This window comes from Schistocerca nitens, chromosome 12, assembly GCF_023898315.1.
Source record: "Schistocerca nitens isolate TAMUIC-IGC-003100 chromosome 12, iqSchNite1.1, whole genome shotgun sequence".
NCBI lineage: Eukaryota > Metazoa > Arthropoda > Insecta > Orthoptera > Acrididae > Schistocerca > Schistocerca nitens.
This window is the reverse complement of record NC_064625.1, coordinates 191,870,582-192,158,939: the sequence shown is the minus strand read 5'-3', so window position 1 is coordinate 192,158,939 and position 288,358 is coordinate 191,870,582. Positions and strand designations below refer to the sequence as shown.

At 42.7% G+C, this 288,358-nt stretch overlaps 1 protein-coding gene, 1 long non-coding RNA gene and 1 other non-coding gene across 3 annotated transcripts; 1 reads left to right on the top strand and 2 right to left on the bottom strand.

Moving 5' to 3' along the window:
• Positions 1–132,159: 132,159 nt before the first annotated feature.
• On the bottom strand, positions 132,160–153,842 carry LOC126215065 (uncharacterized). Its single transcript, XR_007542078.1, has 3 exons — positions 153,706–153,842; positions 144,760–145,051; positions 132,160–133,341 (listed from the first exon to the last, which is right to left on the bottom strand). It is a non-coding gene; the product is annotated as an uncharacterized LOC126215065 (long non-coding RNA).
• Positions 153,843–168,355: 14,513 nt separating this feature from the next.
• On the top strand, positions 168,356–286,557 carry LOC126215064 (F-box/LRR-repeat protein fbxl-1-like). The gene is made up of 7 exons (XM_049941714.1): positions 168,356–168,713; positions 202,076–202,301; positions 236,156–236,463; positions 252,272–252,457; positions 268,514–268,693; positions 281,252–281,482; positions 286,242–286,557. Exons 1-7 carry the CDS (start codon positions 168,529–168,531, stop codon positions 286,414–286,416), a joined length of 1,491 nt encoding a protein of 496 aa, XP_049797671.1. The 5' UTR covers positions 168,356–168,528; the 3' UTR covers positions 286,417–286,557.
• Positions 277,960–278,033, bottom strand: Trnas-uga (transfer RNA serine (anticodon UGA)). Its single transcript has one exon. It is a non-coding gene; the product is annotated as a tRNA-Ser (tRNA).
• Positions 286,558–288,358: the final 1,801 nt, after the last annotated feature.

Here is a 288,358-nt window from a genome sequence, read left to right as displayed (position 1 = left end):
ATTGTGGAGGTTCAAAGGTATTTTGACAGCTCAGTCATCAGTAGAAATGAGGATTCTTGGGTATATTTACTGATTTTGTCTCCACCACACCAAACCATTGCAAAAGTAGTCCAAGAGAGATTTAATGTTGTAGCAACTTCAGTTTTTGAGAAGACCCTCTCACAAGGCACAGGACATTTAATAAATGACAGAAGGACCCACCTCAAGCCATCAAATATAGAAAAACTAATATTTCTGAATGCCAATGGTACCTGTGATTAGACACTGTTGCTGGTAAGTGATACATCATTAGAACACAGTACATTGTTAAACTGCTCATAATCAGAATAGTTTTATATGAACAAGAATAATTATCATCTTCAATATGTTTCTTACATGCATACACTCTGTTGCAGAAAATTCTGGACCCGTGTGAGGTTTGGTTGTGTTGAAAGTGCCTAGTTACCTCCACGAAAGCAAACAAGACCACATAACTTTATGATGATTAGCAAAATCTAAAATATGTGAGTATTTTGGTGTTTCATAATTCATGCTAAGAATAATTTTGCCGGAATAAGTTATTTAGGAAGTATGGGATGTGACTAGGAATATGAATCGGAGCCCAAACATACTATAACACTTAACTTTGCATAGTTACAAAGTGAATGAAATAAAAATGTTGATCTGTCAAAACAATATTGAAGAATGATATCTTAGTGCAATACATTATAACAGAGCATAATCCTTACTAAAATTTAATTTTTTGTGAGCCTTTATAGTGTAAGCCCATAGTGTATGACAAATGACTATCTTTTGTTGCAGATACTTTTCACTTACTGCAAGTAAGTCACATTGTGTTTTCTTTGTCAATATTTTGATGCTACAGATGTAACTCACATTTATGCCAGTCTTGGAAGTGATATCAATGGTCTTTGTTATCATTAGTTTGTGTGTTGAAAACACAGATTTAGTTTTGTTGATACATCCACAGTAATCAAAAATTTAATGCGGCAGAGACCACATTTTTAACCAGAATTTCATCATCACCCACTACTACATTTAAATCTTACTGCTCCCAGTATGACCTGTTCCTCTGTCACCTTTCTGTAGACAAATGAATGAACAAATAGTTGACGATCTATATGTCTGAGACTTGGATGGAGCACAGTTACGGATTTGATACCATTAAGGCACAAAGCTTTGTAATGATGAAAATGGTGAGTGAATGTAACATAGCATTTCTTTATACTAAAACCTACTTTAAATACTGGAAGTATTATCTTGAGCACCTCGACTTGTAATATTCCAGATGGTATTCCTGTTATTTTTCAAGTGAGGACAGTCAGTCAATGATAATCCATGAGCTTAGGCTGAAGGAAAAACATTCTATGTATGTAATAACAGTTGATTATGTGTGATGATGTAGACATACAATAATCTGTTTTGTGCTATCTTTTACATAATGAACTTCGTGAAAACACGTGGCTCAAAACTGGAATGAGCAAAGAATACCAACCAGAAAGAGCCATGACCAGCGGTGGAACCCATGCAAGTTTGAAAAATTTGTACAAAAGGCACAGTAACAGTGATTTTCTTATTTTTGTTGTTGATTGTACATATATGTTCCTGTCTCCTGCTAAAAATGAACCATCCCAACTAGCAAATTTTGCTCTGTTATTTAGAACTTTTAATTAATGCTATTAAAAGAGCCACCTGCACTTTGAGAGGACAAACTGTTGATATTTTATTACTCATCTAATAACAAGATTAATATGTGGGGCATGTGAAATGTTGTAGAAGTATGAGCAAAACAAACATGTACAAATGTTTCATGTAACCTGACGAGGCGAACCCAAGATTCAAGGAGGAGGAGAAGAAGGATCTCTCAAGACTGCAACATAAAATATTTAACATGTAGTACAACAACTGCACACAGTTGGTTTTCCTTCAGACTGTGGGCAAATGCCAGAACGTAAGAGAAGTTTCCAGCTCAGCAAATGCTCATTTTTATGAATTTATCAGTAAAATGTTGTAGATAAATACCAAAAGGAAAATGCTTCCTATAACACAGATCTTTTATTAAAAATGTGTCGTAATAATGCAAGTTGTAAACTTTTTAAATATTTGCAGTCTGTGTAACTTTAAACACAATTAATTATGTGGAAGAAACAGCTTGATAACATAACAATGTAACTGTATTTACACCAACATTATATGATTTAATATTTACTGACAATGCCACATGTAAAATCATAGATAAAATCTATTTGAATTTTAACAGAATACAGTAGCTGCCACCACATATTTGCACACTTAGAATTTACTGAATTCAGAAGGATGTAGGTTGCAGTAAGTACTGGGAGATGAAGCTTGCACAGGAGAGCTGCATCAAACCAGTCTCAGGACTGAAGACAACAACAACAATTTACTGAACAGCTTGAAGAAATGTCATTTTACCTGGTAGGACATAGCTCTTATCTAATGCCATCTGACTGTGACCTTGAGCACATATCCCCTGCAACAGCCAATGTCACTGCTCACTGTACTCACTAGCATTTCCTGAGACCACTTGCTAATGCACTGCTAAGGCTCTTACAAAGCTAAAACTGTGAAGACTTTAATGAAGTTGCAGGTAAGTTCACCAGGTGAGAATGTTCCTTTCCAACACCCAGTGTCTTTCTTTCAACCAAATTAAGAGCAAGGGCTGGAGACAAGTTTATTAGAAAGATGAAATGTTAAAATTTTTCACATTGCAATGGGAGTCTTCACCCACGTTTAAAATTTGGAGATGAAGTTTAATATATGTTTTATGCATATGTTATTCCCTAAATGTAGCTGTATTTTGAAGAAGATGGTGACACAAAACCGCTATGAATTGTTCAACTTGCTTGCTCCAATCCAGCCACTTGTTACATAGGGCCTATGCATTTTAAACTTAGTTGCAATTCCTTTTCCAGTGCCGGAGACTTCATACTGGCCTCACGATCTAGGTGTTCGCCCTTGAACTTTATCTCGGCAGGATTACTGAAGTGTTAGCTGGTCTTTATGTTAACTACACTATATTTAAAAACAACTCCAATAACCTCATACTCAAAGTTATTAGCATCTTACTTTACATATTAAAAAAATAAATCTGCCTCAGTGGTTTTGACACTTGTAATATGCCTCAGCCTGGGACTCTGTGTGCATACTGTATAACAACATGCACACTCAGCACCAGTAATGGTTGGTCAAACAGCTGTAACTGAATATTATATCAATAAGAAGCAGCATTGCCCATTTCTCCTGGAAATGTTTAGAGACAAGTAACCTAAAAGATGTGTGATTCTGCTTCCAATATGACAATTGTGGTAAATACTCCACCTGCCTACAGGAATTTGCAATGTTAACATAGCAGAACTGTTTCATTACACTTATACAGATCTCAAAGACAATAGTATTAAATCATTTGAACTGTGTCGGAACAAAAGTGAGGCATTCATAACTATGGAGAAAACTTTTACACCTGGTGTTCCAGATGGCAACTGCACACAAGAACTTTTTGCTGACACCACAAGCACGTACATAAGTAAACTTTTCCTGGTTTACCTTCAAGTACTGCACTGACAGGATTCCTGATTTAACGGGAAGATCTGTTTTTCCCACTTTCATAACGGGCTCAAAATGACCTGGAACATAGACCAAGGTTTTGTGTCACACCAAGCTTCTAGGCAAAGGGGGCGGGGGGGCGGGGGGGGGGAGGTAGGGGGGGCGGGGGGGAGGTAGGGGGGAGGTGGGGGGGGCAGGGCGGTGGCATGTCACAGTCTCCAAGTCTCTACCAATAATTAAATGGTGGGAAATTGTGGAAAATTTTTGGGTATAGGACGGCTTAAATGTTAAATACAGTGAGTGAATAAATAAAATATTTTCCACATGTTATCATTCCTTTAAAATCGCATAAGAACTTCAAATTAAACACAGTTCAATCACTCATGAAATAAGTGTGCATAATAAGTGTGGCACTTTTAAACTGCAAATCCTCTAGGAGCTGTCTTGAATACTCACGATTCTCAAGAGAAGTGGATAGATACATACAGAAACCAGTAATCAGGGTCGGAACTGCGTCTGCAAAATTAAAAGAATTATTAAACATTTTTGCTGTCACTAATTAGAAGCAATGTAATTGACAGTATTACTAATATTTGCTGTCATGAAAGCCATTCAATGGGGGGGGACATGTCACATTTGCAAGAACGATCTCATTTAAGTAATTAAGTTCATCGAAACACTTAAGACTGTCTTCGTCAGACGAGAGTTTAGTTTCTAACGGCGCAGTGGCTGTTGACGATAATATTTCGAATTATCGCTTTACTGAGTGACTGAAATGTAGCTCGGGTACCTGTGAACGTAACAAGACGTTAGAATTTTTTTCTGAACACTAACTATTACGGTACTGTTTGGCCACTAACATATTAATTACACTATTAAAATTTCACAATTGTTTCTTTAATACAAAAGAAAAGCCAACGGAAGAACAATTGTGAAACACACTAATGACAGTTTTGTTGAGATGCAATTTTCTGTGTGAACGCATGTAACTTTTTGATTCAGAGATAAGTCGCAGTGGTAGTGCGGAGGGATACAGGAGCTGGATTCCTTAACTGCGACAAATCACAGTTAATAACAGATACTGGAAAGCAACATTCACAGAAATCACTGATATCGAAAAATCGCAGTTTAGCCCATCACTATTCCAGAAGCTTCCACTTTGGTCGTTGGGAAAACCACCTACACGCCGCCACGCGTTTTGTGAGCGAGCCCCTGTGTCTTCTTGTCCTTGTCCTCGGCCACGTGGCTCGCGCTAAGCCGCGGTCCACCCGCCTGGGTTTTCCAGGAGCTCACGTTCGCTGTTGTCTTCAGCTCTCAGGCCTGCCTGCCTCGCTCGTGTCACTCCCGTTCTCCTGCCAGCCCCCAGTCTCCGTCCGCTTCTCTATCGCCCAACGTGCAGATATCGGCCAGGGATGTTAATTTGTAGCAGAATGTCAGTATCGTTTACGGTTTCCTGTCGCGATGTTTACAACTACAGCTCTCTAAACAAGACCCTTTAATAGTATAATGTGGCTCAAAATGATACCATCTTACACCAGCCATCGCACGTCAGAGGAATGGAAACTAAATGTGAGACTGTATTGTCTAGTTTCCACGAATTATTAATTTTACTAGCTACGATCATTCGATAAATTTGAATAACCACCTTCTCGCTGTCGTGTATTTAAAGGACAAAGAAATCTAATCGTCAAATGTTAATAAATCGTATTGTGATACTAAATATCACTACCATTTCAGTAATTTTAGAACTTCATTAGAATATCCTGCATTTAATTACATTATTTGGGAGAGATTATTGAATGTACTGTGACTTATGTAGACAGGTAAACACATAGTCTGACATATTCTTACGCAGAACAGATGCTTTTCATTCAGAGTGTCACTCTAATCAGCCCTGTTCTCGGTGCCAATGCTGTGAAGACACACACCGCCCCAGGAACTCATCGGAACTGCAGCCCCTCTCGCATTGAAAATTATGGAATCACTGCCCAGCGTTGATACTGTACTACTTGACGGTTTCAGTGCCGCTTAGTATTCTCACTTCACTCAAAGTTTAACAAAGGGTGTATACGTGACAGTATAACACCGAAATGTGCCAGGACTGACTAAAAAACACAAGGAAAGAGTGTCACGTATGTTGTGCCACACTATATTTCACTGTGAACGTAATTGGGTGACCAAACTCCCAAGTTTAAATTATTCTTACGTTTAACTACACGTAGCGCATTCACCACGTGTGACTTGTTTGTGAGGATGACAATGTTAGTAGAGTGTGTGTTATGCGGGTTCAAATGTATCAATTGCTGATAGAATACTGAGACATCAAAAGGTCACAAAGGCTCATAAAAAAATCACATGCACAATAGCTTCAAATTCTTTCACAAGGTTCAAAATCTGACCACCATTAGATTCACTCACAGAAATACGCTGTATGTTAAACGTACTGAACAAAGGTCTCAAGTTTGCCATAATTGTTGCCAAAGTATGGTAGTATGATTAAAACTAATTAGCGCTTGATATGACCCAGATGCCGCATCGTGAGCAAAACCACATTACTTCTGTTTGTGTAATTTTTTTGCAACCTCGTTTCATTTGTATAGAGGTCCTACTTTAAGACGAAGGCTATAACAGGAAAGTACTAGAATTTAGACCGAAATATAATATCAAAAGTATCCATAGGGTTCCAACCCCAAATGTAATGCACAGCTAAAGAAAGCTCTAAAACTTGTCTTTCTGTGCATATGACGTTAGATAAGAGATTCCATAGTAATAAATCTAAGAACGCCATCATTGTGTGCACAGCCGAACATACGTAGGGAACTGATCCCGGTTACTCCAACTGTCAACATGTGCCGGGCTATTAACAATGCTGTCAGAAAAAAAAACTCAACGTATTACTTAAGGAGTGTTACACATACGAGACTGAATACATTACAAAATGTTTTAAGATATTATGAATAAAATTAGAAATGTAAAAATACCAGAAATTTGAACCCCTCTCAGATGATACACTCTGGATTTGAATACGCGTGCTCATACCAGATATACATGAACAGGCAGAATACGGCTGAGCGGTCGGCAACGCCTGTGTGAGGCAACAAGAGTGTGGCGCAGTTCTCAGCTATGTTACTGCTGCTGCTACAATGGCAGGTTACAAACCCCGGACATCGCTGCGGCCGGAAAAAGATCCTGCAAGAACGGGACAAACAAGACTGCAGCAATCTGCGGAAGGGTTGCACTTCTGTCACGTTGAACGAGTCTCTTCAGAGTTCAATGCTGCCGGGCCTTCAACAAGTGTCCGATTGCGAAAGCCCACATTGATGAATGGATCGCACGCTAAGGCCCACTCGTGTACCCTTGACGACTGCACGACACAAAGATTCACGTCTCGCCCGAGTCCGTCAACACCGACACTGAACGACTGATTGCTGGTAACATGTTGCCTGGTCGGATGAGTCTTGTTTCAAATTGTATCGAGCTGGAAGAACATGTACAGGTATGGAGACAACGTCATGAATCCATGGACCCTGCATGTCAGCAGGCGACTATTCAAGCTGGTGGAGGCTCTGTAATGGTGAGGGGCGTTTTCAATTGAAGTGATATGGGACCTCTGATCACCTGCATCCAGAGTCGTATGTAGACGTATCAGACAGGATGTGTTGTGTACAAACAGCGCAGGCGCAGCACTCGTGCGTCTCCGCACTACGAGATGACGCTGCCTTAGAGATGGGCCAAATTCTGCTTCCGGCGATCCGCGTATTAATATGTAACGCAGCCAATGAGATTGCTGCTAACGTAGAACCTTTTCTCCTCGCGGATCACACTCGCGCAGTCATACCTGAACGCGCGAGGTATTATAAGGAGTGTGCACACCTCCGATTAGTGAGTCTGAAACTTGACTATAGACTGGTACAGACAAATGCAGTCTGCGCCTAATAAGATTATACATTTATCTTCATGGATATGTACACGAATATGACAGACACTGTCAATTATCAGAGATATGTGAGTATAAGATTAACGTACCAGGACCAAAGGAACTTGAGATTGTCAATTGTAAATAGCATCCAGAATCAATTATGGGAGGTTTATGATAGAACTTGATTTTCACACACATTTATTAAAATAATAGCTGTTTTAAGTTGATCAACGTAAATCTGCTACTCTAAGGGTGCAAGTGGCATTTCTATTGTCTCTGTTCTGCCGTTAGGTCAAACACGCCACGATAAGACCATGAGACATATTGCTGACACTCACTCACTTCGCTAGAGCGACAAGTCAAATAATCTGACGGTGTGTGTACCCAAGGTCTTACAGTACGTGTCACCTGTCATTCGTGCCCATCGCGCATTCTGACGGACTTGTGTGGGACAATTCCAGCAGGACAATGCGACACCCGTCGACAATTGTGCCTGGAGCAACTCTGTAGCACTCTTCAGAGCTTAAACACCTCCGCTGGCCACCAGACTCCCCAGACAGGATATCTCGGACGCCTTGCAACGTGCTGTTCGGGAGATCTCTACCCCCTCGTACTCTTCCGGATTTATGGACAGCCCTGCAGGATTCATTATGTCAGTTCCCTCCAGCGCTACTTCAGACATTAGTAGAGTCCACGCCACGTCGTGTTGCGGCACTTCTGCGTGCTCGCGGGGGCCCTACACGATATTAAATACAAAGAGGCAAGTGGATCAGTTTAACATGTACACACTAAAGAGCCCAAGGTTGCAGTTACGGAAACTATAGAAAGCATTAAAACTAACTTCCTACGAACGTCTACTTGAGTTGTTCTGAAATGGAAAATAGTGGAACTTCTACAATTAATCTCCAAGAAGATGGGGTAGCAATGGGCTCATGCCTAACAGGTACATAAGGAAAAATATCAACTAAACACTAGAAGAAAAACTTTTCACAAGTTCACTCAAACAGCTGACAAAAAAAAATCCTTTAGATACGTGACGACGTTTTATAGTAATAATCATATTCGATGGCACAACAGATGAGAGAAACTTGATTTGTGAATGCATGGCGATAATTTCTCTTGCCTTAGGATTTGAGAATTTTAAACGAAATTGAAAGTTATTCTCTAATTTTTGATTGCAATTTCACTAACACACACTAGATTGTTGCCGTTGGTTTCCGAGAAATGACAATTATCCACAACCAACCATGCCACCCGACAGCACACAAGCTCACACATTTTCATTTTTTGATACACGGACTAAACAACTTACCACTAGAAAAAGGATAACCGTTACTTGTAGCCATTTTCTAATTCCTCTTGTAACGTATCACTATGTTTACGACGTTGCTCATCGAGCCGTATACGTTATTTGTGTGTGAGAAGCAGCGAGATGTGCGAGTTAAGATTCAGAAATTCAGGGTCGCCACCAGCCCAAGCCCTTCCTATCCATTTAGAAAGACAGATCTGGAAAATTATTAGTTTAATTACTTTAATAATTTAATTACAAATACGCAAATTTCTTTAAGCAGCCAGATAAATAGCACTCCATGTCGTGCATGAAGCAACTTGATTAATTCAGGAATGGAAATCAGAGTATGGGGGTAAGATCGACACCAAAGAATTGGTCTTTTACGTAAATTATTTATTGTAACTAAATATTTGGTCGCACATCCTAACTACACATAACTGGTGCCCGACTCAAATGTTTCAAGTAAGAGAATGAAACAGAGCACAAGTCAACTACAGCAAGAAGAAACACGGAAGACGGGGGTGGGAGGTTATAGTATAATTATCTCCTTTGCATTAATACCATAAGAATATTTCAGTGAGATCAGCATTACGATTCTACGCATGCTCTATTCTGGACGGAGGTTAACCAATACAGAAGGCTGTGCGATAATTATTTAACATACTACCTGCGTCTGCTGCTTGCAAACGGCTGAACTAGAGCAAGTGCTGCATTCTGACTCAAACTGTTGTGCTGCTCTGTAGAAAGCGCACGGAAGAACAGATATTCTTGCAGAAATTGCAGCTCATTAAACAAGAAAACTTAAAATAAAGCCTATTGCGGTGCCGTGGTGAACCAGAAGGGTCATTGATTACCTAACACGTGGCACAAAATCGACACAAAGACACAAGCAATTTCCACAAAATGTAAGATTAAAAATCATTAAAAAAATAAATCTCTTCACACGCTTCAGTTAATCTAAAGTTCTTAAGTATTTCACCAGTTAAACATAACTAAGTCCTAACTCAACCTGCTTCCTGTCACCTGAAACCCCCTTAAGAGCTACGATCCGTGCTCACCAAGCGTTCACCGAAGAGTGTCTCTTCCTCTTTCCAGACTACCTCGCTCCCCGCGCAGCCGAAGCTACCAGGGGGGTAGCCCTCCGTCACCAACCTCACACACACAAAAACAGCCTTCGACTAAGATAGGTTTCCTGTACCTGAACAGAGAGGTTTACCCAAGTTGGTCATCCTGTGCTCTCCTTTGAACGGGAAGCAACATCGTCTGCTCCCACAAAACAAAACTGAAACCCACATTAAATAAGACCTATTGATTATTATATGTGTTGAGTGCTCAGTCTTTCTGGAAGAGTTCATGAATTGAGATAAAATCAGGTAGTAAAATGAATAGGTTGTACCGAAGTCGACAAGCGTCTTATGAAACGACTTCAGAGACGTTTCAATGTTTTAGTAGTAAAGTAAGTTGTAATGCGCCTAGTATGATAGATCTGTAGATAAACTGATTTTGATTTAGGAATAAACCATACGTCTCACTAACGTCAAAAATGTAAATTGGAAGCATTAATATATTCTTGAAAATGAGCCAAGGCCGAAATTGTACAATCGTGCATGAAATAAAGAGAATGCGTATGGTGACTTACTAAACATTTGAAGGATTTCGTGATGTCTTCAGCTGCCAGTGGAAATATAAGGAAAGTGATTACCACGGCTTCACCGTTTTGATCTGTTCATCAGGCGCCAAATATAAGCTATTGTCTTCTGCAAAGGATAAAGGAACATTTGTATGAGGAGCTTGGAGACGGGAGTATTATCGCGAACTATGCTTTGCCAAGGAAGTTATTCTCGTATGTTGTTACCAAGTTCGTTGTATGGGCAGTCTTTAATCAATCAAGGTTGGACGGTGTTCGTGGTTCATATTACTAGTGGGATACTTGTCCCTATTTCATCTTTTCCACGACGTAGAGGGAACTTTAACCCAGACATACGTCCAGATTTTTAGAAAAGCAAACCGGGATACGTGTGTTAGATTCGCCGAAAAGAAAAGGAAAAGGATAGAGGCCTGTTGGGACTATTATATGAGTGCAGCAGAGAAGGAAATCCCTAGGAGCCGCAGGAAGCAATATATTTCATTTTGGAATGAAACTAATGAGAAACAATATTCTGGATTTCTAAACGCAGTGATCGGGAAATAGCAGATAACCCACTTCATAACGTCAATAAAGCCAGACGTACTGCGTGGATAAGGGCAGTTGAGTCCGTTTTCAAACAAAGTAGAGAAGCATGGTCAGTCTTAAGGTCGCTTATTTTAATTACGTTTCCACCAGCTTCCACACTCACATCCCAGCTAATAGGTATGTGTGCGTCTGATGTTTGTTTTATGAGTTTCATCCCTTGCCCCTCTTGATGTGGACAGTCTATGTCAAACATATCGCTCAAAAAGAGCACCAATGAACACAACTCAAGAAATCCCAAGTGCTGACCCAGACATCTTAAGCCAATATTTCCGTAATTGCAGGTTACAACCAGTCTACTGTACAGATGAAAACGTGCAACTACTGTTCATTAGAACAGAAATAGAAGCCACGGGCTGTGTGTGCCAAGCTTGAGTACAACGTGCATACAATATGCCTCGGGATCACGTCAGCACATGTTCGTGTCAGTTGTTCCTGTCTAAGCTCAAAAGCAGAAACAACATTCACAACAAACCCTGTGGCACTCGCTGGGGATCGTCTCCTGATACTGGAAGAGTGCTCCCAGATTGGTGTAGTGAACGGCAGAGCACATGCAGAGACAACGGACAGAGAGACGCACAGCAGAGCATTAAGACAGTGTTTACATATCTTAAGCAACGTTCTATGTGCGAGTAGATAACATTGACCCATTAACAATGTACAGTCTTAGACATAAAAACTGACCGCCGGCCAGCCGCCACAGAGACTAAGTCCGAGTCGTTCAGCTAAGGAGGCCAATAAAACTGACCGCCCCTGACAACTAAGTCCGGCCATCTGCACAATCTGGCAACACTGTTAGATGGAGGAAGTGCCAGGAGGAAGTGCCAGGAGGAAGTGCCAGGAGGAAGTGCCAGGAGGAAGTGTTGTCTACTTCAGAGTCGATACGGCTGGAGTGAGCCCGTGGTCTTGCGGTAACCGTCGTGCATTGTAAACTTAAGAGTCGCATGTTCGCGTCCAACTGCCTTTTTTTAATCACATTTCGGTCTAAAGTTATGAGTCTGATTGAACATCGAAGACAATTCGCTTAGCATTCTACCACCCACAGTAACACGTATTCTAGAAACAACTCCGCAGGACAGCTCGTGGCTGCGTCGCGATCACAACAGCTTACGCTCGGGCGTTCCCTCGCGCTGCAGCGGCTACCGGCCACCGGCCAGACGCCACCCGCCGCCTGAAATCCGGCGCCGCCCAGGTGAACGCGGCGCCACGCTCTCAGTGTATCAATGCCATTTTCGAATTTGAAGTTGTAGTTATCATCTTGCAGTTAAGCATTGGATTTTGCATACCTGAAAATCATGAACTACAGTTAAGAGTTGTAAAATTGAGTCGCAAGTGGAAAAAGGTGTAACGTCTGCAACACAACGTTTACTTTTGGTGTAACAGAGGGGTGAATGTAGAGGAGGCAGCTAGAAAGATTTAAACTGTGCGTGGAGCGAGTGCCTTTGGGAAAAATACGCCAGAAAAAGATATTCTTGTTTCAACAAAGATCGTTCTGGCATGAATGATTTTCCACATTAAGGAAGTCGACTACTGTTTTAAGTTATGGATTACAATGTAACCATCATGCGACATTTTCATTTAGCAGAAGTCTGGTGTAGGTGTACTGCATGCTCTAATTCGAAACAACAAAAATCAACGGAGTGCCTATTATTGAACGTCATCAGGTCGCTCATTGAGCATTCCTATGCAGTACTGTTACTGGTGGCGTGTTATGATGCCTTTAACGTTAACTTCCTAAGAAGAAATTAAAGGCTGAGCCCCACCAAAAGACGTAGACTAGAGTAAAGTGTAGTGTGAACATAATATTTCACATTTGATAGCTCGATAAGTGTGTTTTGGACTACGAATTCTGCCCCAACGGGTGTGTGCAACACAGCTGGAATTTGTTGTCAACAACTGGGACACCTTTCGGTCGCAGTGTAAGAAAGTCGAGCAACAAAACATCACCTGTGCTACTGCATTATAACTCACGCTGTAGATTTGAGAAACAAAACTATCCAGGAGATTGATAGGAAAGACGCCTCTCAAGCAATTGTCCCTCTCGTCATATATTCGAAAAATATTACCTTTCCCGCTCTTGATCGACCAACCGTCAAGGCAATTCATTTCTAGACGAAAATACTCTTAACGATGTCATTAAACCAGTGTAGTTTTGAAACAAGTAGGTTTCTACTGGCGAAGAATTTGTGAACAACTGTTTCATTGTGAGATTGTTGTAGATATCGTGAAAGAAAATTCAGCTACTGATTAATTTCTCTTTGATGATTATTGTTGCGTTTAGTAAACTAATGGAAAATGCAAATAAAATATTCACTTTACTAATACAAATTAAATTCAGCTTACTACAGAAACATCACGACGGTAGTCTATCTTAATAAAGCATTAAGTTCAAAAATGGTTCAAAGGTCTCTGAGCACTATGGGACTTAACTTCTGAGGTCATCAGTCCCCTAGAACTTAGAACTAGTTAAATCTAACTAACCCAAAGACATCACACACATCCATGCCCGAGGCAGTGTTGAATTGTTGGCAAATGTCAGTACTCCCACTTTAGAAAAAACCAGTTCCCAGGTAACATGCTTGGCTACCAGGTGCAAGCTGCTTTCGTTCGCCTTTCGAGTCTCTTTGAAAGCCAGATTTTTTATTCTTTAGTAGCTGAGCTACAAGCAGGCAGATACAAACTCAATAAGGAAATCGAAAGATAACGCTCGAGCAGAATTCGTCTTGCTACTTACAGTAACCCTTAGTGTCAGAGCAGTAACCTTTCGATACTGCCAATTTCATAATGCCACTTATGTTTTCTGCCGACATATTTTTCGTAGTTGTGAATGCATAATTTTATCAATGAAATGCCACATTTTCATGATACTTGCGAATGATACAGGAAATGAAGTAAAAACAGATCTTTTCGAAGTCAAAAGTCGGTAATATCCTACTAATTCGTGTTAAAATAGGATCAACCGTCTTACAGACCTTAATGCTTCGCTACAGTCTGGAACCGCGCGACCACTACGGATGCAGGTTCGAATCCTGCCTCGGGCATGGATGTGTGTGATGTCTTTGGGTTAGTTAGATTTAACTAGTTCTAAGTTCTAGGGGACTGATGACCTCAGAAGTTAAGTCCCATAGTGCTCAGAGACCTTTGAACCATTTTTGAACTTAATGCTTTATTAAGATAGACTACCGTCGTGATGTTTCTGTAGTAAGCTGAATTTAATTTGTATTAGTAAAGTGAATATTTTATTTGCATTTTCCATTAGTTTACTAAACGCAACAATAATCATCAAAGAGAAATTAATCAGTAGCTGAATTTTCTTTCACGATATCTACAACAATCTCACAATGAAACAGTTGTTCACAAATTCTTCGCCAGTAGAAACCTACTTGTTTCAAAACTACACTGGTTTAATGACATCGTTAAGAGTATTTTCGTCTAGAAATGAATTGCCTTGACGGTTGGTCGATCAAGAGCGGGAAAGGTAATATTTTTCGAATATATGACGAGAGGGACAATTGCTTGAGAGGAGTCTTTCCTATCAATCTCCTGGATAGTTTTGTTTCTCAAATCTACAGAGTGAGTTATAATGCAGTAGCACAGGTGATGTTTCGTTGCTCGACTTTCTTACACTGCGACCGAAAGGTGTCCCAGTTGTTGACAACAAATTCCAGCTGTGTTGCACACACCCGTTGGGGCAGAATTCGTAGTCCAAAACACACTTTTCGAGCTATCAAATGTGAAATATTATGTTCACACTATACTTTACTCTAGTCTACGTCTTTTGGTGGGGCTCAGCCTTTAATTTCTTCTTAGGAAGTTAACGATAAAGGCATCATAACACGCCACCAGTAACAGTACTGCATAGGAATGCTCAATGAGCGACCTGATGACGTTCAATAATAGGCACTCCGTTGATTTTTGTTGTTTCGAATTAGAGCATGCAGTACACCTACACCAGACTTCTGCTAAATGAAAATGTCGCATGATGGTTACATTGTAATCCATAACTTAAAACAGTAGTCGACTTCCTTAATGTGGAAAATCATTCATGCCAGAACGATCTTTGTTGAAACAAGAATATCTTTTTCTGGCGTATTTTTCCCAAAGGCACTCGCTCCACGCACAGTTTAAATCTTTCTAGCTGCCTCCTCTACATTCACCCCTCTGTTACACCAAAAGTAAACGTTGTGTTGCAGATGTTACACCTTTTTCCACTTGCGACTCAATTTTACAACTCTTAACTGTAGTTCATGATTTTCAGGTATGCAAAATCCAATGCTTAACTGCAAGATGATAACTACAACTTCAAATTCGAAAATGGCATTGATACACAGAGTGTGGCGCCGCGTTCACCTGGGCGGCGCCGGATTTCAGGCGGCGGGTGGCGTCTGGCCGGTGGCCGGTAGCCGCTGCAGCGCGAGGGAACGCCCGAGCGTAAGCTGTTGTGATCGCGACGCAGCCACGAGCTGTCCTGCGGAGTTGTTTCTAGAATACGTGTTACTGTGGGTGGTAGAATGCTAAGCGAATTGTCTTCGATGTTCAATCAGACTCATAACTTTAGACCGAAATGTGATTAAAAAAAAGGCAGTTGGACGCGAACATGCGACTCTTAAGTTTACAATGCACGACGGTTACCGCAAGACCACGGGCTCACTCCAGCCGTATCGACTCTGAAGTAGACAACACTTCCTCCTAACACTTCCTCCTAACACTTCCTCCTAACACTTCCTCCTAACACTTCCTCCTAACACTTCCTCCTAACACTTCCTCCTAACACTTCCTCCTAACACTTCCTCCTAACACTTCCTCCTAACACTTCCTCCTAACACTTCCTCCTAACACTTCCTCCTAACACTTCCTCCTAACACTTCCTCCTAACACTTCCTCCTAACACTTCCTCCTAACACTTCCTCCTAACACTTCCTCCTAACACTTCCTCCTAACACTTCCCCATCTTACAGTGTTGCCAGATTGTGGTGATGGCCGGACTTAGAGTTGTCAGGGGCGGTCAGTTTTATTGGCCTCCTTAGCTGAACGACTCGGACTTAGACAGTCTCTGTGGCGGCCGGCCGGCGGTCAGTTTTTATAAGACTGTACATAGAACTTAATGAATCCGTTTCCTAATACCAGTTGGAAGAACGCAGTAGCGCGCTAATACCAGAAGACTGTATTCCGTGCGGAGCGAAGAAGACTTCGTTCAATGCTGGAAGGTTTGTGTTATCAGCAAAGATCGAGGCATCCCACTCCTATCATAGCCAGGACTCTCACGGACACTGAATTCAATCCTGTCGATTAATAGGAACACTGTTGGCAACAAAACTGTCCTCCACAATACTTGAAACTTCCCTACACCCAGAGCAAATCCCGTGGATATGGTCACCCTCAGGCAATTTGGACTACCCTCCGTCGTGGCTTACCAACACAAGTACAAGGATAGCGTACCAATAGGGACCAGAAAGGAGGATTGTTATTTCTGTTTTTTGGCGCCCTTCATGCCTCCATTTATTGCACCATTACACACGCACGTCATGATATATGAGACATAATTGCCATACTGAAATTGTTATGACAATATGTATCACAAAGGGCACACACAATGGAGTTTAAGAAATTACAATGGCACATCAACTCCGCTATGACAAACGGTGTGCACAATGAACGCCGCACAATTTTAACAATGTAAGAAATTAAAATACTAGCATAAAATTAACTAAAATGCCTTTAAGGAAATGTTTATGAGAAGAACACGACGGGGCCGCAAGGGAGGAGGCAACACAGTACTTAACTCAGGCGCACCGAAACAAACAACGGACACCAGGCCGCGTCAACAACGGACACGTAAGGCACGCAGCTACTCTCTCCGTTGCGGTTCCGCGCGTTCCACCCAAGTAACAGCTACCTGAAACATTTTAATACTTGGAACAATACATCAGTGATCGGCAAATTAAAAAAACAATAACATGACAAAAATACAATAATTTAAAAAATCACATATGACTATGAGCTTAAGGTCTTTCGGTAATTAACAGACTACGAAACAGGTAAATGGGCGTGTGCTACTATTAAATCTTCCGTGATTACACTACTAAATTTGTCAGTATCCAAGTTGCAATTAACGCAACAAGAATTAAATCATTTAAGTGATAATGTTAGTTTAAATTAATAATAAAATCATTTCATACAGCAGAGGACCAAGAATGGCCCGATCAGTAATCCCCAGTGAAGCAGTTCACACAAATGGTACTCCACGGCTCCGAGCACACAGCCCCATACAGAATGCAACACAACCACAGCGACCAAGGGTTCTACCAGAACCACCAGGCAGTCAGCCAAAATCGTACTTAGCCCAAACAAGGACTGACTTTTAAAATAACGAGACCTAGCCCGGGCCGGACAACAGACCAAATGCCGGGAAATCCGTAAGAAACCTCAGCCAACTTAATATCAAAGCAACAATTTATGAACAATATGCAAAACACGAGACGTCTCAGTCCAAAGGCTTCCGTTTAGTCGCGAAGGTGGCTCCGACCCGCCCGCTGAGGTGCCAAATCGAGCTTAACTTTCGTTAACGGAAAGCAGAAGCACCACAAGACAAAATAAACTCCAATCTAACTGCGCAAGGCAAACTAAGGAGTGCCACTCGAAGACTTTGCACTTGAAGATCAAACATTAAGCACCCAGAGTAACGCACTTCCGTCACCGGCGTCTAGTAGAGTACGGAGAGCGGCGTAGCCCATCGATATACAGGGTGATTCAAAAAGAATACCACAACTTTAAAAATGTGTATTTAATGAAAGAAACAATATAACCTGTTATACATCATTACAAAGAGTATTTAAAAAGGTTTTTTTTCACTCAAAAACAAGTTCAGAGATGTTCAGTATGGCCCCCTCCAGACACTCGAGCAATATCAACCCGATACTCCAACTCGTTCCACACTCTCTGTAGCATATCAGGCGTAACAGTTTGCATAGCTGCTGTTATTTCTCTTTTCAAATCATCAATGGTGGCTGGGAGAGGTGGGCAAAACACCATATCCTTAACATACCCCCCTAAGAAAAAATCGCAGGGGTAAGATCAGGGCTTCTTGGAGGCCAGTGATGAAGTGCTCTGTCACGGGCTGCCTGGCGGCCGATCCATCGCCTCGGGTACTTGACGTTCAGGTACTTGACGTTCAGGTACTTACGGACAGATAAGTGCCAATGTGGTGGCGCTCCATCCTGCTGCTTCTTGTTCGAGCTGAGGGAACAGCCAATTCTCTAACATGTCCAGATACTGTAGTCCAGTTACAGTAGCACCTTCGAAGAAAAAGGGACCAAAAACTTTAGTGGCTGAAATGGCACAGAAAATGTTCACCTTAGGAGAGTCACGTTCAGTGCCCCATATACAGACATTGTGACGGTTGACTTTCCCGTTAGTGTGGAAAGCTGCTTCATCACTAAACACAATCTTTGAAACGAACAATATCTTTGAAGCGAACAAATGTACAACTAAATGAAACTTTATAGCTCCCTTAATTCGCTCTGCCTTTTGTGGTTGCAGAGTTTTAAATTCCTAAAGTTCTGGTATTCTTTTTGAATCACCCTGTACATCCGTGGGACGGTCAACGAGGATAGCAATCCCAGCGACGGAGAGACAGGAGGACGAAATGACATCCCGCCGCACATAGAAGGTATTTCAAACTCAGGCTCGACAAACTACAACAGGCGAGATTTTGCTCCCCTTGCGAATCAAGTTAAGCGGCACACCACGCCGCTGTCCACACTGTTAACCGTAAAATCACGGTCCGGCCTTCCCACTCGGCGTCCAGACGCAAACAACCCCAGCCGAGCCGAACTGTCTCCACGCCAAGGCAGCCCCACCTCTCTCCTCCTCACACTCCTCCAGCTAAGATCCGATCACAAAACACACCCAGGGGGATGTGTGCAGAAACGGATAGAGCTATATATAGGGGATATCACCCTCAACCGCATCGGAACAGGCCGGGGAAGATGTGAGTGTCTGCTCAAGTGGGGCAAATCTGTGACTGTGGTGCGGAAACACAGACAGGCATATGTGGCACCTGTTGATACCGACGTGTGCAAGTATCAGCGTCCCTTCGAAAGATTTGCTGACAGCAACGACTGTTGTCGATTGTGTTAGTTTAGAGACCAATATCACAACAGTTACTAAATACACTCTGGAGAGATGACGTGTAGTAGTTTTGTAAGCTTCGTATATGTATTGCCATCTACATCTACACACGTAAGTGCCTGGCAGAGGGGTCATCGAACCACCTCCACAATAATTCGTGTTTTCCGTGGTCTGTTCGAAATTGCAGTAGTAAAGAACACCTATATCTTGCCGTGCGAGCTCTGATTTCCCTTATTTCATTCTAACGACTTTTTCCCAATGCTGACGTAGTGGCTGCGAGGTTTGAGGCGCCGTGACACGAATCGCGTGGCCCCTTCCGCAGGAGGTTCGGGTGTGTGTTGTCCATACTGATCCGAGCACGGGGTTCACAACCCGATCCACACGCCACTGTTAAGCACTAGTGAAGGACTGGGTCCCTTACTTCGATTGCACATAATTCATTAAGGTCAATCCAACACATTTATGTGAAACAACATAAATGAAGTTACATCTGAATCTGTCTGACATTAAACAGAAATTTAAAAAAATTTCAGTATCAGCTGATTTAGTGCGTGAAGCGCGAGTTAAGCCAGTAACCAGATAAACTAAACAATTCTCCGTAATTCAAAAGAAACAAAATGAATCAATACACCCCACTGACAAATATCCAAAAAACCTTACAATACTACTAAAAAGAATACACTGAAGTGGGGAGCAGACATTCACCTGACAGAACACTTCAAAATGAGTTCAGTAACAGATGCGTGCCCCAGAAAACAGCAAGACATTAAATAAACTTCATTTCATGAATAACAAATACTCATTAACATTACACTCCTGTTTGAACTGCAGTGTCCCAAAGAAACAGGCGCTAATTCTGAAAGAACAATTTCTTTTTTATATGTTTAAATTACAGCATTAAGGAATTCCAAAAGGTGTCCAATCGAACAAACCCCCCCCCTTTCCAGTTGAGCTACAAATCTTTCCCCTTTCTAGGCGGAGGCTGAGCCAGAAACACTGTTTTGCTGTGAAATCTTACAGGACACCCGGAAGCAGTAACAGACAAGGGGGTCGGCACCTACAAATAACACAGGCTAAGAGTCAGGCTGGGAGCACATCCTACGAGAACTTTTCCACACTACGCTCACCACAAACTGCAGACATTCCGGCCGAACATCCGCTCGCGGTGGCTGCCAGAAGGAAGAAGCAACCGACAGGCCCACGCCGTGCTTCTCACACGGGCACCTCAGTTTGTACAAACACCTAGGCCGACACCAACTCCGGACTCCCCTCCCACTGCGACTCTTGCCTTCCAGGCAACCAGTAAGCGCCGCAGGAGTTTCACGATTAGCAAACGGCCCCAGCGTAACAGGCTTCACACGTGTGCTTACGCCCGAGCCACGACTCCGCCATGTCGCGTCCCGGCACAGGTCCCGGATACCAGTATAGAGTTGGTCGAGCCTGCGTGGCGCAATCAGGACGTTGACGACAATTATGGGTTTGTGGTTCCCTTTAACTAGTCTTTATTACGGAGGTGAGAGGGAGTAGAATCTCCTGGACTGTCTAAGGGCGTGTAGGAGGTGTAGATACCTTATACAATACTTCCAATAGGTAGCGGGTACAAAGGGGAATTGTCAGTACTGAAAACACAGTAAGGTGAGATTTCTCCTTTAACTTAATTTATTCAATTAATATCACAAAGAACAGGTGAGGTGTCAGACCCTTCCCCTTACTTTGTATACTTCTATAGATTCAGCCAGAATCTCCACTTTACTCTTCGTTTAAATAAAGGACCTTTATACTATCCACAGGAGACAAGCACCAGCCAGTGGCTTGTTCCTTTTATTGCTGAAACTAGCTGTAGAGGCTACTTGAGACAGAGACAAACTGTCCCTGTTCAAAACTATTCCACGGTAACAACTTCTACTTAACTGACAGTTGTAGTTGATTCCACCAGAGCATCACCGTCTTCTCGTAGTTGCAGTTACTATGAACTCATTAGTAGCGGCTGCTACCTTCCCGAGGCTGCCGGGCTGCTTGTGCCCTCTTCGACTTCTGCGACGACTCTGCTTCTTGCTGCTCGTGGATGCCCTTAAATACTCATTGTGAAGGTCTGCCCTGCTCGGACGCAGCCCTCGCATCCGCTTTCTCTAACTTATTTTTCGGTCTTCTCGGACATTTCGTTGCTGTGGACCTACATTGGTTTCGATATGTCGAGCCGAGTCCCTGACGGAAAGTTCCTTCTCACCCTCCAAGGTCTGGGAGACGCGCTGTTCGTCCCCTCGACGTGTTTACTAGCTCCGGCTATTTGTACTGTGTGACACTTTCCCTTCCGTGCCCGCGGTACTGCGCGGCGTCCGCGTAAGAAATACTGGCTGAACCTTTACATTATGAATAGCTATGTCATTTGGTTACTTAAATCCTCTGGGGACCTGACACCTCCCCCCAAAAGTACATTAATGCGCACTATTCAAAGTGCCGTTAATACATCAAATTATTACAATTCTTTGTTTTTCCTGAAAGAGAAACAACTTTACATCACAATATCACAAAAATGTTCCTTATATTACCCTGAAAGAAAATGACTACTTGCTATGTTCTATCGTCTATTCTTTATGAATACTCTGTCGTCCGCATCTCGTGGATGCCTTTCATAAATTACTACTTCTTCGTCTCTGTCTCCTGGTCTTACAGGTAGTCTGGATGTTTCAGTTGCGTTAACTACCGTTGTTCTTACACAAATCGAGCGACAACAGTTCCCTCCTCCATTCTCGTCAAACAACTTCTTGTATAAGTACTTACAACAATTACACCTCGCACAACACAGAAATACAATGACTATGACAATTAAACTTATACTGATATACGTAGTAATTGAATATGTTTGGACTTTTTTCTCTCTCTCTAATTCAATTTGTTCCTTGTCTATGAATTTACTAATTTCGTCCAGTCTTTTACCTGCTACTCTTAAATCATCTAGATTGGAAGTGACGTGCTTCAAAGGTAAATCAAATCTTATTTCCGACTCAATTTTCGTTCTCACTTCCTCACAACAATCTAAATTAATATCTACGTCAGGTATAATATCTTTCCTAGTATAGTTGCTTTGAATCACTTTATCTGATTGAATATATATGTGTGTCCCATATCCTTTACAATTCTTTTTGAATTTTATTATTCCTCTACCAAGAAGTTTTACGTCCTGTGACGGATGTGAACTGCATAAAATCGTCATGTCCTCTTCCTTCGGTACTATATATAACCATTCATTGGTACTCAAACGAGTCCATAAACTTCGTTCCAAGGAAATCATTTTCTTAACACAATTAGTTGGGATCTGTGACTCTTGTAGTAACTTCACTTCACAGTCCTCTTGGTCATACATTGATATTAGGCCAAACGTCTGTTTACATATTTTTCTATTCTTATCTATTTCTTTACATTCTAAATGCTCATAAGATACCTTAGCGTATAACTTTTTAGAGCGATCTAACAGTAAATATTCCTTTTCCGGCTGTATGTAAGTAAACTGTCCTGTGCCAGCCGTTACTTCCACTGGTAGTGGTAACATCTTGTATAGATTAAATTCATTATTTTCAATTAGGGGTATATTAATAACATAACCTAATACTTCCTTGGTTACAAATACATCAAGATCCATAACTTTTAAAAGTATATACCCATATTCTTCTACTAGAGGGATGGGAAATCGTACATCTCTTAAATCGTTTTGCATTAATCTTAAACTCTGAACAATCTGTACTGGATTCACAATATGAGGCGCAAGGATACCCTTCTGTGCATGAACTATGGCACTTACTAATTGTTCATATTGCGCACCTATCTCATTAAACAAGCTTTGTAACTGTAGGAGCTGTTCATTGATCGTCATGAATGCTGCCATCCGTTTCAAACCGTGATCGGTTGTTTTCAACGAATACGTGATAAACTGTTCTAGCTTGGCCATTCCGTTCTTGAGCAATAGCTCATTCGAACTGATTGATTCTACCGTTCTGTTTAGACCAGTCAGCGTGGCTCTGACTACAGCCACTTGCTCTTTTGATAACTTCAATAACTGCTCGGATCTTGCTTCCATCCGATCGATATGCGTCTTATAATATGCAGCATCCGCCTCGTCCAAAGTGCCAAACAATATTTTACTGAGTTCTCCTACAAAGTTAAAAATACCTCTTTTCTGACGTCTTCCGGGCCTAGTTAATTGATGTATAAGTGATTTTGTTTCTTGTAACCTTTCTACACTCTGTTCGACTCCCTTACTTAATACGTTACACTCAGTTCTGCTAATATTTAAACGCGCTAATTTTTCTCTACATTGTTGCACCGCCATTGTTCCCATCCTTGCTGCAGCATAGAATTTCTCATATGTTACCAGTTTCCACGTTGTACTAGTAATTTCTACTTCTCCTTCATGGTGGTAGTACAGACCTGGAGACGCCTTTATCGGGTGAATTTCCACGACATTGTCCGCTTCACCAGGTGCTTGAAAACAGTATGACCACCCCACGAAGATGACAATCCAAATCCAAAACGTCGCGCGTCTGGGCACCATGCTGGGCCTGTAAGCGAAATTTCATAGCCTAATAGTATGGCTTCAGCCTGTTAGCATGTACTTTTAATTGTTGTTTCCTATGCGTTTTCAGTACTACATTAGGCAAATCTACTTCCACTACTTCGTAGGGACCTCTAAATTGGGAATCTAGTTTCTTCGATCTCCCGCGTCTCACAGTCTCGTCATGTACCAGCACTCTGTCACCTATCTTAAAGTTTCGGGAGTTCTCTGTCTTGTCATAGTAAGCCTTGTTGGTTAATTTTGCCTCTTTTATTTTCTTTCGTGCTACCCTATGTGCTTCCTGCATTCTTGTTTTGAACTGGTCTACATAACCGTCATAATTGTACCCTATTGTGGCTGTCTCTTTCTGTAAGACTCCTGGTACATTCACAATTCTCCCAAACAGTAACTCGAATGGGGTATACCCGGTGCTGCTATGAGGGGTAGTATTAAAAACAAACGTACTGTAAGGAACCCACTTATCCCAATTGCTGTGGTCCTCGTTTATAAAATGCCTTAAATATTCCACTAGCGTTCGATGCGTCCTTTCTAACGCTCCATTCGTCTGGGGGTGAAAAGCAGTGGTCTGGATCTTTTTGATTCTCAACATTTTACATAATCTCTTAAACACTTGACTCAGTTTGATCCTTGGTCCGTTAACAATACTGATGGAATTCCGTATCGTAATATAATTTCTTCGACGAATTTCTCGGCTATTGTATCTGCGTCTTGCCTCTCAACTGGAATAGCTACCGTGAACTTACTCAAATCATCCTGAAATGTTAAGATATATCTGTTACCTCCTGTTGTTACGTCTAAAGGACCAACTATGTCCATGTAACACTTCTCAAACACAGTTTCTGCCGTGTCTGTAACAACTAATGGCATCTTTATCTTACTCTGTGTAAACTTATTTCGCTGACATTTATCACATGTTCTAATGTATTGCTCGACGTCACCTTTCATTCCTTTCCATGAACCGTATCTCTTTAAACGTTCTAGAGTTCGGTGAATACCTTGGTGTCCTCCTAAGGGATTATCATGTACCTCCTTCAAAATTTCGGCTTTCTGTTCCTCACTTAGCTCTGCCTCCTCTTCCTCTAACTCATTAGTCTCGGTTATCATTCGTATTGGCTCTTGGCTTTCCTTCGCCTGTGCCTCTTCGTCACTTTGTCTCATTCGGCTTAATGCATCTGCATTGGCGTTCAGTCGCCCTGGTTTATATATAACTTCGTATGAATATTCTTCTAGTTTTAGCCTCCATTTTAATAAACGCGATGATGGGCCTTTTACACTGAAAATCCAAGTTAGTGGCTTATGGTCTGTGACAATTGTAAATTTCCTCCCATATACATATGGTCTGAATTGTTTTGTTGCCCATACTAACGCTAAACACTCTAGCTCAGTTGCTGAGTAATTCCTCTCTGCTTTGTTTAATGATCTTTAAGCATATGCTATTGGCAAATCGCTTCCAATCTTCCCCTGAGATAAAACTGCTCCAATCGCTTCGCCACTAGCATCTGTGGTAATAACGAACGGTTTCTCAAAATCGGGATACTGTAATATGGGGGGATTGATTAACTTCTCTTTTAACTGTTCAAATGCATCTTGCTGCTGTCCTCCCCATTCATAATTTTCATTTCCCTTCAGCAATTTGTGCAAGGGTGCTGCAATCTTACTGAAGTCCTTCAGGAATTTTCTATAGTAGCCGATTAATCCTAGGAATCCTTTTAACTCTTTTTTGGTTTTCGGTACTGGGAACTTCTTCACCTTTTCTACGTTCCTCTCGTCCGGCTGTACCCCTCTGTCTGTGATTTTATGTCCAACAAATACTACTTCTTTACGCAGAAATTCACACTTCTGGCTGCAACTTTAAGCTGTGTTCTCTTAGTCGATCGAAAATTTCCCTCAATTTTTCATTGTGTTCCACCAATGAGCTTCCATAACAAATTATATCGTCTAAATACACCAAGCACTTGGTTCCTTGTAACCCCGTTAGTGCAACATTCATTAATCTCTGGAATGTACTGGGTGCTCCTTTTAATCCCATTGGCATTCTCTTGTACTCATAGTGCTGATAATTGGCACTGAAGGCTGTTTTCTCTCTGTCCTGAGGGTCCATTAATATCTGATGGTAGCCACTTGCTAAGTCTAACGTGGAAAAGTACTTAGCCTTTCCTAACTGGTCCAGTATTTCCGATATATTCGGTATTGGGAACGCTTCCCCTACTGAAATCTCATTCAACTTCCTGTAATCCGTCACCAACCTGTACTTCATTTGCCCACTAGCATCAATCTTCTTTGGAACTAACAAAACGGGTGCGTTCCAGGGACTCTGACTTTCCACAATAATATCATCAGCCAGCATTTTCTCTATATGTTCCCTCAATATCTGTTTTTGCGCTTCTGGAATCCGATATGGTCGAACATTGATAACCTTGCCTTTATGCTCAGGCAGTATCGGAAGGGTATGCTTTACTGTTTCTGTAAAGGATAACCTGTCCCCCTTTAAATGAAACACATCGCAATATGCACTACACAATTTCTGCAACTCGTGCTTTTCTTCGTCATTTAAATGCTCCGTTCGTAAAGCTTCTCGGACCTGTAAACTGCGATCCCTATAACTTTTTGCCTGTTCCGGCGCTTCTTGCACTCTTCGTATTGTGGCTTCATTGCATATCTTTTCGGTCACTAATTGTATGGAAGTTAAATCACATTCTTCCTCTCTTGTATTCAGTACACTAATGATACACTTCCCTTTTACGTTTCGTACTATCGCTTCTGGAACATAAATGCCCTGTGTTATCTCTTGTTTTGGTACAATAACCTCTTCGCCCTCTGAAATAGCTTCGTCTCCCTTGACGCAAATTCTCATAACTTTCTCCTCCCTTGGTCCGATTGTTCCACTTCTGTCGCTACTTTCGCGTTCCTGGCTGTGAATCATCCCACCTGATGGCTGTCTCGGTCCGTTACTTTCACCGACGACACTCTGGTCCTTTAAATTTTCGTGGCGCGGCCTATAACATCGTTTCTTCCTACATTTCCCATTTGTCGGGTCCTTACCCTTCTGATTCGCATTTATCTCTGTCATGCTTTGTACCTCGCTTGTTTCCCTTGTTGCTTCCTCTTCGGGCACTGCTAATAATGGCGTTGTCCATCCATTTATTTCTAACTTTCTATTTCGGTAATCAATGACTGCTCTTTGCTTTTGTAGAAAATCTCTGCCTACCAAGCCATTATACGGGACATCTGTTCCCTTGCTTAACACGTGAAATGTGTGTTTCCCCAACACAGTTTTGCCTATTCTCAAAGTTAATATCACAGTACCCAGCGTACTTACTGTACCATTTGTTACCCCTTTTAACCTCCGCACTTGTGCTCTGTTAACTGGTAACCCTGGGATCATATCTTCTTCCTTAATTAGACTAATATGTGCTCCTGTATCTATTAAAAACTTCAATCCTCTACCGATTTCTTGGCAATGAGTCGTCATAACATCATTTTCTGCCTTGCAGCCTATCACCCTAACCTTGGGCCATTTGATGGTGGTAACACGAGACTGCTCCGTATCCCACCTCCTTAGTTTCCCGAAACCACTTTCTTCTTTCCTGAGGTTACTTTTACTTTTTCCATACATTGGTATCCAGTATGTCCGTATTTATTACATATAAAACACTTAGGGGTTCGGCATTCCGTCGCCTTATGCCCACGTCTCTGACATTTCTCACAAATTATAATTTTACTACACATAGCATCCGTATGCCCTGATTCATCACAATTATAACAAAAATTCTGGAACCTCCTAGCTTCCTCTGCCCTAGTGGGTGTCTTTACCCATCGTACCTTACTAATCATCTTTGGTTTCCTACATTCTCTAGCAATGTGGCCCTTTTTCCCACAATTATAGCATTTTTCTCCCCAGTTATTTCTAATCTCCGTCTCTCTACGAGCCCCTTTATGAAATTGTCCCTTTTCTTTCATCGATAGCAGTGCACTTTCCTCCTGCTGTGCTATTTCTACTGCATCCCCAAGACTTATTTCTTCCCCTCTGCTGCGCACAATCGTCTGTATTCTATCATTTACTAGCCCCTGAATAAAGCATGCACGACCTAGTGCGTAAACCAATTCTAATGCGCCTTTCAGCTGCGCCTTCTCTGTTACTCGTGTTACGGCAACTCTGAACGATTTGGATAGCTCGTCTATCCTATTACCCCAAGATGCTACAGATTCTCCCGGATATTGCCTTGCTTGGAACATGCGACATGCGTAGAAATCTATGGTTCTCTTATCCGAATAATTCTCTTCCAGTATGCTTCGAACCTCCGGCCAATCATTTGTTCGATCCCGTACTAATAGCTTCGCCCTGGCCTCCCCTGTTATTTTGGATTTTACATATTGGAACAATAACTTCTCGTCCTCACTTTTAACAACCTCGAATGCAGCATTCACATTCTCAATGAACTCTTGTAATTCCCTTCGGTTACCCTCGAAAACCTTAGGAACTAAAACTAACGCATCTTTCGCGCTTATGCCACTCTTATCAGTACTGGAGGACGTCATTGTTTACAATTACAAAGGACCTTATTACTACTTCGACGTGCTGTCTTGCCTGTGTCTGCTGCTTGATCTACTCGCTGGGCTGCTGGACTCCTCTGGTCGCTGTCTACTGTTGCGCTGCTCGTCCCGTCCGCTGGGCTCTGCTGGGCCTTCCTACTGCGGGCTCTGCTGCTCGATCTCTCGTTGGGCTGCTGGGCTCCTCTGGTCTGTCGAGTCTTGGACACTGCTACTCGTACGGGCCTCTTCTTCTTGCGGTGATACTCGGTGGTACAACTGTCTGCTGCTACTTATCTTTCCCCCACCTTGGTATTATGGATCTACACATACACGGCACCACACACATACCCCACACCTGGCACCAAAAATTTTTTATTTCGCGTCCCGGCACAGGTCCCGGATACCAATATAGAGTTGGTCGAGCATGCGTGGCGCAATCAGGACGTTGACGACAATTATGGGTTTGTGGTTCCCTTTAACTAGTCTTTATTACGGAGGTGAGAGGGAGTAGAATCTCCTGGACTGTCTAAGGGCGTGTAGGAGGTGTAGATACCTTATACAATACTTCCAATAGGTAGCGGGTACAAAGGGGAATTGTCAGTACTGAAAACACAGTAAGGTGAGATTTCTCCTTTAACTTAATTTATTCAATTAATATCACAAAGAACAGGTGAGGTGTCAGACCCTTCCCCTTACTTTGTATACTTCTATAGATTCAGCCAGAATCTCCACTTTACTCTTCGTTTAAATAAAGGACCTTTATACTATCCACAGGAGACAAGCACCAGCCAGTGGCTTGTTCCTTTTATTGCTGAAACTAGCTGTAGAGGCTACTTGAGACAGAGACAAACTGTCCCTGTTCAAAACTATTCCACGGTAATAACTTCTACTTAACTGACAGTTGTAGTTGATTCCACCAGAGCATCACCGTCTTCTCGTAGTTGCAGTTACTATGAACTCATTAGTAGCGGCTGCTACCTTCCCGAGGCTGCCGGGCTGCTTGTGCCCTCTTCGACTTCTGCGACGACTCTGCTTCTTGCTGCTCGTGGATGCCCTTAAATACCCATTGTGAAGGTCTGCCCTGCTCGGACGCAGCCCTCGCATCCACTTTCTCTAACTTATTTTTCGGTCTTCTCGGACATTTCGTTGCTATGGACCTACATTGGTTTCGATATGTCGAGCCGAGTCCCTGACGGAAAGTTCCTTCTCACCCTCCAAGGTCTGGGAGACGCGCTGTTCGTCCCCTCGACGTGTTTACTAGCTCCGGCTATTTGTACTGTGTTACACTTTCCCTTCCGTGCCCGCGGTACTGCGCGGCGTCCGCGTAAGAAATACTGGCTGAACCTTTACATTATGAATAGCTATGTCATTTGGTTACTTAAATCCTCTGGGGACCTGACAGCCAGTCTCACCTGCCGCCCAAAACCGACTGCCTCTCGCAGTCCGGCGCGCCCCAGCCGAAAAACCAAAGATGCTCATGCCCGGGGACGCGCCAAAGATAACAAGCCGATCGCTGATCGACCAGCCATCTGGCTCACGTACACAAAATTACGCTAAGTAGTGTGTAAGACTAGCGACCCATGACCTCAGCAGTTTGTGTGTGAATTCCTAAGGGACGACATTGATCAATATAGGGATGTTCAAGAGTCAACACAACATCCCAGTCGAACTCTAACCAAATGTAGTCATCTGCTGATTGAAAATGTGTTAGTGTCAATTTCAGAGTATTATCCAACTCGTTCTCCCCCAGACATTCCCTTACTGGTGTGACACTTCCTATTACAACAGATAAAAGTATTTGTGCATTATGTGTTAGTGCATCGTATAATTTCATAACTGAGGGATGTCTGTCATCCAATTTCACTCTGTCCAGCTCAAGACCTATGGCAGACTGAATCGTTGGTTGCCTAGCATAGAGTATGCATACAATGATGTAAACTCCCTACGTGTGCACTGTGTACATATTGACGATTTAAAGCAACACCTTTGTTGGCACATGGCCGCTAAACCTAACGAGAACTAGATGAAGATGAAATGCTTGTGCGAAAAACCAGCGTACTGTGAGTCGCCTATTGGCTTGAGGGAGATACGCACTGAATTTGTTGCATGTCAAAAAGCTTTATTTGGTAAATACTGTACACGTAATTAGAAGAAGAACGGAATCCTCCTTTTGCTTATTCAGGTGGAGGGATATCACATACACGACATTCAGTGAAAGCGGCAGCACCGTCTTCATATTTGACGATGTTACCGTGGAAAACAAAGACCAGATCGAAAATATTTCTGTTTCGGTCGTCATATGGGCGTTCATTTATTTTCTTTAAGTCAAACATATTCCAGAATCACCAAACAGCTTTTTAGGTATAACGCAAACCTCATTACAGCCTTCAAATAAGACAACCTCAATTTAAAACACATTTACCAAGCACATGTCGGAACGGACATATCGTTACAAAATCATTGAACGACATGTTCAGATTACTGGAACCATTCACAGTATGGGTGTCTCGTTATTGATAAAACAAGAAACCTGAGTGATGGTAGAACAGGGAATCAGCGATCATAAAGCGGTTACGGCATCGATGATTTCAGCCGTAAATAGAAATATTAAAAAAGGTAGGAAGATTTTTCTGTTTAGCAAAAGTGACAAAAAGCAGATTACAGAGTACCTGACGGCTCAACACAAAAGTTTTGTCTCAAGGACAGATAGTGTTGAGGATCAGTGGACAAAGTTCAAAACCATCGTACAATATGCGTTAGATGAGTATGTGCCAAGCAAGATCGTAAGAGATGGAAAAGAGCCACCGTGGTACAACAACCGAGTTAGGAAACTGCTGCGGAAGCAAAGGGAACTTCACAGCAAACATGAATATAGCCAAAGCCTTGCAGACAAACAAAAATTACGCGAAGCGAAATGTAGTGTGAGGAGGGCTATGCGAGAGGCGTTCAATGAATTCGAAAGTAAAGTTCTATGTACAGACTTGGCAGAAAATCCTAAGAAATTTTGGTCTTATGTCAAAGCGGTAGGTGGATCAAAACAAAATGTCCAGACACTCTGTGACCAACATGGTACTGAAACAGAGGACTACAGACTAAAGGCCGAAATACTAAATGTCTTTTTCCAAAGCTGTTTCACAGAGGAAGACTGCACTGTAGTTCCTTCTCTAGATTGTCGCACAGATGACAAAATGGTAGATATCGAAATAGTCGACAGAGGGGTAGAGAAACAAAATCGCTTAAAAGACGAAAGGCCGCTGGACCTGATGGGATACCAGTTCGATTTTACACAGAGTACGCGAAGGGACTTGCACCCCCTTCTTGCAGCGGTGTACCGTAGGTCTCTAGAAGAGCGTAGCGTTCCAAAGGATTGGAAAAGGGCACAGGTCATCCCCGTTTTCAAGAAGGGACGTCGAACAGATGTGCAGAACTATAGAGCTATATCTATAACGTCGATCAGTTGTAGAGTTTTGGAACACGTATTATGTTCAAGTATAATGACTTTCCTGGAGACTAGAAATCTACTCTGTAGGAATCAGCACGGATTTCGAAAAAGACGGTCGTGTGAAACCCAGCTCGCGCTATTCGTCCACGAGACTCAGAGGGTCATAGACACGGGTTCACAGGTAGATGCCGTGTTTCTTGGCTTCCGCAAGGCGTTCGATACAGTTCCCCTTAGTCGTTTAATGAACAAAGTAAGAGCATATGGACTATCAGACCAATTGTGTGATTGGATTGCAGAGTTCCTAGATAACAGAACGCAGCATGTCATTCTCAATGGAGAGAAGTCTTCCGAAGTAAGAGTGATTTCAAGTGTGCCGCAGGGGTGTGTCGTAGGACCGTTGCTATTCACAATATACATAAATGACCTTGTGGATGACATCGGAAGTTGACTGAGGCTTTTTGCAGATGATGCTGTGGTGTATCGAGAGGTTGTAACAATGGACAATTGTACTGAAATGCAGGAGGATCTGCAGCGAATTGACGCACGGTGCAGGGAATGGCAATTGAATCTGAATGTAGACAAGTGTAATGTGCTGCGAATACATAGAAATATAGCTGCTTCCAGTTTCTGACCTGCTATATTGTAGCTAAGTGATAAGGGATCTAATTCCATAAATTATCTGGGAGTAGGCAGGGAGAGTAGGCATTAGGAGTGCTTTAAAATGCAATGACCATATAAAATTAATCGATGGTAAAGACGAAAACAAAGGAAGTAGGTTACAGTACACTTGTTCACCCACTACTTTAATACTGCTCAGCAGAGTGGGATCCTTACCAGATAGGGTTGATAGAAGAGAGAGAGAAGATCCAACGGAGAGCAGCGCGCTTCGTTACAGGATCATTTGGTAATCGCGAAAGTGTTACGGAGATGATGGATAAACTCCAGTGGAAGACTCTGGATGAGGGACGCTCAATAGCTCGGTACGGGCTTTTGTTGAAGTTTCGAGACATACCTTCAGCGAGGAGTCAAACAGTATATTGCTCCCTCCTACGTTGGTCTCGCGAAGGGACCGTGGGGATAGAATCAGAGAGATTAGAGCCCACACACAGGCATACCGACAATCCTTATTTCCACGAAGAATACGAGACTAGAATAGAAGGGAGGACCGATAGAGGTACTCGAGGTACCCTCCGCCACACACCGTCAGGTGGCTTGCGTAGTATGGATGTAGATGTAGATGACCGCTGCCGGACTCCAGATGTCCAGGGTGCTGATGCCTCCCCACGTATGCCAGAGTGACCCCTGTGTGGTCAGGGGACCACAACTGAGAGGGTACTTGTGGCCCCACCACAACAGACTGGCTACCTTGCTGGATATCAGGTGCAACCAAGCAAACAGGTCGATTATCGTCATCAGCATAGGAAGTGACACTGCACAGTTGATGGAAATGTACACACCCCGGAGGGTGACTACGCGGAACAGTTGGAGAACGAGCAGAAGTGCAGATCCACATCGACGAAGGACACGATTGGTCTCAGTGCATGATGGACACAATGCACCTTGAAAGGTCCCCTTCCCCAATTGTTTCGCTCTTCGGGAAAATGTTGAAAAATGGAGGTAAAACCCTACAGGAGACCATCACAAAGACCAAAACGAATGAGGCTCCTTTCAGTCGCATCTTGAGACAGGTAGGTATAGCTCAGGCCTATTTTAACCTGGACCCACAGAGGGTGCAGACCATGTTAAACGGCAAGGGGTAGCCACGTGCCAGGGTGGAGGAAGGCTGTGGGTATTCCCAGTGTGACAGTCACCAGGAACTGCAGGGACACACCAAGTACTTTCTGTCACTGTAAGCTATGTGTCTGGCTCTTGCACTGGGGTACGAGAAAGTTTCTTATCTATTTTAGTGGGATCTGTGACTGTTTATTCTTATAGTGAAAGGGACCACATTATTACACTAAGTAATGAAATTGTTTAACATTCTCTAAATTCTGTAAACACCAGAGTCGATTTACAGGTGTATTGAGATTTCAGAAATAACTGTTGAAACAATTGTTTAAACAATGCCGGCCGGGGTGGCCGAGTGGTTCTAGGCGCTACAGTCTGGAGCCGCGTGACCGCTACGGTCGCAGGTTCGAATCCTGCGTCGGGCATGGATGTGTGTGATGTCCTTAGAACTACTTAAACCTAACTAACCTAAGTTCTAGGGGACCGATGACCTCAGGTGTTAAGTCCCATAGTGCTCAGAGCCATTTGAACCATTTTTTGTTTAAACTATGTGTGATGTACGCTATATTAGCCTACCATTGTGAGACCCTCCCACTCCATCAGCTCGAAACAGACTGAGCGAATTTCGCACCAGTTTCAAGACGCGGGAGGGCAGGGGTTGGATGAGGTCGTGGTGGTGTGAACTAGGTCAGGTCGTCTCTGGATCTCAAGGTGAGCTCGCCAAATCCGATATTTCCACCAATAAATTTGAATTTTCCGCAGTTTTCAGGGTTGGGGGATGGTTGGAGTTACATCTATTGAGCTACCTCTGTTAACCTATTTTCCCACCATGACGTCTGTGTCACATTGCCAGATCTATGGCCTCCATCTTGAATAAATTTGGCAACAACGCAGAAAGGGTGAAGCCGGCATCACAATTTCTGCCATGTTGTCAGTTTATTATAAACTTTTGTTTCACAAAGTCATTTTTCGAAAAAATGAAACAAAGAATAATTGTTTTTAAAAGTAATCAAATAGGGTTTTGTATTATTTATAGTGTCCATTAATCTCACCAGTAATGTAATTATGAATAGTAATTTCTCTGCTTTTGTGTATTCTTCCAAGGTATTCTAGATACAAATGAAAACTCGGGGTATATCGGAACTTGGTGGCAGATAAACCTGTGCAAATGGCTCAGGATGTGAACCAGTACCCTAGTCTGTCACTAAGCCATGAGTCCACAACATCCCTCTTTTGGGAGTTGCGATGTAACAAACTAAAAGTGATGTTATTCAATGCAAAAGTTGGAATTTGAGTTTTCGCTCACTGTTTCATCAATCACAATGGTCAATCTATGATTCTTATGACAATTGGCGTAAGATATTTGATTATGAAATTTGCTAATCAGCAGCACGCTAGCTATTCAAATTGCATTATCGTCTTTTTAATTACTTCATGATCGTAGATACGATCATACCCGGTCGTGAAGTTATTGCTATGACAAAAAGAATTTCCTAAGGGACCAGTCTGTTCTTAAGGGCGCAAAAACAACTAACATCACACAAAAGGGAAATTCAATATTAAAGCTGATGCAAGAAGACGATAAAAGTTTTTTTTTTCAATCTAACACGCACATTGGACTGCTGATCTTTGTGTCTGTAATCTTAGTATTATTTTCATTTTAATTATGCGTTTTGCTGAGGAGATAATAGGAATAAGCACTACTGATTCAATATTTCCAGAACATTTATTGTAACTAAAACATATATCGTACCTTATGCTTTGTACTACAGTGATGGTAGATTTTTATGTCAGTTTCATGTCCATTGAGCGCTCTTTTATATAGCCATTGTCCTCGAGTCACCCGTGAGTCGTTACAATAAGTTGTAACAGTTATTTTTACACTTCACTCCGACGGAACACGTTTTTATACATTTAGTAAACAATTAGATCAGACCGCCATCAATCTGCGTCCGTCTTACGCAAGAGAAACAGTACAAGAGTTTAGCGCTCAAGGCTTCATTTGTTCTCCAGCCAACAAGGTGCTTATGATAAATGAGACATAGCGCGATGAACTTGGAAGGGCGCTAGAGAAAAGGGCGCTAGAGAAAAGGGCGCTAGAGAAAAGGGCGCTAGAGAAAAGGGCGCTAGAGAAAAGGGCGCTAGAGAAAAGGGCGCTAGAGAAAAGGGCGCTAGAGAAAAGGGCGCTAGAGAAAAGGGCGCTAGAGAAAAGGGCGCTAGAGAAAAGGGCGCTAGAGAAAAGGGCGCTAGAGAAAAGGGCGCTAGAGAAAAGGGCGCTAGAGAAAAGGGCGCTAAAGAAAAGGGCGCTAAAGAAAAGGGCGCTAAAGAAAAGGGCGCTAAAGAAAAGGGCGCTAAAGAAAAAGGCGCTAAAGAAAAAGGCGCTAAAGAAAAAGCACTAAAGAAAAAGCACTAAAGAAAAAGCACTAAAGAAAAGACTCAGCGTTACCTGCGTACTCGTTAAGTAGTAGATATGCTACGTGGTAGCAGAAAATAATGATCATGCACTAAACAATAAATGCAACGAGTGTTGCGAAATCTGTAGTTTTCCTAATGAGGAGAAAATTTGAAAGAATATATATCTGTTTATTTTTAGGTTCACTAGTGAAAGTAGAGTCCATTGATAAAGCAGTTGAGTCCCATAAGATTCGACACACATTTCTGCACACTACTAAGGTCATCAGTCCCTAAGCTTGCACACTACCTAACCTAAATTATCCTAAGGACAAACACACACACACACACCCATGCCCAAGGGAGGACTCTATTGCAGTCAGGGACTGAGCGGCTGTTCCCGGCGGAGGTTAAAGCAGTTCACTGGACTTGACCAAAGGAGTGACCATTAATTGTAAATATTAGCTCGTAAGTGATCAACTGTTTACAGAAGAATACAAGTCTCTCTGGAGGAAACCTGCAAATTTGACTGTTTTGTAAATGAACGCTATCGACGAAGGAACTGAGCGCGAATGGTGTGTGAAGATGCACACTAAAGTGCAACGTGCATTATAAGAATATCACTAATACACACTGAAGAGTTAGTGTTATACTGCACGTGTAAAAACACGTCAAGGCTACGACAACAGGTGCAACGCAAAGTTCAGTTTTGTTCTACATGAAGCGACAGCTAAAATATTCGCCGTCACTTACCTGTGAGCCTCACGGGAGGCAGTTGACAGAAGTATGGGGGCAGCTCCAGGGCCCGGCTGCTCCGATGGAAAACGCGCGCGAGGTGAGTGAATCGGTGCACTCGCGTGATACGAAGCTCACAAGGGGGGAGCGGGCGGGTGGGGGGAATACCGAGCGAGGTGGCACAGTGGTTAGACACTGGACTCGCATTCGGGAGGACGACGGTTCAATCCGCGGCCGGCCATCCCGATTTAGGTTTTCCGTGATTTCCCTAAATCGCTCTAGGCAAATGCCGGGATGGTTCCTTTCAAAAGGCACGGCCGACTTCCTTCCCCACCCTTCCCTTATCCGATGAGACCGATGACCTCGCTGTCTGGTCTCCTTTCCCAAACAAACAAACAAACCAACCAACCAACCGGAAAAAAGGGGGCAATGTACGACCGGCAGCTCTGTTACATGCTGAGCGCGAACGGATACTGAGTATTGGAGCTCACGCAACACTGTGCAGCCGCTGTGAGTGGCTGACGTGTGGGTAACGAAACTTTAATCTGCTAACCGCCACGACTTCAATCGTACATACTGGAGGAAAGACGTTTGCACACTTGTGTGACTACATTTTCATACGTAAATTAAGCAAATTTCTTGAGTTGAAGTTAAGATGGGCGAGAAATAGATTGTCAGATTACTCAGACCTTAAATCCATTAATACCGGCACTCGTGAACACTGCTAAAATGAATTATAATCCTGTCTCTTGATGGACAAAGAAAATGAATGTGCAACTCCCGACCAGTCCCGATCCTTAACCAATGTATCCAATAGGTTGTAAGTTATACTAATAATTTCCCACTTCTGTTTCAATTGTAAATAAAAACCCGGGAAGGCACTTTAATCCCTGGCACCACAGCGGAAAGGACAGATGTACTGCATGATGAACGCCGTAGACAGCTAACACAGAAAGTGAAAGCATCACGAAGTGTAGTGCTACGTTATTAAACTGTAATTGAACCACAATGAGTCAACAGAGGGTCTAACATTGTTTATTTTAACGAAACTGAAGCGGACACTCACTGTACTCATGTATTAGTTGTTAAACTCAAGAGAATGTAAATTCTGAGTTCTATCCCCCGAAGTGAGAAATGAACGTTCTCTTATTGTTATAAACAAATATGGACCAAACTTAACTACGCACATAACTGTGAATCTTGCAATTAAGGAATGAAGTAACTGATGAACAAAGAGTGAAAAACTATTTTGAAAAATGATATCAGATATATGTTTATGTAATTTCAATTTATGTACTTCGTACGCCAGTAACATTGTGTCATGTCATGATCCTCATACCAAAAATCACGAATAGCTCGAGTTAATCCTTCGACATTTGCTCTCCTCATGGAAGGCGGTATGATATCTATTTGCTGTATTAATGAAGTCAAAAATAGCTAACACTTTCAGCCAGAAGGCAGATACTTGTTTATAAAAAATGATTAATGTACAATAAGATGTCGCATAGCGACGGTGGAATATCGTAAATAATGGTATTCGTTGTCTTTGGGCGGCAATATAAACATAAGAATACGGATCGATATGCGATCCTTCACTATTTTTGAAATGGGCTTCCACGGTTTGTTAATACCACCCAAGGGTGAATGACGGAAGGTGTGGACCAAAGGGATTTAAGGCACTTCATTCACTGTTTCCTTTTAAAAGTATTATCAATGTTATTAATGAAGGAGTGTTGTAAAAAAAAATAACACAACAGGCCTTGTAAATCGCCTAACTGCATAAGTGAACTACTAAAAATAATCGTTAATATGTTTATTGTGTTCCTAAACTTCAACTCACAAATAGCATTCAGTTATTTACTAATTAATTAAATGTCTGTTCAAAGCAATTTCCCCACATAATCAACAAAACTTGAAACCAGAACTCAGTACAGTTCCTCGCTATTAAATGTCTGCGTAAGTTAATGGCCATACATAGTAACGTCTGAACAACAATTCAATTGACCCTAAAAAAACCATCTAAACATGTTTACAGAATTATGGGAAAGAAATGCATATACACCTATTTAGCAAATGGCAATTACGGAAGCGTCCGATCCCGCCCGTCTGCTTTGACCCATGACATCACAAATATGGTGGAAACGACCATAAGCCACGATTCCAATATGGCGCATATAAAGTCGTTACGTACACATCAGGACGAAAATACATCGAAAAACAAACACACACACTTTCAAATAACTTCCGGGAATTCAGCCAGGTAACACTTTCGGCGGGAGAACACCCCGCCATTTTCAAGGCAAACTGCAACGGACAGGCGGCGTACATGCAAATTTAATACCTCGGTTCTGCGACAGAAGCAGGAAAGATAACACACACACTGAACACTAGTGCCACCAAAGATGACCAAAGTCAGAGCTATCGATAGTGAGACTATGAATTCACAGGTGAGGCAGCATTGACTCTGTTCCTCTGTTTGGAATCCGGCTCTCTCCCTTGTCAAAAAAACAGAGTTTAAACAGAAACCTCTATCCCTGTTAACGAGGTTCCACAAAGCGCCTAATTACACTAACGGGACAAGCGCGGGAAATGGGGTGTTTTTGGGTGGGGGGCAAACTAAATATAAACAAATTTAGACATCCACCCCATACAAAACCACACAAAACGACGAAAAAAGCGACATCACAAAACTCCCCAAATACCACTAAACACAATATTATCCGGAATCGGACACTTCCATTGACCTATATAACTCAACAGCAGCTCCCGATCCCATAAATTACGATCAAACACTTCCCTTGGCCTATATAGCTCAAAAACATCTCCCGATACCAATACCAACATACAGAGCCACACATTGGGATCGAACACTTCCCTTGACCTGCGCACTGTTAATTTTATCCGTCATATACATTCCTGAACAAAAACAACCGATTAATTTTACTAAAATTACCACACGATGTACAGCGAACACTAAATTAACCTTCACACAAAATCGTTAAAACTCACTGAAGCGAATTCCACTATAAACACAGCCGATACTAATAATTCTGGATAATAAGCAAAAGCAAACTGAGCCCATTACACCACACAAACGAAAACCCTGAACATACCACCACAGAGCACAACAAACCACAACACGATGACATCTACAAACACGCCACACTCACAAACCAAACTCCGCGCCATCATGACGTCACACGACAACACCCTTACGTCTCGGATCAAAGCCGAAAGCCGACGCCTGGGATCGGACGCTTCTGTCGACCCAGCAAGTGAACCACTTTCGGCCTGAGCCACCAACAACATAAGTCGTTCTCATTACCCACAGAGCCACTCCGAGGTACTGGAAGGGAAACGTAAGTCTTCCACGTGTACACTAAAGGCACGGTTTCCCAGACTGCAAGCCGTAAGAAACCAGTCAACAAGCTCCCGCCTCCAAACACAGGAAGGCGTCGGGCTAGTAAACAACGCCCGCTACGGTGGGCGAGCGCGACTACGTAACTGCTTGCCACAGTGGGTCGGTTCCTCCCGCAGCCTCTGCCAAGACCGGCAGCGAAATTAATGAAATTAGCACCACCTGTGGCACAAAGGGCAAGCAACTCACCAACGTAATAAGGACAAAACAGCTGTCTGTCCACTACTTCCAGCACCTCAGAGGACACCACTTAACACACTGAATTCAGAGTCATCTAAACATACCGCGCAATCTGCGCAAAACCACATAAACTTCCTGTGCATGAGCACACTACGCTTAAACTAAGGAGTATTAACTTGACACAACGTACAACTTGGTAGATCCAGGCCAGTCACCAGGATATTTACAACACATCATCATGGCCAATAAACCACCTCCGCTCTCCACTTGCGAGGCACGAATAGGATACGTCATGCAACACACTTATTAAAATATCTAAAACAGTGTTCGTTACAAGATTAACACTCAATGTCACAGGGAAAGAATCACGAACATATCGGTTCGTTACAATAAACGCACAAATTACGTGGCTGAAAAACAACCAAGTCAGTGGCACACAAGGGCAGTAATAGTTAGGCCCTTTATCATTTTCCCATTCAGAGGGACGTAAAACAACACTTAAGCAGAGAAGTATGAATGCATTTGAGCAATTCAGTGACTGACAACTACTAAGTTTTTAAATGCAGAACACAAGTCGTCACAGGATAAACGCGGCCTTACGCAATGGACTCCTAATAGCAATGTGAAGCGTCCAAAGCACACTGCTTGCCGTTGTGGTGTATTTATTGAGCACACTCAGTAATCGCCAGAATGATGGACACTGATGTGATGCCATTGCGAGCACAGTTGGTTTGGATATAAGCAGCGTTTTGCTCTCAGTCACAGAGCCATAGAGACGAGAATGTAGCCACAAGAAGCAAACGGTAAATCCATCGTAAACAAGGAAGCAGCACGCTGCAGACAGCATCGGCGGCTCTACCCACCTATTCCGCCGCAAGCGCCCAAACACAATGAGGTAGCGTGGCGAACTTTGCCCTCGCCGCCACCCACGGCTTCACGCTCCGCCCATCCCCCTGTTCCTGCTCGACCCTCCCAGGTGCCTCGCCGACTTCCCCCGCGAGGGGGCGCCACTTCTCCCTTTCCTGCGCGATACGGCGATAATATTGTACGCGGTACGTTCGATAGATCAAACCCGAGCCGCTACGGCTCAATTTTGTTCGCTGGAGAACATATGAAGCCCTGAGCGCCAAACACTTGTACTGTTTTTCTTAGATCAGACCGCCATAAATCTGGTCTTACTTAATTCTTTACTAAATAAATAAAAACGTGTTATGTCTGAGTGGAGTGTAAAAAGAAGAAGAACTGTTATAACTTATCGTGACGATTCACGGTTGACTCAAGAGGACAATGGCTATCTGTATAAAAGAGCGCTCAGTGGACATGAAACGGACATAAAAATCTACCGTCATTGTAGTACTAAGCATAAGGTACGATATGTTTTAGTTATAATAAATGTTCTGGAAATATTGAATCAGTTAGCAGTGCTCATTCCTATATCTCCTCAGAAAAAAGCATAAGTAAAGTGAGAATAATACTAAGATCACAGACTCCAAGATTAGCAGTCCAATGTGCGTGTTACACTGACAAAAACAAAACTGTTTTATCGTCTTCTTGCATGAGCTTTAGTATTGAGTTTCCCTTTTGTATGATGTTACAGTTGTTTTTGCGCCCTTAAAACAATTTCCTAAGGGACCAGAAAGTTCTTGTCATAACAAGAACTTCAAGATCGTAGATACGATCACACCCGGTCGTGAAGTAATTAGCTAGCGTGCTATTTATTAACAAATTGCATTATCGTCTTTCTGTGACTACTTGCAGTTTCGCGTGGCTTGAAGCAAAGACTACTCACATTTCATAATGCAATATTTTAGGATAATGGTCAACCCATGATTCTTACGCCAATTGTGACTGATAAAACATTAAGTGAAATCTCAAATTCCATCACTTTGATGTGCAATGGAAAAGTTGTAACAAAATAAGAGTGCTGCTTACGCAAGGTGTGATGGACATGATGGAAGTTGGGAGATGAAGTACTGGCTGATGTAAAGCTCTGAAGGTGGCCCCTGAGTCGTGATGGGATGGCTCAATGGCTGGAGCATTTGCCCACGTAGGGCAAAAGTCCCAGTCTCGCATACAGTTCCAATCTGACAGCAAGTTTTAAATTGGCACACACTTTGCTACAGAGCGAAAATGCATTCTGCAAACTTAACGAATCGTTTATGGGTGCAATTTCATTTTTGTTTTATTATACATTAGTGGTAGTTGTTGTGGTCTTGAGTCCTGAGACTGGTTTTATGCAGCTCTCCATGCTACCCTATCCTGTGCAAGCTTCTTCATCTCCCAGTACCTACTGCAGCCTACATCCTTCTGAATCTACTCAGTGTATTCATCTCTTGGTCTCCCTCTACAATTTTTACCCTCCACGGTGCCCTCCAGTACTAAATTCGTGATCCCTTGATGCCTCAGAACATGTCCTACCAACCGATCCCTTCTTCTAGCCAAGTTGTGCCACAAACTCCTCTTCTCCCCAATTCTATTCAATACCTCCTCATTAGTTATGTGACCTACCCAGATATAAATAAAGACATTTGAATATTGTCAATGCAGCTAACACCTGATCGGTGGAAATTTCAGCATAGTTTGGAAATCCAATGATCCCAAAAATTTGCATTTATTCGTACACTCTTAGCAGCGTATTTTCTCGTGTTCTGCAGTACGAAGTCCTACAATGAGTGAAGCTGAGTTAGTGAAGAGCTCAAACTAACTGACATGAAGTGTTCTGGCACCTGCTTTCAAATTTACAAAGGGTGTAGTAACAATGCTAAACAATCGGTCTGTGGAAAACGTTGTCGTTCTGACGTCAGAGTATATACAGAGCAGACTGCTACGACCTGGGCCTTCTTCCAATCTGTAAAAAGGGTAGAAAAATCGGACACACATAATTACCAGCATATTTCACTGACATCGATTGGCTGTAGAATCATGGAACATATTTTGGGTTCAGACATTGTGACCTTTCTTGAGTCTGAGAAGCTCATCTACAGAAACCAGCATGGTTTGTTTCAGGAAACAGCAGTCATGCGAGACACAGCTGGCCCTGTTTGTGCATGACATAGAACAGGCTCTAGATATTAGTTCCCAGGTTGGTGGCATATTCCTCCACTTTTTGGAGCAAGCGACAGTGCGGAATTGAGTCAAACGCCTTTCAAAAGTGCGCGCTTACAGTCTATCCGATGACATACCTGGTTGGATAGAAAGTTTTTTAACAGACAGAGAGCAGTATGTCGTTCTGAATGGGGTGACTCAAAACAAGCAATCAGGTGAGCCCCAGGGCAGCGTAATAGTTCCGCTGCTTCTTACGATTTACATAAACAATCTGGTTGGTGGTACTGACAGCGGCGTTAGACTGTTTGCCGTTGATGTTTTAGTCTGCAGGAAAGTAGTATCACACGAAAGTTGTGAACAAATCAATGAGGATTTGCAGAAAATAAATGTGTGGTGTAATCACTGGCAGTTGTCTCTCAATAAGCGTAACCTACTGCGTATAACAAGGCGAAAACCCCCATTAATGTAGGAGTACAAAATAAATGCCCAGTCTTAGGAAGCGGTAACATCTGTCAAGTACCTGGCTGTGACTGTTCGAAATGATCTCAAATGGAATGATCAGATTACACGAGTAATGGGCACAAAGCAGCGCGGAGCAGACGGCGCACCACAAGAGAAGCGGTACTTATAAAATTGTCTTACGAGTATTGTACCTTTATAGTGTAAAGTGTTGACATAGTTAAGATGCCCCAAACTAATGAAGTTGCGTCATCCTCCAGTAATGGTAAGATGTCAGTGAAGGAAGCCTTATGTATTGTTTCAAAAGTGTTCGAAGAGAATAAAAAGGATTTAAGAGAATCTACTAGTTCAAATGCCGCATCTACATTTTCGATAAAGCCAGAGGAACACGAAACGTTACTGAAGTTCGTTAAAGCAAAGATAACCGGTGAGGCGAGGTCGAGACTGCAAGTGCACGAGCGCACCGGGACGTGGCAAGAGGTGAAACGCGTGCTAGAAGAAAACTATGCGAGTAAGCGTACGATAGACTATTTCGCATGTAAGATTTTCCAAGCAAGACAGGGACAGAGGGAACTGTAGTGTCGCCAGACTTGCCAACACTACGCACACTAATTGAAAGAGGCGGCCAAGATGCACGCGCTAACTCACGAAGGATGGAGTGAGGTCTGAAACAGGATACGTAATGAATGCTATAAAGAAAAGTACGTAGCTGCGGAAATACTTAACTTTATTCCATCCTTGTGGTACATCGCTCTTCACGAATCAAGTGAGACTCTTAAGATACATGCAATGGTACAAATGGCGCCTTGCTAGGTCGTAGCCATGGACTTAGCTGAAGGCTATTCTAACTGTCTCTCCGCAAATGAGAGAAAGGCTTCGTCAGTGTAGTCGCTAGCAAAGTCGTCGTACAACTGGGGCGAGTGCTAGTACGTCTCTCGAGATCTGCCGTGTGGTGGCGCTCGGTCTGCGATCCTGACAGTGGCGACACGCGGGTCCGACATGTACTAATGGACCGCGGCCGATTTAAGCTACCACCTAGCAAGTGTGGTGTCTGGCGGTGACACCACAGGAACCAATTGCATTTCGTCTATTCGGCTTGCCCAGATTCTAGAGAGATTTTCGAGAAGCAGTAAACAGAGTTACGGCTAGAGAAAACTTGAAGGGTGCGATAGAACTGGTTGATTCCTTAGGAAGAGCCTGCTTTATACAGGGATTAAGCAATGATAGAATACAGACAATAGTGAGAAGCAGAGGCGACGAAATGACGTTGGCAGCTGCAGTGGAGCTGCCACTGCAGGAAGAGAGTGCGATATTGTCCACGAAAGAGCTGGGACTAGCCCCGAGGGTAACGAACACTCGGAATGAGGAAGCGGGAAAAAACGGTAACGGAACATGTATTACAATTAGCGGCAGTGTTTGGCCAAATCGAAGAGGAATACGAGCAGATGATAAACGTCATTGTAAATGCTCAAAAGGGAATACTGCAGCCTCACATAACTAATCCAGTCCAGATTGTGAAATATCTAAGTTTAATACGAGACGAACTAAAAGACGTGAAGTTTCCTGTTCCTCTCGCCGAGTCGCCTCTTGTTAAGAATAATTGATTTAGATGTTTTCATTTCCGGTAGCATACTAGGGTACCTAATTGAAATTATTATTATCTATTAAAGGAATGTTAATCTCCCATTACCAAAAGAGATCCCAGATTTGAAAGGAAGGTACGTATACATACAGCCAGAGAAAGAATTTCTACTGATAGTACGCGAAACTTTCTACGGATGACCTAAAATGTAAAGAACTGCCTTTTGGATTCATCTGAGTAAGAATAGGCGACTGTGCAGACAGTCATTCGCATTGCTATCGACATTCGACAATGAGGAATGCAAAGCCAAATTGTTACAACCGGTAAGAGAAATTCCGGAAGATTGTGTGCGAAAAACAGTCGCACTGAATCAGAGCCTTTGGATCCATCTAAACAGTAACGGATGGCTATATGTAGCTCCGAAGAGAGAAGGACTAACACAAACAGTATTATGTGGAAAGGAACCCCCAAATGACTTATTAATGAAAGGGCTAGGAAAAATAAGTTTTCATAGTAAATGTAAAGGGTATGGAACGAGAGTGTTCATACAAACAGATAGAGAAATTCATAGCAACGTAACAAAGAAAGATATAATACCTCAAATTAATTTAGAATTTGACTGTTGTGTTGTAAACGAAGAAAAGAAAAATGTCTCAATGCTAACATTAGAATTACCATTGGATCAGGTAGTAACACAATTAGACGATTTGAAAATCACTGGGAAAAGACTGGATGATGTCCCGCGAATGGCAGAAAGGCAGGAGGAAGAAGTAAAATATTCCAGATATTTTACACATTACTCAATAACTACATATGTTATTATAATAAAAATGACTATCGCTATAGCTACATGTTTCTGTAAAAACTGTAGATGCTGTAAAGAATGCTTCAGCTTATGGAAGTACTTTGACGATAGTAACTGTTGTGGTAAAGTATATATAAGAAACACCATAGTAAATCAGTACTCAGAGACTAGCTTAAGTAGAAGACAAGCTAATAAAGAAACTGAAGATGTAGTAATATATGAAAGATGTGCGAAAAACCAAGAAGAGTCAGTTCTGTTCAGAAACAGGCGTTAAGTAAAATCAAAAGATAAAATATATTAAAAGTGTCTTATAAAAAGGTGACATCAGTTTTAGTGTTTTTTCCATGTGTTATGAAACTGTACCTACTATGTAATTGTAATGACCAACGTTGAATGAAAATTGTATTTTGTATCAATGCTTTAAAAATGTACGTTGATAAACGTATGTTTGTTAATTGTAATCGTATCAATGATTTGTAAAAAAATGTACCTTGATAAATGTATGTATAAAATATTGTGTCTAACAAAGAACTTAATGGAATTAAGTGTACCGAATGTGTATGAAAGAAAAAAAAACATGTGAAGTGTTGATGTAACAAAGAAAATGTAAGCAAATAACCCAAATAAAATGAGAGAATCACAATTGACGCTACTCTGAGGAGTAACGCCAATTTCCCTGGCGGGGGAGGTGTTGTAACCGCAGGAACAAGCCAAGTCTAATTACAATCGTTTCAGGCAGAACGCCGAGAATAGTACGTAGGAAGGAGTTAAAACTGTAGCGCTGGACGCCTGGCGTGGCCGAAGGGTCGGCCGAGGCGGAAGTCAAACTGCTGGGCAGCGGCGCTTCATGAGTCAGCAAACAGCCAGCAGATACAAACGAAGGTCTGAGTAGGGCCTCGTGATAAGCAGTCAACAGAAAGCATTCCTGGCTAGAGAGAGGTCTGGGAGTGGAGAGAGAAGGAAAGAGGGCCGTTGGCGGGGACAGCGCTACGTCACGAGGAGCCAACGAAGGGCTCAGGACGCAGTGCGTGACCATATAGGGAGAGGCGCCTCCACCCAGCCTCTGAACAACAATAGCAACAACAATACTTTAACGATACCAAATACGGACAAGTTGCCTTCGACGCTACGTCATGCCAAGCGCTGGCGGGGTCGAAGGGGGAACGCTAACAAAACTCGAGAGCACGCAGCTCTGTGGCCGTTTGTCGGGCGATTGTCGAGTAGTCGGCGTGATAGCAGCAGCCGACTTGGGCTGAGGAACGGGCTGTAGGCAGGCAGCCGGAGATGGTCGCTGCAGAGCGTTAGGGCGTAGGGCGCTAGGAAATATTGCAGAGCTTTTAGTAGGCAGTCGGAACGGTGGGATCAGTCACCGTCTCTGTGTTAGACTTGGCCTTCCTGTGAATGCAACCACCACGCAGTCAGGGTGAGCTGTAATCATTCAGAATAAACTGCAATGTATTAAAGTTAGCAAGACTTTAATTCTACCCGCTTCCTCTCACTAATGCCAACAGGCGGCTAAGTCCCTCCCTTTCACGAACCGTGTCGCTCAGTCCCTCGCAATACCCACGCTTGGCACGCGACAGTGGGCTCATGAACTAACAGCTCGAAATAATTTTCAGAGAATGCGTTTAGCACAATTTTGGATGATATTTTATGCCTACCTCCGGAATTGAACATTAATTTACCCTCGATATGTTGGCGAAAATACGTCACCAACTATTATTGTATGAACCGGGTACGCATTTGAACCTTTCAGCAACTGTATCATTTGAACTGGGAGGTCGGTAAAAGGATCCAATTATTAATTTATTCCGGTTGCCAACAATGGCCCACACTAACTCACAGGAAGTATCTAACTTGTCGCTAAATTGAAGTAAACTACTTCTGACAGGCTAAACACGGTTGGCGGTGGCGTGTTTGTTGCCATCTTTTCGGAACACCTTTAGGTTCTTCGCAAAAATTTCGGCTGGGCTTATATCCGGCTTTAGCCAGCTTATAACGTTTTGAGCATCAGTGCTTTCTATTAGCGCTCGGAGCTCTGCTACTTTCCCAACACAGCTACGACAATTTACAACTGTTATACCAATGGTTCCTGTATCTACGTTCCTCCTGTGTTCAGCCTGCACCCTTTGTGACTGAAGCACTTCTTGCGTTTTCTTGAGACCCTCTAACGTAAAAAACCACCAGTCCACGCCACACAGCCCCTGCTGCCCGTGTCGCCACCTCCTGCGTATAGTGGACACCTGACCTAGTCAGTGGAACCTGACACCCAACCACCCTTTGGCACAAGTCGAGGAATCTGCAGCCTACGCGGTCGCACAGCCGGCCGAGCCTACGATCCAGACCCTCGACTTGGCTGTGTACCGGAGGTCCGCAGTCGGTCCTGCCGACTGTGCTGCAAATGGTCAGCTCTGCTTTCATCTTACAAGCGAGACTGGCAGCCCTTACCACTTCTGTTAGCCGCACGAAAACAGAGAGAATGTCTTCTGATCCAAAGTGACAGATTACAGATTAGATTAGATTAGATTAAGACTAGTTCGATGGATCATGAATACGATATTTCGTAATGATGTGGAACGAGTCAAATTTTCCAATACATGTCATAATTAAGTTATATTAACTTAATTACACTCCTGGAAATTGAAATAAGAACACCGTGAATTCATTGTCCCAGGAAGGGGAAACTTTATTGACACATTCCTGGGGTCAGATACATCACATGATCACACTGACAGAACCACAGGCACATAGACACAGGCAACAGAGCATGCACAATGTCGGCACTAGTACAGTGTATATCCACCTTTCGCAGCAATGCAGGCTGCTATTCTCCCATGGAGACGATCGTAGAGATGCTGGATGTAGTCCTGTGGAACGGCTTGCCATGCCATTTCCACCTGGCGCCTCAGTTGGACCAGCGTTCGTGCTGGACGTGCAGACCGCGTGAGACGACGCTTCATCCAGTCCCAAACATGCTCAATGGGGGACAGATCCGGAGATCTTGCTGGCCAGGGTAGTTGACTTACACCTTCTAGAGCACGTTGGGTGGCACGGGATACATGCGGACGTGCATTGTCCTGTTGGAACAGCAAGTTCCCTTGCCGGTCTAGGAATGGTAGAACGATGGGTTCGATGACGGTTTGGATGTACCGTGCACTATTCAGTGTCCCCTCGACGATCACCAGTGGTGTACGGCCAGTGTGGGAGATCGCTCCCCACAGTATGATGCCGGGTGTTGGCCCTGTGTGCCTCGGTCGTATGCAGTCCTGATTGTGGCGCTCACCTGCACGGCGCCAAACACGCATACGACCATCATTGGCACCAAGGCAGAAGCGACTCTCATCGCTGAAGACGACACGTCTCCATTCGTCCCTCCATTCACGCCTGTCGCGACACCACTGGAGGCGGGCTGCACGATGTTGGGGCGTGAGCGGAAGACGGCCTAACGGTGTGCGGGACCGTAGCCCAGCTTCATGGAGACGGTTGCGAATGGTCCTCGCCGATACCCCAGGAGCAACAGTGTCCCTAATTTGCTGGGAAGTGGCGGTGCGGTCCCCTACGGCACTGCGTAGGATCCTACGGTCTTGGCGTGCATCCGTGCGTCGCTGCGGTCCGGTCCCAGGTCGACGGGCACGTGCACCTTCCGCCGACCACTGGCGACAACATCGATGTACTGTGGAGACCTCACGCCCCACGTGTTGAGCAATTCGGCGGTACGTCCACCCGGCCTCCCGCATGCCCACTATACGCCCTCGCTCAAAGTCCGTCAACTGCACATACGGTTCACGTCCACACTGTCGCGGCATGCTACCAGTGTTAAAGACTGCGATGGAGTTCCGTATGCCACGGCAAACTGGCTGACACTGACAGCGGCGGTGCACAAATGCTGCGCAGCTAGCGCCATTCGACGGCCAACACCGCGGTTCCTGGTGTGTCCGCTGTGCCGTGCGTGTGATCATTGCTTGTACAGCCCTCTCGCAGTGTCCGGAGCAAGTATGGTGGGTCTGACACACCGGTGTCAATGTGTTCTTTTTTCCATTTCCAGGAGTGTATGTTGTTAAATTAACAAGTTTTTTATTTTTTGTTTTTTAATTTTTTTTATAATTTTTTTTATTTTTTTCTTAATTTATATCTAAAAATTCCTCTATGAAGTAGAATGAGTTGTCATTCAGAAATTCTTTTAATTTCTTCTTAAATACTTGTTGGTTATCTGTCAGACCGTTCATACTGTTTGGCACAGAAAGGGGTGAATTATAGTGTCACTAAAGCCTTTGGTCACTTACCAAAGTTAGATTTAATCTTGAATAGTGAAGATCATCCTTTCTCCTAGTACTGTAGTTATGCACACTGCTATTACTTTTGAATTGGGTTTGGTTGTTAATAACAAATTTCATAAGAGAGTATATATACTGAGGAGCTACTGTGAATATCCCTAGATCCTTAAATAAATGTCTGCAGGATGATCTTGGGTGGACTCCAGCTATTATTCTGATTACACGCTTTTGTGCAATAAATACTTTATTCCTCAGTGATGAATTATCCCAAAATATGATGCCATATGCAAGCAATGAGAGTAAATTAGCTTACTACGCCTATTTTCAAACATGCAATAGGGTCATTGCAAATTTTGGTGATAAACATAAGTAGCTGAACTCAAATGTTTCAGCAGATCATCAATGTGTTTCTTCCAATTTAATCTCTCATCAATGGACACACCTAAAAATTGTGAATATTCTACCTTAGCTATATGCTTCTGATTGAGGTCTATATTTATGAATGGTTTTGTGGCGACGTCATTTATCCACTGCGCCAAAAACAGCGGGTGAAAGCTGCAGCTGATAGATATTTATCTTTGCCGTAGTCGGCTTGGTTACGAGTTGTTAGTTTTTGATCTGTGCTTGGAAAATAAAATGTTTTCTCATCTCATGAAAAAGCTGTTACTTCATAAAATATCAAAATTCAGTGAAACTATGGGAGCCTTTATAAGACACAGTACATACAGTTCCGTACAGTAAATGGTATGAGAGTCCGTTTACAAGGAACCACTTTGTCAATAATGTCTTTCAGAAAATTACTATTTCATCAGTTGTTTGTCAGGTGTGATTACAATACTTGTATCATCAGCAAAGAGAACTAACTTTGTTGTTCTTAATATATATTAATGACTTGCCGTTCTATATTCATGAAGAGGCAAAGGACCCAAGAGCAACCCTTGTGGAACCCCATTCTTGATAGTTCCCCAGTTTGAGGAATGTGCTGATCTTTGCAGAAAGTTGAAATACGCAGTTCTCATAATATGCACTCTTACAGTTTGCGACAGTGCACAAATGGTTTAATTCGTACCTCTCATGCCACAATACTTGAGCTTGTCTAGCAGAATTTCATGGTTTACACAATCAAAAGCCTTTGGGATTTTTTGTGATCTCTCAATGGGTGGTGTTCGGTTATTCAGATCATTCAAAATTTGATTGGTGAAAGCATATATGGCATTTTCTGATGAAAAACCTTTCTGGAAACCAAACTGTAAAAATGAAGTACTAACAAAATGTCAGATATGTGAAGCTACTCTTGAATACATTACTTTCTCAAAACTTTTGGATAAAGCTGTTAGATCTGATGCCAACAATTACCGTCCAATCTCCCTTCTATCCCCTTTTTTATGCAAAGGTATAACAATAGCATATTTCAGTCTATCAGGGAAAATGCCCTGTTCCAGAGAGCTATTACACATCATTAGTACCGACGTGAGCAACCACCTGCAGTTGGCTGCACCCTGTGCTCTTCATGGCATCTGGGAGGACCCTTTCCACATCTGGAATGACTCCAGTGCTAGCAGTAACTGGGTTTGCCACCGGTGAGGAATGATTGGAGGACTCTGACATGCTGAACTTGCGTCGGATCCCCACGGCTGGCCCACAACAGTGGCGCCAATTCACTGCAGCCTCAAGCTGTGAAACCGAAGCCATCACAACCTGAAGCTGAGAGCGAAGTGTCACACCAACTCGCCTCGCATCAGCACACAACACTCGCAGTCCCTGTCCATACTAAAGACCATGGAAAACTAAACTATTCAGATAAACGGACTATGGGCACGTCCTGCGCAACTGTACTGTAGACCCCGACTAAAACGCACGAACCGTGTCTAGTAATAGGCAGATATTCAAAAACCTAATTACCGAAGCACTCAAGTGAAACTGATGAGTTTCTGCGTGTAAATTTAATATCTATTAAACAAAACTAATAGCCACAGTTCTCGCGTTTTCGTTTGCGTCAGAAAGTAAACCGATCATGTGACATATTACCAGTTCCTTATCAGGGGCAAATTATTTAAAGCACACAGATGGCACAATAAAATTCGCTCCTGGTTAGGAACTCTTAAATGACACAAAAGTGGTTCACTTACCTTTTGCTGCGTCTGTCTCGATCAGCTACTGCTGCCTGACACACTGGTTGTAGCGTTAACTCCGAAGAATGGTGTGATGTATCATGCAGTGTAACTTGTTGTGACAGTGCGAGAGAGAGAGAGAGAGAGACACACAAAGATATTGTTTATTACTCTGTGGCGGTCAGCGTTCACATAATTATTCTTAGCAGATAGAACTTTTGTTCTTCTTAAGAGTAAAAATTTTAGGAGAGGAGAGCCATTCTTGTGATGTAAAAATCGACACCATTGCGAGTTTTTGATTCACATTGTAAAATATATGTGTATATGGAAGGAAATCAGTTAATAGAACAAATAAAATATTGTTCATTTCAAGAAGGTACGTGTTATTATACACCCAGCGATATATTTCTATTGTGATTTACTAATAAACACCAGCTTGAGAATAGTTCCGACGGGAGCGTTCAGTTCTAGTGAAATAGTTCGATGTTTTCTTCGGAAAAGAAGTCACTTGATGGATCTGTCGGGTACAGCTGAACTGGTGGCTGTCCGACTTTTGCTTGACGTGATTCGGAAGAATGAAGACCTTCAGTTGAGTAATAATAACTTTATTGCGGCGCGTATCTGACGACGCCCGGCATGCGTGGACAGTTCGGGGCTATAAAATTTTGCTTCCGATCTATACAGAGGATCCTCAATCCTCGGGAACTTCTGTAGTTAGGAGAGAAAATAGTATCCGTCCACACAAGTCAGGAGACAAGGAACTACTCACTAACTCTAAAAACAAGGAATAATAATCATAAGAAACAGAACGTATATAAAAGTTATAAAACACAGCGCCTCTAGAGGCTGGGCGCGGAACTACACAGCGTCGCTACATCACTGTACTGACACACGCGCACAGCACACACACACACACACACACACTGGCGAGCTTGAATTAGCGCGCGGCAGCGTCGCTACATCAGCCCCCCGGGCGGAAGCGGAGCGTCGGCGTCGAGATACCGCGCCGGAAAGTGCACCCGACGTCCAGAACGGGTCGTCCTCGTCGGAGGAGGAGGAACAACGTCAGGAGGCGGATGTTGTGCTGCGTTGGGCGGCGAATGTTGAAGAGCCGGCGCCGGAGATGTGGCGTCAGTGTCTGGAACAGCGGTAGGTGGACGCCTACGACGAGGTGCCGCTAGTGGGGTGTCAGGAAAAACATATGCAGGTTTAACCCGATTCAACGCGACACTCGTCGTTTTGCCGTTCACTAGGATATCCATGGTGTGGGCACTGCGCCGTAGCACTTCATATGGACCAGAATAAGGAGCTTGTAGAGGCGGTTTAACGCCCTCAGTGCGGAGCATGACGTGACGACATTGTTCCAGGTCCTGGTGCACGAAAGTGGGCGGCTTGCCATGACGTGTGGCTTTCGGAGGGCGAATCTTTGATACATGGTCCCTCAATCGTCGCAAGAAATCCGGCTGGCCAGTAGCAACTGTCTCCGTGGCATCAGCGTCTACAAAGTCACCAAGAAGGCGCAGTGTTTCTCCGTAAACCAGTTCTGCCGCTGACGACCCCAGGTCTGGTTTGAAAGTCGTCCGTAAGCCTAACAAGACCACTGGTAGTGCGGTTGTCCAGGTTTCTTCGTGGCACATCAGCGCGGCCTTCAAACAACGGTGCCAGCGTTCGATCATGCCGTTGCTTGCTGGGTGGTAACTTGTGGTCTTATGGTGGGTGTAACCACAAAACTTGGCCAGCTGTGAGAACAGGTCTGATTCAAATTGCCGTCCGCGGTCAGTGGTAATATGTAGTGGGCATCCAAATCTTGCCAACCAAGTCATTGCAAAAGCGGAAGCTAATGTGTCTGCTGTGATATTATCCACCGGCACTGCCTCCGGCCAACGCGTAAAACGGTCGATCATTGTAAACAGATATCTTTGCCCGTTCGAAGGTGGAAGTGGTCCGACTACATCCAAATGAACGTGGGCAAAGCGGGCGGTGGTATCCGGAAAATCGCCGATCGGTGCGTGTACATGGCGGTTAATCTTGCAGCGTTGGCACTGAAGACAAGACTGGACCCACTCGCGGCAGTCTTTTTGCATGCCTGGCCACACGAAACGTTGCGATACTAGGCGGAATGTCGGGCGTACCCCTGGATGGGACAATCCATGTACCGTATCAAAGGCTTGCCTTCTAAAAGCCGGCGTCAGAAAGGGACGAGGTCGGCCGCGAGAAACGTCGCAGTATAGCTGTGTGTCCTCCCCCGGAACATCAACAAGTTTCAGTTGCAATGCTGAAGCCGTGTCTTTAACATAGGCAAGGAGTTCTTCGTCGTCTCTCTGTGCCTGTGCCAGGGCAGGAAAGTCTATGTTACTGGAAACACTGCTGATCCGTGAAAGGCAATCCGCAACAATGTTGTCGATCCCAGAAATATGTCTAATGTCGGTAGTAAACTGGGCCACGAACTCAAGGTGATGAAATTGACGGGGAGAGCAGTTGACACTATTCCGACGGAAGGCGAAAGTGAGTGGTTTGTGGTCTGTATATACCGTGAAAGTTCGCGCTTCCACTTGAGGGCGAAAATATTTCACTGCTTGGTATACTGCCAGGAGTTCACGGTCGTATGTGCTCCATTTTCTCTGTGCAGGCGAAAGCTTGTGGGAATAATACGCCAGTGGCTGCCACGCGTTGTCGGACCATTGTTGTAACGCGGCACCGATCGCCGTCTGGCTCGCATCTACGACAATTGCTAATGGCGCGTCGAGCCGTGGGTGTGCGAGAAGCGCCGCGTCGGCCATACTCCTCTTTGTTGCCTCGAACGCAGAACACATGTCCTCTGTCCACTGTATCAGAGACTTGCTATTTACTTTAGGGCCTGATAATGCCGCCGTCAAAGGTTCCTGCAGCTCCGCAGCGTGAGGAAGGTGTCGTCGATAAAAATTGAGCATCCCCAAAAAACGACGTAATTCTTTGATCGTAGTTGGTCGGGGTAGCTGCAAGATAGCGTCCACCTTCTCGGACAGAGGAAGAGAGCCTTCAGCAGAAATCTTATGGCCAAGAAATGTCACCTCTGACTGCCCAAAAACACACTTGTCCACGTTCAAGACGACACCGTAACGCTCCAATCGCTCGAAAATCTCTCGCAGATGTTGTCGGTGTTGATCGTGGTCAGCAGAGAACACTAACACATCGTCCAGGTAGGCGAAACAGAACGGCAGCCCCTGGAGAACCGAGTCTATAAACCTTTGCCAGGTCTGAGCGGCATTGCGTAAACCGAAAGTCATAAATTTACTTTCAAATAAACCGAAAGGCGTTATTATTGCAGTCTTTGGAATGTCGTCATTGGCCACCGGAATCTGTGTATACGCTTTAGCGCAGTCCAGGACTGTGAACACCGTGGCACCATGTAAAGCGTGATTATAATCCCTCAGTAACGGAACGGGATATCTGTCCGGCACCGTTCGCGCGTTAAGCGCACGGTAGTCACCGCATGGGCGCCAAGCTCCACCCTTCTTCGGAACAAGATGTAATGCGGAGGACCACGGGCTCTTAGATGGCCGCATTATGCCCTCGCGAATCATGGCGTCGAATTCTGCCTTCGCTATCTTCAATCTGTCCGGAGCGAGACGCCTAGGTCGGCATGCTACTGGGGGACCATCAGTCGTTTGAATGTGATGCACCGTGTCATGTGGTATGAACCTGGGAGCGCCGGGCGGCCTGGTCAAGTTCGGATAGTTAAGCAGTAATTCAGTGTACTCACCCTCCGTAGCATGGACCAACTTGGCACTGTGCGTTGCGGTGTTGCGACGGAAACCCGTGACAGCTAAGCCAGTGACGCTGTCTACCAAGCGTGCGTTCGCGACGTCCGGCAGCAGGTGGTAGTGCGCGAGGAGATCAGCCCCGACGATCGCCTCCGTGACGTCAGCAACTGTAAAATTCCACTCGTACGCGCGACGTAGGCCGAGATTAAGCTCCATCCTCTGTGTGCCATATGTTGCGATGGAAGAATTGTTGGCAGCCGTCAGGCGGAACGCAGTTGGCGGCCGGCAACGATGTATGGCTGTTCGTGGTATGATACTCAGGTCCGATCCAGTGTCAATTAAAAACTTAACGCCGGAACTCCTATCGGTAACGAACAGGCGCTTGGAGGATAACTGGCAGTCGGTTGCGCCTATTGTCGACCGCCGGTGGCGTTTGGGTGCGAGCATGGCGATGTGCACTTCCTTGCCTGATCGCCGAATCGTCGGTGGTACCAGCACAACGGTACCTCGCCTTGCGGAGTGGTAGTACTGCCGGAAGATCTGCTTCTCGAACGCCGCCGTCTGTATCGACTTCTTCTATTATTGTCGTCGTCCCGTGCTAGCAGCGCACTGACCTGGGCGCACAAAAGCTCAACCTTGGCAGCGAGAGAATCATGGTCGGCTCGTGCCACAGACGCGGTACTGTTTGCGCTGTTGTCCAACGCCGCGACTGCGCTGACCGGAGCCGGTGTGATCGCGTCCTGAATCCGGTCTGCTAGCTGCGCCGCGTCATCCAGCGGCATGTCCGTTTGTGAGGCGATTATGGCTTTTATTTGCGGCGGCAACCTACTGCTCCACAGCGTTCTGAGCAGACTGTCTGGCACAGTAACGGTGTCAACCTTGCTGCGTAGATGTCGCAGATATTGGGAAGGCTTCCTGTCGCCAATTTCTTCCTGTGTCAGAACCTGACGTATCCGGTCCTCTTGTGACGCGGCAACCCGTCGAATCAACTCTGATTTTAGCCTGGCATAAGCTCCAGCCTCGGGCGGTGCTGTGATTATGTCCTGCACCTCGGCTGCATAACGTTGGTCGAGTTGGCTCACAATCAGCGCAAATTTAGTTGCTTCGACCGTTATTCCAGCGCAGCTAAAACTTGCCTCTGCCTGCGCGAACCAGAGTACTGGGTTGTCGGGCCAGAACGGCGGCAAACGGACTGCAATCCTGGAGACGGCCTGCTGTTCGGTCATTATGTGCTCGTTACTTGCGTAGCTCACGACTGCTTCTTCTTAATCACGTCGGTCTCTGCTTGAATCACGTCGGTCTCTGCTTGAATCACGTCGGTCTCTGCTTGGATCACGTCGGTCTCTGCTTGAATGACGTCGGTCTCTGCTTGAATCACGTCGGTCTCTGCTTGGATCACGTCGGGGTCACCACTTGTCGGGTACAGCTGAACTGGTGGCTGTCCGACTTTTGCTTGACGTGATTCGGAAGAATGAAGACCTTCAGTTGAGTAATAATAACTTTATTGCGGCGCGTATCTGACGACGCCCGGCATGCGTGGACAGTTCGGGGCTATAAAATTTTGCTTCCGATCTATACAGAGGATCCTCAATCCTCGGGAACTTCTGTAGTTAGGAGAGAAAATAGTATCCGTCCACACAAGTCAGGAGACAAGGAACTACTCACTAACTCTAAAAACAAGGAATAATAATCATAAGAAACAGAACGTATATAAAAGTTATAAAACACAGCGCCTCTAGAGGCTGGGCGCGGAACTACACAGCGTCGCTACATCACTGTACTGACACACGCGCACAGCACACACACACACACTGGCGAGCTTGAATTAGCGCGCGGCAGCGTCGCAACAGATCATTCAAATCCACAATAGTACCTGGACATTTCTCAGAACTGAAAGCAATCTGATTGCTATTCAACAGAGCCCCGAAGAATATTCCTCCGTACTTTGGTTACCACTTTCAGCTCGACACGGTATCTGCAGCAGATTTCTACAACAGCGGAAGCGTGTAATCGCTATCAGTTTCACACATCGCCCTGTATGTATTTACCCACAACAGTGAACATACAATTACTTACACACATAGAAAGACAATACAAGGTGGTGTGGGGAAACATTTCAGTATAAAGGTCCTGTAGAGCTAAACAGTAAGTAGCCTAGTAGTAGCAGTGGTAAACCAAAAAAAAAATTCTTTTTTTCAAAGGAGTCTTTATAATGGCTAGTAGAGAGAAGCATTCTGTATGATCTCACGAATGTGTTATATGATGTTCCTGGCAACCCCGACTCATGTCACTAGCTGCTTAACACAAACTAACAAGTGTTGCAATTAGACGAGAAGCTTTTTATAGCTTATTTCGTAATTAGTTTTCTTACTCAGAAGAGTTGTGTAAGATGAGTAACAACTGGCTGTAAGCTTAACTGTTACGATTAGGACTAGAAATTACGGCAACGACACGTGTTTAACGAACAACTTTATTCATAAAAGGACCGCACACTGTTCTCTGTCTGTGTGTGTTCCTTGTTCAAACACTGGTAGGACAACTGTGTACATAACATCATCTGTGGACACCAACGATATTATTTGGTGGTAAAATGTGAATCTCAACACGCCCCCTCAATTTAAACGCACAGGTATAAATCGCTGAACTCGAGTCCTTAAGTTTGACTGCGAACCTAGAACCACAGAGTCCAACAACACACATCTCATGCTTCGGCGCAGGAAGGGCCTTCGTCAGCAGGTCTGCTACCACGTCTTCTATTGACAGATATTCCAGTTTCAGTGGATAATCTTGCAGGGCCTGGCGAATGAAGTGGTACTTTATGTGAATATGTTTTGTCTTTGAGTGGAAAACTGGGTTATTTGCCGATTTTCCAGCTGACCGGTTGTCATTGAACAGTACAATGTTTGGCAGCTCCGCTAAACCCAGCTCCTTCACGAAGGTTGACAGGTGAATCGCCTCCTCTGCTGCTTCGGAGATACTCACACACTCAGCCTCACTTGATGAGAGAGCGACTGTCCTCTGCTTGTGCGGACACCGTGAGACTGCTGAAGTTGTAACCAGTACACGGCTTCCTGTCAGCATCAGAATTTGCCCAGTCGTCATCTGCAAAACCGAATATTCCCTGTTTATCCTTGACGTACGTTAGTTTCTTGTCAATTGTCCCCTTGAGGTATCTAAGGATTCGTGTTGCTGCCTGCCACTGAACAAGATTATGGCTGTTGTTGTATTGGCTTAGCTTGTTGACCGCATGGCATATATCAGGGCGAGTGCCAATGGCGATGTACATCAACGCTCCGAACAGTTCCCTGAACGGATACTAAGTCCCATCTGCTGTACTTGCAGCTGCAGCATCCAGTTTGATCCCTGTCGCCAATGGGGTTCTTACGGACTTTCAGTCATCCATTCGGAATTGGTGTAAAACTTGTCTGGTGTACCCACTTCGACACAGCGTGAGTTTCTCAACAGACTGGTTTACGTCAGTGCCCAGGTAGCATTTCACAGGACCAACATCCTTGACGTCGAATCTGGCAGATAACTTGTCCTGCGTCTGCCTCGTCCTTTCCAGGTCTGATAACGCAATTATGATGCCGTCAATATAATTGAGCAGGAAGACTTGAGAATTTCCCAACACTGTCCACACATACACAAGGATCTGCAGCAGTGGGCTGCAGTCCGATTGACATCAATGTGGCGTTTAATTTGGCATGTCACTGTCTGCCAGCTGGGCACAACGTGTAGATCGCTTCTGTAAGCTTGCACATTTTTTCACCAGATTATAACTTCTGGAGCATATCATATGCCTTTTTGGCTATGTGATGGTCCTCCTCTACATCTCTCATCTTCTGTAAGAACTTGGCTAATGAGTCCGGCTTTTCCATGAAGATTTCAGTATCAATTTCACCGTTGAGGAATGCAGTGGTGATATCCAGCTGTGAGACATGAAAGTTAAACTTCACTGCCAGAGCCATGAGGAGTTTGTGGAAACATTCTCTCCAGTTGCAAGAATCGAGTCATTCAAAGTCAACTCCGGGTCTTTGGTTGAATCCTCGTGCAACTATTCTGGCCTTTCTTCGTAGCAAGGATCCATCACTGACTGCAGAACCGTCTTAGAAAAATAACTGCCGTATTTGTTTCTTGTTTGCTGGTCTGTCCACGATGTCCCAGGTTTCATTCTTGGCTAGCGACGTGACTTCATCGTATGTAGCGCTAAACCATTCTTGTCTATCTGGACCGTTCAATGCATCTTCAACACTGCTGCTAATGCAACAGAAATCAAAGTTGATGTCATGACTTGAAACATCCGGTGCAAGCTGTGGAGCAGGTGTGACACTTGAGGAATTGCTGTCATCGTCACATGAGATGTTATCATCTGAAATGATATCGTGTGGTAGCGAGGTGACTTCTTCTTCAAAACCGTAAAGTGGCTCTTCATCAGAGAATGATTCTGATTCGCAGCTTCTGTTGTCACTCAGGTCTCCTGGTGAAAGGTCCGTGTAGATGCTTCTTCTTTGGCAAAGATGATGTTCATCTGCAGAGAGGTCTACACAGGTTTGCTTGGGTTCAAAACTATTATGATCAAGGAACCTGACCTCTCGTAAAGTGTGTATCTTGTGATCTTTTGGCACCCACACACGATAGGTACTTGAACAGTCTGATCCGAAAGGCAAGCAAGGAATCTTCGTAGCCTATTCAAACTTCCCCTTGTTTGGCGATTTGTCCAGGATGACGCCACTTGCACCGAATACACGAAGGTGTGACAGGTCTTGTTTCTTCTTCATCCACTTTTCATATGGAGTTCCCCCTGAAAGTCCTTTGATTAGGCAGCGATTTCGGATGTGGTTGGCTAGTAGCGTCGGCCCAAAGTGATGGTGGCTGTCCAGACTCCAGCATCATGCAGAGAGCCACTTCAACCAAGGATCGGTTCTTTCGTTCAGCAACACAATTCTGTTGTGGTGAATAAGGAACTGTTCGACGTCGGTGTATTCCTGCCACTCGGAAGATGGAGTCCATCGTTTCGTTGCAGTATTCCTTGCCGTTACCTGACTGATTTTACATCCAGTCTGATTTTCAGCAAATCTTTCCAAAGTTTCTCTGATGAGGAGCCACTTTACGGTTTTGAATTCAACAAATCTGTACACAACCTCCCCCTTCTGTCGAAGAAAGTAGACGTGACACCATCTGCTGTGGCCATCTATGAAGGTTACAAAATGTCTTCAACCGCCTAGAGATTTTTCTCTCATTGGCCCACAGACATCTGAATGTACAAACTCCAGATGGTCACTTTTTTCATCCCGCCTGGTGAAGGCATACAAGACATACAGTGCACTTGGTGAAGTCTGCCTCACTGAATTTTAAGCCTGTCACATACTCATGATTAGAATGCTGAAGGATATCGCCAGAGTTCAGGTGTCCTAATCGAGCATGCCAGATTTGTGTGTCACTTTTCGTAATTCTTGTCTCGGCAGCTGTACAGGCCTTTGGGCTGTTTTCATTCGATCACCTCAGTGTCCCTTATAACTGCACGATTTTTCTCAAAGGGTACAGTGTGATTGCTGTCCACAACCTTTGCGACTGAGATTATATTGGTTCCGAGTCTTGGCAAATATAAAGTGTTTTTCAGCGTCATGGAGTTGGTATCACTGGCTGAAATTTTGATGGGTACGTCACCTTTAGCTGTCACTTGCGTAGCACTGTTGTCTGCAAGCGTTAAACTTTCTCGCGCCTCGGTTACTCTTGTGAACACTTCAGGGTCGTTACACATGCGTGAGTGCAACCACTGTCTATACACTACAAAACGTTTGGTTCACGAGACATCGGAGTATGTTCGTTAATGGAAAAACAGCAATGAGCTTCATCAACTTTATTTGCAGCTTGCGCAACTAGCTTCCTTTTGAAGAAACACTCTTCCGCTTTCTGGCCTTTCTTGTTGCAAAAACTGCACCTCAATGATGATTTTTTCCGCCTTTGTGCCAAATCGGAACAAAAATGAAAGCAGAAGCAGTCACTTAATGCGCCTTTTGATTTGTTTACGAAATGTTTAGGCCTGACCGGTTTGACAAACGTCGCAGGACTCGCATTTTCACTATCTTTCTGAACTCTCGCGTTGTTTTCTTCCAAGATTTTCACTTTTGGTGTCTCGACATCGGGTAGGTTATCACGAGATTCGATTGCACACCTAAAATTACCGCAACTATCTGGCAAACTGTAGAGCAACATTATCGACAATAAATCACCGTTTATATCGACGTCCATTGCTTGTAATTTGTCCGCTGCATCGAAGAATTGATTAAGATGCTGTGTTACATGGTCACTAGGCTGCACCCTGTGGAGAGTAAGACGTTACAGTAGCGCTGCTTTGCGAGCACGTCCTTTGGATGCGTAAAGTGAGTCAAGTTAGAGCCCTACCTGGCGTGATGTGCTGCAGTCCTTCACTTGCTTCACTTCCGTGGCGCTGATGGACAGAATGAGGTCTGCCTTCGCCCTCCTATCTGCAGCGCCTTCACCAGTCACTGCAGGTTGCGGTATGTCTCCAGATACATTTATTTATTTTGTTTAATTATTTCGTGTTCCATAGATCCATATGGGAACATATCCCTGGATATAGAACGAGTCAAGTTTTTTACAGATTACTGTTTTGTGCACAGATACATTGATCTTATCATTAGATTAAAGAAACTGTGAAGTTTAGGATATACCCTTACATATTAGTTAAGGTACAGGATGTAGTGTCGGCAGACTTGCCAACACTACGCACACTAATTGAAAGAGGCGGCCAAGATGCACGCGCTACCTCACGATGGATGGAGTGAGGTCTGAAAAGGAGACTTAATGAATGCTATAAAGAAAAGTACGTAGCTTCTGGACTACTTAACTTTTAATCCGTCCTTGTATACATCGTTCTTGATGAGACATCTGGAGATTGTGGCGATACAAGTGACTCTTTATATACAAGCTATCTAAGGCTAATGGCGCCTTGCTAAGTCGTAGCCATTAACTTAGCTGAAGGCTATTCTGTCTCTCGGCAAATGAGAGAAATGGCTTCGTCCGTATAGTCGCTAGCAACGTCGTCGTACAACTGGGGCGAGTTCTCGTACGTCTCTCGAGACCTGCCGTGTGGTGGCGCTCGGTCTGCGATCACACAGTGGCGACACGCGGGTCCGACATGTACTAATGGACCGCGGCCGATTTAAGCTACCACCTAGCAAGTGTGGTGTCTGTCGGTGACACCACATTCCTCCCCCGCAAATCGGCGAACGGTCGTGTTATAAGGCTTCCGCCCGGCGTGGGGAGGACCCCATGTTGACGTATGCGATGAGGTGGGGAGCCTAACAACAGGCGAGGCTGTGCCACCCGCACCCGGCCATTCGGTTCGAGGGGAGCTAGGAAACGCCTGAAAACCTAGTCCAGGGTGCACGTCAACATGCGGTGTATGCGCCCGTAATGAGACAGAAGGGTCGACCTCCATGTGGTCGGGGCACCCGACGGGCGAAGACGACATCTGGTCCGGAGCGGGCAAGAGCTCCATGGCGGAGTACAGCTGGTCACGTGAAGCGAGCGGCGGCGCGTGACCCAGGGAGGCGCCAGGCGGTTGCAGCGACGCGTCCACTGCGGGCGGCGCCGGCGGGAGAACAGGCGGCGGCGGCGGCGCGTCGCCATGAGGCAAAATGGAAGGCAGCGTCGGTAACACCTGGGGATGAGGCGAGCCAGTAGATGGGTCCCCAGGGCGCCGACCGGACGGCACCGTCGCTGAAAGCAGACGGGGAGCGGCAGAACCCAGGCGACGACAGAGGCGCAGCTGATTGAGATGCCGACGCACCTCACCAGAGGCCCCCAAAACCAAATACATCGCGCGGCCGAGGCAGCGAAGAATGCGCCCTGCGAGCCAACGCCGTGAACCGCGATAGTGGCGATAGAATACAACGTCGCCAGGAGCAAAAGCAGTAGTCTGCCGCTGCACTGGAACCTGATGCGGCGGATGCAGCAAAGACATCAAGGTTCGATGAGGACGACCGTGGAGCAACTCAGCCGGCGAGCGACCATCTCGGGGCTGAGAGCGATACGAAGACAAAAAGAGCAACAATGCGTCCTCCCTAGAATGCGACTCTTTCAACTTCAACATCTGTGACTTGAAAGTCCGGACCAACCGTTCAGCGGCACCGTTTGACGGAGGCGAAAACGGCGCGGATGTCAGATGTTGAATACCATTGGCCTCGCAGAAGGACAAATTCTGCGGACATGAATTGTGGGCCATTGTCGGAAGCAAGAGTCTGGGGAAGACCTTCAATGCAAAAAATAGCGGACAACGCTTGGATGGTGGCAGATGACGTCGTGGAAGACAACCGGACAACAAAAGGAAAATTACTGAAGGAATCCACCACAACCAACCTTCGAGCATTCCAGAATGGACCAGCAAAATCGATGTGCAAGCGTTGCCAAGGGGAAGTGGCTGTCGGCCATGCAAAGAATTTCCGCAGCGGGGCGGATTGTTGTTCGGCACACGCCACGCAAGAAGAGCACATATTCGCAATCGCAGCATCGATTCTGAACCAAGTACAGTGCTGACGAGAAAGTTGTTTCGTACGCACTATACCCCAATGTCCTTGGTGAAGAAGCCGTAAGACAGAGGACTGTAACGAACGTGGGACCACGACTCGGGACTGATCATTATCAGAACGCAACAACAAAACACCACGTCGTACAAAAAGTCTCTCCTTGTGAGCAAAAAATCGGCGAACCAACGGATCCGTGATCCGCGACTTTGACAAGGGCCATTGCGTAGCAACAAAACGCAAAACAGTAGCAAGGACAGGGTCAGCAGCTGTGGCTGTAGCGACACGACGAAAATCAATCGGAAACGATTCGACCACTTCATCGGTTTCCGAATCAATGAACATGCAAGCAAGTTCGGAAGAATCGAATGCTTTATCCTCAGCAACAGGCAAACGGGACAACGCATCAGCGTTTCCGTGCTTAGCAGTGGACCGATACAAGATATCGTAGCGGTAATACGAGAGGAAAATAGACCAGCGAATGAATTTCTGCGCTGTACGTGGAGGTACAGGCTTGTTCGGATGAAAAAGCGATGTCAAAGGTTTGTGGTCTGTGATGATGGTAAAGTGACGACCATACAAGAAATCATGAAACTTAGTAACACCAAACACGAGAGCTAAAGCTTCTTTCTCTATCTGGGAATAATTGCGTTGCGCAGACGAGAGTAATTTTGAAGCAAAGGCAATAGGACGATCATGCGATCCATCTTTGTGCGCAAGCACAGCACCGATCCCGAAATCCGATGCATCTACCATCAACAAAAGGGGTTTCTGGGGATCGAATGGCGTAAGGCAAGTATTAGAAAGCAACGCCGATTTCAACCGGCGAAAGGCGCGTTCGCATTCCGTCGTCCAGACGAACGGAACACCTTTACAGCGTAAACGATGAAGCGGAGCTGAAATGGAAGAAGCGCGCGGCACAAACCTGGCATAGTAGTTAATTTTTCCCAACACACTCTGTAGCTGCTTCACATTCTGTGGCGAAGGTAACTCCTGTATGGCACGGAGGTGCTCTGGACTCGGATGTATGCCTTGTGCATTTATGACATAGCCCAGATATGGTAAGTCACGAGCAAAAAACACACATTTGTCCTTCCTCAAGCGAAGGCCATTTTGTCGCAAGACCTTAAATAACGTTCGTAGGTTGGCTAAATGTTCGGCTTCTGTCTTGCCGGAGATCACAATATCGTCCAGATAGTTCGCAGCAGTAGGGACCGACGCACAAACAGTTTGTAAATATTGCTGAAACAATGCAGGGGCGGATGCACACCCGAATGGCAGTCTTTTGAAGCGGTACAAACCAAGATGCGTGTTAACCACCAATACGCGCTGGGATTCTTCGTCCACTGGTAGTTGCAAGTACGCATCTGCTAGGTCCAACTTTGAAAAATACTTTCCCGGGCACAGTTTGCTACTTTTCCTTTGCCACTCCCGGAAGATCTTTTTGACAGTCAAAAGTTGTGGATTCACAGTTGCCTTGAAGTCCACGCAAAGTCTCAGTAATTTTGCCAAAACCTTCCGGTAAACTAAGGGTGAGGCCCAGAGAGAAGCCTGCACACGTTCAATTACACCTTGAGATTCTAAATCATTTAATGTTCTTGCGACCTCATCACGCAATGCGTGGGGAACATTGCGCGCTCTGAAAAATTTCAGTTGCGCGTCCACTTTGAGTTCCAAATGTGCTTCATAGTTCTTAGCGCAACCAAGGCCCGGTGCAAAAATGTCTGCAAATTCTTCACAAAGACGAGAAACACTGGCGGAAGGCACAGTCTGGTTCACTGATAGGACCTGATTGACTATTGACAAGTGAAACAACTGAAATAAATCTAAACCAAACAAGTTCACTGCCGTAGAAGAACGAAGAACGTAAAATGACACAAGTTTTGTTTGTCCCTTGTATGTGGCAAGAAGGCTGCACTGGCCTAACACAGGTATCTGCTGTCCTAAATAACTATTGAGCTGAACATTTGCGGCACGCAACAGAGGGTTGCCCAGTTGTTTGTACGTGTCTGGATTGAGCAATAAAACTGCAGCTCCGGTATCGAGCTGGAATGGTATCACTTTGCCTCCAAAGTCTAAGTCTACAAAAAGTTTATTGTCCTGCTGACGACAAGAGCGACTGTCACGTGCAAGTTGAACTGATACAGGTACAGAAGCACTGGCGACTTTACGGGATTTCCGGCGACGTCGACGCACACTTTTTGTGGGACGAACACAGTCACTGATAGATAAAGTGGCACTGGACAGGGTGGAATTAACGACATGAATGTCCATGGGCGAAGGTCCACGAGCCTGATTGTCCCTGGTTCGATTCCGGCGCGAAGCAAAGGGCCTGGAATGGTTTTGATTGTCTGATCTTAGCTTTTTCTGGCAAACACTTTGAACATGTCCTTTCTTATGACAGTAAAAGCAAATAGCTTGGCGTGACGGGCAATTGTCACGCGAATCTCTAGTTGCACACCGCGGGCATGATTTTAGAACTGCAATGGCATGCTTACGCGGCACACGTGTTTGCGAGCTAGGCTGCAGCTGCGCGGACGTGCGCGAGGGCCGGTTAGCGTCCCGTGCTGCGCGCCCGGCGTGCCGGTCAATGCGACACACTGCTGGCGAAGTGTCAAATGATTCCTGAGCAAAGTCAAGTGTGTCTTGCCTATCCAATATGTCTATCACTTGTTGAAGGGAGGGATTAACGAGTTTCAAAATCTGTTCCCGTATGCGAACATCAGAAACGTTCTGTGCTATTGCATCACGCACCATAGTATCGGAATACAGAAGTCCACATTCACATGCAAAATCACAATCCCTAGTAAGTCCTTGCAATGTTGCAACCCACTCCCTATTAGTCTGACCGGCCGTACGTTTTGTACGGAAGAACGTATACCTTTTTGCAACGACATTAACTGTTTCCTTGAAATAGGCATCCAAAGCAGACAAAATTTCTTTGTAGGACAGAGTTGCTACGTCGCGTCGGGGAAACAATTTCACTATCACACGATAGGTGGACACACCGACACAAGAAAGCAAAAACGGCTGCCGCTCATTACCTTGAATTCCGTAGGCGGCTAGATGGAATCCAAATTGTCGGGACCATTCTGGCCACGACTCTTGGGTTGAATCAAAACTGCTTGATGTGGCTGCGATAGTGATGAAGCAGCGGCGGCCGCATCGGGGTGCAGCGCACGTTGACCCTGGACGAGCTGTCCAAGGGCATCCAATAACGCCTGCGTCTGCTGATTCTGCAAGCGATAAAATTCGGACAGTACATCTGGCGAAGCCATGACACAAGTAATGTAAGCAAAGCAAGAAGAAGACCGTTTTTACGCTCGTCGCCAAAATTGTAGTGTCGGCAGACTTGCCAACACTACGCACACTAATTGAAAGAGGCGGCCAAGATGCACGCGCTACCTCACGATGGATGGAGTGAGGTCTGAAAAGGAGACTTAATGAATGCTATAAAGAAAAGTACGTAGCTTCTGGACTACTTAACATTTAATCCGTCCTTGTATACATCATTCTTGATGAGACATCTGGAGATTGTGGCGATACAAGTGACTCTTTATATACAAGCTATCTAAGGCTAATGGCGCCTTGCTAGGTCGTAGCCATGGACTTAGCTGAAGGCTATTCTAACTGTCTCTCGGCAAATGAGAGAAATGGCTTCGTCCGTATAGTCGCTAGCAACGTCGTCGTACAACTGGGGCGAGTTCTCGTACGTCTCTCGAGACCTGCCGTGTGGTGGCGCTCGGTCTGCGATCACACAGTGGCGACACGCGGGTCCGACATGTACTAATGGACCGCGGCCGATTTAAGCTACCACCTAGCAAGTGTGGTGTCTGGCAGTGACACCACACAGGACATCTGAAAGAATATACAGTCATACATAAATTTCTATATGACGCCTGTATAACTTAATACAATACCCAAATTAATGTATGTCTGGGTATTGTTCTTAAGTTACACTGTACTTACATTAATCAACTGTAGAGGTCACACTGTAAGGTTTAAGCACAAACAAGAGATTCTATGCATTTTTGCTTAGAAATTCATCAATACTGTAACAAGATTCATCTAAGAGGAACTGCTTCAGATTTTCTTTAAACTTTGGCATGTTTCCAATCAGTTCTTTAATGTGCAATGGGAGGGTATTAAAAATCTTGGTGCCACTGTATAAAACCCCCTTCTGGACCATGCTTTGGATATCCGTTATGAGCTAAAAACGCAGTTTCCTTCGGGTGTTATAACTGTGCTATGCGCTATTGATTTTGAATACGTTGCTATTTTTTGAAACAACGTACACCAGGGGAAAAATATATTGGGCAGGTGTTGTAAGGATTTGTAGAGCTCCAAACAGATCCCTGCACGAGTGCCTAGGATGTACTCCACACACAATTCTTATTGCTCACTTCTGTGCATGGTACACCTTTTTCTGCTATTGGTTGATTTCCCCAAAATATTATTCTTAAGGCAACTTACGGCCTATGCAGTTTTTATTGTGCTCATTTGCCTAGTGTCTGAAATTATACCACATTTTGGCTATTTTCATCAAACGTTGCTGAGCTTAGCCTTTTGCACAGATCTTGAATATGGTGCTGCCACTTCAAATTCTTGGGTCTGCATATAGATAGAAAAATGGAGGACTCAGCCTTCAAAATCTCGTGCTCACCCATTTTTAGGTTCATTTCATTAGTAACATTTGTGTTAGAAGAGAAGTGAATGTAATTTGTCATTTTTAGGTTGACTGTATGGCCATTGGTTTCAAACCAGTTTGTCAAATCTGCAAAAGCTTTATTTGCAGCCTCATTTGACACATTCCCTGAGAGATTATTAACTGATAACATGGTGTCGTCAGCAAACATGAGTATTTTCCCATATTCTGTACATAGTGCTAAGTCATTTATAAGAAAGAGCAGTGGGCCCAATACTGAGCCTCGAGGTACTCCTGCAGTAATGGAGCCCCATTCTGAAGATACCTGGCCACAATGCAGTCCTTCCACGATTACTTTCTGCTTTCTACCACACAGATAGGATTCAAGCCACGTGCCTACGGTTCCATCCACTCCTAGGGTCTTGGCTTTACTCAAGAGAATATGGTGACTTACACTGTCAAAAGCTTTTGACAGGTCACAAAATATTCCAACCGTCATCCATAACACTGTCAACAAAGGCATGTATTGCATCTACGGTTGATACCCCTTTCTGAAAGCCAAACTGGCTACTGCTGAGAATGTTATATTTACTAAGATGCTCAACCTTCTGCTATGCATCAATTCTCTAGTACCTTGGAGAAAACTGAGAGTAATGAAATTGGTTGATAGTTTGTGGCCTCAGTCTTTTCTCCCTTTTTATAAATTGGTCTTATAAGCCTGTCGGGAAAAACACCTTCTTCCAATGACGTATTACTAATATGGCAGAGGACTGTACTTATTTCTTTACAACAGTATTTCAGTGACTTGCTGGAAGTGTTGTCAACTCCAGCAGAATTTTTACATTTTAAAGACATAATTATTTTTTCTAGTTCTAACACTGTAGTTTTTCGAAGATGCATCTCATCTATTTTGTTAGTTAAGGTGTTATGCAAGTATTCTGTAGCTTTCATTACAGAACCCTGGCATCCCATTTGGTTGGTGACTGTTAGGAAATGATTGTTAAAGATATTAGCCACCATTTCGGGAGCATCCACCGAAAGGCTCCCAGTTCTTAAGCTAATCACTTTTTTGGCAGACAGGCTTTTCCCTGTCTCGCTTTTAACATATTTCCATATGGTTTTCATTTTGTTATTTGATTTGTCAATTTCCTTTTTTAGATACATACTTTAGATTTCTGGACCACCTTCCTTAATATCTTAAGAGTACACTTTAACAGTGATGGGGCAATATAGACTGTCTGGCTGAGGCATACAATTCTCTATTTGTTTTACATGAAATTTTGATGCCCTGGGTAATCCATGGCTTAAATGCAGAGATACATTGATTTTCTCTGACTCTTTTATTTGGAAACACCTCCTCAAAAAGATTTGATGTTAAATTGATAAATACATTAAATTTTGTGTTGACATCTGCTAACCTGAATACTTTAGAACAGTCAACTAACTGTAGCTTCTGCCTGTATGTCTCCATTGTTTCTTTATTTATTGGTCTCACATTTTCCAGATAGCTTTTGGTTTTCTGTTAAGATTTAAATGGGGGATTGTCAGAAGTATAGCATCATGGTCTGACAGCCCATTTAGGACTTGACTGACTGTTGATAAGTCTAGGCACAGTAGCTTGACAGTCAAACACCTCATCTTACTGCAGTGGTCAGTTACCCTAGTGGGAAATTCAACTACTCGCATTAGATTGTAACAGCTCATTGGTTGCTCCAGCTCCATTCTGTAATAACTTTCATTCAGGAAATTTACATTAAAGTCGCCTAGCATTATGACTGAAATGTTTTTTCTGTACAATTTTGATAACATTGCTTCAATCTGTTTGAGAAAGATTCCAAGATTCCCTGCAGGTGCTCTGTAAATTGATAATATGGCTACTGATACACTATTTGTTACCAGTTCTATACCACACACTTGATGTAAGCAAATTTTGTATTGAGCAGCACTTCGAAGAGTTCTAAATACTACATTATTTCTAACATAAATCATTGTTCCGCCCCTCTCCGTGTTGCATCTGCAATATTGAGATGCTAAACTGAATCTGTCTATGCACAACATCCGAATACCACAAGTGACATGATGTTTAGTGAAGCATAGTATATCTGGTTGCTTTTCTCTTTCATTATCATTTAGGTCTATTAGTAGCTGGTCTGGTGAATTTTTAAGTTCTCTTAGGCCAATGTTCTGATAGACTATACCACCCACAATTTTCTTTCTTAAATCTGCACCATTTTTACGTTTATGCTTACTTCGTATCAGGATATTTTCACTGTGGACATGTAGGCCTGCTGCTGGTTTTTGGTGGCTTTCAATGCAGAGGAAGAGGATATAGCAGAAGTTCCGAAGCTCAAACCAAGTACCCCCACGTGTCGGTCCTGATGAGTACTGCTTCCACTTGAATTCTCCACGTGTCGCAGTTATCGCGTGATAACGTTTCCACTCCAACTGCGTGTGCAGCAGGCACGTGCGCTATATTGGTCGCGTTAACGGACTCCAGCTTACGAACTTCCGTTTTCGTATAAACGAAGTGTGGGAATAAACTAAGAGTATCGCTTTTACCGATCGCGTGATCTGGGCCCATAACCTGTTAGGATTAGTACTTGAAATTACGGCAATGACACGTGTTTAACGAACAACTTTGTTCATAAAAGGGTAATTTCCAAGAATGATTGCCTATCGAAGTCGCTGTGTCCAAACGGTACATATCGAACGTGCGATCGGAAATCGATCATGCGACTCCGGTGGCGGGCGTTATGAGTATGTTTATGTTAGTCACTACAGCAGCGGCATGTATCGTTTGGACCCAGCGACTTCGGTAGGCAATCATTCTTGGAAATTACCCATAAAAGGACCGCACACTATCTGTGTGCGTTCCTTGTTCAGAGAACACACACTTCTAGGACAACTGTGTACATAAAATTTGTGGACACCAGCGATATTATGTGGCGGTAAAATTTGAATCTCAACATTAACTACGAAGAATGAATAGTAGACAGAAGCATTGTGTATGATCTCTCATAAATGTGTTCATTAGTGTTAAAAAGCTACTGATTAGTAGTGGTTGACAGGAACATCATCTAAGAAGTGGGGCACGTGGACGGGAAGCTTTTTGTAAGTTATTTCATACTTATTTTACTTAGTCTGATCAGTCATGTGAGACCTGTGAGAACTGGAAATAGCATTAACTACCCAGAACGGCTACTAGACGGAAGCATTCTTTATGATCTCACATAAATCTGTTAATTAGTGCTAAGATGCTTTTGTTGATGTTCATCTTACAGCCTCCTTTCAAGACACTGTCCATTTCGTTCAGCTGCTCTTCCACGTCCTTTGTAATTCTGTCAGAGACAGCAATGTCATCGGCGAACCTTAAAGTTTTTATTTCTTCTCCATGGATTTTAATTCCTTCTCCGAATTTTTCTTTTTTTTCCTTTATTGCTTGCTCAATATACAGATTGAATAACATCGGGGAGAGGCTACAACCCTGTCTCACTCCCTTCCCAACCACTGCTTCCCTTTCATGCCCCTCGACTCTTATAACTACCATCTGATTTCTATACAAATTGTAAATAGCCTTTCGCTCCCTGTATTTTACCCCTGCCACCTTCAGATTTTGAAAGAGAGTATTCCAGTCAACATTGTCAAAAGCTTTCTCTAAGTCTACAAATGCTACAAACGTAGGTTTGCCTTTCCTTAATCTATTTTCTCAGATAAGTCGTAGGGTCAGTATTGCCTCACGTGTTCCAAGATTTCTACGGAATCCAAACTGACCTTCCCCGAGGTTGGCTTCTACCAGTTTTTCCATTTGACTGTACAGAATTCGCGTTAGTGTTTTGCAGCTGTGACTTATTAAACTGATGGTTCGGTAATTTTCACATCTGTCAACACCTGCTTTCTTTGGGATTGGAATTATTATATTCTTCTTGAAGTCTGAGGGTACTTCGCCTGTCTCTACCATCTAGTGAGCAAGATGAATGAGTTTCGTCAAGACTGGCTCTCCCAAGGCCGTCAGTAGTTCTAATGGAATGTTGTCTACTCCCGGGGCCTTGTTTCGACTCAGGATACTGCGTGAAGAGTTTGACAGAGCATTGAAAGACCTATCTCCCATTTCATCTTCATCTACATCCTCTTCCATTTCCATAATATTGTCCTCAAGAACATCACCCCTGTATAGACCCTCTATATACTCCTTCCACCTTTTTGCTTTCACTTCTTTGCATACGTTAGAACTGGGTTTCCATCAAAGCTCTTGATATTCGTGCAAGTGTTTCTCTTTTTTGAGACGTTTGTATTCTTTTTTGCCTGCTTCATTTACTGCATTTTTATATTTTCTCCTTTCATCAATTAATTTCAATATTTCTTCTGTTACCCAAGGATTTCTATTAGCCCTCGTCTTTTTACCTACTTGATCCTCTGCTGCCTTCACTACTTCATCCCTCAGAGCTACCCATTCTTCTTCTACTGTATTTCTTTCCCCCATTCCTGTCAATTGTTCCCTTATGCTCTCCCTGAAACTCTCTATAACCTCTGGTTCTTTCAGTTTATCCAGGTCCCATCTCCTTAAATTCCCACCTTTTTGCAGTTTCTTCAGTTTCAATCTGCAGATCATAACCAATAGATTGTGGTCAGAATCCACATCTGCCCCTGGAAATGTCTTACAATTTAAAACCTGGTTCCTAAATCTCTGTCTTACCATTATATAATCTATCTGATACCTTTTAGTATCTCCAGGATTCTTCCATGTATACAACCTTCTTTTATGATTCTTGAACCAAGTGTTAGCTATGATTAAGTCATGCTCTGTGCAAAATTCTACAAGGCGGCCTCCTCTTTCATTTCTTCCCCCCAATCCATTTCACCTACTATGTTTCCTTCTCTCCCTTTTCCTACTGACGAATTCCAGTCACGCATGACTATTAAATTTTCGTCTCCCTTCACTACCTGAATAATTTCTTTTATCTCGTCATACATTTCATATATTTCTTCATCATCTGCAGAGCTAGTTGGCATATAAACTTGTACTACTGTAGTAGGCATGGGCTTTGTGTCTATCTTGGCCACAATAATGCGTTCACTATGCTGTTTGTAGTAGCTAGCCCGCACTCCTACTTTTTATTCATTATTAAACCTACTCCTGCATTACCCCTATTTGATTTTGTATTTATAACCCTGTAATCACCTGACCAAAAGTCTTGTTCCTCCTGCCACCGAACTTCACTAATTCCCACTATATCTAGCTTTAACCTATCCATTTCCCTTTTTAAATTTTCTAACCTACCTGCCCGATTAAGGGATCTGACATTCCACGCTCCGATGTGTAGAACGCCAGTTTTCTTTCTCCTGATAACGACGACCTCTTGAGTAGTCCCCGCCCGGAGATCCGAATGGGGGACTATTTTACCTCCGGAATATTTTACCCAAGAGGACGCCATCATCATTTAATCATACAGTAAAGCTGCATGTCCTCGGGAAAAATTACGGCTGTAGTTTCCCCTTGCTTTCAGCCGTTCGCAGTACCAGCACAGCAAGGCCGTTTTGGTTATTGTTACAAGGCCAGATCAGTCAATCATCCAGACTGTTGCCCCTGCAACTACTGAAAAGGCTGCTGCCCCTCTTCAGGAACCAGATGTTTGTCTGGCCTCTCAACAGATACCCCTCCGTTGTGGTTGCACCTACGGTACGGCCATCTGTATCGCTGAGGCACGCAAGCCTCCCCACCAACGGCAAGGTCCATGGTTCATGGGGGGAGGCGGGGGGGGGGGTACTTAGGATAGGTAAATAAATTAGTGAAATGAATGTGAAGTGAAGTAGAAATTAGAAATTAAATGAAAAACTTAGTTTAGAAGAATTACACACTGGCAAACAGCGGGCAGAGCGGCAGTGGCAACGGCCGGCGCTTGCAAGTCAGCACGTTCAAGAGAAGCCATCAGCCTCCTCCCTGTCGATTCAGCCTTCAGGGCATCGCCCGACCGGCTCAGGTGTTTCTCAGTTGTCACATGTGATCAAAGGCCCTCGCCTACATTCCGAGAGCCAATGACCAGCGTTAAGAAGATTCTTCGAGAAGCTTTTCAACATGACAGAAGACGCAATGACCGTGAAGTCGTTCGCCTCCAGTGAACTGAAGTGAATAAATCCGCGAGACGCAGTGGGCCCGACAGAGTAGTAGTTTTCAGTTCAGTTTCGGAGCTGAAGACCGTCGTGCAGGAAGAGACTACTTCGTACACAGAAGCACCGAGTCCGCCGCTGTAATGGAATAGCAAGCAGTAGCCTCGCCGCCAAAAGACAGAAGTTAGAAGGTATTTGAAGACTGCTGATGTGAGGCCATCTCCTTCCCATCCTCACGAGTCACCCGGGTAAGTAAAAATCAGTAACCCTAGAGCTGGGATGAAGATCTGACAGGCGAAGACTGGCAAGCCGCAGTCCGTTGTTCGAGTCCGGGACACTGGCCTTCCCTCGCCGCGCCGCTCCGCTGGCCGATGCACAGCACACGCTGCCGCTTAGAGAAGAGAAACACTGGGACGCCACATCCGACGTATCCCCATCCGTTTCACGACTTCGTTCTCAATAATTAACCGGGCCACCTCGCACTGCGTGTGTCCAGTCAACTGGGCATGACAGTGACACGAGATGCACACCGCCGGCGTAATCAGACGCCGCCGCTGCCGCAGCAGAAGGCTTCGCAAACGACACAGCTGCCGCTCTCCCAGCCAGAACAGTCCAGTAAGGAAACCATTGTACAAAACTTTCAATAACAGTTATCTTATGTACCTCATACCGGAGCCAAGGAAGAACCCACCCTGCCCACATGTTGTTAAGAGAGAAAAAGTAATTTATTTAGTGTTTCTCACCCTGACATAATGTTTTAGTATCAAATGCCCTTTGCAGTAATCTGCATCCTGACAACTGACTAGCATCAAAAGAGAAACCCCAGTTACAGTCGGGAGCCGAGGCGACTGCCCGCGGCAGCGAGCGGAAGAGTGGCCTGCCGCTGGCTGGCTGTTGGCCCCGCTTCGGCCTCAGAGGGTCGAACCGACGACCTGCCGTGGACTGGGACGTTGGCGTCCCATCTGTTGCTGTGTGTGGCCTGATGGTGTCACACGCCCCGCCGTCCAGCGGAGCTGCCACACTCGAATGACTCTCGTTAGAAAATGGCACCTATTTATACTTGGCTGTGCACCTCTGTTTTGCCAAGTGCGCTGCTCCACATCACGTATTCGTAACTCGCTAGGTTGGCCAGTGGCCCCATTCTGCCTGTGACACGCGCCATGCAAACTGCTGGGTGTGCCTTCTCCGGTACTTCTGTGCCCCTGCGGCCTCTGTTTGCCTTCGCAACTGCTGGTATGTGTAACCCACTGCAATCCGGCTCGCACCTGGCTGTAACGTGTGCTCAGAATATCACACAACTAACTTCCCCTATCCTAAACGGTGGTGCCGCTACAAGCACCCGCGCATTACATGTTTACTCCAAAACAAAAGTGAACCCAGTACACTGTACATACAGAATGTAATGTTTAAGTGTTAATACAGAGAAATATGCTTAATGAAACATCCATTTATCACTTATGTTTGCTTTCGAAATGTTATCTAATAATTCTACTGCACGGAGCTTGATTCATTTCCTCAAGCAGAAGTGGATGAGTTAAACATCTGAACTGAAACTGTGATGGAACAGAAACAGTACATTTCTGGACATATGTTCCTGTTCAAAATATTATGTACTCATTCTCCTCTAAAAATGTAGAAGTTTGCAATAGGAATTTCCAAACGCCCTGTATGTAATTGTGAGTAGACAGTTGACATTTCTGATAATAATTTGAGTATTTTATTTCATTTTATTATTCATTATCATAAATGCTGAAGCAAAGTCTTATAAAAACACAGATGTTTGGGGCAGTCCTCCATTTGCATCATGTACACTTTTAATTCACCATAAACTGTCACACAAAATAATATCAACTGGAACAGAAAATTCATTTTTGCCATGTGTATTAAGTCATTGAAAACATTTGGATCGTTAACATTTAACAAATTTCAAGAAAAGTCAAAAATTTTATACGTACATCATATGAAAAGACTGCATATTTGTAAAAGAATATAACGTTGAAAATTTTGGACTAAGATTTTAAGTAATTTGTCACAAGAAGTTTGTTTAATATGTAGTTACAGTTTCCAACAAAATTTCATAACAAAGTAAGAAATGTGTTAATTGTTGAAAGATTAGAAATTTGATCACAACCGTGATTGAGAGATGCCAAGCCAGTACTGAGACATGCAGTCTATGGGTTTTGGTTACATAGTCATTGCTATTACAGCTGCTGTGAATCATTTGACAAATCATAATAACATTGTGAATTGGTCTGAAGCATAATTATGTTTACATCTTTAGTCAGGCACGAGGATCCAACTCATCTCCCAACCTCAGTTAAGTTAATTGGCTTTTGCTTTCGTAAATGTGCCACTCTGAAAATAAGTTAGAGCTCTACTTTAGTACTTCCATTAACATAGCTACAAAGTGCCCACATTTGAAATTGGACTTATTTAGTTTCGATTGTGCCCACTAGAGTGCACTAAAGTAGTAGAATGTTTTTCATAAACTGTTCTAGTATTTTCATAAAGTGTTATTATGTCTTTTTGTGTATCTAAAATATTATAAATGTGTTTTAGCAGTATGAATGACGCGTGAGTGTGGTTTAAGGTTAATATGAAGATAATTGTTTAACGAGCTACGTAGTAGGATTCAGTGTGGGAACATTTCGAAGAAGTATGGATATGGACAAAGGGGATTTTTGTAGAATAGATTTGTAAAGTAAGTTTATGGTAAAGGGAAAGTTAATTCAGATATAAATAACAATAGTAAATAATTTTATGTATAAGTAAAACTTCAGGATATTAGATAATTACGTCGGTAAAAAGTGCAATCGTTATGTTTACTATTTTGCGATTGGTTATTGATGAAAAGCGCAGATTGACGCGGGAGAACGTTGTTTTGTTATTGGCTGTTGAGTAAACTGACCAATGGTAAAGCAATATTCCTCGCGCGCCTTTCTCTGCTGGTAGAGAAGACTTAAAGAGTGTTCTAAAGAAGAGTGGGAGCCTAGCCATGAAACAGATCGGACGTGTGTAGTAGTAGTTCCGATGGAAACGATAAGTTGCCGGATCTAGCAGTGTTTCATACATCAAAAGTATTGTAAAGTGACGGCAAAATTATTCCGATTGGCGTGTAGAAATTACGGCATTTTTAAGTGAATTGTGTGACGAGAAAAGACATATTCTGCGTGGCGTATTGAGCAGGTCGGTGGCTAAAAACTGTGACTGTTTTTGATTGAGAATGCTCGCCAAATATTAAGTCTGTTAGTACCAAATGCAATCAGTATTCTTGTAGCTATTACGTTTTCTGGAAATCCAACACCATAAACTTGCTAACGTGAGTCAAAGGGATTGTGAGTGACTGTGTTAAGACTAGCACGGGCTTGGCAGTGATACTTGTTCACCTAAGTTTCAGAATATATTAATTGAGGACAAAATTTTCAACCTTTAATTTCGAGTGAAAACTTTCTTCTGAAACGTAGATTAGTGACTAATTGCAGCCTGGTTCACGTCGAAGTACAGTAGGTTTCGCTCGGCTTCCCTACTGATGATATGCTGAGACAATGTTCACAGGCAGGTGCAGGTTCGTTGTAAAGGGACGGAAAGAACCGCGCCGCCACAGAGTGACAAAGTGTGTCTTGTTTCGTGTACTCAATTCTAGAAACAGTGCTAACAATTTTGGGTCAGATTTGCAAGGGGAATTCAAAAAGCAATGCAACACATTTATTTTCTGAAAGCACGACAGTTTTATTCAGAATTCCATATTATTCCCCATTTATTTGGTTACAAAACCCTATTTTTCAGCATAATCTACATCTACATACATCCTCCGCAATCCACCATACGGTGCGTGGCAGAGGGTACCTCGTACCACAACTAGCATCTTCTCTCCCTGTTCCACTCCCAAACAGAACGAGGGAGAAATGACTGCCTATATGCCTCTGAACGAGCCCTAAACTCTCTTGTCTTATCTTTGTGGTCTTTCCGCGAAATGGAAGTTGGCGGCAGTAAAATTGTACTGCAGTCAGCCTCAAATGCTGGTTCTCTAAAGTACCGATTCACGAAAATAACGCCTCCTTTCCTCTAGAGACTCCCACTCGAGTCCTGAAGCATTTCCGTAACACTTGCGTGATAATCAAACCTACCAGCAATAAATCTAGCAGCCCGCCTCTGAATTGCTTCTATGTCCTCCCTCAATCCGACCTGATAGGGATCCCAAACGCTTGAGCAGTACTCAAGAATAGGTCGTATTAGTGTTTTATAAGCGGTCTCCTTTACAGATGAACCACATCTTCCCAAAATTCTACCAATGAACCGAAGACGACTATCCGCTTTCCCCACAACTGCCACTACATGCTTGTCCCAATTCATATCGCTCTGCTATATTACGCCCAAATATTTAATCGACGTGACTGTCAAGCGCTACACTACTAATGGAGTATTCAAACATTACGGGATTCTTTTTCCTATTCATCTGCATTAATTTACATTTATCTACATTTAGAGTTAGCTGCCATTCTTTACACCAATCACAAATCCTGTCCAAGTCATCTCGTATCCTCCTACAGTTACTCAATGACGACACCTTCCCGTACACCACAGCATCATCAGCAAACAGCCGCACATTGCAATCCGGCCTATCCAAAAGATCATTTATGTAGATAGAAAACAACAGTGGACCTACCACACTTCCCTGGGGCACTTCAGATGATACCCTCACCTCCGATGAACACTCACCATCGAGGAGAACGTACTGGGTTCTATTACTTAAGAAGTCTTCGAGCCACTCACATACTTGGGAACTACTCCCATATGCTCGTACCTTAGTTAGGAGTCTGCAGTTGGGCACAGAGTCAAACGCTTTCCATACAATGTGATGGTGTCACCTTACTGAAAAGGCCTGTACACCCATGTCGAATGGCTGTTTTAGTGGCCCTGGAGCCCACGTCTCGCTCCGTCAGTATCCTCCCCGACGTCCAGGTACTGCATCATTGGGCCAAACACATAGAAGTCGGAAGGTGCGAGGTCCGGGCTTTAGGTCAGATGAGCAAGAATTGTGACAGCCTTTGTGTCGTTATGGAGAAGGAGGAGTTTGTTTGCATCTGTTTTGACAAACACACTGAAATCATTTCTTTAGTCTCCTGAGCGTAGCACAGCTGACTGCAGCCGGTCGGCTGCTAGTTGGCTCAGTGTGACGTCGTTGCAGTGATGACAGATGCTTCATCCGGTGACTCGGTACGGTTTTGCCCACTGCCAGGTCTTCGCATACATTCTGCAGATGCCTATGAATATCTGTGACGCTCTCGTTTTCTGCCAAAAGGAACCCAATGACAGCTCTCTGTTTGGAACCCACCTCCTTATGTACACCAATTTGAAGGCTACGTATAGTGCTCCCACGTATTGGAACTTTGTGGACTAATCCTGCTTCAGCCCCTATAGTTTCACATTTTTTCAAACAAAATTTGTTGAGAAAAAAAATTCGTTCCATTATTTACCGAACAGCCCTCGCATTTGATTTGTCCGACCTGTATGTTTTACATATCGGTGTTTCGATGCCTCACACTAGTGTTACTGACTTTTGTAGTAAGTATGAAAAACTGATTGAACCAGGCTTAGGAAGAGCTAAAGACATTACACTGAGGGACACGCAGCCACGATTTCTTCGCGCACGGCTTGTCCCCCGTGCAGTACTTGAGTGAGTTGCTCAGTAACTGCAAAGATGGAAACACAGAAACCGTTTCTGCAAGTTAATGGGCTTCACCATTCATCATTCTAAAGAAGCCATCAGGTGGTTTATATCTGTGTAAAGAGTCAGTAAATCCACAAACTGTCACGGATTCTTTTCCTCTTTCTCATATGGAGGAAGTCATTGACAGACAGGGACAGAGCAGATACATACTATTGCCTGGACTGCTCGTCCAGTGGTAAATGAATGACTAACACTCACTTAGCTTTGTTCCAGTTCCAAAGACTACCATTTCAAAGCACTTCAGCTTCTGCAATTTTTCAGTGTTTTCTGGAACAGTTAACAGCAAAAGTCCCTTCTTGTACAAACTATATGGACAACGTTGTAATTGTGAGTAGTATGCTTGTCGAATATTTAGTAAATTTAGGGTGCTCATTTCAGGTTCTTTCTGTGGTGCAACAAAGAAAAGTGCTCCTTCTTGGAGGAAGAACTGAACTACAAAGGTCACGTAATTAATGCACAGGGTATTCACCCTACATCACACCTCACTGCGCTTAGAGATCTTCTGGCGTCCAGTAACATTTAGGGGCTCCAATCAGTCGTGGGGAAGCTGACCTGTTATATAAAAGTTATTCCTAACACTGTGAAAATTGCTGCACCACACAATGGTAGGTCGGAAAAATGTTCTTCTGTGCGGTGCAAAGAATGCCAGACTGATTTTCAGCAATTAAAGGATGCGTCATTCCCAAGCAGTACATGGTATGTCTCTCCATGTGAAAGATTGCGGAATTAAAACTTCCCCTCATTCGGATCTCCCGGAGATTGAGAGTAGACATATTTGAATGGAAGAAAGGGACAGTGAAGGGAGGAAAGATACGGATTGGAACATGGAATGTGAGGACACTTCTGCAAGCAGGAAAGCTAGAGAATGCAAAACAGGAGATGAAAAGGAACAGATTAGATGCCCTCGGTTTGTGTGAAATGAGATGGGGAGAGAATGGGGAGATAGAATGTGGAGATTATAAACTCTTTTACTCAGGGGAAATCAAGAGTGGTGAAAACAGAGTAGGAATATTGATAGGGCAAAAGTTGAAAAATAAGGTAATGAAGGTACAATATATTGATGGAAGACTACTGATGATGATACAACTGAAGGGTAGTTCAAAAGATTTGGTATTAATACAGGTATATATGCCAACCAGCCAGCTCAGAGATGTGGAAGTGGAAGAATATTATGAGAAACTACAAGAACTCATCGAGAAAGAAAATAGAAATGCCTGCGTTATCATCATGGGGGACTGGAATGCAGTGGTGGGTGAAAGAAGAGATGAAGATACAGTAGGAAAATTTGGATTAGGAATAAGAAATGGGAGGTGAAAGACTAATTAGTTTCTGTAAAGAAAATTCATTAGCAGTGGGTAACACATTATTTGAACACCACAAAAGGAGACGTTACACATGGATATCAAATTTGAATAGGGAAATATATCAGCTGGACTACATCCTGATACAAAACAGGTTTAGGAACTGTTTGAAGAATGCTAAAGCTTATCCAGGAGCGGATATAAATTCAGATCACAACCTAGTGATGGGAGAAAAACAAGTGAAGTTGATAAAAGTTTGGAGAGGTAAAGCAAAGGAAAGACTAAACACAGAAAGACTCCAAGAAATAGGAAAGTCATCAGATTTGGAGAACAGATTTATGGAAAAATGGCAAAGAGGTAGTGTTGATGAAAGTGTTAATGACAAGTGGATAAAAATGAGGGAAGGACTCATGGACTCTGCCAAAGAAGTACTAGGAATTAGAGTATCCCAAAGCACCAGGAAAGAATGGATAACAGAAAACATGTTGAAAAAGATGGAAGAGCGCAGAAAGTGGAAAAGTGTAGAAACTGAAGAAGGCAAAAAGAGGTACAGGAAACTGAATAATGAATTACGAAGAGAAACTGAAGAAGCAAGAGAAAATGGATGAAACAGAAATCCGACGAAATAGAGAAAATGGAGAGAGATGGAAAGCATGAAATGATGTATAGACTGGCTAGTGAAATAGTTTTTGAACGTAAAAGACATGGAAATAGAAAGAGCGGATGGTACTCTAGCAGAAGAACCGCAGGAGGTTTTGAACAGATGGCAAGAATATATTGAATGTCTGTATAAGGGGGATGAAATGCAAAGCGAAATTAAGGTTGAAGAGGAGCAATATGTGCTGGAAGATGGAAAGGGATTTACCATCTTGGAAGCAGAAGTAGAAAAGGCTCTGAAGGGGATGAAGAATAGGAAGGCATGTGGAATAGATGATTTGCCAGCAGAACTGTTGAAGAGTCTGGGAAACAAGGCAAGAAAAGAAATAGTCTACCTCTGTAACGGGATATACGATAATGGGGAATGGCCTCAGGACTTCGCTGCAACAGTTATGGTACCAATAGAGAAAAAGAGAAACACTAAAATGTGTGAAGAGCACCGGACCATCAGTCTAATTTCTCATGCAGCTAAAGTCTTGTTGAGAGTGCTGAATAGAAGGTTATATGGCAAGCTGGATAGAGGGATTGCAGAGGAGCAGTTCGGTTTTAGAAGAGGAAAAGGAACAAGAGATGCTATTGGCCTGCTACGAACTATAAAAACAGGAAAGATTTCTCTATCCTTTTCCATATATCTTTCCCCTATAGATTTAGAAAAGGCTTTTGACACAGTGGAACAAGCTGATGGATATTTTGAAGAGGAAAGGAGTAGATTGGAAAGAGAGACGACTGATACAGAATCTATATTTACACTAGAAAGTAAGTATAAGGATTGGAAATGAAATGTCAGGAGGAAGCAGCGTTGGACAAGATGTTAGACAAGGTTGTTGCCTTTCCCCACTGTCATTTAACGTATACCTTGAAGAGATTATTGCGAAAAGCTTAGATGGAAAAAGAGGAATATGTATGTATTGGTGGAAAGAGAATAGAATGTATAAGATTTGCTGTGACATGGTATTAGTGGCAGAAAGTGAGCAGACAGTGAATAACATGCTCAAAGATCTAAAAATGGTTCAAATGGCTCTGAGCACTATGGGACTTAACTGCTGTGGTCATCAGTCCCCTAGACTTAGAACTACTTAAACCTAACTAACCTAAGGACATCACACACATCCATGCCCGAGGCAGGATTCGAACCTGCGACCGTAGCAGCAGCGCGGCTCCGGACTGGAGCGCCTAGAACCGCTCGGCCACCGCGGCCGGCGCTCAAAGATCTGAATGAAGCTTGTGTGGAATATGGGTTGCAAACAAACACAGCAAAAACAAAGAGTATGGTCATCAGTACAAGACGCAGACTGTCCAATATTAAAAGAGGACAATCTACCATTAGACAAGTAACTGAATTTAAATATCTCGGAAGCACAATAACTGAAGACTTGCGATGTCACCAGGAGGTGAAAACTCGAATTGCCATAGCGAAGGAGGCATTCAACAGAAAGAGGAGACTCTTATGTGGCAAATTAGATAAAGGACTAAGGAAAAGGTTTGGCAAATGTTTTGTCTGGAGTGTGGCACGATATGGGGCAGAAACATGGACGCTGAGACGGGAGGATGAAAAAAGGTTAGGAGCATTTGAGATGTGGATGTGGAGGAGAATGGAGAGAATAAGCTGGATGGAAAGAGTGAGTAATGAAAAGGTATTGGAAAGGGTTGGTGAGAGAAGATGTCTGCTGAAGGTTGTAAGAACTGGTTGGGACATTCATTGAGAAGGGAGTGCTTGCTAGCAGATGCTTTGGCAGGATTGGTTTGTGGGAGAAGACTGAGAGGAAGAAGGAGATACAAGACGATAGACGACATAAAGGGAAGAGGAAATTATGCAGACCTGAAGAGGATGGCAGAAGACCGGACAGCCTGGAGAACGACCATGTGGAAACCTGCCTTTAGGCAGAACACTGATGATGATGATGATGAAGATCATTAAGTTGTCAATGTCTGATTCATTTTGATCCAGCTAAGTCCATTGTGTTAGCTGTTGATGCATCTTCTTATGGACTGGAGTTCTGCTCTCCCGTAAAATTTGTTCTTCTGATAGACCTATTGATTTTGCCTCGAAAACTGTTAACAGAGTGCAGTGTAACTATAGTCAGCTAGAAAAAGATGCACTTGCCATTATCTACGGTATTATAAAATACCACCGATATTTGTACAATCAGAAGTTCTATTTGCTGACACATCGTCATTGTTCGATGGCCTCGTTCGACAATGCCACGCTCGTCCCACCCCGGACAGCGCAAAAACTGCTGAGTTGGGCTCTGAGATTGTGTAATTATCAGTATGAGTTGTTGTACAGGCCAACTGTTCGACACTCAAATGCTGACTTCTCGTCTCATTTATGGGTCAGCACTTCAGGTTGTTTTGCAATATGTGCACCATTTGTGGCCATGTAGTTCGAAAGAAATTCCCCACCCAGTGGCGTATCCTACTTTTCAAGTCGTCTGGATGTTCTGCTGTCGCCTACAGAGAATGACAAAGTGTGTGCGACGATTCCTCGCTCCCTTCGGCAGGAAATTTTGTCTGTATAGCATCGAGGTCATTGGGGTGTAGTTCACAGAAAGAAACTATCCAGACTTCATTGTACTCAGCAGAGAACAGGTGAACAGGTTGCGCAAATGACAGCTCGTTGCGAGTCTTATGCAGAGCATCAGTCAGCTCCACCACGACACCTTCTAGGCAGTGCATTTGTATTGATCTCGTGGGCCTGTTCTGGAGCAAGCAATGGTTATTAATGGTGGATACTTAGAGTAAGTTTCCTTTTGTTGTCATCGTACATCCACCACTACTGAAAGCACTGTATCGGATTTGTCTTCCAGTTTTTGTCTTGAAGGTCTTCCAGAGGTCATTATCTCGTAAAAGGACCACAACTCACATCAGCTGATTTCTGAAAATTTTGTGCTGCCAATACGACTACTACTACTACTACATGATCAGGCCCAGTGGACCGCACGCATCTACAAGTTTCCTCCTCCACTGTACTCGGTCCATTGCTGCTATCCGCCATCCGTCCACATCTATAGACACTCGGTTTAAATCTTCATGGAGTCCATCCCTCCAACGCTTCTCGGGTCTCCCTGGCGGTCTCTTTCCTGTAGGTGTGAAATCCAGGTGCTTCTGAGGCCATCTGTCATCCTGCATCCGTGACACATGGCCGGCCCACTGCATTCGTTTGGCTTTGACAGCTCCTGCTATGTTGGGCTGCTGGTATAGTTCCTCGAGCTCTCGGTTGCATGTGATCCTGCATTCCCCTGTATCTGCATCCAGAACCGGACCGGAGATCTTCCGAAGCACTTTCCTCTCAAAAACGAGGAGCTTATGGAAGTCCTGTTTTCGGATACTCCATGTCTCACAGCCATATAGAACAACAGGCTCGATCAGGGTTTTGTACAGTCGAATCTTGAACTATCTGGAGAGATATTTGGACCGAAGCAGTTGTGCTAGGCTGTGGTAAGCGGCTTCCTGCTTGTATTCTGGCATTGACCTCTGCTTCACATGACGAGTTCTCAGTGAAAAGTGCCCCTAGCTATTTGAAGTCTTGCACTCTCTTGTAGGAATGGTCCCCAACGTGCGGTGATTGTAGATGGTCAGCAGTCTGACTTTGACCACGCGTCATAACGAGGTACTCTGTCTTGGCTTCGTTTATGTTTAGCCCAAATTTACTGGCAGCCTCCCTTAGTGCTTTGGTCATTTGCTCCAACTCCTCTTCCGACCTAGAGAGTAAACAGATGTCATCTGCATAGGCTAAGTATGCCAGTCTCTTTCCTTCGATTTCAATCCCTTCGCTCTCTTGGAAGGTCCCACGTACAATCTTCTCGAGGGCAAAGTTGAACAGGATAGGGGACATACGCTATGTGACAACTGCGCCTTTTAACCCTCAGTCTAACAGTGAAGCAGAGCGGTTTGTTTGAACATTTTAAAGCTACACAAAGAAGGTGCATTCCTCTCGCACATGGGAGCAAGCTTCACAGGTTTTTTTTGTCTTCCTAGCATTCCTTTCCGCAAGATGGGACTTCACTGACAGAATTGTTATACGGTCATAGACCACTATTGCATCTACTGTGGCCAATTTGTTTTACCAACAACAACAATTTCTTCCACCAAGCAAGACAAGTTTCAGCCACAAGATGAACTCTTCTACAGAGTTTCTGTAAGGAAACAGCTCCGGGAGCACGGAGCCGTTACAAAAGCTGTCGACATTTTTCTTAAATCGTCCGAGGTTCTGACGGCCTGCAGCAGCAAAACCAACAAAATAAGCTGTGTTGTGCGTACGAGTGTGTCTGTGATTCTGCTGCAGAATACTCGAAGGTCTCTTGGGCATGCAGCCGGGTTGACTGGTCGTCGTAGAACGAATTTTCGACGGCGCAATGTGCCATCATCATCAGGTTACTCCTCCTCTTGACTGACGTCCTACGCCGGCGGGTGGTGTGGTATATATGTATATATATATATATATATATATATATACCTGTCGCCTCTCCCCTCCACTGACTCCTCGTATGGATCGAGGAATGTGGATGCCGTGGTGGTGGGGGTAGCTCGCGCTGACGAGATGGCTGATGGGCGTCAGTACGCACGCCGCCTTTGGCGGGTGTGGTGCCCCGTTTCCGCTGCTCCTGCAGAACTTTTATTGCTGGATTCCACGCTTGGGTGAGTTGAAACCCTTTGTCCTTGTTAATAAGGTTCTCTTTCAGCCGGATTTCAATTGATTCCTTGTATACACAGTCCCAAAAGCAGGATGTGTTGTGCAGCACTTCTGTGTTCTTGTATTTCGTACGATGATTTGTCTCGATGCAATGTTCTGCGATTGCAGATTTTGTAGGCTGTCGGAGATCGGTGTGCCGTTTGTGTTCAGTATACCTTTCCTCGATGGTTTGCTCCACATATGCTTTCCCACACTCGCATGGTATGAAGTAAACTCCAGATTTTCGGAGTCCTAAATCGTCCTTCACTGTCCCTACAAGGGACTCGATCTTTGGCGGCGGGCGGTAGACGCTTTTGATGTTATGACGTCCTATAATCCTGCCTATTTTTCCAGATACGCTGCCCACGTACGGTATGTAGGCTGTCGCTTTCGGTGGATCGTCATCAGGTGTCGGCTGTGGTGTGGTCTTCTGCTCGAAGGCGCGTCGAATTTGGTGGTCACTATAGCCGTTCTTCTGGAACACATCCTCGAGGTGGTCTAGATCCGGTTTTAAGCTTTCTTCGTTGGAGATCACACGAGCTCCATGAACCAATGTATTTAGTACTCCTTCCCTTTGTGACGGGTGATGACAGCTGGAGGCATGAAGGTACAGATCCATTTGGGTTGTCTTCCGGTAGACGCTGTGTCCCAGTGTTCCATTGGGCTTTTTCCGTACCAGAACATCCGAGAATGGTAGCTGCCCGGTTTTCTCCACCTCCGTGGTGAACTGAATTTGGGGGTGGGTAGAGTTCAGATGTTGTAAGAACAGCTGGAGCTTCTCTTCCCCGTGAGGCCAAATGACGAATGTTCAACTCATTCCCAGGTGACAGGAGAGCGCAGGGGCGCCAATTCTAGATGTAGGGCAAAACGTTTGCGCCCTACAGAGTCGAGATGGCGGAGTGTGTCTCTGATACGTTCGCGCACTAGGGCCAGGGTCTGGTAATTCGGTTCGCCGCAGGTGTCTGGATATGATGTACGAATGTTCGTTCACGGACGCAGCTGTCTCTCTCTGCCCACTGCAGACAACGCCACCCACTGTGGTGCACACGGAGGTATTTGTATTTGTGCAAAATATGTACCTGAACACTATTTACAGGACCAATAAAGAAATACAAACGATGTAGGGCAACTCAGGTTGGTACAGTATATACAACATCATACACATTGTTATTTTGAAAGGATAAACAATTAAAAATTATTTAATACTTGTTGAATATTGGTGACAAATTTAATATAATGAAATAAAATGATAGACTTATTAAGAATATTTGAGCAGCTACACTACACTTTTCTGGTACTCTAAAGTGAAACTGAAGGAGTACTTGCTTGACCACTGCTTCTATTCTGTTTCCAAGTTTTTAAACTTTTGTAAATTTTGCATCTGTTTCAAATAGGATGGCATGTGATTGTACAGCATTATGCCAGTATGATACACTCCTCTCTTACAAATGTTTATACTGTAGTGACATGCGCGTAATGCTTCTGCCTAGTAAGTACAATGAGGGTGGTAATCACAGTTATACTTGAAGATATTTCCATCTTTTAAAATACTTCCTTTTGTGAAATTTAACATTTCATACATATATAAACAAGGAAAAGGCAGTATACTGAGATTTTTAAATATTGGTCTACAGTAGCCTCTGTACATAGCATGGTTTATTATTCTAACAATCTTTTTCTGTAGCCTAAATGTTTTATTTGTACCTACGGAGTTCCCCCAAAAGATAATGCTGTACATCAGCAGTGACTGAATACTGCCATGGTACATTGTGATCACAGACGCACGGCTTGTATTTTGTGCAAGGATTCTTACTGCATACGTAAGTGTGTTTAGCTTTTTATTAACATGGTTAAGATGTCTCCCATTTTAGGTTTTGCTGGATATGTATACCTAAAAATTTTGTGTCACAGATGAGACAGTTTTTCCATCAATTTTAAAGATTGGTCTTGCAGGATGTAGTTTCTGTGAATTGTGGAAATTGACTGTCACGGTTTTTTCATTATTTATTATTAGCTTGTTTGTTCTGAACCATTGTGTCAAATTTTGTATTATACCTGTAGCTGTTTTTTGTAGGCTTTCCTCATCACGTGATTTGATTAGGAGATTTGTGTCATCTGCAAAAAGTACTGTTGTCCCTTTAGTTATCTTTTCTGACAAATCATTAACATAAAAAATGAAAAGAATTGGCCCAAGGACTGACCCTTGAGGAACTCCATATGTAATGTTTTGCGCATTACTGTAAAAATTACAATTTTTTGTGTTTTTATGTCTTTTTATTTTATTTGAGTCATCTGTTGACGGTCATGAAGGTAGGAATGTATCCACTTGTTTGGCAGGACTCTTATTCCATAATTACCTAGCTTCTGCAACAGAGTATTATGATCAATTACATCGACGCCCCACCACTGCCGCCATCACCACCTCCGATGTCACCTCTGTCGGCGCCTGTCCAGTATCCCGAACCGATGTCTGGAGATGTGCTGCACCCGGAAGGTCGTCACACCACTCCAGAAGATCACTTTGCCGTTCAACTGACCACAGTGTCTTCAGCTCCGGGTGCAGGTTTGCACGGTGCGACCGGTTTTTCGGCCAGTGTTCGCAGTCACACACAAAGTGAATACGGGGGTGCAAGCAGGGATCTGTCATCGGCCGCTGTTCCACTCCCCATTCGGTCCTCGCGAGCCCTCACCACCGCCCCAGTTGTCACGTCCAACCACCCTACACAGCGAATGCTGGACATTTGCCACGGCGGACATTTGCCACACTTGCCCCTTCGCCAGGTAGCTTGAGTAGCGATCCCTCAGGTAAGGGACGCCCTTCCTCGTACTTCTTCTCTCCGCTTTCAAACCGCCGTCTCCACATCTTACTCGATACAACCAGTACGTAAGGGACCTTCTTCTTCGACATCTTGGCCAAATACAGAGCTTCTTTTCCGAAATCGAAATATTTGTATCTTTTGCGAAACGAAAGCAATTCCGACGATTACGTCAGTATGTAATTAGTTCTGCCAAGTATGAATATAGATCCCTCTGTCTGTACGGTAGCTTCCTTTCACGCTTACTGATTGCGATAGAAACAGTCCATCACCATGGGAGCAACAAGAAAGGAATGCTGTAAACCGAATGCGAATGTACGCTAACCATTTCTTTTTGATCGCTGCATTTGTGCCTACTTTAATTGCTACAACTGCATGCCCAAAAGACAATAAGGAAAGAAGAAATGGGTATGTGAATGTTTGAAAAGGACGACATACTCCATATTAATTTACTCTAAAATCCGATATCCCTTGGGACGAAACATTAGTTAATAAAGTGTAGCGGGACAGTGTTCAAAACATGACTGTAAGTACGTTCATAAACAGAGATAAGCACATCTATGACTGACATGTCATCTAAAGTCGACGTACAATTTTAATGTGTTATAACATTCTGTGTTACTTCATTTCCTTATTTCTGCTTGTACCATACGTTGTTGTTCTACATTGTTCAGCTCTGGTATTTACAGGGTCACAGAATAAGCGTCCTAGGTTTTGGAGGAAAAGCCGTAATTGTAATGATCTCCACTACAACAGAAACAAGAAGCACAACTCAAGGAAAAATAATGTAATGTGTGCTCCAGCTCACAAGCTACATTGAAGCAGGTAGTTCCTGTGACTTAGGTTATATTCGACAACGATAGATTAGTAACTCTGTCCATACTGGCTCCTTTTGCCAACCGCCGGTGTCAGATGAAACAGTTGCTGAACATTTCAAAGAAAACTCGAGTCTCTCGCAAATAGGTACCCTACTGATACAACTATAGTTGGCAGTGACTTCAATCTTCCTTCCATATGTTGACAAAAATACATTTTCAGACCCTACTGTAGATAGGAAACAACTTCCATTGTTGTTCTAAATGCTTGTTATAAAATTATTTTGAACAATTAGTTCATGAGGCCATTCAAATTGTAAATGGTTACGAAAACACACTTGGCCTCTTAGCCACAAATAATCCGTAGCATCGCGACGGGTACAGCAATTAGTGAACACACAGTCGAGCAAGGCTCAATTCCGTAACAAAGAAATTCACCAAAACTAAACGCGATATATATATATTTATAAAAGCAACTAAAACTTCGGTTGACGTCTTTCTAACTATGTAGGCGAAGACCATATGTGGCTTAAGTTCAAAGAAATAGTATCAACAGCACTCGAGAGATTCACACCAAATAAATTAATAACAAAGACGGAACTGATCCCCCACGGTACACAAAACACGACAGAAAGCTGCTGCAGGAGCACCGAAAAAGGCACGTGTAATTTAGACGAGCGCAAAATCTCCAAGATTGGCGAAGTTTTACTGTGACTCGAAATTTGGTGCGGATTTCAGTGCGAGATGCATTTAATAGTTTCCACAACGAAACTCTCTCTATAAATGTGGAGAAAATTCCATAGAGATTCTGGTCCTCTGTTAAGTAAACCAGCGGAAAGGAGGAGGAGGAGGGGGAGGGGGAGGGGGAGGGGGAGACAAGCGACCCAACCCTTCGGAGCAGCTAAAATCGTGGCTAATGTCCGGCGTGGCAAATGTCCGGACACCCTACATGGCGACAGTGTGGATGTTTGTGGGGAAGGAATGTGATCTCACCTGAAGCACGGGGTGTCAGAGCGTGTTCGGCAGCTCACTACGGAACCACAAAAAACGACAGTCACTGCGTGCCACACTGACGAACAGGACGCACCGGTGTAGTCACGTATTATAGCTCCGCTACGCCACTGCATTCTCTGCTCGGAAAGAAGTAAACCCGTGAAACACTCGGCTGTGTTCAGTCACCGCTCAGCAGGACAGTATTATCTGAGATGGGCTGCCACTGTATGAAATGTCTTACAAGGGGAGGCCACGACGTTTGGAACGCGGATTTACCGCAAACTTCGTACACTCGTAGCACTCCACGAGGACAACAAAATGTGTAAGCAGTAGCGCGTACTTCTCAAGCGCTACTGAGAAAATCGCAACATAATTTCGCTCGTCGAATAGATATACATCTGTGCGTGGCCATTTTAACCGTGAAGCGGCTGCAGCCCAGGGGCGCCGGCATGGTAGCTCGGCGTGTTCGGTCAGAGGGTTACGTACCATCTGTAATAAAAAAAAAAAAAACCCTCAGTTAATCGATCATCAACGAACTTAATCGGATGACTTACGACGTCCGCCCCGAGCAGATACAACGAACAAAAGCGAACAAAATGAGATAAAAAAAGTGTGTTCGGTCAGAGCGTTAGCTACCCTTTATAATAAAAAACCTGAGCGAACGGATCATCGAACAAACTGAATAGGTGACATCGGACGTCCGCCCTGAACAAATTCAACGAACAAAATGTTAAAAAAAGAAAGGCTTTGGCGTTCAAGCCGCTGGATCGAGTTCCGTTCGTCACTTTTTTTTCCAACACCGTCGTTTTCTCTATTATCTATATCACAATTGATCTAATGGAGAAAATACATGTAATCGGATGAACTTTTATTAAGTTTACAATGTTATTTGGCAGTCTACTGATTTTTATTATCACAATATGCAATATTTTGTGTAATGTAATATCTTGTACAGACATCTTTTATTAACCTTACACGTTCCACATAATTACAAAGTGTCGTATTCATGATCTATGGAACAAGTATTAATCTAATCTAATCCACAAATAATGTAATATTCATGACTATCGACTAGTAGACGACCAAACGCATAAAGTGATACTAACAATATACGCTTGTCCGCGATTTGAGAAATCCCTTATACCTGGAAGGAGCCCGAAACGACTTTGTTATCTCCGAGTTTTGACCGGCACAGACGGCTTTCGAAAGATGTACAATTAATCGTCACTTTCGACATTACGAGTACAAGTTGCAGGATGGTATGTGTCGTAAAAACATGGAAAACATAAACTTAAACGCCACCAGCTGCATGGAATAAATGCTATGTTTCCGCATACGCAAGGTCTGTTAACGTTTTCCGTGGAAAAACAAACCTCTTTAACATTTTCAAAAACCTCTCTTTCGGACGATAGTTTGGAATCAAACAACGCATAACGCAGTATTTCCTTAAAAATCGGCGCTGATAATCGGTTATGCAGTATCGAGTGTATTTTAATAGCGTCTTTCGGAGAAGCAATTTCTCGTTTTCTTTCGATTAAATACGAACAATTTTGAAGACACGGACAAGCATACATTGTCAGTATCACTGTATGCGTTTGGTCGTTTACTAGTCGATAGTTACGAATATCATACACTCCTGGAAATGGAAAAAAGAACACATTGACACCGGTGTGTCAGACCCACCATACTTGCTCCGGACACTGCGAGAGGGCTGTACAAGCAATGATCACACGCACGGCACAGCGGACACACCAGGAACCGCGGTGTTGGCCGTCGAATGGCGCTAGCTGCGCAGCATTTGTGCACCGCCGCCGTCAGTGTCAGCCAGTTTGCCGTGGCATACGGAGCTCCATCGCAGTCTTTTAACACTGGTAGCATGCCGCGACAGCGTGGACGTGAACCGTATGTGCAGTTGACGGACTTTGAGCGAGGGCGTATAGTGGGCATGCGGGAGGCCGGGTGGACGTACCGCCGAATTGCTCAACACGTGGGGCGTGAGGTCTCCACAGTACATCGATGTTGTCGCCAGTGGTCGGCGGAAGGTGCACGTGCCCGTCGACCTGGGACCGGACCGCAGCGACGCACGGATGCACGCCAAGACCGTAGGATCCTACGCAGTGCCGTAGGGGACCGCACCGCCACTTCCCAGCAAATTAGGGACACTGTTGCTCCTGGGGTATCGGCGAGGACCATTCGCAACCGTCTCCGTGAAGCTGGGCTACGGTCCCGCACACCGTTAGGCCGTCTTCCGCTCACGCCCCAACATCGTGCAGCCCGCCCCCAGTGGTGTCGCGACAGGCGTGAATGGAGGGACGAATGGAGACGTGTCGTCTTCAGCGATGAGAGTCGCTTCTGCCTTGGTGCCAATGATGGTCGTATGCGTGTTTGGCGCCGTGCAGGTGAGCGCCACAATCAGGACTGCATACGACCGAGGCACACAGGGCCAACACCCGGCATCACGGTGTGGGGAGCGATCTCCTACACTGGCCGTACACCACTGGTGATCGTCGAGGGGACACTGAATAGTGCACGGTACATCCAAACCGTCATCGAACCCATCGTTCTACCATTCCTAGACCGGCAAGGGAACTTGCTGTTCCAACAGGACAATGCACGTCCGCATGTATCGCGTGCCACCCAACGTGCTCTAGAAGGTGTAAGTCAACTACCCTGGCCAGCAAGATCTCCGGATCTGTCCCCCATTGAGCATGTTTGGGACTGGATGAAGCGTCGTCTCACGCGGTCTGCACGTCCAGCACGAACGCTGGTCCAACTGAGGCGCTAGGTGGAAATGGCATCCAGCATCTCTACGATCGTCTCCATGGGAGAATAGCAGCCTGCATTGCTGCGAAGGGTGGATATACACTGTACTAGTGCCGACATTGTGCATGCTCTGTTGCCTGTGTCTATGTGCCTGTGGTTCTGTCAGTGTGATCATGTGATGTATCTGACCCCAGGAATGTGTCAATAAAGTTTCCCCTTCCTGGGACAATGAATTCACGGTGTTCTTATTTCAATTTCCAGGAGTGTATTATTTGCGATAATGAAAATTAGTAGACTGCCAAATAACATTGTAAATTTAATAAAAGTTCGTCCGATTACACGTATTTTTCCCATTATATTAACAGTAATACAAATAGTAAAGAAAATGACTATCTTGAAAATAAAAAAGAAACTGACGAACGGAACTCGATCCAGCGGCTTGAACGCCAACCACTCTCTTTTTTTTATAAAAAACCATTTTGTTCTATATTGTTCGCTGAATTAGTTCAGGGTGGACGTCCGATGATACCCGTTCAATTTGTTCGTTCGCCCGTTCGCTCAGTTTTTTTGTTATAAAGGGAAGCTCACGCTCTGAGCGAACACGCTGGGCTACCGTGCCGTCACCAGTCGGCTGCAGCCTCTTCACGGTTAAAGTGGCCACGCACACATATATATATATATATATATATATATATATATATATATATATACAAGCGCTACTGAGAAAATCGCAACATAATTTCGGTCGTCGAATATATATATATATATATATATATATATATATATATATATATATATACACTCCTGGAAATTGAAATAAGAACACCGTGAATTCATTGTCCCAGGAAGGGGAAACTTTATTGGCACATTCCTGGGGTCAGATACATCACATGATCACACTGATAGAACCACAGGCACATAGACACAGGCAACAGAGCATGCACAATGTCGGCACTAGTACAGTGTATATCCACCTTTCGCAGCAATGCAGGCTGCTATTCTCCCATGGAGACGATCGTAGAGATGCTGGATGTAGTCCTGTGGAACGGCTTGCCATGCCATTTCCACCTGGCGCCTCAGTTGGACCAGCGTTCATGCTGGACATGCAGACCGCGTGAGACGACGCTTCATCCAGTCCCAAACATGCTCAATGGGGGACAGATCCGGAGATCTTGCTGGCCAGGGTAGTTGACTTACACCTTCTAGAGCACGTTGGGTGGCACGGGATACATGCGGACGTGCATTGTCCTGTTGGAACAGCAAGTTCCCTTGCTGGTCTAGGAATGGTAGAACGATGGGTTCGATGACGGTTTGGATGTACCGTGCACTATTCAGTGTCCCCTCGACGATCACCAGTGGTGTACGGCCAGTGTAGGAGATCGCTCCCCACACCATGATGCCGGGTGTTGGCCCTGTGTGCCTCGGTCGTATGCAGTCCTGATTGTGGCGCTCACCTGCACGGCGCCAAACACGCATACGACCATCATTGGCACCAAGGCAGAAGCGACTCTCATCGCTGAAGACGACACGTCTCCATTCGTCCCTCCATTCACGCCTGTCGCGACACCACTGGAGGCGGGCTGCACGATGTTGGGGCGTGAGCGGAAGACGGCCTAACGGTGTGCGGGACCGTAGCCCAGCTTCATGGAGACGGTTGCGAATGGTCCTCGCCGATACCCCAGGAGCAACAGTGTCCCTAATTTGCTGGGAAGTGGCGGTGCGGTCCCCTACGGCACTGCATAGGATCCTACGGTCTTAGCGTGCAACCGTGCGTCGCTGTGGTCCGGTCCCAGGTCGACGGGCACGTGCACCTTCCGCCGACCACTGGCGACAACATCGATGTACTGTGGAGACCTCACGCCCCACGTGTTGAGCAATTCGGCGGTACGTCCACCCGGCCTCCCGCATGCCCACTATACGCCCTCGCTCAAAGTCCGTCAACTGCACATACGGTTCACGTCCACGCTGTCGCGGCATGCTACCAGTGTTAAAGACTGCGATGGAGCTCCGTATGCCACGGCAAACCGGCTGACACTGACGGCGGCGGTGCACAAATGCTGCGCAGCTAGCGCCATTCGACGGCCAACACCGCGGTTCCTGGTGTGTCCGCTGTGCCGTGCGTGTGATCATTGCTTGTACAGCCCTCTCGCAGTGTCCGGAGCAAGTATGGTGGGTCTGACACACCGGTGTCAATGTGTTCTTTTTTCCATTTCCAGGAGTGTATATATATTCGACGACCGAAATTATGTTGCGATTTTCTCAGTAGCGCTTGAGAAGTACGCGCTACTGCTTACACATTTTGTTGTCATGGAGTACATTGCACGAAGTTTGCGGTAAATCCGCGTTCCAAACGTCGTGGCCTCCCCTTGTTAGTCGGAACTTAATTTGACCATTGCGTCAATTATCTTTCGAGTGAAGTCTCGTTACATTGAATATTTAAATATCACTCGATACAGGTAGAGACAGTTGTAAATACTCACAACACTCCTGTCCAAATGGGCTGTACAAAGCTAAGTAAATCTTCATATCCGTATTGTAATACAGTGAACTAATGTTTTACGTGTCATAGCTTCACTCGATCTCCTTCCGGAGAAAAGCACAGAACCGACCATTGCACGTGCATTTTCACCCAGCACAACAGCAGCAACTCTGATACTTAATTACAAACTGATTCTACACTTGTGTTATGATCATAAAGAATACTGTAATCTAGTTTGTAATTACGTTTCATAGTATATGTTTTAGTATCATAGTTAAATATTAATAGTTTCTTCATTTTATTGTGGCAATATTATTATAATTTTGACACCGACTGCGTCTGACTAGGGAATGACATAAAATTGGTAATAAATGAATTGGTAATAATAAATGGAAAGTTTCCGAGCATGCTCTAAATTCTGCAGCATGGCCCCAGGGACACAAGTGCCTGCTACCTTTACACCTACAGGCTGCTTCAGTTCTCCCACCCAATACCGATTTCTGTGCCCTCCAGAGACGAGAACTTGTCATCCCACACGTCCTCACAGCCTGATCCCCTCTGGGATGTGTCTCCAGTAACACATCTCCAACATATCTTCCCCTCTCTTTTTTCAATAAAGTTTTTATTCGGCAAAGTGCTTATTAATGTTCCACCACTAATGTTTCTGATCCTACCCTTCACCTCTGTCTCCCCTCACAGTCACTACGGATAGGTCTCTCTTGTCTCGGGGCCTGAGTAACCTACCACTCCTACCCCCTAACTATTTCTCTTCCCTCCCAGACGAAGGACCTATTAGTTCTGAAAGCTAGGTGACGTGTCCCCTTTAGTTCGATGCGTGTCTATTGGCAGAACCACACATTTGGCCTCCTGAAGTTAAGCACTGCCCAGCAATGGTGTGTGTGTGTGTGTGTGTGTGTGTGTGTGTGTGTGTGTGTGTGTGTGTGTGTGCTTTTCTGCTTGCTTGTGTCCATAGTCTTGTAATATTTTATGAAGAACCACAATTTCAACTAAGATGTTCTTAAATTTGTTTATTCACCACAATCACAATTTCATCTTACTGTACCACCTCAAATGGACAGCTCACTATAAAACGCTTGATAACATTGCTCCTTTTAAGAGAATAGTGTCCTTGGGTCAAATATGTTTACATGTACTGCCTGTACAGTAAGACCAGAATTTTTATAATTTATGTGAAAGGATTTAGCTGTCAAGTGCCGCATCTCAAGGAAGTAGGGTAATGCATTACCCCAGCCAAAATGCAACCCCACTATGAATGCTATTCGTGGACATGGCACAAGTCAGTTGGCATTTGTAAGGAGCTGGAAATAGCCCTCACTACTGTCAAATGATTGGCAGCTGCAGCAAGTTGGTGTGCCGGCAGACCTCCCGACACCTCCCCTGTGACACCGGTACCACAGGTACATCTAGTATCGTCCTGTTTCCTCTGCAGAAAGTTCAGGATCCGCCACTACTCGTCCACTTGTGAGTGGTGTGTCAGTGGTAGATCTCGGTCCCACACACAGAGTGGACTCGAGGCGTCGTACAGATCCCCCTAACCGACAAGTTCGAGGTGTTGCCTTTCACTGAACCAGAGCCAGTGGGACTCACTACATTTGTTGTGGGTAAACCTCATTTGTCCAGTGTCAGGAGCAGCCAAACGCAAAAGAGTAGGGGTCCATTAATCATTGGCAGTTTAATGTATGGCGAATGGTGGTACCCCTTATGGAAATGGCAGCAAGGAACAAGACGTGACACCGGGTGCTCTCAGTGTGAATGCCTGGGGACCTCATTCGGCACATTCAAGAGGCTATTCTGGCAGCCATTGAGGGAACAGGGTGCAATCAACTGCAGAGGGGTGTGGCATACATTGGAACAAATGATGCCCGACATCTCAGCTCCGAGGTCATACTTGGGTCACTCCGGCAACTGGCAGAGAAGGTTCACAAAATGTCCGACAGATGGTGCTGGACAGCAAAATGTCAGTGACTGCGCATGACAATCGTGTATAAAAGGAGCTTTCATGAGAGAGAGAATTCTCCGGCGGTAATCCGGAAGGATACCGCCCTTCCATTGTCCTTTCGGGTCTAATCGAAGCAGCCAGCAGCCAGCAGCCAGCGGCCAGAGGCGGTTCCTGCCAGCAGCGGTTCCAGCCAGCAGCCAACGTCCTAGCGGCCAGCAGCGGTTCCTGCCAGCAGCGGTTCCTGCCAGCAGCCAGCGTCCAGCAGCGGTCCCAGCCAGCAGACAGCAGCCAACAGCCAGCAGCGGCTCCTCCCAGCAGCCAGCAGCCAGCGTCCAGCGTCCGGCGGCAGCAGCAGCAGCGGCAGCGGCAGCGCTAGCGTCCCCACCGGCCGGCCAGCCAGGTCGCCTCCCCTACCAGCAGCGGCAGAGTGGGGCTTCGGCCCCAGTCTCCTACATAGTTTCCTCTGTCCCTTCTCCTCTGTGTTTCTCTTCGCCTTCTTTGTCCTGTCCTGTGCTTTTCCCCTTCTCGCAATGTCGACCCCCACCACCGCCACTACTGCCACCACCACTGCCATCATATACACATCCCCCTCCGCCGCCGCCACTACTATTACGTGGTGTGCCGCATCACTCCCCCCTCAGTCCATCCCCCCACTCCTCACTCTCCCATCTCCCTCACTATTTGTCGCCCCATCCCTGGTTCCTCCCTCCCGTGCCTCCTCTGATCCCTTCCCTCCACTCAATCCCTCTGCTCCTTCCGTTTCTGCGGCCCCCACTAGGGTGGTCGCCCGGAGGGCTACGGCCCACGCTCCGCCCTCCCCTTCGCCTTCATCATCATCGTCTTCACCGTCGCCTTCGCCATCGCCCTCACCATCTCCGGCACCGGGACCTGCCACTCCCCGCCACCTTCCAGTTGCTCCCATCCCCCACACCTCCTCTGTCGCCGTCAAGCGCCCCAGTGGCACCCCTGCCTCCTCTATTCCCAAAAAGGCTCCGCCTCGTCCCCCTTCCCCCACTCATGTTGCCATGGATGTCTCCCCGCCTGTCTCTGCCCCTTCCTCCTCCTCCTCTACACTCTCCTCCTACCGCTACCTCCTCTCCCATCCTGATCCCTCCCTTCTTGAAGCCCGGAACCTCACCCTCTTCCTTCGCCAGAATTTTCCTGGTGCCCCCATATCCCTCCTCACTCCTCGCCATGATTCGGTGCTCATCTCCTCCCCCAGCCCTACCCTCCACAGAGACCTCCTTTCCCACATCCCCGTCACCCGCTTTGGCCCTAATGCCTCCCTCACCCCTGCTCCTTCCCTCCCTCTCTCCCACCAACCCCAACCCCCATGTCGCCCGCCGACCCTCACCGCCATGATCACTCGGCTTAGTCCGACGATCACGGAGGAGGAGGTGTTGGCAGAGCTTCAGGCACATCCCCATCTGGAGGTGCGTGCAGTTCGTCGCATACACAACGCTGCCGGCGCCACCCGCCTTATGCAGGTCTTTTCCGAGCACACCCCCTCCATAGACCGTCTCCTGAAGGAGGGTGCCCTCCTTTTTAACCAACGTTATAAAGTTGACCCCTCCCATTCCCCTCCTCAATCCCTCCACTGCCAGCGGTGCTTGCGGTATAATGCACACCCTACACCTGAGTGCCGCGAGGCCCCCACCTGCCCGCACTGTAGGCAAGCCCACTTTTTATGGCAGTGCCCCAATCTCCAGTCCCTCCCCTCCTGTAATACCTGTAACCTCCCGCATCCTACCTACTCCCAGAAATGTAAGGCCCGACCCCTCCTACCACTCCTGAACTCACCGTTCCTGTCCGCCCTCTGGACGCCCCCACCCCTCCCAGCAATTCCCTTCGCCCACCCCCTACTGCTGAGGACATCATCGGATTCCTCACCATCGTCCTTCAGAATGTCCATCCTTTTCAGCGCCCACACACCCTCCAACAGATCTCCCTCGCCACCCGTTCCGTTTTCCAACTCAAAATGTATGCCACCTACTCCAACAACCAGGCCCATTTCACCTTCTCCCGTCTTGACACCCTCGTTTAAATCCCTGTCATGGCTCGACAGCACCGTATCCTTTTCAACAACATCTGCTCCCTTCCCGCCAACAAGAACGTCTTCCTGCACACCCTTGCTACCCACCGCATGGATGCCTTCCTCCTCAATGAAACGTTCCTCCAACCCCACCACACCGTCCACACTTCGCCCTACCTCCTCCACCGCTCCGATAATCCCCTCCTGATTGCGCATGGCGGAGTTGCCATTGGTCACCACTGCCAGATCCCCGTTCGGCTCCAACCTCTCCTTCCCGACCCCACCAAACACCTAATCCTTAGTCTCTTCTTCCCCGGCCTTACCGTTACCTGCGCCACCATCTATGTCCGCCCTAACGCCCCTATTCCCTTCGACTTCCTCTTCCACACTGACCGCACCTTCTCCTCCTACGTGATCACCGCCAACCTCAACATCCATAGTCGTTCCGCCACCCAGTTACGGCGGTGGCATCGGTTCCTCTCCTCCCTTCAAGGCGGCCTCATCCCTATCCCCAGCACACACGACCTGAATCCAACTCCACTCCCAATGTTATCCTTTCCTCCCCCAACCTCCTTGGCCGCATAATGGTGGATGTCCTGGAGCCTATTGGTAGCGACCATCTCCCTGTCCTCCTTACCATTTCAGACGGTCGTCGCCCCCGCCCTGACCCTCATAATGACCCTCCCCCTAAGTACATCCATGACTATTCCCGTGCCAACTGGAATGCCTACCGGGATACCCTTTCCACCCAGGTCGATCGCCAGCCCTTCACCTACCACCACCCTGACGATGTAACCCATGCTGCCTCCTTTCTCCAGCAGACCTTATCTGAGGCCATGGGGGCCCACGTCCCTACTGTCGCCGTCCACCCCCACCATCCTACCTTACCCCCACCACAGGCCGTCCTCCTCCTCCGTGAATCCCGCCATCCCTACCGTGCCTTCCTCCGCACGCGTGACCCAGACACACTACGACGCCACCGGCAACTCCAGCGACACATTCGTAATTTGCTCGCGGCTAAGAAATGCCGGGACTGGCGACAGACATGCACCCGTTTAAATGCAACCCTACCTATCAACTCGTCCAAGTTCTGGTCAGCCTTCCGTCGCCTTACCGGAACTAAACCCTCCCCCTACTATACTCTTCTCCATGATGATCACCGCTTCCCTGACTCCCTTAGTAAGGCCAATCACTTTGCCTCTTACCTCTCTGATGTCTTTTCCATCCCCGATGATCCCCAGTTCGATTACTCCCTCTTCCCGGATGTCCGCGATCGAACTGACACCTCTGTCCCTCCCCTCGCTCCTGGGTCCAGTACTTGGACAACATTGCACACACGGAACTCAATGCCCCTATCACTACACAGGATCTCATTGCTACACTCCGCACCAAACGCAACACTGCTCCTGGTCACGATCGTGTCACCTACCGTCACCTTCGTGAAGCTCCTGTCTCTTTCCTCTCCGTCCTTGCCAGGCTCTACAATGTAGTCCTGTCCACCGGTTACTACCCCGACCTGTGGAAAACCTCCCGTATCCTGATGTTCCTTAAACCTGGCAAACCGCCGTCCGCCGTCTCCTCCTACCGTCCCATCAGCCTTACCTCGGTCTTCAGCAAGGTCTTGGAATCTATCCTCACCCACCGCATCCACCAGCATCTCCGCCAGCACCGCCTCCTTCTCGTTACCCAGTGTGGCTTTCGGCCGTCCTTCTCTTCTGACGATCTTCTCCTTCACCTCACTCATCTCCTTTCTGACCAGCTTAATTCCCGTCGCTCCGCAATCTTCCTCTCCCTGGACCTCGAACGAGTTTATGACCGCGTATGGCATTCCGGTCTCCTCTTCAAGCTCCTAACCTTGCCCTTCCCATTAACTACGTCCGTCTGATCGGCTCCTTTCTCTCCCACCGTCCTTCCTATGTCACCATCCATAACACCGACTCCTACAACTTTTTCCCCTCCGCCGGTGTGCCACAAGGCTCCGTCCTCTCCCCCCTTCTGTACCTTTTGTATATGGCGGACATGCCGCCGCCGTCACCCCCCGTCCACCTCCTCCAGTTTGCCGATGACACCGCCTTCCTTGCCCTTGCCCCCACCCTGCAGCGCTCCCAACATCTTCTCCAATCCCATCTTGACCGGTTCACCACTTGGTGCAACTAGTGGTTGCTCAAGGTCAATCCCTCCAAAACCCAGGCGATCATTGTAGGCAAATCCACCACTCCCTTCCGCCTCCTTGATTTCTATCTCACCATCTATGGCCGTCCTATCGCCCTCACTCCCACCCTTAAGTACCTTGGCGTCACCCTCGACCGTCGCCTCTCCTGGACTCCCCATCTCCGGACAATCCAAGCCGAGGCACGTTCCCGACTCCGTCTCCTCAAGCTCCTTTCCGGCCGTACGTGGGGTCTGGACCCCTCCACCATCCTCCACACTTATAAATCCCTCATCCGCCCTATCCTTTGTTACGCTCATCCGGCCTGGATCTCCGCCCCCTACCTTTTATAAATCCCTCCAAATCCTTGAACGCCATGCTCTCCGCCTCGCCTATCGCATCCGTCTCCCCTTCCCCACGCGGATCCTGTACGATCTCATCCCCTTCCCCCACCTCCTCCTTTTCCTTGAAAGGATACGTATCCTGTACACCTCCCGTAAACTCGATCCTCCTCACCCACTAGTCTCCCCGATCCTCTCCTGCCCCCGCCCGCTGCCGCGCCTGTATTCCCACATCCCAGCCGGTCTCCATCTTTCCACCCTTCTCACCCTCTCCCAAGGTGGCTTCCGCCAGTTCCCCCTCCCTGATGATGTCCTCCTCCCCTCCATCTACCCCTCCTATCAACTTCGATCCTCCGCCCCACTTCCTGTGTTCTTTCCTTTAGGCACCCTCCCTCCCTTCTCTTTCCTTTTCCCCCGTACCCTCCCTCCACCCCTCTTCCCCCGGGCTTCCCCTCCCCCTTCCTCCCTTCCCCCTATCACCCCTGCCCATGGCATCTGCTCTCCTCTCTCCCTCTCCCACCCCCCCTCCAACTCTCTTGGCAGGTCCCCGGACTCGCACACGCTCAGTGAACATTCGCGCGCCGGAGATCGTCGCCATCAGTGTCTCGTGTGTGTGCCTTCGTCTGCGGTTAGTGTTCTTTCATCGTCACGCCTCCACTGTTCACATGTGCCGTCGCAGTCGTTCGGTTAGTGTTCTTTCGTCGTCACGCCTCCACTGTTCACGTGTGCTGTCGCAGTCGTCCGGTTAGTGTTCTTTCGTCGTCACGCCTCCACTGTTCACGTGTGCCGTCGCAGTCGTCCGGTTAGTGTTCTTTCGTCGTCACGCCTGCACTGTTTACGTGTGCCGTCGCAGTCGTTCGGTTAGTGTTCTTTCGTCATGACGCCTCCACTGTTCACGTGTGCCGCCGCAGTCGTCCGTATTCTGTGCTCCGGTCAACAAGTGTTAGTGTTTTTTTTTGTCCAGCGTTAACGGCTTCATGTTTATTGTTTTTGTATCTACATTTTTTGCCCGCCGTTTTTCTTGTATTGTTTGTGTCACCTCTATGTCATATTATTGTACCCCTTAAGGCTGAAGAGCGGCGTAATATGCTGCTGACAGCCCGCCTTGTATGAGGTGCTTAAAATTACAATAAAGAAAAAAAAAAGAGAGAGAGAATCAGATGCGCCAGCAGTCGCAGCATGTTGACGTTACCTGAAAAGGCGCTTTTAGTGAAGCTGTATTATCAGAATGGGGAATGCGCTAGTTCAGCGTTACGATCCTATCGCCATAGGAAGGGGATTCGAACGGGTAAAGGTCCGTTGACAAATGCAGCTGTGGCGAGAATGATTTCAAAGTTCGAAGCCACGGGTTGTTTATACTGTTGCACCTGGTTGAATATGAACTGGTGTTACTAATGGATTAGCAGGTACAAAATTATCTGGATCTCCTAGGAGGTAAGGATTAATTAAGCATAACATAATTAATAATGATAGTGGCTGACCGAGCACAAGGCGTAATGCTGCTGAGACAGTTCAGGAAGAAAGGGGGACTGCAGTGGGTTCGTCTATGCACGGGGAAGTCAGCGCCCGTGCAGTCGCACATCGCACCAGCATTGCATACACTAATGTTTGGTTGGCACTGAGGCATACCCTCCGATGCTATCCGTACAAAAATCAACGGCATCATGAACTGTTACCTGGCGATTTAGTGAAGCGGAGGGCATTTGCGGTGTGGGCGTTTCGAAAGATGGCGGAAGATGATTGGTTGAGTAACGTGTTGTGTACCGACGAAGTTCATTTCACGCTGCGAGGGTCTGTCAACGCCCACAACTGCAGAATTTGGGCTACCGAAAATCCTAGAACTGTCGTGGAAACTCCATTGCACGACGAGAAAGTCACGGTATGGGTTGGATTTACCACATCTACCGTTATTGGGCCTTTTTTCTTCGAGGAAATGCGTGATTCTGGTTTTCTAACTGCTACCGTGACAGGTGAGAGGTACGCCGATATGTTACAGAATCGCATCATCCCCAGCCTGGCTGATAAACACCTGCTGGAACGTACGATGTTTATGCAGTATGGCGCTCCACCCCATATTGCTAGACGCATGAAAGATCTCTTGCGCTTGTCGTTTGGTGGTGATTGTGTGAACAGTTGCCACTTTCGTCATGCTTGGCCTCCCAGGTCCCCAGCCCTCAGTCCGTGCGATTATTGGCTTTGGGGTTACCTGAAGTCGCAAGTGTATCGTGATCGACCGACATCTCTAGGGACGCTCAAAGACAACATCTGATGCCAATGCCTCACCATAACTCCGGACATGCTTTACGGTGCTGTTCACAACATTATTCCTCGACTATAGCTATTGTTGAGGAATGATGGTGGACATGTTGAGCATTTCCTGTGAAGAACATCATATGTGCTTTGTCTTACTTTGCTATGCTAATTATTGCTATTCTGATCAGATGAAGCGCCATTTGTCGGACATTTTTTGAACTTTTGTATTTTTTTGGTTCTAATAAATACCCATGTCATTCCAAGCATGTGTCCCAATTTGTACCTCTCTATCTACATTATACCGTGATTTATTTAGTTTTCAAATTTATACTGACTTTTTGATCACCCAGTATATCTAAAGGATAGGCAAATGGCAAATGGAGGCGGTGTATTTGTTTCAGTAGACAAGAAACTCAAATCCACCGAGACAGAAATCGAAAGTGCATGTGAGACTATTTTGGCAAGACTCGGTATCAGGGGTGGGCATAAAAAGATAGGTGGATCCTTCTATCACCCACCAGACTCAACTCCTGACGTAACCAAAAATTTTAGATAAAACCTCAGTTTCTTTGAATGTAAGCTCCCAAATCTTACTAAAATCATCAGTGGAGACATTAATTGTCTGAAAGATAATTGGGAAAATTACAGTTTTCTTAGTGGTGGGCATGATAAGACATCCTATGGAACATTACTACATGCCTTCTCTAATATGGCCTAGAACAGATAATTAGGAACGCCATTGATTATGGAAGTATATTTGATCTAATGGCAACAAATAGACCTGACCTCTTTGAGGATGTCCACATTGAAACTGGTATCAGTGACTATGACATGCCTGTGGCAACAATGATTACCAAAGTACAACTACAACTACAGCCTCAGTGAGGAACTTGAAACTTTCAGCACAGGTCACGAGCATGTAGAGGAACTATGGCTCAATTTAAAAGAATAATTGACCACGCACTGGATAGATATGTTCCCAGTACAACAGTTCATAATGGGAGGAAACTTCAATGGTATACAATCATTGTGAAGGAAATTCCAAAGAAATGGAGATTACTGCATTACAGGTGTAAAACAAATTATAGGGCTACAGAGAGATTCTGAATGAAAAGCATTTGGGTGCCGAGAGAGCAATGCGTAATGCCTGCAATGACTACCGCAGCAGAATATAGTCAAGCGATCTTTCACAGAATCCAAAGAAATTCTGGTCATATGTAAATACTGGACACTAACTTTCGTGCCACTAACAGTCACTAGCGAACGAGACAGGACCTGAAATTGAGGGTACCAATGCAAAAGTTGAAAAGCTTAACTCCATTTTCTAATGTTCCTTTACAAAAGAAAACTTGAGAGCATTGCCCCAGCATAATCCTTGTACCACTGGAAATTCAGCATTAGTGTCAGTAGGGTTGACCAACAGCTGAAACCATTAAAACTGAACAAAGCTGCGGGGCCTAATAGTGTCTCCGTCAGATTCTATATAGAATTTGTGGCTAAGTCAGCCCCCTCTTCTAACTATATCTATCGCAGATCCCTCAAACACAAAACTGTGTGCAGTTCTTGGGAAAAAGCACAGGTCACACGCGTCTACCAGAAGGGTAATCCAATAGTCTCGACAATGGTTCATTGTACAATTGTAGAACATAATCTGAGCTCAAACATAATGAGGTATCTCGAATATTATGACCACTGCAATGCCAACTGGCACAATTCCAGAAACATTGATCACGAGAAACCCAACTCGTACTTTTCTCTCGTGACATACTGAAAGCTTTGGATCAAGGCAATCGGCTAGATGCAGTATGTCTTGATTTCTGAAAAGCATTTAACTCACTACCACTCTTGCACTTATTCACAAAAGTATGATCATATGGTGTATCAAGCGAAATTTTTGACTGGATTGAAGACATTTTGGTAGGGAAGACACAGCATTTTATCGTGGTGGAGAACCGTCGACTGATGTAGAAGTAACTTCCGGTGTACCGCAGGGACATATGTTGGGACCCATGCTGTTTAATGCCCTTTCAGATAATATTAATAGTGAAATCAGGCTTCTTGTATATGATGCACTTGTCTGAAATCCTTTCAAGATGTGACTATACCATCTGAGAGAAGCTGCATAAATATTCAAAGTGGTGTAAATATTGGCAACTTGCTTTAAATGTTCAGAAATGTAAAATTGTACATTCACAAAACAAAAAAATATATGTATCCTACGACTATAATATCAATGAGTCATTGTTGGAATCCGCCATCTCTTACGAATACCTGGGTGTAACACTTTTTAGATATATGAAATGGAATGATCATACGGGTTCAGTCTTGGGTAAAGCAGGTGGTAGCTTTTGGTTTATTGGCAGAACACTGGAGAAGTGCAATCTATCTAGAAAGGGGATCGCTTACAAATCACTCGTGTGACTGGTTCTAGAATATTCCACAAGTTTGTGGGAACTGAACCAAATAGGACTAATAGGGTATGTGAAGGTATACAGAGAAGGGCAGCACAAATGGTTAGAGCTTTGTTTGGTCGATGGGAGAGTCTCACAGAGATACTGAAGAAACTGAACTGGCTCTTGAAGACAGTAGTAAACAATCCTGAGGAAGTCTGCTGACACAGTTTCAAGAACCAGATTCAAATGATGATTCTAGGAACATAATGTGACACCCTATGTATTATTCACATGGAGATCAGAAGTCTAAGATAGAATAGTTACTGCACACACAGAGGCATTCAAGCAGTCATTCTACCTGTGCTGCAGACATGAACAGAATGGGAAGAAACCACAGTAACTGGTGCAGTGGGACATACCCTCTGCCACGCACCTGACGGTGGTTTGCCGAGTACACGTGTAGATGTAGAATTAAGATAACAAATCCACTACAATTGTGGACAATATGTAATAGTCAGCAGTTCTGCTTCTAGAACAAAACCTTTTTTACAAACCACAGGAAATTATCTATGAGCATTGTGGTTTGCCAACTCACGATTTGTCATATTCATATCCCATCGTTCAAAATGTGAGTTGTTACTGATATCGACATGTAACACGACAGCCACTGACATCATACGTGTACTTTTTTCAAGTGTCACATTATGGACTCATTACTGTCAATATGCAAATGGTCGACGTACGCCTAATGTTTGTCACAAATAAACTCGTGGCTATAAGTTGTAAATAGAAATTGTAACTCCATTATCAAACAAATTACCTGTCATTAAAAAGAGTACACTGCTTTTGGGACACCTTATATAAACACAGTTTACACGAGGACAATATCCTCTCAAAAGAAACAGTGCAGTTACTCAGGGTGGGGTGTTACCACATACGGCAGCAGTACAGGTCTGACAACAGCGGGAATAACTGCCATTTTTCCCACGCTTCCTGCAGAGCTGCTAGCAAGTCTTCGAGAGTGGTTGGCGGATGCTGACTCGATGCGAGTCGCCTTTCTAGTGCAGCCCAGACATGCGCTATGGGATTCTAATTAGAAGAGTGTGCAGGCCACACCATCTGTGCAGTATCTTCTGTCCCAAGAAAACTTCAAGCACCTATGCTCTACGAGATTGAGCATTATCATCTGTCAGCACAAAGTCTTGCCCCGCAATACTTAGCAGCAACTGCACGTGAAGTCCCGAGATCTTGTCACAATAACTAACAGCTGTTAAACCTTGCCAATTCACAATTTCTAGAAGAAATGTTTGAGCGGTCAACATAATGCCTGCCAAAACAATTAGGAATCCTCTTCAATACTGATTTCTTTCCATAATGTTTGGATCCCACGATCGTGTTCCACGTTCCCTCCAGATGATAATCTGTCGAAAATAACTCTCCAGATGAAATCGGGTCTCGTCTGCGAAAATAACATTGGCCCACTGTTCCACCATCCGAGTGGCACATTAAGGACTCCACTCTAACGCGTCTTCACGGAAGGAGACATTTAGAGTTACACATACAGTAGGTCTTCGACAATAACGTCCCTTCTGCCGAAGCCTTCCGTACACCGTTTGCCACAATACCACACGTCCAGTGAATGTCATGAGGTCAGATGCCAGTAGTCGTGCAGTACTAAGGGGGTACTGTCGTGTCCTTACAGCCAAATAACGGTACCGTCTTTCTGACGTCACATGTGGTTGGCCCCGCACTGCTCTTTCGGATACAGTTTCGGTCTCTCTGAACTGTTGCCACACCTGAGAAACAACAGAATGATTCACATAAGCCAACAAGCCACATTAGTTTGTGAATGTCCCGCTTTCATTCTTCCTAGGTCCTCGTCAAATGCAGAGAGTCGTGTAGGCGTCTTCTCCATGCCACGCTGCACCATCTGTGGCTGTGTATACAGCGACTGTGGATTTGGGACTACCCGGTGAATGCTACTCCATTTGATAGGTCCTCTAATGTCATCACTGGAATGGTTGTCCATTCGCCCATAATGCCATGTTCCATGCAGAACATGATTGTACAGATGTCTTTGACAGTTTGTATGAGTCTATCAAGAATGAGGACAGGGAAATAAAAGCTTGTTGCTTTAATTTTGGATACCAGTGTATTAATGAATACATGTATCCTCCTCTATTTTTCTTCTTACTTACATTTGATAATAATAGTAATAACTAAAGAGTTCACTTAATTTTACGCCACTCGTAAGTTGATGTGAAAAACTAATTGGAGTACAAGGTAAATAAAGTAAGAGGGAGCACTTGAAAGAATGCCGTGGCGAAGCTTGGCACTACGACACCAACACTGATGACAGCGCCCTCTAGCAGGTGCTGTCCAGATCTACGAGTTCCGCTCCAGATTCTCCCCATTTGATCAGGAGCAGACAGCCGGGACACTTCGCACTTCATTGCAAAGTTATGTATTCTTCTTGCTAGAGTAAAAGTGCTTTAACTGTATTTGCAGTACCGACGTGTTTTACCTTTTCCTGCTCCTACTCACTTCCTACATTCGGCCAACCTTTCAGTTTCCAGGAGCAGGCCCACGTGCCGCCTTCCAGGCAGGATACAAAACTGTGATTGACGAGTGCGTTCAGTGGAGGAGGGCACCAGATAATCCACTGGCACAACCAGGAGATGAAGTCACTAGTGGGCTGCCAGAGAGGCATGTCACACAGATGAATGGGCAGCAAAAATTTTCATTTTCTGATGTAATATGTTACTTTTGGATACTATTGCTTTATGGACACTGCTCCGAGTGTCTGAAACGGCATCTGAATAGTAACAGATTATTCTGCAAAAAGTATCTGCAGTAAGATGGAGGAGAAGGAAGCAACTTTTAATGTGTCTACAAGTATTATTTCCAACTAAAGTGCGCGTCATTTACGATGGCGGCCGAGTTTAGGTTCGTTCTGCGCATCTGACGTCACAAAACTAAGTCAGCCAATGAACAGAGAACGATGTTGGCAGAGCTCGACTGCAGTGCAGAGCACGGACGAGTGTCTTCAGTTTTAGAAACGTTCAGCCATAAATAAAGTAATTGAGCAAAAGCAATGCCTTCATAGCAGACTTTCTATAAAGGAAAGTTTGGAAAAAGCATTCTTTATACCGGGTGATCAAAAAGTCAGTATAAATTTGAAAACTTAATAAACCACGGAATAATGTATATAGAGAGGTAAAAATTAACACACATGCTTGGAATGACATGGGGTTTTATTAGAACCAACCATATTGCTAGACGCGTGAAAGATCTCTTGCACGCGTCGTTTGGTGATGATCGTGTGCTCAGCTACCACTTTCGTCATGCTTGGCCTTCCAGGTTCCCAGACCTCAGTCCGTGCGATTATTGGCTTTGGGGATACCTGAAGTCGCAAGTGTATCGTGATCGACCGACATCTGTAGGGATGCTGAAAGACAACATCCGACGACAATGCCTCACCATAACTCCGGACATGCTTTACAGTGCTGTTCACAACATTATTCCTCGACTACAGCTATTGTTCAGGAATGATGGTGGACATATTGAGCATTTCCTATAAAGAACATCATCTTTGCTTTGTCTTACTTTGCTATGCTAATTATTGCTATTCTGATCAGATGAAGCGCCATTTGTCGGACATTTTTTGAACTTTTGTATCTTTTTGGTTCTAATAAAACCCCATGTCATTCCAAGCATGTGTGTCAATTTCTACCTCTCTATCTACATTATTCCGTGATTTATTCAGTTTTCAAATTTATACTGACTCTTTGATCACCCGGTACCAACTGCTTCATATTTTTTCAATTAATTAAACCAAACAAGCAATAAGCCTCCTAATTCAGGCGATAGCAAGGAAATTCATTCTCACCAACCGCTTTTTCGCAATAAAGAACAGCGGTAATTGCTTATTTCCCTATTGTACTTCGACGAAACGTGAGTAATTCGTAGTCATACCAACAGTGTTTGTAGGGATTTTGCGTGATCTTTTAAAGTTCTCCAGGAACTCTGTTGAAGGACGAGCTGCGTTAGCGTAACGGTTCAACTGTTTAGCTGTTAAGCAAAAGGTTCCGAGTTCTAATCTTGTTCAGTGATTAATATTTTCTTTATTTAAAAACAATATCGAAGTGTCTTACTTCATGAATTTGATTCGTTTGAATGTAATTTTTTGAAATTTCTAGTGGCAACTAAAATCGACCATACGGAAAGTATACACTGTTGACTTTTACCTCTGCAAACTCTTCAAAATTTCGTGCAGTGGTTTACTACATTTAATGCTGCACAATAACTGCGTTGAACATCAAAACAAAATTAAGTCATTTATGGGGGGAAGATATCAGTCAAGAAGATGTGAAAAAATCAAATTTTTGGGCCAAATAGTTTTTCTGAAATCGAATGATAGGTGTGTCAAAGCAGTCGGAACAGCAGTGCAGTAATGACAAAATCGTGCACAGCGCGGAATGCGGGAAGCACGTCTCTGTAGCAGCGAAAGGGATAATGCGGCTTCACTTCATAAACTGCGCACTCCTCCCTAAATGTAAGTTTGCGAACTATACTATAGTATGGCGCTGCTTCTCTTGGGGCGTGCAATTGGCAACGCAGCAATCTCCCGCGTCTAGGCGGGCATGAACTATAGGATGATTATTACAACAATGGTAGGATCATGTTCTCAAGTCATTATGCTGCCTCAACATTAAATGATTTTAGCGCACGGTTCAGTGTTCGCGAGATTTCTGATGGTCGTGTCTACAGAGTTTAACCACACAAATGGACAGTTGGTTGCGTAATGGAAGTATTGAACAATCAGCATTTTATTATGTGCAAATGTGCAAGAATATAGTTTAGAATCATTATTGAAAGGCCTGCATGACCGTGTAAAGCTGATTAATGCAAATGAAAGCTCCTTTACATATTATTTTTCCATGTTGTAACTGTGTTAAAGTACAGAGACCGTGAGATAAATTGATGGGGTCCTAGAAATGAGTAATGTGAGATAAGTTCTTTATATAGCGAGTTCTCGCTGGCCAGGGTGACCGAGCGGTTCTAGGTGCATCAGTCCAGAACGGCGCTGCTGCTACGGTTGCAGGTTCGAATCCTGCCTCGGGCATTGATGTGTGCGATGTCCTTAGGTTAGTTGGGTTTAAGTAGTTCTAAGTTCTAGGGGACTGATGACCTCAGATGTTAAGTCCCATAGTGCTTAGAGCCATTTGAACCATTTTGTAGCGAGTTCTCGATTAGCAAGAAGAATCGTGTTCAACACTACTGTTGGAAGTATCGCACACAGTCTAACATGACTGTGGTATCGTATAAGGCACGTAAAGGAAGACGTTCGCCGGATACCGCTGTCTCTCGTGTGCTCTCGTCTTAAACGACAGTCACCAAACTTGACTGTAATTATCGATCCCTCACTATTTTAACTGTCGTTTATTAGAGGACAAAGTGCTCAATTACATTTGAATGCTATTGCAGTTCTGTTACTTTTATTTGTGGCTAACCAACCTTACTTCGCAGGCTACCTCACATAAGTACAATTTGGGTAATGGCAGTGCGTACCTACGAGAGTCGGATTAGCACGGATCTCTTACTGGCGAGACGGTGAAATATCGGGGTTCGTGATGCTCGCATCATTTCAGAAGAAGTGAGACGGCTGTCGTCTTGCTGCCCACCATGGTAAATGAAGTGGACGACACGTGTGCACTCGAGTAAGTTTTGACTGACATCCAACCGATATGTTTAGGTTTTGAAATTAAAATTAGCGTGTTCTACCAGTTACCGAGATAGGAGGCACAATGGAGGATTATAAAATGTATTATTCATTCCCCCCTGACTAAGTTCGAACTGGGATGAGAAATACCCCTTTCCCCCATCTGCGACTGAACCCAGGACTGTCAGGGCTGGAGCCGTGTGCTCTGCCAGCCAGATCACCATGGCAACTAGACTGTGACGTATCTCAGTAAATGATGCAACAGTGTACAGGTGAGGGAGAATTGGTGTGTCTGCTGCCACTGAAGCAGAGAGAATTACACTGAAGAGGTCATGTGTGCTAATGTCAAAACAAATTACAGTTTAATTACAAAGATCTCAGTGCCAGAAGTCAATCCCTTTCAGAGATGAAAGGGAAAGCTGAAGGCACTGTCATCTAACTTCAGGTATGTCTCAGGGAAGGAGGATATTCATGTTGAATATTCAATGGTTTGGCCGACAGCATTCGTAGCAACCTCAGACTTTTTGCAGATGACGCATTTATCAATTATGAAGCACTGCCTCAACAAAGCTGCACAGAGAGTCACATATTTGTACGATTTTGATTTCTAAGTGGTGCAGAGACTGGCAACTTGCTTTAAATGTACAGAAATGTGAAATACTGCACTTCACAAAACAAAATAAAGTACTAGTCCTCTGACCACAATACCAATAAGTCACAATTAGAATCAAACACTTCACACAGATACGTGGGTGTAACAATATGCATGGTCATAAAATAGAATGATCACAAAGGCTCGGTCATCTAAAGTGGCTGGCAGGCTTTGGTTCGCCGGAAGAATAGTATGGAAATGTAATCTCATACCAAATAGGACTAACAGGGGATACTGAATGTACGCAAAGAAAAAAAAAAAAAAGAGTACAATGAAAAGTCACAAGTTTGTTTGACCCACAGGATAGCATCACAGAAATACTAAAAAGACAGAAGTGGCAGACACCTGAAGATAAGGGAAGCTATCCCGAGAGAGCCTATTTAAAAAGTTCCAGGAACTAGCATTAAGTGAGGGGAGTAGAAATATGCTACAAACCTCGTGGGTCTGTGGTAAGTACCCTGTATCATGTAGTTCATTGTGGTTTGTGGAGTAAGGATGTAAATGTAGGATCATTGTTTTGGATAGTTAGAGAGATGATAAAATGACGAAGTATAAAATATATGACTGTCTGAACCAACACAATGTCCTCAACTCTCTAACTACAAAAATTTAGATGCTCTATGATTACAAAAGAAAAATGGAAATTAAAGTGGTTTAGAATAAAGAAAGGTGCACAACAGGCAAGTTCCCTTTCCCACTTAAGGGGCTCCGGAACGCCCTATACTTGCAATGTTAAAATAACGCTTATAAATTACATCTTTCCTCACAAAGTATTTGAGGTAGGAAGTTGAACTTTTTACAGATTATTTATTGGAATATGGGCTACAACTTAACACAGGGATTTTACAAAATTTTAGTTCAGTTATTAAAGATGATTTTTTTTCAATTGTAATGAAAATTCACATTTTTTTGCAATTTTTTATTTATATATTCAAAAATATACAGTTTTTTGGAAAAAGGCTGTGTTAAATTATGCAGAAGGTACTGTGTAACATTTACTGAAAGTTTGAAACAAATATGTTTGGAAGATCCTTAGAAAACATGTAATTAGTGTGACAAAATAAAAGTTTTGGGAATCGAGCGACAAAGATTGCATTAACTTTTTAGTGCATTCCAGGTCCATAGGATGGATTATCTTCATCCTCTGCAAACTCCTCCTCCAGCTTCCTCTTGTTCCTCCTCCTGTTTACTCTTGCTTGTATTTCTAGACTCTTTACAGCCTTGTCTGCAGCCCGAAGGCATTCCTTGTCTAAAGCAAGCATCGCTCGTACCATGTTTGAACCTATCTTCATTCCCATATTTCTAAATACCTTGCACCTTACAATGTTGCCATCTTTGAAAGTCGCAACAGCATCGTATACACCAAAGTGAAGTGTTTCTATTCCAACAAATACAGTCTTGGGGATTCTCGACCATATAACACTATTTACACTTTCATTGGGGTTTTGACTTTTTCCGTGAATACACTTTTTCAACAGTTCAGGTGCTGCTAAGTCTCTGAAAATAGGTTTTATCACCTCCATTATTGCATGAGGCAGACTATGCTTATGAGTGTATACTTCACCAGTTAGCAATCCTTTGTTATATTTACACCAACTGTCTTCTTCTTTGGGACACAAGCTATGTTGGGGATTTTCATCGGTTGAAGAAGTATGAAAAAAAAAAGAGCCCAAACAGCCTTCTTCATTTTGTCGACACTTTGTGTATTTTGCCTAATAGCCATTCCATAATAGTTCTGTATTTTGTCAATTACACTGTCAGTTAACCTTCCCTTCCCATCCAACCCTTTACCATCACTGAGTTTTTGTTTTTTGTACGAAGCTTTCAGTCGCCGAAGTCTTGTTCCCATTCGCTTCTGTACGTGTCCAATACACTCAAATGTCTGCACTACAACATCATCACCATAGGGCTTCAGTCCTTGAACATGTTTGAAACTTTTAGAATCACCGTCACCAAGGTAATTAACATATCGCACTTTATCACACGCCTCAGAACGCTGGAATATACTGGCAACACCAGCCACTTCCATTCCTCCACTACTGCCACTATAGTTAGCTTTGCAATTATTTTCATGTGTACCTTTATATTTTTGTGGACATCTACAATACTTTGATATTACTCCTACATCTAAAACTTTCCCTGTATACATACTGGTGGCAGATACTACACCATGAAGAGATGTGTGTCCCCGTTTATGCCAGGTACCATCGAACGCTGCAGTCTGTTACCATTATTTTCCATTACTGCCTCTTCCACAGCATTCTTCATAGATTCTATACAGACATCTTCTACTTTAGACCCTATTAATTTATTATAGGTCGTAAACTTGGTTGGGGGATTTGGAAGATTCATGATGCCACAGAAAATTGCACCTGCTGTAGCACCCTTATCAACTGAACGCAAGGGATAAACAAATCTAATGTTGTGTTCGTAGATTTTGCTACCATTTTCTTCAGTTGCAGTTACTGCAACACTGTTCCAAAAGGTGGTCATGTATGAACACTTATCACATTTCAGTTGTATTTCACTAGCAAGTCCTACGTGCTTTATTATGGAGAGTTCCAGACCAACTTCACTACAATGAATACATCTTACACAATTTGAAAAAATTCCTTTGAGAACCTACATATCAAATATTTCATTCACATCCGATTCGCCCATAAAACATTCATAGTTTTCACTCATTGAACCAAGCTTCTTCTGTGAAGTATTTTCTTTCCCACTTTGACTGCTATGGGCAGGTGTACTTGAGAGGTTAGGTTCACTCACTTGGTTATTGTCTTTATTGTTTACAGTAATAACACATACCTTTGGCTTTCCAACAATTCTCCTTTTCTTAAAAGCCTTCAGAGGATTTCTAATAACTTTACTTTTACTCATTATTAAACTTCAACAAAACAGAGACTCAAGAAACAGAATTAATTACGAATATTTTCGAGATAACGACAGAGTAAATAAACATGAAACAATCGACAATTACACCAGCGATATATATTGAACCATCACAGGTTAGCCACAACACATACTTTATCTCACATCACTAAAATGTACCTGATGAACACGGACGTTAATAATAACACCATTTGACAGCAGTTTAACAGCGCCACAGTGGGTCACGCCCATGTAGAACACATTACAAAAAAAATTTAAAAATCGTTGTAGTCTTCGGAATTGAATAAATTATATATCTATTAAAAGGTAATAGTCTGCAGATTCAGAAAACGCAAAAAAGTAAAAATTGAACTTTTCATGATTTTGAGCCTTTCCGGAACCCCTTAACTTTCATCACAGTCAGGTTCTGTACTGAAGGAAGAAATCTAAATGCTTTCATATTTGCAGATGTGTCGCCATTTGACCATTTGGGGTTAAGCCAACACAGAGGTACAAGGAAACTGAATGTGTGAAATACTAAATTCGCGAAGTTGGGCTAACTGGTAAATGGAAACAGAAACGAGACAGTGGCAATTCAGTAGTCTGCCGTGACAAGAGTGCCATTTCCACGTTCTGAACAGGCTACACAAGAACTCCGATCCTTCAGTAGTGTAAAAAGACTTACTTGGAATGATGATGTTCCTCTAAGATCTAAACCTACTGTGTTCACGACTTTCCTTCTGCCCTTCATATCCTACAGTTTGGAGAGCTGTGTCATAATCGAAAGCTATAAAAATTAATCACAAGTTTATGAAATGAAATACCATAGGCCTGCTCCACAAAAGGCAAGGACACAGATCAGCAATGAGCGCAATATGCAGGACCTGCAGGTCAGAGCACCCGCAGGAGATAGGCCGAGTGCAGCAAAATGTTGGTGTCGTGTGAAATGGATGCGGGCTAACCAGACTGTCAGTTATTACACAGAAAGGGATGTGCCAGGATGAAGAGTACGAACTGTATTTGTTTAATCACGAATGCTGTGAAAGATCGTGCCTACTGCTTCAAAAACATAAATGCCTGACTTCAATTATGAATCTTCCTGGCTCTGTGTGTTAGACTGGGACTCAAACCTGGAATGAGTGCCTTTCACTGGCAAATGCTCTACTGACTGAGCAATAGAAAGACAAGGTATGCAGAACTACTACTGTGAAGTTCGGGAGGTAGTGGCAGAAGTAAAGCTACAAGGGGAGGTCACGAGTTGTGTTCAGACAACTCAGTTAGCAGAGCACTTGCTGTGAAAGGCAAGGTGTATGAGCTGGTCAGGCACACAGACTTTTAGTCTGCCAGAAAGTTTCAAACTAGCACACACTCTGCTTCCGACTGATCCGTGTGCAAATGCAGAATGAACTTTCAAACAGTTTGAGAAACAGAGAGAGGGAGGGACAAGCTCACAGTGAGCTTCAGTAACATTTCACCTCAGTGTGCCCTGACACAACATTACAAAAGGGTCACCAAGTGGGTGTCAACTAGGTACCTACTGCAGGACAACAGTGGCTAATATAATAATTGTACATGGCTCAACAGTTTGGTGCAACTCTTTCAATTGGATACCACTTTAGCGACATGCGTGTCCCTAATCTACTCCAGTTGTCCAATCGGGGAAAGGGAACCTACAGTTTAACGTGGAATCTCAACCGTGTCTCACGCCTTCTCGTCAGGGTGAGGTGAGGGCTGGGGTAAAGGCAGACTGAAATACCTCTGTGTTTCAACCAGGATTTGATACCGAGAGCTCTCAGTTTCTGAGCACGTGCTTTAGCATTATACGAGGACTATTCAAAATGTATCCAATCTTATTTTTTATTTCGAAACCAATAGTGGCTTTTGGACACACATCCCCTCTATGTTGTTAAGCGTACATAGTGCACACGTGTGATTTTTTTTCAGAATAGCAGAGACAACCAATCACTGCCTAGTTGTTGTCAGGTGAACACTTATAAGAGATAGTTATTGGATTTTGTCGCGAGGGCAAAATGACAGAAAAAGTGGGACAACATTTTTGCATTAAATTTGTTTTAAACTTGGCAAATCTCAGGTTGATAGAATCGACACGATTTGAGAAGTGTTTAGGGATGAAGTGACGGGTACCACATATACATGGTGTTACAAAAACGTACGGCCAAACTTTCAGGAAACATTCCTCACACACAAATAAAGAAAAGATGTTATGGGGACATGTGTCCAGAAATGCTTAATTTCCATGTTAGAGCTCATTTTAGTTTCGTCAGTACGTACTGTACTTCCTCGATTCACCGCCACGATTTCATACGGGATACTCTACCTGTGGTGCTAGAACATGTGCCTTTACAAGTACGACACAACATGTGGTTCGTGCACGATGGAGCTCCTGCACATTTCAGTCGAAGTGTTCGTACGCTTCTCAACAACAGATTCGGTGACCGATGGATTGGTAGAGGCGGACCAATTCCGTGGCCTCCACGCTCTCCTGACCTCAACCCTCTTGACTTTCATTTATGGGGCCATTTGAAAGCTCTTGTCTATGCAACCCCGGTACCAAATGTAGAGACTCTTCGTGCTCGTATTGTGGACGGCTGTGGTACAATACGCCATTCTCCAGGGCTGCATCAGCGCATCAGGGATTCCGTGCGAGGGAGGGTGGATGCACGTATCCTCGCTAACGGAGGACATTTTGAACATTTCCTGTAACAAAGTGTTTGAAGTCACGCTGGTACGTTCTGTTGCTGTGTGTTTCCATTCCACGATTAATGTGATTTGAAGAGAAGTAATGAAATTAGCTCTAACATGGAAAGTAAGCGTTTCCGGACACATGGCCACATAACATCTTTTCTTTCTTCGTGTGTGAGGAATGTTTCCTGAAAGTTTGGCCGTACCTTTTTGTAACACCCTGTATAAAGGAGTGGCATGACCACTTCAAAGATGGCCACTCATCAGTGAAGATTGAAGCACATTCAGGTAGGTCCTCACCATCGACAGAGCTGATAACATAAGGACACTGGTGATGCAGGGTAGATTAAACACGAGCAGAGAACTTGCACGCAAGGTTAAAATTAGTGTTGAACCCATTCATGCCATCTCAGGAGAATTTATGCCAAAGTTTCTCACAACTGAGCATAAGCAATTTCATTTGGAGATCACACAGGACGTGCTGGATTCTGTCCGTAGCAATCTGAACTTTTGTAACACAGTAATCACTGGTGATGAGTCCTGAGTTTACATGTACAACCGAGAAACAATGGAAGTATCTGTCATCCCTGAGACCCAAAAAAGTGACGCAGGTCCGCAGCAATGTGTAAGTCCCGCTGACCATCTTTTCTGACTCCAACGTTGCAGTCTGTCACGAGTACGCCCCAGAAGGTACTAATGTCAGCGAGGAGTACGACCGAAAGGTTACCTGCGTGGATCGGTGAGATGCAAACAGCTGGACTCGCAGGCACCGTGACAATATGCGTCCTCTCATCGTTTTCCATTAATTCGGAGTTTTTTTTTTGCAAAACAAAAAGCGACTGTGGTTTGTCAGCTTCCTGTTCCCCTGACCTAGCACTGAGTGGCTTCTGGCTTTTCCGTACGCAGGAAAAGGCTCTGAAAGGGATCACATTTCAGAACAGGGAAGACAACGTGCAGAATTCGACGGAGCAGTTGAACACCGTACCGAAAGAGGCTTTCTGGTGATGCTTCCAGCAGTGGCAGCGGTGTTGGGAGAGGTGTGTAGAAGCTGAAAGGCACTGCTTTGAAGCTGAAACTATTGTATTTGAATAAAGATTGATTTTATAGATACAAGTCAGATACTTTTTGAATGGCCTTCATATCACTGTGCCCATTTTGACCAAGCCTGAAAATGAGGACTACACATTTTACAATATCTAGGGACTGTAACATAACATCTTTGGGGAGCTGTATAGTAGACAAAAACTAGGCTTGTTCCAAGTGTGGCAGATGTTTACTTTGGAAGATAAAAGTACAAGATTAGTTACATCATGAATTATACCAAAAATGGGGTCTTTTGCGATTTGATTAATTACTGCAACAGTGAAATGCACAGTTAAATACGACTATTGAAAGATATTCTTTGTTTATTTACAGGGTACTTGTATAATGTATGTAAGCTTGATGAAAAATTATTTATAAGACACTGTGTACAATTACTGTATGCAGTTGATAAATATTTGTCCTCCTTTGGTACAGACGGTCTGAGCACCATCAGAGTGTGACCAAACAGGGTGCACAATGACCATCCCTGCCCCCTCCACTCCCCTATGATGGATTAACTACTGTGCTGGATCTCAGGTGCAGACATAAATCCACTCCAATAGTAGGTGCAAGAGATCATTGCACATGGTGGATAAGTTGCACAACATGTGTGGTGTAACAGACGACAAGTAGTCTGTTGCATCCGACATCTATCGCCCCTGGCCTAGCACAAATTCCAATTAAATGATAAAATTGATTTTGGGTTGCGGGTTAGGATTTGTTAGTTATGTGCATAAATACTGCGGAAGTATTTGGTTTTTATATGTGCAGATAATTCAAACACCGAGCCAGCAACCGGCGCCGAGTTCCGTTGACGCGGCAAGTAGCGGGCCGCCATGGAGCAAACACATGATGTCGCTCCATGGAGGTCCAGAGTCAGGGCGGCGGGATACTCCGAGGTGGTTGTTGGACTTCAGAGGAAAAAAAAAACGAAGAATGTATAATGAGGAACTTTGTGTATAACAGTGAAAGTAGGAAGAAGCAATTTAATGGCCGGTAACGCAGTAGGCGATACCTCAAGAGCCGACTGTACATAGGTATCAGAAATAAATCGCTGTAACTATTGTAAACAAGGAGTTCTGAATAAGAGTTATTACGAGAAGCAGTCAGACAGCGTCAGCTACTGGTGAATAATCGCCATAGGCGACATTTTCTTCATCAGCTGCGCCGTCCCCTCTTTCACTCAACAAATTTAGTCAACATTAAGACAGCCGAACTACGCAAATAATAAAACTCATCAGTGGGGCGGAGACAGCGCACATGTAAGGTGTCCTCCAGAAAACCCATACTTCTATGAAATTTAGAAAAGTGTACAACAAACCCTAAGAAGGTCCATGTATAATTAAGCAAAAAGGTTGATGGAAATGTCGTCTCAATAACAGTTGAGTCACTAACGTAAAACCTTTGCTAGGTATAAGACTCCGTTTATTTGCCTTTTACAACACGAAATGAGTTTTTAATATATCTTGTATGGGATCTAAAATTTAAAAACCTCTCTCACACTGGCCTGATTTAGCTTCACTGATCATGATAGTAAAAACATGCGTATATTAAGGGAATTTTCATTGACAAAGCAGGCTTATCACATTCACACAGTTCAATACTGTTCTATCCTGATTAAATTAAGCTTAACTTAAATTCCATAAGGCAGTGAAGCAATTTCGAAGTCTCGGTGCGACGAAAATTGTCAGTCGATCTCCTGGAAACATTTGTAATAATTATTAACTTTCGGTGATCACATGGGGAAGACCGGATATCTGCCGGTAAGACCGTGTTAGCCCATTTATTTGAAGTAACTGGATATCTTGAGCGTACAAAACGGCAGGTTCGTCCAGTGTAAATCAGACGTTCCCCACTGATCCCATGCAACACAGCGTAGTAAGCAGACACTGTCAATAATAATCAGTTAAATAATACGCGAACACACTTACTTTAGTTTAGTTCATGTATTAAATTCCTTCTCATACAGAATCTCATCAAGATGGCGACTAGCTCAACAATACATACATATACATCCTTCTTTTACGACTAATCGGCCAGAAGTCCTCTATTCTTTTTTCTAAGAGAAAAACATGGATAGCAGAGAAGCTGTTCCATGGAGTAAATGGACGCTCCAAGGAATAATTGGGCTTGAAACTACTTAGCCTTGATAATCGGTAAGATAAGAAGAGATATTTCGAGATATGTACTGAGTTATATGATTTATAAAATTTCTGTGAATATCGCGGAGAGACCGCTGCAAGAGACATTACATCGCCCCTCGCAGCGAGCAAAGTTGATATGTATCCACTTTGCGAGCTAACTATTGGCTTAGCTAACTCGTTAGAATTTGTGGAACATACGTTCCTATAAATTTTAAGAAGTTAGTAAGAATTTTTTGATTACAAGAATTGAAAGAGGTTTGGTGTAGGTAACACCGATCTTCGTTACCTAGATACCTAGTTGTTGCTTTCACGTGTACTGGGGCATACCCGCATCCCACGTACACAACCAGGGAAGATGGACTTATATAGTTGTTCATCAGGTCTACCTATTCAGGAACTGGCCTTCACAGGGAAACCCCGGAAAACCTGGAGGCTTAGACCCCAACTAGGTATCACAGATGATAGGAAAGACAGAATAATTTAGAAATTTGAAAGTTATCTAGAATTCATAGGAAAGATAAAATCTGCCTCATAGCCAAAAAAAACTTTACACATGCAATTTTTTTTTTTACAATCTTCTGAAAAATTCTCTTCATCGATGTCTTGCTGAACTGCGGTGAAACTGATCGAACAGGAACATGGGACACGGCACGGAGGACAGGCGTCGCATTGGCGTACCGGACAGGAGACGTAACGGATTTGAGAGACCAGAAGGAACCTCAGGAACAGGTACTCAGGATTGTGGCATGAAACAATCGAAATTCGTCTAAGGAATGGTCAACTATTAAAGATTCCTGGAAGAGAATGGTTAGTCGAAATTTTCCAGATTCATTTTTAACTCAAATATGGACCTGATCCATCCAATCTTCCATCTGAGGAATGGGAAAATCCATTCGTCTTATACTTTCCACACTTAGGTGTCTTAATCGATACTGTAGTTGCACAATATCACAACTCCAGATCGTAAAACAATTTTGAAAACATGGATAATTTCATCCATCTTCTTGAGTAAGCCGAAAGGTTCTAATCCTGGTTTTAATTATTTATTTATTTATTTATTTTTCGTTGGCTTTCCAGGTGGAAGTAGATCTGAATCTTTCCTAATTTGGTTTCAAGTACGAATGTGGATAGCATGTAAGAATGTTAAAAACTTTATTATTGGAGACAATTTCCAAAAAAAAAAAAAAATTATATCTTACTCATACATGATTAAAATGAAATTTTGCTGAAAGAGAACGTTTGATTAAGTCTTGCTGCATGACCTCTCCAGCTGAAATTAATTTTTCTCTTTTATACTCCAAATGCCGCATTTTCTCATGAACATATATGAATGCAATATAACAATAAACAAATCCAACTAGAAAATGACACATTATTATAAATTCAATGAAGAACTTTATTATTAACTCTAATTTTATAAACACACACTAAGCTGGTTAATTAAATTCTCTTGAATAGAATTTAGCTCGCGCCAAAAAAAAACCAGCGAGTCTTTATATCTGTGGACAGTAGCAATCAATTCTAATTTCCTAACGCGGTTCATTTGTTCTCCTGTGAACTGTCAGTTTACAAACACTAACTTCACATGCAAGCGCCGTATTCGACCATATAGTTTCAGTAAACTTATTCTCACTGGAGATTAACACTCCCTGAATGTATATTATTTCACACGCACAAGTTTCTTTGGTGATCATCGTGTAGACAGATAAACCGTAAGTCTTCACAGCAGCAATAGCTACAGTTCCACTTACTTTTCTAAATATTCCTATACTATCACAGAAGCAATCGCTTACTGTTCATTGAACTATCACAGATGCTTGGCATGCTGTCATTTAACCTATCACAGTAGCTGAGGCATACTGTCCTTCGTACTTCATTTTTAACACCCAAATACTTCATATAGACTTTTCATTTAATTTGAAACACTTTTCTTAAAAGTACCTCTTTAGGTCTACATGGGGAAATAACCCTTTTATTCTTCCAGAATCCGGATATGCTAATAAATACGCACCAGGATTTGGTATATCAACTATTATATATGGACCTGTATAAATTAGATTCCATTTTCTGATGTCTTCTTCAACCTTGATGACTTGATGTGTCTTCTTAAAAGAATTTTTTGTCCGATATTGAAAGTCTGAATCCATTTGATGTTTCTGTCTTGCTGTCTTGCTTTCTCCGTAATATTAATGAGAGAATTGCGAATTTTTTCTTCCCATGACATTTTGGTGTCCTTGAGTTTAGGCAAGTTATCTACCCAAAAGTTTCTTTCGTTATCTCTGAACATCAGTTCATTCGGGGTAAAGTTTGTAGAACTATGAGGTAAATTATTATAAATCTGCTCAAACTCGGTCAAATAGTTTATCCAGGTAGTTTGTTTATCATGACAGTACGTTCTCATGAATCTGTTTGGTTCCCAAAAAACCCGTTCAATTAAATTCCCTTGTGGATGATAGCAAGATGTAAATATCTGTTTTATTCCTAGTTGTGATACTAATTTTCTCCATAAATATCCAGTAAATATCTTCGCATTGTCGGAGATTATAGATTTTGGAATCCCTGCATGAGGAATGTAGTCATTTACAAACTTTACTGCGGCAGCTCTTGCAGTTGCTGATTTTATAGGATATAGTTTAACATATTTTGTAAACACATCACAGAATCCAATAATGTACTGAAAACCACCTCTGGCTCTAGGAAGTGGTCCACAAATATCACATGATGTAAGTGATCTTGGTGCTTCAGGTATTATTGAGTGAAGCACAATTTTATTTCCCTTGTTGTCCGGCTTAGCCTTTTGACAGAGAATACATTTCTGGATGACTTTGTGCACTTTTCGCCTTATATTTGGGAAGTAACAATAATATCTAATCTTATTAGCACACTTTACAACACCAACATGACCCCAGGTCAAATGTGTAAACCAAATTAATCGTTCTTCATAGTCCTCGGGTATGCAGACACACCACTTTGGATTCTCAGCCTTCGCAGATTTAAAAAATAAAATATTATTCACAAGCTGGTAGTATTCCAAATTGACCATAGGATTTTGTTGATTGAATTGTCGTATTATAGCATTCCATCGTCGATCCTTCTTCTGAAGCTGAGCCATTGTCTTACATAAATGAATATAATATAACTTGTAATTATTTTCTTGAAGAAGAAGCACTGGAAATTCTGCCTTATTATTTACATCCAGTTCAGGTGTTATTCCTTCTGGAGTTCTTGACAACGCGTCAGCTATAATATTTTCTTTTCCGGCTACATGAATAATTTGAAACTGATATTCTTGCAGCGCCAGCGTCCACCTTGACAAGCGAGGATGCAGCAACTTACAAGTTTGTAAAAAAGCTAGTGATTGCCGGTCACAATAAACGGCTATCCTTGAGCCATATACATAATAATTAAACCTTTTCAAAGGCCAAATAACTGCTAAAGCTTCTAATTCCGTAGTGGTATATGCTCTTTCACAGGTGGATAAAACTCTGCTAGCAAATGCAATTGGACAAAAGGTTTTTACACGATCGATGTACCTAATTTGAAATAAACAAGATCCTAATCCGACATCTGATGAATCAGTGGCTAAACAGAATCCAACATTCATATCAGGGTGGTATAATAACGGAGCATTTATCAGTTGATCCTTAATTTCACAAAAAGCCTTTTCACAATCATTAGACCACTGCCATGGTACATCTTTCCTCAGGAGCCGGTTTAGTGCTTCAGAGTTCATTGCTTGAGTTTTAATAAATCGACGAAAAAATGAAGCCAAGCCTATAAAGCCTTTCAGTTGTCTTCTGTTTCTTGGAGTTGGAAAATTTTTTATCGCACTAATCTTCGCTTCTGTTGGAAGAATGCCTTTTGCATTAATCATATGTCCTAAGAATTTAATTCTCTGTAGAGAAAATTGGGATTTTTTTAGATTTGCAGTTATACCAGTTTGTTTGAACACAGCAAAAATCCTCCTAATAAGTTGTACATGTTCCTCCCAAGTTTTAGAGGCAATTAATAGATCGTCCACAAAAATTGTTATTCAACTACGTAGTTCTGGTCCTAGGGCATAGTCCAACACAGAAATAAAAACTCCAGAGCTGATATTGAGACCAAACGGAACGACCTTGAACTGATAGCTTCTCCTTCCATATATAAGAGCAGTATATTTTCTTGAGTCCTTGTCTAACTGGACTTGCCAGAACGAACTTCTCAAATCAATACTGGTTAAATAGGATATGTCTTGAAATTTCTGTATTAACTAATCGATGTTCTCCGGATGTGTGTGCAGAGGTACTATAATTTTGTTAATTTCCCTTGCATCTAATACCAATCGAACTTTTCCTCCTGGCTTTGGTACAACAAGCAACGGAGAACAATATGGGCTGTTCGATGGTTCAATAAGATTCCAGTTTAACATTTTTTGTATCTCTTCCTGAACTGGTTGTTTTAATCACCAGGGAATGGGATAGTGTGTGCGGCAAAATGTCTTATGGGGCTTAATCTGTAATGTACAAACATATCCTCTAATAATTCCGGGCTTTTCATCGAAAACTGACTCATATTCTGTTAATATATTGAATAATTGTTCCCTCTGACTATCCGTTAGGCAATCTGACTCAGCAATCTTCTGTTCGACTGTTTGTCTGAAATCCTCTTCTTGAATTGACTTGATCGGTCGTCGGCACATATTATTATTTTCAGCACGAATCAACTGCACAGCAGCACCACGGAAATATCGCTCATACACTGCCTCCTTTCTCAGTAAGATCAGTGTAACAAATTGATCTTCGATTTTAAAATGCACCTTTCCTTCTACCAAGTCCAACTTGCAATTGCAGGCTTGCAAAGTTCCAATGCCAAGAATACAATCTACTAACAACTTTTCCACTACAAGGAATGTGCACTGTTTAGCTACATTTCCCAATTTTATCTCTATAAGTGTTTGTATCTTGACGTTCCTGGATTTTGCTCCCACTGCACCTATAACTCGGCAATTTTGTACTGGTAGGACAGGGATTTTCTTAATTTTACTAATTCTGCGAAACAAAGTTCCGGATACTACGTCTGTAGATGAAGCTGTGTCCAATACAACATTGGTTAAAATTCCTTCCACTTCTGTGATGATTTTAGACACAGCAACCTTTTTATCTTCGACTACACAGGCCTCTAAGTCTCTTGTCAATTCATCTGTCATTAATTCGCCTTCATTATATCTCAACATTGCCACGGAATTAATTTCGTTTAAAACAGGTTTGCCCCTTTTGTATTCCCCGGCCGACTTTACGCAGCATAAAGTGGCCCTCTTCAGTTTAAATGTCGATTATTATTTCCTCTTGAATCATCTACTACTTCTGTTATGACTGGTTGTTGTTGATGACTGGTTGTGTTATTTGCTTCAAATCGAGTGTCAGAATTTCTGTACGCATTATTATTATTTGAAAACTGCTGGTTCTGATAATCTCTTGCATTTCCAAACATTGGGTTGTATCTGCGACCTGTTCGATTGTCTCTGAATCTGACCCTCGCAGCACTGTTATTGAAATTTCCATTTCCGTTGCAATTGTTTCCGTTGAATCTCTGACTATTCCTAGTATAATAATTATTAAATCCGTTTCCATTCCGGTTTGCATTTGGCGCCTCAATCGCTCTCCTCTGCATAACCGGTTGTCTTGGCCGATGTTCATCTTCCTCGATCGTATCTATAGTGTCAAGCGTAGTCATGAAAGAGTCAAGGTCATGCTCATTAATATACAGCATTCTATTTCTGATGCTGGCCGGAAGTCGAGATTTTAATATGCCAATCACGTCTTGTAGAGGCATAGGCTTATCCCAATACCGCGATTTGTTTATATATTTCTCAAAGTATTTCTTTAAAGACCCACGTGAAGAAGAAAAAGGTTCCGGGTATAATACCTCCTGCCTTAAACATTCTTGTACTCCTTCGAACCAGTATTTGGATAAAAATGCTCGTTCAAAATCTTCATATGTGTCCCAAGTTGATATCATATCAGATGCCCATATAGCTCCTGACCCCTGAATATAACCGGTCACGAAACTAACCTTTTGCCACTCACTCCAAATTTTTGGCAATACTCCCCTAAAAATTCTTATAAACACTACGGGATGAACATTTTTCTTGTCTGGGTTGTAGATCTGGAATTGACGTTGTTTCAGCATTTTCTCCTCAGTATTGCTTTTACAATTACAGGCATTATGATTACCCTCATAGTGTTGTGATTGATGTTGATTGCAAAAACGAACGTGTGCATTAATGTCCCTGTCTGTACTCGATTGGGTAAATAATGTAGCTTCATTGATAGATCTTGTCATGGGTTCATTTCCTTGCATGGAACACAAATCTTCTCGAGATAGATTTAAAGATCTCTCAATATTTTCTTTCCATTGTTTAAGTTCTTCGCCTAGTTGTTCTTTGGCTTCTCGAAAACTTTTATTAAATAAATTTACTTCAGAACTCTCGGTCATAGATTGTATAGCTGCTCTGACCGTATGTTCAATATTGTCTGAAGAAATGCTTTTCCTTTCTAAACTTAACTGCGAGAATTTTCCCGCGAGAATGTTTACCTTATGATCAACCTCGTCTTGTCTCTCCTTTATGTTATTTATGGATTTATGCAAATTTTGGATGTCCTTCGGGATCTTGTCTTGTGATTGTCTCAAATCCTGCATATCTGCTGACATCTCGTTTATTTGTTGCTTTAACTTATCTTGAACTTCAACTAATACCAGAATTACCGCGATAGAACATTGCATCTGTTCTTGTGCTTGAACTATCTGTGGGATTGACTCGACCTGCTCTTTAATAGTATCAAGCTGAGTAGCAACATACCCAGTTAGCTCTAGGCGTAACTTTTTCGCATTTTCATTACACTGCTGAGTGACTTGCTCAATTTGAGCAGCTAATTTTAATTCTGTCTTTTCATTCTGAATTTTCAATTCTTCCGCAGTTTTATTTAATTTATCATCAAGTTTCTGGAAACTCTCTACTAATTTATTATTTAATTCCACTTTATTGGCTGCTAATTGTTCATTTATTTCCCTTTTAGTCTCTATTTGCGCTTTAGTTAATTCTGTTACATTTTTGGCTAACAGTGTTAACTGCTGCTTGATTACAGTCAATGGGTTTTTCGTCCTGCTCAGATGACATCGAAACACTTAAGCTTTGTTGTGGGGCCTGACTAATGCTGCCGCTAGGCACTACTTCAGTGAAGCTAGCGTCTAATGTTTCACTAACCTCAGAAACAGGTGAGGGCTGTTGTGATTCGCTCTGCTGTTGCATTGCCATTTTATAAGCCGCCCTAGTAAGAACCATTAATACACACAACAACAAACATATAAAGTCACTCGCATCTGAGTTAATAATGTCACTGACCTAAACTTTGCATAATACTCACTTCTAATAAACACTTCGTATCTAAAGCTCAACCCAATCAATCTGATTCAAACCGATAGACATTTAAATAGTTATTATAAATTTCTATCTACAAAAATTTAATTGTATATTGTCTGGCCTGAACGACGTTCTCGTAGGTTGTGGCGAAATTGTGACTTCTGGAACAGGCCTTGTCTTCTTTTGTCTCGTGCACATGCAACATAAAATTCACACAATATTTAAGTAATGCTCAAAAATGTGTCCTGTCACAGTGAAGCCAAATTTAATATATTTTGTATGGGATCTAAAATTTAAAAACCTCTCTCACACCGGCCTGATTTAGCTTCACTGATCAGGATAGTAAAAACATGCGTATATTAAGGGAATTTTCATTGACAAAGCAGGCTTATCACATTCACACAGTTCAATACTGTTCTATCCTGATTAAATTAAGCTTAACTTAAATTCCATAAGGCAGTGAAGCAATTTCGAAGTCTTGGTGCGACGAAAATTGTCAGTCGATCTCCTGGAAACATTTGTAATAATTATTAACTTTCGGTGATCACATGGGGAAGACCGGAGATCTGCCGGTAAGACCGTGTTAGCCTATTTATTTGAAGTAACTGGATATCTTGAGCGTTCAAAACGGCAGGTTCTTCCAGTGTAAATCAGACGTTCCCCACTGATCCCGTGCAACACAGCGTAGTAAGCAGACACTGTCAATAATAATAATCCGTTAAAATAATACGCGAACACACTTACTTTAGTTTAGTTCATGTATTAAATTCCTTCTCATACAGAATCTCATCAAGATGGCGACTAGCTCAACAATACATACATATACAACCTTCTTTTACGACTAATCGGCCAGAAGTCCTCTATTCTTTTTTCTAAGAGAAAAACATGGATAGCAGAGAAGCTATTCCATGGAGTAAATGGACACTCCAAGGAATAATTGGGCTTGAAACTACTTAGCCTTGATAATCGGTAAGATAAGAAGAGAGATTTCGAGATATGTACCGAGTTATATGATTTATAAAATTTCTGTAAATATCGCGGAGAGACCGCTGCAAGAGACATTACAAGTTACTGCAGATTTATTCTAGCCCCCAACATCATAGGCATTCTGGCAGATGACTAAGTTAAGTTTCAAAATAACTGAAAAAGTTATTTCTACCCAGCTCTGAACCCAATGTGTATTGCTCCTGGGACTTGCCTGTGTCATGGGCATATTCCGTAAGATACACTACAAGCTTACAACGACATTTCATTGCCAATAACCTTCAATTATTACTGGTCATATGGTTTACATAGTCATTTTACATTCTTATTTAGAGATTTCATATACAATTGGTTAAATATACATATAATGCATAATATAAACAAACTCAGGCACAAAAGTTTTATAACTGAGTAAGTCTCTCAACTAGTCCATAGGTCTTGATAGTACCAAATGCAGTTCACTGAGATAACCAGGAAAGTTTATAATAAATGTCCTTCGATCAGATGTTGACAAGTCACTTTCACACAGTATGTGGACTACAGCACGGGATTAACAAATTAGAATTATTGCATCTATTAAAGTTTGTATTGCTCAAAATGGAGCTACCTTTAAACTTGCATAGCTGCTGATATGACGCACACTTACATTTTATGTAACTCACATTTTATTAGTGCTAAATGCCTAGCTGCAGTAAATGACAGTTCTGGGGACAGATGAGGAACTCGAGTAACCGACGAAGTGGTCCACACTCCCGAGAATGGCGTGTACTGTTCACAGAACCGTTCCTCTGATGATGGAAGTCTGCAGACACCTACAGCGTACAGTCAGCCTCTACATTAACAAATCCCCACGACACTTGCCTGAGTAAGCGCACACCGTCAGGGGCCTGCGATCACAGTGCCGCCGGCAGTCGCTCGTCGGACAAGTCGGTCAGACTCAGACTGTAGAGCTGAGAGCTTTTTCGTGTAGCTTCTGAAAATAAAAACATTCAGTTTAGAGAGTGTACAGTGCCTTCAAACATGCAATTTGGTATAGTAGGAAAGGGACGAGAAGGAAAAATAGTAGAAAAATATGGACAGGGAAAGGTATGAAAAAGGAATGTGCCTGATAAACCAGATGTTAGCAGTGATTTTATGTCCTGTGCAAAATTTTAAGATTTACTAAGAGGATATCAGTTCTTTCGGACATGTCCGAAAGAACAGATACCATCGGTGACCGTGCAGCTCATTAGAATGAAATTACAATGAAATGAACACCCTTAGCTGCTTACAGGCGTTGACATACGTCAACGGGGACAGATGAAAATGTGTGCCCCGACGAATGTAGTGCGGGACAATACGTTGAGAATGTAGGTTTCGCGGGAGGCGTGCCAGAGATAAATCCCTGCAGTCGCGCTATCCTCTGTGTCCTTGGTGGCTCAGTTGGAGAGAGCGTCTGCCATGTAAGCAGGAGATCCCGGGTTCGGGTCCTGGTCGGGGCACACATTTTCACCTGTCCCCGTTGTCCTATGTCAATGCCTCTAAGCAGCTAAGGGTGTTCATTTCATTGTAATCTGGTTTAAGAATCGTGTAAGAAGCTTGTATATGTGCAAGAGACCTGGAGACAATGGCAAGTTTCAGATTGATTGTACAGGGTGACCGCCTAACATGTCAGAAGAGTATTGCATTATATTTATTAAGTTAGTGAATAAATCTCCAAGCACTTTTCTGCAATGTACGTGAAAATAGGGCGAGTTAACAATGAATGACCACGCTTTGTGAGGCAAGCCGACAGCACCTAGTTCGCAGCGCAAACAGCAGATGTCAGAAGCACATTGTAGAACGTACAGAGATGACACAAGTTACCACACTCAGTGTGTGTTGACTGTTAAGTGAAAATGGTTGTTACACCGCAACAATGAAGTCAATGTGGCATGTGGCCTAAAAAATTTTCAAGTGTTGTGGAGACCCTGGGAGTTTTCAGGTGTCGGTGCAGTGTTATAAGCCCATTCTTTCTTGTGGAGGAGACTGTTTGTGCTCTCAGTTACCTGGAAATGATTGACCAGTATGTCATTTATCAATTACAGAAAGATGGGATACTGGACATCGATGTCTACCAACAGGATGGTGCTCCAGCACACTTGGATCTCATTGTGTGAGGACAATTAAACCAGATATTCAATGATCGCCGGTGTGGGTCTGGTAGACCTCCCCACGGCCTGCTAATATTCCAGCCTAACATCGACAGCATTTGCATAAAAACCGCAGAATCTGACTGACCTACAGAGTCAGGTTACAGTGGCCTTTTATCAAATCACTTCAGGAATGCTGCACACTCCGAGGCACAATATGTGCCCCATTTGCAGTGACCGACATGTTGAGAGCTAATGTGCTGTGACACAAATTCCAGACACAAAGTCCAGCCTCCCCTCCACATGTATGTACTGCTAATAAGCAACAAGTTTGCACACTTTCTTGTATATAGTGCTTTACTTTTCCAACATCTCAAACATGGCACCCAACATAATGGTAAGACACCAGATTTTGGAACCACATTTAAACTGTAAGACATTTCCAGGGACATAATTTATTTGTTATGAACTGTAGATTAAGACTCAAGAAATCACAAAATGATAGGAAATTATGGAGATGGAACCTGGATAAGTTGAAAGAACCAAAGATTACTGAGAGTTTCAAAGGGAGAATTAGGCAACCTTTGACTGAAACAGCAGAAAATGAATGGGTAGCTTTGACAGATGAAATAGTCGAGGCAGCAGGGGATCAAAAAGGCAAAACAAAGGGCTAATAGGATCCTTGAATAACACAGCAGACATTGGATTTAAATGATGAAAGGAGAAAACATAAAATGCAGCAAATGAACTGGGTGCAACGGAATACAGATGTCTAAAGAATGAGATTGACAGAAAGTGCAAAATGACTAAGCAGGAATGGCTAGAGGACAATGCAAGCCTTTATAAGTCTGCATAACTGAGGGAAAGACAGATACTGCCTACAGAAAAACTAAAGAGACCTTTGGCAAAAACAGAAGCTGCTCTCTAGATATCAAGAGCTCAGAAGGAAAAGCAGTCCTAAACAAAGAAAGGAAAGCTGAAAGGTGGAGGCAATATATAGATGAGCTCTACAAAGGAAATGAACTTGAATACAGTATTGTAGAAAGGCAAGGGGATGCAGATGAAGATGGGGTGGGAGACATGATACTGCGGGAAGACTGACAGAGCACTGAAAGAACTAAGGCAAAACAAGGCCCCTGGAGTAGACAACAGTCTATCGGAACTGCTTATCAGCTTTGAGAGACACAGCCACAACAAAACTATTCCATCTAGCATGCATGATGTGTGAGACAGGCGAAATACCCTCAGACTTCATGAAGAGTGTAATAATTCCAATTGCAAATAAAGCAGGTGCTGACAGGTGTGGTTGCTACCAAACTATCAGGTTACTAAGTCATAGTTGCAAAATACTAACAAAAATTATTTACAGAAGAATGGAAAACTGGTAGATGCCTACCTTGGGAAAAATCAATTTAGTTTCCAGAAAAATGTAGGGGCATGCACAGCAATACTGACCCTGTGACTTACCTTAAAAGACTGCATAAGGAAAGGCAAACTTACATTTAATATCATTTGTAAACCTACAGAAAGCTTTTGACATTGCTGATTGGAATATACTCTTTTAAATTCTGAAGGAAGTATGGGTAAAATACAGGAAGTGAAATGCTATTCAAAATTTCTACAGGAACCAGATGGCAGTTATAAAAGTCATGGAGCATAAAAGGGAACCACTGGTTGGGAAGGGAGTGAGACAGGGTTATGGCCTACACCCAATCATTTGGACTGTATTTATTATGAGCATGCAGTACAGGAAAACAAAGAAAAAATTTGTGAACAAATTAAAGTTTCGGGAGAAGAAATAAAAATTTTGAGGTTTGGTGATAAGAACTTAAAAAAATAAAAATAAAATAGGGCGATTTACTGTTTAATTGTGATCTAGAAAAAAATGTAAGGATCTGAAATTCGGAGCTAAAAAAAATCACAAAATTGAACCAATAACTCTGGGAAGGAAAACAAATGGAATTAAGGTAAACTGCTTGGCTTTTGTAGATAATTTTGCAATACTTTCAGAAAACCTGACAAAAGCTGTTCTTCTGATAAATCTTCTGGAAAAAATAACAAACAGAACTGGTCTCAAAAATTTCAGCTGAAAAAAAAATCATGATAAGTATAAAAAAATGTGCCAAAATTCACAGCAAAACAAATAGGTAAAATAGAGCGAGTAAATAAATTTACATATCTTGGAGAGACTATACAACAGAATGGACTACAAAATCTGCAGTAGATGTATATATTTTTGGTCAAACCCTATGCTCTTTCGGTTTTGTTAATTCTTACAACAAGAAATGTATATCTAGAAAAACAAAACTAAAAACCCCACACCACATTGGTACGACCAGAATGTTTATATGGATCTGAATGCCTAACAATGAACTATAAGATGGACAGACTAGAGGTACTCGAAAGAAGGATTATTAGAAAAATAATGGGTGCAATAAAAACTGCAGATGGTTGGAAAATAAGAAGCAATGGGGAGATCTACAAAAATATAGAGAAAATATATGAAGTAATGGCCACACAAAGATTAACTTTTTTTGGACACCTCTATCGAACGGATGGAAATGAACTAACAAAGCAAATACTCCTATATTTCTGAAAGAAGAAATCGACAATAGCACGGATTACAGAAGTAAGGAAAGATCTAGAAAGAAGCAACATCAAAGAATCAGAAATAGCAGAAAGAAACTGTTTTAAAAATAAAATACTAAATTTGGGAGGCATTCAAATCAGAAGAAATAAAATATCGGGAACAACATGTGGACAGAAGAAATGAAGAGAATTCATGGGGAGAAAATGAGGGAATACTGGAAAATAGAAAACAACAACAAAGGAAGAAGAGGAACTGAGGTTGTTAACATGATCCTAGTTGGTCAATACGGTAAAAAAAAAAAAAAAAAAGTTTCGGGGCGCAAAACATTTATGGTCATAAGCGCCCATTCTGTGACTTAGTGAAGGATACAAACAGGAATTGAAATCAGCAGCAATGGGAGCGAAACTTAATGAGGAGGAAAACTAAAAAACAGAAGGAAATCTTAGAAAAGTGCTACTGAAGATGGGGTTGTTTTCGCCAAAATGAGTTTCAAATGATCAATGTCATCTCACTAACACTTATAAATTCCAGGACACGATCAGCTGAGCTAAAATGGAAAATATATCGAGAAACAGCTGTAAACGGGCACATAGCGGATTAAAATAGGGGCACTGAAGTAACAGGTGTCTCACCATCCACGACTGAGAGCAGTGGGGACAAAGCAGAGGAGGAGCGCCACTTAAAAGATCTCGAAGGCTAAAAAGACAATGCCCAATCCAGAGTCAAGTTAAAGTTACCTCCTCCCACGACAGGGCCAGACGGAAGAGGTCTAAGCACAGGGAAGAGATTTTATGACCCATAATTTACTATCCTGAAGTGCAGACCAATGAGTGTGCCATAAAAGAGTAACACGACGACATAAAATGCTCTGTAGATCGGCAAACGGAACCGTGCGAACGGCGGGCTGAGGAACACAGACAGCAGCCTCGGCCACTATACGGGCTGCCTCTTTCCGCATATACCAACATGCCCTGGGATCCTGAGGAATGCCACAGAGATGCCCCCCCCCCCCCAAGTGGAGCATATGGAGGCAGGAATCTGGTGGACCAGAGGGTGGACAGGATGCAGGGCTTGGAGACTGAGAAGAGAGCTGAGCGAATACAAGCATATAATGTACTGTATCCGCTGATGGCAACAGACGTATTGGACAGCATGGAGAATAGCATAAAGCTCTGCAGTAAAAACTGAACACTGGTCAGGAAACTGAAATTTAATAGGGGTGTCGTCAATAATATAGGCTTTCCCGACACCAAAGGTGGTCTTGGAGTCGTCAGTGTAAATAAATGTGGCATCCTCCATTTGTGCAATTGAGCAGCAAATGCCCAACGATAAACACTGAGGGGGGGGGGGGGGGGGGGGTACTATCCTTGGGAAGCTGACAAATGTCACAGAGAAGGCATGTCCAGGGGTGGGGCCAAGGTGGCAGTGTACTCCTATTTGTCAGGAAAGTTTTAGGAAATTGGAAGGAAAGTGAATGTAGCAGTTGACGGAAGTGGACTCCTGGTGGTAGCAGAGAGGAAGGGCTCCCTCATACCCTAAATTCAAGGAGGCATCGAAGAAAGAAGAAAAAAAAAAAAAAAAAAAAAAAAGGGCACAGGTCAGATGAGCAGGCATGGAAGACAGATGACTAGCACGACGACTCAGACAGCTCACCGATCGGACAGCGGAGGTTCAGCAGTTTCAGCGTAAAGGCTCTCCACGGGGCTGGTGTAACAAGTTCCAGACACTAAACGCAATCCACGGTGGTGGACAGAGTCGAGACACTGAAGAATAGACGGCCGTGCAGAGGAGTAAACTATGCTTCCGTAGTCCAATTTTGAGCACAGAAAGGCGCAGCATAGGTGGAGGAGGATCACTCTGCCTGCTCCCCAGGAGGTGCTACTCAGGACACAGAGGGTGTTGAGAGATCGCAGGCAGCGAGCCGAAAAATATGAAATGTGGGAAGACCAGCACAGTTTTCTGTCAAACATAAGTCCCAAAATTTTGGCGACATCCGTGAATGGAAGGTCAACAGGGCCTAGATGTAAGGATGGCGGATAAAACTCCATACGAGGCCAAATATTTACACAGACAGTCTTACTGGGAGAAAATTGGAAGCTGGTTTCGATGCTCCACAAATGGAGGCAATCGAGGCATGCTCGATGACGTCATTCGAGAAGGCCGGTCTGTTGAGAGGTGTAGTAGACTGCAAAGTCATCGAGAAAGAGGGAGCCCGAGACATCGGAAAGTAGACAATCCGTAAATTGGATTTGTGGTGATGGCAAACAGTACAACACTTAGCACAGAGCCCTGGGGCACCCCTTTTTCTTGAGAGAAAGTACAGGATAGAGTAGTGTTGACTTGCACCTTAAATGTGTGCTCTGTCATAAATTCACGGAGTAGCCGACCTTGAAAGCCTCGAGAGAACAGCGTGCAGAGGATGCCTGTCTTCCAACAGGTGTCATATGCCCTCTTCGTATCAAAAAATATAGCTATCGTTTCGTGTTTGCTGAGAATATTGTTCACGATATAAGTGGAGAGAGCAACAAGATGGTCAACTGTGGAACGATGCTTTCAGAAACCGCATCGGGCTGTTGTTAAAAGGTTTTGGGACTACAGCCACCAGCCTAAACGGCTATTTACCATATGCTCCAAAACCTTACAAACACTACTCGTGAGAGAGATTGGGCGATAGCTGGAGGGGAGATGTTTGCCGTTTCCAGGTTTCGGAACAGGTATGACAATAGCTTCCCGCTATTTTCTGGGAAAGGTACTGTCGACCCAAAAGTTGATTATAAAGGCGAAGGAGGTTGCACCGACAAGGATATGATTGATGCAGCAATATGTGGATGTGGATACCATCTGGTCCCAGAGCAGAAGAGCGAGAGGAGGAGAGTGCACGTCTGAGTTCCCGCACAGAAAGAACGGCATTATACCTTTCACGATTTTGAGAGGAAAAAGCAAGAGGTCGCTGGTCGCTCTTCCGCAACCCACTTCTTCAGGAGAAAGGCTGGTGGGTAATTCAAAGAGCTCAAAATTTCAGCAAAAACTTGACCCAATGACATAGAGATTGCGACTGGGTACACTAAGGTATCCTGCATGACAGTTAGGCCAGAGGTTGGGGGAAAACTGGAAGTGACGGATATCTGTCGGATTGACTCCAAACAATTGATGAGGGAGTGAAGGTATTAAAGGAGCTGCTAAAGAAATTCCAGCTTGCCTTCTTGCAGTTGTGTATGATGCGACGGCATCGCACACGTAACTGCTTATAGCGGATACAGTTGGCCAACATAGGATGATGGCGGGAAACACGAAGAGCACATCTCCACTCGTGTATCGCGTCATGGCACACCTTGTTCCACAGAGGAACTGGGGGGCACTGGGGCAAAGGGGAACTACGAGGTATCGAACATTCTGTGGCTGTAAGAATAACTTCTGTAACACGAGTGACCTGATAATCGATGCTAGGAAATTGACGGTCATCAGATGTTGCTAGATAGCAGAAAAGCGGCTTAAGAAAACTTCCAGTGTCTTGGGCGCATAGATGGCAGTTGTGGCTGTAATCGAAGGACACATGGAAAATGGTCACTCAAGTATTTATTGGCAAGAGGGAACCATTCAAAGTGCCGAGCTAGCTGAACAATACTGACCGAAAAGTCCAAATGAGAGTAGGTTGACATGGAGGCAGACAAAAATGTAGGTTCCCCAGTGTTGAGGCAAACAAGATCCACTTGGTGGAAGAGGTCAATCAACAGGGAGACTCTCGGACAAGGACACAGAGGTCCACAAAGTGGGTGGTGGGGATTGAAGTCCCCAACCAGCAAATAGAGGGGGGGGGGGGGGGGGGGCAGCTGACCAAGAAGATGAAGGAGACCAGCTCTTGCCATTGGTGTGGACGATGGAATGTATACAGCACAAAGAGAGAAGGTGTATAGAGAGAGGGAAAGACGGACAGCAACAGCTTGGAAGGAACATGGAGAAGAGTCATGAGTCCTCCATGTGCTGGAGTGCCATCAACAGAGGGGAGATCAAATCGGACCGACTGAAAATGAGGAAAACCAAAGTGATTGTGGGGACGCAGCTTTGTTTCCTAAAGACAGAAGATGACCAGCGAGTAGGATTGTAAGAGGATCGACAATTCATCCCGACTGGCTCGAATGCCACGGATATTCCAATGGGTAATGGACATCGGGTGGACAGAAAAGGGAAGAATGTGACCAAGGTTTCCCTCAACTCAACAACTGCTCAGAGCCAGCGGCCGACAGTGTGGAACGGCATTCAGCCGAAGGCAGAAGATCCTGATCCATAGGCTGTTCGGGAGCAGCTCCTGACACCAGCGATTGGCCGGTCGGTCAGCCGCCAGCAGTACATCTCGGTCACACAGAAGGCGGCCAATGGCGGTTACCGCTAGGTGGTGCTGTAGATGAGACACGCTGTGGTGGAGAAGGAGAGGAACTGGGTTTCTTATTAGCCTTCTTGGAAACAGGACGTTGAGATGAGGGAGGAATCGATGGTTGTGAAGTCGGGGTACGTAAAAAATCTTCACGAGTAGGCTATTTTTTGGAAGTCCAGGTGTCTGATTTTGGGGCTCGCGATTTAGCAGAACCCGATGAAGGGTGAGCCATAGAGTGGGGAGGTCGAACGGGCGATCTTTGCACTGGCCGATCTGACGACCGTGGCACTACATGTGAGATCACAAGTCTGCGTAGCTGCCTCCTTTGTAGGCCGAGGAGAGGCTAGGACAGTGCTGTATTTACCTGCGTGAGGCACAGTGGGCTTTCGACTGGCGAATAACTTTCGAGCAGCAAAGGTCGACACCTTTTCCTCCACTCTGATTTCCTCAAATAACCGTTCGTCTTTGAAAATGGGGCAAGCTCTAGAGGAAGCAGCGTGGTCACCCATACAGTTGATGCAATGAGGGGATGGAGGTGGACAAGCACCCTCATGGGCATCCCCACCACAGGTAACACATTTGGCAATATTGGAGCATGACTGGCTGGTGTGATTGAACCTCTGACACCGATAGCAATGCATAGGGTCGGGGATGGTAAACATGAACTGAAAATATCCTGCTTTAATGTTCAATGGAAGCTGAACTCTGTCAAACATCAAAAAGAGAGTGCGGATCGGCACCAATTCCTTGTCAACCCTTTTCGTGACTCAGTGTACGGCCATTACTCCCTGGTCAGACAGGTAATTTTTAATGTTCTCATTTGATAATCCGTTGTGTGATCTCGTATAAACCACACCACGTGATGAGCTTAAAGTACGGTGTGCTTCCACCTGGACAGGGGAGGTGTGTAGCAGCGCAGTTTGAAGCAATTTATGTGCCTGGAGAGCACTATCTGCTTCTAACAACAAAGTGCCATTTCGTAACCAGGAACAAGATTGTACAGGAGCTGCAATTGCATTGACACCTTTCTGAATAATGAAAGGGTCGACTGTCGAGAAGTCTCTACCTTCGTCAGACTGAGAAATGACTAGGAACTTTGGCACTGACAGAAGAATTGTCCGTGGCTGAGACTCGTCTAGCTTTCTCTTGTGGGCAGAAGTTTTGGAATTAGAAGAAACCATTGCAAAAGTATCCCCCACGATTACTGGCGTCTCTGATGGCGTGCCCCTTCCTAGTGGGAGCCCTCTCTGAGGGCACCCCCGCCTTAGGTGACCGTGCACACCTCAGGTCACACCTCCCGAGAAACGGACGGAAGGGCCGATCGGCACGTTCGGAAAGTACCAGTTCGGGTAACCGCCCCTCCTCGGACCTGGCCTTTACTAGGGGGTATGTAAGTGTCCTACTCGTCTACCTGGGGTGGGGAATTACGTGTTACCCCGTCACCGGCTACGTGTGGGTTGGTCTTCAGACAGGCACAGGGAGGAAAGAAAGAAAAGGAAAGTAGAGAAGAATTCTCAAACGCTGCAGCTGAGAAGGAGGGAAACAGAAGAATCGAGAAAAGAGAAGGGCAAAGTAAGGACAGATACGTTACATTGTAGAGATAAAAGAAGAGAAACCACTTCATTCGTTCGCAAGCGTCCATCTCTGGATGTAGGCGCAAAACAGACTCCCAAAGAAAAGGAGAAGGAGAAGGAGAAGGGGAAGGGGAAGGGAAAGGAAGGGGGAGGAGGATCGGGGACGGGAAGGGATGTGGAAAGGGAAGGCACGCAGCCCAGAAAGGAAAGAGAGTTTCACGAGCTCGGGGTCACGTGCCCACCACGCATGTATCCACAAAAGAGTTGTGGACCCCCTGTGTGGGGGGGGGGGGGGTTTATGAGAACTTGGAAGATCTGTTGAATGGAATGCTCAGTGGCTTGAAAAGAAGGTACACAATGACCATCAACAAGTGTGAAACAGGGGTACAGGAATATTCTCAAATTAAATCAGGCAGTGCTGGACGAATTAGATTAGGAAATGGGACACTAAAAGTGGGTAGTAAAATAACTAATGATGGCCAAAGTACAGAGGACATAAAATGTAGACTGGCAGTGACAAGAAAAGTGTTTCTGAAGAGTAGCTTTGTATGGATGTGAAATGTGGATGATAAACACTTCATACAAGAAGAGAGTAGAAGCTTTTTAAATGTGGTGTTACAGAAGAATGCTAGAAATTAGATGGGTAACTGATGAGAAGGTACCGAGTAGAACTGGGTAGACAAGAAATTTGTGGCACAGTGTAACGAAAGGAAGGGATCAGTTGATAGGACACATCCAGAGGCATTGTGGCAAATACAATTTGTTAATGGAGGGAAGTGGAGGGGGGGGGGGGGGGAGAGTAAAAATTGTACAGGTAGTGCATGTCACGAATACAGTAAGCAGGTTCAAATTGATGTAGCTGCAGTATTTATACATAGATTAAGAGGTCTGCACATGATTGGCTAGTATCAAACCAGTTACATCAAACCATCCTTAGGACTGAAGGCCACAACAACATAATACCACCCTTACAAAGTACGCCTACATTTAAAATACAACATAATAAAGAGTCACAAAAAAAGAATTGAATGTAAGTCTCATAAAAGGGCACCAGGTAACAGATTTTTCATTACAGATTCAAGTGCATACAGTGGTTAAATAGCAAAAGAGGCAACCTACAACTTCAATGATCTGCATCGTTTGGTAAAAGCAACCACCCAATTCTGAAGTTTTCCTCTGGCAAATGAAGATTGTAAATTTTAAGTGTGCATTGTATCTGACTTCTTTTACTCTTGGTCTTTAGAAGTGTGTTGCCTTGACAACACATTTATGTACAATTCTCCAATACTGTTATTTTCGCAGTTAAGAATGTCAACGGAGAGTGCGTGGAATAAAAATTAACATTCACTGATAGCAAATATATCTCCCTTATAATGCAACAGGATTTTAATGTTAAAGGTTCAAGCAACTAACTGTGGCTCCTCGTTTGTGCATTTCAAACAAAAGCGATAAGATAAAAAGACAAATTACTTTTTGATACTGAGTAGCACATTAGCCATTATTAAGAAACTACACCTCAATCTAAATAGCTACACAATGTGGGCAATCTGTATACAGTAGGCCTACATGGTTCTTTAATGTGTTGTTAGCACAGTTAAGTGCTCCTTAACAGCTCCATTGCTAAACAGAGATATACAATCTGCCAACAGCAGCATGCAATTCAAGAGCCTGAAGTATACTGTAAGTGCACTTTAGGCCAACAGTTCAAATGTAGGTAGCATTACACATTATATGAACTACTCACCATTATCCTCAATTTATGACTTCAACTTCAGTCACTGCACAAGCATCCATTTTCATTTTCACTGTTTTCCAACTTAACCTTTTTTTGCGCCAACTTTCATCTGACATCTGTGGTCCTGCCTCTTCAGCCTTTATTTCTTTCTGTTATTTGAAGATGTCTCCATTTTCCACAATTTTGTCTTGGAATCCACCAGTTTCTTACATTTCAGGGGAGGTAATGCTGACAGGCTCGGGTTTCTTTTCCGTCCTCTCAAAAGGTTCTTCTGCCATTGGGTCATTCCATGTTAAATAGACTTTGTGACAAAAAAATTAAAATGACAATATTTCAAATATAATCTTAAAAATGCCAAGTTAAAAGTACATTTGTTCATTGCAAAATAATCATGACTATGAAAAAATTAAATTTCTACCTTCACTAAGTGTTTAAAGTGCACTACTCTATGGCACCACAGAGAGGTATGTTTTATGCTATTTCCAGATGAGTATTAGTTGTGTTATCTGTGGCTGATTGTTCTATTGTTGCAAAGAATATTGAAGTCAACATTGTCATAGCTCACAATAATTCGTTTTGTTGAGCTAAGCTAATTGCATTTCTTTATTTTGTTAGTTTTATAATATATGTGCAGCTTGTAACACCCGTAACAAAAAAGATACAAAAGTTTAATTTGTAATCTAGTAAATTTGTTCTGTACAATACCTTTCTGTAAAAGTGAGATTATGCACATGTTTCACAATATCATACCATTACATGGCATTTTGAAGTCTTATTTAACACTCTTAGAGCTGTTACGGGTGTTACTAATTTTTGTTTCGGGTGTTACTTAACACATGCGTAACACCCGTAACTTGAATTGGAAGGTTTAATGCCACCTTCATCTTTAGTAGACCTAGGCCCTACATTTAAATTATAACCAAAAGGTATTATTATGAATGGAAAAAGTTTTTTAACTATGTTTATTACATATGAAAACAGTTTTAAGCTTGAAAACAAAAATTTTTATTCCTCTGCATACACTTGTTTAAGCACTGCACCTACATTATAAAAGTTAATTGGGGCATTAACCTGAATCAACTGATGTTCTCCTAAAAAGTTAATTAAGCCCAAAATTCTTTAGATTACATATAGTTTATGTTTTCCATTCTAACTTTCCCAAGGACAACAATATTGCTAACCTCAATTTTAAATTTTATATAGGCCCAGTAAACTGCTTATTGAGGCAAATTCTAGTCATTCATAAGAGCCTACAATTTCATAAGCATACTTGAGTCTTTGAGCAAAGCTGTTCCAAGCAATCACAAGGAATTATTGAACGACTTAAGTTGTAATTCACAGAACGAAGACTGTGTTTTTGGGTCATGCCAGGAATGTCAAATTAAATTGAGCAAATTTATCCCCGAAGGCTTTGACGTAACTAAAAAGATTGTCTGGCAGCAATGGGAAAATGATGCGAAACATCGTCCTCGTCTTAGTGAACATTCAGGGAGCTGCGATGATGCCTGGTTGACAAATTGCCGCAGTTTGAAAAACATTGCTACGTGAAGATAAAGCAGAGTGATTTCATCAAAGGAAAGAAAAAACAGCCTTGACGCTGAAGAATGTGTTCTTCAAATGGACTTTGCAGAGAATTATGCTCTAATTTCACAAGAAGAGGTACAGGGTGCACTTTCTGCATTTAGTTTGCAAACCATGAAGTCAGGTCCTATGCAGTCATCAGTAATGACCTTTCACACACAAAATATTTTGTGTGGACTTCTCTTAAAACTGTTAAACGGACATTAAAAAAGCGTTTCCTAAAGTTAAAAGAGTTTTTATATTTTCTAACAACTGTGCTGGGCAGTTCAAAAATAAATATACTTTGTCCAATCTATGTTATTTTGAGAGAGACTTCGGATTGACAGTTGAGTGGAATTTTGTTGCCAGTTCACATGGTAAAGGAGCCACGGATGGCATTGGAGGTCCACTGAAGAGGAGCGTGTGGACAGCTGTTAGATCTAGGAAAGTTATTATTAACAACGCAATTGACTTTTATGACTACACTCTGATGAGCTTTTCTAAAATTAAGGTACTATGGGTTGATAAGATAACAGTGGAGCATAACATTCCTGTTGTTGTTGTGGTCTTCAGTCCTGAGACTGGTTTGATGCAGCTCTCCATGCTACCCTATCCTGTGCAAGCTTTTTCATCTCCCAGTACTTACTGCGACCCACATCCTTCTGAATCTGCTTAGTGTATTCATCTCTTGGTCTCCCTCTATGATTTTTACCCTCCACGCTGCCCTCCAAACATTCCTATTTTGGATGAAAGGTGGAAAAATTTACAAGCAATTCCTCAAATCCAGGGCTGCCATCACTTTCGGCCTTGAAACACAACTGATTTGCTGGTTTCAAAAACAGCAGAGTCATTAATGACAAGGGTGTCAGTATTTAGCACTGAGGAGGCCAAAGTTAAAACATTACATGCAAAAGATGCATAAACTTCTATGAAGTGTGCAGTTCTGATGATTCTGATCAGGAGACTGTTTCACTATCTGAATCACAAGACAATATTGGAAGTGCTTGTGAGTTAAACCTAACTAATAAAATTGAAAAGTCTGATTTAAAATTTGGGATTCTGCCAGAGTGAGGTTGATGAAGAGGAGGATGTGAAAATAATGTTTCTGAAGTCAGTAGGAAAAAGTAAAACACTTTTTAAACTAGATGAAACTGATGTTTGTTTTCTGAAATTGTCAAGTACTATCTAAGGTAACAACACCAGAAATCAAACAACAAGGTAACCGTTTGTACTAAGAGTTCAATTTTGAGTTGGATGTTGTGGAAAAAGATTATTAAATGAAGTTTTTAAATCAATCAATAATAAGAAAATATTTTTGTCATAAATTTATTAGGCCTACAAAATGAGATAAATGTTAAGTAAGTAACAATATCTTGGCCTAGTTGTACTATAAAATTGTAACAAAATTTTTTGTGTAATAAATTGCTTTATCCTTCAAATATGTTTCCTTAAGTACATACTTTTATTCCAAATAAACTACAATACTTCTTATCTTTTTATGCAATTGTATGAGGTAAATTTATTCCTCCAAGAATCAAATCTGATGCATCTATGTAACACCCGTAACATTTAATCTAACACCCGTAACAGCAAAAAATATATATATACTAGGTTATGATGTCCAAAAAAATAAAAATTTATATTTCAAAATAAAATTTGAGGCAATACCTCTTAACAGGTGTTTTACAAGAATAAAAGCTTCATCAAGTTTGCAGAAATTAGAGAATTCCCTAACTCATAACAGGGGCCAGGTCTACTTTTGGTAACACCCGTAGCAATACTTTTTTGATTAATAGCCAGGAGAACAATAAAACAATTCCAGTATCAACATTTCTAAGATGAAATATAATGTAAGCCTTAAAAGTTTTCAATATTAAATTCAATAAATATTTTTCCTTACATTATTTTTCCTGATTTTAAGGTGTGTACATGTAACACCCGTAACTGTGGAATTGCCCCATTCTGTTTACAGCTGTCGCTAAATGCCTTATCGTGCAAAAATACGAACAGCAACACCAAAAATTATGAAAACCAGTTTACTTACATACACATCTCAACACTACCTTTGATAATGAAGCCTTTCACTATCTGTGTCAGTTCCAAACACTAACATTTAGTTCAGTCAATGAAGGAAAATTAGGGGAAAAGTCATGTAGTCACAAAGTTTTACACAGTTCTAGGAGATATTGTCACAAACATTGTACTAAAAACCCTGACCTGTGGAGTGTGAGCATTGGTGTGGGGGTAGGTTTAAAGGTCATTTTTTATTTTTGTTCTTGAATGACTCAAAAACAACAGATCCTGGGGAAATTCTTCTCCAATACAAAATTAACCTGCATTCGCTTCCCTGCCAAAAAAGGATCTAGTCACTTTTTCTCTAGGACTAATAGTTTGCAGAGGATGAAAAAAATTGCAAATTACAGCACTGAAAATATTGTTCAAATGGTAAAAAATTAATGTACTTCCCTTCTTCCTAGGTAAGCAAACCGAAGGTTAAGCAGGTGATCGCCCTCGCTACATCACAAGAAGCAACTACAGGGTACATCACAAAGTTCTCCGTCCACAATACGCCACACGAATCACTGGTGACACAGCGTGCAGATGTCCGCGGGGAGGGTTTATTTTGCACAAAATGAGTTAACACTACACAGAATGCAGATACAAGTTACTAACAACACTAATGCAGGTAATGTACATGAACTGGACGTATGTAAATCTCTGCACAATGTTCTACACTGCAAGAGGAGAAACTGATTCTTAGTGATCTGTTACGGGAAAGGCAGCTTCCCCCACCACAGGTGCTGCTCCCCAGTATTTCCTGTCCTATTGTATTATGCAAATGGACAGAATAACTTCACTGAGCTCATGTTTACACAGTGGAGTTATTTTCAGTTTACTGGGTACTTATTTGCAGTTGTTGAGTGAGCTACTCATATCATGTAAAAAAGTTCAACAGCTGGAACTGTCAATTGTCTACCACACTGAAGAGACTTTTACAAATAGGACACACTGTCAATGTGTACAGGACATCGTAGATTTCATTGTCTCCATTGTCACAAGCTGGAATACTTTTCACAGCACGAGGGTTATCAAATGCATCACCCTGCCTCAGGTCACCAAGACTATAACAGTTGTTCAGATATTTCAACGTAAGTCAAGCAATGCGTTACAGCAGATAACTGTTATAGACTTCAATATTAACAGTCACATTCCATCAGACACAGCCACACCTATCTCGGAAGATGTACTGCGGATGTGCGTTAAGTGGTTTCACTCGGTGCAGCCCACTCTGCAGATGCAGCAATTCATGAATTATGAATGGAAAATATTTATGGAGTCTACCTGTGACACAATTAATGGGAGAGAAGTGCAGTAACATTTTTAGTCATCCATTAATTCACCACCAAGTGCCTAAAACACAATTACACGGTTTTACAATACACAGCAGCAGGGTGCCACTTTTTACAGTCCAGTCCCTTCCCTACCAACACCACATAAGTAACTGACAACATAATAGCTCACTTAACACCTGCAAATAAATAGGCCTACTCCCTTACCAAACAGGAAATAACTTCACTATATAAACACAAGTTCTGGTTATCACTGTTAGCATTCAACCGCGATTCTTATACATATATTTTAACAGCGCGTTTCAAGAGACAATGCTCTCATCATCATAACTTGAAACGCGTTGTTAAATGCTAACAGTGATAACCAGTATAACGACAACTGCTACCTCGACTCCATAGTGGATTATATTAAACACAAGTTCATCAAAGTTATTTTGTCTATTAGCAAAAGATAACTGGACATGAAACACCGGGCAGTTACAGCCTGTCTGTAAACAGAGAAGTGAGCAGTACTCACAGTGGTGGAAGTGATCTTTCTTAGAAGAACACTACGTCTTCTGAACAGAACCATAAAGAACCAATTTCTCCTGTAGCAGTGTAGCACAGTATGCAGAGATTAAAGTCGATTCTGTTCATATTCATTACCTGTATTAGTGTTATTAGTACCCTATATTCGCGTTCCATGTAGTGTTAAACCCTCCTCGAGCATGTCTGTGCACCATATCGACAGTGATTCATATAGTGCACTGCAGAGGGGCCGTATAAGTTTGTGAGATGCTCTGTAGTTGCAGTGGACGAGGTAGAGTGGAGAATCACCAGCTCCACCTTCAGATTTGCAGACCTATGGAGGTGGGAAGTGCACAAACACAGTGCAGTGAGCTACCTTCACTCACCCTCTACTCCACACACCTCCCACAGCCCAGCCTGTTTCACCCCTGGAACACAATTTATCCATTAGTATGCCTCTACTGCACTTAGATATGGTACACAATTTAATAGTTGTTTTTAACCCATTCCAAATTATTGGTCCAAGAGGAAGAAAAGTACAGACCCTTTTTGTAGGAAATTGAATGTAGTGTTTTTATATAATCCATTATGGAGTCGAGGTAGCAGTTGTCGTTATCCTGATTATCACTGCTAGCATTCAACCGCGATTCTTATACATATTTTAACAACGCGTTTCAAGAGACAATGCTCTCATCATCAGGTTGTAAAATCTATGTCATGAATTAAACGGACTACAAAGACCGAATATCATCACCAATAGTGGGGAAGTCCATAGAGTAAAACAGAATTAAAAGTATATTGGACTGTGAGTCCTCGTCTTACATTGAAGTTGTTGACACAAGTCAATGGCCGTCCCATAGCTACCAAATATGCTGTCGACTGCGCCGGCTCGGGAGCTGTTGTGGACTGACGTGCCTAGGTGTTGTGGCACAACACCTAGTCCACAACAGCTCCCGAGCCGGCGCAGTCGACAGCATATTTGGTAGGCTCCCAGTTCTTAAGCTAATCACTTCTTTGGCAGACAGGCTTTTCCCTGTCTCGCTTTTAACATATTTACATATGGTTTTCATTTTGTTATTTGATTTGTCAATTTCCTTTTTTTAGATACATACTTTTAGATTTCCGGATCACCTTCCTTCCCGAAATGGTGGCTAATATCTTTAACAATCATTTCCTAACAGTCACCAACCAAATGGGATGCCAGGTTTCTGTAAAGAATGCTACAGAATACTTGCATAACACCTTAACTAACAAAATAGATGAGAAGCATCTTCGAAAAACTACAGTGATAGAATTAGAAAAAATAATTATGTCTTTAAAATGTAAAAATTCTGCTGGAGTTGACAACACTTCCAGCAAGTCACTGAAATACTGTTGTAAAGAAATAAGTACAGTCCTCTGCCATATTAGTAATACGTCATTGGAAGAAGGTGTTTTTCCCGACAGGCTAAAATATGGGCTTATAAGACCAATTTATAAAAAGGGAGAAAAGACTGAGGCTACAAACTATCAACCAATTTCATTACTCTCAGTTTTCTCCAAGGTACTAGAGAAATTGATGCATAGCAGAATGGTTGAGCATCTTAGTAAATATAACATCCTCAGCAGTAGCCAGTTTGGCTTTTGGAAAGGGGTATCGACCGTGGATGCAATACATGCCTTTGTTGACAATGTTATGGAAGCCATAAATAATAATATGATGATGGTTGGAATATTTTGTGACCTGTCAAAAGATTTTGACAGTTTAAGTCACCATATTCTCTTGAGTAAAGCCAAGACCCTAGGAATGGGTGGAACCGTAGGCACATGGCTTGAATCCTATCTGTGTGGTAGAAAGCAGAAAGTAATCGTGGAAGGACTGCATGGTGGCCAGGTATCTTCAGAATGGGGCTCCATTACTGCAGGAGTACCTCAAGGCTCAGTATTGGGCCCACTGCTCTTTCTAATATTTATAAATGACTTAGCACTATGTACAGAATATGGGAAAATACTCATGTTTGCTGACGACACCATGTTATCAGTTAATAATCTCTCAGGGAATGTGTCAAATGAGGCTGCAAATAAAGCTTTTGCAGATTTGACAAACTGGTTTGAAACCAATGGCCATACAGTCAACCTAAAAATGACAAATTACATTAACTTCTCTTCTAACACAAATGTTACTAATGAAATGAACCTAAAAATGGGTGAGCACGGGATTTTGAAGGTTGAGTCCTCCAAATTCTTGGATCTGCATATAGATAGCAAAGTGGCACCACCATATTCAAGATCTGTGCAAAAGGCTAAGCTCAGCAACATTTGCCTTAAAAATAATTTCAGACACTAGGGAAATGAGCACAATAAAAACTGCATATTTTGGGTATTTTCACCAACTTATGGCCTATGGTATAATATTTTGGGAAAATCAACCAATAGCAAAAAAATGTTCCATGCACAGAAGCGAGCAATAAGAATTATGTGTGGAGTACATCCTAGGCACTCGTGCCGGGATCTGTTTAGAGCTCTACAAATCCTTACAACACCTGCCCAATATATTTCTTCCCTGATGTGCTTTGTTTCAAAAAATAGCATATTATTCAAAATCATACCACAGTTATAACACCCAAAGAAAACTGGATATCCATTATGAGCTAAAAACGAAAAGCATGGTCCAGAAGGGGGTTTTATACAGTGGCACCAAGATTTTTAATGCCCTCCCACCGCTCATTAAAGAACTGGTTGGAAACATGCCCACGTTTAAAGAAAATCTGAAGCAGTTCCTTTTAGATGAGTCTTGTAACAGTAATGATGAATTTCTTAGCAAAATCTCTTGTTTGTGCTTAAAACTTACTGTGTGACCTTTACAATTGATTAATCATACTCCGTAAGTACAGTGTAACTTAATACAATACCCAAATTTATGTATGTCTGTATATGACGCCTGTATAACTTAAGAACAATACCCAAATTTATGTATGACTGTATATTCTTTCAGATGTCTTGTATCTTAACTAATATTAAGGGTATATGGTAAACTTCACAGTTTCTTTGATCTAATGATAAGATCAATGTATATGAGCACAAAACAATAATCTGTAAAAAACTTGACTCGTTCTATATCCAGGGATATGTTCCCATATGGATCTATGGAACACGAAATAAATAAATAAATCCACATCCACCCCAACGCTCACACCGCACCGGCCACGATTTTTTGTGTTCAACACACTCCCTCCTAGCACTGTGCAACAATATGCGAATGCAAGATTTTTTGCCTTCACTTTGCTTGTGGATGGCTTAACGACGGGCGACAGTTAACGGAACGCGATGTCATCACCAGCCCTGTGTAGGAGGGGGAATAACTGCCAGTAAGCGGAAATAAAAATGAGTAGACTGGTTGATTCACTCTGCAGTACATGATTGAAGCTTTTCAGGTGAGAATACTTCCGAACATATTACTTATTGTTACGCATGGTTAATCTCAATATATGGTCTGTAACTAAATTTAAGAATTACTAATATATTTTATGTAAAGGGTATGTAACATGATAATGCTCACAATGGCAGTTATCCGCTGATATCGGATGTTACAAACTTCAGTGATAAGGCCTCATTTGTAATAATCGTCAAAGTCCGAAACTACCTTCTGCTAGAGTGAAAATTGATAAATTTCAAATGCTTTCAGCGTTACTGTCCTGACAACGGAGTGTGAGAAAACATTTGAATACTAGCATTGCCAACACAATAAATGAACACACATGATGTATGTACTATACGATAGTTCTATATAAATTGCTTAACAACTCATGTTTGAATACCGATTAATTGAATTATTGTGTGCGTAGTTGACATGCTTTACAGAACTTTTTTCAAAAAGAAAGGTTTGCAAAGCGGTGTTTCACTTTCTAACTCTCGCTCTGTTTCTCCGATAATATTGTATATACAATTCGTTACTGTCAAGCTGTGTTTACTAAGGCAACTCACAGTTGCGGGATGTGGTGTGCATTACAAATTATCTTGTACGTTATTTGTTGAACTTCGCTATTTCTGCAACTGTAACAAATATAGTACTCGCTCAAATTGCGGTGCTGCTGATGTACTGAAAATGGTCAACAACATGTTCCTGTAACATGCATAACTTTGTAACTGTAATAACGAAAACGATTCTCGTAGCAGGAGATTATTTCTTCCTTACAAACAAAAATATTTGGGAAGTTTTAAATTTTTGAGTTTTTAAAGCGTGTTGCCAATCCTTGCACCATTTCGAAATCTTATTAAGATGTGACAGAACATGGGATTATTTTTCAGATAGTAGACCTATTTCATAATTATTTATTCACCCATGGATTATTTAGTACAATAGTATAGGACCCGTCAAAAATATAACAGAAATAATATACTCTACATAAGGCATTAACAAAATACAGCATAAAGTCGGCCAGGACCTGATCAAAGGAAGCATCCCAGCATTCACGTTAGCAACAAGGGGAAAGATGAAAACACAAGTCAGTATGGCCCGATGAGAAATAAATCCCAATGTTTTGAATGTCAGTCCGGTACAATAAGGGTAATCATAAAATACATCGCGTATATTGTGACTGCAACAGCTACAAAAAGTGAATCAATGAACACGAAATGTTGAAAATAAAAACACCGTCGAAAAATTGAAAATAAATGACCAAATTACATGAAAGAATGACGTATTGTGTATTTTGCATTTTTCTGCAATCAATGATGTAGGTAAATCATTAAACTTCTATTCAAAACAATGCTCAAAAAATTGAGCACATTATGTAGCACTGCTAAAAGATGTAATGCATAAACACACGAAAACCTGCCATTATAATCATCACAATTAGGTTAGTACCATATCTCTCCTCAGCAGAGCTGTATTACACTGCATCTGAAACAGAAAACCAACAGCAGAAACATCCTTGCAAAGAAAAACACTATAGATGGTACATCATTAACACGATCGAAAGAACCCAACAATGAATGAGGGCCTATGAATCCTATACACTAACATATTCATTTACAATGTAGAAACACTTCTCAGCAAGAAATGATTTTAACTCTGATCTAAAAGCCGTTTCTGTCTCCAATCTCTTTATGTATGTTGGCAGGGCATTATGAAGAGTAGCACCCAAGTGGTTCACATATCTTTGAGTGTTCAGCCATGTGTATTGTGCAAGACTCTAACATTTTCAGGCTTGTGTGTGAAAAACAATATGACATTTCATTGTCATGCCAGGTATGGCCCTTGCTCAGATATGAAGATGGTAAAAGCTATGTCTCAATGTTTCCAATTAGATGTTACTTGCACAAATAATTTCAATCCCTTCAATGTGAATATTTTCACAGGGTCTATCTTAGGGCAAATATTTCTAAAAGACAGAAATACCAAATAACGACAGACACAGTTGTAACAATCACTAGGAAAAGAACTGCAGCTTGGACAGCAGAAATGGTGGCTACCATAATAAATTTGGAATTTTACATTAAAATATAAGACACATGTTAGATATAAAAGATGTGCTGCTCCTACCAGTACAGTAAAGATATTTCTACAGATGTGCTATGCGTAACGAACACCATGTGGAACTCGCAGAGCATGAACAGAGGTCTCTAAATTGATAGTTTAGTTTGTTATCAACCTTTGCAGAACTTACATGATAAAGGAATTACCATAATACGATATATTGTATATGCACAGCCCAATTTTACAAACTAATATAATAAATATAAAATTAACATTTTACAGTCCATTAAAAAATGTGATACAGTGAACTAATGCATTGGTCTTCTAGATGCTTTCTGAATAAGTAAATAATGCTTCCAGAATGAAATTTTCACTCTGCAGCAGAGTGTGCGCTGATATGAAACTTCCTCCCAGATTAAAACTGTGTGCCAGACCGAGACTCGAACTCGGGACCTTTGCCTTTCCGAGGCAAGTGCTCTACCCAATGAGCTAATCAAGCTTGTGGGTAGAGCACGTGTGTGGGAAAGGCAAAGGTCCCGCTATTGAGTCTTGGTCTGGCACACAGTTTTAATCTGGGAGGAAGTTTCAAGTAAATAATGGTTTGAAATGTATGCAGTACACTTTGAGAAACACATTTATCACACCATTTGAAATTGAAAGAGTATAAAAACAAAGTATAAAATTTACAATGAGAACAGAATGATTCATATGACAATGAAGAAGATACAAGTATTTGCCAGTAATTTAGGGTTAAACAGATTTATTTAAAAGGCAATTTTTGAATTCACTTTTAAATTTTCTGTCATCTTCCATTCCCTTGATGCAAACTGGAGAAGCATTGTCAGCTTTATTCTGCAATGGCTCATGTTTTTGAGGATTTGTTTTTCTTGCTCTTTCTACAAGCAGATTCTTACTGATATGTGTATTGTAATTATGAAAATCAGAATTTGTATGTAAACTACTCATATGTGTTCTTGTAAACAGTACACTTTTGAATATGTAAAGACATGGTACTGTAGGTATTTTTAACTACTGGCTTCTCAATTTGGACCAGCAGTGTTTGTGGAGAGCTGTGTGTAATAATTCAAATGGCTCTTTTCTGTAATTTAAAAATGTTTTACAGATGAGATTTTGTTCACCCCAGAACATTATTCCACAAGATACAATAGAATGGAAATGAGCAAAATATACCGATCTTACACACTCCGTGCTACAGACTGCACAAATTATTCTCAATGCAAAACTTCCAGAATGGAATTTTTGAGGTGTGTATATGACATGGTCTTTCCAGCGCAAGTAATTATCAATGCACGTGCCCAAAAATTTTGTAGACATTACTTTCTCTGTCTCTTGGTCGCTCAATAATAAACAGAGGTCATTCTTCTCTTTTATTTTACTGTACTGTATGCAGATTGTTTTATTTAAATGAAGTGTTAACTTGTTAGCATGAAACCACTGCTGCACACACTTCAGAACATTTTCAGCTGCAGTGGATAAGGATTGCCTATCATTACTTATAATTATGCTTGTATCATTATCAAATAGTATAATTTTGGTTGAAGTGTTGGGGCTTTTAATGTTATTTATATAGATCGAGAATAATAGGGGGCCAAGTGAACTGTTGGGGCTTTCAGTGTCATCTGTATGGATCAAGAATGATAGGAGGCCAAGAACGCTACCCTGGACTCCTGCTTCCACTTTCTTAGCATGTGAGATGCACTTTATTTTGTGCCTGTTTTGAGATGAGAGGAGTTCCACAACCTGACTTCTGCCTGGAGACGGGATTAAATCAATTTCCTCCCAGTTCATCTGATGTGTATTGTCTCCAGTTTGTCAAGGATAATTTGGTGGTTTGCTTTATCAAAGGCCTTGGAAAGATGTAGGGTAATTCCTACCACCCTTTTGTTATTGCCCAAATTCCTAACAAGTTAGTATCACTTTACTGTAGGTGTAATATGAGGAAAGGAGGAATGGCCATATACACGAAAAGTGGAATATACTCCCAGGCCAGTGAACTCACTAAGTACTGCACTGAACAGCTGTTTGAAAGCTGTGCTTAACCTTGGAAACATACAAGATACCAGTTCTGGCTGTATATGTAGTGGCTCCCCAACAGCAAATGTTTTAAACTTCATAAAACAATTAGAGGGGCTACTAAAGATAGTATTAATAACAGGGAAATGATTGTACGTGGGGACTTCAATATCAGTTTCATCACATATATTTTGTACTGAGGAGACACAGAATTAATGATGTCCAGCTTTGCTTTGACACCCTCAGTAATATTCCCAACAAGAACAGACGGACATAGTGCGATAGCATTGATAATTTATTTCTTAAGGCAACTGTATTTCGTGAAATATATATAAGCCTCATTATTTACTTATTCCCCCGTCAACCACTTAGTGCAATAGTATCAGACATGTCAGAAACATTACAGAAATAATATACAGGGTGATTCTTATTAACATTTGAAAACTTCTGAAGCGACGTAGATGACACTGAGACAATTAATTTGATATAAGACGCACAGAGTTGCAAATGTCGGGAGATACCCCAAAAGTGGATGGCAGCCATATGATGTGACCAGATAACATAACTAACCACTTGTGCAGTCATTGGGCTCGTTGGTTCTACACTTGTTGGTCCAAGGGCTCTGTTACACACTACTCCGCTAGTGTACTCTGTATTCATTCTCACATTACCAATGTAACACAGTAGTACTTGCAGTAGTGGTAATCCAATATGATAATTAATCATTTTACATTTACAAAAACAGAGTAGTCTGGCGGAGTGATGTATAGCAATGCCCCCTATGGGCGAGGGTGTGTCGTCTGGTGATGTCACATGTTCAACATTTGCCATTCCAATTTTGGAGTATTTCTCAACATTTGTGAGGATACACGTGTTTTATCAAATTACTTGTCTCTGTGTCATCTACGTCACTCTGAAGGTTTTAAAATGTTAATAATAATCACCCTGTATACAGATAAAATATTAACAAAATAGGATAATATAAGATGAGAATAGGGCAGGAAGTGGTTTATCTGGTAACCTTAATCAGATAGCAGTAATAAAGCATTAGTCCAGTTTGAATAAAAAGGGGAAAGTAAAATTTCATAGATATGTATGTAAATGTCAACTCACAGTACTAATAGAGAATTCGTGTGATGAGAAATGGGGAGAAGTTTACTATGAACACACATTATATGAGAAATTTGTTTTCTAAAAATATGCCTATATCTTTATGAATCCAATAATCGTTTACACTGAGTCGTGGAAACATACGTTTGAAGCCCAGAGAAACGTGGGCCTACATTTGGGATCAAAATATCCTCCAGTATGAAGATATAGCTTTATTTAATGCAAAGGACTAGCTCTAATAAAGACTTTAAAATGTATTACAAGAAGTATTGAAAAATCTTCACTTTATCATGTTGTTGTTGTTGTTGTTGTTGTTGTTGTGGTCTTCAGTCCTGAGACTGGTTTGATGCAGCTCTCCATGCTACTCTATCCTGTGCAGTACCTACTGCAGCCTACATCCTTCTGAATCTGCTTAGTGTATTCATCTCTTGGTCTCCCTCTACGATTTTTACCCTCCACTCTGCCCTCCAATGCTAAATTTGTGATCCCTTGATGCCTCAGAACATGTCCTACCAACCGGTCCCTTCTTCTTGTCAAGTTGTGCCACAAACTCCTCTTCTCTCCAATTCTATTCAATACCTCCTCATTAGTTATGTGATCTACCCATCTAATCTTCAGCATTCTTCTGTAGAACCACATTTCAATAGCTTCTATTCTCTTCCTGTGCAAACTATTTATTGTCCATGTTTCACTTCCATACATGACTACACTACATACAAATACTTTCAGAAACGACTTCCTGACACTTAAATCTATACTCGATGTTAACAAATTTCACTTCTTCAGAAACGCATTTCTTGCCATTGCCAGTCTACATTTTATATCCTCTCTACTTCGACCATCATCAGTTATTTTGCTCCCCAAATAGCAAAACTCCTTTACTACTTTAAGTGTCTCATTTCCTAATCTAATTCCCTCAGCATCACCCGACTTCATTTGACCACATTCCATTATCCTCGTTTTACTTTTGTTGATGTTCATCTTATACCCTCCTTTCAAGACACTGTCCATTCCGTTCAACTGCTCTTCCAAGTCCTTTGCTGTCTCTGACAGAATTACAATGTATTCGGCAAACCTCCAAGTTTTTATTTCTTCTCCATGGATTTTAATACCTACTCCGAATTTTTCTTTTGTTTCCTTTATTGCTTGCTCAACATACAGATTGAATAACATTGGAGATAGGCTACAACCCTGTCTCACTCCCTTCCCAACCACTGCTTCCCTTTCATGTCCCTCGACTCCTATAACTGCCATCTACTTTCTGTACAAATTGTAAATAGCCTTTTGCTCCCTGTATTTTACCCCTGCCACCCTCAGAATTTGAAAGAGAGTATTCCAATCAACATTGTCAAAAGCTTTCTCCAAGTCTACAAATGCTAGAAACATAGGTTTGCCTTTCCTTAATCTTTCTTCTGAGATAAGTCTTAGGGTCACTCACATGTTCCAACATTTCTATGGAATCCAAACTGATCTTCCCCGAGGTCGGCTTCTGCCAGTTTTTCCATTCGTCTGTAAAGAATTCGTGTTAGTATTTTGCAGCTGTGGCTTATTAAACTGATAGTTCAGTAATTTTCACATCTGTCAACACCTGCTTTCTGTGGGATTGGAATTATTATATTCTTCTTGAAGTCTGAGGGTATTTCGCCTGTCTCACACATCTTGCTCACCAGATGGTAGAATTTTGTCAGGACTGGCTCTCCCAAGGCTCTAATGGAATGTTGTCTACTTCGGGAGCCTTGCTCCGGTTTATGTCTTTCAGTGCTCTGTCAAACTCTTCACGCAGTATCGGATCTCCCATTTCATCTTCATCTACATCCTCTTCCATTTCCATAATATTGTCCTCAAGTACATTGCCCCTGTACAGACCCTCTATATACTACTTCCACCTTTCTGCTTTCCCTTCTTTGCTTAGAACTGGGTTTCCATCAAAGCTCTTGATATTCCTGCAAGTGGTTCTCCTTTCTTCAAAGGTTTCTTTAATTTTCCTGTAGGCTGTATCTATCTTACCCCTAGTGAGATAAGCCTCTACATCCTTACATTTGTCCCCTAGCCATCCCTGCTTAGCCATTTTGCACTTCCTGTCGATATCATTTTTGAGATGTTTGTATTCCTTTTTGCCTGCTTCATTCACTGCATTTTTATATTTTCTCCTTTCATCAATTAAATTCAATATTTCTTCTGTTACCCAAGGGTTTCTACTAGTCCTCGTCTTTTTACCTATTTGATCCTCTGCTGCCTTCACTATTTCATCCCTCAAAGCTACCAATTCCTCTTCTACTATATTTCTTTCCCCCATTCCTAAAAAAGAAGTTCAAAATTGCAGAAACAGGGTAAGGCCAAGCAAATGATATGAAACTTAAATCATTGGCTACCGAATTCAGTGAATTCTTCCTAACAGCAGCTGAAAACACAGAGTGAGAAAATGATCCCTCAAATGCACACCCTCAGATTTACTTAGCCAGGCATTTGTAAATCACCTGTTAGAAGGACCGCAGAAATCATTAAGTCACTAAAAGTACTAACTCTTCTGGCTATTTCAATTGCTCAGCAAAATTATTAAAAACTTGGCAGTGCCACCCTTGATTTGCCTTTGTAACTAGTCAATGATTCAAAATGAATCACCTGAAATCCCTGGAGTATTCAGTAGTAATACCCATTTACAACCATGGAGATAAGTATATAACCTTTAATTGTTGATCCCTCTTCCCCATTTCTGTGTTCTTACAATTTTTTTGAGAAAATGGCTAACAAGAGAATGTTTAACCTTCTTTCTAAGATTAACCTCTTAATAACAGCTGAGTTTGGCTTTCATAATGGGTTGTCTACTGAGAAAGCATTATATGATATCCAAAACTCAATTCTGGTCTAAGTAAACAACAAAAATTACACTTTTGACATTTTCTGTGATCTTGTGGCAATTTTTGCTTGTGTTTTATCAGAAAACTCTACTAGGAAAACTAAAATGGTATGGTGTTAAAGGCCTTCCTGTTGCATACATGGAGTCTTACCCTAACAATAGAAAACAGAAGGTTACATTTCCAAATGATACAACAAGGATAAGGAATCATGGAATGAATAATTCAGGGAAACATTAAATACGGTGTGCCACAAGGATCAGTGCTCGAACCCTTTCTATTTTCGATCTACGCAAATGATTTATGCGGGATACTGTAGGACTCTTCAAAAACTTTAGTGTCTCGTGATGACACAAGCATATTGATAAAGTACCAGACACAGCAAAGAGAATAACTGTTTCACAGCCAACAGTACAAAAACTGATATTACACTGTTCCATTATAAAACTGACTTACAGGGACTGTGAGTATAGATCAGTGGCTGTACACTGGTTGAAGGTGGAAGTGTGAGGTGTGAAATTCCAAGGAATCGAGATGGATAACAACAGAGGTGGATTTGCTAACTGAAAAGCCCGCTGCTACCTGGATTATTCTGAGAATGACTTACATATCTACATCTATAATCCGCAAATCATCATGAGGTGCATAGCAGGGGTACGTCCCATTCTACCAGTTATTAGGGTTTCTTCGTGTTCCGTTCACGTACGGAGCACGGGAAGAGTGCCTCTGTGTGTGTGCAGTAATTGTTCTTATCATACCCTCAGGCCACCTCTGTGAGCAATACATAGGGTGTTGTAGTATATTCCTATAATAATTATCTAAAGCTAGCTCTCGAAACATTGTTAATAGACTTTTTCGGGATAGTTTACATCTATCTTAAAGAGTCTTCCGGTTCAGTTACTTCAGTATCTCTGTGACACTCTCCCCCGGATTAAACACACCTGTGATTGTTCATGCTGCCCTTCTCTGTACATGATCAATATCCCCTGTTAGTCCTATTTGATATGAGTCCCGCGCACTTGTGCAATATTCTAGAAGTGGTCGCAAGAGCAATTTGTAAGGTATCTCCTTCAGAGACTGATGGCGCTTCCCCAGTATTCTAGCAATAAACCAAAGTTTACCATCTGCTATACCCACAGCTGAACCTATGTGATCATTCCCAGGTATTTGTATGAGTTGTCTGATTCCAACAGTGACTCATTGATGTTATAGTCATAGGATACTATACCTTTTTGTTTAGTGAAGTGCACAATTTTACATATCTGAACTTTTACAACAAGTTCCCAATCTGTGCACCACATTGAAATCTTATCAAGATCTGACTCAGTATTTATGCAACTTTTCTCAGATAGTGCTTTGTTATAGATAACTGCATCAACTGTGAAAAGACTGATTTTACTGTTAATATTATCTGCAAGGTCACTAATATACACTGTGAACAGCAAGTGTCCCAACACACTTTCCTGGGTCACACCCAAAGTTGAAGTTACTTCTGCATCTGACAATGACTCTCCATCCAAGATAACATGCTGCATTCTGCCTACCAAAATGCTCTCGGTCCAGATAAAAATTTCACTCGATATCCTATTTGACCGTACTTTTGACAATAAGCCTGGGTGTGGTACTGATCAAATGTTTTCGAGAAATCAAGAATAATGCATCTACCTGATTGCTTGATACAAAGCTTTTACTACATCATGTGAGAAAAGTGTGAGTTTGGTTTCACATGATTGATGTTTTCATGCTTTTTAGCATTGAGAAGGTCATAATGTTTGAGCTCAGAATATGTTGTACGTTTCTACTACAAATCGATGTCACGGATATCGGACAGTAGTTTCGTGGATCACTTCTACTACCCTTCTTGTTACATGGGTGTGACCTATGCCTTTTTCCAAGAACTGGGCATGGTTTTTTGGTCAAGGGATCTACAATAGATTGCAGTTAGAAGAGGGGCTAACTCAGCTGCAAATTCAGTATAGAATCTACATTGGGCCCTGGAGCTGTGTTCAGTTTTAACAATTTCAGCTGTGTGTCAACACCACTGTCACGAATACTTATTTCATTGACTCTTCTCAATGGCTTGAGGATTAAATTGGAGCAATTCTCCTTGGTTTTCCTTTGTAAAGGAACATTTGGAAACGGAGTTAGTCTTTTCAACTTTTGCTTTGCTACCCTCAATTTCAGTCCCTGTCTCATTTGCATAACATCAGAATTTCTTTGGGTTGTGTAAAAGATCATTTGAAAGTATTCTGCTACAGGAGTCATTGAAGGCGTCACACATTGCTGTCTCGAGAGCCAAATGCGTTTCATTCGGCATCTCTCTAGCTACAGCACTATGCTTCACTTTACATCTGTTTTGCAGTGGTCTTGTACTTTCAATATGGTTTTATGATATGATCTTCTGGGACAAGGCACCTAATGTCTAACGTGAAAAAGTACTTATTCTGCAAAAGCATGCATTGATAAACATTGTTTGCGCAGGAAGTAAGTCAGCAGTCAGCCACAATTCAGTCTGTACATTTTTGCAGATCTAGACTTCAGCTGCAGTGTAGCTTTCATCAGTGTATATGATATGAGTCCAGTAGACAAACTTTGAAATTTTGTTATTGTAGTTTGAGTGCATTCTCTATGAAAATATATTTGCAATCTATGTTTTCTCTGTTTTCCATTAGTATTGCTTTCTTTATACACAGTCTACTGACGTTAATCTGACCACTACCCACATTCGACATTGACACGCAATAAGCACTCGAGGACGGCACGTTGTGGTGTGCGTACTGTAAGACCTTCGGTACACACACCATCAGATTATTTGACTTTTCGCTCTAACGAAGTAGGCGAGTGTCAGTAATATGTCTCGTGGTCTTATCGTGGCGTGTTTATCTTCTGCCGTTAGGTCAGACGATAGAAATGCCACTTGCACGCTTAGAGTAGCAGATTGATGGTGACCAACATTAAACAGAATTTGATTAATTTTCACACACATTTATTAAAATAAAAACAAACATAAACTTTATGTAACTTGATTCTGGATGCTATTTACAATTGACAATCTGAAGTTCCTTTGGTCTGGGTACGTTAATCTTATTCTCACATATCTCTGATACTTGACAAAGTGTCTATACATTTATATTCATGGCTATGTACAGGCACAGACTGAAACTTGACTATAGACTGGTACAGACTAATGTAGACTGGTACAGACAGGTGCAGATAAATGCAGACTGACTAATCGGAGGTCTGTACACTCGTTATAATACCTCACGCGTTCAGGTAATCACTGTGCGAGTGTGATCCGCGAGAAGAAAAGGTTCTACGTTAGCAGCAATCTCCCTGGCTGCGTTACATATTAATACGCGGATCGGCGGAAGCAGAATTTGGTCCGTCTCTAAGGCAGCGCCATCTCGTAGTGCGGAGACGGACGAGCACTGCGCCTGCGCTGTTGTGCTTAGCGGGGCGTGCTCTAGTGGGAAAGATGTGTACGCGCTGACTACGCGGAACTATGTACACACATATAAAATGTTGGGGTGATACGAAAAATTGTGTATTCATTGTTGTAATGCAGAAATGGAGTGATCTATCTGGCATCCAGAAGTGCATGATCATAGGCTTTTGAGCCGAGGGTGGAAGTATTCTTGAAACAGATAAGTGTGTAAACTGTTTGTATGCTAACGCGATTAAAGTATACCGTGTGTGGCAAAATGGCACTAACCAGAAGTGGCGCCAAGGCAACTGTGTTGCACCACAGGTTGCCGTAGGTGACAGGGGTGAAAAATAGCTGCGGAGATGTGTACAGGTGAATAAAGGTGCAAGTGTCGAGCTAATGACCACCCGGATGAACCCACGGGCTACCACTGGTGTCTCCTCGACGATCGTTCGGCAAAAGTTGGTGTGTATGGGGCTCCACAGCAGGTGCCTGGTTCGTGCATCTATGCTGACTGCTGTTCATTGGATGAAGGCTGGAATTTGCACACCAATACTGCAACTGGATGTTCACCGGGTGATGACAGGTGGCCTTCGTGTACAGTTTTATAACTGTGAAAGCAAACGAGGAGAAAGCATTACGGTCTTGTGGAATGTTTTTGCGTCATTTCCAGGGCGGTATTGTCGTGGAAGCCACAGTGAATCGACAGAATTGTGCACCTATCCTCGGGCCCGTGTTTAACCGTATATACAGCTCATTTACTCTGGGAGATATGATACTGCGTGAAGAGTTTGACAGAGCACTGAAGGTCCTGAGTCGAAACAAGGCCCCCGAAGTAGACAACATTCCATTAGAACTACTGACGGCCTTGGGAGAGCCAGTCCTGACAAAACTCAACCATCTGGTGAGCAAGATGTATGAGACAGGTGAAATACCCTCAGACTTCAAGCAGAATATAATAATTCCAATCACAAAGAAAGCGGGTGTTGACAGATGTGAAAATTACCGAACTATCAGTTTAATAAGCCACAGCTGCAAAATACTAATGCGAATTCTTTACAGACGAATGGAAAAACTGGCAGAAGCCGACCTCGGGGAAGATCAGTTTGGATTCCGTAGAAATGTTGGAACATGTGAGGCAATGCTGACCCTACGATTTGTCTTAGAAGCTAGATTAAGGAAAGGCAAACCTACGTTTCTAGCATTTGTAGACTTAGAGAAAGCTTTTGAAAATGTTGATTGGAATACTCTGTTTCAAATTCTGAAGATGGCAGGGGTAAAATACAGGGAGCAAAAGGCTATTTACAATTTGTACAGAAACCAGATGGCAATTATAACAGTCGAGGGGCATGAGAGGGAAGCAGTGGTTGGGAAGGGAGTGAGACAGGGTTGTAGCCTCTCCCCGATGTTATTCAATCTGTATATTGAGCAAGCAGTGAAGGAAACAAAAGAAAAATTTGGAGTAGGAATTAAAATCCATGGAGAAGAAATAAAAACTTTGAGGTTTGCTCATGACATTGTAATTCTGTCAGACAGCAAAGGACCTGGAAGAGCAGCTGAACGGAATGGACAGTGTCTTGAAAGGAGGGTATAAGATGAACATCAACAAAAGCAAAACGAGGATAATGGAATGTAGTCGAATTAAGTTGGGTGATGCTGAGGGAATTAGATTAGGAAATGAGACACTTAAAGTAGTAAAGGAGTTTTGCTATTTGGGGAGCAAAATAACTGATGATGGTCGAAGTAGAGAGGATATAAAATGTAGACTGGCAATGGCAAGGAAAGCGTTTCTGAAGAAGAGAAATTTATTAACATCGAGTATAGATTTAAGTGTCAGGAAGTTGTTTCTGAAGGTATTTATAGGGAGTGTAGCCATGTATGGAAGTGAAACATGGACAATAAATAGTTTAGACAAGAAGAGAATAGAAGCTTTCGAAATGTGGTGCTACAGAAGAATGCTGAAGATTAGATTGGTAGATCACATAACTAATGAGGAGGTATTGAATAGAATTGGGGAGAAGAGGAGTTTGTGGCACAACTTGACTAGAAGAAGGGATAAGTTGGTAGGACATGTTCTGAGGCATCAAGGGATCACCAATTTAGCATTGGAGGGCAGTGTGGAGGGTAAAAATCGTAGAGGGAGACCAAGAGATGAATACACTAAGCAGATTCAGAAGGATGTAGGTTGCAGTAGGTACTGGGAGATGAAGAAGCTTGCACAGGATAGAGTAGCATGGAGAGCTGCATCAAACCAGTCTCAGGACTGAAGACCACAACAACAATATTCTGGGCAAAATGACATCTACCGGCAGGACAATGCGACATCTCATTGTGGTTCGAAGAGCCCCAGGATGAATTTGCCGTACTCGGTTGACCGCCGTACTACCCGGATTTAAACCCGATTGAGAATCTGTGGGACCACGTCAGTCGGGTTATTCCTGCTGAGAAACCTAGCGCAGCTGACCACAGCACGTGAATCGGCACAGTTCCACACCCCCATCGGTACCGTCAGAAACCTTACTGACTCTCTTTCTGCACATCTCACAGTGATTTGTGTCATAAAAGATGGTTACTCAGGTGTCAGACAGGTGGTCACATTAATGTATCTCTAACATAATGTATTATAATGTCCTGTGTTTGACCATACAGTAAACAGAATAACTACTAGTTTCTGCACAACTGGATAGTGCTGCTGCTCTGAAAATGTGGACTGAATTGACAAGTAACTGCTCCAGTTGCTAAAAAGTACTTATGTTTACTTCATGACCAACTTTGGCTCTTAGCCACACGGGATTAGCCGAGCGGTCTAGGCGGAGGTTCGAGTCCTCCCGTGTGTGTGTGTGTGTGTGTGTGTGTGTGTGTGTGTGTGTGTGTCCGTCCTTAGGATAATTTAGGTTAAGTAGTGTGTAAGCTTAGGGACTGATGACCTTAGCAGTTAAGTCCCATAAGATTTCACACACATTTGAACATTTTTTTTTTTGGCTCTTACGTTGTAACAATTTTCTAGTAGAATCTGAAAACTGTATTGTGGTGAAGTAAAATCAAGTTTGAAAATTGCGCTACAATGAAGCAAACTCAAAATCATATGACTTCCCTTCAACGTAGCACAATTTTCTGGTTCCATTACAAAATGAGTTCAGTATAAACCCAAAACCAGTCCTCGAGTAAAATGTAGAACTTTTTATCAACTGGAGTGATTACTCATCAGTCAGAAATAATTGCTGCTAATGAGAAATTTGTGATCGGGCAGAGTAGAAAATTTTTGTTTCAGCAGCCGGAAGCAGTCACCGCTGACGGGTGGCGACGCACCACTGCGGCTGCAGAGACGGAGCAGAGGTTCGCACCGGCCACGTGGCACGGCGTGGCTGCAGACCGACCGCATTACCGGAGGCTGCCGCGGCGAGTCGGAGAGAGACCGCTGCTCCGATACACGCCGCTGTGCCGGAGCTCGCCTTCGACAGTAGTAGGACAGCTCTGAGAATGGTTGCAGGAGATGGTCAGGGGAAGAATATTGATGATCTCCCAGATGAAATAATACTAGATGTATTTTCATTCTTCAGTTTTAATGAGCTTATAGACATCTTGCAAAATGTGTGTGTGCGATGGAAGAGATTGGCACACGACCCGGTGCTCTGGCGTGACAAAGAGTATATCATCAGAGGAAGGTAAGCAGTTATTGTTAATGTTCTGTTGTTGCCGATAGAGTCGCCAGTCCAAAGAGTGGCTTCAGGTAGCTCGGTTGCTGACCTATCCTGTGCTTAACTCCGTTTTCAAATGTTCCTTTACAAAGGAAAACAGAGGAGGATTGCCACAGTTTAATCCTCATACCGCTGAAAATGTGAATGAAATATTATTAGTGTCAGTGATGTTGAGAAACAGCTGCAATTGCCAAAATTAAACAAAGCTCCAGGGTCCGATGAAATCGCTGTCAGATTCTATACTGATTTTGCAGCTGAGTTAGCCCCTCTTTTAACTGTAATCTATCGTAGATCCCTCGAAAGTGAGGTATCTTGAACGGAATGACATCCTCAGTGCCAGCTAGCACAATTTCGACACATTGATCACGAGAAATGCAACTCTCACTTTTCTCACGTGACATACTGAAAACTTTGGATCGAGGTGCAGTATTTCTCAGTTTCCACAATGCATTTGACTCGTACCACACCTACACTTATTGTCAAAAGGATGATCATATGGGGTATCGAGTGAAATTTGTGAATGGATTGAGGACTTTTTGGTAGGTAGCACACAACATGTTATTTTAGACGGAGAGGCTTCATCAGATGTAGAAGTAACTTCGGGTCTGCCCAGGGACCCTTGCTCTTGATGCTCTACATTAATGACCTTGCAGATAATATTAATAGTAAAAATCAGGCTTTTTGAAGATGATGCAGTTATCTGTTATGAAGTACTATCCGATAAAAGCTACATAAATATTCAATCAGATCTCGATAAGATTTCAGTGTGGTGCAGAGACTGGGAACTTGCTCTAAATATTCAGATATGTAAAATTGTGCACTTCACAAAACGAAAAATGTAGTATGCTATGACTATAATATCAGTGAGTCACTGTCGGAATTGGCCAACTCGTAAAAATACCTGAGTGTAACACTTTGTAGGGATACGAAATGGAATGCTGACATAGCTTCAGTGATGGGTAAAGCAGTTTGATAGAATTGTGGTTTATTAGTTTCATAACATACATAACCATTTGATCCAGGTACAGGAGACACATCAAAAGTTGGGTAAAATTTACTGTAAACATAGAAAGCTGATCTTTACATACAGAATCATAATAATAATACAATTTTGTTTTATATACACAAAAGGCAGAGATAATAATGACAACAACAGTAATAAAAATAGTATCTAAAAATGTAACACTAAATTGCCCTAACTCGAATTATCATGTCATCCTCTAAAAATTCTTCTATCGAGTCACAGTAGCATTTCTCCCCCAGAATCTGATGTAGCATTATTTTTAGGATCTCTGGCTTAACATTAAATATATTTTTGCCCATTAATTTATTATATATTGTCATCCTCATATACTGTGGAGCACGTTCGTATTATTTCAATTTGTGTTTGGGGAGCATAAAATTATTTTTATTTCTTGTGTTGTATGTGTGGTTAAAATGATTTTCCTCAAATAATTTTTGCCTGCTGTGTAGAAAGATAATAATTTCATAAATGTATATGGAGGGTAGAGTTATGATTTGCAGTTGTCGAAATAATGGGAGACAAGCTTCTGTTTTCTGTGTGGTACACATGTATCTGATATTCTTTTTCTGAAGTTTCAGTATATGAGAAATATTAAAAATAAATTATACCATACCTAATGACAGATTCAAAATAACTACTGTATGCTATTTTTCGTGTAGATGTGTCAGTAGAATTTGCAAGTATCTGCACTGCAAATGCAAAACTGCTTAGTTTATTTGATAAGGAGTCAATATGTGTGTTCCAGTTCAAGTTCTTGTCCACATTTAGTCCTTGGAATTTAACAGTGTCAACTTCTTCCATAAGTTGATTATTGTGTGTTATTTTAAGCTCTGCACATTTTAAGCGTTTGATTTGGAAATGTACCATATGGGTTTTTGCAATGTTCAGTTTCAACCCATTTAACTGGAACCAGTTTTCTAGAGTATCCAGTGTGCTCACAATGAGGCTTGGAATTTTTTCTGCATCACCATCTTCAATTAAAACAGAAGTATTGTCTGCAAACAGAAGTGATGGGGAATTGATATTTGTGGAGAAGTCATTTACATAGAATAGGAACAAGATTGGCCCCAAAATGGAGCCTTGAGGCACACCTTGTGATACAGTATTCCACTTCGAAAAATAACTCACCACATTTGAAGTGACAGTTACCCTTTGTTTTCTGTTCTGCAGGTACAATGTAAGCCATTTGAGAATATTGCCCTTAATCCCATATTTATCTAATTTGTAGATGTGCAAGGAATGTTTTACAGAGTCGAAAGTTTTAGTAAGATCACAGAAAATACCAGCAACTTTACTCCTCTGGTCCAGTGCTTTGCATATCTTTTCAGTAAAGTTATTTATTGCATCCAGGGTGTTTTTTCCTGGTTGGAATCCAGATTGATTATTTATAATAATATCATTTTTTACAATAAAATTTTGCATCTGATTTGCAACTACTTTCTCAAACACTTTCAATAAGATTGGAAGAATAGAAATAGGACAATAGTTTCCCATTTCTTCCCTCGACCCTTTCTCGAACAGAGGTGTGACTTCAGCATACTTCAACACATCAGGAACGCATCCCTGTTCAAAATATTGCTTAATTATTTTAGTTAGTGGAGATGCTATTATGTGATACTCTGCTTTTATCACTTTAGTCGGTATCCCATCCCACCCAACTGAATATTTTAATGATAGTATAATATTTTCCACATGCTTTATTGAGACCTTTTTAAAATCTGTGAGATACTCAGCTCTTTGCTGGAGTCCAAAGGGGTTTACTTTACTCTGATACTCTACTGTATCAACATCTGACTTTGCCATACTTATGAAGAATTCATTTAAACACTCCGATATTTGGGCTGGGTTTACAATAAGGCCATCATTTACTTTAATCCTAGACATTCCATTTCTGTTAATTCTAACACGTAAGTCTGATTTAACAACAGGCTACACTACCTTTGTTTCACTTTAATGATGTGAAATGAACTTATTGGTTGCCATTTGTTTGGCTGCTTTCACAACTTTTTCGAAGGTAGCTTTATAATGTCAAACATATTCAGTAAAATACCTGTTTTTATTATATCTCATTTCATTGCCTCTTCCTAACACTAGAAATTTTTATACCCAGAGTTATCCATTTAACTTTACCAGTGATTTTGTTACATGTGGTTCTAAGTGCGAACCATGGATGAAGGGTATCAGACGGATGCCATATTCCTTGACTTCCGGAAAGTGTTTTACTCGGTGCCCAATGCAGACTCCTAAATAAGGTACGAGCATATGGGATTGGTTCCCAAGTATGTGAGTGGCTCGAAGACTTCTTAAGTAATAGAACCCAGTATGTTGTCCCCGATGGTGAGTGTTCATCGGAGGTGAGGGTATCATCTGGAGTGCCCCAGGGAAGTGTGGTAGGTCCACTGTTGTTTTCTACCTATATAAATGATCTTTTGGATAGGGTGGATAGCAATGTGCGGCTGTTTGCTGATGATGGTATGGCGTACGGGAAGGTGTCGTCGTCGAGTGACTGTAGGAGGATATAAGATGACTTGGACAGGATTTGTGATTGGTGTAAAGAATGGCAGCTAACTCTAAATATAGATAAATGTAAATTAATGAAGATGAATAGGAAAAAGAATTCTGTAATGTTTGAATACTCCATTCGTAGTGTAGTGCTTGACACAGTCACGTCGATTAAATATTTGGGCATAACGTTGCAGAGTGATATGAAGTGGGACAAGCATGTAATGGCAGTTGTGGGGAAGACGGATAGTCGTCTTCGGTTCATTGGTAGAATTTTTTGAAGATGTGGTTCATCTGTAAAGGAGACCGCTTATAAAACACTAATATGACCTATTCTTGAGTACTGCTCGAGCGTTTTGGATCCCTATCAGGTCAGATTGAGGGAGGACATAGAAGCAATTCAGAGGCGGGCTGCTAGATTTGTTACTGGTACGTTTGATCATCACGCGAGTGTTACGAAAATGCTTCAGGAACTCGGGTGGGAGTCTCTGGAGGAAAGGAGGCGTTCTTTTCGTGAATCGCTACTGAGGAAATTTAGAGAACCAGCATTTGAGGCTGACTGCAGTACAATTTTACTGCCGCCAACTTACATTTCGCGGAAAGACCACAAAGATAAGATAAGAGAGATTAGGGCTCGTACAGAGGCATATCGACAGACATTTTTCCCTCGTTTTGTTTGGGACTGGAACAGTGAGAGAAGATGATAGTTGTGGTGCGAGGTACCCTCCACCTCGCACCATATGGTGCATTGCAGAGTATGTATGTAGATGTAGATGTAGAAGTGGAAAAGTTTCATTAAACACCCCAAGAAAATTGCTTAAATATTTGTCAAAAGTTACTACTACTTGAAATACAGTTGTCATAAAGCCATTCAACCTCTCTTAACTTATTTCTAAATACAGTTAATTTTTTTCATTGGAGTTACTTTTCATAGAGCTTCTGTTGCATGGAATTTCTTTGTTAATTTTTGGTAATTCAATGAATAATGCAGAGTGGTCAGAGTTTCTTAGATCTAAGCAAAATTTATGGACATCTTCAAATACACAGTTGATTAGGATATTATCAATACAAATGGCTGACTGTGCATTTACCCTAGTGGCTTGCTTAAAGTTTACTTTGAAGCCAAAAGTTTTTACTGTCAGTGAAATTGGACACATCATTGCTTTCACCTAGGATATTATTGTTGAAGTCAGCAGCTATTACAACCTTTTTACTTTTTATTTTTTTAGATTTTCAAGGAGGCACTGAAATTTGGACAGAAAAGTTTCAATTGCAGCTTTCTCTGATACTCTGTAAATAGAAACTACTATGATATTTAGGTCCCTTAACTCGATACAGCAGCTCTCAAATATACTGTCTTCATTCAAATGATTAAAATTGTTTCTTATTGCATATTTTATTTCGGAATGTGTAAGTATGCAAGAGCTTCCACATGATTTCTCACATCTACAAAAGCTGTTTGCTACTTCAAAATTTTCGATTTTGTTAAGAATTTTGATATTGTCACATGTAAGCCAATGTTCATTGAGGCAAATAACTTTGATATTTTTATACTGCAAAAGAATAATTTGTAATTCGTCCATTTAATGACTTTTGTTTTGAAAGTCAGCACTTAGACCGTTTATATTCCAGTGCATTATGTAGGAACATTCTTTCTTATTTATGGTTTCAAGCAGTATTTTCTTTCTTGGGTATCATTTCGGTTTTGTCATTTTTGTTACCAAACACTGTTTCTCATCCCCATCATTCCTTATAAGTTTCTCCCATTATTCAGAATTTTACAAGCATCAGTGAACATTTTACTATGAATTTTTTATCCTAATCTGTTAAAATGAAGACCATCTTTACCCAAGCATTTATTGCTTAAGAACTTATTAGGATTTACATACACGGCTCCCATATCATTACAGCTTTCATTTATATCACTATTTATTCTCACTATTTAACTATCACTCACAGATCTTCTGTAGACAATACCACTCACTACCATTCTAAACGTCTTGTAGACGTATCTGTCAGATCAAATTGAATTTTTTGTTTTGTTTACAATTTCCTCTTCAGTGTTGCTTGTAAGGGAATTTGTACCTACGTGGATGAATATCCCCTTGTAATTCTTCCGAGATGCCTCTGCTGAACCATCCTTCGAGTTATATATGTTGTTAAAATGTTTCTTCAGTTAATGGGTCTTGAAACCTGGGCGAATGTCTATTGTGGAATTTGCCACTGCCACATTTTTGAGCAGAGAATTGCCCATAACAGGGAAATCACTGTTTTCATTCTGTTTTACATTACTGAGATGCTTTGAGTTCTTTTTTCTGCATGTTACACTTGCCCATTTACATTAAATTGGAGTTTTTGTGATTTCTGTGCTAGTTTCTTCTGTAGGTGTTGCAGGTGCGTTGTTTTGAACAGATGTAATAGTCCGCGTGTTTTTTATGTTATTTTCGTCAATTGCCACAGCTATTTCATAAAAACATTTTCTTCCACTTTTCAGGTCCCAGTTTTCTTGCTTCTGCACTGATAGTTCTGCTTTTAAAGTGTGAATGTTGCTCCGTAGGATTTTGATAATTTCTTCCTGTGAGCTCATGGGTTATTGGTAGAATAGTGGGGGAAGTGCAATCAGTCTACAAAGGAGATCGCTTACAAGTCACTCGTGTGACTGATTCTAGAATATTCCTCAAGGGTGTGGGACCCATACCAAATAGGACTAACAGAGGATATTGAATGAATAGAGAGAAGAACAGCATGACTGGTCACAGGTTTGTTTGGTCAGTGGCAGAGTGTCACAGAGATACTGAAAAAACTTAACGGACTCTCTAAGACAGGCGTAAATTATCCCGAGAAAGTCTACTAACAAAGTTCAAGAACTGGCTTTAAATGATTACTCTAGCAAGAGACTACAACCCCTTATGTATCGCTCACATAGGGATGGTGAAGATAAAATTAGACTAATTACTGCATGCACAGAGGCCCTCAAACAATCATTCTTCCCACATTCCATATGTGAATGGAACAGGAAGAAACCCTAATAACTGGTACACTTGAACGTACCCTCTGCCATGAACCTCACGGTGTTTTGTGGAGTGTAGATGTAGAGGTAGAAGTCTCTTCACATTTATATAAACACAAAAACCTACATACGAGGGTAATCCCAAAAGTAAGGTCTCCTATTTTTTTGTAAGTACATAGACCTGTTTATTTCTACAATGGTTTACATCAGTTTACAGCTTGAACATTTAGCTATTTTTCAACATAATCACCATTTCTGTTGATGCATTTTTGTAGATGCTGTGGCAGTTTTTGTATGCCCACATCATACCAGCTCACCGCCATGCTTTTCAGAAAATTATGAACCTCTTCTTACACCTCACCATCGGAGCTGAATCACTTTTCGGCCAAATGTTCTTTTAACCTAGGGAACAGTTGATAGTCACTGGCCGCCAAGTCAGGACCACAGGGTGGGTGGGTGATTATGTTCCACTGAAACTGTTGCAGGAGAGCAAAGGTTTGCCGAGCGACGTGTGGGTGAGCATTGTCACGGAGAATGTGTACGCCCTTGCTCGTCATTCCTCTTCTCCGGTTCTGAATTGCCCATTCGAGTTTTTTCAGAGTCTCACAGTACCTGTCAGTGCTAATTGTGGTCCCAGCAATTCAGCTCCGACGACGAGGTGAAAGGAGAGGTTCATAACTTTCTGAACAGCACGGTGGTGAGCTGGTATGACGTGGGCATACAAAAACTGCCACAGCGTCTACAAAAATGCATTGACAGAAATGGTGATTATGTCGAAAAATGGCTAAATGTTCAAGCTGTAAACTGATGTAAACCATTGTAGAAATAAACAGGTCTATGTACTTACAAAAAAAATAGGAGACCTTACTTTTGGGATTACCCTCGTACATTTGAATTTGCTCATTGTATTCAAGTTTGGTCTTCTGTATGACTTTTACCCATTCACCACACTTTCCTCAATTCCTTGATGCCTCAGAATGTCTTAACAACCTGTCCCTTCTTTTTGTCAATTTGTCCCAATTAAATACAGTTAACTACTCTGACAAGGCTTTGACTTCCCCCTAAATTGTGCCCTGAAATGGGGTTCATTCTGTCTGACATTTTGCCTGCCACCCTCCCAATCTCTGCAATATCCTTTCAGACCTCATTCTCCTTCTGCACCTCTCTCCCTATGCTATTTCTCCTACCCCTGTGGTTGTCTTCACTGTAAGACTTGCACCCTCCTACCACCACCTGTACCAACCCTGTAACTGGCAGAACATGTACAGTCAAATAGAGAGCCACCTGTGAAATGACACATATCATGCACCAGCTGTTATTTAAACACTGTTCGGCCTTTTACATTGGCACAACTACCACCGAGTTATCAGTTAAGGTGAATACGCATAGGCAGAGGGTGCATACCGGCAACACTCACTATCCTGTTCCAGAGAGTGCTCTACAGCGTGGAAGTGCTGACCTCGGTGTGATTATCAGAGTGTATTTTTTTGTTATATTTTCAAAAACTGATTATTTTTGTTTATTAGTTTAAGTGGGTTATCTGATGTACCCATTCCATTTTCATCATTCACCTGTAGAACCAGATTTCAAAAACTATTATCTTTGCCTCATCTATACTATTTATTATCCATGGAAGACTACTCTCCAAATGAATGCATAACAAAATGCTAGCTAACACATATACTTAGATTAGATGATAACATACTCACTTTTTCAGAGACACATTTCCTTCTTTTGGCAGTACTAATTTTATACCCTCTTTATTCCTGATGACTTAAATTACTTTCCAGTCCAGATAGTAAATGTATCTACAACTTATAGAAACTAATTTTTTTAATCCAATTCCCTCCAGCATCACCTGACTTGATCAGGTTGCACTTCATTACCTTTGTTTTATGTTGTAAGGATCAGTCCATATGAAAAGATCTAATGAGAGTTGCTTGACCATTTTTAAACATTTTGTTGTTGTTTTTTTTCATGTGATTACCCTTAATTTAAAAGTTCAAAACAGTTTTTGAAAAAGATTTACCTTGCACCCTTACTGAATGGCACCCATTTTTATTTGTGAGTGCACAACGGTTTTTCAATTTGGAGACACTAGCATTAATTTTAATATCTCTGCACTAGACTAAGTTACAACATTCCAACTGACATGACTGTTTTTAGAAAAATGTCCTCTGCAACATCGTTTATTACCCAAAACACCCTAAATTAAAAAATAACCAGTCAAAATTACTTCCAAAGTTTGGTATTGAAAACTCAGAAAATCCACTTTTTGGACCCAAAAATAACAACCAAGGAGTATATTTTTTTCTCTAGTTAGATATCATAAACTCCTAGCCTTAAATAGAGCAAGAACACTGACAAAGGTTTCCTTAAATTTTTATAAATTTTTGAAATTTGAAAATCATTATTTTTTTGGTAAGGTTTGGAGCTATTTATCTCTGGTGAGACTGAATATAAAAATTTGTTTTGTTCACTTACTGTACACTTATACGATAGCAAAGTACTGTAAAAATTTCAACATTGATATTTGACTGTGAACAAAGATACGAATTTTTGAATACGATGAAATAGTTGATATTGTGCCCGTTTAAATGGTTTATTGTTCCGTTGTAATAAAATTTAGTTGCCACAGTGGTAACACCGGTTCCCATCAGATCACCGAAGTTAAGTGCTGTCGGTCTGAGCTAGCACTCGGACGAGTGACCGTTCGGTCTGCCGAATGCTGTCGGCAAGTGGGCTGCACTCGGCCCTCGCGAGGCAAACTGAGGAGCTACTCGATTGAGAAATAGCGGCTCCTGTCTCGGAAACTGACATTCGGCCGGGAGAGCGGTGTGCCGACCGCGTGCCCCTCCGTATCCACATGGGATGAGGATGCCTGTGAGCTGAGGATGACACTGCGCGGTCAGTACCCTCGGGCCTCCGTGGCCTGTTCGGGCTGGAGTTTAGTTTAATATATTAAGTTAACACCGTCATCCTATATATAGTTATTATTATTTATTTTAATAACAAAATATTAAACAATAGGAGCTTTTGCTTTGGTTCTAAGTTAAAAAAAAATTGCCCATTTACACCTAGGTTTATTGTCAATAAAGTAGCACATTATTACAAGTTCAAAATGATGAAAGTAAAATAATAAGCATGCAATATTTCCCAATTGTTGATAAGTGTACTATTTTGTGCATGACAAGTGTGCACAGGGGCTCGGTGGCAAGAGTTACGAGTCTGCACAGCAGTCCAGTAGTCGGTGACATGAACTGTGTTCCCCCACTACATTTGCTGGGTATGGTATTGTTTTAGCCAGTCTGTCCAGAAACCTCTGTTAGTATGGATCTACATACTTCATTGAGAGCATAGAATATTTTATGTACTTTTGTTTTGAGTGAAATTTTAAATCAACTAAAATAATTTTAAAATTTAATAATAAATAAATTTGAAAGCCTAATTGGAATGCAATAAAATGGATGAACAGTGCTCTATTGGACATGTAGTAAGTTAAGTGTGTCACAAAACAGTGTATGGTTCAGTTTCAAAAAATGTAAAATATGTTAGTGACTTTGACGAAGATAGACAAACTTTGTCTAAAATAACAAGTAAGGTCTTCTGTATCACCAGTTTCTGAGTATCATAAGGGAAAATATGTTTTGACATACAATCACATTTCTGGAAAAAAAAAATGCTCTGATCCATTCAAAGTTTATAAAAAGCCAGTTACTAAAGCTTCGAGGGAAATAAAACTTGAACATTTGTCCTTGTTAAGCGAGAGTAAAACAGCTACCCAAATGAAACTTAATGTAAATCCTGGAAATTCCCCATGCCCAAATTGTTATTAAAAAATGAATCCAGGACCAAAACTGTGTAATCTTGTAAATGACATTTTGGTTCCTAATGAAAAAGCTATTAGCAAATTGGATTTTGCTTTTCCTGATGTAGAAATATCTTGTGCCTCAAAAATAAGGAAACTGAGTTGCAGAAAAATAAAAGCAGCTATTGAAAGCAAGGTACAATGAATTTCAGACAACATTAGAAAAGACTTAGAGCCATGTTTATGTCATCAAAACGTCAGACTGGTGACTATGGGTGCAAAACCCAGTGATGTTAACTACAAACAGTTACTAGATTTAACAGTCTGTGACACTAACAATGATGACTGCATGATGATTTTGTATGATAAATGCTACAATAATGAAACTGCTCTCGAATTGTTTAGCGAATCTGAAGAGGAAATGCCCGTCAGTGCTACCTTGAGACAGTGGGTCACAACTGCAGTGCTGAAATGCTTACGTGATTAAATCTCAGGAAGAGTACTTTGAATCTTTAATTGATAACTTAGAGAATCACAAAGTCACCACTATGTTTCTAAATACCAAACTAAGTTTTTACTTTACGTTTGTGGTTCATGATGCAATACAAGGGTACCACTGGGTCAATGACCAGGTGACAATGCATCCATTTGTTCTGTACTTTAAAAATGAGAAGGACGAAATTTGCAGTTCATCAATTTGCATTCTAAGCAACTGCTTGGAGCACAGCACTTTGGTTGTCCATGTGTATGTAACAAATTACATAAAAGAAAAGTTGTCCAGGTTGAGAAGCTCATACACTTTTCAGGTAGAAGTGGTAGTCAATACAAGAACAAAAAGAATTTTCAAATCTTTGCAACCGCAAAGTAGATTTTGGGTTGGAGACCGAGCATTGAAGTAGGAGGTACAACAAAATGTGAAGTGAGTAAATCCAGCATACAAAGAAAGACCACAGACAAATTTCTTACACAAGAGGACATGTATGCCTTTTGCAAGCATAATATTAAAGATATCACCAGAAGAGATAGTGCTTCATATAGAAACAACACTTCAAATCAGATCTGAAAACTGTATAGCAATTAAAGGAACAATGCAATTCCACTTTCACTAATGAAATATTAAATGGCTGGGTAACTGGAAGTCACCCGTTGGGATTTTTTTATGACCTATCAAAGGCTTTTGATTGTGTAAATCATGGAATACTTCTAGATAAGCTCAAGTACTGTGGTATGAATGGGACGGTGCTCAAATGGTTTAAATCATACCTAACTGGAAGAGTGCAGAAAGTTGAAATAAACAGTTCACATAATATGCAAAAAAACTGGCGATTTCTCAAACTGGGGAACAATCAAGAATGGGGTGCCGCAAGGTTCGGTCTTGCGTCCTCTGCTGTTCCTAATATATATTAATGACTTGCCATTCTATATTCACGAAGATGCAAAGCTGGTACGTTTTGCCGATGATACAAGTATAGCTATGACACCTGACAGACAGGAATTAACTGGTGAAATTGTAAACGATGTTTTTTAGAAAATCATTAAGTGGTTCTCTGCAAATGGGCTCTCATTAAACTTTGACAAAACACAGTATATACAGTTCCACACAGTAAATGGAATGACACCATTAATAAATATAGACTTCGATCAAAAATCGGTAACTAAGGTAGAATATTCAAAATTTCTAGGTATATGCATTGATGAGGGGTTGAACTGGAAAAAACACACTGAGGATCTGCTGAAACGTTTGAGTTCAGCTACTTATGCTATTAGGGTCATTGCAAATTTTGGTGATATACAACTCAGTAAATTAGCTTACTGCACCTGTTTTCATTCTCTGCTTTTGTATGACATCATATTCTGGGGTAACTCATCATTGAGTAAAAGAGCATTCATTGCACAAAAGCGTGTAATCAGAATAATTGCTGGAGCTGATCATCCTGCAGACACTTATTTAAAGAGCTAGGGATCTTCACTATAGCCTCACAATACATATATTCACTTATGAAATTTGTTATTAATAATCCAAACGAATTCAAAAGTAATAGCAGTGTACATGGCTACAACACTAGGAGGAAGGATGATCTTCACTACTCAAGGTTAAATCTAACTTTGGCTCAGAAGGGGGCAAATTATGCTGCCACAAAAGTCTTTGGTCACTTACCTAATAGCATCAAAAGTCTGACAGATAGTCATATAGCATTTGAAAGGAAATTAAAAGAATTTCTTAATGGCAACTCCTTCTGCTCATTAGATGAATTTTTGGATATAGTAAGTGGGTCCCTCATTCCCCCCCCCCCCCTCCAAAAAAAATTAAAAATATTGAGTGTCATGTAATATTTTATGTAATGTAATATCTATGACACATTCCACATCATTACGAAGTGTCGTATTCACGATCTATGGAACAAGTACTAATCTAATCTAGATTCCTTGGAATTGCAGAATACTAAGTTCGATGTTACATAACATCAGATACCGAAATTTACCAGGATCATTGTGTCAGTAAAAGTACTTCTCTGTCTTTAACACTGAATGACACAGGAGCATGTGTGTGTGATAGACAATGGTGGCATGCAGAGGTTGAAAGTCATAAGTTTGGAAAATAATTATGTTTCTGTGCATTTTTACCACCCTGCTGGCCCAATAACACCATTCAAGAAATCGAATAGTGACAAAGTTTTTAAGGACGCTTTCAGTTCTTGAACTTGCCACAACAACTGGGAGGTCTTATTCTATATCCCTCAAGCTGTCTGAAGAAATAAGTGGTCTTAACAGAAACTACTAGGATTCAGAAGCACCACATCTTGAAAAATTACTGAACTCAACATTTGTATTATGTTGAAAAATTTTAAATAAATATTTTCAGTTAACGTACTTTAGAGTTTATGCATATAATTCAGTACCTTAACTGCAATTTGATTACGTCTAGCCAATATCACACATGAATTAGGCAACAGCCGTAAGATCAATTGTAATGTGATGGGAATTATTTCCTCATTTTCAAAAATTCGTATCTATGTTCACAGTCAAATGCCAATGTTGAATTTTTTTACAGTACTTTGCTATCATATAGGTGCACAAAATGTGCAAAAAGTCAAATGCCAATGTTGAATTTTTTACAGTACTTTGCTATCATATAGGTGCACAAAATGTGCAAAAATCAATCAGTCCCACCAAGGATAACTAGTCCCACACTTCACAAAAAATTAAGAGTTTCAAATTTCAAATATTTATAAAAATTAAGGAAACATTTGTTAGTGTTCTTGTTCTGTATAAGGCTTTATATAAGGCTAGTAGTTTATGATGTCTAACTAGAAAAAAAAATTGTTTCTTGGTTGTCATTTATGGGCCTAAAAAGTGGCTTTTCTAAATTTTCAATACCAAACTTTGGAGGTCATTTTGACTGGTTATTTTTGAATTTAGGATATTTTGGGTAATAAACAATGTTGTAGAGGAGACTTTTCTAAAAACAATCATGTCAGTTGCAGTGTTGTAACTTAACACAATGCAGTGATATTAAAATTAACCTAATGTCTCCAAATTGAAAAACCACCATGTGCTTACAAACAAAAATGGCTGCCATTTGGTAACGGTGCAAGGTAAAATTTGTTTTAAAAACTATTTTGAACTTTTCAATTACAGGGTAGTCACTCATAAAAAATCAAAATATTTAAAAATGGTCAAGCAACTGACTTAATTTTTATTGGATCACTTCATTAGGACTGGCCCTAAAGTAAGCTGCCAATTTGTGCACCAATTTGAAATCGTATATAGATATCTGACTGGATATGTTTTTGGACAGCACTCAATTCGATGACTGTGTAATCTGCAAAAAGTCTGAGGTTATTGATGTAGCTGTTACTTCCTGGTCTCCAAATTGAAAAACCACCATGTGATTACAAATAAAAATGGCCACCATTCAGTATCAGTGCAAGGTAAAATTTTTTTAAAAACTATTTTGAACTTCTCAATTACACCTGCATAGCATTAGTTCATCCTTGTACTTCCCATGTTAATCTCCCAGACTTCATCACTGATATTGTAATAATTACTTTAATTGTAAAATGTGATGTAGAACAGATAACATTTTTTAAATTTTAAACTTTTCACACAATTTGCAACTGAAGATGCGATATATATTCCTATACTTTATGTACATTGATAACTTGTACTATTCAAATGTTTTTATCCTTGCTCATAAAAGAATAATATCAAATTCAGAAATGCATCTCCCTTCCAGTTCACCATTTTTATTGTAGATATAACAGTTCTTGAGAACACTGCACATCTCCAGGGCAGGATGGCGACCCACGAAATGCTTACTGCCATGTCCGAGCAGCTGTTTCCTCTCACTAAGTTGCTGCAACTGCAGTCCCATGCCGAAGATGCATGTCATCTCTCAGTATCCATCACACAATTTGCACCACACAAAGAAACAGCTACTAAGGTAGCAGAGTAATTCTGGAGTACACATGGGATTTTTTTGGCTAGGCAGTAGTTTGAGGTGCTCTGACGGACACTCACCATTCAATAAGCATCGAGGGGAGTCAAACGGCGTTCAGAATAAAGACATTTTGCCTGTCAATTTTATGAGTAAACTGTCGAAGTCTTCATAATAAAGTACCTGAATGTACCGCCCTCCAGGAAAGTTCTCACGCTCAAATTATTCTTGGGCTGAGAGGTAGCTGAAACGCGAAGAGTAAAGTTAAGAGATATTTAGCTAGCTGTGGAATGTATATTGGAAAGACAGATTAGAGGCCATAGGAGGGGAAGTATTCGTTGCAGTTGACAAAAATATTGTCTCTGTTTGAGGTCGAAGTGGGTGTGACAAAGAAGTCACATATAACAGGTGTAGGTGAAACGAAGTTAATTGTTGGATGTTTTTACTGTCCACCCAATTCTGCTGTGACACTTCTAAGAGTCATTAGAAGAAAATGTACCTTCATGCATAAATACTCAGATCGTGTAGTACTAACTGAAGGTGATTTTAACCTACCGAGAATAGACTGAGATGTCTGTCGATTCAGTGTGGGAATATACAGACATCCAGTCATACGAAATACTTGTGAACATGTTTTCTGAAAATTGTCTCGAGCAGCTAGCTCGGCAGCCCGCATGCAGTGGAAATATCTTAGACCTTGTAGCAATAAACAGTCTGGACCTTATTGACAGAGACAGTACAGAAACAAGGATTAGCGATCACGGTGTCATTATAGCAATTATGATTACGAAAGTTAACAATTCAGTCAAGAAGAATAGGAGAGAGTTTCTGCTAGGTAGAGCAGATGGGCAGTTAGTAACATCTCACTTAGACAGTTTATTGGCATCATTTACTTCCAATATCATGGATGTTGAGGAATTATAAGCAGATTGTAAATCGTGGTCTGGAGAGTTATGTGCCTAGAAAGCAGATAAAGAATGGAAAAGACCCACCACGGTTTAATAACAAAATTCGTCAGATGCTGAGGAAGTAGAGGCTGTTGCACTCTCGGTTCAAAAGCGAGCGCATAATTGACGACAAGTGAAGGTCAGTAGAGATTCGTGTGTCTGTGAGATCTACACGCGAAGCATACAAGTGCCGATGTGATACTTTAGCGAGAGATCTGGCAGAGAACAGAGTAGAAAGATCGAACCTGTAGTGTTCGGATACAGTATTACTAGTTTCCTGCTCGACACAGTCGAGTCATTTAAATATCTGGGTGTAACACCGCAAAGCGATACGAGCTGGAACGAGCGTGTGAGAACTGTGGTAAGGAAGGTGAACGGCTAACTTTGGCTCATTGGGAGAATTTTAGGAAAGAGTGGTTCGAACGTAAAGGAGACTGCATATAGGATGCCGGTGCGACCTCATCTCGAGTACTGCTCTAGTACTCGAGACCCGTACCGGGTCGGACCGAAGGAAGACGTCGGAGCAGTTCAGAGGTGGGCCGCTAGATTTGTTGCCGGTAGGTTCAGACAGTGTGCGAGTGTTATGGAGATGCTTTGGGAACTCAAATGGGAAGTCCTGGAGGAAAGCCAATGTCATTTTTGAGAAACACTATTGAGGAAATTTAGAGAACCTGCATTCGAAACTGACTGCCAAACGATTGTACTGCCGCCAACATACATTGTGCATAAGGACCACGAAGATAAGATACGAGAAATTAGAGCTCACGAGGAGGCATATAGACAGTCGTTTTTCCCTCGCCCTATTTGTGAGTGGAGCAGGAAAGGAAATGACAAGTAGTGGTACACGGTACCCTCCGCCACATACTGTACAGTGGCTTGTGGAATATCTGTGTAGACGTAGATGTAGATATGGCCCACCGAATGTGCAATAAAAATAAAACCAGCACACAATATGTGCCTGTTTACATGAGACTTACACTGAGGTGACAAAACTCACGGAACAGCAATGTGCACGTATACAGGTGGGGTACAAAAGGGCAGTGCGTCGGTGAGCTGTCATTAGTACTCGGCCAATTCCTGCCGAGAGGTTTCCGACGTGATTACGGCCGTATGACAGAAGTTAACGGACTTTTAATGTGGAACAGTAGTCGCAGCTAGACGCGTCGGACATTCCGTTTCAGAAATCGTTAGGGAATTCAAAATTCTGAGATCGGTAGTGTCTAGAGCGTGCCGAGAATACCGGATTTAGGGCATTAACTCTCACCTCGGACAACACGGTGGCCGATAGCCTTCACTTAATGACTGAGAGCAGTGGCATTTGCTCAGACTTGTCATCGCTTACTCACGAGCGACACTTCGTGAAATAACTGGAGAAACGAATCGGGGACGTACGACAGACGTGTCCGTTAGGGAAATTTGGCGTTAAGGGGTGACGGCAGCGGGCGACCGATGCGAGTGCCTTTGCTGACAGTACGAGACTGTCTGCAGTGCCTCTCCTGGGCTCGTGAGCGTATCGGTCGAATGTTAGATTATTTGAAAACTGTAGCCCGGCCAGACGAGTCCCGATTTGAGTCGGTAAGAGCTGACGGGAGGGTCTGAGTGTGGTGCGTAGCCCACGTAGTCACAGGCCCGAGTTGTCAACAGTGTGTTGTGTGAGCTGGTGGTGGCTCCATAATGGTGTGGGCTGTCTTCACACGGAATGAAACTGGTCCATTGAAACAGTTCTGTTTGGCTACTAGGAGACAATTTACAGCCATTCATTGACTTCTTTTTTGCAAACAGTGATGGAATTTTTATGGATGGCAATGTACCGTATCACTGGAGCGCAGTTGTCGGGAACTGGTTTGAAGAACGTTCCGGACAACTCGAGTGAACAATTCGGCCACCCGGAATGCCTGAAATGCAAATCTTGTCGAACATTTGTGGGACGTAATCGAGAGGTCGGGCTGTGCACAGTATCCTGCTGTGGCAACACTTTTGTAACTATAAACAGCTATAGAGGCAGCACAGCTCAGTATTTCCGTGGAGGAAATACGTAAAGGACCTTGTGGACGACATCGGAAGTTCACTGAGGCTTTTTGCGGATGATGCTGTGGTATATCGAGAGGTTGTAACAATGGAAAATTGTACTGAAACGCACGAGGATCTGCAGCGAATTGACGCACGGTGCAGGGAATGGCAATTGAATCTCAATGTAGACAAGTGTAATGTGCTGCGAATACATAGAAATATAGATCCCTTATCATTTAGCTACAATATAACAGGTCAGCAACTGGAAGCAGTTAATTCCATAAATTATCTGGGAGTACGCATTAGGAGTGATTTAAAATGGAATGATCATATAAAGTTGATCGTCGGTAAAGCAGATGCCAGACTGAGATTCGTTGGAAGAATCCTAAGGAAATGCAATCCGAAAACAAAGGAAGTAGGTTACAGTACACTTGTTCGCCCACTGCTCGAATACTGCTCACCAGTGTGGGATCCGTACCAGATAGGGTTGATAGAAGAGACAGAGAATATCCGACGGAGAGCAGCGCACTTCGTTACGGGATCATTTAGTAATCGCGAAAGCATTATGGAGATGATAGATAAACGCCAGTGGAAGACTCTGCAGGTGAGACGCTCAGTAGCTCGGTACGGGCTGTTGTTGAAGTTTCGACTACATACCTTAACTGAGGAGTCAAGCAGTATATTGCTCCCTCCTACGTTTATCTCGCGAAGAGACCGTGAGGATAAAATCAGAAAGATTAGAACCCACACAAAGGCATACTGACACTCCTTCTTTCCACGAACAATACGAGACTGGAATAGAAGGGAGAACCGATAGAGGTACTGAAGGTACCCTCCACCACACACCGTCAGGTGGCTTGCGGAGTATGGATGTAGATGTAGATGTAGTTGTAGATGTAGAGGACTCCAGTGACTTGTCGAGTGCATGTCAACTTGCTGCACTGTGCCGGGTAAAAGGAGGTCCGTCAGCAATTTAGAGGGTATCCTATGACTTTCGTGGCCTCAGTGTATTATTGTATGTTCTGTTATTATAAATTACTTTTATTTAGAGTATCATTTGTCGGTAAGAAGACGTAGGGATATGTCTCACTTCTGTGTAGTGGTAAGTCCATTACAGGCCACTGTTACTATTGTGTGCCAGTTCATTAACGCACTTCCCTCGGGCACACGTGAAGTTACTTCTACACCTGCCGACGGCACTCCGTCTGAGATAAAATGCTGCATTCTTCTTACTGAGAAGTCCCCAATCTGGTCACAAATTGTAGTTGCCCAGCAATCGAGCCTGCACTAAAGTTTGGGCCACAATTCTGATAGTATACAGTTATGAACTTCTGAATGTACGACTTTTATACTTTGCACGCTTTGGTTGTTTCTCTCTCACACCGCCTAATGCCCGAGTGCAAAATACTGTGTAGCGAAGTAAGTAAGAAGTTCCTCTTCGTCATGCTTCCAAACCGACAAGTGATAGTCGTGTCGAGATGTACAGTTTTTAATCGGCAGCTGGTGCCAGAGCTCTCTTTGTTTTGCTTTGCTTTGCTGTGAGAAGTTTTATGTTGTGATTCACAGTTGCTGTGTAAATTAATGAAATGAGTGTGTCATTAAGTAGACAGCATAGTACTACTTTATTATCAACATAACTTATTTGCATTATTTTCTTTTAATTGGAAAGCTTGCTGTTAAAGTGAAACAGTTGAATTATTCTTCAACGTGGTTGGCACAGTTAAATTGTAAACTGAAAATCGTTTACTCCATTTCATAAGAATTCACTTGCTTAGGTTTTTCATTTTGATTTTGAATTGAACATACACTGTGATCAAAAGTATACAGACACCCCTAGAAACGTATGTCTTTCATATTAGGTGCAGTAGGTGCCACAGTATGATTTCAGTTGTCTGAGACGCCAGATGTGAGTGCGAGTTGCATTTGTGTGTGTGTGTGTGTGTCTGTGTGTGTGTGTGCATATGCATATGCGTACACATTTCTATTGCTGACAAAGGCCTTAATGGCCGAAAGCTATAATTGTGTGAATCTTTTTGTTGTGCCTATCACAACTCAGCATCTCTGCCATATAGTGAGTAGCAACTTTCCTTCTCTAATATTGTTAACTCTGAAAGCATACTCTGGTTTGGATTTGTGGGGAAGATGGCAGATGACAAGATGCCCAAATGAATAATGAAAGACAGGTTGTGTTCCACCAGATGGAAGGGCTGACCGAGAGCTAGATGGCGGGATGCTGTATCCACTGACCTTACTGAGATACAGATCTGATGGAGGAGAAAAACAGAGAAGAGGTACTTGTGGAGGAAGAGTATTGAGGAGCCCGAGGTCCACCGAGACCTGTAGCGCCAAAACGAAGAGGAAATATGTTTCACGTTATCAGCCTCAGTCCTTCTTCTCACTGCACACAATACACTCCCTTGCACAAGAGCCCAGTTTGACTGTGTTTACATCCCAGTATCAGTATCTGTCCACCTTGCCTCTCAACTCCAGCATATTTGACAGATATTTTTATGAAAAATTTCAACACCAGTATTTATGAGTGGTATAACGCCATACTCGTCTTTTTGAGATATTTTGATTGCCATTTAAAAAAAAGTGGTTTTGATTGCCGTTAAAATGTACGCTGTTCCATTAAAACAAAGTATGATTGGGAAAAGGGTTAACTGTGTTCACTCCATAACAAATGCAGATGCCCCTGTGCTTACTACCAATTGCTGAAAACCTCATGTCAGTATCTTGAAGCTGAAGGGGGTGTGCCTTGCATGAATCAAGCTGTATATAATATTCTAGCAAAGTTTTGATAGAATTTAAACTCTTTTTAGATTAAAGGAGACTAGTCACTGAAAGTGTGTGTGTGTGTGTGTGTGTGTGTGTGTGTGTGTGTGTGTGTCTGTGTGTCTGTGTCAGAATCACAATTTTATTGTCTCATGACATACATAATTGATTTAAAGTAGAGGATGCTTGTAATTGTAAATAATGTACCAGAGGTACATACAATGTAGAAAGAAACCTAATCTATAAAAATCATTACAAATTTGTTTCATTATTCTACAAAAGGAATCTTCCCCGTCATTCAGAAATTCCATGCATGAACAATAACATTTTTGCGCTAGGATGGTGCATAATTTTATCTTCAGTGAACCTAGTTCCATACTGAGCAAGTTTTTCATTTTTAATTTATCATAAATTTTTATAGCTGTTTATTGAGGAGCCTGGGAGTAGAGTTTTAGCCTATGAGATAGCAACAGAAAATTATCTTCGTTTCTTGTGCCATATATAAATTGAAAATGGTTTCCCATAAATAATTCTGGATTGATATGGGCAAAGACAAACAGTTCATAAATGTAAATACATGAAGTAGTTAAAATTTTTAGACCCTTTGAATAAAGGTCGGCATGACACTCTAGGATCAATAGTTCATATATTTCTACTAATACTTTTTCAAAGTAATAATATTCTATTGACACTACTTCTTTTCCCCCCCAAAAGATTATACTATATCTTATAATAGATTCAAAATAGTTGTGGTAAACAACATTTCTAGTGAAACTTCCTAGCAGATTAAAACTGTGTGCCAGACCGAGACTCAAACTTCACAGAAGCTTTTCTGTGAAGTTTAGAAGGGAGGAGATGAGGTACTGGCAGAATTGAAGCTGTGGGGATGGGGCGTGAGTCGTGCTTGGGTAGCTCAGTTGGTAGAGCACTTGCCCACAAAAGGCAAAGGTCCCGAGTTCGAGTCTCGGTTCAGCACACAGTTGTAATCTGCCAGGAAGTTTCATATCAGCGCACACTCCGCTGCATAGTGAAAATGTCGTTCTGAGAACTTTCCTAGTGTCCATGTCACTTGCATAGAACAGTATTGTCATTGAGATAGGCTTATATGAGAAGACCGGGATAATTTTTTTTCCTAAAAATACCCCAAGGGAATTGACAGATTCTGCTTCTCCAAGTTCCTCATTTTTATGGATAATTTGGAAGTCCGTTGTTCCATAAAAACACGGGAGAACTGCCAGATATCAGCAACTTCCTGCCATGATATTTCGGCGCAGAGTCTTCTGGCCATCTTCAGGTGAGTGCCACTGTAGTAGTACTGGCGAGTACGCGCTGAGCTCCGCTATTTAAAGCCGTGCTGAGGTGGCATTGCGCATGCGCTGCTCAGCGTGCGCGTTCATACTCGCTCCGTGCGCTGCGCCTCACGCCCTCCACTGTGAAAGCCTGGCGTATCGGTGTCAGGTCGATTTCCATCTTTATGCAGATAACTACGTCGACTACGAAGTTTCTCTATAACAGGATTCCAAGCAGAGTTCAGCTGATAACCGCTATCTCGATTGATGAGAGTCTCGTTGTCAGACAATCTTATTTCCACAGCTTCATTGATAATCGAGCTCCAAAAGTTTGATGTATGGGCCAAAATTTTTGTGTCGTTGTAATTCATGGAATGGTCTGTGGAAAAACAATGTTCGGCGATTGCGGACTTGTTGGCTTGGAGAAGGCGAGTATGCGTTCCTGCACAGTTCGTGTTGTTTGCCCTATATATGATTTGCCGCATTCACACGGAATTTTGTAAACACCTGGTTTACGCAGACCCAGGTCGTCTTTAACGGATCCCACCAGTGATGAAATTTTGGAAGGAGGGCGAAAGATGACTCTCACTTGATACTTTCTCAATATTCTGCCTATCTGTGAAGAAATATTCCCAATAAATGGTAGATAAACAGTCGACCTGAAGGCCTCTTCCTCTTCCTTGTTCCGTCGTTTGTAGGTCTTCATCACTTTGTTCACCTACAAACGACGGAACAAGGAAGAGGAAGAGGCCTTCAGGTCGACTGTTTATCTACCATTTATTGGGAATATTTCTTCACAGATAGGCAGAATATTGAGAAAGTATCAAGTGAGAGTCATCTTTCGCCCTCCTTCCAAAATTTCATCACTAGTGGGATCCGTTAAAGACGACCTGGGCCTGCGTAAACCAGGTGTTTACAAAATTCCGTGTGAATGCGGCAAATCATATATAGGGCAAACAACACGAACTGTGCAGGAACGCATTGTGGAACACCGACGGCATACTCGCCTTCTCCAACCCACCGAGTCCGCAATCGCCGAACATTGTATTTCCACAGACCATTCCATGAATTACGACGACACAAAAATTTTGGCTCATACATCAAACTTTTGGAGCTCGATTATCAATGAAGCTGTGGAAATAAGATTGTCTGACAACGAGACGCTCATCAATCGAGATAGCGGTTATCAGCTGAACTCTGCTTGGAATCCTGTTATAGAGAAACTTCGTAGTCGACGTAGTTATCTGCATAAAGATGGAAATCGACCTGACACCGATACGCCAGGCTTTCACAGTGGAGGGCGCGAGGCGCAGCGCAGCGCACGGAGCCGTTATGAACGCGCAAGCTGAGCTGCGCATGCGCAATGTCACCTCAGAAGGCTTTAAATAGCGGAGCTCAGCGCGTACTCACTGGCACTCACCTGAAGATGGCCAGAAGACTCTGCGCCGAAATATCGTGGCAGGAAGTTGCTGATATCCGGCAGTTCTCCCGTGTTTTTATGGAACAATCAGTACGCCGGGAAAGCTTTAAACATCACATGGAAGTCCGTTGATTTTGGTTTTTTAAACTGTAGTATTTAGTTCTTTTCCTGTTCAGTTTTAATCCACTTGCATCTAACCAGTGTTATGAACTATTTAGGGTGACATTCACACAGTATCTAATAATACAATTAAGTAATTTCAGTACACATCTTATTTTTGAGGTAAGAAAAAACCTTCAATGTTGTATCGACCAAAAGCAAGTAAAAAGTGTGCAATATTCTAGCATTATCCTATATCCACATGTGCATCTACAGAGTGTCCCAGGATTTGGGAACGTGACAGAAACGATCATTGTAAACAAAAAACGTCACATAAGCATGGGCTCTAAAGTACATACAATAAGAGCTATGAATACACCCTGTATATTGTGTAACAAGTCCCTTGTACTGCAAGCTCTCTGCTTTCCACATTTTGAGAGGTGGTGGTATGGATCAAAACAAGGAAAAAATTTCCAGTAAGCAGGGGCTCTTAAGTGTGTAGCTTAAGAGCTACAAACATTTATTCAGTAGAAGAGATGTTTTTCAAAATAGCAAAGATGAACCAGTGGTCATAGCTTTTAAGGTATGACCACAGGCACATTTTACAGCCCATTCCTAAAAAATTTTTTGCTTCAGTCGATCATTCCTGTCGTACCTCCGAATATTGACCGTTCCTGTTGGGATATGCTGTACAAAGGAAGGATCGATATACTGGTGGACTTCCGAGAGGTTGACTTCTGGGAACGTATGCACTCGTAATTGTAAAAGTAAGCTATTCTGTGGTACACGACACTCCTCTCGCACTGTCTACCATTTGAGTTGACTGGACATCTCCTCGATGCTTTCACACTTACTAAATGAACCTTTACGAAGAAGAACCTACAAGATGTGAAACGTAGAGAAAATGTACATTGTTACAACACAAGAAGCATCAAACACATATACACGTACCGAGCGAGGTGGCGCAGTGGTTAGACACTGGACTCGCATTCGGGAGGACGACGGTTCAATCCCGCGTCCGGCCATCCTGATTTAGGTTTTCCGTGATTTCCCTAAATCATTCCAGGCAAATGCCGGGATGGTTCCTCTGAAAGGGCACGGCCGACTTCCTTCCCCATCCTTCCCTAATCCGATGAGACCGATGACCATGCTGTGTGGTCTCCTTCCCCTAACCAACCAACCATATACACGTCTTACCACAGACTATCAAAATCAATAAATAGCTATGAAGTCACAGGGCACAAGCTATTTAATAAGGTCCCACATGCTATACAGGATCTTCCTGAACATACATTCAAAGAAAGACTGCATGAATGGTTTATTGCCCACCCGTTCTATGATATCAATGAATTCTTCAAATGTAAAATGCAGTAATCCAACAGATGACCCACTGTACATTTATTGTAATATAAGCTAAAATATTTCAGTAGACAATACCTTATCACACTGTATTATAAATTGTAACTTCATTTGACGTTGTCAATTGCTGTAATGGCCTAAAGACAATAAAATCTTTATTATTATTATGTGACAAAATGTCCTGCTCTACTTTTGGGTATTGTCTGTTTCTTCTATCAGTCCTATTTGTTACAGATCCCAGACTCACGAGCAATATTCAAATACAGTGGAACCTCGCACAGTGAGCACAATTCGTTCCGGAATCTTACTCGTAGTGCAAAACACTGTTTATCCCGTATAAAGTGACGTAAAATATGATAATGCGTTCCGTGCAGAAAAAGTACAGAAAGTTTTATCTTCCTTGTGCCATTTGTTCAAAGAAAATTATGCATACAGTATTACGTACGTGATAGGGACAGGGAATGTGAAGTAGGTGGTGACCTGGTAAAGATAGCTACCCAAACGTGACACTACGTGCATTTCGCGCAGCGTTTCAGCATCACAATTGGCCTCATCTTAATGTGGCTATTAGGCACGTTAACATGGTGCTGGAGAAGGCACTGGTGGCAGAGGGGATGGGTCACATTGCAATTGTGCCAGTACAGTCTTATCAGTAGATCAGGTTTCACTAGGCGTGGCCTGCACCTCAAAAGATATAGGGAGGGGAGGCTGGCAAAGCTTATAGGTGACAGTGTAGTGGGAGGGGGTGGTGGGATCACTTGTGGAAAAATTCCTGTAGTAGTTGGTGTTAGAGCTGCACCTTTTTTAGATTGAAGTCAGCTGATAGGTATACCTGCTTAAAGGAAGCCCCTCTAACTAAGGAATCACTGTCAGAGGACATCATGTTTCCGAGTAGAGAAGGAATTAGCGTATTTCATCAAAATATAAGAGGTATTAGAGATAAAGTTAGTGAACTGCTTATAGATGTTGACTCTGAAATTATTGGTATATCAGAGCATCACATAAATAATTTGACAATTCAGAGGCTTCTTTTACCAGGATACAGATTAGATGGCTGTTTTTCAAGCAGTTCCTTGCAGGATGGGGGAGTGGCCATGTACGTAAAAAGCAGTATTCCATTCGAGTCCATAGACGTATCACGGCACTGCACTGAACAGATATTTGAATGTTGTGCAGGGGCAGCTGAATTTAGCGAAACTAAGCTTCTAATTGTTGTTTATAGGTCCCCTATCTCTGACTTCACAGTATTTCTGCTCAAGCTAGTGAGGGTTCTCGATTCACTTTATAAGAAGTACCAGAAAGTAGTTATACATGGTGACTTCAATGTTAATTTTGTATATGATTGTGCAAGAAAAATGGTGTTGGTAGATCTCCTAAATTCGTGTGATCTGATACAGACTGTGTTTTTTCCTACTAGGGCGCAGGGGAACAGTAGCACAGCCATAGACAATATTTTTATTCATTCTTCATTACCAGATGGGCATTCTGTTAGTAAAAGGGTGAATGTCCTTTCAGACCATGATGCACAAATTTTAGCTCTAAAAGGCTTGTGTACTCAAACGAATGACACATATAATTACAAACTGTGTAGAAAAGTTAATACAAGGGCAATTGAGAGTTTTTTAAAACTCGTCAAGGAACAATCAGGATGTTTATAGTGCCGATAACATAGATGATGAATATAACGCTTTCCTTAACACATTGCTCGTGCTCTTTCAGAGCTGCTTTCCATTAGAACGTTCTACATGGGGTACTAGCAGTAAAAGGCAGCCTGGGTGGCTGACTACTGGGGTAAGGGTATCATGTAGAACAATGCGGGAATTATATCAAAATGTTAGAAGTAGTCACAAACAACCTACAGTTGCCCATTGCAAGCTATATTGTATGGTGCTTAAAAATATTACTAGAAAGGCAAAGGTATGTGGTGCGCAAATAGAATAGCTAATTCACAGGATAAAATTAAGACCGTATGGTCAGTTGTGAAGGAAGTGTCTGAAGGTTGACAATATAAAGTCAGTTCGTAGTAAAAATATTTCTGTTACTGTTAAATCAGATATATGTACAGTATTTAACAATCATTGTCTGAGCATTGCTGGTGAATTAAATAAAAATTTAATTTATACAGGGAATCATAAGGTTCTCTTAGAAAATGCCTTTCCAAGGCTGATGTCTGAAATACTGACAAGGGGGAGATTTAGTCAATAATTAAATCACTGAAGACTAAGGATTCTCATGGATATGATGGAGTGCCCTGCAGAGTATTAAAGTACAGTGATGCACATGTAAGCCCTGTACTTAGCCATATTTGTAATTTTTCCTTTAGGTATGGTAAGTTTCCTGAACAATTAAAATACTCACAAGGGAACCTCCACATCGCACTCCCCTGAGATTTAGTTATAAGTTGGCACAGTGGATAGGCCTTGAAAAACTGAACACAAAACAATTGAGAAAACAGGAAGAAGTTGTGTGGAACTATCAAAAAAATAAGCAAAATATACGAACTGAGTAGTCCATGTGGAAGATATGCAACATCAAGGCTAGTGTGAGCTCAGGAGTGCCATGGTCCCGTGGTTAGCGTGAGCAGCTGTGGAACGAGAGGTCCTTGGTTCAATTCTTCCCTTGAGTGAAAAGTTTTTTTTCTTTATTTTCGCAAAGTTATGATCTGTCCATTCGTTCATTGACGTCTCTGTTCACTGTAATAAGTTTAGTGTCTGTGTTTTGCGACCACACTGCAAAACCGTGCGATTAGTAGACGAAAGGACGTGTCTCTCCAATGGGAACTGAAAACATTTGATCGCAAGGGCATAGGTCAACCAATTCCTCGACAGGAAAACACGTCCGATATATTCTATACGACACTGGTGACGGCATGTGCATCACATGACAAGAATATGTTGTCGATCCACCTAACTTGTGCACTTGGCGAATGGGTAAAAAGATTCTACCTTGCCCAATTTAGGTTTTCTTGTGGATGTGATAATCACTCCCAAAAAAGTGATGAAAACATAAGAGTTTGTCTCATAAACTGCAACAAATGAATGCAACGGTTTCACAGTCGCACTGTTTTCTCTGTGCTCTGTCAAAACGTATGTTTTTAACATTTTCAAATTTTTCCGTGTGCAGACCGTCAAATCCTGCATATGTCCAAGCAAATCTGAACATGTTCCGGAATTTTGGAGAGCGAAGTTGGTTATGTGTAAGTGCCTGAACTTTGATAATTGTCTGAAAATAAAAAATTAAACTTTACACTGGAGGGAAGACTTGAACCAAGGACCTCTCGTTCTGCAGCTGCTCACGCTAACCACGGGACCACGGCGCTCCTGAGGTCACACCATACTTGATGTTGCCTATCTTGCGCATGGACTACTCAGTTTGTATATTTTGCTTATTTTTTTCATAGTTTCACACAACTTCTTCCTGTTTTCTCGATTGATCTGTGTTCAGCTTTTCAAGGCCTATCCACTGTGCCAACTTTTAACTAAATCTGAGGGGGGTGCGATGGGGAGGTTCCCTTGTCAGAAGTAAAGCTGCTTTATAGAAAGGGATAATGTAGACAGTTTTAGACCTATTTCTATGCCATCAGTGTTTGCTAAAGTTATTGATCATTTTATGTCACACGATTTGCTATCAAATGTACAGTTCGGCTTTAGAAATCGTTTAACAGCTGAAAATGCTATATTCTCTTTTCTCTGTGAGGTACTGGATAGGTTAAACAAAAGGGTTTGAATGCTAGGCATAGTTTTTGATTTAACTAAGATGTTTGATTGTTTTGATCACCGAATATAGCTCCATAAGTTGGTCCATTACAGAATAGGGAGAGTAGCTCAATTGGTTCATCTCTTACTTTAGGAACAGATAGCAAAAGGTCATTACTCACAATGTTGAGAATGTCTGTGATGTGGGATCTGAGTGGGGTACTGTCAAATGGGGGGTGCCCCAGGGATCAGTGATGGGGCCACTCCTGTTCCTTATTTATGTAAATGATATGCCCTCTAGTATTATGGGTAACTCTAAAATATTTCTGTTTGCTGACGACACTAGCTTGGTAGTAAGGGATGTTGTGTGCAACAATGGCTTGGTTTCAAATAGTGCAGTTCATGACCCAAGTTCATGGCTTCTGGGAAATAAACTAACATTAAATCACAGTAAGACTCATTTTTAGAGTTTATACACGTAATTCAACAAAACCTGACATTTTAATTTCACAGAATGGGCATATGATTAATGAAACTGAACAGTTCAAATTTCTGGGTGTTCAGATAGATAGTAAACTGACGTGGAAAAGCCCACGTTCAGGATCTCATTCAAAGACTTAATGCTGCCATTTGTACTATTCGAACGGTATCTGAAGTAACTGATGGTTCGACATGAAAATTAGTCTACTTTGCTTATTTCAATTCACTTATGTCATACGGTATTTTGGGGTAACTCTTCATATTCTAAAAGGATATTTTTGGCTCAGAAATGGGTGGTTTGGGCAATAAGTGGTGTAAGTTTGCGAACCTCTTGTCGGCCCCTGTTCACTAGTCTGGGTATTTTGACATTGGCTTCTCAATTTATATATTCTTTACTGCCATTTCTTGTTAGCAATATCAGCTTATTTGCAATATCAGCTTATTCGCAAGAATAAGCAGCTTTCACTCAGTTAATCCTCGGCATAAATCCGACCTGCCTTTGTATCGTACTTCCTTGACTCGTAGGCAAAAAGGTGTGCAGTATACTGCTGCATCCATTTTCAATAAGCTACCACAAGAATTCAAAAATCTTAGCAGTAATCCACGCACTTTCAAATCGAAACTGAAGAGTTTCCTCACGGGTCACTTCTTGTGTGCTGTTGTGGAGTTCCTTGAAAAATTAAGCCGATTCTTATGTTGTATTGTCGACTGCGTTTACTTAAACTTACGGACTGACTTTTTTTGGGGTGACGATTTTCAGTGGACGATGCAACCAATTCCCACACTTTCAGCATTTCTCGTATGGGACCAGAAGATTGCCGCTTTGCTGTTACTGCCGCCTCCTCTTTCTCCTCTTCCTCCCCCTTTGAAGAACTCCTCTCCACAACTTCCTGCCGTGAAACACACTGCAACTCTATAAGCTCTTCGGTGCTCATTTCTCGGCTGTAATCTTCCACGAGCTGATTGATATCACTGTTGTCCACTTTTGGTCCCGTGCTCTTGACAGAGACACAATCTCATTGACTACAGGCTCCACAGGACCGACTCTATTGCCTCCGAGTCACATTCTACAGTGCACTCTGGCCAAAGCTTCTTCCGAGTAGAAGTGAGAGTTCTCTCGGTAATCCCATCCCACACCTTTTTGGTCATCTTGACACAGGTAATCGTGTGTAAGTGATATTTCCAAAACTCTCTGAGAGTGAGATTGGTAACTTCAGTCGACTCAAAGAAATGCCTGAAGAGTGCCTTAGTGTAGGGCTTCTTAAAATTAGGAATAATTTACTGGTCCATAGGCTGGGGTAACGGATTTTCATGAATTGAAATTCTTCAAGGAAGTGGTCTTGTAGGCCCGGAGGATTGTAGAATAGGCAGGAGCGTTGTCCATAATGAGCGAGATACAGAGCGGTAGATTAATCTCGAGAGAATATTTTTTCGTCAAAGGACCGAAAACTTCGTCGATCTGATCACAAAAAAGATCGTGTGTCACCCGAGCCTTGTTGTCGGACTCCACATCACATTTAACCTGCTCTTGTGCCCTTTACACTTTTTGAAGGCTTGAAGAGTTTCTGAATGGTAAACAGGGAGAGGTTTAATTTTCAAATAATCTCTCGCATTGGCACAGAATAGCAGTGTGAGATCACCTTTGGTTGTCTCACACCTGGGTAATGCATTCTCCTCTGCTCTTACAGAGGTATGCTTCAGTATCTTTTTCCAGAACAGACCTGTCTCATCACAATTAAAAACCTGCTGTGGCAGATAACACTCAGAATCTACGAGCATTTTGAAGTTTCTGACGAAAGCTCTCTGCTGCCTCTGTGTCCGCCGTGCAGTGGACGCTAGTTCTTCTGTTAAACTTCTCGGACCACCCACCGCTTCCCTTAAACACTTCTGTGCCCGCTGATGATACTGGTGTCTTCTTAAAGAGATCAGTGAATCGTTCTCACCTTTTCACAAATTATGTTCTCATTAATAGTGTTTTGCAATCGCTTTTCATTTATCCATTTTATCCGTATAAGGAACGACCTGTCAGTATCGTCCAGAGTACGAAACCGTTGTTTGGATGTTCGTGCCACTCGCTTTGCAGCATCTGTCTCCTTAATCTTGTCCCGGTTCTTGAGGATAGTGCAAATAGGTGATGCTAAATCGGCAATGCTCACACCACGTCAGCATTTTTCAATGATTTTACATTTCATTTCTAAGGTCATTTTCTTACTCTTACGGTCATATTCTTGCAGCTTTAGCTTCTGGGACATTTTTAAGAAGCTTATTAAAATTTTTGCATAAAAAACACTGTGGGAACACTATTTTAGAAAAAATGTGTGATTGCAAGCTGCAGTAAGGTGGTAGCAGGAAGAGCACTAAACCCGGACTGTGGTATGTACTAAAGACATTATTGATATGCTGCTGCTGACAATGAAAGTTGCTCATATTGGCGACCATTTCCCCCACCGCGTGCATACGGCTGGTGACGTTGCACTAAATCGTCGTGACTCGTGTTTGTTAAGCGCGTCTGTTTTTAATAATTTGTTTAGCTCATTATGTGAATTGCACATTGTGGGAGCTGCTTATTAAGTGAGGTTCCACTGTATTGGCTGAACGAGGACTTTTGGACTAGTTTCTTTGTGGGTGGTCAGCTAATCTCAGTGTGGCATCAACCTTTTCCTACACTTAGTTTTACAAGGATATTCTATTTTAAAATGCTCTGTGCACATATTCCAATGTAATAAATATGGCTGCTTCCAGGGATTGTTTGGCAATTGTGTAATTGTCCAGTAATGGGTCTTTCTGTTTATTTATGCGCAATATGTTAATTTGTTTACTTTGAGGGTCAACTAACAGTCAGTGCACCAAGTGTCAGTCCTCTGCAAACTGACTGATGGGCCTCTTGATGTTCTGCACAAGGTCACTTATACACACTGTGGACAGTTACGGTCCTACAGCACTCCTCTGGGGTATCAACGTCCTTTGTTACAATGCTATTGCAATTTTGGCTTACATGCCTTTGTCACACTTAAGATTCAGTGCCGTATTGTTGTTATTGTTCTGCTTTTCATTCCAAAGATTCGTGTGATGCACTTCCCCCTGCCACTCTTTCCTGTGCAAGCCCCTACGTCTCCAAATCAAATAGCTGCTGCAACCAATGTGATCAATGTGATGTGCATTCCAGCCCAAGACGCTGGATTGGTGATCATGTGTGCATGGTGTGTGTGTGTGTGTGTGTGTGTGTGTGTGTGTGTGTGTGTCTTTACTGACACAGGCTGTGGCCAAAAGCTATATGTGTGAGTGCCTTTTAATCTCATCTGACTGCAACCTGATGTGTCTTCTTTATGGTAACTAGCAGTCCGTCTCTTCCTACATTGTTGGTGTTCGTACCTCGAGTTTCGATTGTTTGATATACGAAAAATAACGAGTCTTCGCTTCAGCTTACGACCTTAGTGCACATCGACAGCAGGAATTAGTACCCTGTCACAACTAAATTTTTCTCCACATTAACTATGTGTCTGAACAATTTCTTTTATTTCATCATCTGTGGAGCTACTTGGTATATAAACCTGTACTACTGTGGTGAATGTTGGCTTCATATCCGTTTTTGGCTTGCATGGACTCCTATTTTGTATGCATTATTAAACCTACTCTTGCACTACCCTATTTGATTTGTATTTATGGTCCTGTACTCACCTGACTGAAACTCCTTTTCCACTTGCCACAGAACTTCACTAATTCTCACAATATCCAACTTCAAATCATCCAGTTCCCTTTTTAAATTTTCCAACCTACCTGCCCAATTAAGGGATCTAGCAGCCTATGACCTCACCTGTAGATTGTATGTTTGGTTTTTCACGACGACGACATCCTCCTTATCGGACCCACGTGGAGACCCGAATGGGGAACTATTTTACCTCCAGAATATTTTACCCGAGAGAATGCCATTATCGTTTAACTACACAGTAGAGGCAGCACGCCCTCAGGAAAACTAACAGCTGTATTTTCCTGCCACATTTAACTGTTCGCAGTACTGGCACAGTGAGGTCGTGTCGGTTCTTGTTACGAGACAGTGGCTTATAATCCAAAATTGCAATAGCACAATAAAAACAGTTACAGCTAAAAGTGAAAATGACATCTTTTAAAAACTTCCAGAGGTTACTAATATGTCTGAAGGTTTCTCTTTACTAAGAATGGCATACCATGCTCCATTTGTTAGGAGCTCTTCTGTTCAGTCACAAAACTGGTCCAATATTCCGTACGCTCATCTTTTGTTTATTAGGCTACAGTGTGGAATCCTGTCAGACATCTTCCAAAAGTCGAGGAACGTCAACCTGGGCACCAGTATTTGCTGCCTTCAGGATCTTGTGGATTAATTCACTATAAATTGACTACACAGTTAACGAGAGTAGTTTTAGGCACGAAACTTACGTCAAAGTATAAGAATTCGATCATTACGTGTTTCCTCATTGTGCGCCTCTCACACTGCAGGGCACAGAACGGGAGGAGCTGCTGCGGCGTCACCTGCTCCGAGTGCGCGCACTGCAGGTGTGAGAAGACGGACAGAGAGGTCCTACGGACAGCCGGTACGATGCCACAACTGCGGACATTTACGATGATGCGCGGTACCAGAGCTCGCATCTTACGCAAGATCTGCAGGAACTGTCCGAATCTGACAACTTTGCAGCTTCACGGCTGTCAGAAGATGAACTACTCGGTAAGTTGAACCTTCAGCTATAGTGTGAGATATAAATGAGGGCCCACTTGTGCGAGTACTGTTTTTAACCAGACGGACGATTCCTGTTTTCTGTACTTTATAGTGAGGGATTGGACAGGTTAAAAGATACGTGTGCTTCTGAGAAGCAGAAAGTGCACGTGATTCAAAATTTAGCAATGTGGAACCTCTCAACTTGCTTTGAGATCACTCCTAGAGTTCATACATGGTATGTTTCTTCTTTTTTTTTCATTTTTTAACTTATTTTTGGACTACAGTTACCTGTTAAAGTTATATTGTAAGTTACATTTCTCATACTATCGTTAACTAGCCTTTTCCCTGTGGCTTCGGTCACATACACTTTTGACACATATATTACACACACGTCCTCCTCTCGCTTGCTGTGTCCACTTCTTCCTCTCCCTGTCTCCCTCATCCTCCCCCCTCTTCCCTACTCCCACCTCTTCCCTACTCTCTCTCTCTGCCCATCTCTTCCTCCCCTTCTCTCTCTCAGCTTCCTCCTCCTCCCTTTCTCACCGTCAGTCTCTCCTGCGCCCCCACCCCACCTTGCTCAGCCGTGCCACTGCAAGTCGTGCAGATACTACTCACATGACATGCCAGTAATGCAGGGCAGCCTACATGTCAGTGGTAGGAAACCCTTTTGTGCCCATATTCCACTCCTGTGGAAGCTAGGAAGTTCTAACTCCCATAGTGCTGAATGTGATACAGCAAGCAGCATGTCTTCCAAATTTGGGTGAAATTGATTAAGATGCAATTGACAATTTGCTTATTTCTGTAGTGTGAGAATTTTTGATGGAATGACCAAACTCGACAAACACGGTTAATAGAATAATAAAAAGTAGCAACCGGGATCACACATTTGTTTTATATGTGGTGTCAGTAATTGGTTTCAGTCATTAAACCGACTTGAGACAGAGACCCCAGATGATGGAGGAGCCAGTGCCTAGCTCTGTTGTGTGATGCCTGTTGCTGTCTGGGACAGATACTACTTGATACTGGCTTCTCTCCTCATGTTCTCAACTGTAATTTTTTATCATTACGGTAGAGTGTAATTAGTCTTGTCCAGGAAGCAGCTTCTCGTACAGCTTAGCTGCAGCGTGCTACCTCGGGTGACAGCGAGGGAAGCCAGACGCGGATCAGCTCTGTGCAGCAGATTAACGACCGGGTCTCCTTTTTTTGTTTTAGGGTGCAGGGTCGTACGCACCCGTGTCAGAAATGTAGAATGTCGGTGCCAATGACGAAGGCACCCCTGACGTCACGGTCAGTTCGAGAGCTGTCAGTATACGCAAAGGTACTATTGTGAATTTCCGTGTGAAGGTCGTGAAACTGAAGGCGATAGAGCGAGGCTGGGAGTAGTGTCCTCAGGAAGCGAATGGAGGCTGAGGCGAACACGGGCCGCTGCGTGAAGTCGAGCTGGTGAAGGGTTCACACGCGTCAGGAAGGTGGCAGGTATTGTGAAGTTAAGCTGTCGGAGGAAGAGCCGAAAGTGAACTCCGGGAGGTAACAGAGAAGAGGGACGTGCCCCATGCTGGCGATCAAAGGAGTCATTGAAGAAGGAGGCATAGGGTGGGTGGCCTGCACGGCAGACAAACGGTGTGCTGACCTGTTGAGGAGAAAGTAGGATAGCGGTAGTTTGGCAGCTTCAGCATAGAGACTCTCAGCCGGTCTAGTGAATAGGTGCCAGTGACCGAACAGATGCCACAATGGTGAATAGTATTGAAACAGGATAAGAGGGACAGATGTGCAGATGCAAAAACGAAACACCCCTAGTCTAGTTTTGAATGGAAAAGGGACCGGTACAAACAGTGGAGGGTGGTTCGATCTGCTCCCCGGGAAGTACCACTGAGGACACGTACGACATTGAGGGACTGCATACAGTGGGCTGTTAGGTAAGACACGTGGTAGGACCGAGAAAGTTTCCTATCGAGCGTGAGACCCAGGAATTTCATAGTTTCGACAAACTGAAGAGGTACAGGTCTGAGGTGCAAAGATGGCGGAAGAAACCCGTTGCACCACAAGAAATATGTACAAACAGTTTTGTCAACAGAAGAACGAAAGCCACTGTCCGCGCTCTACAAGTAGAGACGATCGAGACATCGCTGAAGACGCTGCTCGATGAGCCGAGTCAGTGGAGAACTGGAGTAGATGCGAAATCGTCAACAAAAAGGGAGCCAAAGAAGTCCGGTGGGAGTCGGGCCATTACGGGACTAATGGCGATAGCGAAGAGGACGACACTCGGGATGGAACCTCGAGGCACACTGTTTTCCCGGATAAAGGTGTCCGACAAGGCAGAACCCACACGTACTTTGAAAACTCGGTCTTTTAAAAATTCCTGAAGGAAACGGGATATGCGGCTACCGAAGCCCCACCTGTAGAGAGGACAGAGGATACCGGTCCTCCGGCAGTTGTCGTAGGCTTTCTCCACATCGAAAAACGTGGCCACAATCTGGGAGTTCCGCAGCAAACCGTTCGTGACACGGGTGGACGAAGTGACGAGATGGTCGACTGCAACTAAATCTACAGTGTGCAGTGCTTAGTAAATTGCGAGAATCGTACGTTCCGTCACCTTGCAAACACAGCTGGTGAGAGAAATGGGGCAGTAGCTAGAAGGGAGGTGTTTGTCCTTACCGGACTTAGATATGGGTACGACAGTGGCTTCGTGCCAGAATCAGGGATGTGATGTCATCAGTCGTACGACCACACCACCGCCAGAGACACCGATCCGCCGGATGTGATTCTCTCGATAAATGGAACAGAAGCATGGCTGTGTTAGCCAAAGAGTACACAGCCAGTCGCAGTAGTTACGCTTGCCACGAGGCACCGCCGGGCCACTTCGTGTGCAGCAGGAGAGTAGCGCAGTTGTGCCAGTCTACAGTTCGTAGCCGCGCTCAGTGGTCAGCCAGCGCCGACGTTAGTCGTTGTCTGCAGCTCAGTATTGCTGCCGTCGAGTCTCTGTAGCTCCCTTCCAAGTTAGTCTTTAAATTCACCGAATTCCACATTTGAGATTACGAGACATTAATTCATCACTGCACGATTTGTAACTTGTATATTATGTCATTCTACAGATGCTCAGTCTAGTCGCGCCTTCTATAATTGATGACCAACTGATCGTGGACTGCAGCAAAGTTAAGTAATAAATTCTTTCTTATTTTGTACTCCTGCTACTTAATTGTGTTTTCCTGTTGTAGCTACCGAGCAGTCTCGGCACAGTTGAACCCACGTTTCCACCTCCTCGGCTACCTCATCTTCGCCACCTCGTGTTGACGGACTCGATTATGGTGGAAGATCGAGAGCCGTTGTGGGAAATGTGCCCTCTGCCCGGAAGCGGTCGTACGTGTTAAGCAGAAAGTGCTTGCCCTGCCCGAGCCTCCTCCACTCGTTTCCGACGGATGAGAAGGCAGGAAAATGGCAGCCCGAGGTGTCGGAGATAGCAGTAGGGTCCACTGTGACATTGTCTGCTACTGTCAGGCCCGAAAATCCCAGAGATCTGTCGGAGATCGGCCCACACGGTGGGCGAGGGAGTGGAATGTTAAAAGAGCTAGTGAATGAAACCGAACTAGATTGTTTGCTGTCCTGAAGAAGGTGATGACACTGTGCACACAACTGTTTATAATGAATGCAGTTTGCCATTGTAGGATTACGGTTAAAAATGCAGAGAGCACGTGTCCGCACGCAAATTGCATCGCGGCACGCCTCGGTCCACCGAAGGACCGTGGTGCGGCGTGGTGAAGAGAAAGTGCGAGGAACGGAATGTCGTGTCACAGTAATAAACTCGAGAAAGTCTGCCCCGGCGATATCAAATGACGGAGGGACATAAATGGTACACAAGGAAAAGGTCAAGTGAGGAAGGAAAAGGCAAACTGCAACAGCTCGGAGATGGGTAATCGGAGAGGTGGTTCGACTGTAAACGTCATCCCGTACGAGCTACGAGGCTCCCCCACGAGGGGGAGGAGGTCAAAACAGACTGGGAAGAAATGCGAGAGCTCAAAGTGGTCGTGAGGATGCAATTTTGTTTTCCCGGAGGCAGAGGACGAGTGGACACTGTGATTCTAAGAGCACCCATAAATTGTCGTCGTCGGATCGAAGAACGCAAACGTTCCACCGGAGGAGAGTCACGACGAGGAAAAAACGGAGGGGTGTCACCTCGGCGGCTGCCGAGTGCTGGCCTACGTATACCTGTCGCTACAGGACACGGAAGAGGGAACATCCCACTGCGTGAAGTCTACAGGAGTGTCGGCATTCTCCGTCTGTCGGCCCGCGTATTCCAGGGCAGAAAAACAGCCGGTAGTGCACACCGGCGACACAGAGTTCGGCCAGGTGAGGGTATCACGTGGCGACAGCGTCGAAGGGGATCTCCGAGTCGGCGAAGGAGGAGACCGGTCGCCTCCGTTCGACTTCTCGGAGCCTTTCCGGTTGGCAGAGGAAGACTCTGATGTCGGCCGGCTGGAGGGATGTAGAAAGTCTTTGTAGGAGTGTTCCTTCTGTCCTTTATGCCTGCCGGTTGTGTAGCAGGTGGCTCAACCCTGGGAGGCGAAAGTTTGTCGCACAGGTGGAGGAGGAGACGGGGATGCTACCGGGACACCGAGCAATTTCACAATCGCGGTGCTAAATATTAGGTCGGACGTCTGCACGGCCGGGTCCTCCGTAGAGCGAGAACGGTACTGTAGGTGCCAGACGGTAGAACGCGGGGTTTACGAGTCGCCGACAACTTACGAGCAGCCGGGTAATGCAGTTTTTCCTTCACTCGTATCTCCCGGACAGCCGACTCGTCGAGATACGCGGGATAATCGCAGGAGGATTCGGCACGGTCGTCACCGCTGTCGCTGCAGCGGGGAGAAGGAGGTGGGCACTCGCCCTCGTGAGCGTCCCTACCGCAGGTTCCACATTTGGCCGGGAGTCGACAGGACTCTCAGGTGTGGTCGTAACGGTGACACCGGTAGCAGTGCATCGGGTTTGGAATATACAGTCTGACTGTGATAACTTCATATCCTGCTCTGATCTTTGACGGAAGAACCACTCTGTCAAAAGTGAGAAACAGAGTGCGTGCGGGCACTGAGGAGGCATCTACCTTTTTTATCACACGATACACTGCGATGGCACTCCGATCGGAGAGGTACGTTCGAATTTCTGCCTCAGTCAGACCGTCGAGCGCCGTGGTGTAAATAACACCGCAGGAAGAATTCTGCATTCGGCGGGCCTCGACACCGACGGGATAGCCGCGGAGGAGCGGAGCTGCGAGCAGTGTCGCGCCTGAGAGTCAGAAGTAGCCTCCGAAAGCAAAGTGAGATTGTGTAAATGAGAGTAGGAGTTCACAGGGCCAGCAGTTGCATCGACACCTTTCCGGATAATATATGGATTTAGCGTAGTGACTGACCGTCTTCAGTATGTGAAACCACGTGGAACCGTGGTGCAGCTGGGAGGGTCTTTTGAATCGTCGGCCTCATTCCGTTTATGTTTTGTAGACGTCGAAGGTGAAGACGATTGGCTCGTTGTGAGAAAATCCCCCACGATTTTCGGCATCTCCGGCGGCGTGCTCCTTACTACTGGGGGGCACCCGTCACAAGGGGGCACACTTGCCTCAGACGATTGTTCACACTTCAGATTGCACCTCACGAACACCTGACAGACGTACCAATTGGCAATTTGAGAAGGTAGCAGCTCAGGCAATCATCTCTCCTCGGGCCCGGCCTCTACGAGGGGGTACGTGCGAACTCCAGCTGTCGACTCGGGGCTGGGTTTTACACGTTACCCGTTCGCGTGTTTTGCGTCAGAGGCATAGGCGGTGCACGGGGAGGAAGAAGAAAAAAGGAGGACCTCGAACGCCGAAACGGAGGAAGGATAGGAGAAGGGTAACAAGAAAAGAAAAAAGAAATGAAAAACAGTGCAGAGACTGTTCTGATATTGGCCACTGAAAATGCAAAACACCTTTCCAGAAACGTTCCGGACACGTTCCCCGAGGGAGAAGAAATAGAACAGTGTGAGGATATACGTGCAGCACCGAAGGGAAACTGTGCTGCAAAAGCAGGGGCCTGGCCTCACGGTAGCCGAGCACGGACCCGACAAAGAGTGGCGAGTCCCGTGAGGGGTTGAGAACCGGCGGTCTGGTACTTCGGTCAGCCCGAGTGTGGCGTTTAGGTGGTTTCCTGCACTTGTGTAGGGAAATGATGGGCTGGTCCCCAATCTCCACTCGGTACAAATATCTGTAATATACGGTTACACAAAGGACAAAGTTTACACGATCCATAGTCGTGTGGCAGCCACAGCTCTCCTCCCTGACGTTAACTGGTGACTGTGGCACCAGGAAGGGTATCTGGTCTCAAATTTAAAATAAAAACAAAATCTGCCAAATCGTGTTAAATAGTAGTGCCTTATGATGGGGTAAATGCTAGGAAAGACAGTCAGTGTTTGTGACAAAATTTTATTTTGCAGAACAACCTGATTTTTGATATTTCATAGTACCGTACAGTCAATAAATTTCAGCATCAATAATAATACTTTCTGGGACAATGATCTGTACTGCTCTACAGTACTAAGTTCCTTAATTTAAAAAATTCTTTAATTTTTATCTAATTTTCAATAATTTAGAATGTACTTGTATTTAATTATTTCATTTTGCATGTAAACATGTAATCAGGAGTAACTGCATAAATTACACATAAAAAATAGAACATTTTTAATCAATTTACAAATGTATGTGAATTACTGAGAGACATAAGGAAATTTGTGTTAATTATATTACACTGGTTGATAAAATTATACAACCATAAATTATGTGAGCCACTGAGAACCATAAGAGGCCAAAGTGTATCATCATTGATTGAGACTGTAGCATTTATTTATGCTTCTGACATCCATCAATCTTAGGCTGCGTCACGTTTGTCTGTGCTCTAGATCCACATTGTATGTATGAACAGTCACGAAAAGCTATCTCACTGGCTTCTCTGATATTCGGTTTGATGATGGTTTGCTTGAGGCCCTTGTGTGTGTGTGTGTGTGTGTGTGTGTGTGTGTGTCAGTTGTACAGAAAGTGCAAAATTGCTAAGCAGGAATGGCTAATGGATGAATGCAAGGCTACAGGAGCACGCATTACTGTGGGGAAAGATAGATGCCATGTAGAGGAGCATTAAAATGACTTTTGGAGAAAAGAGAAACAGCTGTACGAATGTAAAGAGCTCAGATGGCTCGCCAGTACTACGCAAAGAATAGAAAGCTGAATGGTGGAAGGAGTGTGTAGAAGGACTTTACAATGGAAATCAACTTCAAAGCAAAGGGAAGATGACGTAAATGAAAATGAGAATTGTGCGAGAAGCATTTATTGGAGCACTGAAGGTTGAAGTAAGGCCCCTGGAGAAAATGACATTCCCTCAGAATTATTGAGATCCTTGGGAGAGTCAGCCATGACAGAACTATTCCATTGTGTATGTACAAGGTCTGTTCAAAATATTCCAGAAAATTTGTAATTTAGAGTGAAATGTGGTTGGCATCTGCGTATGCTTGTGTTTAATGTGTAATCGGCAGAAGTTTCAATGTTGTATTTCTGTTAGTTATTGTTCAGTGCTGCATTTAGTGGAATGTTGTATTGCACAGTTTGTGAATTTCGAGATGGAAGAGCTAGAGGAGCAATGCATCTGCATTAAATTGTGCACGAAACTCAAGAAAATCCGCAGAGACACTCCAAACGATGCAGGAAGCCTACGGTGATGAGTGATTAAGTCGTACTCTGTGTTACAAATGGCTGACACAGTTTAAAAATGGCTGGACAGAAGTTAGAGATGACCCTCATTCGGGACACCCTCCGACGTCTACCACCGACACTCGTGTCGGTAACATCGACAAAATTGTGCGATCCAGTCACAGACTGACTGTCCGAGAGATTTCGGAAGGATGTAACATTTCAATTGCACCGTGTCATGAAATCTTGACACAGCATATTGGAGTGCAATGTGTTGCCAGCAAATTCGCCCCACAGCTCGTGAGTCGAGACCAGAAAGATTTTCGCCGTGCAACCTGTGAAGGGCTCTCGCATCGCGCAAATGAGAATGAGACGGTCCTTAAGAGTATCGTAACGGGTGATGAGATGTGGGACTACAGTTATGATGGTGAGACTCAGGTTCAATCTTCACAATGGATCGGGAAGGATTCTCCGACACCAAAACTAGCTCATCAGGTCAGATCAAATGTCAAAGCGACGCGGACAGTTTTCTTTGACTTTGAATGATTAGTTCATCTTCATCATGAATTTGTTCCACAGGGACAAACTGTTAACCGATGGTAGGACTGGGACGTGTTACGAAGCCCAATAAAATGTGAGAAGGAAACAGCCTGAAAAGTGGCGAGACAGTTCACGGCTCTCGCATCACGATAACGCGTCGACACATTTCTCCCTGTTGCTGCACGACTGTAGCACAAAAAATGAAATCACTGTGCTGCCCGATGCTCCGTACTCTCCAGACCTGGCCTCTGTGGACTTTTTTTTATTTTCGAAGTTGAAATCCCTTTTGAAAGGACGAAGATCTGCAATGATAGACGACGTAAAGGAAGATTTTCAGACAGCGTTTTGCGTAATCCGTCTAGAGGCGTACCAGGACTGCTTCCGGATGTAGAAACAACATTGCGAGCAGTGTTATCAATTGTGGTGGAGAGTATTTTGAAAGAGAGCGTGTAGAAATAGTAGAAGGTAAGCGTAGACAAATTTTTTTGGACAAAGTTCTAGAATTATTTGAACAGACCTCGTAAGATGTATGAAACAGGCAAAATACTCTCTGAGTTCAAGGAGGGTGTCACGATTCCAATTCCAGAGAAGGCAGTTGCTGTGCTTACAGTTGTGTATTCTACTGGACCAACGGTTTACTAAACCACTGTTGCAAAATACTGACATTGTGAGGACAAGTCAACGAATAAGTCACAAATATCAGTTTACCTTATACTGTGTTTAAATCGTGCATACATACTTTGCCAGCAGATTTAGTGGCACGTGTACACCTTTAGAGGCTGCAGGGAAGTGTACACGAATAGAATAGTGTGTGGTCGTGCCCTCGTACAGAAAGACGAATTCGGGAGCTGTTACCAATATTTAATTGGGAATGCTTTGAACAGTTGCCCTACAGTCCCAACTTACCCTCGGAAGACTTCTTTGCTGCCAGTTATTGAGGGCTTGTAAAAAGGTGGGATAGGTGTCTGAATGTACAATGTGAATATGTAGCAAAGTGAAACAAATTTCAGGAAGTTACTTTGATTTTTATTGCCTCTAGCCTGCTTTGCAACTTATTTATTGACACGCCATCACTCTTACAGAGGTACGGGAAAACTAGTAGAAGCTGACCTCGAGGAAGGTCAGTTTTGGTTCCAGAGAAATGTAGAAACACACAGGGCAATACTGCCCCTGAAGTTAGCTGGCATAAAATACGGGGAGTGAAAGGATATTTATGGCACGTACAGAAAGTAGACTGCAGATGTAAGAGTTTAAGGGCACGAAAGTTGCAGTGCCGTACAGTATCGATACTGTGCCAGGCAGAACGCATCCACTGCCGCCTTGAAGCCACATCTCTGGTTGTACATGTATGTAGCACCACTGCTGGACTGGATAAGAAGACACTGCAATGAGCCAACTAGTAGTCTACGAGCGAAGGTTATAGTGGCGTTTCTGTATTGTGATCATTTATGATGATTAGGCTCTGTCTAATGGAATCTCTCGGACTTGCTGTACGAATTAAAGTAAACAGCAGTGCCACTGTGATTACATCTACATCTACATCCATACTCCACAAGCCACCTGACGGTGTGTGGCGGAGGGTACCTTGAGTACCTCTTCTATTCCAGTCTCGTATTGTTCGTGGAAAGAAAGATTGTCGATATGCCTCTGTGTGGGCTCTAATCTCTCTGATTTTATCCTCATGGTCTCTTCACGAGATATACGTAGGAGGGAGCAATATACTGCTCGACTCCTCGGTGAAGGTATGTTCTCGAAACTTCAACAAAAGCCCGTACCGAGCTACTGAGCGTCTCTCCTGCAGTCTTCCACTGGATTTTATCTATCATCTCTGTAATGCATTCGCGATTACTAAATGATCCTGTAACGAAGCATGCTGCTCTCCGTTGGATCTTCTCTATCTCTTCTGTCAACCCTATCTGGTACGGATCCCACACTGCTGAGCAGTATTCAAGCAGTGGGTGAACAAGCTTACTGTAACCTACTTCCTTTGTTTTCGGATTGCATTTCCTTAGGATTCTTCCAATGAATCTCAGTCTGGCTTCTGCTTTACCGACGAACAACTTTATATGATCATTCCATTTTAAATCACTCCTAATGCGTACTCCCAGATAATTTATGGAATTAACTGCTTCCAGTTGCTGACCTGCTATATTGTAGCTAAATAATAAGGTATCTTTCTTTCTATGTATTTGCAGCACATTACAATTGTCTACACTGAAATTCAATTGCCAATCCCTGCACCGTGCGTCAATTCGCTGCAGATCCTCCTGCATTTCAGTACAATTTTCCATTGTTACAACCTCTCAATATACCACAGCATCATCCACAAAAAGTCTCAGTGAACTTCCGATGTCATCCACAAGGTCATTTATGTATATTGTGAATAGCAACGGTCCTACAACAGTCCCCTATGGCACACCTGAAATCACTCTTACTTCGGAAGACTTCTCTCCATTGAGAATGACATGCTGCGTTCTGTTATCTAGGAACTCTTCAATGCAATCACACAATTGGTCTGATAGTCCATATGCTCTTACTTTGTTCATTAAACGACTGTGGGGAACTGTATCGAACACCTTGCGGATGTCAAGAAACACGGCATCTACCTGGGAACCCGTGTCTATGGCCCTCTGAGTCTCGTGGATGAATAGCGCGAGCTGGGTTTCACACGATCGTCTTTTTCGAAACCTATGCTGATCCCTACAGAGTATATTTCTAGTATCCAGAAAAGTCATTATACTTGAACATAATACATGTTCCAGAATTCTGCAACTGATTGACGTTAGAGATATAGGTCTATAGTTCTGCACATCTGTTCAACGTCCCTTCTTGAAAACGGGGATGACCTGTGCCCTTTTCCAATCCTTTGGAATGCTACGCTCTCCTAGAGACCTACGGTACACCGCTGCAAGAAGGGGGGCAAGCTCCTTCACATACTCTGTGTAAAATCGAACTGGTATCCCATCAGGTCCAGCGGCCTTTCCTCTTTTGAGTGATTTTGATTGTTTCTCTATCCCTCTGTTGTCTATTTTGATATCTACCATTTTGTCATCTATGCAACAATCTAGAGAAGGAACTACAGTGCAGTCTTCCTCTGTGAAACAGCTCTGGAAAAAGACATTTAGTATTTCGGCCTTTAGTCTGTCATCCTCTGTTTCAGTACCATTTTGATCACAGAGTGTCTGTACATTTTGTTTTGATCCACCTACCGCTTTGACATAAGACCAAAATTTCTTAGGATTTTCTGCCAAGTCAGTACATAGAACTTTACTTTCGAATTCATTGAACGCCTCTCGCATAGCCCTCCTCACACTACATTTCGCTTCATGTAATTTTTGTTTGTCTGCAAGGCTTTGGCTATGTTTATGTTTGCTGTGAAGTTCCCTTTGCTTCCGCAGCAGTTTTCTAACTCGGTTGTTGCACCATGGTGGCTCTTTTCCATCTCTTACCATCTTGCTTGGCACATACTCATCTAATGCGTATTGTACGATGGTTTTGAACTTTGTCCACTGATCCTCAACACTATCTGTACGTGAGAGAAAACTTTTGTGTTGAGCCATCAGGTACTCTGTAATCTGCTTTTTGTCACTTTTGCTAAACAGAAAAATCTTCCTACCCTTTTTAATATTTCTATTTACGGCTGAAATCATCGATGCCGTAACCGCTTTATGATCGCTGATTCCCTGTTCTGCGTTAACTGTTTCAAATAGTTCTGTTCTGTTTGTCACCAGAAGGTCTAATATGTTATCACCACGAGTCGGTTCTCTGTTTAACTGCTCAAGGTAGTTTTCAGATAAAGCACTTAAAAAAATTCACTAGATTCCTTGTCCCTGCCACCCGTTATGAACGTTTGAGTCTCCCAGTCTATATCCGGCAAATTAAAATCTCCACCCAGAACTATAACATGGCGGGGAAATCTACTTGAAATATTTTCCAAATTATCCTTCAGGTGCTCAGCCACAACAGCTGCTGAGCCAGGGGGCCTATAGAGACATCCAATTACCATGTCTGAGCCTGCTTTAACCGTGACCTTCACCCAAATCATTTCACATTTCAGATCTCCGTCAATTTCCCTAGATACTATTGCACTTCTTATCGCTATAAACACGCCTCCCCCTTCACTGTCCAGCCTGTCTCTGTGGTATACATTCCAATATGAGTTTAGAATTTCATTACTCTTTGCATCTGGTTTCACCCAACTTTCTGTCCCTAGTACTATGTGGGTATTGTGACCGTTTATTAATGAGAGCAGTTCTGGGACCTTTCTGTAGACGCTCCTGCAGTTTACTATTAGCAGATTAATATTGTTATTCCCTGTTGCATTTTGCCTACTCCTACCTTGCCATGTCTCAGGAGGCGTCTTGTCAGGCGTAGGGAGGGAATTCTCTAACCTAAAAAACCCACATGTGCACTCCACACATACTCTGCGACCCTTGTAACCGGTTCCTGCGTGTAGTGAACGCCTGACCTATACAGGAGGACCCTACATTTATGCGTACTTCTAATCATATCTGCTCCCTGTCTAAGCACCCGCTATTCCATGGCATCCGCCACGTGCGGATGCGACGAAAGGGAAGCAGTGCTGCGAAGCGAGGAAGATGGGGTTGTAGCCTAAACCAGATGTCGTTCAGTCTGTTCACTGAGCGAGCAGTAAAGGAAACCGGGAATAAATTTGCAAATGGAATTAAAGTTCAGGAAGAAGAAATTAAAAGTGTGAAGTTTCCTGATGACTTTGTAATTTCTGTTAGTGTCGGGAGAGGACTCGGAAGAGTAGGTGAACAGAATGGATTGTTGTTGTTGTGGTCTTCAGTCCTGAGGCTGGTATGATGCAGCTCTCCATGCTACTCTATGCTGTGCAAGCTTCTTCATCTCCCAGTACCTACTGCAGCCTACATCCTTCTGAATCTGCTTAGTGTATTCATCTCTTGGTCTCCCTCTACGATTTTTACCCTCCACGCTGCCCTCCAGTACTAAATTGGTGATCCCTTGATGCCTCAGAACATGTCCTACTAACTGGTCCCTTCTTCTTGTCAAGTTGTGCCACAAACTCCTCTTCTCCCCAATCCTATGCAACACCTCCTCATTAGTTATGTGAGCTACCCATCTAATCTTCAGCATTCTTCTGTAGCACCACATTTCGAAAGCTTCTATTCTCTTCTTGTCCGAACTATTTATCGTCCATTTTTCACTTTCATACATGGCTACAATCCATACAAATACTTTCAGAAATGACTTCCTGACATTTAAATCTATACTCGATGTTAGCAAATTTCTCTTCTTCAGAAACGCTTTCCTTGCCACTGCCAGCCTACATTTTATATCCTCTCTACTTCGACCATCATCAGTTATTTTGCTCCCCAAATAGCAAAACTCCTTTACTACTTTAAGTGTCTCATTTCTTAATCTAATTTCCTCAGCATCACCCGATTTAATTTGACTACATTCCATTATCCTCGTTTTTCTTTTGTTGATGTTTGTCTTATATCCTCCTTTTAAGACACTGTCCATTCCATTCAACTGCTCTTCCAAGTCCTTTGCTATCTCTGACAGAATTACAATGTCATCGTCGAACCTCAAAGTTTTTATTTCTTCTCCATGAATTTTAATACCTACTCCAAATTTTTCTTTTGTTTCCTTTAGTGCTTGCTCAATATGCAGATTGAATAACATCGGGGAGAGGCTACAACCCTGTCTCACTCCCTTCCCGACAACTGCTTCCCTTTCATGCCCCTCGACTCTTAATACTGCCATCTGGTTTCTGTACAAATTGTAAATAGCCTTTCGCTCCCTGTATTTTACCCCTGCCACCTTCAGAATTTGAAAGAGAGTATTCCAGTTAACATTGTCAAAACCTTTCTCTAAGTCTACAAATGCTAGAAACGTAGGTTTGCCTTTTCTTAATCTTTCTTCTAAGATAAGTCATAAGGTTAGTATTGCCTCACGTGTTGCAACATTTCTACGGAATCCAAAATGATCTTCCCCGAGGTCCACTTCTACCAGTTTTTCCATTCGTCTGTAAAGAATTCGCGTTAGTATTTTGCAGCTGTGACTTTTTAAACTGATAGTTCAGTAATTTTCACATCTGTCAACACCTGCTTTCTTTCGGATTGGAATTATTATATTCTTCTTGAAGTCTGAGGGTATTTCGCCTGTCTCACACATCTTGCTCACCAGATGGTAGAGTTTTGTCATGACTGGCTTTCCCAAGGCCATCAGTAGTTCTAATGGAATGTTATCTACTCCCGGGGCCTTGTTTCGACTCAGGTCTTTCAGTGCTCTGTCAAACTCTTCATGCAGTATCGTATCTCCTATTTCATCTTCATCTACATCCTCTTCCATTTCCATAATATTGTCCTCAAGTACATCGCCCTTGTATAGACTCTCTATGTACTCCTTCCACCTTTCTGCTTTCCCTTCTTTGCTTTGAACTGGGTTTCCATCTGAGCTCTTGATGTTCATACAAGTGGTTCTCTTATCTCCAAAGGTCTCTTTAATTTTCCTGTAGGCAGTATCTATCTTACCCCCTCATGAGATAAGCCTCTACATCCTTACATTTGCCCTCTAGCCATCCCTGCTTAGCCATTTTGCACTTCCTGTCGATCTCATTTTTGAGACGTTTGTATTCCTTTTTGCCTGCTTCATTTACTGCATTTTTATATTTTCTCCTTTCATCAATTAAATTCAATATTTCTTCTGTTACCCATGGATTTCTACTAGCCCTCGTCTTTTTACCTACTTGATCCTCTGCTGCCTTCACTACTTCATCCCTCAAAGCTACCCATTCTTCTTCTACTGTATTTCTTTCCCCCATTCCTGTGAATTGTTCCCTTATGCTCTCCCTGAAACTCTCTACAACCTCTGGCTTAGTCAGTTTATCCAGGTCCCATCTCCTTAAATTAGCACCTTTTTGTAGTTTCTTCAGTTTTAATCTACAGCTCATAACCAATAGATTGTGGTCAGAGTCCACATCTGCCCCTGGAAATGTCTTAAAATTTAAAACCTGGTTCCTAAATCTCTGTCTTACCATTATATAATCTATCTGATACCTTTTAGTATCTCCAGGATTCTTCCATGTATACAACCTTCTTTTTTGCTCTGTGCAAAATTCCACCAGACAGCTTCCTCTTTCATTTCTTCCGCCCAATCCATATTCACCTACTATGTTTCCTTCTCTCTCTTTTCCTACTAACGAATTCCAGTCACCCATGACTATTAAATTTTCGTCTCCCTTCACTACCCGAATGATTTCTTTTATCTCATCATTCATTTCTTCAATTTCTTCATCATCTGCAGAGCTAGTTGGCATATAAACTTGTACTACTGTAGTAGGCATGGGCTTCAAGTCTATCTTGGCCACAATAATGCGTTCACTATGCTGTTTGTAGTAGCTTACCCACACTGCTATTTTTTTATTCAGTATTAAACCTACTCCTTCATTACCCCTATTTGATTTTGTATTTATAACCCTGTATTCACCTGACCAAAAGTCTTGTTCCTCCTGCCACCGAACTTCACTAATTCCCTTTTTAAATTTTCTAACCTACCTGCCCGATTAAGGGATCTGACATTCCACGCTCTGATCTGTAGAACGCCAGTTTTCTTTCTCCTGATAATGACGTCCTCTTGAGTAGTCCCCGTCTGGAGATCCGAATGGGGGACTATTTTACGTCTGGAATATTTTACCCAAGAGGACGCCATCATCATTTAATCATACAGTAAAGCTGCATGCCCTCGGGAAAAATTACGGCTGTAGTTTCCCCTTGCTTTCAGCCGTTCGCAGTACCAGCACAGCAAGGCCGTTTTGGTTAATGTTACAAGGCCAGATCAGTCAATCATCCAGACTGTTGCCCCTGCAACTACTGAAAAGGCTGCTGCCCCTCTTCAGGAACCACACGTTTGTCTGGCCTCTCAACAGATACCCCTCCGTTGTGGTTGCACCTACGATGCGGCCATCTGTATCGCTGAGGCAAGCAAGCCTCCCCACCAACGGCAAGATCCACGGGTCATGGGGGGACAGAATGGATAGTGTCTCGAAAAGAGGATATTAGTCGAACATCGACAAAAGTGAGACAGGGTAGCAGAATGTAGTCAATTTAAAACTGGCTGTGGCGAGAGAATTAGATTGGGAAATTGGACACTAAAAGTAGTGGAGGAGTTATGTTATCTGAGTAGCAAAATAACATAATTGCTGAATTAGAGAGGATATAAAATGCAGATTATCAATAACAAGAAAAGCATTCCTGAAAAAGAGGACCTTGTTAACATCAAATTCAAAGTTAAGTGTCAGAAAGTCCACCTCTGTAACCAAACGATTAATGTTGCTGCCTTCAGTGTGGAGGATGCAGGTTCAATTCCTGGCACTTCCTCAGATATTTTTTGAGATAGGGAGATATGGTACGGTATTTACTCAGCCCTTGTGAGGTCAAATTAAGAAGCAACAGCATCGTCAGGATTCATCTGCTGGCTACAACAGCTGGAGCAATTGCCAGCACGCCGATCACACGTTCCACTGTCGTTGACTGCTCCTCGTAGTGCCTTTTAGGCAGCAGTTGGCCAGTCAGAACAGGCCCGAGGCCTAATCCGTGAGTGGTGTTTACGTTTATGTTAGGAGGCCTTTCTGAAGGTACTTGTGTGGAGTCTACACTCATATGTAATTGGGACGTGATTGTTAAGCAATTCAGACAACAATAAAAGAGATGCTTTTGAAATATGGTGCTACAGAAGAATGCTGAAGGTTAGATGAGAACTGACAAAGAGGTACTCTGTGAAATAGAGATAACAAACATAGATTTAGGATTGTCTGAACACAATGCTCTCACCATTGAAATCCCTTGAAGGTCAAAGGAAGATAAAGGTGTAAATAATATTTACAAAAGAAACTTCTCTGTGGACAGCTGCCATCAGTTCATAAGTGTCTTAGAAAATGAAAATTGGTTAGATGTTATGAAACAAACAAGTACAGATGAGGCATATAGTCTATTTGCATCTAATTATATGATGAACTTTGAGATGTGTTTTCCAAAGAAACTGACCAGAATCAAGTCTACTGGACACATAAAGTCAAGTTCTGAGATGACTCTCGGCATTAATAAATCGCGCGAATAAATGGAAAAACTCAATTCAGAGTCGAGGGAGTGTGCAGATACTGATTTTAGAGAATATGTAAAAAGGTATAGGAAAATATACTGCAGAGTAATTGCAAATGCAAAGTTACTAAGTAATGACATGGAAATAAATCTAAAATAGCATGGGAAATTGTTAGAAAAGAAACCGGGGTACCTATCCAAGATAAGGAAATTATAAAATGTTAGATAAATATGCCAAGCCTAATTATATAAACAATTACTTTTTAAATATACCCCAGATATTAAGCAGGAATTTTGTGGAGCAGATTAAGATGGAAGCACCCAAGCCAGCCAGCAGTATGATGGCAGTCCCAAGAAACGAAAAGGAAGTTTTAAAAGTGATTAAAAGTGTCAAGTCCAAGATTTCAGCTGGAGTAGTTGAGGTGCCAGTAATACTAGTAAAGAAAACAGCTAATCAAATAGCGAAGCCATCGGTGCACGTAGTAAACTTGTCAAAGGCTGAGGGCGTGTTTCCACAGAAACTGAAAATTTCTAAAGTCGTTCCCCTGTTGAAAAAGGGTGATAAGCTTAAAATGGAAAACTACAGACCTGTCTCACTTCTCCCAACTTTCTCTAAGGTCTTAGAGATACTAATGAAATATAAAGTCACACATTATCTTCATATCCACAATCTGATAAACAATAATCAGCACGGTTTTCAAGCTGGGAGAAGTACCGAAACAGCTGTACTGGAATACACAAAAGAAATAATCAGTAAATTGGAAGAGGGAAAAAGTGTAGTTGGGATAAATCTAGATCTCTCAAAAGCCTTTGACACTGTTTGGAAAAGCTTTAAGCTATAGGTATCAGAGGACTGGTAAAAAAGTGGTTTGAGTCATATCTGGAAAAGAGGATGCAGGTAGTTGAAATTACAGCACCAAAAAATGAGACTAAGATCAGGTCCGAGGGAGGTCACAGTAGGAAGTGTATTAGGCCCCTTGCTGTTCCTCATTTACATTAATGATATCCAGGTGTCAGAGAGAAAAGCTAGAATCATGTTATTTGCTGATGATACTAGTTTAATAGTTAGTGATATGAACCAGTCATTGCACAATACTGTGGACCATGTCCTACAAGATATAGAAAAATGGTTTGCTGCAAACAAGCTAACACTGAATAAAAAAAAAAAAAAAAAAAAAAAAAAAAAAAAAAAAAAAAAAAAAACCTAATTATGTGCAATATGGAAAAATAAGTGAACAGGACGACCTAAATCCCACCATGGAGGACAAACAACTTGAAAGGGTGCAGTGTGCAAAATTCCTGGGCATGCACAGTGATGAGAAGATAAACTGGAAGGACCATGTGGTGAGCTTAGCACTAAAACTAAATTCAGCATGTTTTGTACTTAGAATAATTTCAAGAGTTTGTAGTAATGACTGTACCAGATTAGTATATTTTGGCTATTTTCAGTCCATTGCATCCTATGGGATAGTATTCTGGAGAAAAACAAATTGTCGTCTAAATGAGATTTTCAAATTGCAAAAATGCACTATTCGGATAATGACACAGAGCCCACCTCAAACACATTGTAGGCCCCTTTTTAAAGCATTGAAAATTTTAACAATTCCATCATTATACATTCTGAAATGTCTGTCGATGATCAAAAGAAATCAGGACAAAATGAAAACCGGTACAGACTACCATAATTACGATACACGACAATGTAAAGATCTCCACTTACAAGCTGTAATAAGGACCCGAAGGCAGAAACGTGTATGTAATCGAGGCATCAAACTTTTTAATGCACTGTCAAAACATATCTAAGAGCTGGAAAATGAGGATAAATTAAAAACTGTTATAAAGAATCACATGCTTGACAAATGTTAGTACAGCATAAGTGAATATCTCTGCGCAACTGGATAAGAATATATGTTTAAATTAATGAGACAGATGAAATTACATAAATGATTATGTCTGTCAAGCACATAAGAAGATTAAGAACCACATGCTTAACAAATGTCACTACAGGATAAGTGAATAGCTCTGCTCAACTGTATAAGAATATATGATATCATAAATGTGACAAATGAAATCACAACATCGAGGAATAGGTCTGTTAAGCACATAAGAAATTACGTTATAAAAACACTTATTAGTTGTATATTGTATTAAACATATGATAGATTCATATGAATTCAGCATACAAAAAATTTTTGTTAAGATATTATATAGTTGTTGAAATGTATCCTGACAAATCCTGTATCACAAGTGTGATCATTGGGATGATAATAAATAAATAAATAAATTGGGGGGAAAATAGCTCCCTGGCACAATATGGCTAAAGGAAGGAGTAGCTCGATACAGAACAATCTGCGGCATTGAGGAGTAATTAATTTGGTGGCGAAGGGAAGTATATTTGATTATAATGCTTTACTTGGACTGAAGTTCAAAATACTTTTCAGTTACTGGTGCCTGCTATATGAAGCGGACTTTGAAGGAATATGAGGAAACTCTGTACATCGTAATAAATTTCCATTTCATTCCAATAGTATAAGAAGAGTTTTGTTGTAATACTTTCTTCTTTTGTTTACCCACCTCAGCGTAGAAAACTATTTGTAGATCAGTTTTCTTGGATTTAGTAAAATACTTTGTACTTATTTTTAAGTCAAAGACAACTACCACTCATTGCTGTAATATAAGGCTTATTACATTCTCTGAGTATCTAATTCCAATCTTTCATTTGGGCTAAATGGATCTTTAATGCCTCAGTTGCATATAACTTCCCAAACTCTGTGCAAAATAAATAAAAATACACAGTTGCAAATTTTTTAAATTGTGAATAATTCCACTCACCACAGATAATGTGATATTGGGAATTGTGATAATGAATGTGATAATTCCTCTCACTACTCACTATAAATCTACATTATACATTCACGAATCATTTCCTATGATGAACAGGTGAGAAATAATTCTACTGGCAATAGGCAATAAGTGAACATTTTCTTAATATAAATGACACGGTACAGTTACAGAGCTGTCACGCTTACTGTCGGCTAATACACCGTGGTGCCTGGCGTTGCATCAGATGAGAAAGATGATACCGCACTGTCAGTATTGTAAACTCCACATGAAATGGAGAAACATTTGAGTTAATGTATCGAAAAGAAACTAAACTAAACTACGCCCGAACAGGCCGTGAAGGCACAACGGTACCGACCGGCTGCCGTGCCGTCCTCAGCCCACAGGTGTCACCGGATACGGAGGGAAACGTGGTCAGCACACTGCTCTCCCGGCCGTACATCAGTTTAAGAGACCGGAGCCGCTACTTCTAGATCGAGTAGCTCCTCAGTTTGCCTCGCGAGGGCCGAGTGCGACCCGTTTGCCGACAGCGGTCGGCAGACCGAATGGTGACCTGTCCGAGTGCTAGCCCGGCCCGACAGTGCTTAACTTCGGTAATCTGATGGGAACAGATGTTACCACTATGGCAAAGCCACTGCCAAGTGTACTGAGATGGAGCTAACGTAAATGCTATGAAGTATAAAATTATGAATGTTTGCCTGATGTCAGTTGGGCAGGGAATGTTAGTAAGACTACATATTTTAGAGGCAGACCAGAACTTAATTACAGGAAAGAAGGAAAGACGTTCAAACAAGTGTAGTCTGAGTGGTTATTCAGAGATGAAGAGGCAGACAGCTGCATCAAACTAGGCAACTCATACAAATCTCTGGATGTAAGAATTTGTAGGGAAATTAAACTGAACTGTTTTGTAGCCTCTGTCATAGGTAAACAGGCGGCAGACTTTGGTCCATTGGTAGAACACTAAGAAAATAGAATGAGTGCACAAAAGAGATTGCTTGCAAAACACTTCCGCAATCCATTCTAGAATATTGCTCAGGTTTGTGAGACCCATACCAGACAAGACTGATAGGGGATATTCAAAGGATAGAAAGAAAGCCTGAATGATCACAGGTTTGTCTGACCCGTGAGAGAGTGTCACAGAGATACTGCGGATACTGAATTGACAGACTCGTCTACATCTACATCTACATCTGCATCTATACTCTGCAAACCACGGTGAGCTACACGGCGGAGAGTACGTCCTGTTTTACCGGTTACTGGAGGGTGGGAAGAATGATTGTTTAAATGCCTCTGTGTGCGCAGTAATTATTCTAATCGTGCCCTCGCCCCACCTCTGTGAGCAATACGTAGGGAGTTGTAGTATATTCCTAGAGTAATTATCTAAAGCCAGCTCTTGAGAAATCATTAATAGAATTTATTGGGATCGTTTACATCTATCTTCAAGAGTCTTCTGGTTTAGTTCCTTCAGTATCTTTGTGACAATCTCCCACAGATTAAAAAACCTGTGACCATTCGTGTTCCCCTTCTCTGTATACATTAATATCCCCTGTTAGTCCTATCTGGTACAGCTCCTACACACTGGAGCAATATTTTAGGATAGGTCACACGAGTGATTTGCAAACAATCTCTGTTGTAAACTGATTGCACTTTCCCAGTATTCTACCAATAAACCGAAGTCTACCATGTGCTTTATCCACGACTGAACCTATGTGATTATTCCATTTCGTGTCCCTACAAAGCATTACACCCAGGTGCTTGTATGAGCTGGCTGATTCCAGCAGTGACTCACTGGTATTATGGTCATAGGACACTACATTTATTCATTTTGTGAAGTGCAAAATTTTACATTTCTGAACATTTAGAGCAAGTTGCCAAACTCTACATCATGTTGAGATCTTATCAAGATCTGACTGAATATCTATGCAGTTTCTCTCAAATAGTACTTCATTATAGATAACTGAACCATCTGCAAAAAGACTAATTTTACTATTAATATTGTCTGCAAGTCATTAATATACAACATGAAGAGCAAGGGTCCGAACATTCATCCCTGGTGCACACCCGAAGTTACTTCTACATCTGACGATGACTCTCCATCGGAGATAACAGGCTTCATTCTCCCTACCAAAAAGTCCTCAACCCAGTCACAAATTTCATTTGATACCCCATATGATCATACTTTTGACACTGCAGTACTAAGACAAATGCTTTTTGGAAATGAAGAAACACTGCATCTACCTGGTTGCCTCGATCCAAAGCTTTCAGTATGTCATGTGAGAAAAGCGCGAATTGGGTTTCACGTGATCAATCTTTTCAAAAACCGTGCTTGGTGGTAATGAGCAGGTCATTTTGTTCAATATAGCTGATTATGTGTGGGCTCAGAATACGTTCTGAGATTCTACAACAAATCAGTGTCAAGGATAGCATACAGTAGTTTTTTTGCATCACTTCTAAATCGCTTCTTGTTGACAGGTGTGACGTGTGCCATTTTTCCAAGAATTTGGCACGGTTTTTTGTTCGGGGATCTACGATAGATTGTAGTGAGGAGATGGGTTAACTCGGCTGCAAATTCAGCAGAGAGAATCTGACACGGATTCCATTGGGCCCTGAAGTTTTGTTTAGTTTTAATGATTTCAGCCGTTTCTTAGCACCATTGACACTAACACGTATTTAATTCATCTTTTCAGTGGTTTGAGGATTGAATTGGACAATTCTCCTGGGTTTTCCTTTGTAAAGGAACATTTGAAAATGGAGTTAAGCATTTCACCTTTTCATCTCCACCTACATCCTACTCCGCAAGCCACCTAATTGTGTGTGGTGGAGGGTACTTTCACTACCACTTTTTGACCCTCCAACGCTGTTCCACTCCTGAATAGTGTGTGGGAAGATTGATTGTCGGTAAGCCTCTGTATTGGCTCTAATTTCTTGAATTTTCTCCTCGTGGTTAACACACGGGATGTATGTGGGGGCGAAGTAATATGGTGTCTGACTCCTGAAAAGTGCTGTCCCGAAATTTCAATAGTAAATCTCTCCACGATGCACAATGCCTCTCTTGTAACATCTGCCAGTGGAGCATCTCTGTGTAGCACCTCTGTAACGCTCTCTCGCCAGGTAAAAGACCCCGTGACGAAATGCGCCGCTCTTCGTTGGATCTTCTCTATCTTCTTTACCAGTTCCACCGGATATGGATCCCAGATAGATGCACAATACTCAGGAATCAGACGAACAAATGCCTTATAAGCCACTTCCTTTGTGAATGAGTTATATTTCCTTAAGATTCTTCTGATGAATCTGAGTCTTGTGTCTGCTTTTCCCACTATCTGTTTTATATGGTCATTCCACTTAAGGTCGCTCTGGATAGTTACACTTAGATATTTTATGGCAGACACTGTCTCCAGGTGTTTGTCATCAATAGTGTAGCTGTACAGTAGTGGATTTTTTTCCCTATGTATGCACAATATGTTACATTTATTTATGTTCAGGGTCAACTGCCAGTGTGTTCCATTCATCAATTCTCTGCAGGTTGCTCTGATGTTGCTACTTTGGTATAGACAGCTGTGTCATCTACGAATAGCCTTAAAGAGCATCCGATGCTTTCTTCTAAATCTTTCTTGTATATTGTTAACAGCAATGGTCCTATCACACTTCCCTGTGGTACTTTACATCTGTCGATTTAGTTCCATTAAGAGCAACATGTAGAGTTCTGTCTGCAAGAATGTCTTGAATCTAATTGCAGATCTGCTCTGATACTCCGTAAGCTTATATTTTTTTCATTAAATGGCACTGCGGGATGGTGTCAAATGCCTTACTGAAATCAAGGAACACGGCATCAACCTGAGCACCATTGTCCACTGTGCTGTGGATCTCATGGAGTAATAGAGTGGGCTGAGTTTCACAGGATCTCTGTTTGTGGAATCCATGTTGATTTTTATGGAGGAGATGTTCATTTTCCAAAAACGTCATAATTCTTGAGCATAAAACATGTTCCATAATTCTACAACAGATTGACATCAATGATATACGTCTATAATTGTGTGGATCTGTCTTACGAGCTTTCTTAAAAACGGGAATGACCTGCCTTTTTTCCAGTCGTTAGGTATTTTTCATTGCTCAAGTGATCTGCAATAAATTACTGCTAGAAGGGGAGCAAGTTCTTTTGCATAATCTTTATAGAATCTTATAGGTATCTCATCTGGTCCTCAGACCTTTCCACTACTAAGCGATTGTAGCTACTTTTCAGTTACGTGATCAATTATCTCAATATCTGCCACTTCGATGTCCGTACGACGGTTGAGACAGTGTTACGATCTTCCACGGTGAAGCAACTTCAGAAGACCGAATTCAGTATTTCGGCCTTCTCTCTGTTATCTTCCATTTTGGTGCCAGTATGGTGACTGAGAGAATGAATTAATGATTTTGACCCACTTACTAATTTTACATACGACCAAAATCTCTTAGTCTTTGTTGATCCATTATGGGCGCTGGTATGAACTTCTTGATGCAATAATTTACCAACAGCTGTATGTATTGTAGAAATTTATTTTATTTTATGAACTTCTATGTGCTACCAGTTTCGCCATTACATTGATGCCATCTTCAGGCCCCACACGTCAGTCGTAAAATCGCCATACACGGAGGGAGCCGTATAACTGGATCCGTGAATCAAATCATTATGCAACAGCTCTTGGTGGCCAGGTGACACAGACTCTCTTAGGGTTTTTACTCGGATTTGTTGACAATGTCTTACTTTCAAAATCATTGAACACTTCTCTCATTGCTCTCCTTACCCCCATTTTCACTTCGTTCGGCTTTTGTTTGTCACCTAGGTTTTTACTTCTCTTGAATCTGAGTTGAAGTGCTCTTTGTTTATGTAGTACTTTTCGAACACGACTATTACACCGTGGTGGATCTTTTCCATCTCTTAAAACATCACTCGGAACATACTTGCCTAGGGCATATTGAACAATGCCTTTGAATTTTTTCCATTTGTTCTCCACCTCTTTGTCCTCATCACCGAATATTTGATACTAACTGCTGAGATATTCTGAAATTTGGATCTTGTCACCCTTGCTGAGCAAATATATCTTCCTACCCTTCTTAACATTCCTTGTAGGACCCGTCATCATAGATTCTGTCACAGCCTTACGATTACCGATACCTTTTCTGCGTTAACTGATTTTATAAGTTCTGGTCTGCTTGTTGCCAGGAGGTCTAAGACATTATCCTTTACCGAGCGAGGTGGCGCAGTGGTTAGCACACTGGACTCGCATTCGGGAGGACGACGGTTCAATCCCGTCTGCGGCCATCCTGATTTAGGTTTTCCGTGATTTCCCTAAATCGTTTCAGGCAAATGCCGGGATGGTTCCTTTGAAAGGGCACGGCCAATTTTCCTTCCCATTCCTTCCCTAACCCGAGCTTGCGCTCCGTCTCTAATGACCTCCTTGTCGACGGGACGTTAAACACTAACCACCACCACCACCATTATCCTTTCGAGTTGGTTCTCTGACTACCTTCTCAAAGTAATTTTCGGGCAAGACATCTAGAACAATGCCTCATGATTCTCTGTCTCTGGCACCACTTTTGATGGCATAATGCTTCCAATCTATACCTGGCAAGTTGAAGTCACCCCCTATTACAGAGCCACAATCAGGAAAATTACTAATGATATTCTGCAAGTTCTGTCCAAAGCATTCTACAACTACAGATCCTGACCCAGGTGGTCTATGAAAGTATCCGATAACCATTGTTGACCGTTATTTGATGCTCAATTTCACCCAGATTAATTCACATTCGGAATCCATGGTAACCTCACTAGATATTATTGAATTTTTTACTGCAATCTACACGCTGGCACCATTGGTGACTAACTTATCCCTAAGATAAACATTCCAGTCTGAACTTAGGATTTCGTTGTCACTGATGTCTGGTTTCGACCAGCTTTCTGTTCCCAATACTATCTGTGCAATACCACCTTCAGTAAGCGATGCTAATTCTTGGACCTTTCCTGGGATGGTCCTGCAGTTTACTAAAATCATAATAATCTTTTCTATCTCCGACCTGCGAGGACCATGAATCTCCATGGTTGCTGTGGCTGATTTGACAAGCAAATCGTCTTTGCTCCCGAGGGAGGAGTTCTCTGACCTAAAACAGCTCTGTGTGCACACTACACGTACTCCACTACCCTAGTAGCCGCATTCTGCATTTATAGTTCAATTCTTTTATCTTGGTGGCTCACGCATGCCCGCCCAGACGCGGGAGATTGCTGCGTTGCCAGTTGCAAACGACGTACGCGCCAAGAGAAGCAGCGCCAACTTACGTTTAGGGGGGAGCGCGCAGCTTATGAAGTAAAGCCACCACGGCCGCATTAACCCTTTTGCTGCTAAGAGGCAAGCTCCCCGCATTCCGTGCTGTGCGCGATTTTGTCATCACTGCACTGCTTGCCTGTGCAGACACATGGTGTTCAAACTGCTTTGACACACTTTCACAAAAACTGTTTGGCCCAAGAATTTGATTTTTACACATCTTCTTGACTGATACCTTCCTCCCATAAATGACTTATTTTGTTTCAATGTTCAACACAGTTATTGTGCAGCATTAAATGTAGTAAACCATTGCACAAAATTTTGAAGAGTTTGCAGAGGTAAAAGTCGATAGCGTATACTTTCTGTATGGTCGATTTTAGTTGCCACAATGTTGAGAATGAAATGTGGACAAGATACCTAAATTTCATATAAAATTTACTATATAACAATATCTCATTTAATTTAAATACCAGATAGGTAACGTATGTAATATTGAGAAATATCCTGCCTTTCGCGTCTGTAATAAAAGTTTAACGTGTTTGGCTTCATTTTAAAGCACTTCAATCAATCAAAAGGAAGTACACAAAATACATTAAACAAAACTGTGGACTTACAAAAACATTGTTTATAATTGCTGTGCAAAGAAATATTGGAGGACAAAATTAGAAAAACCGAAAACTTATTATGATTATAATGAAGAGATAAAGCACTAGAAATTTCAAAAAATTACATTCAAACGAATAAAATTCATGAAGTAAGACACTTCGATATTGTTTTTAAATAAAGAAAATATTACGCACCGAACAAGGGTAAACCCTGAACCTCTCAATTTACAGCCAAACACCTTAACCATTACCCTAACGCAGCTCGTCGTTTAACAAAAGTCCTGGAGTACTCTAAAATATCACTCTAAAATAACACTGTTGGTATCACTACGAATTGCTCACGTTTGATCGAAGTACAATAGGAAATAAACAATTACCGCTGTTCTTTATTGCAAAAACGCGGTTCGTGAGAATGATACAAACACTTTTCCTATCACCTGAATTAGGAGGCTTATTGCTTGTTTGGTTTAATTAATTAATAGAATATGAAGCAATTGGCATAAAGAATGCTTTTTGCAAACTTTCTATAAAAGAAAGTCTGCTATCAAGACATTGCTTTTGTCCAATTACTTTATTTAAGACTTTACTTTATTTAAGACTGAACGTTTACTAAAACTGAAGACACTCGTCCATGCTCTGCACTGCAGTCGAGTTCTGGCAACGTCGTTCTCTGTTCATCGGTCGACTGTGTTTTGTGACGTCAGATGGGCAGAAGCAACCTAAACTCGGCCACCGTCGTAAATGACGCGCACTTTAGTGCACGCCTGACCTATTGAGGGGAACCTTAAAATTCTGCACCCGATAGCAGAGGTCGAGAAATTTGCATTCGATACTGCCACAGAGTCGTCTGAGCCTCCGGTTTAGACCTTCCACTCTGCTCCAAACCAGAGGACCATGATCGACCCTGGGTACGGTGCTACAAGTAGGCAGCTCAGCCTCCAACCCGCGTGCATTGCTAGTCGCCTTCACCGAATCGGCTAGCTGCCGAAAGGAGCCCGGGGTGGCCTCGGAACCCGAGCGGCAGGCGTCATTCGTGTCGACACGTGCCACTACGTGCAGCCGGTCGCACCCAGTGCACTCGACAGTTGCCGGCAGGGCCTCCTCTGCATCCTGGATGAGACCTCCCGGCAAACGTACCGGAGGCACACTGGAACTCTTTCCTGCCTCGCCTGCTATCTCCCTGAGGGGCTCCGTCACCCGCCTAACATTGGAACTCCCGGTGACTAGCGTACCCACCCTCTGTATTTGTCCGGCCGGGCAGGAAAATCGACCGGTGGCCCGACAGGAAAGGCGTCCCGTGCCGGCTCGGAGTTACCGTCCACGCCGGGCAGCACCTAGTACCTGTCGCTAAGACGCGGGGAGCCAGCTGCACGGCCTGCTCACTCTCTCCCCTTGTGCCCGGTGACACGCAAACCCACCAGTGTCTGCCACTCACTCTGGAGTGAGGATGGGCCGGTCAGATGCTTCGATTTGCTACCCTCAATTTCAGTTGCCGCCTCATTCTCTAGGGCTGGACACTAACTTTCGTGCCACTGACAGCCTTAATATATGACCAGAATTTCTTTGGATTTTGCCGTCATTTTACAGTATTCTGCTACGGTAGTCATCACGCTTTGCTCTATTGACAGCCAAATGCGTTTCATTCTACATCACTTTATCTATAGCCCTACACTTTGTTCTACATCTATTATGCAGTTTTTCTACTTGAGGAGCAAAATAACTGATGATCGTCAAAGTAGAGAGGATATAAAATGTAGACTGGCTATGGCAAGGAAAGTGTTTCTTTAGAAGTTTCTTTACAGTAACTGTATATCGTGGAGGTTTCCTCCCATTATGAACTCTTCTACTGCGTACATATCTTCCAGTGTTGATCATCCGTTCTTTTAAACTTGAGCCGGAATTCCTCTGGATGCTCCTGACCTGTGCTGAATATTTCAAGTTCCTCATTGAGATATGACACTCCTAATTTTTTATCTAGTTTACTGAACACACATATCATTCTGGTTGTTTCAGTTGTCCTTTGTACTTTGGTAATCATTGTTGCCACAACCACATCATAGTCACTGATACCAGTTTCGATGTGGACATCCCCAAATAAGTCAGGTCTGTTTGTTGCCATTAGATCCATCGTGAGCAGGGTTCCTGACAATCTGTTCTAGGTGATTTTCAGAGAAGGCATTTAGTAAAGTTTTACAGGATGTCTTATCACTCTCACCACTAACAAAACTCTAATTTTCCTAATTAATTGGTGGATGATCAAAGTCTCCACTGATGATTACAATGATTGGGGAACCTGAAAGTGAACTGTTTTCTCTCAAGTCTTCTGAGTCTTGCTCAAACAATTTCACATGCAGCTTCAATATCTATCTCAGTGGATTTGACTTTTTTGTCTACTGCAACAAATACACCAGCTTCATTTCCCACTTGCCTATCCTTTTGACATACACTTAAATTTTCCCCAAAAATCTCACTGGTATCAATTTCAAGTTTCAACCAGCTTTCTGTACCTAGTACTGTGTGAGCTTCGCGGCTGTTCATGAGCGCTTCAAACTCTGGCACTTTGGTGTGAATGCTTTCGCAGGGGACCATGTTGTTGTTGTTGTTGTTGATGATGTGGTGGTGGTCCTCAGTCCAGAGACTGGTTTGTCGCAGCTCTCCGTGCTACTCTACCCTGTGTAAGCCTCTTCATCTCAAAATGACTACTGCAACCTACATCCTTCTGAATCTGCATACTGTATTCATCTCTTGGTCTCCCTCTATGATTTTTACCCTCCACACTTCCCTCCAATACTAGATGAGTGATCCCTTGATGCCTCAGAATGTGTCCTACCAACTGATCCCTTCTTCTAGTCAAATTGTGCCACAAAAAATTCCTTTTGTCTCTAATTCTATTCAGTGCCTATGTGATCTACCTGTCTAATCTTTAGCATTCTTCTGTAGCACCACATTTTGAAACCTCCTATTCTCTTCTTGTCTACACTGTTTATCGATCATGTTTCACTTCTGTACACGGATATACTCCATACAAATACTTCCAGAAAAAGACCTCTGACCCTTAAATCTATACTCGATGTTAACAAATTTCTCTTCTTCAGAAACACTTTCCTTGCCATAGCCAGTCTACATTTTATATCCTCTCTACTTTGACCACAGTCAGTTATTTTGCTCCTCAAACAGAAAAACTCATTTACTACTTTAAGTGTCTCATTTGCTAATCTAATTCCCTCAGCATCACCTGATTTTACTACATTCCATCATCCTCATTTTGCTTTTGTTGATGTTGAAACACCCCCTTTATATCCTTTATTGGATTTTAGGCGATTTACCAAAGCCACCAGACAGTTAATTATTATGATTATATGACCGTGTGCTTAATGGTTGGAAGGCCATCGGTTTTTCTGCTGTGGTTTTGGAGGTATTTCAACAGAGTGTGGCTGTTCTGAGATGAAATAGTTCATGAGTGACAGTTTTTCTATTATTAAAGACCACAAAGGTTGTGATATACAAACTGATACGTATTTTCTATTAACACACAAATTCTGAGGCAGTTGCTACCTTCACCTTACACGCTTCATTACGGTTATATCTGTTATTGGTTGCTGATTTTAAGTACTTCGTCACACGCAATAAAGATCGTTAACATTCACGACAATCCTCACTGCAATCCACGGTCGTTGCTGGCCGACGCGGTTGACGCGAAACACGAAATTCGGCACTTGTCACTTTTGGTTTTATATCACTCACGAATCGGTATTGATGAGGGTCAACCCCACAACGATAATGGGGATGCGCTCATTTGTTACGCTCCCGTGAATTTACAATTTACTCCTCATTCGGCACATCCACCATTGACACCGTACTCGGCTCGCCCATCTTCTCAGTACCGCCACTTACTCGACACTCCTCTCACTGCCTCATGCAACACTCGACAATTGACTCCTCTGCTATCGACCCGGGCGTCGGATACTAATATCTGTGTTCGTGGGATCACAGATCCCTTACTACATTAATCTTATATCCTTCTTTCAAGACATTGTAAATTCTGTTCAGCTGCTCTTCCAGGTCCTTTTGCTGTCTTTGAGAGAATTACAATGTCATCGGCAAACCTCAAAGGTTTTATTTCTTATCCATAAATTTTAATTCTTTCTCCAAATTTTCTTTTGTTTCCTTTTCTGCTTGCTCAATATAGAGATTGAATAACATCAGGGATAGGCTCCAACTCTGTCTCACTCCCTTCTCAACTGCTGCTTCCCTTTCATGCCCTTTGACTCTTATAATTGCAATATGGTTTCTGTACAAGTTGTAAATAGCTTTTCACTGCCTGTAAATAACACCTGCCACCTTCAGTATTTGAAAGAGATTATTCCAGTCAACATTGTCAAAAGCTTTTTCTGAGTTTACAAATGCTAGAAACATAGGTTTGCCTTTCCTTAAACCATCTTCCAAGTTGTAGGGCCAGTATTGCCTCACTTTTTCCAACATTTCTACAGAATCCAAATTGATCTTCACTGACTCTGCTTCTACCAGTTCTTCCATTCATCTGTGAAAAATTCGTGTTAGTATTTTGCAACCGTGACATATTAAACTGATAGTTTGGTAATTTTCACATCTATCAACACCTTTCTTTGGGATTGGAATTATTGTATTCTTCTTGAAGTCTGAGGGTATTTCACCTGTCTCATACATCTTTCTCACCAGATGGAAGAGTTTTGCCATTGCAGGCTCTCACACGGCTATCAGTAGTTCTAACAGAGTGTTGTGTGCTTCCCGGGCCTTGTTTTGACTTAGGTCTTTCAATGCTCTGTCAAATTCTTCAGCAGTATCATATCTCCCATTTCATTTTCATCTATGTCATCTTCCATTTCCATAATATTACCGTCAAGTACATTGCCCTTGTATAGACCCTCTATATACTCCTTCCACCTTTCTGCTTTTCCTTCTTTGCTTAGGGCTGATTTTCCATCTGAGCTCATCTTTACAGTTGACCTCTAGCCATCCGTGCATGAGCATTTTGCACTTCCTGTCAATCTCATTTTTGAGATGTTTGTATTTCTTTTTGCCTGCTTCATTTACGGCATTTTTATATTTTCTTCTTTCATCAGTTAAATTCAATAACTGCTGTGTTACCCAAGGATTTCTACTAGCCCTCATCTTTTTACCTGCCTTGTGAATCATTTCATCTCTCAAAGCTGCCCATTCTTCTTCTATTGTACAGTTAACCATTAGGATTTCAATACTCTCACCTGTGGGAGACATTTCTTTCGACCTTACACTGATACTTCTGTGTTTCCTACATCTATTGTTATCCGGATTGGCTGGAGAGTCACCCAACCTGAGAAACCCTTGTGTGCATCCCACACACAATGAGTTACCTCTGATGTGTAGTGCATGCCTGACCTATTTAGGGAGTCCCTACAGTTCTCAACCCTACGGTGCAAGCCCAGGAAGTTGTAGCCTAGCTCGTCACAGAACTTTCGAATTCTCTGGTTCAGTCCTTCCACTCTACTCATAACCAAAAGGCCACCATCATTTCTGGGGACACTGCTGCAAATTGTGAGCTTCATTGAAACTCCACGCACAAGGCTAGTCCTCTCAACCTTCTCTGCCAATTGTCGAAATGACACAAAAATAATTTCGGAGCCCAGGCGACAGACATCATTTGTTCCAATGTGTGCCACAGTCTGCAGTTGGCGGCAACTTATTCCTTCAGTGACTCCTGGAATAGCCCCTTAAACATGTCGAACGAGGCCCCCCCAGGCAGTGAGTGCACCTGATGTTCTTTCCCATCCCTCGCTGCCATTTCCCTAAGGTGTACCACCAGCCACCGTACGAGTGCCGACGAGTAGTAGACCCCTACCTTTTGCGTTTGCCTCCTCTTGACACTGGACAGAACAGGTTTCCCCACAACAGGTGTAGTGGGTCCCACTGGCTCAGTTTCAGTGAAAGACAGCACCTCGAACTTGTCGGTTAGGGGGATCGGCACGACAGTCCGAGTCCTCCTCGGTCACCGTCCACCCTGTACGGGACACCTGGATCTACCATTGACGAGCCACTCAGTCAGTTGGACAGGTAATGACAGATCCTGTATTTTCTGCAGAGGAGGCAGGATCCACAGGAGAAGATGGTACTCGAGGCACCTCCGGTACAGGTATCACAGGTACACGACTCTCGGGAGTTCTTCCGACACACCGATTCGCAGCAGCTGTCAATCACTCGACAGTAGTCGTGGTGATTTCCGGCTGCTTACAAACGTCGACCAACTCGTATAGTTTACATGTATCTCAAGAAAGCCTGCTAAAAGCTTCAAGAACATGCTTGTAATGATAATTGTATGAATATACTTCATCCCCTTATATATATATATATATATATATATATATATATATATATATATATATATATATATATTTTGCTCACATAAGGATTGTGAGGACAAGAGTAGGCAGAGGGGCATTCAAACACTCATTCTTCCTGTGCTCCATACTCGAATGGAATGGGAAGAAGCCGTAACCCTAATAGATGACACAATGGGACATACCCTCTGCCACGCACTTCACTGCGGCTTGCCGAGTGTGGGATAGATGGTGTCCTTAGACTCATTTTCACAGTAATGAGAATGCAGCTGTATAAATTCGTAGAGAATATTAATAGCAATACTGATATCGAGAAGGTCAGTTTCGGTGTATAAAATATGACAATAGTAAATGAATAGTTACACCCCATAATGTGATGTAATCTATGGAAAATACTGACGTACTAACAAATACACTGCAATTTGTTCTCCCTGCAGCTCCTGAAGTACATATTTGAGAAGTGTCCGAAGATAGAGAAGCTGATAATCGCCAACAACTTACTGGCCGACCGACAGTACGCGGAATTGGTGTCGCGCCTGGAACACTTGCAGAGCCTGGAAGTGTTCGAGAATCGGAGAGGTGCGGGGCCCGTGCTGCTGCGCTTCCTGGCAGACGCCTGCCCCAAGTTGCGGGAGATAAACCTCAGCTGTGACTACCACCCGCTGGAGGACGTCGAGTACTTCGTGAAGGCCAAGAGGGACACGCTCACTTCTGCCACCGTGCGCTGGACGATGGCGGGGAAGAGGTGAGTGTGTCGGCATCTTTCTCCGCGTTCTGGTACGTCACCTACATTCGCACAGACGTAAAATACTCCGCGAGTCAGTGTACGGTGCGTGACGGAGGATACCTTTTACCACCTCTAGTCACTATCTTTCCTGCTACACTTGTAAATGGAGCAAGCTGAAAAGTGGCTACCTGTTCTCCTTTGTACCAGTGCCGATTTCTCTTATCTTACTTTTGTGGTCATTATGTGATACCTATGTCGCTTGCTGTAGAATCGTTCTGCAGTCTGTCACAAATGCCAGTTCTCTAAATATTCTCAATAGTGCTTCACAAAAACAATATTTCCTTCCCTGCAGGCATTCTGATTTCAGTTCACAGAGTATTTCTGCAATACGCGTCGATCAAACCTTTGAGTAACAGATTTCAAATCTGAAATAATTGCATGTATTCCTTTAATCCAATCTGGTGTGGATTCCAAACACTTGAGCAGCATTTGAAACACAAGTATTCTATTTGCAGATTTCTTTATAGCTAAGCTACATTTCCATAAAATTCGCCCAAAAAACTAAAGTCAACCACTTGTCTTCTCTTTACACACTTGTTCCATTTCGTGTCACTTTACTACATTATGCCTAGATGTTCTGTCAAGCCACACACCACTAATACTGTATTCAGACATTACACAATTGTTTTTCCTAGTCATTTTTATTAACTTACATTTCCGCACATTTAGAGCAATTTCTCATCCATCTCATCGAATAGAAACTCTGTCTAAGACATCCTGAATCTTCCTAAAATCACTCAAAGATGACACTTTCCATAAACTACAGCATAAGAAAATTATCAGTGTCAATGAACTTATTGCATGAAACTTCCTGGCAGATTAAAACTGTGTGCCAGACCAAGACATGAACTCGGGCAAGTGCTCTACCGTCTGAGCTACCCGAACGTGACTCGTAACCTGTCCTCACAGTCTCAATTCTGCCAGTACCTCGTCCCCTACCTTCCAAACTTCACAGAAGCTCTTCTGTGAACTGTGCAGAACTTATTGTATAGCATACAGGTCCTGAAGATGGCAACATGAACACGAACTGCCAAAACTGGTTGCTTTCAGAATAAAATAAAATATCTTTAAGTGTACAGCTGTCGGTAAGGTTTATTGACATTGAAAAGTACGTACTAGCCGATGTCCCCTAACTGCAACGGACCGACTGAGATTGTCAGAAAATTGTTGCTGTTCACCGTATCTGTCTGGTCATTTATGTTTATAGATGTAAAGAGGACAAGAGTGGTCCTAGCACACTTCCATGGGGCAATCCTGATTGTTACTTTCTCTGTGAGGAACATTCCCTGTCCTCATTGATGAGGATTTAAATTGGAAAAAGCAAATTTTGGAATTCCTAAAACAACTTAGTTCAGCCACATTTGCGCTTAGAATCATCGAAAATTCCACGGAGAGACAAAACAGTAAGCTGACATTTTATATATTTTAATCCTATAACGTCATATAAAATAATTTTCTGGGATAACTCATCTTTAAAAAAGAAAGTCTTCATAGCTCGAAAATGGCTGTAAGAATAATACGTGTTGCTCACCTGTGATCACCTTGTAGACATTTGTTTAACGAGTTCTGACTACTGCTTCCCAGTGTATTTATTCCCCCATGAAGTTTGTTGTAAATAATCCGCTACAGTTCAAAAGGAGCAATGATGTACAAAATTACAATAGGAGAAGTAGAAATGACATTCATCACTCCACATTAAGGTTGTCTTTTGCACAAAAAGGGGTGCACAATGCTGCAACTAACATTTTTGATCACTTACACAAGGACATAAAATGTCTGACAGGCAGCCAAGTAAAATTTGAAAACAAATTAAAAAACTTTCTACTTGACAACTCCTGTTCTGTACAAGAATTACCATTATTGTAACATGTAAAATGCTGTGGGTAAGAATTGCTAACTCACATCTGTATATTTAATACATAATAAAAAACTTATAAATGTTCAGCATATAGCCATATTTACAAATTAATTTGCAATGCAAACATCAAATAAGACTCGTTTGACGATTACGATTTATCGTGCAAAATGATCCGTGGAACAGAAATGAACTAACTAACTTTTCTATTACATAAACACTGTTAGAGACACTTACTTATCTGAGAACCTATTCTGTGTGCGCGGACCTTCATTAACAGTCTGCAGTGTGGCACCGTGTCGAATGCTTCCTGCAGATCTAGGAATTTGCAGTCTGCCTGTTGCCCTCCGTCTACAGTTTGCGGGACATCGTGTGAGAAGAGGAGAAGCCGAGTTTCACCGGAATGACGATATCTAGATCCCTGTCGATTTTTGAATACGAGCTTTTCTCTCTCGAGAAGATTTGTTATAATGGAAACTCCGGGTAGGAATATCGACAATGCAGGAATAGACAGATTGCTACTTACCGTAAAGAAGACATATTAAGTTACAGACGACCACAATTTAAAGCACTTACATAAAGCTTTCAGCCACAGCCTTCATCAGTAAAAGACAGACACGTGCCATTCGTACGTACGAGAAAGCACACCTCACACAGACACGGCCACCGACTCCAGCTTCTCGGGCCGGAATGCGACTGCGACGTGGGATACGAGCGACAATCTGGAGGGGCAGGGAAGGGGAGGGGGTAGTAGTGTACGAGTGTGGAGAGAGACGAACACTGCCTAGCGGAGTGAGCGGGGACTCGAATGCTGACAAGTGCAGCGTTAGGAGGTCGTGGGTAGGTAGGGAAAAAAAGGAGAAAACGAGGAGAGGAGCGAGGAAACGTGGACAGGTGTGGTGGCAGACAATAGAGAGGGTGGGAGATGGGAATGGAGAGGAGGTAACAGAACATAGGGTAATGGAAACTGTTGGACACAGAATGCAGGAACACTATGTTGTATGTTGAGTCCAGGATAGTTACGGGAGCACAGTTTGGAAAGTCTGGTTGTGAACGGTAGTACCCAGATGCCTTGGGTAATGACATAGGCATCGAAATCGAGCAAATTACATTTAGTTCCCCATTCGGATCTCCGGGCGGGGACTACGTAGGGGGACGTCGTTATCAGGAGAAAGAAAACTGGCATTATACGGATCGGAGCGTGGAATGTCAGATCCCTTAATCGGGCAGGGAGGTTAGAAAATTTAAAAAGAGAAATGGATAGGTTAAAGTTAGATATAGTGGGAATTAGTGAAGTTCGGTGGCAGGAGGAACAAGACTTTTGGTCAGGTGAATACAGGGTTATAAACACAAAGTCAAATAGGGGTAATGCAGGAGTAGGTTTAATAATGAATAAAAAAAATAGGAGTGCGGGTAAGCTACTACAAACAGCGTAGTGAACGCATTATTGTGGCCAAGATAGACACGAAGCCTACGCATACTACAGTAGTACAAGTTTATTTGCCAACTAGCTCTGCAGATGATGAAGAAATTGAAGAAATGTATGATGAAATAAAAGAAATTATTCAGATAGTGAAGGGGGACGAAAATTTAATAGTCATGGGTGACTGGAATTCCGTAGTAGGAAAAGGGAGAGAAGGAAATGTGGTAGGTGAATATGGATTGGGGGTAAGAAATGAAAGAGGAAGCCGTCTGGTAGAATTTTGCACAGAGCACAACTTAATCATAGCTAACACTTGGTTCAAGAATCATAAAAGAAGATTGTATACATGGAAGAAGCCTGGAGATACTAGAAGGTATCAGATAGATTATGTAATGGTAAGACAGAGATTTAGGAATGAGGTATTAAATTGTAAGCCATTTCCAGGGGCAGATGTGGACTCTCACTACAATCTATTGGTTATGAACTGTAGATTAAAACTGAAGAAACTGCAAAAAGGTGGCAATTTAAGGAGATGGGTCCTGGATAAACTGACTAAACCAGAGGTTGTACAGAGTTTCAGGGAGAACGTAAGGGAACAAATGGCAGGAATGGGGGAAAGAAATACAGTAGAAGAAGCTTTGAGGGATGAAGTAGTGAAGGCAGCAGAGGATCAAGTAGGTAAAAAGATGAGGGCTAGTAGAAATCCTTGGGTAACAGAAGAAATATTGAATTTAATTGATGAAAGGAGAAAATATAAAAATGCAGTAAATGAAGTAGGCAAAAAGGAATACAAACGTCTCAAAAATGAGATCGACAGGAAATGCAAAATGGCTAAGCAGGGATGGCTAGAGGATAAATGTAAGGATGTAGAGGCTTATCTCACTAGGGGTAAGATAGATACTGCCTACAGGAAAATTAAAGAGATCTTTGGAGAAAAGAGAACCACTTGCATGAATATCAAGAGCTCAGATGGCAACCCAGTTCTAAGCAAAGAAGGGAAAGCAGAAAGGTGGAAGGAGTATATAGAGGGTCTATACAAGCGCGACGTTCTTGAGGACAATATTATGGAAATGGAAGAGGATGTAGATGAAGAGGAAGTGGGAGATATGATACTGCGTGAAGAGTTTGACAGAGCACTGAAAGACCTGAGTCGAAACAAGGCCCCAGGAGTGGACAACATTCCATTAGTACTGCTGACGGCCTTGGGAGAGCCAGTCCTGACAAAACTCTACCATCTGGTGAGCAAGATGTATGAGACAGGCGAAATACCCTCAGACTTCAAGAAGAATATAATAATTCCAATCCGAAAGAAAGCAGGTGTTGACAGATGTGTAAATTACTGAACTATCAGTTTAATAAGTCACGGCTGCAAAATGCTAACATGAATTCTTTACAGACGAATGGAAAAACTGGTAGAAGCCGACCTCGGCGAAGATCAGTTTGGATTCTGTACAAAAGTTGGAACACGTGAGGCAATACTGACCCTACGACTTATCTTAGAAGATAGATTAAGGAAAGGCAAACCTACGTTTCTAGCATTTGTAGACTTAGAGAAAGCTTTTGACAATGTTGACAAGAATACTCTCTTTCAAATTCTGAAGGTGGCAGGGGTAAAATACAGGGAGTGAAAGGGTATTTACAATTTGTACAGAAACCAGATGGCAGTTATAAGAGTCGAGGGGCATGAAAGGGAAGCAGTGGTTGGGAAGGGAGTGAGACAGGGTTGTAGCCTCTCCCCGATGTTATTCAATCTGTATATTGAGCAAGCAGTAAAGGAAACAAAAGAAAAATTCGGAGTAGGTATTAAAATCCATGGAGAAGAAATAAAAACTTTGAGGTTCACCGATGACATTGTAATTCTGTCAGAGACAGCAAAGGACTTGGAAGAGCAGCTGAATGGAATGGATAGTGTCTTGAAGGGAGGATATAAGACGAACATCAATAAAAGCAAAACAAGGATAATGGAATGTAGTCGAATTAAGTCGGGTGATGTTGAGGGAATTAGATTAGGAAATGAGACACTTAAAGTAGTAAAGGAGTTTTGCTATTTGGGGACCAAAATAACTGATGATGGTCGAAGTAGAGAGGATATAAAATGTAGACTGGCAATGGCAAGGAAAGCGTTTCTGAAGAAGAGAAATTTGTTAACATTGAGTAAAGATTTAAGTGTGAGGAAGTCGTTTCTGAAAGTATTTGTTTGGAGTGTAGCCATGTATGGAAGTGAAGCATGGACTGTAAATAGTTTAGACAAGAAGAGAATAGAAGCTTTCGAAATGTGGTGCTACAGAAGAATGCTGAAGATTAGATGGGTAGATCACATAACTAATGAGGAGGTGTTGAATAGGATTGGGGAGAAGAGAAGTTTGTGGCACAACTTGACTAGAAGAAGGGATCGGTTGGTAGGACATGTTCTGGGGCATCAAGGGATCACCAATTTAGTATTGGAGGGCAGCGTGGAGGGTAAAAATTGTAGAGGGAGAGCAAGAGATGAATACACGAAGCAGATTCAGAAGGATGTAGGTTGCAGTAGGTACTGGGAGATGAAGAGGCTTGCACAGGATAGAGTAGCATGGAGAGCTGCATGAAACCAGTCTCAGGACTGAAGACCACAACAACAAGAACGACGTTTAGCTGCACCCTGTGCCCTAGGGCGGTCCACTTCGCTGTCAGCCACAGTTTGGCAGTGGCCGATCGTCCCGGTGGACACTGGCTGGTAGTCGTACCGATATAAAAAGCTGTGCAATGGTTGCAACAGAGCTGGTAAACGGCCTGGCTGCTTTCGCCGAAGGGCTGGCCCCTGCTAGGGTGACGGGACTGGAGTAGGGAGTGTTGGGCGACTGACTGAGCCAGTCCTTCACCTCCGTCTTGCTCAGAGGTATCTCGTCAGTGTCCTAACGGGAGGATCAGTAGTGTGTCACACAATTATGAGGCTAAGTACGCAACATCGTTAAGCTTCAGAATCACCGCTCTACCATTCCAGCATACCTCCATATTTGGACTAAAACTGGTTGGACTGGATTGACTTTTACTATTTTTAGGTGGGGTCCTACCTTCTATTTCACGATTCCTGCCACGTCGACTTACGGGGGTTGCCCAGAAAGTAATGCACCACATTTTTTTTTCTTCGACAACTCTTTATTGAACATAATGAGAATTACACACACAAAATAATGGTGTTTTATCTACACACCCTATTTTCCCGTGTAATCTCCATCCTGTTCTACAGCCTTCCTCTGGCACGAAACGAGGGCGTGTACGCCCTGTCGGTACCCGTCCTTGTTCCGGGGGCAGAGTCAGTGCCTCACTGTGTGAATCGCCTCCTCGTTGTCCTCAAAATGTCTTCCACGAATTGCATCCTTTAACGGCCCAAAAGAGTGGAAGTGCGAGGGGGCTAGGTCAGGTGCGACAGCTGTCGACGGTCTCCCCGACCGCTGAAAATCGTGGAGCTCCGCCGAACCGCCTTCTGGTGACTTCACCCTCAGTGCCCGGTAACTGACTGTACTGTCAACGGCAGGTGCTCCTTAAACTTTGGACAAGCGTTTTTGAGTATTCCCCACAATTTCGTTTTCTGCGGCGAGTCATTCGATGACGGCACATCACTCGTAACGTCTGTCACCTACAGACGCCATTCTGGAACTGTCCCGAAACTACGCTATCTGTCGGAGGTGACTGAAACTTGGCACACTCACTCGGGAGACTTCAGATAATACGTGTGTAATGTTTTGCATTTGTAGCATTGTTTCTGGCTGAAAAAATAAAATGCTTTGCATTACTTTCTGCGCAACCCTCGTATTAATGAGCGCATGTAGTTGTCTCAGAGATGAGGCAACAGAGCTTACCTCACCAGCTGTGTCGTGTCTACTAAGAATGGTAAAGCTGTACCAGTAGACTTATTTTCTGGATCTGAGCTTTGCAGGTTCGTGTAGCCCGTACTTGAGGCAGCCCATTAGTTAGCTGGCTGGCACATACATTCCAGTGTCGAGGTGCCTGATGAGCTGTGGATGGTGTTGCATAAAGTGTCAAATCTTTTATCTCTTCTATATCTGTCCCTCTCCTCTCTGTCGCAGTGTGGAAGCTAACTTCATCTCTGCAAACTAGCCATCGTCCAGACTCGAGTCAGTATAAGGCAGTCTTGCAGTGGTTTCTGCACACACACAACTGTTTTGAATTTAAAATCTCGGTTCAGAGACAGTCGGAATCCAGTTAGTGCCCAGCACTTTTAGCATCACTAACCTACATCTAATCAAGATTTCACTAATCACCGTGAGGTACATGGCAGAGGGTACCTCCCACTGTACCAGTTATTAGGGTTTCTTCCTGTTCCACTCTTGTACAGAGCGCAGGAAGAATGATTGTTAATGCCTCTGTGCGTGCTGCAAGTATTCTGATCTTGAAACTTCCTGGCACATTAAAATGGTGTGCCGGACCGAGACTCGAGCTCGGGACCTCTACCTTTCGCGGGCAAGTGCTCTACCGACTGAGCTACCCGAGCACAACTCACACTCCGTCCTCACAGCTTTACTTCTGCCAATACCTCGTCTCCTACCTCACAAACTTTACAGAAGCTCTCCTGCGAACCATGCAGAACTAGCACTACTGAAAGAAAGTATATTGTGGAGACATGGCTTAGCCACAGCCTGGGGGATGTTTCCAGAATGCAAGGTTCGCAGGAGAGCTTCTGTTAAGTTTGGAAGGTAGGAGACCAGTTACTGGCAGTAGTAAAGCTGTGAAGACGGGGCGTGAGTCGTGCTCGATTAGCTCAGTCGGTAGAGCACTTGCCCGCGAAAGGCAAAGGTCCCGAGTTTGAGTCTCGGTCTGGCACACCATTTCAATCTGCCAGGAAGCTTCATATCAGTGCACACTCCGCTGTAGAGTGAAAATCTCATTTTGGATTCTGATCTTATCCTCACGATCCCTGTGTGAACGATATGTAAGGGATTGTAGTATATTCCTAGAGTCAGTATATAAAGCCGGTTCTTAGAACTTCAGTAGGCTTTCTCGGTTTTATGTCTACCTTCAAGAGCCTGCCAGTTCACTTCTTTCAACATCTCTGTGACAACTTCCTGGCAGATTAAAACTGTGTGCCCGACCGAGACTCGAACTCGGGACCTTTGCCTTTCGCGGGCAAGTGCTCTACCATCTGAGCTACCGAAGCACGACTCACGCCCGGTACTCACAGCTTTACTTCTGCCAGTATCTCGTCTCCTATCTTCCAAACTTTACAGAAGCTCTCCTGCGAACCTTGCATTCTGGAAACATCCCCCAGACTGTGGCTAAGCCATGTCTCCACAATATCCTTTGTTTCAGGAGTGCTAGTTCTGCAAGGTCCCGAGTTCGAGTCTTGGTCGGGCACACAGTTTTAATCTGCCAGAAAGTTTCATATCAGCGCACACTCCGCTGCAGAGTGAAAATCTCATTCTGGATCTCTGTGACACTCTCTTGCTACGGGTCAAACAAACCTGTGACCATTCGTTCTGCCCTTCTCCGTATACGTTCAGTGTCTCCCTTTTAAAGCTACATAGTACAGGTGCCACACACTTGAGCAATATTCTAGAATAGGTTGCACGAGTGATTTGTAAGCAATCTCCTTTATAGACTGATTGCACTTTCCCAGTAATCTAGCAATAAACTGAACTCTACTGCCTGCTTACTTTACCCATTACTGAGCCGATGTGATCATTCAATTTCGTATCCCTATAAAGTGTTACACCCAGGTATTGGCCGATTCCAACAGTGACTCATTGATATTTTAGTCATAGGATACTACATTTTTTCGATTTTTTGAAGTGCACTATTTTACATTTCTGAACATGTAGAGCAAGTTGCCAATCTTTGTACCACTTTGAAATCTTGTCAAGAGCTTACTGATTATTTATGCAGCTTCTTTCAGATAGTATTTCATTACAGATAACTGCATCACTTGCAAAAAGTCTGAGATTACAGTTAATATTGTCTCGAAGGTCATTAATATACAACACGAACAGAAGCGTCCAGACACACTTGTGTGGGGCACACCCTGAGTTACTGCAGCACCCGACAGTGACTCTCCATCGAGACAGCGCACTGTGCCCCCCCTGCCGAGAATTCCTCAGTCTGCTCACAACTTTCACTTCACAGCCCGTACAATGATCCTTTCAGTAATAAGGATAGCTACGGTACTGAGTCAGGCGCTTTTCGGAAATTGAGAAATGTTGCATCTCCGTGACTGCCTCGATCTGTGGCTTTTAAGATTTCCTGTGAGAAAAGTACGAGTTGGGATCCACACGATCGATGATTTCAAACTCCCTGCTGGTTGGGATGGAGGAGGTCATTCTGTTCAACGTACAGCATTACATTTGTACTCGGAATATATTCTAAGATTCTACAGCAGATGGATGCTAAATATACTGGATGGTAGTTTTGTAGATCACTTCTGCCATCCTACTTGTAGAAGTGTGTGTCCTGTGCTTTCTCCCAACTACAGGGCACAGGTTTTTGTTTGAGTGATCTGCGATAGATTATTGTAAATTAGCCACAGGTCTGATATGGAATTTGATGGAGATTCCATCAGGTTTGTTCAGTTCTAGTGATTTCAGTTATTTTTCAACACCACTGACACTAAAATCTGTATTGCTTATCTTTGCAGTGGTGCAAGAATTAAATTGAGTCAGCACCCGTAGATTTTCCTTTGTAAAAGAAAATTTGAAAATCAAGTTAAGCATTTCTGCTTTTGCTTTGCTACCCTCAGTCTCAGTCCCTGTCGTGCCCACGAGTGTCTGGAGACAGACTTCGGTACCGGCAACAGCCTTTCCTAGCGATCTGAATTTCTTTGGGTTTCTCGACAGGCCTCCGATAAATTTCTGCGACGGTAGTCGTTACTCTCTTGACGGCCAAATTTGTAGCGCCTCCCTGTCCGTAGCCCAATGTTTTAAGAAAATGAACTGCTCTACTAGGTACATATCTGTCAAATTTATGGGCAATTATTTTTTTAAACCTAAGCCACAGTTTGTCTGCAGGATTCTCACTAGAGCTCAATGTTTTGAGTTCCTTACTGAGATATGGCACTACGTCATCTCTATCTAGTTTACTGAATTTGTGAATGTTTCTACTCATTTTGGTGCTTTTTGTATTTTGCTAATCATTCTAGCTACAGCTGCCTCACAGTCACTGACACCAGCCTATGTGTAAATCCTCAAAGAGCTCAGGTTTATTTATTATTGTTGTATCCAATATATTTCTATCGTGACTGGTCTTGCAGACAGTATGTCCTAGGTGGTTTAATAATGTTTTGCAGAATACCCTGCCATGCCCACCACTTGTTGTTGTTGTTGTGGTCTTCAGTCCTGAGACTGGTTTGATGCAGCTCTCCATGCTACTCTGTCCTGTGCAAGCTTCTTCATCTCCCAGTACCTACTGCAACCTACATCCTTCTGAATCTGCTTAGTGTATGCATCTCTTGGTCTCCCCCTACGATTTTTACCCTCCACGCTGCCCTCCAATACTAAATTGGTGATCCCTTCATGCCTCAGAACATGTCCTACCAACCGATCCCTTCTTCTGGTCAAGTTGTGCCACAAACTCCTCTTCTCCCCAATCCGATTCAGTACCTCCTCATTAGTTATGTGATCTACCCATCTAATCTTCAGCATTCTTCTGTAGCACCACATTTCGAAAGCTTCTATTCTCTTCTTGTCCAAACTATTTATCGTCCATGTTTCACTTCCATACATGGCTACACTCCATACAACTACTTTCAGAAAAGACTTCCTGACACTTAAATCTATACTCGATGTTAACAAATTTCTCATCTTCAGAAACGCTTTCCTTGCCATTGCCAGTCTACATTTTATATCCTCTCTACTTCGACCATCATCGGTTATTTTGCTCCCCAAATAGCAAAACTCCTTTACTACTTTAAGTGTCTCATTTCCTAATCTAATACCCTCAACATCTCCCGACTTACTTCGACTACATTCCATTATCCTCGTTTTGCTTTTGTTGATGTTCATCTTATATCCTCCCTTCAAGACACCATCCATTCCGTTCAACTGCTCTTCCAAGTCCTTTGCTGTCTCTGACAGAATTACAATGTCATCGGCGAACCTCAAAGTTTTTATTTCTTCTCCATTGATTTTAATACCTACTCCAAATTTTTCTTTTGTTTCCTTCACTGCTTGCTCAATATACAGATTGAATAACATCGGGGAGAGGCTACAACCCTGTCTTACTCCCTTCCCAACCACTGCTTCCCTTTCGTGTCCCTCGACTCTTATAACTGCCATCTGGTTTCTGTACAAATTGTAAATAGCCTTTCGCTCCCTGTATTTTACCCCTGCCACCTTTAGAATTTGAAAGAGAGTATTCCAGTCAACATTGTCAAAAGCTTTCTCTAAGTCTACAAATGCTAGACACGTAGGTTTGCCTTTCCTTAATCTTTCTTCTAAGATAAGTCGTAAGGTCAGTATTGCCTCACGTGTTCCAGTATTTCTACGGAATCCAAACTGATCTTCCCCGAGGTCGGCTTCTACTAGTTTTTCCAGTCGTCTGTAAAGAATTCGTGTTAGTATTTTGCAGCTGTGGCTTATAAAACCGTATTCTTCTCATCTACTGTGAGAAATACACCACTTCCATTTACCATTAGCCTACTCTTTCAATACGCATTTAAAGTTTTTGAAAAAATCTCACTGCCATCAGTTTCCGGTTTTAACCAGATTTCTGCACCTAGCATTATGCGAGTCACTCTCGTCTGAATCCTTCTGCAATTAATCAGTAGGATTTTAAGACTCTCACCTGTACGAGGCATTTCTTTGAATCTTATAGGGACACTTCTGGGTCCCCTACATCTGTCATTGTCTGGAGTGAATGTTGGGTTACCTAATCGAAAAAGCCCTTGGGTGCGCTCCATACATACCTGGGTAGCAGCCTCTGATATGTAGTGCATTTCTTACCCATTTAGGGGGACCGTACAGTTCTCGACCTTATGTTGCTATTCCAGAAAGTTTCAGCCTAGCTCATCACAGAACCTTTGAAGCGTGTCATTCAACCCTTCCACTCCATTCAGAACTGTGGTGCCACAGTGAGTTCTGGGGTCAGTGCTGTAAACCGGGACCTTTGACAAGGATGGTCTCCTTAGCCTTTCCTGCCAGCTGCTTGGGATAATTTGAGTATGACCTCGGACCCCGGATGACAGGGATCATTTGTTCCAACACCCGCCACAACCGGTTCTCGGTTTTACCTCATTTTGTCAACGGCTGCCGGACTAGCCTCTTCGGTATGTTGAATGAACCCCCCCCCCCCCCCCCAGGCAGGTGAATCTGGTCCTCCTTTACATCCCTATCTGCCATTTCCCTAAGAGGTACCATTATTTGCCATACATTTGAACTACAAATGATCGCATTTCCCTTCTCCTGACCTGAGACAGAACAGGTTTCCGACAGGGAAAGCGAGTCTCACTGGCTGAGTGTAGTTTCAGAGGAAGGCAGCATTTTGAACTTGTCTGTTATTGAGATGAGTCTAACACACGGAGCTCTCCCTGGTTCCTGTCTCCCCTGGAAATGTTGCCTAGCCCTCCCACTGACACGTCACCCACAGCCGAGTGGATGAATAGTCTTCTGCAGAGGAGACAGGAAAGGATAGTGCTTGAGGTTGCTTTGTTACCTGTGGTACACAACTCTGGGGAGCTCTCCGAACACACACATTCAAAGCAGTTTCCAATTGTTTGACAATAGTTAGGCAATTTCCATCTATCTCATCCCATGTTTGAGAACAGCCTTCACAGTGAGGCTCCGTTGTGGCGGGTGCAATGTTTTACTAAACAGCAAACAAATAACTTTAAAATAAGTCTGCTGATTCTCTTTTAATTTTTGGATTTGTTAAGCTAAAAGTATTACTAATTCCCTTTAAGAACTGAAGCAATAAGCATACAAAACAATATTTCCATAAAGCAACCTGGGACAAAAATTACTAATTTCATGAAACTTACTTTCAGAGTTATAGTTGTTAAAATTTACGATAAATGTGGACAGTGGAAATGTCGAGACATTACTGGCTGTCACCTTCGATCCGAGAAGTCACCGAGGTAGCACAGTCAGCCATATTACCTCTGTCCACCACATTGACAAACTCAGTAAATTAACAAAACAAAAACAAATACAAAATTTGATTAGAGTAATTTAAAGAATAACATGAAAGTAACAGGAAACATGTGGAATTTAGGGGATTTTGGGTGGTGAGAAACAAAACAAATGACTTTCTGTGTTAACTCACGCACCCAAGCAAAATAATACACAGGAATCAATAACACGTACATTGCATAAAGGCCACAAAAACCCACACAATTTAGTATTGTCATTTTCTATTAACCTGTTTAGGTAAACCGAGCTTTATGATACCAATTAATGAGTAAATCTGTAAGAAAATGTATCAAAAAAGTCTAACCAAAAATCCAAACCTCACTACAAATTCTCCTATTGGAAACTTCAATTGACCACATAGCTAGAAAGAAGTTCACGATACTAAGAAAGAAAAACTTGCTACAAAAACTGGCACTGAAAACTCCACTTCACCTATATAACTAGAATTCAGTCCTCAATACCAAGAAAGCCAAACATGCTGCAAAAACTGTTGCTGGAAACATCACTACTTCTGTACATGCATAACTGACACATTGCCAACGTATGAGCATCAGACACACAGCGTTCACTGGCCCTGACACTCATCTATTTAGGTATACAACTGAATCACATTCTGCTATACCAAATAAATTCACGACATTCTTCTTAAAATGCAAAAAATTAAAATTGTACTTACCAAGCAAAATCCCCCTTCTCACACACACACACACACACACACACACACACACACACAAACTTCATTAGCAGGGAAAGATGTGTGTGTGTGAGAGAGAGAGAGAGATTGGGGCAGTGAGATAAAACTTAAGAATATATCTGAATCCAATTAAAAGAGATTGTCATACATCAGAATCAGATTTAAGGCACTGACGTGTAGGTGAGAAGTACATCGAACAATGGAAAATCCACGAAGCTGCAAGAGACTGTGGACACGTGTGTGTGTGTGTGTGTGTGTGTGTGTCTGTCTATTTTTGCAAAGGCCTTATTTTGTGACAGTCTTTTTGTTGTGCCTATCTGCGACTCAGTATCTCTGCTATATTGTAAGAAGTACATCAAGTCATATAAATCACCAAAATTGCTAAGCAGTGCAGTGAAAAGTATCTTTTAAGAGAAATAGATCAAATATGGGAACCAGTGAGACAATAGTGTATGATAAAAGTAATCATGGTGAGTGACTGAAAATACAGGGCGGTATAATGAACTATAGTTGTGCAGAATGCTGAAATATGAAATTTAATGCTGGGTAATATTTAAGCTGTTCTTTTAGACTTACGCGAAATCACAACCTTGGAAAATGGAGCATTCAAAAAAAAAAAAAAAAAAAAAAAAAAAAAAAAAAAAAAAAAAAAAAAACCACTCCATTTTTGAGACAATCATTTAAACTCCCACATTCAGATGTGACTTAGACTTTGGGCTACACTACAGATCAGTCTGCTACGACAGCCAGTTTTCTTCTATTCACATTCATTGACTTCACCAGTACACAACCACACTAACGTTTCAACTGTACATTGATCATTCTATAATGCTTTGCTTAGGAATGTGTTTATGTTAGGATTGTCTTTTAATTTTGTTTCTCCCTGCCCAAAACTCTATAATTCTCAAGCGTCATGTTAGTTTCACGTTCCGAAGTGAAATAGAACGGTCTCCGGTTGTCGGTAGTAACCGAGTCCTCGCTTATAGTTCTGTCTGTCATCCCGATGCTTCGCGCGATCAGCCTTGTCTCATTTGAGCCTGACGCTTGCCTCCTCGTAGCTCTCTCGATGCTGTGGAAATGCTGCACAGTGCCACTAGTTCTGGCCGTGTGACTTCGACTCCTCCTGCAGGAGGTCGAGGTCTGTAAGAGAGTGCAGATGTACGTCAAGTATTTACACAAAGGTGTAAACAGTGTATCGTTAAATCTCCCGTATTTTATGTTCACTACTTCTCTGTGTACAACTTCAGTGACACTCCGGGTGAACAGATCTCAGGAAGTCTCAACATACGTAAGTATTGCTTTGATATTAGCCAATGACTGAGTGACAGTTCTAACAACTTTCATCATTTGATTTCTTTGTTGACTTTCTTGCACACTTCTTTTCACTCCTCGTCCTGCAAGCCACCACCGAGCTGCGACGCCCCAAAGAAAAAGTGCTCTGCCACGGCAGGTGGAGTGTTTTATTCACCGTCGTGCCTTGCCGATGTCCGGAGCTGACACTATTTACAGTTCATCTGCACAGACGTAAAATTAGGGCACACACAGTGTAAGGTTGTCCACTTAATAAGTACCTAAAATATGTTTTCCACTCTAATACAGCCGGTATTGGAAATTTTGGTATTTCTGTACATCCTGTATAATAAAAATTTTTAAAAAGCTTAAAGTGTGTCACTTGCTGACAGGTGTGTGGTTCCCGTGCTGAAAGAGGCCGCCAGCTCTCTGGAGAAACTGCAGCTGCACCTCTTTGACGTGGCACCCGAGGACGAGGCCGCGACGTTTGCAGATCTCGGAGAGCTGCGCAACCTGCGTGAACTGCACTGCAACCAGCTCTGCCCACACCGGCCTCACCTCATCTCTCTCGCCTTCCGGTAAGTTATTCCTCACTATTTATAGGTACGAGGCTGAGTCGATATAAATCAGATTTTATTTTTTAAAAATTCATTTATTGAAAAAAAGGCAGTTACAATTTATTTTTCCACGTAATTCCCTGCTTTAGAAGTACATTTTTCCCAGGGAGAAGGAAGGTTCCTTTATTGCAGCATTATAGAATGAAGCTGGTAACATCAGAAGCCAACTGCGCACGGATTCCTCTACACCCCCGTCATCTTCAAATTGGTGCTCTCCTAGAGCTTTTTTCAAGCTGTCCAAACAAATTGAAATCACATTGTGATAGGTGCGGGCTGTAAGGAGGACGACTAAGTTAAGTCCAGTGCATTTTCTGTAATTTGGAGATCACCAGAGCTGCAGTGTCGGGTCTAGCACTGTCACGGAGGACGACGACCTGTCAAACCGGTCGACCTCGTCTTTTGAGGCGATACGCAGCCCTCGCATTCTTCGGCAGCTCACAGTAGTATGCAGCACCGATTGTGCATTGCTCGTATAAAAAATCAGAGAGCAAAATGCCTTACCGGTAAAAATTAAAAATGGTCAAAAGAACCACGCCAGCTGACAGCCGAGCCCTGTCTTTCACTGGGGCTTCCTCCCCCTTCCTCCAACACTCCTTACTGGCCCGTTTGGATGTGCGAATGCAGTGGTGGACCGACACACAGGTCACAGGCGACGATCCGACTCAAAAATGCATCACCTTATTTCTCAAACCTTGCTGTAAGACTTTGACAGACCTCCGAATGTGTCAGCTTCTGATTTTTGATCAAAAGGCGAGGTACCCACGTGGAACACACTTTGTGGAACTGTAGGTAATTTGTGACGATCACTCGAAAGCTCCCGTAACTTATTCCCGATACACTCACCTATCGGTCACCTTCGAGAATGTATCGAACTGCACAAATGTCTCGGTTTGTAATACTGGTCCGAGGACGATGATCGTATTGCTCATTTTCCACACGTTCCTGTTCTTCCTTCAGAGCTTCGTGCCAGCAAACACGTGCATCCTTGACATTATTTGATCACCGAACTGTCCAATCATTCTCTGGAACATTTCTATCGCTTGAACTCTTTCACGAGCAAGAATTTTTCTAATAATTGTGCATCGCGCAATGGAGAGGTACACCTGTCACTCAGGTATCTTGCGCATTACTGACGGAGCTGTCGGAGGTATGCGGTAGCCGGCTCTCCCTGCTCCTCACGGAACCACCCGACAGTACTAGCAGCACAGGTCCGGTCCTACCAACTGTTGGTGCTCGGGAACAAAAATCCCATTTGTATTTGATTCACCCTCGTGTCAGAATCAGAAGTTCCAGATACAGGAGAGAGTGTGGAGAGGTCACGAGGGTTTGATGAAGACTGTAAAAAGAAAATGACAGGGGGAACTGAGGCAAGAAAGAAAATGATGAACAGGGCAACAAAATCTAATACAGAAAATTTCACAAAGGAAAGGGAGGAAGTAAACAGAATCAACAGAAGAAAGAAATGAAAATCGGAGAAGACACGAATTATGGAGCTAGAAGAAAAATGTAACGGCCAAGAAGTAAGAAAATTCTACGAAAAGGTTCGTGAACTAAATAAAGGCTTTTATTCGTGTACTGTATTCTGCAGTGCTAAAGAAGGAAATTTTATAGGAGGAGAAGAACAGATTCTGGAGTGGTGGGCTGAATATTTTAGTAAACTGCTGATCAGATATACACGTAAACCTCTTTATAACTTTCCCTCAGATAATGTTTCCCCCGTGTTCTGTCTTTCTTTTCCAGTCCTGATGAAAAACCCGTTTGCCCACTGCTAAAGTTTCCTCGTTAGTATATTTACTATATACAACACTTTCCTCCATGCAACATTCATATTTTTCGAACCCTAACCAATTATTTCTCTCTTCATAGCATTTAAGCCTTCGGTGGAGGTGCTTCATTTCCCGTCCTGTGTATTTGCTCTGAAAGGTCACGCTCGGCGTGAGTAACACGTCTCCGCCAGTGCCCGCGTGATGTGAGATGTGACACACATTGTGCTTGTCATTTGTCTTGTCGGCACTATATTTTTGTTTTTCGTGTGAGCAAACGGTGAACAGCTGTACAGTGTGTTTAACACTCCACCCCTATTACACTATACACCTGAGGTGCACTGCAGGCATACGTGTTTCGAACTGCAGATTAGTTCACGTCAACCGATTACACAGTACACACAGGACATTCCTGGCACGAATCTGCGAAACGAAAATCATTTGAATTAAAAATTTCTGACAGGTGAGACCTTGAGGTTCCTATTTTTTAAAGTAATTGTTGTTCTGTTATGTAGCTGGCACAAAATTATTTTGTTACTGTTCTGAACTATGACCCAACTGTTTTGTATTATAATGGTTGTTTGCTCAAGGACACTTTATCTAAATATATAACAATAATGGAAATTCCAGGATGGAGCAATACGTAAAATAAGGGAAAGGCAATTACCTACGGTCTAACAGATTGGTATGTGGAACATAGAAACACTTAAAAGCAACAACATTCATCCTAGCTTTTGAGCATTTACTCTTCTTCCAGCAGTAGTACACACAACCACACAGGCCATAAATTTACATTTATACAGCATTTTGCACACGGTAGACGTAGCTGTTTTTCGAATATTTCCCCGGCAGTGTCTGTAACCGTTAGGATGACGATGTCAATGACTGTGATGAAAAGACAAATGTTTTTGGGTTCGCCCTGGATGGGAAGAAGGAATCTGGGGCCTGAAGATCCATTTATACAAAGGTGGCTGAAGAATTTGAAACATTCAAAACATTCAGAAGATTTATGATGACCCCTCGGGTACAACAATAGCACAACTTTCTCATTTGGAGCAAGAAATGGTTCTGATACAGCCCAGAGGAAATAGGAAGCAAACATGTTTGCTTGACTACTTCAAAAAAACCCTGGCTACAGGATGTTCAAGTTGTGTCAGTTCATAGATTTTTGCGAAAATCTGACTGAAGTTGTATTTTACAAGTTCGTTATTAAAGTAATTATTTGCAGCTAATTCTTTTTTCATTTTTACTATTTACTGTCTTCTTATGTAGTATAACCTCAGTAAAATTTGACTCAACTTTTATAATCATCAATTAGAAGTCTTCACCTTTACAGTGTTTACCTCGATGCAGTGTTGAGAATTCGTGGTTCCTTGAAAAAAATATCATAGAGAGATTTCACTGTAGTAATACTGGAAGAAAATGAAACAGGGAGCAGTCGGCCATGCACAGTGGTAGCTAGGATGAAATATTTGCACCCACAACAATAGTAGAGAAAATTAGGTTGCCAGTTAAAAGCCTGAAGAATAATGGGGTCTCGGAGAACGATAACATTTCAGCAGAGATGGCTGAAGGTGGTGGTGAACATCTGACACATCCTGTCCACCAGCTGATCATTGAAATATGAGAAAAAGAAGTGGTGTCAGACCGGTGGAACTTGTCCATTATTTGCCCAATTTATAAGAAGAAGGAGAAAGCAGATAGTGAAAATTACTGTGGTATTGCCTTACTTGATGTTGTGTACCAAGTCTTAGCCAAAGTCATTCCTGTGAGACTCATTCCATTTGCAGAAGAGATACTTGGAGACCACCAGTGTGATTTCTGACAGGGCAGATCAGTGACTGGCTGTATGTTTACCATAAGGCAAATAATGGAGAAGCACTATGAACATAATGTGGATGCACATCAGCTCGTTGTAGGTTTCAAAAAGGCTTACAATAGCGTTAATAGGAAGAAGATATATCAGATTGCAATGGATATGAAATTTCATTATAAACTAATGAGATTGGTACAATTGGTCCTCACCAGCATGAAATGCCAAGTGCAAATAGACAGAAACTCTTCTAAAAATTTGAAGTTAACCAAGAGTTATGACAGGGGGATGTATTATCTGCACTACCTTTCAACATAGTGTTGGAGAAGGTGATGAGAAGGGGAAAGATCAATGACCCATGTGGTACTCTGTTTAACCATATGAACCAAAACCGAGCATATGCCTATGATGATTGCATGTTGTCCAGAAAATTGAAAGAACTGGAACAAGTATTTGGCATACTAGAAAAGAAAGCAGAAGAGTTGAGCATTTGAGTAAACGACATCAAAACTCAGTACTTCTTCGCTTCCAGCAGAAATGCTGCTGTTAAAGAGAAATACATCGAGTTGAACGGGACCAACTGTGAGAGGTGAGAGAAAGTCTAGTGCTCAGAAGTGCCGATAACTGATGATAACAGCATAAGTGAAGAAATAAAGGTGAGGATTGCCGTGTGAGATAGAGATTACTGGCCCCCGATCTAGATTATTTAGTCACATAGACTGAGCAGAAAATCGAGGTGACTTTCTCTCAAGCAGTTATGAGGCAGGTTGTAAGATAGACTATGTGATCAAAGGTACACGGACACCTGGCTGAAAATGACTTACAAGTTCGTGGCACCCTCCACCGGTAATTCTGGCATTCAATTTGTTGTCGGCCCACCCTTACTCTTGATGACACCGTCCACTCTCGCAGGCAAACGTCCGATCAGGTGCTGGAACGCTTCTTGGGGAATGGCAGCCCATACTTCACCACAGAGCACTGCACTGAGGAGAGGTATCGATGGCAGTAGTAAGGCCTGGCATGAAGCCGGTGCTCCAAAACATCCCACAGGTGTTCTATAGCATTCATGTCAGGACTTTGTGCAGTCCAGCCCATTACAGGGATGTTATTGTCATGTAACCACTCCGCCATAGGCCACGAATTACGAACAGGTGCTCGATCGTGTTGAAAGATACAATCACCGTCCTTGAATTGCTCTTCAACAGTGGGAAGCAAGAAGGGGCTTAAAACATCAATGTAGGCCTGTGCTGTGATAGTGCCACTCAAAACAACAAGGGGTGCAAGTCCCTTCCATGAAAAACATGTCTGCACCGTAACGCCACCAGCTATGAATTTTACTGTTGCCACTACACACGCTGGTAGATGATGTTCACTGGGCATTCGCCATACCCACACCCTGCCACCAGATCGCCACAATGCGTACCGTGATTTGTCACTCCACACAATGTTTTTCCACTGTTCAATCGTCCAATGTATGTTTATGCTCCTTACACCGAGCAAGGCGTTATTTGGCATTTACCGGCGTGATGTGTGGCTTACGACCATGAAATCCAAGTTTTCTCACCTCCTGCCTAACTGTCATAGAACTTGCAGTGGATCATAATGCAGTTGGTAATTCCTGTGTGATGGTCTGGATAGATATCTGCCTATTACACATTACAGCCCTCTTCAGTTGTCAGCAGTCTTTGTCAGTCAACAGACGAGGTCAGCCTGTACGCTTTTGTGCTGTACGTGTCCCTTCAGTTTTCCAATTTACTGTTGTTGTTGTTGTTGTTGTTGTTGTTGTGGTCTTCAGTCCAGAGACTGGTCTGATGCAGCTCTCCATGTTACTCTATCCTGTGAAACCTTCTTCATCTCCCAGTACCTACTGCAACCTACATCCTTCTGAATCTGTTTAGTGTATTCATCTCTCGGTCTCCCTCTACTATTTTTACCCTCCACACTTCCCTCCAATACTAAATTGGTGATCCCTTGATGTCTCAGATTTTGCCCTACCAACCAATCCCTTCTTCTTGTCAAGTTGTGCCACAAACTCCTCTTCACCCCAATTCTATTCAATACCTCCTCATTAGTTATGTGATCTACCCATCTAATCTTCAGCATTCTTATGTAACCCCACATTTCGAAAGCTTCTATTATCTTCTTGTCTAAACTATTTATCGTCCACGTTTCACTTCCATACAAGGCTACACTCCGTACAAATACTTTCAGAAACAACTTCCTGACACTTAAATCTATACTCGATGTTAACAAATTTCTCTTCTTCAGAAATGCTTTCCTTGCCATTGCCAGTCTACATTTTATATCCTCTCTACTTCGACCATCATCAGTTATTTTGCTCCCCAAATAGCAAAACTCATTTACTACTTTAAGCGTCTCATTTCCTAATCTATTTCCCGCAGCATCACCCAATTTAATTCGATTACATTCCATTATCCTTGTTTGGCTTTTGTTTATGTTTATCTTATATCCTACTTTCAAGACACTGTCCATTCCATTCAGCTGCTCTTCCAGGTCCTTTGCTGTCTCTGACAGAATTACAATGTCATCGGTGAACCTCAAAGTTTTTATTTCTTCTCCTACTCCGAATTTTTCTTTTGTTTCCTTTACTGCTTGCTCAATATGCAGATTGAATAACATCGGGGAGACGCTACAACCCTGTCTCACTCCCTTCCCAACCACTGCTTCCCTTTCATGCCCTTCAACTGTTATAACTGCCATATGGTTTCTGTACAAATTGTAAATAGCCTTTTGTTCCCTGTATTTTACCACTTTCCTTAATTTATTTTCTAAGATAAGTCGTAGGGTCAGTATTGCCTCATGTGTTCCAACATTTCTATGGAAACCAAACTGATCTTCCCCGAGGTTGGCTTCTACCAGTTTTTCCATTCATCTGTAAAGAATTCGTGTTAGTATCTTGCAGCCGAGGCTTGTGTGAAAATTACCGAACTATAAGTTTAATATCTGTCAACACCTTCTTTCTTTGGGATTGGTATTGTTATATTCTTCTTGAAGTCTGAGGGTATTTCGCCTGTCTCCATTCTTGTCAGTCGTTCCCCAATACTTTCACTGAAGCTCTCTACAACCACTGGTTCTTTCAGTTTATCCAAGTCCCATCTCTTCAAATTCCCACGCTTTTGCAGTTTCTTCAGTTTTAATCTACAGTTGATTACCAATAGATTGTGATCAGAGTCCACATCTGCCCCCGGAAATGTCTTACAATTTAAGACCTGGTTCCTGAATCTGTATCTTACCATTATATAATCTATCTGAGACCTTCCAGTATCTCCAGGCTTCTTCCATATGTACAAACTTCTTTTATGATTCTTGAACCAAGTGTTAGCTATGATTAAGTTATGCTCTGTTCAAAATTCTACCAAGTGGCTTCCTCTTTAATTCCTTAATCCCATTCCATATTCACCTACTACGTTTCCTTCTCTTCCTTACCCTACTATCGAGTTCCAGTCACCCATGACAATTAAATTTTCATCTCCCTTCACTACCTGAATGATTTCTTTTATCTCATCATACATTTCATCAATTTCTGCGTCATCTGCAGAGCTAGTTGGCATATAAACTTGTACTACTGTAGTAGGTGTGGGCTTCGTATCTATCGTGGCCACAATAATGCATTCACTATGCTGTTTGTAGTAGCTAACCCGCATTCCTATTTTCCTATTCATTATTAAACCTACTCCTGGATTACCCCTATTTAATTTTGTATTTATGACCCTGTATTCACCTGACCAAAAGTCTTGTTTCTCATGCCACCGAACTTCTCTAATTCCCACTATATCTAACTTTAAGCTATCCATTTCCCTTTTTAAATTTTCTAACCTACCTGCCCGATTAAGGGATCTGACATTCCACGCTCCGATCCGTATAAAGCCAGTTTTGTTTCTCCTGAATAGTCCCCGCCCGGAGATCCGAATGGGGGACTATTTTACCTACGGAATATTTTACGCGAGAGGACGCCATCATTTAACCGTACAGTAAAGCTGCATGCCCTCAGGAAAAATTACGGCTGTAGTTTCCCCTCGATTTCAGCCGTTTGCAGTACCAGCACTGCAAGGTCATTTTGGTTAGTGTTACAAGGCCAGATCAGTCAATCATCCAGACTGTTGACCCTGCAGCTACTGAAAAGGCTGCTGCCCCTCTTCAGGAACCACATGTCTGTCTGGCCTCTCAACAGATACCCCTCCGTTGTGGTCGCACCTGTGCACCTACGGTACGGCCATCTGTATCGCTGAGGCACGCAAGCCTCCCCACCGACGGCAAGGTCGATGGTTCATGGGGGGGTCTCCACTTTACTATCACTCTGCAGGACTCGAGGCCTCCGAATGTGATCAGGTGATCGAGTGTCACTTATGTTACACATCTGTATGTGAGATTTCCACACTCCTAAACATCCCTAGGTCCACTGTTTCCAATCCACTGTACTATCACATTGGAAACAGTGGACCTAGGGATGTTTAGGAGTGTGGAAAGCTCACATACAGATGCATAATGTAAGTGACACCCAATCACCTGACCACATTCGGAGGCCTCGAGTTCCTCAGAGTGCCCCATTCTGCTCTCTCACGATGTCTAATGACTACTGAGGTCGCTGATATGGAGTACCTGGCAGTAAGTGGTAGCACAATGCACCTAATATGAAAAATGTATGTTTTTGGGGGTGTCCGGATACTTATGATCACAAAGTGTATGTCTCAGAAACACGGACAATGACTGTAGCAGAACAGGAGTTCCTGAGAAGAAAGGAGAGGAAAATATTAAGAAAGATTTTTTGAGCAGCGACTGAGGCAGGGCAGTGGAGAAATCAGAAAAACAAGGAACTGGAGGAACTGTACAGTTATGCTGACCTAGTTTCGGAAATTGAGTGCAACAGGTTAAGATGGTTGGACCACATAGAGCAAATGTCAGAGGATGGATATGTCAAGAAGCTCTAAATAGGAAATCTGCAAGGCAGAAGGTACAAAGGAAGGTAATGGGGAAATGAGGGCTGCAATGCCAAGGAGAAGCTAAGTAATAACTATTTATAGGTACGGTACATATTTGGGAAATAGAGGGTCTTTCAAAAAAATTCTACCCCCAATCCCGCCACTGTGTCTTACCTTCACTGTCTTCGGTGCCAGTACGACACAAACAGCGTGTGTCGTTTACTGTTTATTTGTGTGATTTTTAAATGATGCCACCAAGTGAGAGTGTAGAGTGTTTTTCTGTGTGGCTGTGAAAGCTGGGAATTGAAGGAGAGAGAGAGAGAGAATATAATAAATTTAAGAAGAATATAATAAACTTTCTTGAGAATGATGAGCTTATGCCCACAAATCAGCACGATTTCACTTGTGTGGGTCAGCCTGCCCTTTTCCCACGTGACATACTGAGAATTATGGATGGTGGGCAACATGCAGCTTTCCAGAAAGAATTTGACACGCTACCGCCTTGCAGGCTGTTAACAAAAGTACCAGCATATGGAATGAGTTCACAGATAGGTGAGTGTCTCGAAGACATCTTAAATAATAGAACCCAGTATGTTGTCCTCGACGGTGAGTCTTTGTCAGAGACAAGTGTTTCTCCAGGAGTGCCCCAGTGGAGTGTGAAAGGGCCACTGTTGTTCTCTGTATACGTAAATGATTTCGTGGACAGGGTGGGCGGCAATCTGCAGTTGTTTGTAGGTGTCAAAGTTCAGTGACTGTATGAAGATGCAAGATGACTTAGACAAAATTTTGTTGGTGTGATGAATAGCAGCTAGCCCAAAATGTGGGAAAATGTAAGTTAATGTGGATGAGTAGGAAGATCAAACCTGTAATGTTCAGATACAGTATTACTAGTGCTCTGCTTGACACAGTCGAGTCATTTAAAAATCTGGGCTTAACGTTGCAAAGTGGTACGAGGTGGAACGAGTGTGTGATCACTGTGGCAGCGAAGCTGAATGGTCGACTTCAGTTTGTTGGGAGAATTTTAGAAAAGAGTGGTTCACCTGTAAAGGAGACTGCACATAGGAAGCTAGTGCGACCTATTCTTGAGTACTACTCGAGTGTTTGGGATCTGTATCGGGCCGGATTGAAGGGAGACGTCGACGCACTTCAGAGGTGGGCTGCTAGGTTCGTTACCAGTAGGTTCGAACTGTACGTAAGTGTTACGGAGGTGGTTCGGGAACTCAAAGGGGAATCCCCGGAGGAAAGGTGACGTTATTTTCGAGAAACACTATTGAGAAAATTTAGAGAACCGGCATTTGAAGCTGGGTGCCAAACGATTCTACTGTCAGTAATATACTCTGTGTGAAGGACCGTGAAGATAAGATACGAGAAATTAGGGCTCATATGGAGGCACGTAGATAATCATTTTTCCCTCGGTCTGTTTGCGAATAGAGCAGAAATAGAAATGACAAGTATTGGTGACTTAGCAGGGTAGTGAAAAGCATAAAGAAGCAAAGAAATCTCCTGAACTTCATTAAGAAAAGGGCAACAGATTTAGCGGAACACATAATGTGAGTAAAGGATTTCTGACAACAGCTCTTGAAGGTTTAGTGAGAGCACAGAAGAAACTGGGAAGGAGAAGAATAAAAATGTAGGATGAAGTCAAAAGAGGAAGATTGCAACGTAGGAAGCAGTTGACGTATGGAAAATGGTGTCAGCAAGTAGGCAATAGTCACAGCACCTTGTAATGATCATGAAGTGTGAGGTTCTTAGCATAATGTGGTTTATGAATGCCAAAAAGTCTGCTGTATTGAAATTTACAAACACATAACAAAACATTATGGAAGTGTGTTGAATGAAGTTTTAGTTCAAAAATTGTGCATCGCATTTAGTGGCAGACAAAGGAAAATTTATGATGAAGAACGATCAGGCAGAGTGGCAGTTGCTACTGACAAACCCAGGAAAAAAATTCAATGCCATAAACGTTCCACTATTGACGGACTGAACTTGTGCTTTCCTGAAATTCCATGATCAATTTTTTCAAATTGATTCTGGTGATTTGGGCTATAGAAAGTGTGTACCACATGGATTTTATCAAACTAATTCTGGTGATTTCGGCTATAGAAAGTGTGTACCAGGTGGTATTCTTGACATTTGGCAGATAGACACAAAATGACAATGAATGGGAGCTGCAGCAACATTTCTCACACAGCACAACAAGTATGGTGGGGATTTTTGTAACCGCATTGTCACTGGTTGCAAGACGTGGGTTCCATGTAAAAGTACAGAAACAAAGTGTGTGTCATTCAAATGGCACCATTCATGATTTCCATCAAAACAAAAAAATCAACAAATTCTGATCACCAGAAAGGCTACAGCCACAGTGTTTAGGGATCGAATGGGCATTCTGCTCTTTGGCTGTAGGGTTAAAGGAGAGACCAAAAATGCTGCAGCCTGCCGTCAGACCCTTCGGAGACTGCGCCACGCCAATCAAAACTGATGCGTGGGTTGTTTTCCGGCAGCACTGTGGTTCTTCACGATAATGTTCGGCCGCATTCTGCTGCGTCGCCATGGCAGTTTACGTGGAAAGCTTTTGAACAGCGACGTCATAGCCCAGATCTGGTCCTGAAATGATTATGATCTTTTTCACAAAATGAAGAACTTTTTGAGCTGAGAGCACAATGGTACTGACAACAAACTGAAAGAGGTCAGTAGTGACTGGCTCAACAACTTGATGGCAAATGAGTCTGCAAAAGGCATAGGAAGCTTGTAGAGCTCTGTGACAGGTATTTAAATTTGAGTGGCAGCTACATAAAAAAGTAGCTCAGCTACCAAAATATGTTGTAAAGTAAGTTTTCCTTCAGTTATCTTCAATGAAAAGTGCTGGAGAACCAAAAACCAAATATTCTTTTCCTTGCCTCTCGTATTTGGTACTATTTGAGAGTGTACATGTTCAAATGTCTTACTAGAACACAGCTAGTGACATCTTTGACAACCGCCAATATTTTGACAGGCACACTAGCTCCACTACACAACCAAAGATGATGAACACCGGAAGTTATTGATTGTGAATATTAATTATTAGCAGGAGAGGAAGCAACATTAACTCTGTCTCTCTGTTGTTTGATGAGAGAGAGAGAGAGAGAGAGAGAGAGAGAGAGAGAGCTGGATTTTAAATGGAATTTAAGCAAAAACTTCCATTTCTAGAGACGTCACCATTTAGTATTTGCTGTTGATAACTTTTGACACCTATCATCACAGTGTTTGTCTGAATGTGACCTACATATCGAGGTTTTAAAATTCCTTACACAATGCTGCCCTATTGCATTTGTGCCTCAAAAATGAAGGGCTGTTCACCTGGCTATGTATCATTGGTTGCCTAAAACATCTCCTGACTGTAGTCCCTCAAGTTGTTTGAATATCTTATACATCTGCAGAAATTCAAGTTTCACAAGTTTGTGATTGGCTTTGATACGACCTAAGTGAACATTTGCATGTGCCAGCAGAGAGTGCCATTCTAAGTGCACCGTACACAAAGTTACTCACCCCATAAAGACATCACATTAACACTTTCACAGTGGCTGAGAGTCCAGTGGCTGTTTCAGGTATGCCAAACCCAGCCGAAGCCGCTGGTCAATGCTCAGATCCTCTAGAGCTACAAAAAATGTGGGGATATCGATTGCTACTTCCCACCACTATTTGAGAAAGTCCCACATATTCTCCTATGGGATTTATACTGGCTGATATAGAGGAGAAGTCAAGGTGTGGCAGGGCTATCGAGTGTTTATGAAACTGGGTATGTATGCTTACAGCCCTGTGAAGATGGCTGTTGTCATCTCAAATGACAGGAATGTCAACAGCATACTGATCATGAACATACACAGAAGGAAGACGCTTGGTCACTGAAAATGTGGAAATAAACACTGTTAGTCTTCACAGTAACCTGAACAAAAGTGCTCAAGTCACGGTACATACTGCAGATTAAACACCTCATCGGGTCACCGGCGCACTCGATACCTTGTGTCGTACAAAAATGAGCAGTATCACGACCCACTGGACCAAACCGTACGACTCCAACTGGGTACTGTCCAGTCCGTGTCGTTTGGCCTGTCGAATGTGTGCAGCTCGTGGTGTAACAGGTTGCTCCACCTCTTGCTCACGATTAGATGAAAGATGTCCGTGTAAAACTATTGTTTAGGTAGTTGGGCCGCAGAGAATTTTCCACTGTGTTCGTGCCGGTTTCACGAGTATACAGAGTTGGAGCGAGACGAGCTAGCGCAGAATGTCACCGGGGTGCGATAGCAGTCACTCGTGCTTCGGCGTCGTGGCTCGGCTGCGTCCCAGACGGACGGTTGAAAGGAGCTGAAGAAAGGTGTCATTCTCTTCTGATCTGCTCTGACATTCCTTTAGGATATGTTTTTCTGATTAACAAGAGATCCAATGTTGTAATTGTTACAAAGAACAACCAAAAACATAAAGGTTCTTCAAAGAGTTGTTATATCATTTAGTAGTGTAAATACTACAAAGCTCTCTTCCCGCCCTCAATATTCTGTTGATGGAGAAGAAGTCATACTGCAATATTTGGCATTGTGCAGCAGGTCCTCTTGGGGTGTGCGTACTGTAAGACCTTCGGTACACACACCATCAGATTATTTGACTTGTCGCTCTAATGAAGAAAGCGAGTGTCAGCAATATGTCTCGTAGTCTTATCGTGGCGTGTTTATCTTCTGCCGTTAGGTCAGACGATATAAATGCCACTTGCACGCTTAGAGACTTTAAACAGAACGTGATTAATTTTCACACACATTTATTAAAATAATAAAAAGCACAGACATTACGTAACTTGATTCTGGATGCTGTTTACAATTGACAATCTGAAGTTCCTTTGGTCTTGGTACGTTAATCTTATTCTCACATATCTCTGATACTTGACAAAGTGTCTATATATTTCTCTTCATGGCTATGTACAGGAATATGGTTCAAATGGCTCTGAGCACTATGGGACTCAACTGCTGAGGTCATAAGTCCCCTAGAACTTAGAACTACTTAAACCTAACTAACCTAAGGACAACACACACATCCATGCCCGAGGCAGGATTCGAACCTGCGACCGTAGTGGTCGCGTGGTTCCAGACTGCAGCGCCAGAACCGCTTGGCCACCAGCGACCGGCGTACAGGAATATGATAATCTTATTAGGCGTATACTGAAACTTGACTACAGACTAATGCAGACTAATGCAGACTGACTAATCGGAGGTCTGTATACTCGTTATAATACCTCGCGCGTTCAGGTATCACTGCGGATCGGCGGAAGCAGAATTTGGTCCGTCTCTAAGGCAGCGCCATCTCGTAGTGCGGAGACGGACGAGCGCTGCGCCTGCGTTGTTGTGCTTAGCGGGGCGCGCTCTAGTGGGAAAGTTGTGTACGCGCTGACTACACAGAACTATGTACACAACACCTCGGCACCGAGAAAATTTGAGAAAGGCAACTGCATAAGAAGTTAATCGAGGTAAAAGTCATCGAGAATAATACTCGGATGATGGACCGCTCGTCAAGTTGTCGACTCAATTACAGTGCGTAACTTGAGCTGCAACTATGAGCTTTACGTGCGGCTCTGAATGACGGCCTTCTGCGAGGCACCAAACACCGTACGTTCGTTACGTGCAGTTCTCTTTACAATGTTCATCTCGAAAATGCAACAATTCCTGTCAGGTACGAAATTATCGTCGAAACGGCACGACACTCGTCTCCCAGTGGGTTAGAATGTGGTTAGGACCTCTGTTGTAATATGCTGTGAGTGGTGGACTAGCCTCTGTAGGCACACCGGACACTCCGTGTCGATATCCCAATAAATGCGGCAACTTCACCGAGGGTGCGGTCACGGGCACCTGCAGGCGAGATACCTCCTCTGCGCCATTCTGTCACGTCTCCTGCTCCCGTGACCGCTCACTACCAGTTACACACGTGTGCACCACTCCAGAGCGATCTGTGTACCGTATTTACTCGAATCTAAGCCGCACTTTTTTTCCGGTTTTTGTAATCCAAAAAACCGCCTGCGGCTTCGAATCGAGTGCAAAGTAAGCGAAGTTCTCAAAAATGTTGGTAGGTGCCGCCACACAACTAACTTCCGCCGTCGAATATATGTAGCGCTACACAGGCTTGCTTTGCAGGCACAAAGATAAATTCTGGCGCCAAAACCTCTGCGTCAGTAAATAAATTTAAAAAAAAAGATGGAAGACGAGCTTTTTCCTCTGCCCCGAGTTTCGACCACTGCATTTTCATACATTATCCAACGAAGTAAATACAAATTACGTATTGTTCACCTTCGATGGAGCAGCATTTCAACGAAAATCCGACTGGCAAGACTGTTGGGGTTTTTGTCAATATGGGCAACTCTACATTCTGAATTTTTTCCTACCTGTGAGAAGAGATGGTTGCTAATAGGAACTTTTATGAATTGTGAATCACATGCAGTATTCTCTTCACCACAAGAATAATACGAATATAAACATTTTCCCATGTATTCTTTCGTGTTTGCTGCTATCTCATTTAAATCCTGTCTGCCTAATAAACTACGAAACTTGAGTGAGACAACAGCAAACGCGATACACTCAGAAATGAAGCACGGCAATTGACTAGATTTTTAAATCTAAGATGACTCTAATTTCTGTGCAGAATGTAATGTACTAAAGAGGCGTCTGCAAATATTTTCAAACGGTGAAAAATTTTCGCTAAACTCTCGTTCAGAACATCTTCTATCATACGCAGTCTATTATTTGTATCTTGTTGATCATTATCAAAGAAAGCAGCAGTGTAAGTAACAACAAATAGCAGTGTCTTGTCATTGTTTCACTACTCTGACAATTCCTCTTTTTTTTTTCTTTTTTTTTTTTTTCATTGTAAGCGGCGGTAGCGTGCACATAAGCAAGCCATGCCGCGAGCGGCGACAGCCCGTAAACCACAGCCGTAAACTCCCACTATCAGAATGCGACAAACAGTGCATGACACAGTACAGTAATGCATTTTCAGCTTAGAGTGACGTAAACACCTATAACAAAGAGAACGGCACTTATCAGATCAAAGAAAAATAAGCAATCGATTCAAACCAGACGCAGCACGTGAAAAAGGAAGGGTACCCGTATAAATACGGACGGAGCGCGTGACGCATAGCAATGGCAACGGCTACCTGGTAAAGCGTAACTGCTAAGCTTACGACTCGAACCAAACTACTGTAGCAGTATCGTCATTTATTCGACCTAAATTGTGTCTCATATTACAATGGACCAACTTTGTTTCGATTTGGAGGTGCGGCCTAAAACTTTTCTCTCCCCTTGAATTTCGAGTCTCAAATTTCAGGTGCGGCTTAGATTCGGGAAAATTTTTTTTCCTTGATTTCGAGTCTCATTTTTCAGGTGCGGCTTAGATTCGAGTAAATAGGGTACTCTTTTGAGGGGCTGACTAATATTTCATCTGTGCAGCTTAGATTTACATTTGTAACAGGTGTTGTTTTGAACAACTGCAGGCCCGGCTGCCTACCACTGCTGCAGAGGTTGGACCTGCCGCACGCCACCAACCTCCCGGATGACGCGGTGGTCACCATTTCTCGGGGATGCCCGTCACTGCGCGAGCTGAGGCTGATTTTTGCGACGAGTCTCACAGACGGAGCACTTGCCGAGATCCACCGTCTTAAACACTTACACATGTAAGTACCGGACGTCGCTGTTATACAGTTTTGGAACATGTTTTATGCTCACGTACATAAGAGATTCAACTATTAATTTGAATTTTTTTTTATAAGTTCACTTCAGAAAAACGCACACACACAAGTTATTTAATCTGTGTATAGTCTTCTGAAAGGGAAATAAATTTTTCCCAGGTGATAGGTAGTATCTTGGAAGAATGATTAAGGAAAGGCAAACCTACGTTTCTAGCATTTGTGAACTACTCCTATGAACCATGGACCTTGCCGTTGGTGGGGAGGCTTGCGTGCCTCAGCGATACAGATAGCCGTACTGTAGGTACAACCACAACGGAGGGGTATCTGTTGAGAGGCCAGACAAACGTGTGGTTCCTGAAGAGGGGCAGCAGCCTTTTCAGTAGTTGCAAGGGCAACAGTCTGGATGATTGACTGATCTGGCCTTGTAACAATAACCAAAACGGCCTTGCTGTGCTGATACTGCGAACGGCTGAAAGCAAGGGGAAACTACGGCTGTAATTTTTCCCGAGGGCATGCAGCTTTACTGTATGATTAAATGATGATGGCGTCCTCTTGGGTAAAATATTCCGGAGGTAAAATAGTCCCCCATTCGGATCTCCGGGCGGGGACTACTCAAGAGGATGTCGTTATCAGGAGAAAGAAAACTGGCGTTCTACGGATCGGAGCGTGGAATGTCAGGTCCCTTAATCGGGCAGGTAGGTTAGAAAATTTGAAAAGGGAAATGGATAGGTTAAAGTTAGATATAGTGGGAATTAGTGAAGTTCGGTGGCAGGAGGAACAAGACTTCTGGTCAGGTGACTACAGGGTTATAAACACAAAGTCAAATAGGGGTAATGCAGGAGTAGGTTTAATAATGAATAGGAAAATAGCAACGCGGGTAAGCTACTACAAACAGCTTAGTGAACGCATTATTGTGGCCAAGATAGATACGAAGCCCACACCTACTACAGTAGTACAAGTTTATATGCCAACTAGCTCTGCAGATGACGAAGAAATTGAAGAAATGTATGATGAAATAAAAGAAATTATTCAGATAGTGAAGGGAGACGAAAATTTAATAGTCATGGGTGACTGGAATTCGAGTGTAGGAAAAGGGAGAGAAGGAAACGTAGTAGGTGAATATGGATTGGGGCTAAGAAATGAAAGAGGAAGCCGCCTGGTAGAATTTTGCACAGAGCACAACTTAATCATAGCTAACACTTGGTTCAAGAATCATAGAAGAAGGTTGTATACATGGAAGAACCCTGGAGATACTAAAAGGTATCAGATAGATTATATAATGGTAAGACAGAGATTTAGGAACCAGGTTTTAAATTGTAAGACATTCCCAGGGGCAGATGTGGACTCTGACCACAATCTATTGGTTATGACCTGTAGATTAAAACTGAAGAAACTGCAAAAAGGTGGGAATTTAAGGAGATGGGACCTGGATAAACTGAAAGAACCAGAGGTTGTACAGAGTTTCAGGGAGAGCATAAGGGAACAATTGACAGGAATGGGGGAAAGAAATACAGTAGAAGAAGAATGGGTAGCTTTGAGGGATGAAGTAGTGAAGGCAGCAGAGGATAAAGTAGGTAAAAAGACGAGGGCTAGTAGAAATCCTTGGGTAACAGAAGAAATATTGAGTTTAATTGATGAAAGGAGAAAATATAAAAATGCAGTAAATGAAGCAGGCAAAAAGGAATACAAACGTCTCAAAAATGAGATTGACAGGAAGTGCAAAATGGCTAAGCAGGGATGGCTAGAGGACAAATGTAAGGATGTAGAGGCTTATCTCACTAGGGGTAAGATAGATACTGCCTACAGGAAAATTAAAGAGACCTTTGGAGATAAGAGAACGACTTCTATGAACATCAAGAGCTCAGATGGAAACCCAGTTCTAAGCAAAGAAGGGAAAGCAGAAAGGTGGAAGGAGTATATAGAGGGTCTATACAAGGGCGATGTACTTGAGGACAATATTATGGAAATGGAAGAGGATGTAGATGAAGATCAAATGGGAGATACTATACTGCGTGAAGAGTTTGACAGAGCACTGAAAGACCTGAGTCGAAACAAGGCCCCCGGAGTAGACAACATTCCATTGGAACTACTGACGGCCTTGGGAGAGCCAGTCCTGACAAAACTCTACCATCTGGTGAGCAAGATGTATGAAACAGGCGAAATACCCTCAGACTTCAAGAAGAATATAATAATTCCAATCCCAAAGAAAGCAGGTGTTGACAGATGTGAGAATTACCGAACAATCAGTTTAATAAGCCAATGCTGCAAAATACTAACACGAATTCTTTACAGACGAATGGAAAAACTGGTAGAAGCCGACCTCGGGGAAGATCAGTGTGGATTTCGTAAAAATACTGGAACACGTGAGGCAATACTGACCTTACGACTTATCTTAGAAGAAAGATTAAGGAAAGGCAAACCTACGTTTCTAGCATTTGTAGACTTAGAGAAAGCTTTTGACAATGTTGACTGGAATACTCTCTTTCAAATTCTAAAGGTGGCAGGGGTAAAATACAGGGAGCGAAAGGCTATTTACAATTTGTACAGAAACCAGATGGCAGTTATAAGAGTCGAGGGACACGAAAGGGAAGCAGTGGTTGGGGAGGGAGTAAGACAGGGTTGTAGCCTCTCCCCGATGTTATTCAATCTGTATATTGAGCAAGCAGTGAAGGAAACAAAAGAGAAATTCGGAGTAGGTATTAAAATCCATGGAGAAGAAATAAAAACTTTGAGGTTCGCCGATGACATTGTAATTCTGTCAGAGACAGCAAAGGACTTGGAAGAGCAGTTGAACGGAATGGATGGTGTCTTGAAGGGAGAATATAAGATGAACATCAACAAAAGCAAAACGAGGATAATGGAATGTAGTCGAAGTAAGTCGGGTGATGTTGAGGGTATTAGATTAGGAAATGAGACACTTAAAGTAGTAAAGGAGTTTTGCTATTTGGGGAGCAAAATAACCGATGATGGTCGAAGTAGAGAGGATATAAAATGTAGACTGGCAATGGCAAGGAAAGCGTTTCTGAAGAAGAGAAATTTGTTAACATCGAGTATAGATTTAAGTGTCAGGAAGTCTTTTCTGAAAGTATTTGTATGGAGTGTAGCCATGTATGGAAGTGAAACATGGACGATAAATAGTTTGGACAAGAAGAGAATAGAAGCTTTCGAAATGTGGTGCTACAGAAGAATGCTGAAGATTAGATGGGTAGATCACATAACTAATGAGGAGGTACTGAATCGGATTGGGGAGAAGAGGAGTTTGTGGCACAACTTGACCAGAAGAAGGGATCGGTTGGTAGGACATGTTCTGAGGCATCAAGGGAACACCAATTTAGTATTGGAGGGCAGCGTGGAGGGTAAAAATCGTAGGGGGAGACCAAGAGATGCATACACTAAGCAGATTCAGAAGGATGTAGGATGCAGTAGGTACTGGGAGATGAAGAAGCTTGCACAGGATAGAGTAGCATGGAGAGCTGCATCAAACCAGTCTCAGGACTGAAGACCACAACAACAACAACAGAGAAAGCTTTTGACAATGTTGACTGGAATACTCTCTTTCAAATTCTGAAGGTGGCAGGGGTAAAATACAGGGAGCGGAAGGCTATTTAGAATTTGTACAGAAACCAGATGGCAGGTATAAGAGTCGAGGGACATGAAAGGGAAGCAGTGGTTGGGAAGGGAGTGAGACAGGGTTGTAGCCTCTCCCTGATGTTATTCAATCTGTATATTGAGCAAGCAGTAAATAAAACAAAAGAAAAGAACGGAGTAGGTATTAAAATCCATGGAGAAGAAATAAAAACTTTGACAGAATTACAATGTCATCGGCGAACCTCAGAGACAGCAAAGGACTTGGAAGAGCTGTTGAACGGAATGGACAGTGTCTTGAAAGGACGGTATAAAATAAACATCAAGAAAAGCAAAACGAGGATAATGGAATGTAGTCGAATTAAGTCGGCTGATGCTGAGGGAATTAGATTAGGAAACGAGACACTTAAAGTAGTAAAGGAGTTTTGCTATTTGGGTAGCAAAATAACTGGTGATGGTCGAAGTAGAGAGGATATAAAATGTAGACTGGAAATGGCAAGGAAAGCGTAACATCGGGTATAGATTTAAGTGTCAGGAAGTCGTTTCTGAAAGTATTTGTATGGAGTGTAGCCATGTATGGAAGTGAAACATGGACAATAAAAAGACTGGACAAGAAGAGAATAGAAGCTTTCGAAATGTGGTGCTACAGAAGAATGCTGAAGATTAGATGGGTAGATCACTTAACTAATGAGGAGGTATTGAATAGGATTGGGGAGAAGAGAAGTTTGTGGCACAACTTGAGTAGAAGAAGGGATTGGTTGGTAGGACATGTTCTGAGGCATCAGGGGATCACAAATTTAGCATTGGAGGGCAGAGTGGAGGGTAAAAATCGTAGAGGGAGACCAAGAGATGAATACAGTAAGCAGATTCAGAAGGATGTAGGCTGCAGTAGGTACTGGGAGATGAAGAAGCTTGCACAGGATAGAGTAGCATGGAGAGCTGCATCAAACCAGTCTCAGGACTGAAGACCACAACAACAACAACAGGTAGTTTTCTTACTCCCGTTTTCACAAAATGAATGTGGCTGTAACAGCAGGGTTCACACAAACATTTAGCAGCGTGATTGTTGTGAGATCTGTATTGTCCAAGTGCTTCTTTTAGTGGTCCAAACAAATGAAAATCGCAGGACAATAAGTGCGGAGTGTAGGGAGGATGTCGTAGTGTGGCACACGACAGCTCCCAAAGTTTTTGTCGAGTTTGGGCTGCCGTGTGGGGTCGAGCAATGTCAAGCAGCCTAGTCACGCCCGAGATTTGGTATTTTCTGACGATATTCACTTTCCGATCGATGAAGAAAATGGCAGTAGTATCCGGCGGTGACAGTACAGCATTCTTGGAGAAAACTGATGAGAACTTCCTTAATATAAAAAAAAGACTCTCGCAATGACCTTCCCCACAGAGAGAGAATTTAAGGCACTCAGTTGGTGTAGAGTCGTCTCTTGTGTGCCATTTTGGGCTGCTTTTTTCGATTCCCGTGCGTAACAGTGGACCCACGTTTAACCACAGATCAAACTCCGGTGCACAAAATGTTGCCCTTCAGTTTGGTAGCGTTTCAGTAGCTGTTTGTACGCCTCACGATGATGAAATTTGTCGTCTGTGGTGAGAAGATGGGGCACCCACTTTGTGGACTCTGTTTGAAATCCGAGGTTGTCACCTGAGCAGTACTGTATGTAATGTCTCTTGCAGCGGTCTCTACGCAATATTTTGAGAAATTTTTATAAATTATATAACTCACTACATATTTCGAAATATCTCTTCTTATCTTACCGATTCCTAAACTTTAATATACGATGATTATCAATGCAAAGTAGTTTCAAGCCCTATTATTCCTTGGAGCGTGCATTTACTCCATGGAATAGCTTCTCTGCTATCTATGTTTTCTCTTATGAAAAGAAAGATTCAGATCTTGCCGATTAGCCGTGAAAGAAAGAAGATGTATATGTATGTATTGTTGAGCTAGTCGCCATCTTGATGAGATTCTGTATGAGAAGGAATTTAATACACGAACTGAACTAAAGTAAGTGTGTTCGCGTATTATTTAACTGTTTATTATTGACAGTGTCTGCTTACTACGCTGTGTTGCGCGGGATCAGTGGGGAACGTCTGATTTGCACTGGACGAACCTGCCGTTTTGTATGCTCAAGATATCCAGTTACTTCAAATAAATAGGCTAGCACGGTCTTACCAGCAGATCTCCGGTCTTCCCCATGTGATCACCGAAAGTTAATAATTATTACAAATGTTTTCAGGACATCGACTGACAATTTTCGTCGCACCGAGACTTCGAATTGCTTCACTGCCTTATGGAATTTAAGTTAAGCTCAATGTAATCAGGATAGAACAGTATTGAACTGTGTGAATGTGATAAGCCTGCTTTGTGAATTAAGATTCCCTTAATATACGCATGTTTTTTACTATCCTGATCAGTGACGCTAAATCAGGCCGGTGTGAGAGAGGTTTTTAAATTTCAGATCACACAAAAGATATTAAACGTAGTTATGCCAAACTCTGTAACATTTTCAGCAACTTGTGGCAGGCGTCCCACAGAATGACGTGGGTAGCAGCACGTCAGCGTTTACCTGTGAGAGGAGATCTAATGGCCGGTGGAGCACCCAGCCAAGCAAAAGCCAGTGTCAGCTAGACCTCCACGCCTCGTGGGCAGTTACGCCTATTTCCGATTCTGTCAGCCACGGACCACGCGGATCGAGTACAATGCGTGGCCCCCCAGTGACACCTTGACGGATTTGAACGAGTGCCGACTGTTTGCTTCGTCCTGTCGTGTCCACGAATCAAACGGTGCCAGTGAGATGAGACGCAGTTTGCACATTGGGCGGGACGCGACGGCAGTCCGACACACTTCCGGACTCGTCGTCGTGCACTTGACGTCTGCGTAGCCACCCGGAGCGGCTCCACCGTATACCGGAAGCATCCCCGCTGTGTCACGGCATCAGCCGGACGGACGCGCTTTGGCTCATATTTGTCGCCTGTGAGTAATCCGGAGCATGAGATCGGTATTCCACCTGTGCACCTCGCCTGTGGTCAGTCGCTCGCCATTCCCGGTGAATTACTGGAGGGGGTACTACCGTGCCTCGGGGCCCACACTGGCTCAACATCTGCCCAGTCGTACAGCCGACCTCCGACTGCACGCGCTCACACAGCACATTACCGGTGGGCATTTGTTCGAGCCGATTTACAGTGTCGCACATTATACAGGGTGGAAAGTATTTAAACCGACAAACTCTGGGAGGTTGTAGGGGACATCAAAACAAATATTTTTCCCTAATGTCATTTTTTCCTATGAGGAGTATTTAAACCGGTAGAGGAATATTTCTCTGATGGCAAATTAATTAAACTAAGAAACTCTCTTCCATTTTCTTATGACCAAGAGACAACACATTAACACAACCCAATTTCAGTTACAGTAGATTTTCAAAAATGCCTCCATTGACTCGTTAACAAAGGTTACACCGTCGGATCGTGTTCTGTCTCACACGGGCAAAAACACCAGGAGTATCCTGAATTGTTCCTGCTGCTGCTACTATCCGGGCAACCAGGTCCTCTTCTTATGCAACAGGAGTTGCCTAACCAAGGTTGCGCATCTCTCCCCAAACAAAAAAGTCCAGAGGGGACATACCTTAGGATCGAGCAGGCCACGGTACAGGACCACCTCTGCGAATCCACGTTTCTGGGAACCGTCGGTCCAGGGATCGGCGCACACGAAGACTGAAATGTGCCGGCGCCCCGTCATGTTGGAACCACGTGCGTTGTCTTGTAGGGAGCGGGACGTCTTCCAGCAATTCTGACAATGCTCTGGCGAGAAAATTGTAATAGTGCCTGCCAATTAATGGCCTAGGTAGCAGGTTGTTGTTGTTGTCGTCTTCAGTCCTGAGACTGGTTTGATGCAGCTCTCCATGCTACTCTATCCTGTGCAAGCTTTTTCATCTCCCAGTACCTACTGCAACCTACATCCTTCTGAATCTGCTTAGTGTATTCATCTCTTGGTCTCCCTCTACGATTTTTACCCTCCACGCTGCCCTCCAACACTAAATTGGTGATCCCCTGATGCCTCAGAACATGTCCTACCAACCGATCCCTTCTTCTGGTCAAGTTGTGCCACAAACGTCTCTTCTCCCCAATCCTATTCAATACTTCCTCATTAGTTATGTGATCTACCCACCTTATCTTCAGCATTCTTCTGTAGCACCACATTTCGAAAGCTTCTATTCTCTTCTTGTCCAAACTATTTATCGTCCATGTTTCACTTCCATACATGGCTACACTCCATACGAATACTTTCAGAAATGACTTCCTGACACTTAAATCAATACTGGATGTTAACAAATTTCTCTTCTTCAGAAACGCTTTCCTTGCCACTGCCAGCCTACATTTTATATCCTCTCCACTTCGACCATCATCAGTTATTTTGCTCCCCAAATAGCAAAACTGCTTTACTACTTTAAGTGCCTCATTTCCTAATCTAATTCCCTCAGCATCACCCGACTTACTTAGACTACATTCCATTATCCTTGTTTTGCTTTTGTTGATGTTCATCTTATATCCGCCTTTCAAGGTAGCAGGTACGGTCCAATTAAACAGCCCCCAACAACACGGAACCACACATTAACGAAGAGCCGCACTTGATGAGCGCTAGTAACTGTGGCATGTGGGTTATCCTCACTCCTAGCATGCGAACTGTGCATGTTGAAGACTCCATCACTCCCGAACGTTGCTTCATCGATAAACGACACAGAGGATGGAAATGTAGGATGCAAATCACACTGTTCCAGGTACCACTGCGAAAACTGTGCTCTGGGTGGATAATCAACTGGTTCCAGGTTGTGGACACGCTGTAAGTGAAATGGACGTAACAACTGCTCTCGAAGGACTGTTCTTACATTCGTCTGATTCGTCCCCAAGTTACGTGCAAATGCACGAGTGCTGATTGAAGGATCCCGCTCCACATGCTGCAAGACAGCTTCCTCAAATTGCAGTGTTCTTAGCGGGTGAAGGCGTCCCTGTCCCGGTAACCTGCTAAATGACCCGGTCTCACGCAGACGACGGTACACAGCAGCAAAGGTCGTGTGATGCGGGATACGGCGATTAGGATATTGCTGTTGATAAACCCGCTGTGCAGCTCGTCCGTTGTGGTGCGCTACGTAGTACGCACCAACCATATCAGTGTACTCACTCCAGGTGTATCGCTCCATTAGTAAACAGAGACAACGCACTACTACACTGGTGGACAGCAGTTGCCTACAACTGAAGAGCGTAACACGGCCTCTAACAACTGACGAGCATAATACAGCCTCCACCAGTTTAAATAATCCTCATAGGTAAAAATGACATTAGGGAAAATATTTGTTTTGACGTCCCCTACAACCTCCCAGAGTTTGTCGCATTAAATACTTTTCACCCGGTATTGTGCGTAGACGTGGCACGGCCACCACTTATGCTGCCATAGTCACGAGTCCACCGCACGATCACCGTGACGAGAACATTCTGCAGATCAAATGTAATGGCGAGCCGACTAAAGTCTCCGTGGACAGAATTGAGACAGCTTTCATCTCAACTACTCTGATTCTCGTTCAGTTCTTCGAACCAGTGGAGGAGATTTTCACTCTGCAGCGGAGTGTGCGCTGATATGAAATTTCCTAGCAGATTAAAACTGTGTGCCGGACCGAGATTCGAACTCGGGACCTTTGCCTTTCAGGGGCAAGTGCTCTACCCCTGAGCTACCCGAGCACGACTCACGCCCCGTCCTCACAGCTTTACTTCTGCCAGTATCTCGTCTCCTACCTTCCAAACTTTACAGAAACTCTCCTGCGAAACTTGCAGAACTAGCACTCCTGAAAGAAAGGATATTGCGGAGACATGGCTTAGCCACAGCCTCGAGGATGTTCCCAGAATGAGATTTTCACTCTGCAGCGGAGTGTGCGCTGATACGAAACTTCCTAGCACTTCGAGTCTCGGTCCGGCACACAGTTTTAATCTGCTAGGAAGTTTCAGTGGAGGACTTGTCCACGGACGACACTCCCCGTGCGAGCTGTTAGGCAGAGCCCACTCCCCTAGCCGTCAGCGGCGCACGCGTACCGCCAGCTGCCACTGCGCGGCCACGCCCACCTCGTCCCGTCCCCGACCTCGCCGGGCAGCCCCCGAGACCGTGCTCCAAACGGGCACTCCGGCAGCCGGCGGACTGCGTCACGCGAGCTGGCCGCCGCGTCCGTTTCGAATGCCCGTGCCACACCGTAATGACGTCACACCACACGATACGGCCAGCTTGCACCGCGCCTGCCATCTGCTATTAACACAGTGTCTCCGGCAGGCCACTTCACTAGCTGTGATCTCGTCTCCAGTTCTCCAGACGTCTCCTCCCGTCTCGTCGGCCGACTGCCCGTCACAGCTCCCGGGCCCACTGTCGCTATGCGTGCACACATTCCCACTGAGCTCCACATACTACCCCGACCGCGACCGCCACCGGGCTCGTCCGTCGCAGTTCCCGGACCCGTGTTCCGGTCCCGACGACACAGCGAGCCTGTGCTCTCCGTAGTCATGTAGTGATGTAAAATTATGATGTAAAATGTGCCCGTATAAATCAATAAATATATGAAAATGCACCACTCGTTTATGAAGACCCTGTACTTTTTCCCCTTAGCTGCAAAGGCCCAGAAGATTGTGCCACGGGACAGAGCTGAGTGAGAGTCTGTTCCCGTGCATGTATTTGCAACAGCTGCTGCACTTAGTGTGCACAGGAAATTACTCACGTGTAAATGCCGCTCTAAGTCAAGAACACGTCACACCACGAAGGAATTGTCCAGAGGGATGGAAACTGGCAGATGTGATGTACGTGCACAGACAAACAAATCATTAAAATTTCAGAAAAGTTGGATGATTTATTCGAGAGAAAGAGCTTCAGAAATTGAGCAAGTCGACTACGCGTCGGTCTACCTCTGGCCTCTACGCAAGCAGTTATTCGTCTCGGTTCCGATCGACAGAGTCGTCGGATGTCTTCCTGACGGATATTGGGTGCCCAATTCTGTCATCGAAATCCTGAGATCATTAAAGCTTTGCCCATAATGCTTCAAATGTTCTCAGTTGGGGAGTGATCCGGCAACCTCGCTGGCCGAGGTAGAGTTTGGCGAGCGTGAAGACGGGCAGTAGCAACTCTCGCCGTGTTTGGGCTGGCATTATCTTGCTGAAATGTAAGAGCAGGAAGGGCAACCAAAAGGGGCGTAGAATATCGTTGACGTATCACTGTGCTGTAAGGCTGCTGTGGATGGCAACCAAATAGTGTCGACTTGCTGCTATGCCACAAGTTTTCCGACGATAACAACCGAAAGTGAGCTGCTACGAAAACAAGTGGCACTCCAGACTATCAGTTCCGGTTGTTTTGCTGTCTGTTGGTATCCCACTACAGTCCGGGGTGTCCCCAGGCAGGTCTTTGCCGGTCACTGTGGCTCAATTTCGAGCAGAGCTCATCACTGAAGACAATTTTATTCCAGACTGGAGGTACCCCAGATAGCAGAGGGATACCAACCTGTCTGTCACCCGCCATACGGTGCGACAACCAGAAGTGACGGTTTGAGGTGCCATTTGTTTTCAGCACTCCTTCAGTTGTCATCCTCGGAACACTTGCGGCACGACAGTTAGTGGATGCTACTCTACGCCCCGTTTTGTCGCCGTTCGTGGCGAGCTGTCCTCGGCTTACGTTTTGGCAAGATAATGCCTGCCTCCACAGGGCGAGAGTTTCTACTGCTTTTCTTGGTGCTTGCCAAACCCTACCTCGGTCAGCAAGTTTGCCGGATGTCTTCCCAATCGAGAGCATTTGGAGCGCTATGGGTAGGGTGCTCCAACAGTCTCAGAATTACGACGATCTAATGGATCGATAGGTCAGAATTTGGCCCGGTATTCCCCAGGAGGACACTCGACAACTCCGTCATCGGTGCCAACCTTGCACAGGTGCCAGAGATGGACCAATGCACTATTGATTTGCTCAATTTGTGGAGCTCTCTCTCCTGAATGAATCATCCAGTTTTTTTCTGAAATTGTAATGTGGTGTGCGTACTGCAAGACCTTCGGTACACACACCGTCAGATTATTTGACTTGTCGCTCTAACGAAGTAGGCGAGTGTCAGCAATATGTCTCGTCGTCTTATCTTGGCCTGTTTATCTTCTGCCGTTAGGTCGGACGATAGAAATGCCACTTGCACGCTTAGAGTAGCAGATTGACGGTGACCAACTTTAAACAGAACTTGATTAATTTTCACACACATTTATTAAAATGATAACAAGCATAAACATTACGTAACTTGATTCTGGATGCTGTTTACAATTGACAATCTTAAGTTCCTTTGGTCTTGGTACGTTAATCTTATTCTCACATATCTCTGATACTTGACAAAGTATCTATACATTTATCTTCATGGCTATGTACAGGAATATGATAATCTTCTTAGGTGCAGACTGAAACTCGACTATAGACTGGTACAGACTAATGCAGACTGGTGCAGACTAATGCAGACTGACTAATCGGAGGTCTGTACACTCGTTATAATACCTCGCGCGTTCAGGTATCACTGTGCGAGTGTGATCTCCGAGGAGAAAAGGTTCTACGTTAGCAGCAGTCTCATTGGCTGTGTTACATATTAATACGCGGATCGGCGGAAGCAGAATTTGGTCCGTCTCTAAGGCAGCGCCATCTCGTAGTGCGGAGACGGACGAGCGCTGCGCCTGCGCTGTTGTGCTTAGCGGGGCGCACTATACTGGGAAATTTGTGTACGCACTGACTACACGGAACTATGTACACAACATGTAACCATTTGTTTGTCTGTACATGTACTGATTTCTGTCCCATTTGGATAATTCATTGCCTTTCTTTTTTGTCGTAGTGTGTATTACACAGCAAATTTCATGTTGTCACCAACATCTTAAAGTGTTACATTATTTTTCTGTTTGTTCTTGTAGACTGGATCTTTCCGGATGTAGTGGGCTGGGCGGATCTGCCGTGGCCCACGTGGCGCAGCTGCCGGCCCTCCGCACACTGCTCCTCCAGTACATTGACGACCTGACAGATCTGCAGCCGAGCCTACGGCACGTCCTGGACTTGAAGGAGCTGCACTGCCTCAATATCTTGTACAGCGGCCACATCAGAGCTGTGCCATTTGAAGAATTTTCTGTCAGGCTCGTGAACCTCAGGTAGGTTCTGTTCACTGTCCGAGCCCGGTTCTAATGAACTTGCGTTTCTACCGTATGACCTCGATGACTTCCACGAGACTGGGAACAGAGTGCTAGTATTAGAGAGAGTGTAAGACAGGGATATAAACTTTCAATCCCAACTTTCCAGTTTGTATATCAAAGAAGCAGTGATAGAAATAAAAGAAAGACGGAAGAGTGGATTAAAATTCAGGGAGAATGGATATTAATAATATCATTCACTGATGATACTCCTATTGGCTAGTGAAAGGGAGGAAGAATTTCAGAACCTGTTGAATGGAAAGAGCAGTCTAATGAGAACACACTACAGATTGAGAAAGAAACCAGGAAAGATGAAATTAATGAGCATTAGCTATATGAAATTAGTTATGGATTTAACATCAAAACTGGTGTCCATGAAGAAGTGATGCAATTCTGATACATTGGAAATAAAGTAATACGCGATGCATGAAGCAATGATGACATACCAAATGGCTGTAATTAAAGTGCAGATACTCACAGAGGTCCAGTGTGGGCTGTAATTATCATACGGAAGCGAAACTCGATTTATATTCTAATGCGTTAACACAGAACAGTTTTACGCTGGAGAAAAATTAGTTTCAATTTTGGCGACCAGGTGCGAATCTGGTGCTGCGAATGGAAATAGTTCCCACTTATTTGTTTTCTCTGTAAGTTCAGTGGTAATCCGTGTTCCCACTTCTAACTTATGCTACCATCTCTGTTAGAGTGTGCTAACTATGTGTAGATTGTCAACAGTTAGGCTAAAGCTGTTGTTTTTCTACCTTGTGAGTCAATCAATGCAGAAGCGCAGTTCCCGCGTGAAAATGAGCCACTGTTTCGACCGCTACAGCGTTTTTTGGATAGTGTGCTTTCCTTTTGCTTGTGAAGTGACTTGTGTTGTATTTATCTACTTTTATATTTATGAGGGAGATAGTATTTGTGTATATTTGCTGCATTTGACTGAAAATTACATAAATATTACAAGGTAAGTTAGTGGAAGCAGAAGTGAACTATTCTGCCCATTGGCTGTGGCAGAGTATAATAGAATAATGGGAGGAGTGGATAGATTTGATCAGCTGCGTCAACGGTATGCTGTAGGCCGTCGTTCATGGAGGTGGTGGCACAAACTGTTTTCCTTTCTTGTGCATTTGGCAGTTGTCAATTCCTACGTTATGTGGAAGCTACAGAAGACAAAAGCAGACCAGCTAACATTTAGATTGCACTTGGCAAGGCAGCTTATCTCTGGCTTCTCAAGTCGTAAGAGAAGAGGAAGGTCAAACACCAAAAAGAGGTGTGTCTGGAGTACCAGATGAAGTTTGTCTGGATAAAGTTGGAACTCATTTCCCTACAAAAGGTACAACAAACAGAAGATGCTGCCAATGTAGCACCGAGAACAAAGAAAAGCGAACAAAAATAATCAGTAGCAACTGTCGTGTACCTTTGTGTGTAGCACCGTGCTTCTCTATGTTCCATAGTACATCACCTTAGTGAACTCAAAGGACATGTTTTTGTACTAAAAAATAAAGGAAATACATTTTTTTAAATTAGCAAGTGAAGTTACTCCAGGGTTCGGTGGGAACAATAGTTCCCACTAATTTTCTTATACTCGTAGGCTAAACTCTCACTTTCAAGATTTAAACTATGATTTTATGAACGGTTTCTTAGCCCAATAAAGTGTTCATAAAAAGTCTACAACTTCTGGAAATAATTTGGTCACTAAAGGGTTAATTCATTCTGTACGAGCACTGGAGGTGTCAATGAGATGCTACTTCTGTAAAACGAGGTGATCAACAGTTGCTCACAGTAGTTCCGGTGGAATCTAAGCGATGTGTTCCTGCGTGCTGGCCTTCAGATCAGGTAGAGACCTAATGTGCCGCTGGTAAATGCATTCTTTTAGGTATTGCCAGAGCCGAGAGTCACGTGGATTCAGATCAGGTCATCTTGCAGGCAATGCATCTGAAAACCTCTGGAGATGGTATGTTTTAAGGAAGGTTGCACTAAGCACATCTTTCACTGGGTGAGTGACATGCAGTGTTGGCCCATCTTACATGAAAAGAATGGTTTCCACACAGTTGTGCTCTTCCAAAGCAGGAATCACGTGCTGTACAAGGAAGTCTCCATAACGTAAAGGCATCACAGAGCCCCCCCCCCCTCCCCCTGACAGGCCCTACGGATGTATCCTCTTCAGAGAACGGACCGAGAATAAAGATGCTTGTGACTCCACACCAAACAGTCATATACAGCAACTGCAGTGGTTCTTGGTGCACAACATGCAGTTTAACAGTATCGTTAAATTTGGCAGTTCTGTGTATTTACTGTACCGTGTAGTGTAGAATGTGCCTCTTCACTCCATAAAAAATTGCCTGGTCGCATGTCATCGACTTCTATCTGTCCGAAAACTGAAGAGCAAATTCAGTACGTTGCTGCAGATATGATCTTTTCGTTGCTGCACCGTCCGGATCTTGTAGGGATGCCAGTCTAAATGCACGCGTTTTAGCTCACGCAGGCTGGCGTGAGGAGGGAAGAACTGTACTGACGTGAGGTCTGGAACATGACAAGGAATTAGAATTCAGAAAGCGGACGTAATTAGTTTGACACTTAACTGTAATCCATTAATGATGAACGTCGCTCTTGACGGTACATGATTCACAATATTATTTGTTCAGAATACAGTCTTGAAGTAATTAGTTACAGTAACTGAATATGGTGCCTTGCTAGGTCGTAGCAAATGACGTAGCTGAAGGCTATGCTAAACTGTCATCTCTGCAGATGAGAGTGTCTGTAGTCAGTGAACCATCGCTAGCAAAGTCGGCTGTACAACTGGGGCGAGTGCTAGGAAGTCTCTCTAGACTAGACCTGCCGTGTGGCAGGCTCAGTCTGCAATCACTGATAGTGGCGACACGCGGGTCCGACGTATACTAACGGACCGCGGCCGATTTAAAGGCTACCACCTAGCAAGTGCGGTGTCTGGCGGTGACACCACACAAAAACTGTCCACACCATTGACCACAGGATGGACAATTCTCGTGGAAGGGCACAAACACTAGCATTAGCCGGGACACGTGCTGCATAGTGAGTTGCAGCAACAATAACTGTGTCAATAACTTCCACTGTGATAGGATGCATTCCTCTTCCAGGTGCCACACCAAGCCCACCCACGTTTTTGAATTTCATCGTCATTTTCTTTAAAGCATTTAATGACATCTGGTCTCTCTGTCAGTGCAGCACTGGAATTGCTGCCGTTCACATGAAACTGTTTCACTAACAGCACACAGTCTTTCTCACTCACGTTACAGCTTGTCGAACGATAGTGTGGATGTCGTACAAACGGTGTACTGTGCCAGATTTGCTCGTAGTGGCCGTAGTTGGAAGTAATTGTTTTTCCAGCATAAATTGGTCCTGCATTAACACATTAGCATACCTACCAACCGAGCGAGGTGGCGCAGTGGTTAGACACTGGACTCGCATTCGGGAGGACGACGGTTCAATCCCGCGTCCGGCCATCCTGATTTAGGTTTTCCGTGATTTCCCTAAATCACTCCAGGCAAATGCCGGGATGGGTCCTCTGAAAGGGCACGGCCGACTTCCTTCCCCATCCTTCCCTCATTCGATGAGACCGATGACCACGCTGTCTGGTCTCCTTCCCCAAAACAACCAACCAACCATACCTACCAAGATTCACTGCCATATGATAATTCAGCCCACACTGGACCTGTGTAAGTGGCTGAACTTCAATTATAACCAAACAATACGTATAAAGCAAATTAGCACAGGCATAGAGGGCATTTCTGGCCAGGAGAAGTCTGCTGGTATCAAACATCAACCTTAATTAGAAGAAGAAATTCCTGAGAATGTACGTTTGGAGTACAGCATTGTATGAAAGCGAGGCACAGACTATGAGAAAACTGGAAGAGAAGAGAAGAAAATTGGTAGAAGAGTGTTGAAAGTTAGGTGGGCTGTTATAAGAAATGAGAGGTGGGTTGTGTGCAGAATCAGTGTGGAGAACACTGACAAGAAGAGGGATAGGATGATAGGAGAGAAACAGGATGATAGGATATGTGTTAGGACATTGAGCAATGACTTCCGTGGTACTAGGAGGAGTTGTGAGGAGTAAAAAGTGTAGAAGGAGATTGTAATACATCCAACAAATAATTGAGGACACAAGCAAGATGCAACTGAAATCAAGAGATTGGCTCACGGGAGGACTTTGTGGTGGGTTGTATTGAACCAGTCAGAAGACTGACTGGGAAAAGGAAAAATTTTGAAAATATCTTGTAGGATGGTCCTCAGGTATTTACGGCACAGATGAAAAAAACACTTTCTTTAAAATCATCAGTCGCAAAATAGTGCATTATTCCAAATTTCATTGGATTTGATGTATTCGAGAAATAATTAGAATGAAAAACACAATAGAAATCATTTAGTACTTACCTCAGCTGCATGTTGAGATCAGTTTTCACTGTTTTTGTAGGTTCTTCATTTCTCCAAGTCCTTTATTGAGATATCAGTCAAAACACCATATGCTACCCACATATTTCCACAGTTAAAACCTGTTTAATATGAAGATAGGAGATACAAATTCTAGTTAATACCTAAGTTTAAAAATTCTGATAAATTTCCTTTGCACTTCATTTATGACACAGTTCATCAATGTTTATGGTTTGTAGTATTACAAGAAATAGGGTGTAATAAAATACAGAAATACAAATGTTGCAGTTACTTTTTCCCTTTCTTCTTCCAGAGAACTACATGTGACGTATGAGGAAGAGGATGAGGTTTTCTACGAAAATGTTTTTGCTGAAATGCAGAGTCAAATGCCTCGGCTCAGGATAATTAATACTTTCCGATGGACAGAGAATGACTTCCTAACAGATTATGAAACGGATGATGATGATGACACCGACATCGGGTACTGAGATATAATTTTGGTTTTCATACTGCAGAATGTAACATTGGAGCCCCTGGATGAAAAGCAAGTAAAAGACAAAATATGGATTTATGAAATTATTGTATTATAGCCAAGAAAGTGTTGGCCGAAATAAAAATGCAATTTTTCGTGTTTAAAAAATTTTTATTTCACAAAAGAATTCATTATGTCAGCCACTGAAACTGATTTTATTTCTCCCCATATTGAAGCTCATTGTCACAATTATCATTACACAAATGGGAATTTTTGGCACCATAGTGAATGTCATATTCATTTCTTTTATTGCCATATCCTTGTGTTGATGAAATTGTCCTTTAAATCTGAATGGGCAGGCAATCCTACCTCCATGTGTCCTGAATGTCTTTCAGATGCCTGTTTCACACTTTTCAGTTATTTCATATGTGCACTATTTTGATGTCACCTGCAGATAGTAATACACTAACGAAAGGACACAACGATTTTTATTTGGGACGAAATGGAAATAAATTAATAAAGTGTCAAACAATGGAAAATCCGGGACGGACTCGGCATTTCTGCTATATGTTGAGTAGCAACTTTCCTTCTCATAATGTTGTTAATAAAGTGTCAGTCATACATACATTACATGCTTTCCATGTTGCCCTGATCCAGAGCTCAACTGTCAGATCTGACCTGTTTTCATATTCTAGAGGTTCTGAAACACATTGCTGCACAGTCAGTGTCACCAGAAGTCACACTTCACTGCCATTCCATTGTTCAGTATTTCTAATCTATATTTCACGATTTACATATAATTAGAAGTTATAAAACATAAACATTAACAACATCACAATTGGAGGGCTCATTAGGAAAACAATTTTTGTCATTTTATTTCATTTGTCGTGGTTTCAGCACACATTGTGGAGTGGCACAAGTGTGGGTTTGGTGATCCACTCCATGAATGATCTGTCACCCTGCTGATGTGCGTGCCAACTTACACATTATAAATATCTTGTGGTCACCATTCTCGATTTTGCTTGCTGACAGACCTGCAAAGCTGTGAGTCTAAAGCATAGGCGACCCTCCACAGCAGGTGGAAACACGCACTCACTGTCGCGCCTTGTCGTCATTCTTATTTGTCTCGTAATACACAATTTGTGGGAGGCGTGTCAGGATTTAAAATAAGAAACATTTTTAAAGAGAAATGCAATAGTTTACATTATTTTATGTATACTACTGAGATACTGCTACACAAATGCATACTGCAGTTTCCAGTATACAAAAATAAAATGCATAATTACCATCTTAAAACTCTGAAACTGTCCCCATTGAATTCGTCAATAGACTAATAACACTTTTCCATTAGAATGGTAAAAACTAATCTTTTAAATGAATCAAACTCCATGTTAAATATATTACTGCCTTTTATTTTATTGTAAATTTTAAGTCCCTTCTACCCTGGTGTTTGGGTAAAAAGTTTTCAGTAGTGTTTCAAGAGTTTAAAATTCTCTCTGTGGTGAGTATTTTAGTTGTGGACGAAACAGAGTTTACTGTATGCTGACTTTTATATAAGAATAACATCACCTCATATATGTAAAGGGAGGGTATAGATAGTGTATTGAAATCTTTTAACAATAGTTGACAGGACACCTGTTGTTTGGTAACACTTATGTTCCTAAGTATTTTCTTCTGTAATACTAGGAGTCTCATTTGTTGAATTTCCCCATAAGATTATGCCATAATGAATAACTGACTCAAAGTAGAAGTTATAGACTACCTTTCTAGTCTGTGTTTCTCGCACCTGCCAAAATACAAATTGAAAATACTAAGCTGTTAAGTAGTCAATGTGTGCCTCCCAGTTTAGATATTTTTGGAGATTTAAGGTGTAAAAAGTCATACGTTTTGCTTCTATGACATCCTAATCATCGTATGTTACCTTTTAACGATTTAGCTCCAAATTGCGTCATTTCGGT

Excerpts from the sequence above, each read along its gene's own strand:
- LOC126215064 (XM_049941714.1), top strand. The coding sequence starts at position 168,529 with ATGGTTGCAGGAGATGGTCAGGGGAAGAATATTGATGATCTCCCAGAT. Across the intron at positions 202,302-236,155 it reads GTCAGAAGATGAACTACTCG|CTCCTGAAGTACATATTTGA; the intron begins GTAAGTTGAACC and ends TTCTCCCTGCAG. Across the intron at positions 281,483-286,241 it reads GTCAGGCTCGTGAACCTCAG|AGAACTACATGTGACGTATG; the intron begins GTAGGTTCTGTT and ends TTCTTCTTCCAG.